The sequence below is a fragment of the Ahaetulla prasina genome, chromosome 4 (genome assembly GCF_028640845.1).
Source record: "Ahaetulla prasina isolate Xishuangbanna chromosome 4, ASM2864084v1, whole genome shotgun sequence".
NCBI lineage: Eukaryota > Metazoa > Chordata > Lepidosauria > Squamata > Colubridae > Ahaetulla > Ahaetulla prasina.
In genome coordinates, this window is record NC_080542.1 from 6,786,619 (window position 1) to 7,074,976 (window position 288,358).

A 288,358-nucleotide genomic window follows, 5' to 3' on the forward strand; every position below is an offset into this window, starting at 1 on the left:
CCGATGTGCGCACACACAGAGCTGTCAGGAGAAGGGAACAGGGGTCGACTTGGGAGTAAAGGCACAAAGGGACACTGAAGGGCCCCTCCTACAGGGAATAAATAGGAGCAAAAGGGGGAGTGGTGTTTTCAGGAGACAATTAGTTTGTTTATTAGGATGAAGATTTGTTTATCTGAGTCTGTGCCTCACAGAGACTCCTTGCCAAGTATGTACACCATTGTACAGCGTTGCACCTTGAAGCTATCGGCTCGGCCACTATTCAAGGACTGATGAGGTCTGTTGTTGCAATTCACCTTTGAAAAGCTTATTGCTGGGACTTTTCTGTATGTAAATGCTAGGAATTCACAGTAGCCAAATAAAAAGGAGGGTTTTTTTTGGGACAAGGCATCTGTTTTGTGATTTTGTGAAGTGTAAGTCAGAACAATTCTTTTATGTGGCATTCCAGGGTTTTCCAAGACCATTCAGCACCTCCAAAGATGAATGGGTTTCACTCTGTTGCATTTTCTTTGTTTTATATATTGCTTTATTGCTGGGTTGGTAAGCTGCCTAGGATTTAGCCAACCATGATAAGTCCCACTGGATATAGAAGTCATGAGATCAATTCCAAGGACGTTAGAAAGATTACTTATTACGTCCAAGAACCTCCCATTCAAATCTGATCAGGTTGGCACCTGGCTGAAAGATTTAGGACGGAGAGACAAAAAGTGATGAAAGGGAAAAAAAACTCGAAATCATACATAATTGTAATTATACGAACTGCAACCGGAAGATTGCAGCCCACAGAGAAAGGGAAGTGGTCTTTGCACAAGCAATTGGAAATAAGTGTGGAGGTTAGAGGATTTTGATGGGTTCAAATCTCCAGACAAGTATCAAGTTGTGCAGCAACTTTGAAAAGAAGTAGTAAGAAGTAGGGACGTGGTGGCTCGGCAGCTAAGATGCTGAGCTTGTCGATCAGAAAGGTCGGCAGTTCGGCGGTTTGATTCCCTAACGCCATGTAACGAGGGTGAGCTCCCGTTACTTGTCCTGGCTTCTGCCAACCTAGCAGTTCGAAAGCACATAAAAAAGGCAAGTAGAAAAATAGGGACCACCTCTGGTGGGAAGGGAACAGTGTTCCGTGCGTCTTTGGCATTTTGTCATGCCGGCCACATGACCACGGAGATGTCTTCGGACATCTCCTTTGAATTGGAGATGAGCACTGCCTCTTAGAGCCGGGAACGACTAGTACATATGTGTGAGGGGAACTTTTACCTTTACTTTTAGTACAAATACATGGACCCAAGACTTTGGCTCTCAAATTGATACTGATTAGAGAAGAGTGAAATCCCTTTTTCTCCAGCATCAACTTTGAGCCTTTGTTCTAAAGTCCGGAGAAATTAGCCCTTTCCTTCTTCATTCCAGAATTCATCCCTCAACTTTGTTCAGTCCCCAATTTCGTTGAAGGAAAAAAAGAAAAGAAAAAAGAAGAAAAAAAGGGCATAACCCATGAGACCGTTGAGTTGGTTTGCTTTTATTTAGCCAAACACGTAAGCATGTAAACTATTTACAAGGATTGGGATCCAACACCATGAGAGAGACGAATCTAGGAATTCAAGTCATGTTTTGAGCCGTCAATGTTTACCCGAAGTTTTCTCTATGGTCTGCTGGGTGAACTTCATTTCAAGGGCCTCGTGGACAACCAAACAGCTAAACAGGTCCCTCTCCTCCCAAGATTGCCTAGAGACGGTCAGTTTGCTAAATGCGAAGTGGGTATCGTCAGTCTTTTCCTTCACAGCTGGAGTATTGACGTATTCGGTTTCGGAAATGGCCTGGCCATTCTTTAGCCACTGAATATCGATCTGCTGTGGGACAAAGTCATGGACAAAGCAGTTGATGATAATCATATTGCCCTTGATGGGAGGGTAGATGTGGACGATGGGTGCCTTGCTCTTTTCTGTGTAAAAACATGGAAAGGAAAACAAAAAAAAAGAGATAAAGTCACGTATTATTATTTAGTTTAGGAGAAAGTAATGGAAGCCATGTCTGGGTTCCCATGTATGAAGTCATGACTTGCTGTAGATTGCCAGCCTCTGAGGAATGGTGTGATTGTCAGATTAGCTACTGTCATACAGACATACTGTCCTACATACAGACAGGAGGTTAAACAACTAGCCTCGTGGTGCGACCAGAATAATCTGGAACTGAACACACTCAAAACCATAGAAATGGTGGTAGATTTTAGGAGAAACCCTCCTATACTACCACCTCTTACAATACTAGACAACACAATATCAACAGTAGCGACTTTCAAGTTTCTAGGTGCTACTATATCTCAAGATTTAAAATGGACACCTTACATCAAAAACGTCATCAAAAAAGCATAATGTGCTTTGAAAGAATGTTCTTTCTGCGCCAACTCAGGAAGCTCAAACTGCTCAAGGAGCAGCTGATCCAGTTCTACAGAGGAATGATTAAGTCTGTCTGCACCTCTTTAACTCTCTGGTTTGGTTTTGCAACTGAACAAGACAGAAACAGACTTCAGAGGATAATTAGAACTGCAAAAAAGCAACAATTATTACCAACCTGCCTTCCATTGAGATCCTGTATACTGCACGAATCAAAAAGAGGGCTGTGAAAATATTTACAGACCCCTCACATCCTGGGCATAAACTGTTTCAACTCCTACCCTCAAAACAACCCTATAGAGCACTGCACACCAGAACAGCTAAACACAAGAACAGTTTTTTCCCGAACGCCACCATCCTGCTAAACTACTAATTCCTCAACACTGTCAAACTATTTACTAAATCTGCACTACTATTAATCTTCCCATCGTTCCTATCACCCATCTCCTCCCACTTATGACTGTATGGCTGTAACCTTGTTGCTGGTATCCTTACGATTTATATTGACTGTTTCCTAATATGATTTGATTGCTGATTTGTACCCTATGACTATCATTAAGGGTTGTATCGTATGATTCTTGATGAATGTATCTTGTCTTTTTATGCACGCTGAGAGCATATGCACCAAAGACAAATTCCTTGCATGTCTAATCACAGTTGGCTAATAAAGAATTCTATTCTATTCTATTCTATTCTATTCTATTCTATTCTATTCTATTCTATTCTATTCTATTCTATTCTATTCTATTCTATTCTATTCCATTCTATTCTATTCTATTCTATTCTATTCTATTCTATTCTATTCTATTCTATTCTATTCTATTCCATTCCATTCCATATTTTCTATTCTATTCTATTCTATTCTATTCTATTCTATTCTATTCTATTCTATTCTATTCTATTCTATTCTATTCTATTCTAGTCTAGTCTAGTCTAGTCTAGTCTAGTCTAGTCTAGTCTATTCCAATCCATTCCATTCCATTCCATATTTTCTATTCTATTCTATTCTATTCTATTCTATTCTATTCTATTCTATTCTATTCTATTCTATTCTATTCTATTCCATTCCATTATTCTATTCTATTCTATTCTATTCTATTCTATTCTATTCTATTCTATTCTATTCTATTCTATTCTATTCCATTCCATTCCATTCCATTCCATTCCATTATTCTATTCTATTCTATTCTATTCTATTCTATTCTATTCTATTCTATTCTATTCTATTCTATTCTATTCTATATGACTTTGGGTTCATATAGCATTGAAAAGCCAAAATATAACTTAACATGATAGAAGCAGCCCAGGCCCATATGAGGAATTAATATTACGAAGATAGGACATGCAAGTCCCCTGACGAGCTTAACTCCAAAAGCCCAACTGGCTACGTCATTTCAACTAGTCCATCTTGCTTTTGGTTAGCGATGTCTCTATTATATCAGCAGTGTGCACACTTGGAAGATTTATCCAATAAGGATTTCCCACAGGCCTTCTATATGATCCTCCAGGGCATCAAGAGGAAACCTAAGTCTACACCTGGGACATTTTATATTAGAGGATGGCATCAGAAGGAAACCATATTGTTCTCCCCCAAACCCCTACCTTTTATCACCAGGGCTAGAGTAGGGCTTCGCCAGCAGCGGTGGCGGCTCTTCCTTCCCAAGGATCAGCCCATAGATTTCCACTGCTCTCCTCTCCTCTGCCTCGTGCACATCTGAGTGTCAGGTACTGGACCCAGCTGTTCCTCCTCTTCCTCATCAGCCACCTCCGGACCTGGAGGCTGTTGACTCTCCATCTGAGGGCCCAGGCTCTGCCTCTGTCTCTGTCTCTGTCTCTGTCTCTGTTTCTCTATCTATCTATCTATCTCTATCTCTATCTCTATCTCTCTCTGACAGCTCCACTCCCTCTTCCCCTCTAGGAGCTCTCAGGTTGCCTTGATGCTGGCCCTGACACCCACACCTCCTCCTCCTCATCTGATTTGGCTGCTGGGGGTGGGAGTGGGAAGCGGCCGACAGGCCACAACACATATCTCATTTTGTTCTAACTCTCTGCTTGGGTTGGATCCAGGACACACTGTAAATAGACTAATCCTGAATTCTCTTAACAGCATCATATGCTCCTAGGAGTGCCAAGATTCTATGTCGTGACTGTGCAGAGTTGTCACCGAAGCAAGGGATGCCGTATCAGTGGCCCCTGGTGCCATGATATTAAGGGAGAGAACAAAAGAGAGCTCCATGACTGGAGACTATTGACGACAACTGAACATTCTGTTTTATACCTCTAACCTGGCGGTACACATTGCGTACGGCAAATGTTCTCATTCCTGTTCGGAGAGCCACTCTGCTTCCTCCTTACCTCTGCTCTTGGAAATTGTCTTCACGATGGGACCAGGCAAACCTGGATATTCTACCGAACAGGTGAAAGTTTCTCCGGATTCCCAATCTTGGGCAGAGACAGGGAGGCGGCTGACAGCGGTGAAGGTCCCATTGTTTTCTTCAGTCACCGCCACTAATTCCGGATGCGTGGTGGCTTGCTTCTCGCGGGACCAGCTTATTTTCAACCCATCTTCCTGTTGCAGATTGACAACCACGCAAACGATCTTGGCATTTCTGTTCATGTACAAGTCTTTTGGTTGTGGGGGCAGAAGGTAGCTGGTAATGGCGGTGGAGAAGTGGCTGGTGGCATCTATGGATACAGAATCCGCGTCAGTGCTTACAACCCCCTCCCTCTCCCTTAGACCCTTAATCTAATTTATTCGCCTCTTTCTAGATCAGCTCTTGAGCTCATGCAGGTAAAACGTTGCCTGTTTTAACTTGGTGAATTGTCAAGTGTATGTCTGGACCCAATTGACTAGTGTTTCTCCCATTCCAAAGACTAGTCGTTACACTAAACTGAAAGCAAAGATCCCTCAGAATCATCTTATAAAAGATGAAAGCATGTTATTAGTAAAAAATATATGTATACTTCAATGTCAATAACCACATAACTGGAACAAGCACAAGTACTAGGGCTAATAATTTGTGGCAGATATCTGTAGCTTGGGTGTAGGATGAGGATGAAGGTTTGTTCTTCAAGCTTGTGGGTTGGTTTCTGAATGTTCAACCCATGCAATTCCCCTTACCAGCAGTTCACCTCCCAACGACCCTGACCGGATGTAATCTCTGTATCACAAGACCCATCACAAGACCTAACACAAGATCCAGTGATAATTCACAGCTGACCCATCACACAACCCTTGTCAACTCGCAAAGCATCCCTGGCCTGCTTTCGAGTTGCCATAGGCCAGTGGGGATGGGAAACTGGTGAAATGGTACTGCAGCCAAAGACAGATGTGCATTCCATGCATATCTCGCTCAAGGCTGTATCCCAAGGTTACCCACAGCAGCCAGAGGGGAGTGACCTCTACAACCTGCAAAATTGCTCCGTTGGTGAATGTGATTGATAATACACCCTTCGGGGGGGGGGGAAACAGGGTCATAATTGGGGCATAAATTATGTAGGGTCACAGCTGGCTTCAGCTGGGAACGTAACGACATGAAGCTCCCAATAAAAAACTGGATTTCTTTTGAAGCTTGGCTCAAGGCTCATGATCTAATTAGGGCATCCGTCGGAACCCTGACAACCCTCCCTTGACACACCCACACCTGAAGCCTTATAAACAGAAGACCACTGACATCCCCTAAACTCCACTGAAGATGTTACCTAGCCTGGTAATGAAACGTTCAGAAACCAAACTTCAAACTCAGAGAATGAACCTCCATCCTCTAATAATAGGTCTCATAAGATGTTGTCCCAGGATCTGGTTGAGGCTGTTCTATTTTATTGCTAAATTGTCCATTCCTATCCCTGCCAACAATAGTGCATACACTCAAGGCTATGGTTTTCCCAGTTGCAATGTATGGCTGTGAAAGTTGGACCATAATAAAGGCTGAGCGCCAAAGAATTGAGGCCTTTGAACTCTGGTGCTGGAGAAGACTCCTGTGAGATCCCTTGGACAGCAAGGTGATCCAACCGGTCGGTCCTAGAGGAGATCAACCCTGACTGCTCTTTAGAAGGCCAGATCCTGAAGAGGAAACTCAAATACTTTGGCCACCTAATGAGAAGGAAGGACTCACTGAAGAAGAGCCTGATGCTGGGAACGATGGAGGGCAAAAGAAGAAGGGGACGACAGAGAAGGAGGTGGCTGGATGGAGTCACTGAAGTAGTCGGCGTGAGCTTAAATGGACTCCGGAGGATGGTAGAGGACAGGAAGGCCTGGAGGAACGTGGTCCGTGGGGTCATGATGGGGTTGGACATGATTTCGCAACCAACAACACCACTACCACCCCTGGATAGTATTCCATATGTTGGTCTATCATAATTATGAATTTTCCCTCTTTTGATCACATGAATCTTGCTTCAACTATGCCCGAAAAATTGCAGTAAGGATTTTCTTGAATATCTAAATATTAGCAAGCGATGAACTTCATTATGTTAATAGAGCTTATTTGGAAATGGTATGGATTTCACTGTAAGAGTGAACGTCTATCCTCCGCCTTGATTCGTTGTCTGTTCCCCATTATACAAAGCACAGTCTGCATTCCGTCATAATTACCTTCACATTTCCTGGCTCTGCTTTTCGTTTTTGTTTGTGATGCTGCGTGGGTTACCTGGCAGTAGTAAGTATTTCCTTCCAACCAATCTTGCTGGGTGATGTTGACGACGCTGTTGGTGCTGAAAGTGTACTTATTTGCATCACGCGTCGGAGGTTCAGTGTAGGGAGCCACCAATCCATGGTGGCTGCCCACCAGCCACTCAACCTTAATATCTTTGGGGTAGAAATTCTCAATGAAGCACACCAGTGTTATGGTTCCATCACTGCCTTTTGGGTTGCAAGAAGAATGGAGTATATGGACCTTAGGAGCCACCGGTTCATAGTCACACCCTGTGGGCATAAGAGTGACTTTTAGTGTTTAAGGATGACCTACCTGTTATTAGAGACACGGTGTAGCTCAGTGGCTAAGATGCTGAGCTTGTCGATCGACAGGTCAGCAGTTTGGCGGTTCAAATCCCTAGTGCCACGTAACGGGGGTGAGCTCCCATTACTTGTCCCAGCTTCTGCCAACCTAGCAGTTCGAAAGCACGTAAAAAATGCAAGTAGAAAAATAGGGACCACCTTTGGTGGGAAGGGAACAGCGTTCCATGCGCCTTTGGCATTGAGTCATGCTGGCCACATGACCATGGAGATGTTTTCAGACAGCACCGACTCTTCGGCTTTGAAATGGAAATGAGCACCACCCCCTAGAGTCAGGAATGACTAGCACATATGTGCGAGGGGAACCTTTACCTTTTAACCTGTTATTCCCCTGAAGTCTCTTCCAATTTAAATGACCTTCTTAGAAATATTGAGCAATAACAGGACCAAACAAAACAAAACAAAACCCAACCCCACCAATCAACGAACTGATTGCGTTGATTAGCAGACTCTAAAATAAAACAGTCCTGAATTAATATCCTTTGATTCACCTATTCTTGTTCTATTTGCCCTTTGGCTTAATGATCCCATGGTTTGAAGTGGTGGCACAGTGGTTAGAGTGCAGTACTGCAGGCGAATTCAGTTGCCTGCCAACTGCCTACAATTTGGCAGTTCGAATCCCACCAGGCTCAAGGTTGACTCAGTCTTCCTTCCTTCCGAGGTGGGTAAAATGAAGACCCAAAATTGTTGGGGGCAATATGCCGACTCTGTAAACTGGTTATAGAGGGCTGTAAAGCACTGTAAAGTGGATATAAGTCTAAATGCTATTCTATTGCAGGCTAACTCTGCCTACTGCCAGCAGTTCGATCCTGACTGGCTCAAGGTTGACTCAGCTTTCTATCCTTCTGAGGTCAGTAAAACCATGACCGGGATTGTTGGGGGCAATAGGCTGACTCTGTAAACCACTTAGAGAGAGCTGTAAAGCAGTATATAAGTCTAAGAGCTACTGCTATTTCAGGCTAACTCTGCCTATTGCCAGCAGTTCAATCCTGACTGGCTCAACGTTGACTCAACCTTCCATCCTTCTGAGGTTAGTAAAACAAAGATCCGGATTGTTGGGGGCAATAGGCTGACTTTGTAAACCACTTAGAGAGGGCTGTAAAGCACTGTAAAGCGGTATATAAATCCAAGCGCTATTGCGATTACTTCTCATGAAGAGTCATCCTCTCAGAATCCCTTTCAAGCTATGAGGTTTCCTGTCCAGAGATATTTCATGAGAAGAGTAGGCTACTCTTCTGCTCACAATAGAATCTGTTATGCCACCAGGCTCAAAATTTTGGGCTTGGACACCCTGGAACTACTCTGTCTATGGTCTGACTTAAGCATAATACACCAAATTGTGTGCTACAATGTCCTACCTGTCAACGACTACTACAGCTTCAACCTCAATAATATACGAGCAAATAATAGGTACAAACTTCAGGTAAACCGCTCCAAACTCAATTGCAGAAAATACGACTTCAGCAACCGAGGGGTCAACGCCTGGAATGCTCTACCTGACTCTGTTGTTACATCTTCAAACCCCCACAGCTTCAACCTTAAACTGTCTACCATGGACCTCACCCCATTCCGAAGAGGTCCGTAAAGGGAGCATGCATAAGCGCACCAGCATGCCTACCGTCCCTGTCCTACTGTCCCCATTTATTTGTACTCGTTTCCTGGGTTCATGTCCATGTTTATACTCATACCTGTTATCTTGTCTGTGTTTGACCAACTAAATAAAATAAATAAATAAAATACTTAGGGGTTGATTTTGCCTTTGTCTAATCAACAGCCCTTGGAAAGGAAAGGAGAAAATAAAAAGCTAAGAGCAATTTTGCTGGACTCACGCTCAATGTTTTTGTTGATTCTGGTGTGGGTGGCCTCATGGTCGACGTTGCACTGGAATGTCTCAGATTCCCACTGGCTGGCTGGGATGGTGAGCAAGCTGGTGTGAGTATAGTGGCCGGATGAATGAACAATCGGAGGGAACTGGTGGATTCCACTGGTGATGGCACCTGAATTCCATTTCACTGTGGCTGGTTCAGGAAAGTAGTTTTTGACGAGACAACCGATGCTAACGTTGGAGTCAGTGGCCCTCTGGGTTTGGTCACTAGGACTCAATGGGAACACAGTGGGGGCTTTGGGAGTAGCTGTAGGAAAAGATAAAGACAAGATGATGAAGATGGAGAAGATACACCCTCTAATGGACGTGGGAGCTTCTAGAAATTCCTCAACCCCGGTGTTTTTCACACTTGGCAACTTTAAGGCGGGTGGACGTCAACTCCCAGAATTCTCCATTGGCTGGAAAATTCTGGGAGTTTGTCCCAACATCTTAAAGTTGCCAAATTTGAAAATCACCGCTCCCTACTGTTCGTGCAAGTTTATAGAGAGGGAATTTGCTAGAAGCAGTGGCCCCGCCATTTTGATTTGGATTCTTCAAATAGATTTCACGAGAGAGAACAATGTGGAATAACTGTATCATGTCACTGGAAAGCTCCACCATCTGGAATAGCCTGAAATACAAAATTTAATTAGGAGAGAAAAACCTCAAGCATATTTTTTACGTTATGAGGTATAGAATTTTGTTTTCAGTAAAAAGATTGAGGTTATTCATTTGCTGTATTTGCAATATATTCCTACGTCCTTGTTTCTCCCTAAGGCCTTTTGTTTCAGAACTTGGAATGCTAATACAGATAGTATTCTTAATTTACCACAGCTCATTTAGTGACCATTCAAAGTTACAACGGCACTGACAAAGGTGACTGTTTTTCACACTTACGACACTGATCATGTGATCAACATTCGGACACCGGGCAACTGGCTCATATTTATGACGGTAGCAGTGTCCTGGGGTGAGGGCATCACATTTTGCGACCTTCTGACAAGCAAAGTCAATGTTGTGGTCCACTAGTAGCCTGAGGAGCTGGCAACAGAGTCGGACAGCGATGAGGCTGAGGAAGAAATGGGCCAGTCCTGGAGGCTGGGGAAGGCCTGGATGAGGTCTCTGCGTCAGAGGCAGAGGTGGGGCCAGGGCCATCTGGGAGTGATGTGTGGACTCCGAAGCCTCCAGAGGCTGACAGTAGTGAGGCAGAGGAACAGGAGGAGCCTGTTCCTAATGCACACCATGAGAAGAGCTGCCAGAAGGCAAGAGCAGTTAAAGCAGAGAATACAACTCAAGAGTAGTGCCAAGAGATAATTGGCCCTTCCCATAAGACTTAAAAGATCAACAATGGCGTTTGGGCTCTTTGTCGGAAAACAACGTTGATAACCTTGCCCCTTGTCTTGCTGCATTTATTTCTTGTCGCCGTCTTCTGCTTTTGAACTTTTGCCAAGAAAAGCCTTTGGCAGTTTGCCTAATTAGACCAAGGTTGGTGATAAGACTACAGAATTGTGTTATGAAGAATTCACTTTGATTTAATTTGGACCACGCTGAGAATGAGTTAATTCTCAGCTGTTCTAATAAAGTCTGTTTGTTTTTTGAACTGATTCAAAACTACTACTACCTACTTGGGCCTGGGTCACAACAGTCAGTAGTGGAAGCCAGATTCACAACAACCACATTACTAACTTCAAAAGAACTGTGATGGTTTATTTAATTACTATGATCAGAAAGCTCATAAACCAGGGATGCTATTCAGCAGGTTCTGACAGATTCTGGAGAACCGGTAGCGGAAATTTTGAGTAGTTCAGAGAACCGGCAAATACCACCTCGGGCTGGCCCCATAGTAGGGTGGGAATGGAGATTTTGCAAGATCCTTCCCCCAGGAGTGGGGAGGGAATGGAGATTTTGCAGTATCCTTCCTCTGCCATGCCCACCAAGCCACACCATGCCCACCAAGCCACGCCCACAGAACCGGTAGTAAAAAAAAAATGGAATTCCACCACTGTTGTAAACTGGGGCAAAATTCACTTAACATCTGTCTTGCTTAGCCACAAAAATGTTGGGCTCAGTTGTGCTTGTAATTTGAGGACGACCTGCATTCCGCAAATAACGAAAGTTTAGCTTTTTGAGTTCCACGTAGCTACATACAATCAGACAGAAGGTGTTATATTTTGTTCCCCAAGCGAAGTTAAGGCAATCGTACGATGAATGTGTGTCATATTTTGGGGTTAAAGGGCAAAGTTCAAGAGAAAAAAAAAAGATATTTTTTCTCTCAAGAGGCACAGAATCTAAAGCAACGAAGCTATGAAGCCGTTCCTCATGAAGAGACAAGGGGTTTTGAATTGGAACCTTCTTTATTTTATCCCAAAAGTGCTTTTTCAAGAGACAACTGGACTTTCTGATTTTTTTCTTGGAAGATGTTTTGCTTATCATCTGAAGGAGCTTCTTGGATGAGAAGCTGAAGAAACTTCTTGGATGAGAAGCGAAACATCGGCCAAGAAAAACCAGAAAGTCCAGTTGCCCCTTGAAAAAGCACCTTTGGGACAACCATGAACCGGATGGCTCAGAATCTCCATAGACACTTCTTTATTTTACTAAATCAATTTATTAAGTTATTTATTTAATTTAATTAATTTATTAATTTATTAATTTAATCAGTGGAACAAACTTGCCTGCAGAAGTTGTGAATGCTCCAACACTGAAAATGTTGAATAGCCATTTGTCTGAAATGGAGTAGGGTTTCCTGCCTTGGCAGGGGGTTGGACTAGAAGACCTCCAAGATCCCTTCCAACTCTGTTATTATATTATATTATATTATTAAACCAATTTACCATCCAACTTAGAGGTGACTCCCTTACCAACAAAACACTATCCCAAACCTTACTCTTTGAGTTAAGAAGGTCAACTCCATCTCATTCATTGTTTTTTTTTTTACTGATGGACAAAGCAGATCCCATTGGAGCAGGGTTGAAATGCTTCTGGTTCAGCCCGGTTCGGCCGAGCCGGTAGCGATGATGGCCGGTGGTTCGGAGAACCGGTAGCAATGGCGGCTCCAGGCTCCGCCTACCCTCCCAGTTGTCATTACTTCCTGGTTTTAACCAGGAAGTAACCTGTTTTTTTACCCTCTGCGAACCGGTAGTGAAGGTAGGTAGATTTCACCCCTGCATTGGAGGCAAATACAATGCACTGCCTGGAATGCACTACCTGACTCTGTGGTCTCCTCCCAAAATCCCCAAAGCTTTAACCAAAGACTATCTACTATTGACCTCACCCCATTCCTAAGAGATATGTAAAGGGCATGCATAAGACCACCAGCGTGCCTACCGTTCCTGTCCTAATGTTCCCTTTGATTGTATCCAATTCGTATGGGTATTTCATGCTTAGAATAGAATAGAATTTTTTATTGGCCAAGTGTGATTGGACACACAAGGAATTTGTCTTGGTGCAGATGCTCTCAGTGTACATAAAAGAAAAGATACGTTCATCAAGGTACAACATTTACAACACAATTGATGGTCAATATATCAATATAAATCATAAGGATTGCCAGCAACAAAGTTACAGTCATAAGTGGAAAGAGATTGGTAGATACTGTTATGTTTAACAAATAAAATAAATAAATAAATAAATAAAATCCCATAATATCCCAGTCTGAACACTTCATTTTCAGTAACATTTGTGCCTTTGGAATGCAATTTAGCAGTCGATTTCCAGAAAGAGGAAAAAAAAACTTTGGGGAAGTAACGCCCATTAAAGGGAAAGAAACGCATAATAACATGGAGATAAAAATCCATGGGATGTTAGGAGGGAAGGTTTGAGGCCCCCCCTCCTTCTGGGGAACAGTGGTGGCGTCCAGCTTCCGCCTTCACTATGAGAATTTTGATGACATCACTTCCCTTCGGCTTCCTGGTTGACTAACTGTACTCTGGACTCGTTGCTCCTGTGAGTGCCCCCTGGTGGATCCGGAGGAAATTACAAGGATACTGTGCCTGCCTGAGGATTTTGTATTTTTTTTTCCTTAATGGCAAAAGGTCAGAGACCAACTGCTGGAGAGATGGAGAGAATTTTGGAAAAGTTATCTAATATGGACAAGAAATTGGATGATTTGTAAAGAGGCCAAATGGAAATAAGAGTAGAAATTGTGACTATCCAAAAGGATTTAAAGGATACTCAACAAGTCTCAGCAGAAAACAAGCAGAAAGTGGAAGGTTTGGAGGGTGAGATGCGGGCAGTGCAGAAAAGAGAGGAGACGACAGGCAATGCTGTGCTTGGACTACAGATGGATAAAATGTCTTATTTCCTTAGGTTTCAAAATTTGGAAGAAGTGGACCAAGAAGACTTGAGAGATGTTGTGACTAAATTGTTGGGAGAATTTCTTGGGAGAGGTGTTGATTTCATGAATTGGGATGTGGATCGAGTTTATAGAGTTAATTCAATATGCACGCACGCATGCAGTTCCCAGAGAGGTTCATGTCAAATTTGTGAGAAGAGAGACGAGATGAAATTTTAGAAAACATAGGAGTGGGGCACTGATTTACAGGGGCAGGGAGATAGCCATTCTGAGGCAGATTCCCAGACAGGTACGTGAAAAGAGAAAGAAATATTATTTTTGTCAAGCAAATTGTACCAGAAGGAGTGGGCTTCAGATGGCTGATGCCAGAGGGATTGATGATTTTCCGGGAGGGCATTACGAAAAAATTAGTACAATTATGGAGGCTACGGCCTATGTGGAGGAACACAAAGCCTCCTGGAATCAGATGACCCAGGAATTGAAGAAGGAGGTTATAGATCATGGGGAGCGGCTGCCGCTGTTGCGGCCCTGGAGTTGGGTCAGGCTGAACCCAGAGTTCTGAGATCCAAAACTAGGAAGTGATAAAGATATTTGGGATTGTGTTGGTTTTCCTTATTCTCTTTTGTACGATATTCTGTTTACTCTTGACCCTTCTTTATTACGTACTTAAAATTTGTAAACTTAGCTACTTCGTGTCACCTGCTTGCCATATGGCTGTTGTATGTGTTAAAAAATTTGAGTAAAATTCTTATTTTAGATAAGAAAAATGAAAATTTACCATACCTGATATGTATTTGTATAAACCTTTTTTGACTAATAAAAACTTTTTTGAATAAGAAAAAATCCATGGGATGAAACGGAAGTTCACTTTGGCTTCGACGCCTCACAGATCAAGTCGTAGAGCACCAATACAGAAGGTGATTTCTTAGAAGAAGGGGAAGAAAAAGACGGAAGCACTTCTCTACCAGCAATCAGCCTCCAAATGAATATGAATTAACTCCAAGAATAACAACAATCAAATAAACAATACCCCAATCAAGGAACTGCCAAACAAGCTAACAATAAACAGCCCAGCCAAAAACAAAAACAAAAAAACAACCCTCATCAGGATAACTGTCACAAATTAGAACTGCAGAAAATTAAAAACTAAATTAAATTAAGTTAAATTAATTAAATTAAATTAAATTTAATTTAATTAAATTTAATTAAAATTAAAAATTAAAAACACAAATTAGAACTGCAGAAAAAATAATTGCTACCAACCTGCCTTCCACTGAGGACCTGTATACTGCACAAATCAAGAAGAGGGCCGTGAAAATACTTACAGACTCCTCGCATCCTGGATATAAACTGTTTCAACTCCTACCCTCAAAACGACGCTATAGAGCACTGCACACCAGAACAACTAGACACAAGAACAGTTTTTTCCCTAAGGCCATCACTCTGCTAAACAAATAATTCCATCAACACTGTCAAACTATTTAGTGAATCTGCACTACTATTAATCTTCTCATCGTTCCCATAAACCAACTCCTTCCACTTAATGACTGTATTACTGTAACTTGTTGCTGGCAATCCTTATGATTTATATTGATATACTGACCATCAATTGTGTTGTAAGTGTTGTACCTTGATGAACGTATCTTTTCTTTTATGTACACTGAGAGCATATGCACCAAGACAAATTCCTTGTGTGTCCAATCACACTTGGCCAATAAAATTCTATTCTATTCTATTCTATTCTATTCTATTCTATTCTATTCTATTCTATTCTATTCTATTCAAACACTGATAGGGCAAGACACTAGAATATAAACTGAGAGCAAACCCCACTTCATACTACATTGATGACGTACAACAACAGAGTTGGAAGGGACCTTGGAGGTCTTCTAGTCTAACCCCCTGCCCAGGCAGGAAATCCTATACCATTTCAGACAAATGGTTATCCAACATTTTCTTAAAAATTTCCAGTGTTGAAGTATTTAAAATTCTGGAAGCAAGTTGTTCCTCTGATTCATTGTTCTAACTGTCAGGAAATTTCTCCTTAGTTCTAGGTTGCTTCTCTCCTTGATTAGTTTCCACCCATTGCTTCTTGTTTTACCCTCAGGTGCTTTGGAGAATAGTTTGACTTCCTCTTCTTTGTGGCAACCCCTGACATATTGGAACACTGCTATCGTGTCTCCCCTAGTCCTTCTTTTCATTAAACTAGGCATACCCAGTTCCTGCAACAATTCTTCATACGTTTTAGCCTCCAGTCCCCTCATCATCTTGGTTGCTCTTATCCGCACTCTTTCTAGAGTCTCAACATCTTTTTTTACATCGTGGTGACTAAAACTGAACGCAGTCTTCCAAGTGTGGCCTTACCAAGGCCTTATAAAGTGGTATGAACACTTTTAACGTGATCTTAATTCTATCCCTCTGTCTATGCAGCCTAGAACTGTCATGGCTTTATGGGCAGCTGCTGCACACTGCCGGCTCCTATTTAAATGGTTTGTCCACTAGGACTCCAAGATCCCTCTCACAGTTACTACTATTGAGCAAGGTACCACATATACTGTATACATATACATATAATCATCTGGGAGATTAGAAATCTCTTAAATGAAGTCTTGCCCTTGCTTCAAGAAGGCCCTTGGTTCACCCAGTCTGGAGCTTACATTCAGCAGATGTTGCCCAAAACGTTCCCAGCCAATCGTCTGCATCCTGATAACGAGCCTCCTTGCAACCTAACCCAGCCCAACGATTTTCCATCTGAAATCTGACTGGGGCTCATGCTTTCTCCTTCTCCTTTCCACTTGCCAAGATGTGAGCTGCCTCTTTCTGTAGCCCACTATAGCTGCACTGGCATTAGTAACAACAGTAACAGTGAGTTGGAAGGGACCATGGAGGTCATCCAGTCCAACCCCCTCCACACGCAGGAGGCCTGTACTAGGGATTCGAGCCGCCAAACTGCCAACCTTTCTGATTGGCAAGCTCGGTGTCTTAGCCCTTGAGCTAGCCAGGCAGGCTGTAATCTGAGAGGGCAGAAACTCTTAGGAGCAGCGGGCATTGGACATTCATTTAAGTTGCCTCTTTGCTCTTCACTAGCTTATCTGAACCTAAAATACCCCTAGAAAAACCAAAAAAACTAAAACAAAACACCAGACTTACAGATGTGCCCAGGGCATCAAGCAAGTACCCAGTTAGCTCCCCTCTGCCTACTAACTCAGGGGTCTGCAACCTTGGCAACTTTAAGACTTGTGGACTTCAACTCCCAGAATTCCTCAGCCAGCAAAACTGGATGAGAAACTCTGGGAGCTGAAGTCCACAAGTCTTAAAGTTACCAAGGGTGGAGACCCCTGTACTAACTGATCTGAACTCTGGACTCAGCTAACACAGTTGATCCTACAATTTTGTAGGGGACACCTTTGCAGGCTACCTTACCTACTCAACTCGGCAGTGGAGAATTTTTGGGGTGGAGCATTAGGCTGGAACCTGACTCCAAAAAGCTCCAATCTTTCCAATTCCTGCACCTTCAAACCTATCCCTTCTTAACTGAAATGGCAGGCGTGGTGCCCGGATAATATTCTCACTCCTTTGCTACTTTCTCTCAACTCTAGCATTCATCAGAAAGCTCAGAGCTGGGCTCCCGGTTGGGTGTGGATACCCACGTAGCCTGTTTCCACCCACTAGCTTGATTAAATTCTGAATTCAGCTCAGATGAAGATGGCATAGTGAAGGATCCAATATGGAACGGGTTTTTTTTCTTCTGACACTCAAGTAAAAAGTAACCGATCTCCCAGATGAGCTACTCCAAGGAACCTATATCCTAGAATTCAAATTTGAGACCAAAAACTAACCAGTTGAGGATCAAACTTGGAGCCATTGCTGAGCTAGTTCATCCTAGCTCTCAGCTGAGGCTACCAATCCTCTCCTTTGATTTTTCACTAGCAGAACCTCCTAGATGAGCTATTCCAAGGCACCATATCCTAGAATTTAAATTTGAGACCAAAACTACCAGCTGAGGATCAAGCTTGGAGCAGTTGTTGAGCTAGTTCATCCTAGCTCTCAGCTGAGGCTACCAATCCTCTCCTTTGGTTTTTCACTAGCAGAACCTCTTAAATGAGCTACTCCAAGGCACCATATCCTAGAATTCAAATTTGAGGCCAAAAACTACCAGCTGAGGATCAAGCTTGGAGCAGTTGTTGAGCTAGTTCATCCTAGCTCTCAGCTGAGGCTACCAATCCTCTCGTTTGGTTTTTCACTAGCAGAACCTCTTAAATGAGCTACTCCAAGGCACCATATCCTAGAATTCAAATTTGAGACCAAAACTACCAGCTGAGGATCAAGCTTGGAGCAGTTGTTGAGCTAGTTCATCCTAGCTCTCAGCTGAGGCTACCAATCCTCTCCTTTGGTTTTTCATGAGCAGAACCTCTTAAATGAGCTACTCCAAGGCACCATATCCTAGAATTCAAATTTGAGGCCAAAAACTACCAGTTGAGGATCAAGCTTGGAGCAGTTCTGAGTTAGTTCATCCTAGCTCTCAGCTGAGGCTACCAATCCTCTCCTTTGATTTTTCACTAGCAGAACCTCCTAGATGAGCTATTCCAAGGCACCATATCCTAGAATTTAAATCTGAGACCTAAACTACCAGCTGAGGATCAAGCTTGGAGCAGTTGCTGAGTTAGTTCATCCTAGCTCTCAGCTGAGGCAACCAATCCTCTCCTTTGGTTTTTCACTAGCAGAACCTCTTAAATGAGCTACTCCAAGGCACCATATCCTAGAATTCAAATTTGAGACCAAAAACTACCAGCTGAGGATCAAGCTTGGAGCAGTTCTGAGTTAGTTCATCCTAGGTCTCAGCTGAGGCTACCAATCCTCTCCTTTGGTTTTTCACTAGCAGAACCTCCTAGATGAGCTATTCCAAGGCACCATATCCTAAAATTTAAATTTGAGATCAAAAACTACCAGCTGAGGATCAAGCTTGGAGCAGTTGCTGAGTTAGTTCATCCTAGCTCTCAGCTGAGGCTACCAATCCTCTCCTTTGGTTTTTCACTAGCAGAACCTCCTAAGTGAGCTACTCCAAGGCACCATATCCTAGAATTCAAATTTGAGACCAAAACTACCAGCTGAGATAGTGAAAACTTGGAGCGGTTGCTGAGTTAGTTCATCCCAGCTTTCAGCTTTTTGATTTTCACTAGCAGAATCTTGTTGAAGTTGTTTGGTAAGGCCAAACTTCCCAATTAAGTATCAGGACTGTGATACTTTAGGAGACCTACAGTAGCATCCTCAGCTTGTCTCCTCCTATACACTGAGCATTAAAACATATTTCAGCTGAGTTTGGTTGAGACTTTCTGAAAACTCTCCAGAATCTTTCGAATAGAATAGAAAAGAAAAGAATAGAATAGAACAGAACAGAACAGAACAGAACAGAACAGAACAGAACAGAACAGAACAGAACAGACAGGACAGAATAGAATAATCAGAGTTGGAAGGGACCTTGTAGGTCTTCTGTTCCAACCCCCTGCTCAGGCAGGAAACCCTATACCATTTCAGACAAATGGTTGTCCAATCTCTTCTTAAAAACTTCCAGTCTTGGAGCATTCACAACTTCTGGAGCCAAGTTGTTCCACCGATTAATTGTTCTAACTGTCAGAAAATTTCTCCTTAGTTCTAAGTTGCTTCTCTCCTTGATTAGTTTCCACCCATTGCTTCTTGTTCTACCCTCAGGTGCTTTGGAGAATAGTTTGACTCCCTCTTCTTTGTGGCAGGTGAAGGTATCTTTTCTTTTATGTACACTGAGAGCATATGCACCAAGACAAATTTCTTGTGTCACGCTTAATCAAGCTTGGCCATTAAAAAATTCTATTCTATTCTATTAGTTTGATTGAAGAAATCTTATAAACGAACCTCCTAGCATGAGATAGAGTATCTGCCAAACTCAACTGATGTTGCACTATAATCTGGACCAGGAGGACTTCTGGTAGTACTATGAATTGCCCAGTTCCCAATTGCAAAGCTCACGTTGAGGTTGAAAGGACTGTGATGGAATCCAACTACCTGATACATTGTTCTAAGCCTGATAACCCCCCACACCTCAAAATTCAGTCCATTGGTTCTTTCATCGGTGAGGTACATGGAAGACCAAACTTTACTCTTCAGCAACTATATGGAAACCTGGACCCCAGTTCTCTTAACTTTCTATATTTTCATCTTCCAAAGCCCCCGCCTCCCCATTTTGATGAATGTTGTACTTACCAAGCCAAGTGCCAGCCTCTGGTCAGGGCCAATCTGTAATCTGTCTCGGAACTTTCCCTTCGCTTTGTTCTTAAAACGTGTCCCAAAAAAAGATTTTATTTTCCAACGAGTCACGTTCTCTGAGCTAGCGTGAAGGTGTGAAAAAAACCAACCAACCCAGAGCCCGTGGTTTCCAAGAGATATATTTGGGATCCAAATGGTGCCATCTTGAAAACAACAAAAAAGCCTTAACCACAGAAAACTTCCCCATTTCCTTCATTTAGTTATCTATTTTCAAAGTCCAAAAGTTTTATCGCTAGACACAAGGCAAAAACTCTCGAAGTGAACTTGAATGAATCATTTCCAGATCATTGTTTTTGTTGTTATGGTTTATTGTATAAAATGTTTCACTCATCAATAAATACTCTTATGTTTTTGCCTAAATAAGAGGGAGAGGCATTCTGGGGATCTTATGGGGAGTAGTGATAGATAATTATTTAATTTCCCCAGTGATTTATTTATCTATTAAGGTAAAGGTAAAGGTTCTCCTCACACGTATGTGCTAGTCGTTCCCGACTCTAGGGGGTGTTGCTCATCTCTGTTTCAAAGCCGAAGAGCCAGTGCTGTCCGAAGACATCTCCGTGGTCATGTGGCTGGCATGACTAAATGTCAAAGGTGCACAGAACGCTGTTACCTTCCCACCAGAGATGGTCCCTATTTTCCTAATTGCATTTTTTATGTGTTTTCGAACTGCTAGGTTGGCAGAAGCTGAGACAAGTAACGGGAGCTCACCCTGTTATGCGGCACTCAGGATTCGAACCGCTGAACTGCCAACCTTTCGATCGACAAGCTCACCATCTGATCCACTGAGCCACCATGTCCCCTATTTATCTATTACATAGGTTATTAAAAAGCTCAAATCTCAGTAGCCAAGGGATAGACATTGCTTGGTGGTCACATATACAGATACAATCTTGTTATGTGCGGCCGCCTATAAAGAAAATATCTATAGATGGCATTTACCTCCGGCGAGATTGGCCAACATGTTTCCAAACAACCCACCAAATTGCTGGAAATGCAACCACCAACAAGGGACAGAATTCCACATGTGATGGACATGTCCCAAAGAAAGAGATTATTGGTTTATAAAAAATGATTAGAGGAAATGACAGGGGAAAAAATTGATATGAAACCTGAACTATTTCTTTTGGGGATTATAAAAGAAAAAATGAGTAAAGAAATTCAATAGCTCATACTACTACTATTACTACTACTACTACTATTAACAACAACAACAACAACAACAACAGAGTTGGAAGGCACCTTGGAGGCCTTCTAGTCGAACCCCCTTCCCAGACACCATTTCAGACAAATGGTTATCCAACATTTTCTTAAAAATTTCCAGTGTTAGAGCATTCACAACTTCTGCAGGCAGTTCTAACTGTCAGGAAATTTCTCCATAGTTCTAAATTGCTTCTCTCCTTGATTAGTTTCCAGCCATTGCTTCTTGTCCTGCCCTCAGGTGCTTTGGAGAATAGTTTGACTCCCTCTTCTTTGTTGCAACCCCTGAGATATTGGAACACTGCTATCATGTCTCCCCTAGTCCTTCTTTTCATTAAACTAGACATACCGAGTTCCTGCAACCGTTCTTCATATGTTTTAGCCTCAAGTCCCCTCATTATCTTGGTTGCTCTTCTCTGCACTCTTTCTAGAGTCTCAACCTCTTTTTTACATCATGGCGACCAAAACTGAATGCAATATTCCAAGTGTGGCCTTACCAAGGCATTACCTCACGTAATTATAGCTGCCAGAATTTCATTTGCCCAAAATTGGAAACAAAAATATGCTCCATCAAACAAAATGATCATAAAAAAGGTGCTAGAGTGTGCAGAATCAGATAAATTAGAATAGAATAGAATAGAATAGAATAGAATAGAATAGAATAGAATAGAAATAGAATTTTTTATTGGCCAAGTGTGATTGGACACACAAGGAACTTTTCTTGGTGCATATGCTCTCAGTGTACATAAAAGAAAAGATATCTTCATCAAGGTACAACATTTACAACACAATTGATGGTCAATATATCAATATAAATCATAAGGATTGCCAGCAACAAAGTTACAGTCATACAATCATAAGTGAAAAGAGATTGGTGATGGGAACGATGCAAAGATTAATAGTAGTGCAGATTTAGTAAATAGTTTGACAGTGTTGAGGGAATTATTTGTTTAGCAGAGTGATGGCCTTCGGGGGGAAACTGTTCTTGTGTTTGATGGAACTTAAAAGATAGAGAGGAAACGCTTTATTATGAAACATGTAATAGATGGTACAATTGATTGGAAAAGAAATCTAAAATTTATAAGTAATGTATAGTATAAGAGTGAATATTATAGTGAAAAATATTTAAAATATAGTAAATATGTATATAATGTAGTGATTATAAAAATGAATAAGTACCAAACAAAAATGTATATGTATGTAAATGGGTCGAAAGATAAAATGGGTATTACTAAAGGTGCCGGTATTGGAAAGCTGTAAAAATGTAGCAAAGTTTTTTTTTAAAGAAATAAATGTTGAATAATAATAATAATAAAAAAACCAACAATCTCATTATGTGAAAGATGCTAAAATGTATGCCTTCCATTGAGGACCTGTATACTGCATGAATCAAGAAGAGGGCCGTGAAAATATTTGCAGATCCCTCGCATCCTGGACATAAACTGTTTCAACTCCTACCCTCAAAACGACGCTATAGAGCCCTGCACACCAGAACAACTAGACACAAGAACAGTTTTTTCCCGAAGGCCATCACTCTGCTAAACAAATAATTCCCTCAACACTGTCAGACTATTTACTGAATCTGCACTACTATTAATCGTTTCATAGTTCCCATCACCAATCTCTTTCCACTTAGGACTGTATGACTATAACTTGTTGCTGGCAATCCTTATGATTTATATTGATATATTGATCATCAATTGTGTTGTAAATGTTGTACCTTGATGAAGGTATCTTTTCTTTTATGTACACTGAGAGCATCTGCACCAAGACAAATTCCTTGTGTGTCCAATCACACTTGGCCAATAAAATTCTATTCTATTCTATTTAATAAAGAGTTCACAGAATTAGACCAGATATTAACTGGAACAGATGATAAAACCGATAAAGAAATTATATTGTTACCTATTTAATATTAAATTTGAAAGTGAGCAGGTAAAGGAGACAATGATGGCCAGGGCTAAAATTTTTGGATCTGCAATATAATTAGATAAATGACAGAAACCATGGAATGGAAATATTAAAACCGATGACGTCAACTGCATATAAGGAAAATTTGTATAAAATGTTTTACAGATGGTTCATATTACCATATATGGTGGACATGCCCAGAAGCAAAAAAAAAAAAAATACTGGACAAAAATATATAAGTGGCTGGAAAAAATGACAAAGCAACGCATAGATCTGAAACCAGAGATATTCTTGTTGGGCATTCTACCAGAAAAATATGATAAAAAGACTACATATTTGATCTGGCATATACTAACGGCAACTAGAATTGTGTTTGCGCAACAATGGCAAAATGATGAGATCCCATCTGAGGGGACTGTAATTAAGAAAACATTAGAATGTGCAGAAATGGATAGACTAACGCTTGCTGTTAAGGATAAAGAAGAAACAGAATATTTGTTGATATGGGACATATTTTATCAATGGCTAGACAATAGAAACAGAAGTTAGAAAGGAGGAGTTATAAAAAAAAGGGTGTGTTTAAGTGGAGAGTTGTTAAATAAGATGATGTTACGTATTATTGTTATTATATTATTATGTTATTATATTGTTACTATTATGGTGATGAATACCACAACAAAGATGTGTATTATGACTATTTAAGCATAACTGTACCCAGGCCACACACTGATCGATGAAAATTGTATGTTATATAAATAAATGTATACTGCACAAATCAAGAAGAGGGCCATGAAAATATTTACAGATCCCTCGCATCCAGGACATAAACTGTTTCAACTCCTACCCTCAAAACAACGCTATAGAGCACTACACACCAGAACAACAAGATACAAGAACAGTTTTTTCCCAAAGGCCATCACTCTGCTAAACAAATAATTCCCTCAACACTGTCAAACTATTTATTAAATCTGCACTACTATTAATCTTCTCATCGTTCCCATCACCAATCTCTTTCCACTTATGACTGTATGACTGTAACTTTGTTGCTGGCAATCCTTACGATTTATATTGATATATTGACCACCATTTGTGTTCTAAATGTTGTACCTTGGTGAACGTATCTTTTCTTTTATGTACACTGAGAGCATATGCACCAAGACAGATTCCTTGTGTATCCAATCACACTTGGCCAATAAAAAATTTATTCTATTCTATTCTATTCTATTCTATTCTATTCTATTCTATTCTATTCTATTCTATTCTATTCTATTCTAAAACAAATAAAATAATAATAATGCTCCTTTGTACTTCACACAAACACTTGCATTTTATTTTAAATTTCTAACAAATACAATGAAGATGACAAAAGTATAGACTATGAAGAATAGCAACTGTGCTTCCAATCTGGAATCTAACCACATTGACTTTGGGGAAAGGGATTGATAGGAGCAATAAGCTACAGATACCGATTAGCAGAGGGGGAAGGGATCTTGTAGGTCATTTAGTCCAACCCCCTCACCCCCAAGCAGGAGACCCTATGCCATTTCTGACAAGATGGCAGTCCAGTCTCTTCTTAAAAGCCTCCAGGGATGAAGCTCCCACAACTTCTGAAGGCAACTTCTGTTCCGTTGGTTGATTGTTCTCCCTGTCAGAAATGTTCTCCTTATTTCCAGGTTGAATCTCTCCTTGTTCAGTTTCCATCCATCGTTCGTTGTCTGGCCTTCAGGTGCTTTGGGAAATAGCCTGACCCTTCCCCTCCTCTTTATGGCAGCCTGCACCGAGGTGGCGCAGTGGTTAGAATGCAGTACTGCAGGCTACTTCAGCTGACTGCTAGCTGCAGTTCGGCAGTTCGAATCTCAGCAGGCTCAAGGTTGACTCAGCCTTCCAGCCTTCCGAGGTGGGTAAAATGAGGACGCAGATCGTTGGGGGAAAGATACTGATTCTGTAAACCGCTTAGAGAGGGCTGTAAAAGCACAGTGAACAGGTATATAAGGTTATTGCTGTTGCTATCTCCAACTCAAAAAGAAGAGAACTGGTGGGCCAAGAATTGAAAGGGTGGGATTGAAAGACATGGAACGGACCATCCAGAAACTGGTACTATGTTCTTTGCTGGATTATATTCTTAATGCGGGGGCCGACCGGCTTCTTCTTCAGCTTCTTCAGAGCAGATGCAATCCATTCGACCTGTTTACGAGAGGTGGGAATAATAAAATAATCAGATTATCTTAACCAATATAAATAAAACGAAAGCATAGAAAAAGAGTTGATAAGTATCTCCATGAAGTTGGGGATTATCCAACAATTCCTTGTAATTAAGACCTCTGCTGGTCTATAAAGCAAAGGAAAGTTGAATTAAGATTGGATTAGGGCACAGTTGGGGTTTCCCTTTGTGACGACTTTGTGGGGGCTTAACGAGACCTATCTGAAGGTCTATCTGTAGCAAGTCTTATCATTGGCCCCAGAATATCTCGGAAGTCGATTGCCATCCCTCCTGCACTAACCTAGGTTCATGGTTGGTGAAGGGCCATAAATATATGAAGGTACATGTCAGATAGGGCAACTGCCCCATGCTCACCTAATTATGTTTTGATAATACCTAGCGGTGTTCAGTGATTCACAACCAAGTCAGTGCCAACCTGAGATCAAGTCCTCCACTCATCAGAACCTCCCTGATTGGCCATGCGTTGACTAAAGTTGGGATGCTTAAAAGTTGTCTTCCATCTTCCATGTATTCCCCCTCCATCAACTGGAGCCGTCCCAAACCATAAAGGCTACTCAGCCCATCCGCAATTTCTTCTTTTCTTAGTCTTCTGTTCCCCGAATCTTGATGTCAGCATCTTTCCCTCCCGTAGCTGTGATACAAAGCTATGTGTTTCGCAACATCTTTCTTTACTTACTTTGAGGAACGTTATAATGGCGCCGTAACACACGCTGATCAGGAAGAAAATGTAGAATGCCACGACGGTCATCCACAAATGCTTCAATTCATCTTCCTTCTTTGTACTGTAATTGTTCTCGATGGACACGGTTGTCTCTGCGAAATGAGAAAGAGACGTCAGTCCTGGGGTTGATCCAACATCCATTTCTCCACCTTTTGACTATTTCATCATAAGCCCGGAATCTTTATGGCCATAAATCTGGCTGTAACACAAAGATAACATTCAATATGGTTAGCCACCAAAAGACAGTTTTCTCAAAGGATACCATCTGCTCCAATTGGTGCTTGTTATTAGCTTAGACCTAATTTGATTGTTGTTGTTGTTAGTTAGTTTCAAAGTTGTGTCCGATCCATTGTGGCCCCATGGATGATGTTCCTCCAGGCCTTTCTATCCTCCACCATCCCCCAGAGACCATTTAAGCTCATGCCTACTGCTTCGGTGACTCCATCCAGCCACCTCGTTCTCTGCTGTCCCCTTCTTCTTTTGCCCTCAATCGTTCCCAGCATTAGACTCTTCTCCAGTGAGTCCTTCCTTCTCATTAGGTGGCCAAAGTATTTGAGTTTCATCTTCAGGATCTGGCCTTCTAAAGAACAGTCAGGGTTGATCTCCTCTAGGATGGACCGGTTTGATCGCCTTGCAGTCCAAGGGACTCTCAGGAGTCTTCTCTAGCACCAGAGTTCAAAGGCCTCAATTCTTTGGTGCTCAGCCTTCCTAATGGTCCAACTTTCACAGCCATACTTTGCAACTGGGAAAACCATCGCCTTGACTATACGCACTTTTGTTGGCAGGGTGACGTCTCTGCATTTTAGTATGCTGTCTAGCTTTGCCATGGCTTTCCTCCCCAGGAGCAAGCGTCTTTTAATTTCTTAGCTGTAGTACCCATCTGCGGTGATCTTGGAGCCCAGGAAAATAAAATCTGTCACTACCTCCATTTCTTCTCCATCTATTTGCAATGAATTGAGAGGACTGGGTGCCATGATCTTAGTTTTCTTAATGTTGAATGTCAAGCCAACTTTTGCATTCTCCTCCTTCACCCGTATCAAGAGGTTCTTTACTTCCTCTTCACTTTCTGCCATTAGAGTGGTATCATCTGAGGTTGTTGATATTTCTCCCGGCGATCTTAATTCCAATTTGTGATTCATCTAGCCCTGCCTTTCTCACGATGTGCTCTGCATATAAGTTAAATAGACAGGGTGACAGTATATAGCCTTGTCAGACTCCTTTCTCAATTTTGAACCAATCAGTGGTTCCGTGTCCAGTTCTCACTGTTGCTTCTTGACCCTCATATAGGTTTGTCACTTTTCTTGTTTTAGGATTGTAACTGAGGAATTGTAACTCAGGATTGTAACTGAGGAATTGTCCATCATAGAATATGTTAACCGATGAGCAAGCTAGAGGCCAGTCCTCTCTAGGTCTATCAGTATCAACAATCCCAGAAAATATATAGGTGGAACAATAAGGTTCTATTCACAATCTATTCTATCAAAACTGTGAGTAGAAAGACGACTCAGGGAGTTTCACCATTGAGTAGAGAGTTGAAAATGGATCTCCAGTTATAAAGTGAAGTGGAGCAGAGGTGGGTTTCAGCAGGTTCTGACCAGTTCTGGAGAACCGGTAGCAGAAATTTTGAGTAGTTTGGAGAACCGGAAGTAAAAATTCTGACTGGGCCCACCCCCATCTATTCTCTGCCTCCCAAGTCCCAGCTGATAGGGAGGAAATGGGGATTTTGCAGTATCCTTCCCCTGGAGTGGGGTGGAAATGGAGATTTTACAGTATCCTTCCCCTGCCATGCCTACCAAGCCACGCCCACCAAGCCATGCCACATTCACCAAGCCACACCCACAGAATCGGTAGTAAAAAAGTTTTTGAAACCCACCACTGAAGTGGAGACTAATCAGTTCAGTAATGTGGTTAACCTTCAAATCATCTGAATTTGTAGATTTGTGGATGACAAGGCCCAGAATTCTCCTTCTTGGCTGGAGAATTCTGGGAGTTGAAGTCCAGTCATTTTCAGGTTGCCCAGCTTGAGCAATACTGCTCCGTGTTATTGTTTTGTTGTTTTTTTCTGATATATATATATATATATATATATGTATGTATGTATGTATGTATGTATGTATGTATGTATATATGTAGGTCTTTGGTTATTCAGGTTTTCTCCCGCGTAAAATTGGAGGTGTCTTGGCGACGTTTCGACGAAGTCTCATTTGTCATCTTCAGGCTTCAGCTTTGTGCTTCTGGGAGCAATGTGTGATTGCAGCTGTTTCTTCCTTTTTAACTGCTAGTGGGGGTTTGAACTGATTGGGTGGGAGCTTGGCTGTGCTCTGATTAGTCTGAGTTGCAGGGGGATTTGAGCTGGTGAGCTGCATTGCTGTTGTTTGGCTTCGTGTTTGTGGTCGTGGTACATCTTCATAATGGGTGTCTGTCTGCTGTATGTATGGATTGGAGGGGTTTGAAATGGCTAATGTTGCAGCTGCAGTCTGGCTTCTGGTCCTTGGTCGTGCTTCCTGATCAGTGTGGGTTTGGGCCTGCTTTCTGGGTGGATATGTGGTGGTGACATCCTGTGTGGACCTCGTGAGTGTGGGTCTGGTGTCATTCCTCGTGTTAGGGACTCGTTTGTCTATAAGGGCGGGTTTCCAAATGGCTGGTAGGCGGGAGGTATCATCTCGTTTGTTCATGCTGTGTGGGCGTTTTTCCATCTCGATGGCTTCTCTGATTATTCTGTTGTTAAAGTGTTCAGTTTTGGCGATAGTTCTGGTCTTTTTAAAGTCAATATCGTGTCCTGTGGCTTTGAGGTGTTGGACCAGGGAAGAAGTTGGTTCCTCTTTTTTGACTGAGTTCTTGTGTTCTTCAATGCGTGCACTTATTCTTCTGTTGGTTTGTCCAATGTATGTGGTGGGGCAGGTGGTGCATGGGATTTCATATACTCCTTGATTTTCTAACTCAATTTTGTCTTTGGGGTTTCTTAGGATGGTGGATATTTTTGGTTTGTGCAGAATGCTGTCTTGATGTTATGTTTGTGGAGGATCTTGCTGATTCTGTCTGTGGTGCCTTTTATATATGGAAGAAGGGCTGTGCCGTTTTCTTGTTCTCTGTCTTGGATTTTAGTGGGGTTTGAACTGATTGGGTGGGAGCTTGGCTGTGCTCTGATTAGTCTGAGTTGCAGGGGGATTTGAGCTGGTGAGCTGCATTGCTGTTGTTTGGCTTCGTGTTTGTGGTCGTGGTACATCTTCATAATGGGTGTCTGTCTGCTGTATGTATGGATTGGAGGGGTTTGAAATGGCTAATGTTGCAGCTGCAGTCTGGCTTCTGGTCCTTGGTCGTGCTTCCTGATCAGTGTGGGTTTGGGCCTGCTTTCTGGGTGGATATGTGGTGGTGACATCCTGTGTGGACCTCGTGAGTGTGGGTCTGGTGTCATTCCTCGTGGTAGGGACTCGTTTGTCAATAAGGGCGGGTTTCAAATGGCTGGTAGGCGGAGGTATCATCTCGTTTGTTCATGCTGTGTGGGCGTTTTTCTATCTCGATGGCTTCTCTGATTATTCTGTTGTTAAAGTGTTCAGTTTTGGCAATAGTTCTGGTCTTTTTAAAGTCAATATCGTGTCCTGTGGCTTTAAGGTGTTGGACCAGGAAGAAGTTGGTTCCTCTTTTTTGACTGAGTTCTTGTGTTCTTCAATGCGTGCACTTATTCTTCTGTTGGTTTGTCCGATGTATGTGGTGGGGCAGGTGGTGCATGGGATTTCATATACTCCTTGATTTTCTAACTCAATTTTGTCTTTGGGGTTTCTTAGGATGGTGGATATTTTTTGGTTTGTGCAGAATGCTGTCTTGATGTTATGTTTGTGGAGGATCTTGCTGATTCTGTCTGTGGTGCCTTTTATATATGGGAGGAGGGCTGTGCCGTTTTCTTGTTCTCTGTCTTGGATTTTAGTAGGGGGTTCTTTTTGGATTAGTTTGGTAATCTTTTTTCTCTGGAATCCAATTGACTAATGACATATAAAAGCAGAGGTCTCTGTAATGGTAGTTTAATACTGATGATGTCAGCAGATGGCTGACGAAAACTTAGTACAATAAAATTTTAATTATTTTAGTTCCGGAGTTCGCAGAATGTCTGTTTCATTATTTTACTACCAGTTCTGTGGGCGGGGCTTGGTGGGCATGGCAGGGGAAGGATACTGTAAAACCTCCATTCCCACCCGACTCTGGGGCCAGCCAGAGGTGGCATTTGACAGTTCTCTAAGCTATTCAAAATTTCCGCTACCAGTTCTCCAGAACCTGCTGGATTTCACCCCTGATATAGATATGATTAAAAAACCAATTGCAAGGACGTTCCAAGGATTATTTACTACTTCCAAGAACATTCCCATTCAGCTCTGGTTGGCTGAAAGGTGTAGGATGTGAGGGGCAAAGAGAGATGAAAGAGAAATTTAACGGGAAAATTCATGAATTGTAATTGAATGAATTGGATTCCTATGTCAGAAGACCACAGCCAATGCATAAGGGAAAGGGGTCTTATCGCACATACAAATTGAAAGAATTGAGGTGTATGGAAGAGATTGATGGGTTCAAATATCCAGAGAAGTATCAACCTAGGCTGGTTGGTCTGGATCAGGGGTGTCAAACTCAAGGCCCGGGCTCCGGATCTGGCCTATGGAGTGTTGAGATCTGGGATGTGGGGCCGGCCTGGAAATAGCAAAGGACCGGCCCACGGTGCCTCTGCTAGCAAAAAAGGATGCGGGGGGACTGTATGCAGTCCAACCCATGCCCCATTTTGGCTGGCAGGGTGCTGCTGGAGGCCCTCCAGGCCGAGAACGTGTCCCATTTTGGCTGGCAAAGGGGCTATCGAAACCAACTAAAAACAAAACCAAAGGAGAAATGTTTTCCCCTTTTGCCTTTGAGCATGCAAGAAGGGACAGGAAAGGAGAAAGGGAAAGAGGAAGAAAATGAAGGGAAGATGGGAATAGAGCAAGGAAGGAAAAAGAAGGAAAGAGGGGAAGGGAGAAGAAATTAGAATGAAGACAGAAGGAAAAAGAAGAGAAGGAAGGAAGGAAGGAAGGAAGGAAGGAAGGAAGGAAGGAAGGAAGGAAGGAAGGGAGGGAGGGAGGGAGGGAGGAAGGAAGGAAAGATATAATGAGAGTGAGGAAGGGTCTAGGGCAGGGGTCTCCAACCTTGGCAACTTGAAGACTTGTGGACTTCAAGTCCCAGAGTTCCTCAGCCAGCCTTGTGTTGCCAAGGTTGGAGATCCCAGGTCTAGGGGAAGTCCTGCCTTAGTACTTGGTACCAAGTAGATGCTCTCCTGACATGAAACCTGTGTTGGACCCATGGCCACACCCACCACGACTATGACCCCTGGCTATGCCCCCCCCGCCCTCCAAGATCAAACACAACCCTGATGCGGCCCTCAATAAAATCGAATTTGACACCCCTGATCTGGATGGATTCTTTCCTGGAAGAGTTTTAAGAAGGAAGATGGCACTGAGAGTGTGATTATGTGTGGAGTGACTAGAGATCATAATTTAAGATTTATTTTGGATTATGATTGTTAGTTTTGATACCCTGCATTTTGTTCTGGGAAGTCAGGGTGGGCGGGGGGTAAGGGGGAGGGGAATTGGGGGGGGGATGAGGGTAGAGGATGGAGTGATGGTTAATGTACAGGAATTATTGAAGATGTATAAATATAATTAATGTAGGGTCGGGTCTGCCCAGCTACCATTTTAGAATGATGGGGAGGGAGAAAGGAGGAGAGAATAGGAGGTAGGGAAGAGGAGAAGAGGGGGAGAAGAGGGAGAAGAGGAAGGAAGAGGGGTAGCCGGTAGCCTTCCGGGTGCAATTCAAGGTGTTGGTTACCACCTTTAAAGCGCTCCATGGCTTAGGATTGGGTTATCTACGAGACCACCTTCTGCCACCGATAGCCTCCCAACCACCTGTGCGCTCCCACAGAGCGGGCCTCCTCAGGGTGCCGTCGACCAAACAATGTAGGTTGGTGACCCCCAGGGGGAGGGCCTTCTCTGTGGCAGCACCAGCCCTATGGAACGAGCTGCCTCCGGGGTTACGGCAACTCCCCGACCTCCGGGCCTTCAAACGTGAACTGAAGACTCTATTATTTCATTGTGCGGGACTAGCCTAAGAAATATTTTATTGTAATTTTAAAACGGGTTTTAAATCGGTTTTAGACCATTTTAATTGATCTGGCCATTAATATATTTGGTTTTAATTGGTTTTTAAATATTGTTATTTATATTTGTATTTTAATATGACTGTAAACAGCCCTGAGTCTTTCGGGAGAAGGGCGGTATAGAAATTAAATTATATAAAAAAAAATAGAAGAGGGAGAAGGAAGGTGTAGGGTGGAGGGAGGAGAGGATGTAGATAAGAGAAGGGAAGGAAGGTTTGGAAAGTAGAAGAAGGTAGAAGAGGGAAGAGAGTTAAAAGGAGGGGGTGGTGACTGGGCAAGCCCGACTAATTGTATATGACTGTACATTGGATGAGTTGTTGGATATGAACATAAAAATAAAACTTTTTTATAAAAAAAAAAAAAGAAGAAGAAGGAAGGTGGCACTTATATGGACCTAGGACTTTGGAGTTTAAATTTATAGTGATAAGGGAGGAGTGAAACCTCTTTTTCTTCCAGTAGCAACTTTGAGCCTTGGTTCTAATCTCCAGAGAAATTCCTCCTCATTCCAGAATTCGTCCCTCAACCGAAGAAGGGGGAGTCAAGCTACTCTCCAAAGTACCTGAGGGTAGGACAAGAAGCAATGGACGGAAGCTAATCTAGGAGAGAAGCTACTTAGAAGTAAGAGAAATTTCCTGACAGTAAGCTGTGGAACAACTTGCCTCCAGCAGAAGTTGTGAATGCTCCACTACTGGGAGTTTTTAAGAAGATGTTGGATAATCATTTGTCTGAAGTGTTGTAGGGTTTCCTGCCTAAGCAGGGGGTTGGACTAGAAGACCTCCAAGGTCCCTTCCAACACTGTTATTCAATTCTAACCTGGCCAAGTCCCCAGTCTGGTGAAAGAATTGAGCACAACCTAGGAGAGCTCTGATGTAGTTTGCTTTTATTCAGCCAGCAGCAAAACGTATTAGCATGTAAACCATTTACAAAGATTTGGAGGTAAGAACCCATGGGAGACAAATCTAGGAGGAGGATGCACATCGAGTGGAGTCTTCAACGTTGACCCGATGTTTTCTTTATGCTCTTCTGGGTGACCTTCCTTTCGAGGGCCTCATGGACAACCTTGCAGCTGAACGAGTGATTTGTATGCCAATCTGAATCGCGGATTGTTAATTTGCTATATAGGAAGGAGGAATCCCCACTCTTTTCCTTCACAGCTGGGGTGTTGACGTAGTCATTTTCTGAAATGGCGTTGCCATTCTTTTCCCAGATGACATCAATGTGGTCTGGGACAAAGCCACGAATGACGCAGGTGAGCATAACCGAATTGCCAGGGATGGGAGGGTAGACGTGGACGATGGGTGCCTTGCTCTTTTCTTTGTGAACGTGGAAAGAAAAAGAAAATCCCGTAAAATTGAGTTCAGGATAAAGTAATGGACGCAGTACATGGATTCCCATGTGTTAAGTCATGATTCATTCTAGATTGGCAGCTCTACAGAGGAACGATTGCATCTGTCATCTGCACCTCTATAACTGCCTGATTTGGTTCTGCAATCCAACAAGACAGACACAGACTTCAGAGGATCATTAGAACTGCAGAAAAAACAATGGCTACCAACCTGCCTTCCATTGAGGACCTGTATACTGCACGAGTCAAAAAGAGGGTTGTGAAAATATTTACAGACCCCTCACATCCTGGATATAAACTATTTCAACTCCTACCCTCAAAACGACGATATAGAGCACTGCACACCAGAATAACTAGACACAAGAACAGTTTTTTCCCAAACGCCACCACTCTGCAAAACAAATAATTTCCTCAACACTGTCAAACTATTGACTAAATCTGCACTACTATTATTCTTCTCACCTTTCCCATCACCCATCTCCTTCCACTTATGACTGTAACTTTGTTGCTTGCATCCTTACGATTTATACTGATATTGTTTCCTGATTGCTTAATTGTAGCCTATGACTATCATTAAGTGTTGTATCATTAAGTGTTACATTTGTACCCTATGACTATTGTTAAGTGTTGTAAGTGTTGTACCTTGATGAAGGTATCTTTTCTTTTATGTACACTGAGAGCATATGCACCAAGACAAATTCCTTGTGTGTCCAGTCATACTTGGCCAATAAAGTATTCTATTCTATTCTATTCTATTCTATTCTATTCTATTCTATTCTATTCTATTCTATTCTATTCTATTCTATTCTATTCTGTTGCCAACGACTGGGAAATCAACCAACCAGTTACAATTATAATGACAAAGAATTGACTGAGGGAATCACGTAGCCTTGTAAGCCAAATTAGAATTTAACATGATAGAAGAACCTCAGCCAATGTGAACAGTGAATCATTTCATAGTAAAAAGGTAAAGGTAAAAGTTCCCCTCGCACATATGTGTTGGTCATTGCCGACTTTAGGGGGCGGTGCTCATCTCCGTTTCATAGCCGAAGAGCCAGCGCTGTCCGAAGATGTCTCCGTGGTCATGTGGCCGGCATGACTCAATGCCAAAGGTGCATGGAACGCTGTTACCTTCCCACCAAAGGTGGTTCCTATTTTTTCTACTTGCATTTTTACATGCTTTCGAAACTGCTAGGTTGGCAGAAGCTGGGACAAGTAACGGGAACTCACCCCGTTACACAGCAGTACTAGGGATTTGAACCGCTGAAATGCCGACCTTTTGATTGACAAGCTCAATGTCCTAGCCCCTGAACCACCATGTAGGACCTGGAAATCCTCTGAAGGGCTTAACTCCAGAGGCCGCCTGCCAACATTACTCCGCATTGTGTATATGCCTGCAGGGCAGCGATGTGCCGGTTATATCAACACTTGGAAGATTATTCAGTCTATCTAAAGCTGTATAAGGATTTCCCATAGGCTTGTCATATGATCCTCCTGTGCAACAAGAGGAAACTAATGTCTACACTGGAGAGATTTCATAAACAAGGATGGGCTGATAGGGAATCCCATAGAGAAGGACCAGGGGAGACATAAGAGCAGTCTTCCAATATTTGAGGGGCTACCACAGAGAGGAGTGGGTCAAGCTATCTTCCAAAGCACCTGAAGGCCACACAAGGAATAACAGATGGAAGCTGGAGGTTCAACCTGGAAATAAGGGAAATTTTCTGACACCGAGAACGTTCAACCGATGGAGTAGAAGTTGCTTTCAGAAGTTGTGGGAGCTTCATCCCTGGAGGCTTTCAAGAAGAGACTGGACTGCCATCTATCAGAAATGGTGTAGGGTCTGCTGGGTGGGGGTGGGTTTGACTAGATGACCTATCGGGTTATGATCTGAGCTCATAAAATCATCTGCTACAATGTCCTTCCTGTCAATGACTACTTCAGCTTCAACCACAACAATACATGAGCACACAATAGATCCAAACTTAAAGTGAACCACTCCAAACTCGATTGCGGAAAATATGACTTCAGTAATAGTGTTGTTAATGCTTGGAATCCACTACCAGACTCTGTGGTCTCATCTCCAAACCCCAAAAACTTTAACCTAAGACTGTCTACTGTTGACCTCATCCCATTCCTAAGAGATCTGTAAGGGGCATGCATAAAAGCACCAGCGTGCCTACCGTTCCTGTCCTAATGTTCCCTTTAATTGTAATTCACTTTATGTATTCAATTCATGCTTAAAGGTAAAGGTAAAGGTTCCCCTCGCACATATGTGCTAGTCGTTCCCAACTCTAGGGGGTGGTGCTCATCTCTGTTTCAAAGCCGAAGAGCCAGCCAGCGCTGTCCAAAGACGTCTCCGTGGTTATGTGACCGGCATGACTAAATGCCAAAGGTGCATGGAATGCTGTTACCTTCCCACCAAAGGCGGTCCCTATTTTTCTACTTGCATTTTTACATGCTTTCGAAACTGCTAGGTTGGCAGAAGCTGGGACAAGTAATGGGAGCTCACCCTGTTACAAGGCAGGACTAGGGATTCGAACCACTGAACTGCCGACCTTCCGATCGACAAGCTCAGTGACTTAGCCACTGAGCCACCCTTCAATTCATGCTTATACTTATATATATATATTATCTAATATGTCCTTGACAAAATAAATAAATAAATAAAATAAAAATAAATAAATAAATAAATGAAGGTCCCTTCCAGCTCTGTTAATCTGTATCTAATCCGTATCTCACTTTGTTCTAGCTCCTTGCGTGGAGACCAGAAGAGGAAACAAAGGAAAGGTCCATGCCTTGGAGACAATTGGTGACAACTGAACGTTCTGTTTTGCATCTCCAGTCTGGTGGTACACCAGGTGGTATTGCAAATGTTTTCATTGGTGCCCTGCAAAATATCGAAACATTAAACTCATTGGTTTAATGAGTTTAAACCAATATCGAAAAATTAAAATTCTGCGCCAACTCAGTAAGCTCAAACTGCCCAAGGAGCTGCTGATCCAATTCTACAGAGGAATTATTGAGTCTGTCATTTGCACCTCTATAACTGTCTGGTTCGGTTCTGCAACCCAACAAGAAAAACACAGACTTCAGAGGATAATTAGAACTGCAGAAAAAATAATGGCTACCAACCCGCCTTCCATTGAGGACCTGTATACTGCACGAATCAAGAAGAGGGCCGTGAAAATATTTACAGACCCCTCACATCCAGGACATAAACTGTTTCAACTCCTACCCTCAAAACGACGCTATAGAGCACTGCACACCAGAACAACTAGACACAAGAACAGTTTTTTCCCGAAGGCCATCACTCTGCTAAACAAATAATTCCCTCAACACTGTCAGACTATTTACTGAATCTGCACTACTATTAATCGTTTCATAGTTCCCATCACCAATCTCTTTCCACTTATGACTGTATGACTATAACTTGTTGCTGGCAATCCTTATGATTTATATTGATATATTGACCATCAATTGTGTTGTAAATGTTGTACCTTGATGAAGGTATCTTTTCTTTTATGTACACTGAGAGCATATGCACCAAGACAAATTCCTTGTGTGTCCAATCACACTTGGCCAATAAAATTCTATTCTATTCTATTCTATTCTATTCTATTCTATTCTATTCTATTCTATTCTATTCTATTCTATTCTATTCTATTCTATTCTATTCTATTCTATTCAACTCGTCAGGTGGAGAGAGCCACTCTGTTTCCTCCTTACCTCTGCTCTTGGAAATTGTCTTCACGATGGGACCAAGCAAACCTGGATATTCTACCGAACAGGTGAAAGTTTCTCCGGATTCCCAATCTTGGGCAGAGACAGGGAGGCGGCTGACAGCGGTGAAGGTCCCATTGTTTTCTTCGGTCACCGCCACTAATTCCGGACGTGTGACGACTTGCTTCTCGCGCGTCCAGCTTACTTTCAACCCGTCCTTCCGTTCCAGATTGACAACCACGCAAACGATCTTGGCATTTCTGTGTATGTAGAGGTGTTTTGGCCGTGGGGGCAGAAGGTAGGCATTAATCCTAGTGGATAAATCCCTGCTGGTTTCTATGGATACAAAATTCATGTCAGTCCTTACATCCCTCCTCTCCTTTCCCTTAAACCCGAGATAGCGAATCTCTGGCAAGCGTGCCACAGGTGGCACGCGTCGCCATATCAGTGGGCACGTGAGCATTGCCCTAGCTCAGCTCCAGCGCGCATGCATGCGCTGCCCAGGTAATTTTCAGGCTTTCTGAGCCCACTGGTAGTCAGGAAATGGGCCCTTTCCAGCCTCCAGAGGGCCTCCGGGGATGTGGGGAAAGCCATTTTCACCCTCCCCAGGTTCCAAGGAAGTCTCTGGAGCCTAGGGAGGGTGAAAAATGAGCCTACGAGGCCCACTGTGCCATCGCGTGCCAAAAACAGGGGGACTGTGGGGGGGTTGTGCGCACATGCATGGGGGGGGTAAGGCGCATTGAATTATGGGCACGCACGCACATGACCCCCCGCACTTCCCCCGCTTTTGGCACGTGACGGCAAAAAGATTATCCATCACTACCTTAAACCCTTAATCTAATTTCTCATTTCCTTCTAGATTAGCTCTTGAGTTTATCTAGGTAAAATCTTGCTTGTTTTACTTGCGAATTGTCCAGTGTGTATGTCATATAATTTGCACCCAATTGACTACGGCTTAGTGCTCTCCATATCTCCCTTTCCCAAGAGGAGTCCTCAGAATAAAGTTGAAGACACTCTGGACACATAAGAAGAAATCATATTATCAGTAAAAAATTATACTTATAATTAACCAAGTAGCAAGGAACTGTTGCCCACTAAGACTAACTATCTGTCTCATAAGTTGTTGTCCCATGAACTGGTTGACATTTTCTACTTATTGTTAAGATCCCAATTCCTATCACTGGATCATATTTCACTCTACTGTATCCATAATTCTTGTTCTGTTTGCCTTTGGGCTTAATGATTCCTTGTTTTAATAGTGTTTAGTTCTCATGTTAGATCATGTTGTGGTCCGCCAGCAGCCTGCGGAGCTGGTAACGGAGTCAGACAGCTTTGAGGCTGAGGAAGAACATGGGCCAGTCCTGGAGGCTGGGGGAGGCCTGGATGAGGGCTCTGTGTCGGAGGTTGAGGTGGGGCCAGGGCCATCGGGGAGGGAGGTGCGGATTCCAGAGCCTCCAGAGGCTGACAGTAGTGAGGCAGAGGAACAGGAGGAGCCTGTTCCTAAGGTACGCATGAGAAGAGCTGCCAGAAGGCAAGAGCAGCTAAAACAAAGAGGATGACTCGGGAGTAGGGCCAAGAGATGATTGGCCTCTCCCATAAGGCTTAAAAGACCAGCAACAGCATTTGGGCTCTTTGCCGGAAAACAACATTGATAGCTTTGTCTTGTTGCATTTGTTTTGTATCGGTGTCTTCTGAACTTTTGCCAGGAAAGGCCTTTGGCAGTTTGCCTAATTGGACCACGGTTGGTGATAGGACTGAGGAATTGTGTTGGAAGGAATTTGCTTTAGTTTAGTTGAACTTCGCTGAGAATGAGTTAATTCTCAGCTGTTATAATAAAGTTTGTTTGTTTTTACACTGACTGGGTTTCCTACTACCTACTTGGGCCTGGGTCACAACAGATCATTCTCTTTGAATTTCTTTTCCAACCACAAGGTTTCCTGTCCCTAGAAAGAAACTGGAAGGATTATGTTCTCCAGCCTCTTCCATCTTGCCTCCAAGATGGCCTCGGACACCACCCTATCCTTCTTCATTTCAACCATTAAATGCAAGAGAAGGGACATGAAGACTTAAAAATGTCTACAGCTTCATTATTGGTTAAAGCTGCTTCAAGGATTTAAAAAAAAAAAAAAGCCATAAAACCTTTAGAAAAGCATCAAGACCAGGGGTGCTATTCAGCTGGTCCTGACAGGTTCTGGAGAACCGGGAGTGGAAATTTTGAGTAGTTCGGAGAACCGGCAAATACCACTTCTGGCTGGCTCCCAGAGTGGGGAGTGAATGGAGATTTTGCAGTATCCTTCCCCTGAAGTTGGGTGGGAATGGAGATTTTGCAGTATCCTTCCCCTGCCATGCCCACCAAGCCAACTGCCCATTTTTGGCCCATTTTTGGCCCATTTCGGCTGGTAAAGTGCTGCAGGAGGCTGTCGTGTCCCACTCCTCCGCTGACGGCCGGGTTGGGGAAGTCTGTATCAAGCGTGCCTCTGCAGCTCTGCCAAAGTCCTAGCAGAGTTCTCAAGGCAGGCAGGAGACCAGGAAGTGACTTCAGCAATCCAAGGTAGACTTTGCCTGACTCAGAGAATGCCAGAAAGCAGATCCTTTATATAGGCCATGGGGTGTAGCTCCATGACTCAGCACTTATCCAGGCCTGCCCCTCCCTTCCTTCTGCTGACGTCGCCTATCAATTCTCCGGAAGCGAGGATCTCTCCAGGCTCCAGATGTTGGTAATTGACCTTCCTCAGGCTCACATGCTGTGGGGAAGGGGGAGGGGTCTAGTTGCTCCGTTTGCCTGGGCATGGAGCCAGGGCTGGGAGCTGGAGGCACGTCAGGCCCTCCGTCTTGCTCTGCCTGTCTGGGCATGGTGCCGGGGCTGGGGCCTGGAGGCATGCCAGGACATTCTGCAGCGTTTGGCAGGAGATAAGAGGGACCCGGCTGCGGGGAAAGCGAGCGAGACACAACAGAGGCTGTTCAGGCTGAAAATGGGACAGAGGGGCCATGCTGCCCCCCTGCACCCTGTTTTGGCCAGCAAAGTGCTTCAGGAGACGTCCACCCCATCTCTCTCCTGCTCCCTGCCAGCCCCCCCCTCCTGCTGGCCCACGGAGGAGAACTATAATGCTGATGTAGCCCACGAAGAAATCTAGTTTGACAGCCCTGACTTAGACCTTGCAAGTCATATTGAAAAGGCTCCCTATTCTCTCTACTGTAAGACTTTTGGTCCTAAGAAGAAATCTCATCTTATTCTGATTGCTACTAAATCATTTCCCCACCCCTCCAAGGTTGTACTCAGCGGTTGATTTTTCTTCGGTCAAATCAACTGCCCTTTGAAAAGAAAAGAAAAAAAAGGAGGAATGCAATTTTGGTGGACTCACGGCCAACGTATTTGTTGATTGTGGAGTTGGTGGCTTCATGTACGACATTGCAATAGAATAATTCAGATTCCCACTGGCTAGGGGTGATGGTGAGCAGGCTGGTGTGAGTATACCGGCCGGATGCATGCCGAACTGGAGGGAAGTGGTGGATTCCACTGGTGATGGTGCCTGAATTCCATTGCACTGTGGCTGGTTCAGGAAAGTAGTCTTTGATGAGGCAACCGATAGGAACTACGGAGACAGCGGAAGTCGCTCTGGCCACCCGGGTTGGGCGACTAGGAGTCAATGGGAACACAGTGGGGGCTTTGGGAGGATCTGCAAAGGGAACAATAAAGACAGGAAGATGAAGATGGACAAGGGAATAGCTGGGGAACTCATCAAATTTGCAGATGACACGAAGCTGGCAGGAATAGCCAACACTCCAGAAGATAGGCTCAAGATACAGAAGGATCTTGACAGACTTGAACATTGGGCACTATCTAACAAAATGAAATTCAACAGTGAAAAAAGTAAGGTTCTACATTTAGGCAAAAAAACCCAAAATGTGCAGGTACCATAACTGTGAGAGGGATCTTGGAGTCCTAGTGGACAACCATTTAGATATGAGCCAGCCGTGTGCAGCAGCTGCCAAAAAAGCCAACACAGTTCTGGGCTGCATAAACAGAGGGATAGAATAAAAGATCACGTGAAGTGTTAATACCACTTTATAATGCCTTGGTAAGGCCACACTTGGAATATTGCATTCAATTTTGGTCACCACGATGTAAAAAAGATGTTGAGACTCTAGAAAGAGTGCACAGAAGAGCATCAAAGATGATTAGGGAACTGGAGGCTAAAACATATGAAAAACGGTTGCAGGAACTGGGTATGTCTAGTTTAATGAAAAGAAAAACTAGGAGTGACATAGTAGCAGTATTCCAATATCTCAGGGGTTGCCACAAAGAAGAGGGAGTCAAACTATTCTCCAGAGCACCTGAGGGTAGAAAAAGAAGCAATGGGTGGAAACTAATCAATGAGAGAAGCAACCTAGAACTAAGGAGAAATTTCCTGACAGTTAGAACAATTAATCAGTGGAACAACTTGCCTGCAGAAGTTGTGAATGCTCCAACACTGGAAATTTTTAAGAAAATGTTGGATAACCATTTGTCTGAAATGTTGTAGGGTTTCCTGCCTGGGCAGGGGGTTGGACTAGAAGATCTCCAAGGTCCCTTCCAACTCTGTTATTATGAAAAAATGCTTATTTATTTACGAATATGGAGATACATCGCTTATCTGAAATGTCTTAGATTGTCCGTTTATTATTTCATGAAAATCAGATATTGTTCCACTCCGAGAGGTGCAGAGTTTTAAACCAACTGCTATGAAACCTCACCTCCCAGTGAAGGGAAAATGGGTATGAATTGAAATCTTTATTTATTTGATTAAACAAATGCATATGGCTACCCAGCTTGCGGAAAATGTAACAGCCACGTCCATTAAAGGGAAAGAAGAAAATAATAACAAGCAGATAAAATGTATGGGATGAAACAGAAGTTCACTTTGGCTTAGATGGATCACAGACAAAGACTCAGAGCACCACTACAAAATATGCTTCCTTAGGAGAAGAAAACCCCCTCAGTCAATGCATTTCAAAATACGGCCCCATCTTTGAAACTCAGTTGTTACTTCCTCTTATTCAGCACCATTCTGGACTTTAAAGAAACAAGTAAGTTGCAACGGAAAAAACAACAACCTGACCATCCATCCCACTGAGTGTGAGAAATTTGCAGCCAAAGCAATTAAATCTGGAACTCAAAACCGTAGAAATGATGGTAGACTTTAGGAGAAACTCTTCCATACTTCCACCTCTCACAATACTAGACAACACAGTATCAACAGTAGAGACCTTCAAATTTCTACGTTCTACCATATCGCAAGATCTAAAATGGGCAGCTAACATCAAAACCGTCATCAAAAAAGCACAACAAAGAATGTTCTTTCTGCGCCAACTCAGAAAGCTCAAACTGCTCAAAGAGCTGCTGATCCAGTTCTACAGAGGAATGATTGAGTCTGTCATCTGCACCTCTATGACTGTCTGGTTTGGTTCTGCAACCCAACAAGACAGACACAAACTTCAAAGGATAATTAGAACTGCAGAAAAAAACAATGGCTACCAATCTGCCTTCCATGGAGGATCTGTATACTGCACGAGTCAAAAAGAGGGCTGTGAAAATATTTACAGACCCCTTACATCCTGGAGATAAACTGTTTCAACTCCTACCCTCAAAACGACGCTATAGAGCGCTGCACACCAGACCAACTAGACAAAAGAACAGTTTTTCCCCGAAGGCCATCATTCTGTTAAACAAATAATTCCCTCAACACTGTCAAACTAGTTACTAAATCTGCACTACTATTAATCTTCTCATAGTTCCCATCACCAATCTCTTTCCACTTATGACTGTATGACTGTAACTTGTTGCTGGCAATCCTTATGATTTATATTGATATACTGACCATCAATTGTGTTGTAAATGTTGTACCTTGATGAATGTATCTTTTCTTTTATGTATATTGAGAGCATATGCACCAAGACAAAATCCTTGTGTGTCCAATCACACTTGGCCAATAAAATTCTATTCTATTCTATTCTATTCTATTCTATTCTATTCTATTCTATTCTATTCTATTCTATTCTATTCTATTCTATTCTATTCTATTGTTTCCTGATTGCTTAATTGTACCCTATGACTATCATTAAGTCTTGTATCATTAAGTGTTAAATGTACCCTATGACTATCATTAAGTGTTGTAAATGTACCTTGATGAAGGTATCTTTTCTTTTATGTACACCGAGAGCATATGCACCAAGACAAATTCCTTGTGTGTCCAATCACACTTGGCCAATAAAATTCTATTCTATTCTATTCTATTCTATTCTATTCTATTCTATTCTATTCTATTCTATTCTATTCTCTTCTCTTCTATTCTATTCTATTCTAGTTTCCTGATTGCTTAATTGTACCCTGTGACTATCATTAAGTGTTGTATCATTAAGTGTTAAATGTACCCTATGACTATCATTAAGTGTTGTAAATGTACCTTGATGAAGGTATTTTTTTCTTTTATGTACACCGAGAGCCTATGCACCAAGACAAATTCCTTGTGTGTCCAATCACAATTGGCCAATAAAAATAAATAAATAAATAAAAATTCTATTCTATTCTAAAGGCCCTTAACCACGACAAGATGCAATGGATGGAAGGAGAGGGCCAACCCAAAACAAGAGAGCAATTTCTTGACAGTGAAACAATGAACCAGTGGAAAGGCTTGCCTTCAGAAATTATGGGTGCTCCATCAGTGGAGGTTTTTAAGAAGAGGCTGGACAACCCTTTGTCTGAAATGGGATAGAGCTTCTTAGATGGATTTCTCCCACCTTCTATTAGAGTTTAAGACAGACCAGAGGAAAAAACAACAACCCAGGACTATGTCTACTACATAGTCCTCTACCAAGGCCCTTCCTACAATATCGTTACATCTTTCGTAGAGGTATAATGATGTTGATTTGGGAATTGCAGAGTTTCTCAAGATGGTCCTATGGAATGGGTGGGGGGGAAAAGTGTTTGGAACTTCCCGCCACCTTCCCGAACCAAGTTCATCATCTGAAGGATTAGAGATCTTCTAAAGGGATTTTAGTCTTGGCAGAGAGGCTCAAGCAGGGCGATGGATTCTCTCACACCTGCTTTGAGGCTCACACTCATAATAACAGAGTTGGAAGGGACCTTGGAGGTCTTCTAGTCCAACCCTCTGCCAAGGCAGGAAACACTACAACATTTCAACAGAGCCACAGAGGCTACAACTGAGCCTCTGTGGCTCAGACTGCTAATGCAGTCTGTTATTAACAGCAGCTGCCTGCAATTACTGCAGGTTCTAGAGTCCCACCAGGCCCAAGGTTGACTCAGCCTTCCATCCTTTATAAGGTAGGTAAAATGAGGACCCAGATTGTTGGGGGCAATAAGTTGACTTTGTATATAAATATACAAATAGAATGAAGACTATTGCTAACATAGTGTAAGCTGCCCTGAGTCTTCGGAGAAGGGCGGGATATAAATGCAAATTTTAAAAAAAATGGTTATCATCATTTTCTAAAAATTTCCAGTGTTAGAGCATTCACAACTTCTGCAGGCAAATCGTTCCACTTATTAATGGTTCTAACTGTCAGGAAATTTCTCCTTAGTTCTAAGTTGCTTCTCTCCTTGATTAGTTTCCACCCATTGCTTCTTGTTCTACCCTCAGGTGCTTTGAATAGAATAGAATAGAATAGAATTTTTATTGGCCATGTGTGATTGGTCACATAAGGAATTTGTCTTGGTGCATATGCTCTCAGTGTACATAAAAGAAAAGATATGTTCATCAAGGTACAACACTTACAACACTTAATGATGGTCATAGGCTACAAATAAGCAATCAGGAAACAATCAATATCAATATAAATCATAAGGATTACTAGCAACAAAGTTACAATCATACAGTCATAAGTGGAAGGAGGTGGGTGATGGGAATGATGAGAAGATTAATAATGCAGATTTGGTCAATAGTTTGACAGTGTTGAGGGAATTATTTGTTTAGCAGAATGATGGCGTTCGGGGAAAAACTGTTCTTGTGTCTAGTTGTTCTGATGTGCAGTGCTCTATAGCGTCGTTTTAAGGAAATAGCTTTTGGAGTCATTTTGGAGAATAGCTTGACTCCCCCTTCTTTGTGGCAACCCCTGAGATATTGGAAGACTGCTATCATGTCTCCCCTAGTCCTTCTTTTTATTAAACTAGACATACCCAGTTCCTGCAACCGTTCTTCATATGTTTTAGCCTCCAGTCCCCTAATCATCTTTGATGCTCTTCTCTGCACTCTTTCTAGAGTCTCAACATCTTTTTTATATCGTGGTGACCAAAACTGAATGCAATATTCCAAGTGTGGCCTTACCAAGGCATTATAAAGTGGTATTAACACTTCACGTGATCTTTTATTCTATCCCTCTGTTTATGCAGCCCAGAACTGTCTTGGCTTTTTTGGCAGCTGCTGCACACTCAAGGTAGAGTGCACAAATTTTCCCATCCTGGAAACAAATCTCCTGGCAGCTCCTGGCAGCAATTTAGCAGCTTAGCAATTTTCTAGCTAAATTCTAATGGAAGTCACATTGTCTCTGTCCCCCTTCCACTTGCTAAGATGCAATTGGCCTGTTTTTGCTGCCCGGTAGCTTCACTGTAACTTAACATTGATCTGGGAGGACAGAAACTTTAAATTTCTAGGTTCTATCATATCGCAAGCTCTAAAATGGACAGCTAACATCAAAAACATCATCAAAAAAGGACAACAAAGAATGTTCTTTCTGCGCCAACTCAGTAAGCTCAAACTGCCCAAGGAGCTGCTGATCCAGTTCTACAGAGGAATTATTGCGTCTGTCATTTGCACCTCTATAACTGTCTGGTTCGGTTCTGCAACCAAACAAGAAAGACACAGACTTCAGAGGATAATTAGAACTGCAGAAAAAATAATTGCTACCAACTTGCCTTCCACTGAGGACCTGTATACTGCACGAATCAAGAAGAGGGCCGTGAAAATATTTGCAGATCCCTCGCATCCTGGACATAAACTGTTTTAACTCCTACCCTCAAAACGACACTATAGAGCACTGCACACCAGAAGAACTAGACACAAGAACAGTTTTTTCCCGAAGGCCATCACTCTGCTAAACAAATAATTCCCTCAACACTGTCAGACTATTTACTGAATCTGCACTTCTCATCGTTCCCATCACCAATCTCTTTCCACTTATGACTGTATGACTGTAACTTTGTTGCTGGCAATCCTTATGATTTATATTGATATATTGACCATCATTTGTGTTGTAAATGTTGTACCTTGATGAACGTAACTTTTCTTTTATGCACCAAGAAAAATTCCTTGTATGTCCAATCACACTTGGCCAATAAAAAATTCTATTCTATTCTATTCTATTCTATTCTATTCTATTCTATTCTATTCTATTCTATTCTATTCTATTCTATTCTATTCTATTCTATTCTAGTAGCAGTCCAGATCTTCCTCCAGCTCATCTGGGCAGAAGCGTCTTTGAGGAAGCAGCAAAGCCCAGCTGGGAATTAAAATCTTGCTGGTAGAAACTTTTCTCATCACGAACGAGTCCTAAAGTTAGCAAAGGATGGGGTATTTTTTTTTTTTTAACGTTTCATTTAGGATCTCCAAAACAAATGCTGGCATTGAGCCTTCATCTCCGTTGCTGCTTTGTTCTTCACTAACTATTTGAACCTAAAATTGCCATAGGTAAAGGTAAAGGTTCCCCTTGCACATATACGCTAGTCGTTCCTGACTCTTGCGGGCGGTGCTCATCTCCATTTCTAAGCCGAAGAGCCAGCCCTGTCTGAAGATATCCCCGCGGTCATGTGGCCGGCATGACTCAATGCCAAAGGTGCACGGAGCGCTGTTACCTTCCCACCAAAGGTGGTCTCTATTTTTCTACTTGCATTTTTTACGTGCTTTCGAACTGCTAGTTTGGCAGAAGCTGGGACAAGTAACGGGGAGCTCACCCCGTTACACGGCACTAGGGATTCGAACCACTGTACTGCAGACTTTTCGATTGATAAGCTCAGCATCTTAGCCACTGAGCCATTATTAAAATTGCCATAGATTGCCACCAAAAATGACAGATGAGCACAGGGCACCAAGCAGGTACCCAGTTAGCTTACGTCTGCCTTCTGGCTGATCTGAACAACTCAACTAGCAGCTTACATATCACACAGCTGAAAATACCCTACTCAATTCAGAAGTGGAGAAATTCTTGGGTGGGTTTTATGCTCACCCAAGAGCCCCCATTCTTTCCAATCCCTGAACCTTCCAGCAAATAGCAAGTGTGACACCCAGATAATATCTTACTCGCTGCCACTTTCTCTGAACCCCGGCATTCATCAGGAAGCTCATAGCTGGGCTCTGGTAGGGTGTAGAAACCCGTTTCTGTCCCTAGCTTAACTAGACTTGATTAAACCTGAAGGATAACAAATGGCACAGTTAAAGAGCCAGCCCGGGAAAAGGTTTCCTTTCTTCTAACACATTTCAACTCAAAAATAACTGATCTCCCAAATGAGCCATCCCAAGAAATATCCATATACTGGTATTTAAGTGTATGATCAAAAATGATCCATTGAGGATCAAACTTGGAGCAGATGCTAAGGCAGCTCTTACTACTTCTCAGCTCAAGCTTCAGAAATATCCCAGCTGAATATTATCTTTTTATCTGAATATTCAGCATTTTTCACTAGCAGAGCCTGAGTTCATTGGTAAGGCCTAAACTTTCCAGTTAGGTCTCCAGCTGGAGAGGGTAGCTAATTAATCCTATCTGATCATTCATCCTGCTGTCCCATTGTCTCCTGCTTTCAGTCCCAGTATCTTCCTCATTAGCTACATCCTTGAGTAACTTACCAACGAATCTCATGCCTTGAGCTAGATTCTCAATTTCTTAACTTGACGCACTTCAGATCCTTTCATATCATGCTGAAAAAGATCATGAGGGACTAAATGGCTGATAGATCAGATGTCAACTTCTAAGCTTCCTGGTTATTTGTGCAACTTGGAAGATGCTAAGGAAGAGAGATAAAGATATTTTCTTTATCCCCAGTGATAAAACTTCTACCTCAGCTTCACAGCTGTCCATGGCTAGAATGCATGCATGGATTGCTATCCTGCCAAACCCAACTGAAGTTGGACCGTAATCTGGAATATGAAGCTCAGGTAACTTCTGGTAGGACTACAACTTGCCCGGTTTCCAGGTGGGAGACTCAGCTGAGGTTTAAGGATAATGGAATGCAATTAACTTACAAGATGTTCCAAGCCTCCTACCAAGAATTTCATTAGTGAGATACATGGAAGATGTTGATGACCAACTCAACATCTGTAGCACCTCGCTTACCTCAACATTCTACCTTTGAGTCTTCCCAAGTCCCAAATTTAGATGAATTGTATACTCACCAGGTTGAGGGTCCATGTCGTTGCCAATCTATAGTCTGCCTCTAAATTTTTCTCTTACCTTGGTCTTAAATAATGTCCGCAAAAAGAATTTTTTTCCCAGCTGGTCACGTTCTTTGAGCTGGCGTGAAGGTGTGAAGAAAAAAAAAATAGGACCCCAGGGGCCTGAGAGATCTATTTGGGATCCAAAAGGTGCCCTCTGAAGGAGAACAAAAAAGCATCAACCACAAAGAACTTCCCCATTTCCCCCCTCCCTTAATTATTTTTTTTCCAAAGTTCAAAAGTTTCATCGCTTACAAGGCAAAGCTGCCAAACGGAAGCTGAAGTTTTATCTGACCAACTAAAATACCCAGATAATTGTCTTTATTGTGATAGTTTTTTGTAGAATATTTCACTAATCGATGATTACACATTGTTGTGTTTTTTTGTTTTTTGAATAAGAGGTAAAGGTATTCTGGGGAATAAAACTAACAGAATTTGTCTTCCTTTTTTTAAAAATATTTTTTTTATTTATAACACAACACAACATAATAGAATAGAATAGAATAGAATTTTTTTATTGGCCAAGTGTGATTGGACACACAAGGAATTTGTCTTGGTGCATATGCTCTCAGTGTACATAAAAGAAAAGATACATTCATCATATAACAAATGAAGCACAAAACACATTCCCTTTTTACAACTGTTTCGTAGTGGCGATCTCCTCCTATTTACATTTTCTCCCAATTCCTTTTATAATCTTTATATCCTTTCTGTCCCATTATCCCTTATTACTCTATAATTCCTATCACTTACAATATTAAATTTGTACATTTTATACACTATCTTACATACATCCTGCACTTATTGTTTCTCCCCTTTCATCTAGATAAAGTAGAAAAAAGTTTGTTTGTTTGTTTATTTATTTATTTTGTCATAACAGTACATATAAGCATTGACATGTAACAACTATATAATATATAAGCATATATATGAGCATAAGTATGTAATAACTATATTAATTAGATATAATGAAAGCGAATAATAGGACGGGAATGGTAGTCACGTTTGTGCTCTTATGCACGCCCCTTACAGAACTCTTAGGAATGAGGTGAGGTCTATGGTAGACAGCTTTTGGTTAAAGCTTTTGGGATTTTGAGAAGAGACCACAGAGTCAGGTAGTGTGTTCCAAGCACTAATAACTCTGTTACAGAAGTCATATTTTCTGCAATCAAGATTGAAGCGGTTTACATTAAGTTTAAATCTATTATTTGCTCTTGTATTGTTGCGATTGAAGCTGAAGTAGTCTTCAACAGGAAGGACATTGCAATAGATGATTCTATGAGTTAAACACAGGTCCTGTCGGAGGCGGCAGAGTTCTAAGTTTTCTAAACCCAGGATTTCAAGTCCGGTGGGATAAGGTATTTTGTTGTATTCCGAGGAGTGGAGAACTCTTCTTGTAAAATATTTTTGGACGTTCAATTGTATTGATGTCTGAAATATGGTATGGGTTCCAGACAGGCAAGCTGTATTCAAGAATTGGTCTAGCAAATGTTTTATATGCTCTGGTTAGTAGTGTAGTGTTTTTGGAAAAGAAGCTATGCAAGATTAGGTTTACAATTCTTAGAGCCTTCTTTGCTATGTAGTTGCAGTGGGCTTTGGCACTTAGATCATTTGATATGAAAACTCCAAGGTCTTTAACAGAGTGGAGGTCATCTGTAAGGTAATGTCCATCAAGCTTGTACTTAGTGTTTAGGTTCTTTTTTCCAATATGTAAGACTGAGCATTTGCTGGTTGAGATTTGGAGTTTCCATGTTTTAGACCATTCGGATACAAAGTCAAGGTCTTTTTGAAGGGTAGTTGTATTGTTGGTGGTGTTAAATAGTTTAACATCATCAGCAAAGAGAACACAATTACTTGAGATATGGTCACAAAGATCATTAATGTATAATATGAAGAGCGTTGGTCCAAGAACGCTGCCTTGGGGAACACCACTTTTAACAGGAACAGGATTTGATAGAGCATTGCCAATTTTGACAACTTATTTTCTGTTTGACAGGAAAGCAGTTTTCCAATTGTGGAGGGGTCCTGAAATGCCGTAGGATTTTAGTTTTAGGAGAAGTTTATCATGTACTACTGAGTCAAAAGCTTTACAGAAGTCTATGTAGATTGCATCTATTGATTTGCCTTGATCAAGATTTGTAGTCCATATGTTTTTGCAGTGGAGAGCTTGTAAGTTACATGATAATTTTTTTCTGAAACCAAATTGTTTATTAGAGAGTAGGTTGTTTGTTTCGAGGCGGAGGGTAAGGGATTGGTTGATGATAGATTCCATTACTTTGCAGGTGACACAATTATAAATTTATAAAAAATAGTTGTTTATAAGTTTATAATTATAATATAAGTTTATAATTTAAAAAGTTGTTTATAAATGTGGGGTAGACAGCACCACCACCAGATGGATTCGTAACTGGCTGACCAACCGCCCTCAACATGTAGTCCTCAAGGGAACTACACCCACATGGAGAGAAGTATGCAGTGGAGTACCCCAAGGCTCTGTTTTAGGCCCAGTACTCTTCAATATCTTCATCAATAACTTGGAGGAGGGGATAGATGAGAAACTCATCAAATTTGCAGATGACACCAAGCTGGCAGGAATAGCCAACACTCCAGAAGATAGTCTCAAGATACAGAAGGATCTTGACAGACTTGAACATTGGGCGCTAACTAACAAAATGAATTTCAACAGTGAAAAAAGTAAGGTTCTACTTTTAGGCAAAAAACCCAAAATACACAGGTACTGTATATGTGGTACCTTGCTCAATAGTAGTAACTGTGAGAGGGATCTTGGAGTCCTAGTGGACAACCATTTAGATATGAGCCAGCAGTGTGCAGCAGCTGCCAAAAAAGTCAACACAGTTCTGGGCTGCATAAACAGAGGGATAGAATCAAGATCACGTGAAGTGTTAATACCACTTTATAATGCCTTGGTAAGGCCACACTTGGAATATTGCATTCAGTTTTGGTCACCACGATATAAAAAAGATGTTGAGACTCTAGAAAGAGTGCAGAGAAGAGCAACAAAGATGATGAGGGGACTGGAGGCTAAAACATATGAAGAACAGTTGCAGGAACTGAGTATGCCTAGTTTAATGAAAAGAAGGACTAACTAGGGGAGACATGATAGCTGTGTTCCAATATCTCAGGGGCTGCCACAAAGAAGAGGGAGTCAAACTATTCTCCAAAGCACCTGAGGTTAGAACAAGAAGTAATGGGTGGAAACTAATCAAGGAGAGAAGCAACTTAGAACTAAGGAGAAATTTCCTGACAGTTAGGACAATCAATCAGTGGAACAACTTGCCTGCAGAAATTGTGAATGTTCCAACACTGGAAATTTTTAAGAAGATGTTGGATATCCATTTGTCTGAGATGGTGTAGGGTTTCCTGCCTGGGCAGGGGGTTGGACTAGAGAGCCTCCAAGGTCCCTTCCAACTCTGTTGTTGTTGTTGTTGTTGTTGTTGTTGTTATTATTATTCATTTTTTCTTGTCTTCTTAACTGAATATAAATCTTGATGTAATTATTTAATTTACCGGAGATTTATTTACTCATTAGGTCTTTCGTTTGGGGCCCTTGGTGTCCTCTGAGCTTGGTTGTTTTTCTTGTATGGGATTTGATTACCAATCATTTTACTTGTTTGGTAATAATAGAATAGAATTTATTGGCCAAGTGTGATTGGACACACAAGGAATTTGTCTTGGTGCATATGCTCTCAGTGTACATAAAAGAAAAGATACGTTCATCAAGGTACAACATTTACAACACAATTGATGGTCAATATATCAATATAAATCATAAGGATTGCCAGCAACAAGTTATAGTCATACGTGGAAAGAGATTGGTGATGGGAACTATGAAACGATTAATAGTAGTGCAGATTCAGTAAATAGTCTGACAGTGTTGAGGGAATTAACTCTGTTTAGCAGAGTGATGGCCTTCGGGAAAAAACTGTTCTTGTGTCTAGTTGTTCTGGTGTGCAGTGCTCTATAGCGTCGTTTTGAGGGTAGGGGTTGAAACAGTTTATGTCCAGGATGCGAGGGATCTGTAAATATTTTCACGGCCCTCTTCTTGATTCGTGCAGTATACAGGTCCTCAATGGAAGGCAGGTTGGTAGCAATTATTTTTTCTGCAGTTTTAATTATCCTCTGAAGTCTGTGTTTTTCTTGTTGGGTTGCAGAACCGAATAATGAAACAGCTGCAAGAATGCAAGCAAACCACCAAGCTCAGAGAGCACCAAGGGCCTCACAGTTTAACCCTGAGCTACAAATAATCTTTTCCATCGGTATGTAGTTTGTTTGTTTTTTTTGAAAAGCCCAAATGCAATTGTGCTATACAATTAAGTGCTGCTGTTCGCACAACTCACACACTTCTCATGTCTTCTTCTTAATCCATTGTATGCATCTTTTCCATTCTTCCGTATTTTTTAAATTTTAATCTAGATCTTCGGGTTCGTTTGAATGGCGGGAACAAGTGATTCTCTGAGACGGATTATAAATGTGCGGTCTAGTAACGCAACTTGCAAAGTTGGTACAGGGGTTTCCAAAACTGCCTTAAAGGTAAAGGTAAGGGTTCCCCTCACACATACGTGCTAGTCGTTGCTGACTCTAGGGGGCAGTGCTCATCTCCGTTTCAAAACCGAAGAGCCAGCGCTGTCCGAAGACGTCTCCGTGGTCATGTGGCCGGCATGACTCAACGCCAAAGGTGCACGGAACGCTGTTACCTTCCCACCAAAGGTGATCCCTATTTTTTCTACTTGAATTTTTACATGCTTTCGAAACTGGTAGGCTGGCAGAAGCTGGGACAAGTAACGGGAGCTCACCCCATTACACGGCAGCACTAGGAATTTGAACCGCCGAACTGCCGACCTTTCGATCAACAAGCTCAACGTCCTAGCCCCTGAGCCACCATGTCCCTATAAAAACCACCTTAGACTAGCTTTAAAAAAGAAAGGCCTTTCACTGCTAATAAAAGCAATTCTAAGCAGCAGGTGGCCTCTTGGTCTACAGCCAGATAATGCTTATTGATGAAATATTTATTTTATTTATTTGTCAAACACAACAATATATGTAAGCATAAGCATGAAATAACTTTACGAATTGGATACAATCAAAGGGAACATTAGGACAGGAATGGTAGGCACGCTGGTGCTCTTATGCACGCCCCTTACAGACATCTTAGGAATGGGGTGAGGTCAACAATGGTTAGTCTTTGTTTAAAGCTTTTGGGATTTTGGGAAGAGATCACGGAGTCAGGTAGCTCATTCCAGGCATTAACAACTCTGTTACTGAAGTCATATTTTCTACAATCAAGATTGGAGTGGTTCACTTTAAGCTTAAATCTATTGTGTGCTCGTGTATTGTTGCAATTGAAGCTGAAGTAGTCTTCAACAGGAAGGACATTGCAGCAGATGATTCTATCAGTTATAGTCAGGTCATGCCGAAGGCGGTGGAGTTCTAAATTTTCTAAACCCAGGATTTAAAGTCTGGTGGCATAAGGTATTTTGTAGTGATAAGAGGAGTGGAGAACTCTTCTTGTAAAATATTTCTGGACACGCTCAATTGTATTAACCCTTGTTATGGGGGCACGATAGCTCGTTGGCTTAAGATGCTGGGTTTGAGACCCGAGTGTCGTGTGATGGAGTGAGCTCCTGTTATTTGCACTGGCCTTTGTCCATAATGAATTGAGTTGAGAATTAAAAATTGAGCATACCTGGTGCCACGTAAAAGACAAGGCGATAGGAGAACTCCCCAAGATAACTCTTCTTGAACCCCTTCGAATTATAACTCCCAAGATAAGAACTGAGATTTTATTCCCATGATCCACATGACTCTTTTACAAGAAGAGTTCTCCATTCCTCTGAAAATAACAAAATATCTTATCCCACCAGACTTGAAATCCTAGGCTTAGAAAACTTGGAACTCGTCACCTTCGACAAGACCTAAGTTTAACTCATAGAATCATCTATTGTAATGTCCTTCCTGTTAAAGACTACTTCAGCTTTAATTCCAATAATACAAGAACAACCAATAGATTTAAACTTAATGTTAACCGCTTTAATCTAGATTGCAGAAAATATGACTTCTGCAACAGAATCATCAGTGCTTGGAACACTTTACCTGACTCTGTGGTCTCTTCCCATAATCCCAAAAGCTTTAACCAAAAACTTTCTAATATTGACCTCACCCCATTCCTAAGAGGACCATAAGGGGCATGCATAAGAGCACAAACGTGCCTACCGTTCCTGTCCTATTGTTTTTCTTTTTCTTCTTCATATATATATATAAATATATATGCTTATATATATGCTATATATATAAGCATATATATATATATATAAGCATATATATATAAATATATATATATATATATATATATATATATATATATATATATATATATATATATATATATATATATATATATATATAAGCATATATATATATATATAGCATATATGCTATATATATAAGCATATATATATATGCTTATACCTCCTAATATTTACTTATATATATGTTTATATGCTATATAATCTTTAGTCTGATACCTATATATATTGTTGTGACAAAATAAATAAATAAATAAATCTCAAAAAGTGGGACATTTGTAATAGGGCCTTCCTGAGTCATTTTAGGAATTCTAGGATCAAATGGTTCTCCTTAGTTTGCGCTCTGACCTCCCAAGATCATTTACCATATATTTCTAGGCCGCGGAGTGGGAAGCCTGAGCCAGAAACGTTACCACAAAAAGATCCGATTTGAAAAAGCCCTTGAAGGTGTTTCTACCTGTAGAAAATGAAGAACGGAGCAGGGGAGGGAAGTAAATTCATCTTGGATAATTAGTTGCAAATGGAAGCTTGCCTAAGAGAGATCGAATCAGGAAGCGAGGAGAAATTTCCTTTTCAGTAAGAGCAATGAGTGGAATAGCTTGCCTCCCACAACTGTGGCTGCTCCATCATGGAAGGGTTTCAAAAATGGTGTGAACAATCATTTGACTGGGATGGTATAAGGCCGTGATGGAGAACTTATGGCACGTGAACCACCCAAAATCGCTGCTACCAGTTCTCTTCAACTGGTACAAACCGGCTGAATACCAACTTTTTATTATTATTTTTATTATTTTGCATTTATTTATTTATTTATTTATTTATTTATTTATTTATTTATTTATTTATTTATTTATTTATTTATTTATTTATTTATTTATTAATCAAACTTATATACCGCACCATCTCCCGTAGGACTCAGGGCGGTTCACAGGCATATTAAAACAATATAATAAATAAACATTAAGATCCAGTTTATATTTATCAAACTTATATCCTGCCCTTCTCCGAAGACTCAGGGCGGCTTACACTATGTTAGCAATAGTCTTCATCCATTTGTATATCATATACAAAGTCAACTTATTGCCCCCAACAATCTGGGTCCTCATTTTACCTACCTTATAAAGGATGGAAGGCTGAGTCAACCTTGGGGCTGGTGGGACTTGAACCTGCAGTAATTGCAAGCAGCTGTGTTAATAACAGACTGTCTTAGCAGTCTGAGTCACCTTTGCTTGTAGGTCAGTGGTTCTCAACCTTTATAGTGCTGTGACCCCTTTAATACAATTCCCCATGATGTGGTGACCCCAACTGTAAAATTATTATTTTTTAGGCAGCAATCTCAGCGCGCCTCAGCAGCCGCAGAAGGGGGAGAAAAGTGGCAAAAAGTGTTTTTTTGGATTTATTGCGCCTGAAGCCGTATTGGCTAGTGATCTGAACTGCTTGCGATTGCCTTGAGAATGGAGGCATTAAAGCAGAGACTCCTCCCTATTAAGTTTATTGTGCCTGAAGCCAGATTAGGCTAGCGATTGGGAGTGATTGTAGCTGGCTTGAAAGGGAGACATCAGAGCAAAGATTTCTCTCTTTTTTAATTCATCGCGCCTGAAGCCAAATTCGGCTAGCGATTTGAAGAGCCTGCAGGTGGCTTGTGGAGTCAACCATTGGAGCGCGATTCTTCGACTCACAAGTATACTTCCCATATTTCCGATGGTCTTAGGCGACCCCTGGCAAATTGTCATTTGACCCCCAATGGGGTCGCGACCCACAGGTTGAGAATGGCTCTTGTAGGTCATTTAATCCAATGGTCACCAACTAGTGGTTCATGGACCATTGGTGGTCTGTGAGGAAATGTTGGTGGTCCACAGAAAAATTATTTGCATTTTTGGTATTGCACTAAATACTATTTATCTTTTTAAAAAAATCATATTAGTGGTCCATGGGATTTAAAATTATGAATTTAGTGGTCCCTCAGGTCCGAAAGCTTGGTGACCCCTAATCTAGTCCAACCCATCGCCCAAGCAGAGGACCCTACACCATTTCTAGCAAATGGCAGTCCAATCTTTTCTTGAAAGCCTCCAGTGATGAAGCTCCCACAATTTTTGAAGTCAACTTCTGTTCCATTGGTTGATTGCTCTCACTGTGAGAAAACGTCTCCTTATTTCCAGGTGGAATCTCTCCTTGATCAGTTTCCATCCATTATTCCTTGTCTGACCTTCAGGTGCCTTGGAAATTAGCTTGACTCCTTCCGCTCTGTGGAGCCCCTCAAATATTGGAAGACTGCTACTGTGTCTCCCCTGGTCCTTCTCTTCACTAGACTAGCCATGCCCAGTTCCTGCAACCATTCATCATTTGTTTTAGACTCCATTCCTCTAATTATCCTGGTTGCTCTTCTCTGCACTGTTTCTAGATTCTCAACATCATTTTTTATAGTGTGGTGACCAAAACTGGATGCAGTACTCTAGGTGTGGTCTTACTAAGGCTTTATAAGGCTAAGTTTATTAAGGCTTACTAAGGCTTTATAAGGCTTTCTCTATTCTATTCTATTCTATTCTATTCTATTCTATTCTATTCTATTCTATTCTATTCTATTCTATTCTATTCGTGCCTCCCTTGATCTTGATTGTATCCCTCTGTTAATGCAGTTTAGGATTGCATTGCCTTTTTTGGCTGCTGTTGCACTTTTAGCTCATATTTAGCTGGTTGTCCACTAAGGCTCCAAGATCCCTCTCACAGTTACTGCTATTAAGCCTGATTTAACATAACATAATAACAGAGTTGGAAGGGACCTTGGAGGTCTTCTAGTCCAAACCCCTGCCCAGGCAGGAAACCCTACACCATCTCAGACAGATGGTTATCCAACATTTTCTTAAAAATTTCCAGTGTTGGAGCATTCACAACTTCTGGAGGCAAGTCGTTCCACTGGTTAATTGTTCTCACTGTCAGGAAATTTCTCCTTAGTTCTAAGTTGCTTCTCTCCTTGATTAATTTCCACCCATTGCTTCTTGTTCTACCCTCAGGTGCTTTGGAGAATAGTTTAACTCCCTCTTCTTTGTGGCAACCCTTGAGATATTGGAACACTGGTTTCAACCAGTCTATGTTTGTACTTTTGGTTTGTCTTGCCCAAGTGTCTCAGGAGGCAGTTTAGAAAAGTAACCTACCCAGTGGTAGCATTCAGCCGGTTCTATCCAGTTTGGGTGAATAGGTAACGGTGGCTGTGGGTCGCTCCGCCCACCCACCGAGATGTAATCACGTCCCATTTATCCACGTTCTGCGCATGCGTGGAAGGCCCTGTGCATGTGCGCGCTCACATTTGTAAACTGGTGGTGAAGGTAAATGAATACCACCCCCTGAACCCACCGCTCCGAAGTTTGAACAGGAATACTGTTTGCCAATATCTGAAAGAGAAAGACGACCCCACTCATAAAGAGTATACATTTGTTTTTATTTGTGCATTTATTTTCTAGCAGTGTAACAAGAACAACAGCAAAGTAAGCCATCTATGTATATTACAGCAGCATAATGTTTCTCAGTATCATCCTTGTCTAAAAAAAAAGTGAGGATAAATGTGGGGGAGACGAGAGGGGTACCGCTCGCAAAACATATTGCATCGTTAAAGCTTTAGGCAAGGAGCCATGAGTTTTATATGTTTCCGCGTTTATATCTCTGAAATAGGTTCTGCAGAACTGAGCTATGGTCAATTGGGGTGTTGTGACCCAGGCCCAAGTAGGTAGTAATAAACTTAGTCCATGGAAAAACAAACTTTATTCGAATAGCTGGGAATTACTTCATTCACAGCGTCGTTCAACTCAAAGTAAAACAAATGCCCCCCAACACAAATTTGTTGTGCCTCGCTCGCCCCCCTCGCCGCAGCCGGGCCCCTCTCATCTCCTGCCAGACACTGATAGTACAGAAGAATGTCCTGGCATGCCTCCAGCCCCCACTCCTGGCACCATGCCCGGACAAACGGAGCAGCTGGGCCCCTCCCCCACAGCATGTGAGCCTTGGGAATGTGAAGCCAGTCACGAGCTGGAATTACCAACAGCTGGGCTGGAATTACCAACAGCTGGAGGCTGGAGAGATCCACGCTTCCAGAGAATGGAGAGGCGACATCAGCAAAAGGAAGGAAGGGGCAGGCCTAGATAAGTGCTGAGTCATGGAGCCACACCCTATGGCCTATATAAAGGATCTGCTTTCTGGCATCCTCTGAGTCAGGCAAAGTCTAATCTGGATTGCTGAAGTCACACTTTGGATTCCTGCCTGCCCTGAGGACTCTGATAGGACTTTGGCAGAGCTGCAGAGGCACGCTTGATACGGACTTCCCCGACCCGGCCGTCAGAGGAGGACTGGGACACGACAAAATTCCTCAGTTATCTCACAAACCTTAACAAATTAGGCAAACTGCCAAAGGCCCCTCCTGGCAAACGTCCAGAAGCCACAAAAACAAAAAATGTAGACGAAGCAGAAGATGGAGCAGAAGACGCAGCTTCAACATTGTTTTCCAGCAAAGCTGAAATGCCAGTGCTGGTCTGTTTTAAGATTTATGGAAGGGGCCAATAATCTCTTGGCCCTACTCCTGAGCTGTCTTCTCTGCCTTAGCTGCTCTTGCCTTCTGGCAGCTCTTCTCATGTGTGCATTAGGAACAGGCTCCTCCTATTCTTCTGCCTTGCTACTATCAGTCTCTGGAGACTCTGGAGTCTGCACTTCACTTCCCGATGGCCCTGGCCACACCTCAGCCTCATCACTGTCCGACTCAGTTGCCAGCTCTGTAAACTGCTGATGGACCACAACATGGGGGTGATTGTTCAGATATTTTAGAACAATAGTGATGATGTTCTGTATTATGTGTGTGAGTATGTACCTTCAAATAAATCTTGACTCCTGGCAACTACAGGGACAAATCCCTGGCAACATTTTCCGAAGTGCTGTGCTATTGCCTGTTTCCTAGGGCAGGAAGAAAGCGGCTGGCCTAAACACACCCACCTGGCTTCTTTCCTAAAGTAGGACTTGAACTAATGGTCTCCTGGTTTCTAATCTGATGCTTTAACCACTACACCAGAAGCACGGTGGCTCAAGTGGTCGGAACCCTGGACAGGAGGTTAGCAACCTCGTGTTTGAGACCTGAGAATGGCCATTGGATGGGATTGAACTCTCAACCTTCACTCCAGCTCCTGCCAGGGACATTAAAGGAGCTAGGAGCTAGGCAAGGAGGCATGAGGTTAGCAAGCCTGTTTGTTACGGCCCGCCAGCAGCCAGCAGAGCTGGTGGCAGACTCAGACAGTGAGGAAGTTGGGGAGGAAGTCAGTCCTGGAGTCTGGGGAATGCTGTGATGAGTCCTCTACATCAGAGGCAGAGATGGGGCCAGGGCCATCCAACAGTTATCAGCTGCCTGAACAGGAGTCGGGTATCAGTGGGGCTGAAGAACAGCTGGAGCCTGTTCCCATTGTGCACATGTGCAAAGCTGCCAAGGGAAGAGAACAGCTAAGGAACAAGGGCCGACTCGGGAGTAAAGGCACAGGTAGATGGTAAATGGCCCCTCCCATAGGGAATAAGGAGGAGCGAAAGGGGAGGGGAGTGTGCAGGAGACAATTAGTTCAATTCATGGAGGTGAAGATCTGTTCCTGACTTCTTGCCAAGTAATTGCTGCTAATGAATGGCATTTGGAAGATATCAGCATGGCAACTCTCTAAGCATGATAAACGTCTGTAGTTGTGAAATCTCATGAAAGACTGTTTGCCGGAACTTTGCTGGAGAGGAATTTCCCTTTAACCTAAATAAAAGAGCTTTTATTGGGATGAGGAGTCTGCTTCATGCTCTTGGGAAGCCTAGATCAGAACACTGTGTTTGAGACCTAACAATGGCTCTGGGGAAGGGTTGAGCTCCGGTCTTCACTCCAGCTCCTGTGGGGGGACATGAAAGTTACCACAACTGGGAATCCCCAGGGCAACCCAGAAGTGCCTCAGTATTTCTGACTTGAGTGTGCAAAAACAAACAACAAAAAAAAAAGTACAGCAAACTGGCTCACAGGAATAATGCTTGAAGAAGAACAAATGTGGATCAGAATATCTGAAACGGCAGGATTCGAAGACATTCGAATGAACTCTTCACACGCTAAACTAGGGTGGATTTCGGTAAGCGTCCATTTTATATCCCGCCTATCTGGATCTGAGACTTGTCTGCTCTTTAGGAAACAACTTAACACGTGTCCAGAAGTTTACTTCGGTGGAATTGATTTTACGACACATGGTCTGCAACAGTGGTGGGATTCAAATAATTTAACAACCGGTTCTCTGCCTTAATGACTGGCTGGGTGGGTGTGGCCATGGTGGGCATGGCCAGGGGGTGTGACAGGCAGCACTGGGCCTCCTGCAGCAAAAGCAGGCAGTAGGGGGCCCGCACCGCACCTCCCGCACCCCATTTTGGCATAGTAGGCCTCCCTGCAGCCTCCTGGAAGCAAAAACGGGCTGCGGGGGGACTTCTGGAAGGGGCAGGGCAGGGGCCAACCAGCAATTTAACAACCGGTTCGGCCGAAGCGGTGTGAACCGGTTGGATCCCACCACTGGTCTACAAGAATTTATTTTTCGTCCAGGTTCCAGCAACATTCTCCATCTGCGTGGATCCACAAATCGATCTCAGATCTTCAGAACAGAGAGTGGCTCCAGGTCTGTACTTTGAAGGTGGAATTGTAGACCCAAGCAAATCTTCGCATTGGTCTTCTACTGGATCATGTTCCTGTAATTAGGGGACGTTGGTTTCTTTTTCAGTTGTGGCGTTGTAGAAAAAAGCCATTTTACCTATTGGGAAGCGGTGAAAAGAAAAAAAAATACGGCTTCAAAGTTGGTAGAGAAGAATAGTAGGCATGAAGAATTGGTTCTGTTGGTTACTAATACTGCTTTCCTTCCCCCTTGGAGAAAAGATTAAATTATTTCATTTTTTTTCTTAACCTCTATTCTCCAAAGTTTTTCCACTTTTTTTCTACTTGACTTGACCAATGGTCTTTTAGTCATCTCATTGTTTTTATTTTATGTGAGGAAAGAGAAAGAATACAATTGGACCTTAAGCTGCGTGCATTGTCCCTATTTTGGGTGCTACTTTCAAAACACTTCTGAAGTTCTCTAATGCCTTCAAGATAAGCGAGAACATTGATGTATTAATGTATTAATGCATTAATGTATTAATGCATTTATGCAATAACAACAACAACAACAGAGTTGGAAGGGACCTTGGAGGTCTTCTAGTCCAACCCGGCAGGAAATGGTGTAGGTGGTTTCCACGCAGAAAACCCTACACCATTTCAGAAAAATGGTTATCCAATATTTTCTTAAAAATTTCCAGTGTTGGAGCATTCACAGCTTCTGCAGGAAAGTTGTTCCACTGACTAATTGTTCTAACTGTCAGGAAATTTCTCCTTAGTTCTAAGTTTGACAACAAGTACAATGAAACAAGTATCAGTATAGAGATAGACATGGGTGCATGAAAATTGACACAAATAAATGGATATAAATGAGCAAAACATAGCCATAATGTTCTGTCTCCTTCCCCACTTCAGACCCACAAGCTGGCCTTCAGCCAGCGGATTCACGGTTCTTATCAATCCTGGCAGAAATCACAGCTGCCTGCCAAAGTTCAAACAAATGACTCATGTAGCATGACTTTCAGCTCTTTTTGACACGGTTCAGCTAAACTTTGCTTCCCGTGGAGTGAGAGCAGTCCCAAAGCTCCTTATATATCCTGTGGGGTGGGGCTCCTGCCCCACCCTTCCTTTTGATGACACCGCCTCTCTAATCTTCTGAAGCACGGGTCAAGCCAAGCTTGATTATTATCAGCTGGGTCTGAAGGCGTAGCCTGGGGAAGGGACGAATCAGGGGATGTCGGCCTCATTACGTCCTCTGACTGGTCTGGTTCTGGCTCCTGGAGCCGAGCCAAAGGAATCGGTGCTTCCGAGGTAAGCCTTACCGGCCCTTCCTCCTCACTTTTGGAGTCACTTTCGGGCATGGGGCCAGGTTCGGGGGCTGGAGTCACAACACATAAACTCATAAAATGAGTACATATAAATGTGGACAGTAGGACAGGGATGGTGGGCACATTGGTGCGCTTATGTACGCTCCTTTAGGGACTTCTTAAAAAATGTGTAAGATCCACGGTAGACAGTTATGGGGGTTAGAGAAACCAACAACAGGATCAGGTAGAGTGTTCCAGACATTTACTACTCTATTGCTGAAGTCGTAGTTTCTACAATCATGATTAGAGCAGATTACATTTAGTTTGTATCTATTGATAGCCGTTGTGTTATTGCGATTGAAGTTAAAGTAATCATTAACAGGTAGGATGTTATGGTAGATAATCTTATGTACTAAGCTTAGGTTGGAACATAGAGGGCATAGTTCAAGGTTATCCAGGCCTAAAATTTCAAGCCTGGTTTTATAAGGAATTGTATTGCAAGCAGAGTACTCTTCTTGTAAAATATCTCTGTACCTCTCTAATGTATTAATGTCCGAAATACAGTGTGGGTTCCAGGCAGGTGAGCAGTATTCAAGGATAGGTCTGGCAAAGGTTTTGTATGCCCTAATTAGAAGTATAGCGTTAACAGAGAGAAAACTTCGCAAAATAAGGTTGACAACTCTTAGCGCCTTTTTAGCAATGTTGTTAAAGTGATCTCTGGGGCTTAGATCTTTTGAAATGAGTACTCCTAGGTCAGAGGTGGGTTTCAGCAGGTTCTGACCAGTTCTGAAGAACTAGTAGCAGAAATTTTGAGTAGTTCGGAGAACTGGTAAATACCACCTCTGATTGGCCCTGCCCCCATCTATTCTCCACCTCTCGAGTCCCAGCTGATCTGGAGGAAATGGGGATTTTGCAGTAATTTCCCCCTGGCATGCCCACCAAGGCACACCCACAGAACCGGTAGTAAAAATTTTTGAAACCCACCCCTGTCCTAGCTCCTTGACAGAGTGTGGGTCATCTTTTAGATCGTTTCCGCCCAACTTGTATTTGATGTTTCCGATTTCTATTGCCAATGTGCAGGACTGAGCATTTGTTAGCAGAGATTTGGAGTTGCCAATTGTTTGACCATTCAGATACATAATCTAGGTCATTTTGTAGGGTAGTAAAATTATCTGTGCTGTTAAATAGTTTTACATCGTCAGCAAAAAGGATGCAGCTGATCACAAAGGTCATTTATATACTAGTAGAGCAGAAAGAATGTTGGTCCTAGAACGCTGCCTTGGGGAACACATTCTTAAGTACATGAAGAATGATCTTATTAATTATATTGCAATGACATGAGGTCAAGCTTAGTCTTCAACCTAGCTGTGCCCCTTTTCTTTTTTTTAACCAAATTCTCACACGCTTACTGATATAATGGAATATTTGTAAATCAGAGTTAAACTTAGTGTTAAACTAAGTTAAACTTAGTGTTAGGGATTGAATGTATTCTTGCAGACATTTAATTACTAAACTAGGTAACGTCGTCAGGGCTAGAATGGCACCCTAGACCAAGCCAAGCCCAAAAACGCTAGAGAATTTTTAGAGGTCTGGTTCTCAGAAAAATCAGCCATCAACAGGCACGTAGAGGTATACAACATCTACATATTATTCAAAAGAGACAACTGAAAAGCCAAAAAGGAAAAAAAAACCAACAACCAAAATACCTCGTGACCATCAATCAATACCCAAATAAGCAGAGATTTATCCCAAGGTTAATACTTGTTGTGGTCCACTAGCAGCCTGTGTTAGCTGGCCATGGAGTCGGACAGCGATGAGGCTGAGGAAGAACATGGGACTGTCCTGGAGGCTGGGAAAGGCCTGGATGAGGGCTCTGCATCGGAGGCGGAGGTGTGGCCAGGGCCATCTGGGAGTGATGTGCAGACTCTTGTTCTGTCCCTCCAGCCCTCGAGCCTATCCTCATGGAGGAGGACAGGTTCGGGGGCTGGAGTCAGCACAACTCCAGAGGCTTTCCTCAAACCTCTGGGAGGGCGAATACAGCCTCCCAGGCTCCATGGGCCCTCTGGAGGCCTGTTTCCAGCCTTCCTGAATATTCAGTAGGCCCGTTTTTTGCCCTCCCAAGCCTCCGCGTACACCCTGCACTTACCTGCATCCACAATGGACCACGTGGGGACTCCTGGGAGGGGCAGGGTGAGGTGGGCGAGGCCAGCCAAGAATGGGATTTGGGGGTTTTCCAAACTGCACAGAATCTTAGCTAAAGATTCTCCCTGCAAACCCCCCAGCAGCCCACCCCTGGATAGATGCATGAAAACCAACCTCCACCCTCACTGTATTGTAATAAACAACATGAAAACTGTAAGGGTCATATAGATTAATGACACTAATGGCCTCTCTAGTCTAGTGTTGTGATTTGATGGTGCGGCTTCTTCAATGACATTGAGAAGCCCATAAAAAGAGCTTGAACTTCATAGCATGTGTTCATCTTAAATATTGGCTAGAAACAATATTGTTGTTGTGACCCAGGTTCCTGGATCCGGACTCCTGGACTCGGATGATTCAGAAAGTGAGGGAGAAGACCTGGCAAGGCCTGCTTCTCTTGGGCCCTCTCCCTCCCTGGCACCCACCCAAAGGGAGGAGGAGGGGCCGGCAAGGCCTGATTCTCCCGAGCCTTCTTCTGATTTGGCAACGCCCCAAGAACAGTTTTGGAGTGATGCAAGACTGCGCAGATGTGACTGGTGCGCGCAGCAGAGGAAGCGTTGGGACAAAGCCAAAGAATGATGGTCATGCAGTGACATCTGCAGAGACTATAAAAAGGAGGCGGGACTTCCTGGTTTTTTGTCTTGGACAAAGCAGTGAATTTGCGCTGGCAAACTGTATCAATGGAGGGAAGAATATATTTGTGAGTAATTCTGGCCTTATCTATAATTTCCTCGTTATCTCCAGAGACTTGGCAGGCCCGTGGGTAGACGTGGCCAGGACAATTGTCCTCTTGATCATGGAGGATGATCCTCCCATTTTGCCTCGGTCTACATTAACACCTTTCCTCCTGCTACTCATTGAGAAAGTCCTCTTCCCATCCCCCACTTACTTTGAACAGTGTTACTGTGGCACTATAACACACACTGAAGAGGAAGAGGATGAAGAAAATAAAAAGGATGGTCCACAAATGCTCCAGTTCTTCCTCTTTCTCCAAACTGTAATTGTTCTCGAAAGTCACAACTATCACTGTGAAAGGAAAAATAGAAAGGATGTCATTCTCCATATAGTTCATCAACATAAAATGTCTGCAAAGTGTTGGAAGTGCAATCAGATACCAGGTTCATACTGTCACATGTGGTGGCCATGCCCAAAGGCAAAAAAAATATTTGACAAAAATACACACACATGCTTGGAAAAAAATATTAAAGCAGCACATAGATCTACAGCCAGAAATATTTTTGTTGGGTACCAGAAAAATATAATAAAGGGAACACATATTTAATTTTACATGTGTTAACTGCAGCTAGAATTGGGTTTCCACAACAATGGGAAAATGAAGAGGAAAATGTTATTAAAAATATTAGAATGTGCAGAAATGGGTAGATTAACATTTAAAATTAAGAAGAAGGAAGAAACTGAATACTTTTTGACATGGGATTTGTTTTATCAATGGTTAACTAGCAGAAACAGAAGTTCGAAACCTAAAAATGTAAGGAAATGATTAATAACATTGAAGATTTACTCAAATGGATAAGCAAATATTATTATTATGTGATTATTATTAATGTTATGAATATTATTGTCATCTTTATTATCACCATTTCTTAAAAACAACTGTACTCAGGTAATACACTGTTTATATAAACATCACATTTTTATGTTTAATATTGTTGTTAGTCGTGAAGTCGTATCTGACCCATCGTGACCCCATAGACAATGTTCCTCCAGGCCTTCCTGTCCTCTACCATCCCCCGGAGTCTGTTTAAGCTTTTTGTAATGTTTAACATATATATATATATATATATATATATATATATATATATATATATATATATATATATATATATATATATATATATATATATATATATATATATATATATATATTTGTTTTCTGAGGTTTTCACGGGTGTTTGTATATAGGTCTTTGGTTGTTGGGTTTTCTCCCGTGTAAAATTGGAAGTGTCTTGGCGATGTTTGACGAAGTCTCATTAAATCATCTTCAGGCTTCAGCTTCGTGCTTCTGGGAGCAATGTGTGATCGCAGCTGTTTCTTCCTTTTAACTGCTAGTGGGGGTTTGAACTGATTGGGTGGGAGCTTGGCTGTGCTCTGATTGGATGGGGGGGGTTTGTGCTCTGATTGGCTGGGGGTGTGTCCTGTGTTGGTGGGGGCTTGTTTGTGCTCAGTTTAGTCTGTGTTGCAGGGGGATTTGAGCTGGTGAGCTGCATAGCTGTTGTTTGGCTTTGTGGTCGTGCTACATCTTCATAGTGGGTGTCAGTCTGCTGCATGTATGGATTGGAGGGGTTTGAAATGGCTAATGTTGCAGCTGCGGTCTGGCTTCTGGTCCTTGGTCGTGCTTCATGATCAGTGTGGGTTTGGGTCTGCTTTCTGGGTGGATGTGCGGTGGTGACATCCTGTGTGAACCTCGTGAGTGTGGGTCTGGTGTCATTCCTCGTGTTAGGGACTCGTTTGTCCCATATATATGTAGGTCTTTGGTTATTCGGATTTTCGGCTCTTAGAAGCACGAAGCTGTAAACACCAGCCTGAAGATGAGGAATGAGACTTCGTTGAAACGTCGCCAAGACACTTACAATTTTAAGCGGGAGAAAACCCGAATAACCAAAGACCTACATACAAACACCCGCAAAAACCTCAGAAAATACACACACACACACACACACACACACACACACACACATTCGTAGGTTTTCACGGGTATAGGTATGTAGGTCTTGGCATATTCGGGTCTTTTCCCGTATAAGGTTGAAAGTATCTAGGTGACATTTTGACGAGGTCTCACTCGTCATCTTCAGGCTGGAGTTTTTGGCTTCGTGCTTTGCTCGCATAGTCCAAAACTGAACACTATAACAAGAGAATAATTATGGAAGCCATCGAAATAGAGAAACACCCCCACAGCATGAACAAATGGGATGACACTTTCCACCTACCAGACACCTGGAAATGGCCTTAGTCAATAAACGAGTCCCAGCCATGAAAATTGACACCGGACCCAGGATAACACACAACGCCACCACTGATCATCCTCACCAGATTCAAACCCAAACCCATCTCATAGATGAAACACAACCACCATCCAGAAGCCAGACCATGGTGGCACCACTGGCTGCTGTGCCCCCCTTCGATCCCCACACAAAGCAAGCTGACACACGCCAGGAACACATGACAGGACCTTGGACTCGGAGCCAGGCCCGGGCCCGGGATGCTGCATCACAGCCATCTGCTCAAAACATCACATCACAGAACTCCAGAGGCCGCAACACCAAAGCTCAGGAACAAAAGACTAGGACCACACCCACACAGGATGCTGTGAGGCAGCTGACCAATCTGCAAATACCCACTCCATCTACCAATCAAGATGCAACCACACAGCCAACCAACCCGCTCACAGCAACACTCCCCACCAGTATTTATAGAGAGACAGCAGCTCTGACCACACTTTGCTCACAGAAGCACGAAGCCGAAAGCACCAGCCTGAAGATGATGAGTGAGACCTCATCGAAACATCGTCAAGATACTCTCAACCTTACATGGGAAAAGACCCAAATATGCCAAGACCTACATACCTATACCCGTGAAAACTTACAAAAACATATATATACATATTATATAATGTTAATTATTTTAGTTCTGGAGCTTGGAGAATGTCTGTTTTTTGTTTTACAAATATACCTGGAACTTGTAATTTTTAGAGTAGTTTGTTATATATATGTTATATATATACACACATATATATATATTCTCAATTGATCCATCCTCTCTCTCTCTCTCTCTCTCTCTCTCTGTCCCTCTCCCTCTCGCACCTCTCTCTCTCTCCCCCTCCCTCTCTACCTCGTACTTCTGATTATGAAGCCATTGTGCATAGCACTGGAAGCATCATCATACAAGTTCACCCAAACTTACAATTGTGGGGCATCTGGATAGAATTGCATTTTTAAATGTTTTATAACGCATTCAAGTTATTGACTTGTCTCTACCGGTCACTCAAACCAATGCTCACTTATGAGTGCTTTGCTATTCCTTTTTATTATTATTTTATTTGAATTTAGATTTAAAAAGATATGATGCAAGTGGACTTAACAATGTCACACTAAGTCTACATGGGTTATGATTTAGACTAGATTCTGTTGTTGTGTAATGTCAGAATCGATCACAAGACCTGTGGGTGTCTTTTATGTTCAGTTTCAGTCGTAACAATTTGCCTTAGTGATATTTAGAAGGAGTCCTCATTCTATGACCACAAACGAGACCAGAATTTCCATTGTAAATGGAGTCATGTCTGATTTTATGACGGGTTTTTGCCCTGGCCGTTCATTAAGCGAATCAATGCAGGTAAGGGAGTCACACGCTGGTTAAGAAAATCCCGCACCCATTGAGTGTGCTGGTCAGAGGACAGCTGGAAAGGTCGCAAAAGGGGAATCACATGACACTGGGATGCTGCAACTATCATAAATACATGCCTGTTGCCAAGCAACCAAACTTTGATCATATGACTGTGAGGACAGTCGAAGTGCGAGGACCGTTCATAAGCCACTTTTCCCAGCACTGTGTTAACTGTGAGCAGTTGCTAAATAAATTGTTGTAAGTTGGGGACTATCTGCATAACATCTTGAGAACTCTAGCTAACTCCAAAGGTATTGTAATTAATTATTGAAAAGACAACCTATAACCAAAGACCTCTCTTTTAATCCTGTTTTATTTGTGTCTTAATTAACTTCAGGCCCATCATTTTCCTGTCAGATTGAGCGTATTTTATCTATTCTGTTTTTATTTCAAAGGATGGTAATAATTATCTACAGATAAATTATTATTATACTTTATTCATTAAACATGAAACTCAGTCAACTGAACATTTAAAAATGTATCACAAATATTATTGACTGGCACTGATAGTTGATATGGGTATTATTATTATTATTATTATTATTATTATTATTATTATTATTATTATTATTATTATTATCATCATTATCATTATCATTATCATTATCATCATCATCATCATCAACTTTTATTCATTAAACATGAAACTCAGTCAACTGAACATTATTATTATTATTATTATTATTATTATTATTATTATTATTAATAATAATAATAATAATAATAATCTTTTTTATTCATTAAACATGAAACTCAGTCAACTGAACATTTAAAAATGTGTCACAAATACCATTGACTGGTGCTAATGGTTGATACGGTTTGCTGCCAGCATCCGAGGTATCAACCAAATATCCAAGTATCATCATCATCATAACAACAACGAGAAATCACATCTTCCATTCTTTAGATGGTATTGGCCTTTCCTTCGCCTCGAGTTTTCTTTTTATATTTTATTTATTATTCTAATTTATGTACTAATTTTTTACCGTGAATAAATTGTAATTATTTTATTTTGTATTATAATTTTATAATTGAGTGATATTATCATTGTATTTCAAAACTATTAACTTATCCAGTTCTCGTTTTCTTCTTTCCAGAGGAGGGGAAAAAAACGGTCTTTGCATGTGTGTTTTCAGCTGTTTATGTGGAATGGTATTGTTAGAGAAACCGGAAGCATCACAGCAAGACTGGCTGGAAAATAGTGGCGCCGATGAGCCTCGCAAAAATCCAACCAGACAAACTGCTCTCAGGAGGTCTTCAGACTAGAACCGTTTGTAGGGATGGTGAAGAAGGAGAGGCACCTCGGATGACCAAGAGGAACAGGCAAGTTTCTCGAAAGGTCAGAGGCAGCTCTTTGAACCAGCGGCGGGGACAGCAGCCATTAAAAATGACTGCTTTGAAGCTGGGGCAACCAGAACAAGATTTTGTGCAGGAGCGGTGTTTGAATGGAGTACTGGTACCGGGTGATTGATTGGCCAACTCACAGGTAAAAAAGGAAATTTCTTAAAAAACAAAAACTTTTAAAGGTGTCCCGGTGAGGAAACGAGCAGCTAATTGGTACTTGGGAATTTTAATGGAGGAAGAAGAACAAAGAGAAAGTTAAAGTACTAAAGCCCAGAAAAGTAAACTTTATTATTTGGATTTAAAATTGGATATGGTAAAATTAAAACTAAAACAAGAAAAAGAAACCAGAAGAAAAGTACTTTTTAATGAGGATTGGAAATAATTTTGGCACTTTTGAAATTTGAAGAAAGAACAGAGGTTTAAATATTAAAACCCAAGAAAGGAAATTTTACAACTGGATTTAAAACTGAATTTGGAGAAATTAAAAACAATAAAAGGAAAAGAAATTTGAGGGAAGGGTATTGTCAATTTCTCTTTTTTTTATTTCTATTGTTTTTGCCAAATAATCATTTGGGATTTTTTAAAAATAATTTTTATATAGCTGGACCTGCTTCATTGAAGTGAGACTTCTCCAATTCTTAGCTTAGCATCAGTTATCAACTTCCATGATCAAAATGTTATGCCTGCATTCTTCGCCAGATAAAGATTGGCAGATTTCTTGGCATGTGTGTCTATAAAGTTTATTTTTTGTGTGTGGGGGGCTGATATATAGTGTCATGGATTTTTAGTGTCCGTTCTTATACATTAGTTTTCTCAATGAACATGTTTATTTTTCATTGAACTCCTCGCCAGAAATTTTGATGAATCAGAGAGTGTGAAATTTCAAAAAAGAAAAAAAAATAATCTCAGAAAAATATTAGATGTGTCCTGATGTTAATCAATATGATGAAATGTGATTATTAACATTTCAATTTGCAAATAGATGTCCAAACTGAGAGATCTTACTATTTAATCCCTATAGTTGTGTTGTTCTTGGGTGCTGGTTAATCTCTCTTTCTCATCTCTGTGTTGATTAGGGGACTGGAGATTAAGCCATGAAGAATGGTTGCAGGAACTGGGTATGTCTAGTCTAATGAAAAGAAGGACTAGGGGTGACATGGTAAAATGTTCCAATATTTGAGGGGCTGCCACGGAGAAGAGGGGGACAATCTATTCTCCAAAGCACCAGAAAGCAAAACAAGAAGTAATGGGTTGAAACTAAACAAGGAGAGAAGAAGCCTGGAACTAAGGAGAAATTTCCTGACAGTGAGAACGGTTAATCAGTGGAATGGCTTGCCTGTAGAGATTGTGGGTGCTGGCTTTTGAAAAGAGATTGGATGATCATTTGTCTGAAATGGCAAAGGGTCTCCTGCTGTTGTGGTCCGCCAGCAGCCTGCAGACCTGGCAGCGAAGTCAGACAGTGAGGAGGCTGGGGAGGATGATGGGCCAGTTCTTGTATCAGGGGAAGGCCTGGACAAGGGCTCTGCATCAGAGATGGGGCCAGGGCCATCTGGGAGTGATGTGCGAATTCTGGAGCCTCCAGAGGTGGACAGCAGAGAGGCAGAGGAACAGGAGGATCCTGTTCCTAGTGCACTCATGCAAAGAGCTGCCAGAAGGCAAGAGCAGCTGAAGCAAAAAGGATGACTCGGGAGTAAGGCCAGAAGATGATTGACCCCTCCCATAAGGCTTAAAAGAGCAGCAACAAGCCATTGGGTTCTTTGTGGAAAAGCGATGTTGAATTCCATTGCTTCTTGTCAGCGTCTCTTGAACTTTGTGGGGGTTTCTGCTTGTGCAGGTTGCCAAAGACAACAAAGGTTTGTGAAAAGGCCGCAGGACTGTTTATTAAGAATTTGTTTTGGACTAAGCTGATAATGAATAATGAATTAATTCTCAGCTGTTTTAATAAAATAAGTTTGTTCAGGCCTGTCTTGTGTTTGGTAATCACTACTTGGACCTCGGTCACACCTGCTTGAGCAGGGGGTTGGGCTAGAAGACCTCCAAGGCCCCTTCCAACTCTGTTATTCTGTCTTGAAATGACATCTGAAATGTCAAAGGTTTTGAGGCAAGGTCTCCTTTCTGTGTTAATACAGATTGTATCCTATCCTATGGAATTTTCAATAACCCATCAGTGGATTTTGTTAGAAAGTTTTAAGGACCAAAGTGATTGCTTTTTGTTATATTAATTTGTCCTGGTCAGCAGTAGGTTTTGGAAGTATTTCTGGAGAACAACAGTTTCTCTATCACGTACTTTGCATTTTTGAATGTGGATATCTTGAGAGTTGAATGCCCATCCTGATCTTGCCCTTATTACTCAACACCCCCTGTGTTTAGTAATTTGAATTAAACATTTCTTCCCTCCCCCTCTCCCTTGATTTTATATTTGCTACTTGGTGTTGTATCAATTATTTGCAAACTCAGAGTATTCCCTGATATAATTGAGCCTTTAGAACTCTCCCTTATTGGACCACAAATGTGATCCTTCTATTTATTTTTCATCACATCCTTATATGTTAATAGCTTATTGAGATTCTGCCTTGAGCATTCTCCCGAATTTTTTTTTTTGTATTAGATATGAATCCTTGATATTGAAATTAAGTGTAGCAATTATAGACCTGTAGAGAACAGTGTCACTTTGCTCCAGTTGATTGGTACATGGAGAAACTGTGGCTAAGAGGAAGTTGGCCAAGGGATGTAGCTGGATCTGCGACGATGGGACGTTTTTCAGTACATAATTACAATTATATGTATTTTGGCCACTTGGACGCTTTGCTATTGGGCTAAATGGACAACCTACAGAGAAGGGCATTTAGGAATAGAGGAAGGTGAATACTGAGCAGACAGTAAAGGATCATTGTCCTTGAACATGATGGGTTCAAATCTCCACTGAATCCCGAAGTTCACCAGGTTGGAGTAGATGCATCTATTCCATTCTTTTCTCACAGCCTTGGGCTGCAGTGAGGCTAATTTGGGGCACCTCCCCCTAACCCAGCTAAATCCATTGGCCTTCTGTGGGATTCATACAGAAACACGATGGATGTCATTTTGTTGGATTATCAAAACAGTGACCCGCCCAAATTCATTTGCTGAGGTGGGCAGCTGTAGAAATCACATCAACCAACCAACCAACCAACCAACGAATACAATAAACCAGCCTTAAGCCTTGACTCTTCTTTTTCAGGCAGGTTGTCCCCTTTCCCCCTTCTAGATCTCACCCCTAAGGAGAAAAGAACAGAACCTGAGGTATTTCTGAGACGGTTTGCTTTTTATTCATCCAGATGTGAAATGGGTGAGCAGGGGAAAGCATTAACAGCTGGGTCTGACAGTGCGAGAGGCAAATCTAGGATGGATTGAAATGGAGCAGCTGGTTTATTTTTTACCCTGTGTTTTTGAGATGTTCCTCTGGGTGAACTTCATGGGGAGGGCTTCATGGACCACCATACAAGTGTACGAATTGCCATCCCAGTCAGTCCTGGAGACGCTAAGTTTGCTGTAGAGAAAGTAGGAATCGTCATGCTTATTCTTCAGAGCTGGAGTGGTCACATAGTGGTCTTCTGGCAGGGGATTGTGATTCTGCAGCCACTGGACATCAGCCTCCTCTGGGTAGAAACCAGTTATTATGCAGATTACAGATACTGTGGTGCCTTGGTTGAGCTCATCTCGGTGAGGCGGGAAGACATAGACCTTGGGTGCACGGCTCTTGCCTTGTAAAGTTTGAGGAAAGAAATACAACCATGTTATAAAATAGGTAAAATAGACCTCATATCTTAAAGTATTCTGAATCCTCTCTTTCTTTAAGCATCAAAGTTAATCTATTCATTTCTGCACAGTCTAAAATTTTCTTAATTACTTTCCCTTCCTGAGGTATTTTCTCTGCTTTCCAATCTTGCACAAAAACAATCCTCGCTGCTGTTATTACACGTATAATCCAATATATATCTTCTTTACTAATTTTCTCTGGAAGGATACCCAATAGGAACAGCCCTTGTTCCTAGTGGCTAGAAAAGAGATACAGATAAACAAATTAATATTTATGTAAGAGAATGGTATAATTAAAATATTGTATTTTTGGAGACGAAGTCACTGAAGAAACACCGAGATGACACATGGAAGGAAGGATGTTGTAATAGATTAAGTGAAAAAGAAGACAGAAGAACTAACAGGAAGACAAAGTCACTGAAGAAACACCGAGATGACACGCGGAAGGAATGACTGATGTATTAAGCGTTTGTTTGTATATAAAATAAAAATTTTCATTAAAAAATGTTATCAAATAGAACAAATTAGTGACAGCAATGAACAACTAGACACAAGAACAGTTTTTCCCCAGAACGCCATCACTCTGCTAAACAAATAATTCCCTCAACATTGTCAAACTACGTACTAAGCCTGCACTACTATTAATCTTCTCATCGTCCCCATCACCCATCTCCTCCAACTTATGACTGAATGACTGTAACTTTGTTGCTTGTATCCTTATAATTTATATTAATATTGATTGTTTCCTGATTGCTTATTTGTACCCTATGACTATCATTAAGTGTTGTACCTTATGATTCTTGATGAACGTATCTTTTCTTTTATGTACACTGAGAGCGTATGCACCAAGGACAAATTCCTTGTGTGTCCAATCACACTTGGCCAGCTATCTATCAATCTTGCAATATTATCTGAAGCGCATAGAAGGATTCCAGTAATTTTATGCAACAGCTGATTCAACAGCTAGTCAGTATCATGTCCCAAAACTGCAGACAACAGATCTAACCGCCTGGACCCTATTCATGAAAAGAACTAACTATACTACTATTGTATAAGATTTTCTAGTTTAGTCAATCTATCCACAAAACTATATGCCATCATAAAATTGGAGGTCCTTAAGATCCCCAAAGACTTTGTGAGGGTCTGGCTGAATCATGGTCTATACTGCGGGAAACCCTGATTACAAATAAATCAGGTTAGAAATTGGTGTGAAATCTCGCAATATTCTCTGCTTAATTCACAACTTGAGACTTCTATTTTGTGTGTGAAGGAAGGAAAAGGGAAAAAAAAGAATTACTCACAGAGGTATAAGAAATGACTTCTGTGAAGGATGCACATCAAAGGAATGTGGAAGAAGGATCACTTCTTTGGTAAGGTGTGACCTGTGCCTGGCACTTCATGTCAATCAATAGCCACCATATGATTACAACACTCACTTGGATGAGTTCAATCACACTTGGCTAATAAAAAATTCTATTCTATTCATTCTATTCTATTCTTGGTAAACTGTTGTGTTTCGTTCGCTTTCCCCGCAGCCGGGCCCTTCTTATCTCCTCCCGGACGCTGAGGAATGTCCTGGCATGCCTCCCGGCCCCAGCCCTGGCATCATGCCCAGACAGGCCAAGGAAGAAGAAGTGCCTCCAGCCCCCAGCCCTGGCTCCATGCCCAGGCAAATGGAGCAACTAGACCCCTCCCCCTCCCCCACAGCATGTGAGCCTGAGGAAGGTCAATTACCAACAGCTGGAGCCTGGAGTGACCCTTGCTTCAGGAGAATTGATAGGCAGCGTCAACAGAAGGAAGGGAGGGGCAGGCCTGGATAAGTGCTGAGTCATGGAGCCACACCCCATGGCCTATATAAAGGATCTGCTTTCTGGCATTCTCTGAGTCAGGCAAAGTCTACCTTATATTGCTGAAGTCACTTCCTGGTATCCTGCCTGCCTTGAGAACTTTGCTAGGACTTTGGCAGAGCTGCAGAGGCACGCCTGATTCGGATTTCCCTGACCCGGCCATCAGCGGAGGAGTGGGACACGACAGTAAACTATGATTCTTTTAGCCATTTGTTCACTTACAGAACAAAACCATGGTTTGCAGGGCCATTCTATGACTAGAGGCCCAGACTGATGCAAAGCCAAGTGTGAAGTTTGTTAACCTGGTGTACTAATCTGTTCAATATTCTGAATTGTTGCTGCCATGTTCTGACCTAGGCTTCCCCAGCAGCACAAAGCCGAGGACTTATCCTGATAAACACCTTTTATTTTATTTATAGTGAATTCGTCTCCAGCAAAGTCTTTCCTCTCCCACAGTCTTTCAAGATAGTTCACAATTACCTATCATTATCAGGCTTGGAGAGATATTGGCCACATTGATACCTTTCAGACGCCGCAACACTTGGGAAGAATGCAGGAATGAACTAATTGTCTCCTGCAAACTCCACTCCCCTTTCGCTCCTCTTTTATTCCCTCTGGGAGGTGCCATTCATTGTCCACCTATGGCCTTACTCCCAAGTTGACCCTTGTTCTTTAGCTGTTCCCTTCGTCTGGCAACTCTGCGCATGTGCACACTGGGAACAGGCTCCAGCTGTTCGTCTGCCTCACTGATGTCGGCTTCCGAAGGCAGCTGATAACTGGCATACAGCCCTGTCCCTCTCTCTGCCTCTGACACAGAGCCCTCATCAGAGCCTTCCCCAGACTCCAGGACTGGCCTATGTTCCTCCCAACCTCCTCACTGTCCAAATCTGCTGCCAGATCCGTTGGTGGGCCAAAACATGCCACCTTTTTTCATGACTCCAAGCTTGCATCACACACCATACGTTACAGAGATCATCCAACAATGTCTCGGCACAAATGAAAACAAGTCCATTAGTCCTCCTGACTAATAACCCTCCTGGGAGAACAATGTAATTTCCTCCTTACCTCTGGCCTTGGAAATTTTCTTTGTGACAGGGGTAGCAAAGGATGGATGTTCCACCGCACAGGTGAAAGTCTCTCCCGATTCCCAGTCTTGAGAGTAGACGTTGAGGTGGCTGAAAACAGTGTAGGTACCATTTGGTTCTTCTCTTGTTTCCATTGGATCAGGGTTCAGGTGTCCATTCTTCTCCCGAGACCAGGTAATTTTCAACCCCTGTTCATTTTGCAGATTGTTCACAACACAGCTGATCTTGCTATTTCTATCAATGTACAAGGATTTCGGTGTTGGGGGCAGCATATGTACATTAATATCTCCAGAGGAACAATCGCTTCCACCTAAGGATAGAAAAATTGATGTCAGTTCCCTAGTCAACTATCATTTCTTCCCCACCCAAAAGGCTCTTGATTGGATCTATATCGGAGCTGCTTTTGAGTTTAGTAAATCTCGTGAAGTGTTAATACCACTTTATCATGCCTTGGTAAGGCCATTTGGAATACTGCATTCAGTTGTGGTCGCCACGATGTAAAAAAAAGATGTGGAGACTCTAGAAAGAGTGCAGAGAATAGTAACAAGGATGATTAGGGGACCAGAGGCTAAAACATATAAAGAACGGTTGCAGGAATTGGGCATGTCTAGTTTAATGAAAAGAAGGACTAGGGGAGACATGATAGCAGTCTTCCAATGTCTTAGGGGCTGCCACAAAGAAGAGGGAGTCAAGATATTCTCCAAAGCACCTGAGGGCAGGATAAGAAACAATGGGTGGAAACTAATCAAGGAGAGAAGCAACTTAGAACTAAGGAGAAATTTCCTGACAGTTAGAACAATGAATCAGTGGAACAACTTGCCTTCAGAAGTTGTGAATGCTCCAACACTGGAAATGTTTAAGAAAATGTTGGATAACCATTTGTCTGAAATGGTGTAGGGTTTCCTGCCTGGGCAGGGGGTTGGATTAGAAGACCTCCAAGGTCCCTTCTAATTGTCTCGTTCTATTCTAAATATAAGTCAATAGCCATAGCACTTAAACTTAGGCACCATTTCATAGTGCTTTAACGGTCCTCTTGAAGCGATTTATAGAACCAGCATATTGCCCTCAACCATCTGGGTTCTCATTTTATTGGCCTCTGAGGGATGTAAGACTGAGTTAAACTGGAGCCAGTCAGGAGATCAAACTACTGGTAGTCAGCAGTGAGCAAGCCTGCAATATTGCATTTTAACTACTGTGCCACCACCGGCTCCAGCTGAGCCAGAAAGAAAAGTTTCCCTTCCCGGTTTATGGAGATTCTGAGTCATCCAGGTCATGGTTGTCCCAAAGGTGCTTTTTTCAAGAGGCGATTGGACTCTTTGGTTTTTCTTTGAAGATGTTTTACTTCTCATCCAAGAAGCGGAAGAGGAGCTGAAGATGTTGTGGCTTGCCAGAGGATCTGGCAGCAGATTCAGATAGTGAGGAGGTTGGGGAGGAACATGGGCCAGTCCTGGAGTCTGGGGAAGGTTCTGATGAGGGCTCTGCATCAGAGGCAGAGATGGGGCCACGGCCATCTGATAGTTGTCAGCTGCCTTCGGAGTCAGACATCAGTGGGGCAGAAGAACAGCTGCATCCTGTTCCCAGTGTGCGCATGCACAGAACTGCCAGGAGAAGGGAACAGCTAAGGAACAAGGGTCAACTCAGGAGTAAAGCCACAGGTGGACAATGAATGGCCCCTCCCATAGGGAATAAAGAGGAGCGAAGGGGAGGGGAGTTTGCAGGAGACAATTAATTCATTTGGGTGAAGATCTGTTCCTGCATTCTTGCCAAGTATTGTCTGTTACAGTGTAGTCTGAAAGATATCAGCCTGGCTACTCTCCAAACCTGATAAAGGTCGGCCATTGTGAACGATCTTGAAAGACTGTGGGAGAGGAAAGACTTTGCTGGAGAGGCATTCATTGTAAATTTAATAAAAGGGGTTTATCAGGAGAAGGACTCAGCTTTGTGCTGCTGGGGAAGCCTAGGTCAGAACAGAAGAAGCTTCTCAGATGAGAAGCAAAATGTCTTCAAAGAAAAAAACCCAGAAAGTCCAGTTGCCTCTTGAAAAAAAGCACCTTTGGGTTTCCTCTCCCCTAAATATGGTTGTCCGAGGAGGTGAAGAAGCCCTAAGTTGTTGTTGTTAATTGTGAGTCGTGTCTGACCCATCACAACCCCATGGACAATGTTCCTCCAGGCCTTCCTGTCCTCTACCATCCTCTGGAGTCCATTTAAGCTAACGCCTACTGCTTCAGTGACTCCATCCAGCCACCTTGTTCTCTGTCGTCCCCTTCTTATTTTGCCCTCAATCTTTCCCAGCACTAGGCTCTTCTCCAATGAGTCCTTCGATCTCATTAGGTGGCCAAAGTATTTCAGTTTCCTCTTCAGGATCTGACCTTCTAAAGAGCAGTCAGGGTTGATCTCCTCTAGGACTGACTTATTTGTTCATCTTGCAGTCCAAGGGACTCGCAGGAGTCTTCTCCAGCACCAGAGTTCAAAGGCCTCAATTCTTTGGCGCTCAGCCTTTCTTATGGTCCAACCTTCACAGTCATACATTGCAACTGGGAAAACCATAGCTTTGACTATATGCACTTTTGTTGGCAGGGTGATGTCTCTGCTTTTTAGTACGCTGTCTAGATTTGCCATAGCTTTCCTCCCCAGGAGCAAACGTCTTTTAATTTCTTGGCTGCAGTCCCCATCTGCGGTGATCTTGGAGCCCAGGAAAATAAAATCTGTCACTATCTCCATTTCTTCCCCATCTATCTGCCCAGAATTGAGAAGGCTTGATGCCATGATTTTAGTTTTCTTAATGTTGAGTTTCAAGCCAACTTGAACGTTGGCTTGAAGCCCTAAGTTAATGAAGATTTATTGAAAATATTATGGATTTCTACACGGGTCTTATGAAAAGGTGAGCTCGCCTCCTCTTTGGTTTTCTATTTTCATTCCGCGCTCACTTATACAAACCAGAATCTGCACAACATCATGATTACCTTCACATTTCTTGGCTTTGCTTTTCACCTTGGTCTGGGATGCTGCATGGGTTACTTCGCAGTAATAAACATTTCCTTCTAGCCAGTCATCTTGGGTGATGTTGACTACGCTGGCGGTACTGAAAGTATACTTGCCAGGATTCTGCCATGGAGGATAATTGTATGGACGCAGCAATCCAGAGCGGCTGCCCACCTTCCATTCAATTTCCAGTGGTTTGGGGAAGAAGTCTGAAATCTGGCACCACAGCTGTATGGACTCATCTCCAGAACCACATGAAGAATGGAACAGATGGATCTCGGGGCTCACAGGTTTGTGGGGTTCAATGCCTAAGCAGGAGGAATTAGATGACACTATTATTTAGTATAACAGGGTGGAGAAACAGAAAGGAGGGTCACTACATCCTGGGTAGTAGCCTAATACAACCCCTATCCTTCATCGAGTGGTCTTCTCAGCTCCCCCCACCCCCGAATGTTCTTAAGGGTTTTCTAATTGAAAGATTCCATGGCTTGGACAATTCTTGACCTCTTACCCAAACATCACTTCGTCTTCTAATCCCCTGTTTTCCTGGTCTATATCTGTAAACTTCTGCCTTAATTCTTTCCAACAGATGATGGCTACTCCTGTCTTTCCTCCTGACATTGGTTCATAAGTACCTTTTGAGGAGGCTACAGATAGTCCTCAACTTATAACAACAATTGAGACCACAATTTATGTCAACTTGCAAACATCCCTGGCCTGCTCTCGAGTTGCCATAGGCAAGGGGGATGGAAAAACGGTGAAGCAGCATGGCAGCCAAAAATAAAAGTACATTCCAGACTTATCTCTGTCAAGGCTGTCTTCCAGGGTTACCCACAGCGACTGGAGGGGAGTGATCTCTACAACCTGTGAAATTGCTCCGTTGGTAAATGTGACTGATGACACACCCTGGGGGGAGGGGGAGGGAATGGGGTCAAGTCTGGGCCATAAATTACATGAGGTCAAAGTTGGCTTCACTTGGAATGAGCTGATGTGAAGCTCCTAATAAATGACTGGATTTCTTTTGAAGCTTGGCTCAAGGCGCGTGATTTAATTAGGGCATCCCTCGGAGCCCTGACATTATATTGCCAAGCAAGACATTTGTTAGATGAGTTTTGCCCCGTTTTACAACCTTCCTTGCCACAGTTGTTAAATAAATTACTACAGTTATTAAATTATTAACATGGTGGTTAAGTGAATCTGGTTTCCCCATTGACTCTGCCTGTCGGAAGGTCACAAAATGTGACACGTGACCCTGGGCCACTGCCACCCTCATAAATATGACCCATGAAATATGAATTTTGATCACGTGACCACGAGGACGTGGCAACAACCGTAAGTGATTGAAAAATGGGTCATTCATAAGTCACTTTTCTCACCACTGGTGGCTCAGACTGGTAAGACAGTCTATTATTAACAGCAAGTGCTTGCAATTACTGCAGGTTCAAGTCCCACCAGGCCCAAGGTTGACTCAGCCTTCCATCCTTTATAAGGTAGGTAAAATGAGGACCCAGATTGTTGGGGGCAATAAGTTGACTTTGTATCTAATATACAAATGGATGAAGACTATTGCTTGACATAGTGTAAGCCGCCCTGAGTCTTCGGAGAAGGGTGGGATATAAATGCAAATAAAAAAACAAAACAAAAACCTGTTATAGCTTTGAATGGTCGCTAAATGGCAGTAAGCCGAGGATTGCTTGTACCTTCACAATGGTCATTGTTCCCCACCATTTTACCTTCACCTTTGGATTTTCTTGTCTTTGACAAATCAACTGCCCTTGAGAAGAGAAAAGGGTAATAACTTTACTGGACTTACGCTCAATCTTTTTGTTAATTGTGGTGCGGGTGGCTTCATGGTTGACGTTGCACTGGAATGACTCAGATTGCCACTTGCTGACGGGGATGGTGAGCAGGCTGCTGTGAGTATAGAGGTCGGATGAGAGCACAACTGGAGGGAAGTTGTGGATGCCAGTGGTGATGGCACCTGAGTTCCATCGCACTGTGGCTGGTTGAGGGAAGTAGCCTTTGACGAGACAACCGATGGAAACTTGGCTAACGGTGGTAACATCTTGGTTACAAGGAGACAGTGGGAACACTGTTGGGGCTGTAGGGGAAGCTGTAGGGGAAGATAAAGATAAACACAGTGAAGATAGTGAGTTAAAAGGTTAAGGTAAAGGTTCCCCTCACACATACGTGCTAGTCATTGCTGACTCTAGGGGGCGGTGCTCATCTCCGTTTCAAAGCTGAAGAGCCAACGCTGTCTGAAGACGCCTCATGTGGCCGGCATGACTCAACTCCAAAGGTGCATGGAACGCTGTTACCTTCCCACCAAAGGTGATCCCTATTTTTTCTACTTGCATTTTTACGTGCTTTCGAAACTGCTAGGTTGACAGAAGCTGGGACAAGTACCGGGAGCTCACATGGCAGCACTAGGGATTTGAACCGCTGAGCTGCCGATCTTTCGATCGACAAGCTCAACGTCCTAGCCCCTGAGCCACCGCATCCCCTTATAGTGAGTTTATAACCCATTAAAGATGGCAACCTTGGTGAAATGCTCTCTAGTAGTCCTGATGTTTTCGATTATTTTCAGTTGACTCTCTGTGAATTTCACACTCAAGAGATAATTTGAATACCAGGACAGAGGACTTTAAATAACAAGCAGCTTTCTGGGATTATTTATCCCTTCTTTTCAAAGAAGGAGGAAATTGTGTCTGAGGGAACAGCGGTTATCTCTTTCAACACGGTACTTAGAAAGAAGCAAAAGAGAAACAAGAGAAGGAGGGGAAATTGACACATTTTACAGACCCAAGAAGCACGGGGTAAGAATATCTCCCCTCCCTTCAATGTATTTAACCAATCTTCGCTCACTCATAAATAAGATAGATGAACTGCTCCTTTCAGATAGGAACAAACCAGGATTTTCCAACTCAGCAACCCTCTGCTTCATTAAAACATGGCTGAAAGATTTTATTAATGACAGCTGCCTACCAATCTCAGGCTTTCAGATTCAAAGGGCAGAAAGAATCACAAAAATATCGTGTAAAAAAAAAAAGGGAGGAGGAATATGCTTTTATATTAACGACGATGTAAACATGTCACTCAGAGGTGGTATTCAGACAGTTTGGACCAGTTCACCTGAAGTGGTAGCAGAAACAGCGGGTGGGCCCGTCCACCCGCCCCAGCTCTATGCCATCTCGTTTAGTCACGTTAGTGAGATCGGGCCCATGTGTAGAAGGCATGCACATCAACATAGCACATGCGCGGAAGGCTGGGCACATGGACGGGGCACATGCAAGCAAAGTGCGCGCACACACACACACACATTTGCGAACCAGTATGGAAGATAAGTGAATACCACCCCTGATGTCACTACATTAATCGTGTACACTACACTATACTAAATAAACTAAGTTTTGTGATGTGGGCTTAGAGACACCATTCATTATTTGCATATCCTATTATGTCCCTCAAGAGTGTTCTGTCCTCCCTCGCCTCCATCTGAGCGATGGCTTAATTAACTGGCACTATCAGCCCTGGCAGCAAAAGAGCGAGAGTCTGCCAAGTGGCTCCATTATCTCCCTTGACGCCAATAAGTCAAACAGTACTTCAGCTCTTGGTCAGCAGTTAATTTGCCTGCTACAAAGAGACACAGAAGCTCTGGGTGCCTTTATATCCTGTAGGGTGTGGGTCCATGACTCAGCACTTCCTAGGCCTGCCCCACCCCTGCTTCTGTTGTTCCCACCTCTCCTGCCTACGAAACCTAGGGTCCAGCCAGGCCTCATTGCCATCAGCTGGGTCTGGAGACGTGGCTTGGGGGGAGGAAGGAGTCAGGGGATGGAGGCCTCGTTATCTCCTCCACCTGGCCTGCCTCTGGCTCCTGGAGCTGAGCCAGGGAAGCCGGTGCTCCTGAGATAAGTCCTGACAGCCCTTCCCCCTCACTTTCTAAGTCACTTTCTGGCAGGAGGCCCGGCTCTGGAGGCGCAGACACAATACCACGCAATGTTTGCATTGAAAACGTTAGCCGACCAAATCCCATGGGCTGAACAGAGATATCCAGATTCTCTACTCATATGAGGATAGTATTAACACTAAGCCAAGAGCTGCCAAGATACATTCAGCATATCAACTGTCTCACAAGATGCAAGAATATTTTAGACCACTGCATTAAAAGATGCCTATTGCTCTCTACCAAGAGTGGCTGTGGGACACTCTGATCACTGTAGGATCCACCATGTACCTGTTCTGTAAGGGGCATGCATAAGTGCACCTGTGTGTCTACCGTCCCTGTCCTAATATTCCTTTTTACTTACTCTTTTCGTGTATCCAAATTATGTTTATACTGTCAGGGTTCCAAGGAACAGCCCCAACAAAATAAGGCTCTGAGGCTTGAGGTTCCTCAAAGTTCCAATTTATTAGAGATGTCATGTTGGCACAGCTGGGAAAACCTGAAACTGAAAGCTTCCAGGTTTTCTACACCAGTTGACAGTTCACAGCCCTGCCCCACACCCACAAGTTCATCACATTGTCCAATCAACTCTTCACACTCAACTGGATACAATCTTCAGGCAGTCTACATCAGATGCAGGCAAAAGTCCTTGAATACGGAATGTTGTTATGACTAACTTTCTACCACTCCAACAACAAGCCCCTCCCAACTTCCCTAGCTAAAATATGTGGCAGTTAGAAAATTAACTTCCAAAACTAACATATATTTTTATCTGTTATATATGATTGACAAATAAATATAAATAAATAAAATAAAAAACAGATAAAGACTTAAAATCATAAAACCAATAAAAAAGTGAAATTTTGGACTGAAGAGGAAAAGTTAATGCTACAGGCCTGGCTGGAAGGTTTTTGAAGGCCCCTCAGCATATTTGGATGAATTCACTGACACGATGACACTGTACATTAGCTTTTGTGAGGACTTATGTGTGCCCACCAAAACCTTATTCATCCACATGAGGAATTCAAGCTATTCTCCAAAGCATTTGAGGATAGGACAAGAAGTAATGGGTGGAAACGAATCAAGGAGAGAAGCAACTTAGAACTAAGGAGAGAAATTTACTGGCAGTGAGAAGAATTAATCAGTTGCCTCTAGAAGTTGTGAATGCTTCAACACTGGAAGTATTTAAGAAGAGATTGGATAACCATTTGTCTGAAGTGGTGTAGGGTTTCCTGCCTACGCTGGGGGTTGGACTAGAACAGGGGTCTCCAACCTTGGTCACTTTAAGACTTGTGGAATTCTGGGAGTTGAAGTCCACAAGTCTTAAAGTGGCCAAGGTTGGAGACCCCTGGACTAGAAGACTTCCAAGGTCCCTTCCAACTCTGTTATTCTATTCTACACATGTAATAATAAAAGCCTGATTCACAGCTAAGCTCAAACATCTACACTGGGCCAAAGAGGAAGCCTGCAGGAAAGGAGATAGAATGCTGTACAATCAGGCCAGGAATATATTAAGAAGGGAGATCAGGACAGCTAAGAGAAGCTCCTCTGAAAAGCTGAGGAATCAGCTGTCAACACAATGAACCAGCAAATGTATGGAAAAGCCTGAAAAATATCACCGGCTACCTCACTCCCTTGTGAAAGAGAACTGACAATGGGCAGATGACCTGAATGTGTTCTACTGTAGGTTTGAGAGGAGACCCCTGTCAACTATCGCTATCCTCTCCATCTCAGATACACCAACAACAGCCAAGTCTTCTACACCCGACTCTATCCCTCTCTTCTTCCCACCTCTACTGGTCACAAACAAAGATGTGTGAGATCTGTTTCACAGAAAAAAGGCTGGGAAAATACCAGGCCCAAACAGGGTAACTCCCTCTTGCTGTCTGTTCTGATCAACTGCCCTCCTATCTTTATCTTTAATAAATCACTGGAGATGAGTTATGTCTAGGGGTGGGATGCAAAAATTTTAGCAACTGGTTCTCTGCTCAGTTGTTGGGTGGGTGTGACCATGGTGGGTGTGGCCTATTTGGCCTCCTGCACCATGGCGGGGTGGAGGGGCAGCGTTTTTGCCCTCCCCAAGCTCTGGAGGCTTTCCTCGAAAACGGCTCCAGAGGCCCTCCAGAAGCCAGAAACAGGCCCATTTCTGGACTTCTGTAACTTCTGGGGGGACCATTTTTTCCCCCTGCCCAGGCTCTGTGCGAGTGCTGCGTTTACCTGGCATCTAAAACAGGCCACGTGTAGGCTTCTGGGAAGGGCAGAGTGGGAGGAGCCAACCAGTCCTTGCAACTATTGATTTGGCAAAGCAGATGTAAAATTAGTATCCGGTTCGCCCAAACCGGTCTGAACCGGCTGAATCCCACCCCTGGTTATGTCAGTAAAGGGGTCAGTAGAGGGGTTATTCAAACCCTCTACTATCATCCCAGTGCCCAGGAAATCCTCCATCAAGGAGTTGAACGACTACAGAAAGGTTGCTCTGACACCTGTAGTTGTGAAAACCTTCGAAAGGTTAGTGCTGGCCCATCTGAAAGCCATCACGGATCTACTGCTAGACCCCTTGAGGCTTACCTACCATGCAAATGGATGGACAGAGGATGCTGTCAATGTGGCACTGCGCTATATCTTACAACATCTGGAATCCCCCAAAAACCTATCTAAGGGTCCTTTCTGTAGACTTCAGCTTGGCACTCAATGCCCCTCTTCCAAAAATGCCCCTCTCTAAACGGACTCAGCTAGCTGTGTCTGACCACACCTGTAGATGGATTATAAGCTTTCTAGCAAATAAGAAGCAGCAGGTGAAACTAGAGAAAATCACATTGAACAGCCATTCAGTTAGCACAGGAGGGCCCCTCCCCCATTGGGCTGTGTGCTCTCTCCATTACTCTTCTCTTTATATAACCATGACTGCATCTTGAAAGATCCCTCTGTTAAAGCACTGAAGTTTGCAGATGACACAAAAATCACTGATCTCACTGGAGACAACGATGAGTCTGCATACAGAGTAGAATAACAGAGTTGGAAGGGACCTTGGAGGTCTTCTAGTCCAACCCCCTGCTCAGGCAGGAAACCCTACACCACTTCAGACAAATGGTTGTCCAATCTCTTCTTAAAAACTTCCAGTGTTGGAACATTCACAACTTCTGGAGGCAAGTTGTCCCACTGATTAACCGTTCTGTCAGAAAATTTCTCCTTAATTCTAGGTTGCTAGACGAGAGGTAGATCAGCTGGGCCTACTGGTACAGCCAGAACAATCTGTCGCTGAACCCTCTTAAACTGTAAAGATGATTGTAGATTTTAGGAGAAGTTCTCCTATTCTACCACCTCTTAACAATATTAGACAACAGAGTAACAACAATAGAGACCTTCATATTTCTGGATTCTATTATTTCCCGGAACTTGAAACGGATGCCCAACATTAGAACTGTCATTAAAAAGGCACAACAAAGAACGTTCTTTCGGCATCAACTCAGAAAACTCAAATTGCCCAAGGATCTGCTAATATAATTCTACAGAGGAATTATTGAGTGTCATCTGCACCTCTATAACTGTCTGGTTTGGTTCTGCAACCCAGCAAGACAGATACAGACTTCAGAGGATAATTAGAACTGCAGAAAAAATAATTGCTACCAACCTGCCTTCCATTGAGGACCCGTATATTGCACGACCAGAAAGAGGGCTGAGAAAATATCTGCAGATCCCTCTCCTGCTGGACATAAACTGTTTCAACTTCTCCACTCAGGACGCCATTATATGGCATCGCATACCAAAACAACTAGACACAAAATTAGTCATCCCCCCAGTATGCAATTATTCTGCTTCCCACAACACTGTCTTAAGTGAGTCATATTATAGAAGACATCTCTACATAGAGATCACCGATACTATCTCATAGAATAGAGTGCAGAAAAATAAAGAGTGCAGAGAAGAGCCGCAAGGATGAGTAGGGGACTGGAAGCTAAAACATATGAAGAACACATTGCAGGAACTGGATGCGTCTACTTTGATGAAAAGAAGGACTAGGGGTGACATGATGGCAGTGTTCCAATATCTCAGGGGCTGCCCCAAAGAAGAGGGAGTCAAGCTATTCTCCAAAGCACCTGAGGGCAGGACAAGAAGCAATGGGTGGAAACTAATCAAGGAGAGAAGCTACTTAGAACTAAGGAGAAATTTCCTGACACTTAGAACAATTAATCCGTGGAACAACTTGCCTTCAGAAGTTGTAAATGCTCCAACACTGGAAGTTTTTAAGAAGATGCTGGATAACCATTTGTCTGAAGTGGCGTAGGGTTTCCTGCCTAAGCAGGGGGTTGGACTAGAAGACCTCCAAGGTCCCTTCCAACTCTGTTATTCTATTCTGTTCTTCTAGTCCAATCTCCTGCTCAGCCAAGGAACTCTATACCATTTCAAGACAAATAGAAGTCCACCAGCCTTCTCAGTCCCCACTACCTTACCCTGACACCTAGCAGTTAGCTAGAAGACCATAAAGTTTAGTGGCTGAGATGGGACTTCTAGCTCTGGCCTAAGTTACCTGAAGCATAGCAATAGCACTTAGACTTATATACCGCTTCATAGTGCTTTTACAGCCCTCTCTAAGCGGTTTACAGAGTCAGCCTCTTGCCCCCCAACAATCTGAATCCTCATTTAACCCACCTCGGAAGGATGGAAGGCTGAGTCAACCTTGAGCCTGGTGAGATTTGAACTGCTGAACTGCAGCTAGAGCAGTCAGCTGAAGTAGCCTGCGGTACTGCACTCTAACCACTGCGCCATCTCGGCTCTTCATTTGAATGCCTGGAAACAACTCTAGCTTGGTGGAGACAGCCTTCTGGCTCCTTCCACCCCTCTATTTTAAATCCTAAGGACTAAGGTAAGGAATTCAAAAGCAACCTGTTGAATGTGAGCTCTGTAGGAAGTGCTCTTCTAATCAATTAACAATGAACACAAAGCATCCAGCTGCTGTGTCAGCTATACATCACACTCGGAACGCACCTCCCAATAACCCCTTGATCCATGCCAGCTTATCCTAAAGGTGCTTTTTCAGGAGGCAACTGGACATGATCATTAAGATCACGTGAAGTGTTAGTGCCACTTTATAATGCCTTGGTAAGGCCACACTTGGAATATTGCATCCAGTTTTGGTCGCCACGATGTAAAAAAGATATTGAGACTCTAGAAAGAGTGCAGAGAAGAGCAACAAAGATGATTAGGGGACTGGAGGCTAAAACATATGAAGAACGGTTGCAGGAACTTGGTATGTCTAGTTTAATAAAAAGAAGGACTAGGGGAGACATGATAGCAGTCTTCCGATATCTCAAGGGTTGCCACAAAGAAGAGGGAGTCAAACTATTCTCCAAAGCACCTGAGGGTAGAACAAGAAGCAATGGGTGGAAACTAATCAAGGAAAGAAGCTACTTAGAACTAAGGAGAAATTTCCTGATAGTTAGAACAATTAATAAGTGGAACGACTTGCCTGCAGAAGTTGTGAATGCTCCAACACTGGAAATTTTTAAGAAAATGTTGGATAACCATCTGACTGAGATGGTGTAGGATTTCCTGCCTAGGCAGGGGGTTGGATTAGAAGGCCTCCAAGGTCCCTTCCAACTCTGTTGTTATATTATATTATATTATTATATATATATTTTTCTTTCGAAGACGTTTTGCTTCTCCGCCAAGAAGCTTCTTCAGCTCTGACAGGATAGTGGGGGGAATGGAAGGATTGATGTTCCTCGCAGACAATGAAATCCTTCTGTTCCCCACTTACTCAGTCAGAGCCGAATAAGCTTCTTGCATGAGAAGCAAAACGTCTTCAAAAACAAAAACAACAACCGAGAAAGTCCAGTTGCCTCCTGCAAAAGCACCTTTGACCTGAATGACTGAGAATCTCTATAGACTGGGGTGAGCTTTGGACAAACAGAGGCTCGAGAAGCTAGCTCTGCTCTTCCAATCTCTTTTCTGATGCTGGAGCAATCCTAATTAATCCTAAAAGGCTACACAAAGCCTGAAGGGAAGCGTGTTGGAGGGGGGATACTTGAGAAGCAGTTTGGTGATAAGCAATCACCAGCGCGATGGGGAGAAACCCCGTTGAGCCCAGCAATCAAAAGGCTGGCATTTTTTAATGCCAGCTCCAAAGTCCTGATAGCCGACAAGTGGAAAGCAAGACCATTGACAGCTTGTGGTGAGGAGCAAGAAGAGGTCAGTGCTAAAGAATCTGTGTGATGGAAAATTAACAAGAAAAAGGTTCGCACTTCATTGTGAAGATTGATCGATCGTAACCCGAGAAGGCAGCTAAGAAGCTGGTGAGAAAGAGTGAGAATCTCTACAGGCTCATGCTATGTGAACCCAAGTTCCCAGTTGAGTGAGCCAGACATCCTCAGTTGTAAACCGGAGTTGGAGATGTCTAAGGAAGCCCCTTAACTAGGAGATAAGCTCCAAAGAACCTGGTGGCTGGACACCGTCAAACCTGACACCAGCCAGAGGGTAGAACAACTCAAAAAAAAAAAAAAGGCATTACAAGATCAGAAGATGTGGAGAGACCTGGCCCATACAATCACCAAGACTGAATGAATAATATCACCATCGTCCCTTGCCTCCACTAGCTTTACTCATTCCCAGTATTCAGCTACTGTGTTTCCCCGAAAATAAGACCGGGTCTTTTATTAAGTTTTGCTTCAAAACATGCATTAGGGCTTATTTTTCTGGTTAGCTGTTATTTTGGGAGGAAATAGAATACTAAATGCATCCATCTGGCTGACAATCTTAACTGGAGCTTATTTTGGGGGGGTAGGGCTTATATTACGAGCATCCTGAAAAATCATGCTAGGACTTATTTTCTGGTTGGGTTTTATTTCTGGGGAAACAGACTAGATGATTGAGGATATCTCAGTTGAGCCCGAGAGTTGGGGTGAGTAACCTCCTTGTTCTTCACCACTTTAGTCGAAATCTAGACTTCAACAAGGGGATCAAGGAGCTCCATAATACACATGAGACTTGTAGGAGCTTCCTGGCTGTTCACTAGCTTATCTGAACCACAGCATTCAGCTGCTGATAACCATATCCTAGCTGAGAATCAGACCTGGAACTATTAGTCCATTACTTTTTCCTTCTCTGCTAGCTTACAGGAACCTTCATGCTCTCTATAAGAAGGACCACAACCTTCTATTGAAATGTCAGATTTGAAGAAGGAATCGTGTTCTCTTGCTCCTCACCTTTTCAGGAATTCATCTCATCTCTTGGACAATGATCAAAGAGATCCCTAGGTATAAGGGATGGAGCAGACACCCCATTAGCTAGCTCTTTTCTTCCTGATTAGCTTGGCAGAGCTCTTTGCACTCAGCTAGGATGTGAACATCCTCCTAGCATGAAGTGTGGAATAAGCCCTCTTGCTTCAAACCAGCCTCCCTACATTCTAGAGCTAAAGGTAAAGGTTTCCCTCGCACATCTGTGCTAGTCGTTCCTGACTCTAGGGGGTGGTGCTCATCTCCGTTTCAAAGCCGAAGAGCCAGCGCTGTCCAAAGAAGTCTCCGTGGTCATGTGGCCAGCATGACTAAACACCAAAGGTGCACAGAACGCTGTTACCTTCCCACCAAAGGTGGTGCCTATTTTTCTACTTGCATTTTTTTACGTGCTTTCGAACTGCTAGGAACTGCAGAAGCTGGGACAAGTAATGGGAGCTCACCCCATTAACACGGCACTAGGGATTTGAACCGCTGAACTGGCGACCTTTCGATCGACAAGCTCAGCGTCTTAGCTAGCTGATGATTAAAAATGTGAAAGATCAGTATTAGGGTTGGAGCAGCTACTTGGACATCCCTGTTGCTCTCCACAAACTTCTTTATGAACCCAGCTGCTCAAATCCTAGTCATCACAAAGTTTCTTAGCTAAGCAGGAGATTTGGAAGCTTGGGGCAAGTTCCAATGCCCCCTCCTCACCCACCCACCCCAGTTTAGCAGAATCATAGTAAGCTAAGAGATAAAAAAAATAACCTACTTGGCCACAAAGCTTGGAATAAGTCTACATTTTTTCTGGATCAGCGGCCCTGAATGGTAGCATTCAGTCAGATGGTTGAGGATGTCTTGGCCAAACATTAGGCTTGGAGCAAGCAGCTTCCCTTTTCATTGCCAGCTTGAGTTCTACAGGCTCAGTTGGAGATCAAATCAAGCAACTCATTGTTAAGAATGCCAGTTGTAGCATTCTTACTGACAGGCTTAGTTCAACACTAAACCCAGCTAGCAGTCTTCCAGCTAAGCATGGTTTGAAATAACCACCTTGCCGCCTGCCCCTAGCTTTCATAAATCCTAGCATTTAGCTGGGCATTAAAAATATAAACGCTCAGCCACCATCTTGGCCCAAGAATCAATTCAGCCCATTAATTGACCTAAGCTCATAGAGTCCATGGATAGAAAGAAACTCCCTGTTTAACACGAGCTCCTTGCTCTTCAATATCTTATCTAAAGCACAGAAAACAATGGGTAAGAATGTCTCAGTTGAGCTGACTCAAAGCTTGGAGAAGGGCTATGTAGCTTTCCTTAATTATCACTAGATACATGAGCCCCAGATTGCACATCAAGCTAAGGCTTCCACATCAAGCTAAGGCGTGTGGATACTTCTTGAGCTCCTAACATGGGAGTTGAAGGCCAGACATCTCAAAGTTGCCAAGCTGGGGAAGCACTGAGCAAAACAAAAGACGTGATTGACCTAGTGAGTTAGGACAAGGGTCTGCAAACTTGGCTCTTTTAAGACTTGTGGACTTCAACTCCCAGAGTTCCTCAGCCAGCTTGCTGGCTAAGGAACTCTGGGAGTTGAAGTCCACAAGTCTTAAAAGAGCCAAGTTTGCAGACCCCTGAGCTAGGAGGTTAAAAACAAAATCTCCCAGCTAAGCATGGAGCTTAGTTTAGAAGGCTTGAAGCTTCCTACTTGCTTCTTTCAAATGTAACAATTCGATGGACTAGGAAGTCTCGGCTGAGGATCAGGCTTAGATAAGACAACTTGACCCCCCTAGCAGTCAATTCCTCTAGAAACGATAGACGGCTATCATTTTGCCCCGAGTCCTTCTTTTCTCTAGATTAGCCAAACCCAAATCCTGCATCTATTCACGTGTTTTAGTCTCAGGACCTTTAATCATCTTAGTCGCTCTTCTTTCCAAAATCTCAACATCTTTTTTTTGTAATATGGTTCATTGTGGAGCTCATGGAGCTACTACATACGAGAACTTGTAGGAGCTTCCTGGCTGTTCACTAGCTTATCTGAATCATAGCGTTTAGCTGGGAATTAAAAAAATCCTAGCAGTTATTTGGGAATTGGAAAAACACAAAAACCTCAGCATCCAATTTGTAATAATTCAGCCCCTTAGCTGACCTAAGCTCATAGAGTCCGTGGATCTAAAGAAACTCTGTCTAACATGGGACTAATTGCTAGTTCCCTTGCTCTTCAATAGCTTGTCTCAAGAACAGCAAATAGCTGGTAAGTAAGAATGTCTCTACTAAGCTTCCAGGTCGGGGAAGACTAGATATATCAGCTCAGGATTTCAGATCAAGCTAACACAGGGTTTCTAAACCTTGGCAGCTTTTAAGAAGCATGGGCTTCTTGAGCTCCTAACATGGGAGGTGAAGTTCAGACATCTCAAAATTGCCAAGCTAGAGAAACACCGAGCAGGGTGGACCTTCAGCCCTAGCTGAATTGTAACATTGAGGGAGGAAGTAAAACACTATCCTCGTCAAGCATGAAGTTTAGCCTAAGCCTTGTAGCTCTCTACTTGCTGCCTTGAAATATAATAGCTTAGCTGGACTAGGAAGTCTCAGCTGAGGATGCGGCTTCGATAAGACAACCTGACCGCCCCCCTAGCTTAGATGAACCCAAGCTCTGAGCTATGTGATAACAGTAGATGCCCCGTTAAGCTGTATCCTCCAAGTTTAGTTAGGAACTAAGCTACCAGGGGAAAAAACCTTTCAATATTGACCCTAAGACCTGTGGCAAGCTCCTATGCTTCCTTACTAGCTGCTATGAATCCTAAACCTTAGTTGGGTTTGAGGCTTGGGGTAAGCATTGCTGCTTCCTGCAACCCTAGTAGGCAGCTCTCAGGGACCCTGGTTCCCACTAGCTTATTTGAGCAGCATCACTGAGGAAGATGCTCAAGGAATTTCCAGCAGTTCTAAAGGCTAAGCATCTTATCTTAATGCTATCTAGTGAAGAGCTAATCCAGGTGTTCCCAAACCTAACTTGGTCTTCCTTGGCTTTGAGCAGATAGCCAGGTGACCCCATTTTTCATGTCAACAGGTAGCTTATCTTATGGCTTATCATTCAGGAATCAAGAAGAATAACTAAACTAAAGGCAAACATAAAGTTTTGGGTGAACTTTTAAGAAGCTGCTTTGATTATCACTAGCTACTGTAATTTAGTTGTAATCTTGATGACCAGAAGCTTTATCAATGAAGCATCAGCATAGACAGAGCCCTGGGTAACCCCACTGCTAGATGCTCAGTTTGTCTGTTCCTGATCTGATAATCTGTCAAATAATTTGTCAAATTTGGAATCAGTTACGGTCGCAGTAGCTCCACCACTGTTTCCTCTGTTAGAAACGAGAAGTCTTCCAGATGAATGCCCGGCTCCCTCAATCCCCATGTAGCTTAATCCCATGTATTTTTTCTTAGCATTTTAGACTAAACAAGGAGTTGAGGGACAAAAGGTGGTAAGGTAGGCCAGATGGAACATGCAGGTCCTTCTAGCTTTTTTGGGGTGAAGCTTTGAAGAAACGAGCAGAACATCTTCACCACTCCTTTTAGAACGTTTCTCTAACTGAGTGGTGGGCAGCTTCCCAGCTCAGCAAGATAGTCATGTTGTCCAACTCGTCCTCCCTACTAACTCCTGACTAAAAATGTGATCGCCTTCAAGGAGTCAAGGAGCCCATTCTTAGCTTTAGGCAGAATTGCTCCATCAATGATGTTCTCAGCCAGGATGCCCAACCTGGATTTCAGGGACTGTAGTAGAATCAACTACACAGTCCTCTAAAACTGGGGTCTCCAACCTTTGGTCCCTTTAAGACTTGTGGACTTCAACTCTCAGAATTCCTCAGCCAGCTTTGCTGGCTGAGGGACTCTGGGAGTTGAAGTCTACAAGTCTTAAAGGGACCAAGGTTGGAGACCCCTGCTCTAAAACAAATCCAGTCCCTTTGGTGGATCTTTGAGCATATGTTGAAGAGCACAAAAAGCCTTACTAGTCTTCAATGCTAGGAAAACTAAATACAATGACAAGAAATCTAATAAAATGACAGATTCAGATTCTTGTTCCAAGACATCTTACCTTGCCCTCTTGTCCCAACGGTGGCATCTGATTCCAGGAAAGTCCCCGTTCTCCCATTATATTCTCATTTATTTACATCTTCCCAATAGATGGAAGGTCAAATAAGCGTACCTCTTTTTTACTTACCAAATCAAATGCCAGGGACACTGTCAGATTTCTGTTGCTCAACTGGATCCTGTTCCTCCTTTGAGAAATGATGTCCTTGATGAACAGACCCTTCAAACTTTTGCTCATGTTTTCAGGATGTGTCATTTCAAAAAACAAAGCCAAAATTCGCAGTTAGTAACATCCTTAGGGTTGGCGTGAAGGTGTGAATTGAAGGTGTGAAAAACAACAACCCCATTGATGTGGTCTGAGTTCCCAAAATTGCCATGTGAAAAGCTCTCAACCATGGAGAACTTCCCTTCTTTCTCTTTTGTTGTCTTTTAGAGGTCCAAACATTATGTCAGTGAGAAAAAAACACCCAGATTTTAAATAAACTGGTCAACAACATCTGTCAATATTTGTTGCCCTAAAAAAAAAATCATTACCTAGTCAATTTTGCAATGTTGTCCAAGAGGAAGAAAATTAAGATAGGATAGGATAGGATAGGATAGGATAGGAGAGGAGAGGAGAGGAGAGGACAGGGGAGGGGAGGGGAGGGGAGGACAGGAGAGGACAGGAGAAGACAGGAGAGGACAGGAGATGAGAGGACAGGACGGGACGGGATGGGACGGGAGGGAAGGGAAGGGAAGGGAAGGGAAGGGAAGGGAAGGGAAGGGAAGGGAAGGGAAGAGAAGAGAAGAGAAGAGAAGAATAGGTCATGGTTGTCCCAAAGGTGCTTTTTCAAGAGGCAACTGGACTTTCTGGTTTTTCTTTGAAGATGTTTCTTGGAAGCTTCTTGGATGAGAAGCGAAACGTCTTCAAAGAAAAACCAAAAAGTCCAGTTGCCTCTTGGAAAAGCACCTTTGGGACAATAGACTGGAATGGAGCGGACTTTGAAGGGAACTTGGAGATCATGTAGTCCAACTCCTACTTAAACCATCTAGTCAAAATGCTCCCATCCAATTTTGACAGTCTGTAAGAAGTATGAGAATCAGCGAGCTGACAAATGTTGTATATCAGAATAAAGAATAATTGAATTTGAATGGGCCGCGGAGGTCTTCTAATCCAACCCCTTGCTCAAGCAGGAGAGCCTATACCATTTCAGACAAATGGCTGTCCAATCTCATCTTAAAAGTCTCCAGTGATGGGACAACCATAACTTATGAAGGCAAGACATCCCACTGGTTCAGGGTTCTCCAGCCTTGGTCCCTTTAAGACTTATGGACTTCAATTCCTAGAGTTCCTCAGCCAGCTTTGCTGGTCCACAAGTCTTAAAGGGACCAAGGTTGGAGAACCCTGCATTGGTTGATCGTTCTCAGTGTTAAGATTTTTTTTCCGTTAGTTCTAGATTGCTTCTCTCCTTGATCAGTTGTCACCCATTGTTTCTTGTCCTACCCTCTTGTATTTCAGAGTATTTTTTAAAAAATTAAAGCAGTCTTCCTGTTTGTGTATAAAACCTTGGAAATTGAGTGATAACTTCCATGCACTATCCAAACAGTTAACTGAGACCTGTAGTAGAGCTGGGGTTAATACTTGGTTCCTCCTTCTTTTGTGTCTTTAAAACATTAAACCTCTCACCATATCTTGGAAAACTAATCTCCAAATCATCCCCGCCACCCATCTCCTCCCATTTATGACTCTGACTTTGTTGCTTGTATCCTTACGATTTATACTGATATTGTTTCCTGATTGCTTATTCGTAGCCTATGGCCATCATTAAGTGTTGTAAGTGTTGTACCTTGATGAAGGTATCTTTTCTTTTATGTACACTGAGGACATATGCACCAAGACAAATTCCTTGTGTGTCCAATCACACTTGGCCAATAAAAAATTCTATTCTATTCTTAAAAAAAAAAAATTATTCTAGTTTTTTACTGACATTTTCCCAGACACAACTCACTCAACGTGTAGTCCTCTCATCGCACTCAACGTGTAGTCCTCAATGGAACTACTTCCACATGGAGAGAAGTATGCAGTGGAGTACCCCAAGGCTCTGTTTTAGGCCCAGTACTCTTCAACATCTTCATCAATGACTTGGACGAGGGGATAGATGGGGAACTCATCAAATTTGCAGATGACACCAAGCTGGCAGGAATAGCCAACACTCCAGAAGATAGGCTCAAGTTACAGAAAGATCTTGACAGACTTGAACATTGGGCACTATCTAACAAAATGAAATTCAACAGTGAAAAAAGTAAGGTTCTACATTTAGGCAAAAAAACCAAAATGCACAGGTACCGTATATGTGGCACCTTGCTCAATAGTAGTAACTGTGAGAGGGATCTTGGAGTCCTAGTGGATAACCATTTAGATATGAGCCAGCAGTGTGCAGCAGCTGCGAAAAAAGCCAACACAGTCCTGGGCTGCATCAACAGAGGGATAGAATCAAGATCACGTGAAGTGTTAGTACCACTTTATAATGCCTTAGTAAGGCCACACTTGGAATATTGCATTCAGTTTTGGTCAACAAAATGTAAAAAAGATGTGGAGACTCTAGAAAGAGTGCAGAGAAGAGCAACAAAGATGATTAGGGGACTGGAGGCTAAAACATATGAAGAACGGTTGCAGGAACTGGGTATGTCTAGTTTAATAAAAAGAAGGACTAGGGGAGACATGATAGCAGTGTTCCAATATCTAAGGGGTTGCCACAAAGAAGAGGGAATCGGGCTGTTCTCCAAAACACCTGAGGGTAGAACAAGAAGCAATGGGTGGAAACTAATCAAGGAAAGAAGCAACTTAGAACAGTTAGAACAATTAATAAGTGGAACGACTTGCCTGCAGAAGTTGTGAATGCTCCAATACTGGAAATTTTTAAGAAAATGTTGGATAACCATCTGACTGAGATGGTGTAGGGTTTCCTGCCTGGGCAGGGGGTTGGACTAGAAGGCCTCCAAGGTCCCTTCCAACTCTGTTGTTATGTTATGTTATGTTACAACAAATAGTTAACGATGTGTGGCAGCAGCCAAAAAAGCCAAAGCAATCCCAGGCTGAATTAAAAGAGGGATAGAGTCAAACTGTCGTGAAGTTCTAATATCACTTTACAAAGCCTTAGTAAGACCGCACTTGGAATACGGCATCCAGTTTTGGGTCACCACAATATAAAAAAGTTATTGAGACTCTAGAAAGAGAGCAGAGAAAAGCAACAAGAACGATTAGGGGCAGTTTGGGGGGGGGGGATGCAACTGGTTTAACAACCGGTTCTCTGAGCGCGCATGCCCCTAACGCTCTTGCGTGCGGCATTCAAAATAGAGCAATTTGAAGCTCAGCTGCTTACCTTCTAAGGTGGCCCCGGTAAATAGAATTGTGGAAGTGCAAAAATCAGCTGTGCTGCGTGAATCAGCCAGAAAGTAGGAAATATAGGACAGGATAGGACGGGTGTGAGTGAGCGGGGCCAGCTGATCGTCGGAACTACTGGTTTGCCCAAACCACTCCAAACCGGCTGAATCCCACTCCTGAATAGAGGGCTGGAGGCTAAAACATGCAAAGAAGGGTTACAAGAATTGGGCATGTCTAGTCTAATGAAAAGAAGGACTAGGGATGACGCGATAGCACTATTCCTGTGATGGAGAACCTGTGGCATGTGTGCCACAGGTGGCATGCTGAGCCATATTAATGGGCATGCGAGCGTTGCTCTAGCTCAGCTCTGGTGTGCATGCACGAGCCGGCCAGCTGATTTTCGGGCCTTCTGGGCCCACTGGAAGTCAGGAAATGGGCCATTTCCTGCCGCCGGAGGGCCTTTGGGGGGGGGGGAATGCTGTTTTCACCCTCCCCAGGTTCCAAGAAAGCCTCTGGAGTCTGGAGAGGGCTAAAAACAGGCCTACAGGCGTACCATACCATCACGTGCCATCACATCCCAAAAGCAGGGGGAACACAGGAGGGGTTGCATGCGCATGTGCAGGGTGGCAGGGTGCATTGAATTATGGGTGTGGGGACACATGTGCGTGACCCCCCCTGCACACAACTGTTGTGACTTCAGCCCTTGAACCTGGCCCCATGCCAGAAAGTGACTCCGAGAGTGAGGGGAAAGGGCCGGTAAGGCTTACCTCGGAAGCACCGATTCCTTTGGCTCGGCTCCAGGAGCCAGAACCAGACCAGTCAGAGGACGTAATGAGGCCGTCATTCCCTGACTCCTCCCTTCCCCAGGCTACGCCTTCAGACCCAGCTGATAATAATAATCAAGCTTGGCTTGACCCGCACTTCAGAAGATTAGAGAGGCGGCATCATCAAAAGGAAGGGTGGGGCAGGAGCCCCACCCCACAGGATATATAAGGAGCTTTGGGACTACTCTCTCTCCATGGGAAGCAAAGTTGAGCTGACCCGTTTCAAAAAGAGCTGAAAGTCTTGCTACGTGAGTCATTTGTTTGAACTTTGGCAGGTAGCTGTGATTTCTCTGCCAGGACTGATAAGAGCCATGAATCCACCGGCTGAAGGCCAACTCGTGGGTCTGAAATGAGGAAGGAGACAGAACACTCCCCCTGCTTTTGGCACATGACAGCAAAAAGGTTAGCCATCACTGCACGATTCCAATATTTGAGGGGCTCCTACCAAGACAAGGGAGTCAAACTATTTTCCAAAACACCAAAAGGCAAGACAAGAAACAATGGTTGGAAACTAACCCAGGAGAGAAGCAACCTAGAACTAAGGAGACATTTCCTAATGGTGAGAACAATCAACTAATGGAATAGCTTGCCTTCAGAAGGTGTGGATGCTTCATCACTGGAGGTTTTTAAGAAAAGACTGGACAACCATATTCTCTGCTAATATTGTACTGCAAACTAGGGCATACAAAACCTTTGCTAGACCAATTCTGGAATACAGCTCATCTGTCTGGAACCCGCACTGCATATCAGACATTAATGCAATTGAAAATCCAGAGATATTTCACAGGAAGAGTGAAATATCCACTCAAATTCCACTCTTGAAATTTTGGGCTTAGACAACCTAGAACTAGGCCGCCTTTGGTCTGACCTAAGCATAGTACATAAAATTATCTGATATAATGTCCTACCTGTCAATGACTACTTCAGCTTCAACTGCAACAATACATGAGCCCACAATAGATACAAACTTAAGATAAACCGCTCCAAATTCGATTGCAGAAAATACAACTTCAGCAACGGAGTAGTCAATGCCTGGAATGCACTACCTAAATCTGTGGTTTCATCCACAAACCCCCATAACTTTAACCTTAGACTGTCTACTGTTGACCTCATCCCATTCCTAAGAGGTCTGTAAGGGGCGCGCATCAGCGCACAAACGTGCCTACCATCCCTGTCCTACTGCCTCCATTTATTTGTATCCATTTCATGTGTTAATAGCCATGTTTATACCTATATCTGTTATCTAATACATGCTTGAAAAATAAATGAATAAAATAATAACCATTTGCCTAAAATGGTCTCCTGCTTGAGCAAGGATTAGAAGACCTGTGAGGTTCCTTCCAACTCTGTTATTCTATGCTCTCTAATGCTTTAGGAATTCAAATTTTTAACCCTAACCCTTCAAATTTCTAGGTTCTACCATATCTTAAAATGGACACCTAACATCAAAAGTTTCATCCAAAAAGCACAACAAAGAGTGTTCTTTCTGTGCCAACTCAAGAAGCTCAAACTGCCCAAGGAGCTGCTGATCCAGTTCTACAGAGGAATTATTCAGTCCATCATCTGCACCTCTATAACTGTCTGGTTTGGTTCTGCAACCCAACAAGAAAAACACAGACTTCAGAGGATAATTAGAACTGCAGAAAAAACAATTGCTACCAACCTGCCTTCCATTGAGGACCTGTATACTGCACGAATCAAGAAGAGGGCCGTGAAAATATTTACAGACCCTTCACATCCTGGACATAAATTGTTTCAACTCCTACCCTCAAAACAACACTATAGGGCACTGCACACCAGAACACCAGAACATTTTTTTCCCGAATGCCATCACTCTGCTAAACAAATAATTCCCTCAGCACTGTCAAACTATTCACTACGTCTGCATCACTATTAATCTTTTCATCATTCCTATCACCCATCTCCTCCCACTTATGACTGTATGACTGTAACTTTGTTGCTTGTATCCTTTCGATATTGATATTGATTGTTTCCTGATTGCTTATTTGTACCCTATGACTATCATCAAGCGTTGCACCTTATGATTCTTGATGAAGGTATCTTTTCTTTTATGTACACTGAGAGCATATGCACCAAAGACAAATTCCTTGTGTGTCGAATCGCACTTGGCCAATAAAAAATTCTATTCTATTCTATTCTATTCTATTCTATTCTATTCTATTCTATTCTATTCTATTCTATTCTATTCTAGGGGTCTCCAACCTTGGTCACTTTAAGACTAGTGGACTTCAACTCCCAGAGTTCAGACTTCAATTCTGGGAGTTGAAGTCCACAAGTTTTAAAGTGGCCAAGGTTGGAGACCCCTCTTCTATTCTATTCCATTCACAAGCGAATCTTAAGAGGAAAAAGGACACACTCTATATTTAAAGAATACTTTTACTTAGGGACAGCTAATGAGTTCTGAAAACCCTGCTCCTTAGTGGATCCCAGTACTGACTATAAGCTTGAGTCCTATCAGTTTGAACTCTCCCAAGTGAATTTTATTATTAGATTTATGAGATTTTTATCCTTATAAGTAACTCAAGGTGGTGAAGATACACACAGTATGTTCCACTTCTCTTCCCCCCACCCATAATAATAACCCTGTGAAGTAAATGAGGCTGAGAGAAAAAGAGTGACTGCTGAAGTCACCCAGCTGGCTTTCGTACCTAAGGCAGGACTAGAACTCACAGTCTCCTGGTTTCTAAGCCAGCGTCTTGACCACGCTAATTTCCAAAAACGATGTTCGCAATTCCATGTGAAGAAATCTATGGTTCCTTGTTAAGCTCAGAGCCTTAAAAAGAGGACAATGAGGTCAGGAAATAGTGATTTAAAACCTGTTATTCAGTTGAGGTGGGCTGGTATTGTTATGGAATCCAACCACCTAGAAATCTGCAAAAAGGAAAAATAAATGCTTTAATATATGTATTAAAATTGGTAGTATATGAAAACTGGAGGGATCCTCAATAATTGGATACTTCTCCAGAGGTTGTTTAGGGGTGGGCTGCTGGGGGTTTGCAGGAGTTCGAGAGAACCTCTAGCTCAGATTCTGTGCAGTTTAGGGAACCCCCAAATCCACTCCTGGCTGGCCCTGCTCACCCCACCCTATCCCTCCCAGGAATCCCCACATGGCCAGGGTGTGCGCGGAGGCTCATAGAGGGCAAAAAACAGGCCTACTGGAAGTTTGGGAAGGCTGTTCATGGGCTCCAGAGAGCCTCCGGAGCCTGGGGAGGCCATTTTTGCCTTCCCAGAGGCTCGAGGAAAGCCTCCTGAACCTGAGGAGGGCAAACATGCCCTCCCCCGCTGTGGTGCAGGAGGCTGACTAGGCCACACCCATCATTGCCACACCCACCCAGCAACTGGGTAGAGAAACCCTTGCTAAAATTTTTGAAGCCCACCCCTGGTTACAGATTACTGCTAAAATATTGTTGTGTCTGCGCCCCCCGAGCCAGGCCCCCTGCCAGAAAATGACTTGGAAAGTAAGGGGGAAGGGCCATCAGGACTTACTGTGGGAGCACCGCTTCCCTGGCTCAGCTCCAGGAGCCAGAGGCAGGCCAGGTGGAGGAGATAACGAGGCCTCTGTCCCCTGACTCTTCCCCCCCCAGGCCATGCCTCCAGATCCAGCTGATGGCAATCAGGCCTGGCTGGACCCTAGGTTTCGTAGGCAGGAGAGGCGGGAACAACAGAAGCAGGGGTGGGGCAGGCCTAGGAAGTGCTGAGTCATGGAGCCACACCCCACAGGATATAAAAGCAGCAAGGGCTGCTATACCTCTTCGTAACAAGCAAATCAACTGCTTAAACTAGAGCTGAAGTACTGTTTGTTCCTGGTTGACTCATCAAGAGAGATAACACTTGGCAGATGCTCGCTGGTTTGCTGGCAGAGCTGATAATGCCGGCTAATTAAATCATCGCTCGGACTGAGGCGAGGGGGACAGAACAAATATGGTACTGCTCATTGCTGTCCTTCTAGGTGAAGGAAAGAAAGGAGCTGATATTTAGCTGGTTCGGACCGGTTCTCCTGAACCGGTAGCAGAAATTGCAGGTGGGCCCACCCACCCATCCCACCTCCATGTCATCCTATTTAGGCACGATTTGAGGCTGGGCGCATGTGTAGAAGGTGCTTGCACCAGCAAAGCGCATGTGCAGAAAGCCGGACGCATGCATCAATGGGGCGAACTGGCAAGGAAAGTAAGTGAATTAGCGAACTGGCAGGGAAAGTAAGTGAATCCCTGCCGATATCCCATTCTAAAAAACAGATAAAGAAAATGATTCATATAACTATCCAGCCTGGGATAGAAAACTTCCGTCACTGGAAACTGCATTCAGTGTTTCGGTGGGTAGACATGGATTATCCCACCAGGCTTGAAATCCCAGGCTTAGAAAACTTGAAACTCCGTCGACTTCGACAAGACCTAAGTTTAACTCATAGAATCATCTATTGTAATGTCCTTCCTATTAAAGACTACTTCAGCTTTAATTGCAATAATACAAGAGCAACCAACAGATTTAAACTTAATGTTAACCGCTTTAATCTAGATTGCAGAAAATACGACTTCTGTAACAGAATCATCAGTGCTTGGAACACTTTACCTGACTCTGTGGTCTCTTCCCATAATCCTAAAAGCTTTAACCAAAAACTTTCTACTATTGACCTCACCCTATTCCTAAGAGGACCATAAGGGCGTGCATAAGAGCACAAAAGTGCCTACCGTTCCTGTCCTATTGTTTTTCTTTTCTTCTTCCTATATCTATCTATCTATCTATCTATCTATCTATCTATCTATCTATCTATCTATCTATCTATCTATCTATCTATCTATCTATTTTTTTTTCTGAGGTTTTCGCAGGTGTTTGTATGTAGGTCTTTGGTTATTTGGGTTTTCTCCCGCGTAAAATTGGAAGTGTCTTGGCAACGTTTTGACGAAGTCTCATTCGTCATCTTCAGGCTTCAGCTTCATGAAGCTTTGCTCCCAGAAGCACGAAGCTGAAGCCTGAAGATGACGAATGAGACTTCGTCGAAACGTTGCCAAGACACTTCCAATTTTATGCGGGAGAAAACCCGAATAACCAAAGACCTACATATATATATATGCTTATACCTCCTAATATTTACTCATATATATGTTTATATACTATATAATCTTTTGATATGATGTTGTGACAAAATAAAAATAAAATAAAATAAAGATTTTAATGACTGGGCTTGTGTGGCAAAAGTGTGTGACTGTGACATTCACACAAGTAGAGGTTTTTCCATCCTCCCCCCAATGTCTTTTGGGACAATGTGCATTATTGCATAATCTGAAAGGGAATAGCATTATACTACTCACAACACACACATAAACACATACACATGTTTTGTGTGACTAATTCCCCCCCCCCTTAACTGGATTAAGCTCATGATTGTTTATGTTTTGATAAAACTAATCAATGCTTATTTATACTCTCTGTTTTTGTGAAGATCTGTTTGTTTACTGTGAAGATATTTATATACACCTTGTTTATGCCTCTTCTAATATTAAAATTAGCTGATGAAAAGAAACATCAAGCTGGAAGGAAATTGCGTAAAGCAAGAGAAGAAGAGGAAGTAAAGGTGAAGTTTCTCAGCCATATCTCCTGTTTTGAATGCACATAGAGTAGACTCGTGAACTCTAGATGTGGTAGCAAGCTTCATCAAGCGTAGCTTTCAAAGGTTAACTTCTGCAGGCCTACAAAAATTTAGTTCAAAAACCGTCTGTCTGTGTCTGTCTGTCTGTCTGTCTGTCTGTCTGTCTGTCTGTCTGTCTGTCTGTCTGTCTGTCTGTCTGTCTGTCTGTCTGTCTGTCTATCTATCTATCTATCTATCTATCTATCTATCTATCTATCTATCTATCTATCTATCTATCTATCTATCATTTCTCTCTCTCTCCATCCATCCATCCAGCCATTTTCTATCATCTATCATCCTATCTATCTATCTATCTATCTATCTATCTATCTATCTATCTATCTATCTATCTATCTATCTATCTATCTATCTATCTATCATTTCTCTCTCCATCCATCCATGCATCTTCTATCATCTATCATCCTATCTATCATCCTATCTATCATCCTATTTATCTATCTATCTATCCTTCCCCCTCTCTCTTATCTATCTATCTATCTATCTATCTATCTATCTATCTATCTATCTATCTATCTATCTATCTATCTATCTATCTATCTATCTATCTATCTATCTATCTTTCTCTCCATCCATCCATCCATCCATCCATCCATCCATCATCTGTCATCCTATTTATCATCCTATCTACCTACCTATCTCTCTCTCTATTATCTATCTATCTATCTATCTCTCTATCTATCATCTATCTATCTATCTATCTATCTATCTATCTATCTATCTATCTATCTATCTCTATCTATCTATCTATCTATCTATCTATCTATCTATCTATCTATCTATCTATCTATCATTTCTCTCTCTCTCTCTCCATCCATCCAGCCATTTTCTATCATCTATCATCCTATCTATCTATCTATCTATCTATCTATCTATCTATCTATCTATCTATCTATCTATCTATCTATCTATCATTTCTCTCTCCATCCATCCATGCATCTTTTATCATCCTATCTATCATCCTATCTATCTATCTATCTATCTATCTATCTATCTATCTATCTATCTATCTATCTATCCTTCCCCCCCTCTCTTATCTATCTATCTATCTATCTATCTATCTATCTATCTATCTATATCTATCTATCTATATCTATCTATCTATCTATCTATCTATCTATCTATCTTTCTCTCCATCCATCCATCCATCCATCCATCTATCATCTATCATCCTATTTATCATCCTATCTACCTACCTATCTCTCTCTCTATTATCTATCTAACTATCTCTATCTATCTATCTATCTATCTATCTATCTATCTATCTATCTATCTATCTATCTATCTATCTATCTATCTATCTATCTATCTATCGCGTCCTCGGGATCTTCTCAAAGGTCTGAACAGACCCAGGGACTTCCTAGAGGTAGAGGCCAGTAATTAAACAGTGATGGAAATTATGAAAGAGTGGGATGGACGGACACCAATGAGCTTAGCATTCTTTTGTATAATGTCTTCATCCTTCTGTTCCAATTGCAATGACATGCTCGCGCTCTTTGTCTCTGTTCCATGCATTTATTCATTTATTTATTAAACTCTGCTGCCACGAGGTGACATGTTTCTGGTGAAAGAGTCATTTTGAGAGGATCACAAATGTCACACACTAGTTTCAACATCCAAGAGCAAGACGACACTAAACTTGGGATCTGATTGCAAAAAGGTTGTCTCCACAATTGTAGGAACACTTCTGCAACTTCCATCCAAAACTTTTTTTTTAAAATCAAACGTGTCTTCCTGGAAGTGTTGTCTTCTGAAACTGCCATTCTAATTCTGAAAGAAGATGTCCTATGTTTAAGTGTTTCATTTTTTCTGTGCTCTGAACTGCCATTTTGGAATTCCACTGAAAATGTTCTAAGACTGTTCTGCTCGATTTCTCATTTATTCCTTCCTGCTTCCTTAGCCACACTGACCGTGTAAGCATGTGTGCATTCGGTTTGGATGCTTCTCTCAGTTACAACTTAACAACTGCACAGGTACCGTATATATGGTAACGTGCTCAATAGTAGTAACTGTGAGAGGGATCTTGGAGTCCTAGTGGACAGCCATTTAAATATGAGCCAGCAGTGTGCAGCAGCTGCCAAAAAAGCCAGCACAGTTCTGGGCTGCATAAACAGAGGGATAGAATCAAGATCACGTGAAGTATTAATACCACTTTATAATGCCTTGGTAAGACCACACTTGGAATATTGCATTCAGTTTTGGTCGCCATGATGTAAAACAGATGTTGAGACTCTAGAAAGAGTGCAGAGAAGAGCAACAAAGATGATGAGGGGACTGGAGGCTAAAACATATGAAGAACGGGGTTTCCTGCCTGGGCAGGGGGTTGGACTAGAAGACCTCCAAGATCCCTTCCAACTCTGTTATTATTATTATAACTCCTGGTCCCAAAACATATTTAAGTGTCCCTTGCTAACCTCTCTTTTTGTCAATCTTGTCAAATCAGCTGTAGGAAGTTAGCACCCACCCCTCTCCTCGAAAAATGAAATATTCGAGGAAATATGAAAAAGGCGGAATATTACATTTCCCTCAATGAGAAATGGAGAAACATGTTTTTAGGCAGGAAACAGATTCAATAGCCCACACCATCAGAGATGAGTTTCAGCAGGTTCTGACCAGTTCTGGAGAACTGGTAGCGGAAATTTTGAGCACTTTGGAGAACCAGTGAATACCACGTCTGACTGGCCCTGCCCCCATCTATTCTCTGCCTCCTGTGTCCCAGATGATGGGAGGAAATGGGGATTTTGCATTATCCTTCCCCTGAAGTGGGGTGGGAATGGAGATTTTACAGTATCCTTCTCATGCCACCCCCACCAAGCCATGCCACACCCACCAAGCCACACCCACAGAACCAGTAGTAAAAAAATTTGAAGCCCACCACTGCCCACCAACCTCAATAGCCCACAGCAGATGTCAGCACTTAAGAGATAAAGAGATAGCTGGGTCTTGTTATTGTTAGTCGCAAAGTCGCAAAGTCGTGTCCGACTGATTGTGACCCCATGGACAATGTTCCTCCAGGCCTTCCTGTCCTCTACCATCATCTGGAGTCAATTTAAGCTCATGTCGAGTGCTTCAGTGCAAAAACCCCATTCCCTCCCCACTCCAGAGGAAAGATACTGCAAAACACCCATTCCCTCCCCACTCCAGGGTAAGGATACTGCAAAATCTCCATTCCCACCCCACTCCAGGGTAAGGATACTGCAAAATCTCCATTCCCACCCCACTCCAGGGGAAGGATACTGCAAAACCCCCATTCCCTCACCACTCCTGGGGGAAGGATATTGCTGCCTGGTTGCTAGACGGTACAGGATGCTGACTAGGCCACACCCACCATGCCCATGCCCATGCAACAACCAGGCAAACAACTCTTGCTAAAATTTTAGCAAACAACCCTTGCTAAAATTTTTGAAGCCCACTCCTGCCCCTGTCCCTCTCTTCTCTAGGGTTCTGGTCTTCCTTCTGCCTTCTAATATATTCCTACATACCATTACACCTCAGCAACTGGTTAATAAATAGATTAACAGAGTTGGGAAGGACCTTATCATGCTGCTATCATGTCTCCCCTGAATAGGACCATTGTTAGAACTGTTGGTGTTTTGCAGACTAGCAGCCTGGGCTCTGGGTGTTATGCTGAATTGATAGATTTATTGTTCTTAGGCAGTTTGCTTTACTTTATTGTCACTGCACCTCATACAACGAAATTAAATGCCATCTTCAGTGTACATTATACATACAAAAACACACATTCTTCACGTTCTATACAATTGAATTTTTAATGTCAATTAACGACAGGTTCTGTTTACCACCTTTAAAGCGCTCCATGGCTTAGGGCCTGGGTACTTACGGGACCGCCTACTGTTACCTCATGCCTCCCACCGACCCGTACGCTCACACAGAGAGGGACTTCTCAGGGTGCCGTCTGCCAAACAATGTTGGCTTGCGGCCCCCAGGGGAAGATTCTTCTCTGTGGAAGCTCCTACCCTCTGGAATGAACTTCTCCCTGGTTTGCGCCAAATATCTGACCTTCGGACCTTCCGCCGCGAACTGAAAACACATTTATTTATTCGCGCGGGGCTGGCTTAAATTTTGTTGGTTTTTAAATTTATATTATGAATTTTAATGGGTTTTTAGAATTTTAAACGTTTTTTAAAGTTTTAGGCCAATTGTTTAATAAGTTTTTTAACTCTTGTTTTAATTGTATATTGTATCGTTTGTTTTATTTTGGCTGTACACCGCCCTGAGTCCTTCGGGAGAAGGGCGGTATAGAAATCTAATAAATAATAATAATAATAATAATAATATGGTCTCCTTTTGCCCTGAACCACAATTCAATCACAAGGTTTCAATGTTTCTGTTGAATAATGATGGCAGCCAGGGGTAAAATTCAGCAGGTTCTGGCAGGTTCTGGAAAGCCAGTAGTGGAAATTTTGAGCAGTTTGGAGAACTGGCAAATATCAACTCTGGCTGGTCCCAGAATGGGGTGGGAATGGAGATTTTGCAATAGCCTTCCCCCAGGAGTGGGGTGGGAATGTGGATTTTGCAATATCCTTCCCCTGGAGTGGGGTGGGAATGGGGATTTTGTAGTATCCTTCCCCTGGAGTGGGGTGGGAATGAAGATTTTGCAGTATCCTTCCCCTGCCATGCCCACCAAGCCATGCCCACAGAACCAGTAGTAAAAAAAATTGAATTTCCCCAATGGAGCCAACCTATTCTCCCAAGCAGGAGAAGTAACAGATGGCAACTTATTTTTATTTTGAAAAAGTTGTTTTATTTTTATTTTTCATCAACATATTTAAATGTACAGTCTCTTATCCATCATTAATCATTATTCATTCATCTTATCTTTTAACTTCCATTAGCTAGTTAGTTGTTTGGGCCTGCTCTTTTACCGTTTCCTTCCTTTGTTTTAATACAACCTTTCCTTTTCCGCTTCTCTTCCCTTCTTCTATCTCGTTCTGCTTTCCTCATTCCTCCTCTGCTTCCCTTTTCTACTTCCTCTCCTCTTTCCTTCCTCCCTTTCTTACCCTCTCTCCTACTCTTCTTTCCCCTTCCGTCTTCCTCTCCCTTTCCCTTTCTTCTTTCCTCCTCTCTCCTTACCTCCCTATTCCCCTCCTTCCTGTTGTTTCCATTTTCAATTCAATCTAAAATGGTATTTGAGCAGCCCCGATTTCTATTTACATATATCTTCATTTCAAATTTCTTTTTTACCTTATAATTACATCTCCAACTTATCAAGGAGAGATCCAACTTTAGAACTAAGGAGACATTTCTTGACATTAAGAACAATTAACCAGTGGAAAGGCCTGCCTCCAGAAGGAGGAGGTGCTGCACCACTGGAAATTTTCAATGTCCACGACCATTTGTCTGGAACAGACTAGGACCTCCTGCTTGAGTAAGGGAGTTGGACTAGAAGGCCCGTCAAGGTCCTTTCCAATTTGGGTGTTCTGTATTCTATTCTGTGTAATCCAGATCAGAAGTTCCAACCCTGAGTACTAACACTACTATAAAGTTTCAGAGGCAGAATCTTGTAAGTCTGAAAGCAGCTCTCCCCTTCCTTATATTTAGTCTACCAAAACTAGTTAGTTAGGCAGTTTCATGATACCCAAAATGCACAGGTACCATATATGATGACACCAAGCTGGCAGGAATAGCCAACACTCCAGAAGATAGGCTCAAGTTACAGAAAGATCTTGACAGACTTGAACATTGGGCGCTATCTAACAAAATGAAATTCAACAGTGAAAAAAGTAAGGTTCTACATTTAGGCCAAAAAAACAAAATGCACCAGTACCGTATACGTGGTACCTTGCTCAATAGTAGTACCTGTGAGAGGGATCTTGGAGTCCTAGTGGATAACCATCTAGATATGAGCCAGCAGTGTGCAGCAGCTGTTAAAAAAGCCAACACAGTTCTGGGCTGCATAAACAGAGGGATAGAATCAAGATCACGTGAAGTGCTAGTACCACTTTATAATGCCTTGGTAAGGCCACACTTGGAATATTGCATCCAGTTTTGGTCGCCACGATGTAAAAAGATGTTGAGACTCTAGAAAGAGTGCAGAGAAGAGCAACAAAGATGATTAGGGACTGGAGGCTAAAACATATGAAGAACGGTTGCAGGAACTGGGTATGTCTAGTTTAACAAAAGAAGGACTAGGGGAGACATGATAGCTGTGTTCCAATATCTCAGGGCTGCCACAAAGAAGAGGAGTCGGGCTGTTCTCCAAAGCACCTGAGGGTAGAACAAGAAGCAATGGGTGGAAACTGATCAAAGAAAGAAGCAACTTAGAACTAAGGAGAAATTTCCTGACAGTTAGAACAATTAATAAGTGGAACGACTTGCCTTCAGAAGTTGTGAATGCTCCAACACTGGAAATATATGTGGTACCTTGCTCAATAGTAGTAACTCTGAGAGGAACTTGAGTCCTAGTGGATAACCATCTAGATATGAGCCAGCAGTGTGCAGCAGCTGTTAAAAAGCCAACACAGTTCTGGGCTGCATAAACAGAGGATAGAATCAAGATCACGTGAAGTGCTAGTACCACTTTATAATGCCTTGGTAAGGCCACACTTGGAATATTGCATCCAGTTTTGGTCGCCACGATGTAAAAAAGATGTTGAGACTCTAGAAAGAGTGCAGAGAAGAGCAACAAAGATGATTAGGGGACTGGAGGCTAAAACATATGAAGAACGGTTGCAGGAACTGGGCATGTCTAGTTTAACAAAAAGAAGGACTAGGGGAGACATGATAGCTGTGTTCCAATATCTCAGGGGCTGCCACAAAGAAGAGGGAGTCGGGCTGTTCTCCAAAGCACCTGAGGGTAGAACAAGAAGCAATGGGTGGAAACTGATCAAAGAAAGAAGCAACTTAGAACTAAGGAGAAATTTCCTGACAGTTAGAACAATTAATAAGTGGAACGACTTGCCTTCAGAAGTTGTGAATGCTCCAACACTGGAAATATATGTGGTACCTTGCTCAATAGTAGTAACTCTGAGAGGGAACTTGGAGTCCTAGTGGATGACCATTTAGATATGAGCCAGCAGTGTGCAGCAGCTGCCAAAAAACACAGTTCTGGGCTGCATAAACAGAGGGATAGAATCAAGATCACGTGAAGTGTTAATACCACTTTATAATGCCTTGGTAAGGCCACACTTGGAATATTGCATTCAGTTTTGGTCGCCACGATGTAAAAAAGATGCGGAGACTCTAGAAAGAGTGTAGAGAAGAGCAACAAAGATGATTAGGGGACTGGAGGCTAAAACATACAAAGAACAGTTGCAGGAACTGGGTATATTCAGTTTAATGAAAAGAAAGACTAGAGGAGACATGATAGCAATGTTTCAATATCTCAGGGGCTGCCACAAAGAAGAGGGAGTCAAGCTATTTTCCAAAGCACCTGAGGGCAGGACAAGAAGCAATGGGTGGAAACTAATCAAGGAAAGGAGCAACTTAGAACTAAGGAGAAATTTCCTGACAGTTAGAACAATGAATCAGTGGAACAACTTGCCTCCAGAAGTTGTGAATGTTCTAACACTGGAAGTTTTAAGAAGATGTTGGATAACCATTCGTCTGAAGTGGTGTAGGTTTCCTGCCTAAGCAGGGGGTTGGACTAGAAGACCTCCAAGGTCCTTTCCAACTCTGTTATTCTATTCTATTCTATTCTATTCTATTCTATTCTATTCTATTCTATTCTATTCTATTCTATTCTATTCTATTCTATTCTATTCTATTCTACAAAACAAAGATGTCCACATAGCTGTTCTAAAAGTCAGAAATAAACAAACATAGGATTAATTCCACCACTATCATCAAATGATAGTAGGATAAAAAAAATTTAAAAAAAGTGCATAAAGTGTTTTCTCTCTCATGGGCTAAAATATTTTTAAAAAGATCATCTGACTCATGGTGCTGTTAAATTTATGGTTGTATAGTCACCATCTTGCCACCCACCCAAAAAAACTGAGGCAGGAAAATGAGCCGTGTGGGACATTCCGTTGATGACTAATGATATATATAGATTTTGGAAAGCAGAAGAAACATATAATTGTTGAGAACCTCAACACTAACAACTTCTGGCACATTTCATGGATGACATGCTATTTTTCTTTTCAGGAGATGATTTATTGTGGCCGCAGTGAAAACTCTGCTCGCTCCATTTCTTCCTGACATTTGTAATTCTTGACAAAATGGCCGACATCACCAGTTGATGGTCTCCTAACTCATTGTCCCCCTGAGAACAGATGTATCCTGTTTACACCAAGAGCTGCAGCTGAAACTTCCAATTTGAGACCAAGGCTAACAGTGATAGATTCATAACTTGAGAAGAAGAACTGAAGATACGCTTCGAATAGTAACTTGACTTCCGTTTGTGATTTGACTCAGCGAGAGGTGAAAACACCAGGTTTGATGGGGGAAAACCAAACTAGAATGCATTAAAAAAACTGTCATGTTTCCCACACTTGGTAGCTTTAAGATGTGTGGACTTCAACTCCCAGAATTTCCCAGCTAGCTATGCTGGCTGGGGGATTCTGGGAGTTGAAGTCCAAACATCTTAAAGCCACTGACACTGAAAAATATTGATATTCCCTGCCTGACTCAAAAGGGTGGAAAGATTTATGTGCTTAGAAAGGGGATATTTTAAAAACATAACAGTGGCATAGCTAAAAATGAGAAAAGGGATAAACAATGGAAGATTATACCCTGTTTCCCTGAAAATAAGACCCAACTGGAAAATAAGCCCTAGCATGACTTTTCAAGATGCTTGTAATATAAGCCCTACCCCAAAAATAAGCCCCAGTTAAGATCCTCAGCCAGACAAACACAGTTAGTACCATATTTCCCCTCAAATAAGATCTAACCAGAAAATAAGCCCTAATGCATCTTTTGGAACAAAAAAATAATAATATAAGACCCAGACTTATTTTCGGGGAAACACGGTAATTTAATATAAATCTGTGTATTACTATTAGAACTACATAAGTTTGTTAAACACAATGAATATGATTATTGATATTTTATTTGTAGTGACATTTAGAACTTAGACCCAACTGGAAAATAAGCCCTAGCATGACTTTTCAAGATGCTTGTAATATATGCCCTACCCCAAAAATAAGCCCCAGTTAAGATCCTCAGCCAGACAAACACAATTAGTACCGTATTTCCCCCAAAATAAGATCTAACCAGAAAATAAGCCCTAATGCATCTTTTGGAGCAAAAAAATAATAATAATATAAGACCCAGACTTATTTTCGGGGAAACATGGTACTTTAATATAAATCTGTGTATTACTATTAGAACTATATAAGTTTGTTAAACACAATGAATATGATTATTGATATTTTATTTGTAGTGACATTTAGAATTTGTAGGTTGGTATCAAAACAGTAGACTGATCTCTAGATTAGCCAGACCCAAATCCTGTAACCCGTCTTCATATGTTTTAGTCTCCAGGCCTTTAATCTTTTTAGTTGTTCTTCTCTGCACTTTTCCCAAACATCTCAACATCAGGAACATTCCTAATAGATCTCATTTCCATGCACTAGCAAGATTAAAAATGTCTTTAGCCTTTTAGAAACCAACCAAGGTTTGCCACCTGGGAACAGATGCTAATATCCAATATAATGCATGGTTATCTGTGAGGAACTTCGAAATTCTGAAACACAAGAGTTTTACGCAGTGCTGAAATGTAAAATTTGTTACTACCGGTTCTATGGGCGTGGCTTGGTGGTGGTGGGGTAATGTGACTGGGTGGGTGTGCCAATATTTTTCTTTTACTTTTAAAAGCATTTTTTCTACAACCTCTTTGGCTGAGAAGTTCTGACAGTCAGGCAACTCAGCTGGGATCATCAGAACCCTTTAAAAGCATTTCTTAAACTTTTAAAAATAATTTTAAAAGTAAAAAAAAAAAACCTCTGATGATCACGCAGCTCAACTGGGCATGGGGGGTGGGGGCAGGGATTTTTGCTACCGGTTTTCCGAACCACCGGCAACCTTCGCTACCGGATCAGGCGATCCGGTCCGAACCAGGAGCATTTCACCCCTGGTTTTATATATTCAGTGAAGCTTAAGGTAAAGGTAAAGGTTCCCCTCGCACATACGTGCTAGTCGTTGCCGACTCTAGGGGGCAGTGCTCATCTCTGTTTCAAAGCCGAAGAGCCAGCGCTGTCCGAAGACGTCTCCATGGTCATGTGGCCGGCATGACTCAACACCAAAGGCACACGGAACGCTGTTACCTTCCCACCAAAGGTGGTCCCTATTTTTTCTACTTGCATTTTTATGTACTTTCGAAACTGCTAGGTTGGCAGAAGCTGGGACAAGTAACGGGAGCTCACCCCGTTACACGACAGCACTAGGGATTTGAACCGCCGAACTGCCGACCTTTCGATCGACAAGCTCAACGTCCTAGCCCCTTAGCCACCATGTCCCTAATTCAGTGAAGCTTACTCTTGGGTAAATATCCCAACAGGATGATCCTAAAGCTGAAAGAAACCCCAAAATAACCTTTTCTGTAACAAAACTAAGTAACAAAGCTAAGTAAAAAGGATATGCAATGAGAAGGTTACCATTATGGGACAGAATTATTTATTTATTTTTATTTATTTATTTATTTATTTATTTATTTATTTATTTATTTATTTATTTATTTTGTCACACAACTCACAAACTCCAAGGTCTTTAACAGGGAGGGGGTCATCTGTAAGGTAATGTCCATCAAGCTTGTACTTAGTGTTAAGGTTCTTTTTCCCAATATGTAGGACTGAGCATTTGCTGGTTGAGATTTGGAGTTGCCAAGTTTTAGACCAATCGGATACAAAGTCAAGGTCTTTTTGAAGGGTAGAAGTATTGTTGGTGGTGTTAAATAGTTTAACATCATCAGCAAAGAGAACACAATAACTTGCAATATGGTCACAGAGATCATTAATGTATAATATGAAGAGTGTTGGTCCAAGAACGCTGCCTTGGGGAACGTCACTTTTGACAGGAACAGGATTTGATAGAGCATTGCCAATTTTGACCACTTGTTGTCTGTTTTACAGGAAAGCTTTTATCCAATTGTGGAGGGGTCCTGAAATGCCGTAAGATTTTAGTTTTAGGAGAAGTTTATCATGTACTACTGAGTCAAAAGCTTTACAGAAGTCTATGTAGATCGTATCTATTGCTTTGCCCTGTTCAAGATTTGTAGTCCGTATGTTTTTGCAGTGAAGAACTTGTAAGTTACATGATAATTTTTTTCTGAAATTAGTGGTGAAATTAGCGGTGGCATTCAGCCGGTTCGTGCTGGTTCGTACCAGTTCAACCGAACTAATAATGGAAATCACAGGTGGGCCCGCCGCCTCCTGCCCTGGCATAAAGACATCCTCTTTAGCCATGTTTTTGAGGCCAGGTGCATGGGCGGAAGGTTGGGCACGTGCGCGGAAGGTCCTCGTGTGTGTGAAGTAAATGTACGAGCACAGGGCGAACCGGTGGTAAGAATATGTGAATCCAGTGGTGAAATCCAAATTTTTTTACTACTGGTTCTTTTGTGGGCATGGTGTGTCTTGGTGGGCGTGGCAGGGGAAGGATACTGCAAAATCCCCATTCCCTCCCCAGTCCAGGGGAAGGATGTTGCAAAATCTCCATTCCCACCCGACTCTGGGGCCAGCCAGAGGTGGGTATTTGCCGGTTTTTTTAAAAAATTTATTTACATTTATATCCCGCCCTTCTCCGAAGACTCAGGGCGGCTTACAATGTATAAGGCAATAGTCTCATTCTATTTGTATATTTACAAAGTCAACTTATTTCCCCCCCAACAATCTGGGTCCTCATTTTACCTACCTTATAAAGGATGGAAGGCTGAGTCAACCTCGGGCCGGGCTTGAACCTGCAGTAATTGCAGGCTGCTGTGTTTTAATAACAGGCTTCTTACAGCCTGAGCTACCACGGCCCCTTCTCTGAACTACTCAAAATTTCCGCTACCGGTTTTCCGGAACCTGTCAGAACCTTATGGATGTCACCCCATGACAGAATGAATATCTGCAGAGGTGTCTTAGCATATATATGAACATGATTTAATGTTTGGGTTGCATTTTATTGATTGCACTAGATTTATGGCTGCAGCAATTTTATTTCCTTTGTTTTCAGGATTTGCAATGTTGGGCATATTTGTTGAGAAATCTCACCATTTCTCAGGAAAGATGGGTTATGGGTTTCCTTTAATTCTCTGGGGTTGTTTTTGTTTCCTTATTTGTTTGTCACAATAAAACCTATTAAGGATATGTTGAACTAATGAGGCACAAAATTAAATAAATTATTCTGAGGTTGATAAAATGAGGAGCCAGATTGTTGGGGGCAATGTTCTGACTCTGTAAACTACTGTGAAGCAGTACATAAGTCTAAGTTAGGACAGCATAGTTCTGCCCTAAATAGCTATTGCTATTTTCGACAGAACTATGCTGAAATTTAAAACTTCTCTAATTTCCAAGCAGTCTAGAGTCAAACTTGAAAACATCTGTGCCTGGGAACATTTGTTATTGATTTCCATCCTATTTTTAAAGCGTATTTCTCCTTTTTTCTTGTAAACATTTCCACCGTCGGTACTTCGGCTACACATTTGTGACTTTTTATATATTAGGTTTCCCCCTTCTATTTAGAATAGAGTAGAATAACAGAGTTGGAAGGGACCTCGGAAGCCTTCTAGTCCAACCCCCCTGCCCAGGCAGGAAACCCTACAACATTTCAGACAAATGGTTATCCAACATTTTCTTAAAATTTTCCAGTGTTGGAGCATTCACAACTTCTGCAGGCAAGTTGTTCCACTGATAATTGTTCTAACTGTCAGGAAATTTCTCCTTAGTTTTAAGTTGCTTCTCTCCTTGATTAGTTTCCACCCGTTGCTTCTTGTTCTACCCTCAGGTGCTTTGGAGAATAGTTTGACTCTCTCTTCTTTGTGGCAGCCCCTGAGGTATTGGAACATTGCTATCATGTCTCCTCTAGTCCTTTTCATAAACTGAACATACCCAGTTCCTGCAACTATTCTTCGTATGTTTTAGCCTCCAGTCCCCTAATCCTCTTTTTTGCTCTTCTCTGCACTCTTTCTAGAGTCTCAACATCTTTTTTACATCGGGGCAACCAAAACTGAATGCAGTATTCCAAGTGTGGCCTTACCAAGGCATTATAAAATGGCACTAACACTTCACGTGATCTTGATTGTATCCCTCTGTTTATGCAGCCTAGAACTGTGTTGGATTTTTTGGCAGCTGCAGCACACGGCTGGCTCGTATTTAAATTATTGTCCATTAGGACTCCAAGATGTCTCTCACAATTGCTACTATTGAGCAAGGTACCACTTATACTGTACCTGTGCATTTGGTTTTTCTTGCCTAAATGTAGAACCTGTTGTGACTTGTCCTCCCTCCTCTCCTCAGCCGGCCCCTTCCCATCTCACACCGGGCCTGTTATCAGACTCCGAGTCTGATAATGAAGATGAACAGCCTGTCATGCCTCGAGCCCCCAGCCATGGCCCCATGCCTGGAGAGGATTCCAAGAATGAACAAACAAACCCGATAAACCTCACTCCTACAGCTTGTGAGCAGGAAGCCAGCCATATGCTGGAATTACAGACAGCAGATCCAGCTGAAGAGAATTCAAAGTGGGAGAATCCTCGCTTCCGGAAATCTGAGAGGAGACGCCAGCAGAAGGAAGGGAGGGGCAGGCCTGGATAAATGCTGAGTCATGGAGCCACACCCCACAGCCTATATAAAGGACCTGTTTTTGGCATTCCAACCTTGAGTCAAGCAAAGTCTTATCTAGTTTGCTGATATTGGACCCTATCGCTGAAGTCACAACTTGGACTCCTGCCTGCTCTGATAAACCTCAAAGGGACTTAGCAAGCTGCAGAGGCTTCGTTGCCAAGTTTGTCATGGACTTCCTTGACTCGTTCGTTGAAGTGGGGGTGGGACACGACAGAACCTTATATTTTAATCATGTCTGATTCTTGAAGACAAATCCCTGCAGTTTTATTGACCATATTTTTCAGTAGTGGTTTGCCATTGCCTCCTTCCTAGGGATGAGGGAAAGTGACTGGCTTTCAGTTTTGTGCCCAAAGTGGGATTAGAATGCCCAGCTTTCCGGTTTCTTGTCTGATGCCTTAATCGCTACACCCATTGCTCTTATTAACAAATGCCATCAATTTGATTGCGATGACTTGAGTCATCTCCCACTGGATATAAAATCAATGCTTACTGCAATCGCTCCAACTCCCACCCCCCTTTTTAAAAAAAGACAGAGACAAAGAATAATATATAGGTAGAAAAAGAAACTTTATGTAGCAGCAAAAGTTTTATAGAATGCTTCCACTTAATGAGAAAATTATATGATGGGGAACAAGAAAAATAATATAGTCAGATTCAGTGCAACTATGGAAGTAAATATATATATATATATATATATATCCAGAAAAAATAAGCAACGATCTTACAAATAGTGCAGAACACAGCATAAAACGTAGCGCAATATAATGAAATGCAGTAAAAACCTGTTTTAATGCAATTTATATAGCAGTGGAGGGCAAAATTTAGTGCTAAGAGGATAAATAAATGCAGTTGGTAAGACAGTGTTATTCAGTGTCATAAACTGAAAAAAGATTCATGCTCATTTATGCCAAATCATGATATATCCATACATAACCTTAATCAAGGAACATACAACACACATTGGTAGATGCTTCTACTTTCAGCAAAACAGCCCTTGATTTTGGACACTCTAGAAAATAGTATGTTATTTTTATGTTGCACTAAGAAACTTTCTGGGCCTAAATGCCTAACTGGAAGTAAACGAAGTAGTTAATTAAATTGACTTTAAAGAAAATAGGGAATAGCTGTTTAGAGCAGGGGTGTCAAACTCGATTTCATTGAGGGCCTCATGAGGGTTGTGTTTGACATTGCGGGGGAGGGCAGGGTGTGTGTGGCCACTTGGCATCATTCACGTCGGGGACTTCTGTGGGGGCATGAGTGCTCTGCCAGCGAAAACGGCAGAGCACCTCCCGAGCTCCGTTTTTGGCTGCAATGTGTCCTGCAACCTTCAGCCAGTGAAAACAGCCCTCCCGAGCTCCGTTTTCAGCTGCAACGGCCTCCGGCAACCCTCTGCCAGTGAAAACGGAGCTCGTGAGGGCCACCTGCGGGCTAGTCCTTTGCTGTTTCCAGGGTGGGCCCGCAGGCCAGATCTGGACCATGGGCGGCCCTTACAAGCTCCAATTTTGCTGGCCAAGGGTTGCCAGAGGCCGTCGCAGCCGAAAACAGAGCTTGGGAGCCCGATTAGAGGGCTGATCAAGAACAAAATTGATGTTGGAAAATAAGTTGGTAAGTTCAGTATTGGAGGTGGGGGAACCGGTTTTCATTTGCCCTCTTTTCTTGAAAAATAAAAACAGGGTCACTTCTGAAAAGCGATTTTAGCACACCAGAGCGTCCCGTCAAGTATTGCAATGTGCCATGCCAGTAAATTAATCATGATCCAACGGTGGCTTGGTTTGGAAAAGGCATCGTATTTCTCTTTTAGACATAAGGATAACAATTAGGTATTGGTGCACCCTTCATGAATTTCTTAGCATTTGTGAACATTTGGGTAAAGATATTAAACTTCCCTTCTCTTCTAGAGCCTTTTTCTTCTCGGTAGAAAACCAACTGGTTTCTTCCTAGGGCTGACGCAGAAACGGGTTCGGCTGGAAGTGGATTGTTTTTATGACATTTAATGCTTTGCTGTGACTTTCCATGAAACATGTAGCTCAGAACGGTGGTCAGGAAGGATGAACGAGAGACATGGATGATGGAGGGGGAAAGGTGTGGTCTCGTTCAATGCGTGCTTCAAATGAAAGGGGGTGATGGTTATTTCACCTGTGAAAAGAGCAAGGAAAAGAGAAAGAAGGAAGAGAGAGAGGAAAAAAGATTAAATCAATGATTCAATATTAAATTATTGACCTGGTGTGTGTCTCTAGGACAGGGGACTCTAGGACTCTAGGACTCAAGGACAGTGGCCCCAGTGGTGGGATTCAGGCGGTTCGGGATGATTCAGGTGAACTGGTAGTTAAATTCGTGGCTGACCCTCCCACTCCTCTCCCCTTCCAGGAGTCTGATGCAGCCCGCCCGGCTCATTTTTGCTCCCAGGAGGCTGCATTGAGGCCTACTAGGCCCCAAATGGGGTGGTGTGGTGCAGTATGTGTGTGTTCAGCCAAAGTATAAAAAATGCTTTTAAAAGCCCCTGATGATCAGGCAACTCAGCTGGGATCGTCAGAGCCTTTTAAAAGCAGTTTTTTTTCCACAACCTCTTCGGCCGAATGCTTTTAAAAGCCTCTGATGATCAGGCAACTCAGCTGGGATCGCCAGAGGAGCCTTTTAAAAGCATTTTTTCTACAACCTCTTCAGCCAAAGAGGTTGTAAAAAATGCTTTTAAAAGCCTTTGACAATCCCAGCTGAGCCGTGCGATCATCAGAGGCTTTTTTTTTTTACTTTTAAAAGATTTTTTTTCAGCCAAAGAAAAAATGCTTTTAAAAGTAAAAAAACCAAACAAACACTTTTGATGATCGCGCAGCTCAGCTGGCATGGGGGGGGGGGGGTGGCAGGGATTTTTGCTACCGGTTCTCCGAACCAGCCACCACCATCGCTACTGGATCGGGCAATCCAGTCCGAACCGGGAGCATTTTACCCCTGGTAGGTACTCATTTACTGTACGGGCAACCGAGAAAGAGATGGTGACAATCTATTTCTATGTTTGGAATCGATTTCCATTTTACCTTGATGAAAGTAACTAGGCCGCCATAAAATATGGCCAGAATAAAGAGGACAATGAAGGTGAAAACTTTATTCCAGACGCCATTGGCTTCTTCCAGCTCGCTATATTCATCGTCACTTTCATTGCGGATGTCACAGAAAGCGGCTCCCATGAGGGTACAATCCCAGGAATCTGGAGAACAGCGCGGAAAAAAAAAATCAAATTAGAAAGATGGCTCTGAGAAGCAAAGGAAGAAAGGCTAATAATAAACATTTGGTGGGCAGAGAAATCAAGAGAGACTCTATCGACTTCTATCTGGTCATTTATTTATAACATCTGCACGGGTAGTACTCGACTTACGTCCCTTAGGGAACCTGGCAATTACTGTCGTAAGCCACGATGGTTGCAAAATGGGTTATTATTTGTCCAACTTAATTTTACAGGGTTTTTTTGTGTGTGGCCGTTGTTTAAGTGAATATCGTCATCCTTAAGCAAATGCAGTTGTTAAGCGAATCTATTGTTCACTGTGGGGTTGGTTTTTTTGCCAAAAAACACAGAAGTACCGTATTTTTCAGAGTATAAGATGCACCTTAGTTTTTGGAGAGGAAAATAAGAAACAAGCTGATTGGAGGGTGGATTGGCCTCCCAGAATACCCCCAATCAGCTGTTCCCAGAGGTGAATTTTAGCAACAGGTTCCTTAGTTGTGAGCTCTGTGCTTTGCTTTTTTTTTTGCTTTTTTTTTCTGCCTCTGAAAGCCTCCAAAGCCTCTGAAGCTCTGGTTGGGAGCTTCTTTTCTGAGGCTCTATTTCGGAGCTTCTTTTCTGAAGCTTCTTTCAGCCCTCTGAAACCTCATTTGAGAAGCTGGGTGGGACTACATTCGGAGTATAAAATGCCTCTTTTTTGGGGGGGAAAGGTGCATTTTATACTCCAAAAAATATGGTAAGTGGTGATTTCTGGCAAAAATTCTGTAAATTATGACCATAAGACGCTGCAAACATCTGGAAATGTGGGCCGGTTATGGAGCACCCCAAATGCATTCACATGACCATATTTGTGGGGCGGGGCAGCCATCAGAATTTCAGAATTGGGTCGTAAGTTGATTTTGTGGGGTCCATCGTAACTTCCAACAGTTGCTAAGTGACCAGTCGTAAGTGGAAGACTACCTGTGATTATGATATTTCACACCCCCAAGAACCAAAAGTTCAGGGCGCAGGACAGAAACGACACCCCAAAAGTATAAACTAATCAAAGCAGATTTAAAGCCAGATCAAAGCACATCGTGCCTAGAGAAAGAACTATAAAATCCTCAGTGTCCCAGAACGTAAAATTCAGTATCAAACCCGTCTTGAAACCAGCAAGAAGAAATGACTAGGGTCAAAAGTCGCGTTCAAATGTAAGTAAAAAAAAAAAAAGACAAACTTTGGGGTTTTTTGGGGAGGAAAGCATCAAACGCATATCAAGTGGATATCTGTGGGAATATATCGGCCACATGAAAAACTTCACTGCCCGTATAGCATCTTTGAAGTGTTGCGTTGGCCCAAATTGTGTCTCTCTTTGGTGTAAAGAAAGTGCTAATCGAAAGAAAGAAAGAAACATCTGAGGCGTGCATATTGTTTTAATGTAACGTGGGAAGATACATAAAGGGTGCATTATAACAAGAGCGCCACGCTGGCTTTTACCAGTTAAGAAATTAGTTGTTCTAGCGATTATGTTTTCAGAGGAGACGTGGGCTACAAGGCATCGGTAGGTGGCTCCCGTCATCCATTTGCTTGTGGGGACTTCGAGCATGCTTAGCAAGGAGCACGTTTGTTTCTCGTGGTCGCACTTCATGCCGTGGGCGTCGTAACCCTTGAAGGACATCTCTTGGTTCTCTTCTTCCCACTTCAGAAAGATTTCATCAGGATAGAAATCTTTCGCTATGCACAGGAGGGTTACATTGAAGTCTTCGCTGGACGACTGATGCTGGAGATCCACTTTGGGGGGTCTCATAGTTCCTGGGATAACAAAAGGCAAGACAACATGTTTGGGAAACAAAATATGCTGGACTGTATCGTCATTGTACACTTAGCTGTATTGAGAAGGGTTTTTTCTATTCAAACTACTATTTTATTTTATTTTTTTTCATGTAAGGATAAAGCTCCTTTTTGTATGACCGTATAATCCCTTAATTTAGGGTAGAGTTGGGGCAACTGGATGGAGTTGAGCGTTTACTGTCCGGATGCCCTTCCTGATGCCACACAGAGTTCACAGCAGATATTTTATTTCTTCGCGCCCTAGGAGGGAAATACCTTCCGCTACCTAGAATTGAACTCTCAACCTCCCAAGTGGGAGGCAAATGTCTTCACCACTAGGTCACCACCCCGCTCATTTTTCATGGAAGGACGATGGGTAAGAAATTTTCAACATTCCTGCCATCCTCGTTAAGCTATGACTTTTGGAATTCTGGCAGAATTCCTAAGTTAAAGATCATCAGTATTATTTCTTAGATTTTTTAAAAAATCCTGCCTTTATTACTTTATCAGTAACTTAACTTGGGAAACATACATATGTTCCTTCTTGCTCCTCTTTTTCTGACAACAACCCTGTGAGGTGTTTTGGGCTGAGAGAGAAGCACTAGCCCTACATCAACCAGCCAACGTTCATACCTAACATGGGACTAAAACTCACAGATTCCAGCTGATTGGCTCAAAGTCACCAGGCTGGTTTTCATGCCTAAGGTGGGCCTAGAACTCACCGTCTCCTGGTGATTGGCCCAAAGTCACCCAGCCTGCTTTCATGTCAAAGGCAGGACTACAACTCACAGTCTCCTGGTTTCTAAGCCAGCACCTCAATCACTAGGCCAAACTGGCTGTGTTGCGAACATACCGTTAAGGGTGTCAAGTTGCTGGCTGTCACCTTTAAAGCCCTTCATGGCTTGGAACCAGGTTATTTGAGGGACCGTCTCTTGCCGGTCACATCTACCCAATCCACCAGAGCGGGGCGGCAAGGAATGTTGCGGGTCCCAGCTCCTAGGGAGATACACCTGGCGGGACCCAGAAGAAGGGCCTTTTCCATGGTGGCTCCCTCTCTCTGGAACATCATTCCCCCAGAGATTAGACTGGCCCCTACTCTAACACTCTTCTGGAAGGCGCTGAAGGCCTGGTTCTGCCAGCAGGCCTGGGGAATGCAGAGCGGAAATGGAGCCCATTAAGCGGCTCATGTGAGGTGCCATTGCTGGGAGAGGGGTGGTGGCATGATTTTGATTTATTGATTTATTATATGACTCCTTTTATTAGTTTTATATGGGGTTTTATATTCTGTAAACTGCCTTGAGTCGCCATGTATGAATCCAAATTTCCTAAAATAAACAAACAAACAAAATGTCAACTCGCAAAGCATCCCCTGGCCTGCTCTTGAGTTGCCATAAGCAAGGAAACCAATGAAACGGCATTGGCAGCCAAAGACAGATGCACATTCCAGACTTATCTCTCTCAAGGCTGTATCTCAGGGTTACTCACAGCGGCCAGAGGGGAGTGGTCTCTACAACCCGCGAAATTGCTCCACTGGTGAATGTGAATGATGACACACCCTGGGGGCGGAGGGGGGGAAACAGGGTCATGATTGGGGCATAAATTCCATAGGGTCAGTTGGGAACGTCCCGACATGAAGCTCCTAATAAATAACTGGATGTCTTTTGAAGCTTGGCTCAAGGCTCATGATTTAATTAGAGCATCCGTCGGAACCCCGACACAAACATTGCCATGATTCTGCTGTTGAGAAATAAGACACTGCTCTGATTATAGCTACTATCGTCTCATTTGCTTGCGGGCTATTTATACGAATCCTTACCATTCCTTCGGTCAAAATGCTTTATCTCTGTTTCTCCTAGGCCACTCTGGATGCTACAAGTGAATTGGGTGGTGTTGATCCATTCACTCAGATTCACCTGCAGTCGGCCATACATCATAGAAGTGTAGTTGGTTTCTTGGAAGACTTCATTTGTCACCAAATTATTGTTGGCCGGTTTGCCATCCATGGTCCAGTTGAAGGTTGCATTGGCACTGGCATTCATGAGGGACATCGTGCAGGTTAGAGCTGCGCTTCCGTTTGTGAAGAGCTCTTCGAAGGACGGCAACTGCATCTTGATCGCTTCCATATTGCTCGGAGATGTCGCCATTCCTTCAAAAGCAATGTTGCATGAATTAATTTGATGAGGACTTTCCTGTTCCTACCTCACCATTCCGTATATTGGAATGACGATTTCAAAACCAGCTGCTCCTTCTTGTGATTAGCCTGGGAAATTTAAATAAAATTACCGTATGTTTTGGAGTATAAGATGCACTTCCCCCCCAAAAAAAGAGGGTGAGAATTTGGGTGTGTCTTATACATCAAATGAAGCCCCATCCAGCCTCTCAAACAGAACTTTTTGGAGAAAACAGCCTCTCAAACAGAACTTTCGGAGGCTGAAAGAGCAGTCTCTCAAACGGAGCTTTCAGAGGCTGAAAAAGCAGCCTCTCAAGCGGAGCTTTCAGAGGCTGAAAACAGCTGCTCAAACAGAGCTTTCAGAGCCTGAAAACAGCCTCTCAAAAAGAACTTTGGGAGGCTGAAAAAGCAAGGCGCAGAGGCCAAAATGGCAACCCAGAACAGTTGCTGCCTTGTTGGACCAGTTCTGTGCTCGCCTGCTGTACTCACTGGAGCACCCTGCAACAACCAGCTGTATTTTTGAACCTACCTATCTGCCTCAATGAGGCGCATGTGAGTGTAGCATGTGCGCGCTCACAACCAAGGAACCTGTTTATTTATTTATTTATTTATTTATTTATTTATTTATTATTTATTTTATTTATTTAATCAAATTTTTTATACCGCCCTTCTCCCGAAGGACTCAGGGCGGTTTACAGCCAGATAAAAAGACAACAATATAAATGCAGAATAAAATAATATTTAAAAAACTTATTCAATTTGGCCCGAATTAAAATATCTTTAAAATGATAAAACCCACTAAAATTAAAACCAAATAAAATCTAAAACCCTATGCCAGTCCTGTGCGGATGAATAAATATGTCTTCCAAGGAACCTGTTGTCTTCCAAGAATATGTCTTCCACATTCTTATGGAATATGAATATGAATTCCATAAGAATATGGAATATGAATTCCATAAGAATATGGAATATGTCTTCCAGGGAACAACCAAGGAACCTGTTGCTAAAGTTCACCTCTGGGAACAGCTGATTGGGGGTATTCTGGGAGGCTGATCCACCCTTCAATCAGCTGCTCTTGCTGAATCAGGCTGTTGTGCCTCGCCCGCCCTCCTCTCCTCAGCTGGGCCCCTCCCATCTCCTGTTATCTGAGCAAGAGACTGATAGTGAAGAAGAATGACCTGGCATGCCTCCAGCCCCCAGCCCTGGCACCATGCCCAGACAGACTGAGCAAACCAACCTTCCTACAGCGTGTGAGCACGAAACCAGCCACGAGCTAGAATTGCCGGCAGCTGAGCAGGAGGACGAAAAGTGGACAGATCCCCGCTTCCGGAGAATGGAGAGGCGACGTCAGCAAAAGAAAGAGAGGGGCAGGCCTGGATAAGTGCTGAGTCATGGAGCCACACCCCATGGCCTATATAAAGGATCTGCTTTTTGGCATTCCTTGAGTCAGGCAAAGTCTCATCTGGTTGCTGAAGTCACACCTTGGATTCCTGCCTGCCCTGAGAACTCTACAGGAAGTTGGCAAAGCTGCAGAGGCTTCGTGGCCACGCTTGATACAGACTTCCCAGGCCCGGCTGTCAGAGGAGGAGTGGGACACGACACAGGCTAATATACCTTTTCCAGGCTATTTTCTAAGGACGCTAGTCAGATGGATGCTGGTAGGCAGAATTTTTTTTTCTTATTTTCCTCCCCAAAAACTAAGGTGCATCTTATACTCCATCTTATACGGTAATCTAATATCTGGATGCTAGAGCTGATGAAGAAGAAGGGACAAACAACTTCGTTCTGTTTCAAAAAAAAATGCAGGTCTTTCTACATGGAAACAGGCAAGATGAAGGATGTATGGAAGCAACCTTGGAAAACGGTTTCACACATCCAGTCAAAGCTAATAGATTAACTTTCCATCTAATAGAAGCAATTATTTACTGCGAGCTCAAACACAGATCAGACCTGATATTCTAAAAACTATTCATCTCTCTCAACCAATCACCTGCTTTCCCCCTCTCTGATGTCCGTCATTATCAACTCAATAGCCAGAGCCATCAGCATCATGGTACCCTTATGTGGAATGGCCATGGCCAACTTACCACAGTCCACACACCACGGCCAACTCTGTGCAGGACAATTCAACAAATGCAAAATTTAAATTAATTTCAGTGGAACCCTGGTCAATAATCATAAAATAAAGGAGGTCAATTTAGAAACACAGGCGTATCAATAATTTTGATGAAAACGTGGTCACCAATAATAAAAGCAACCGTACGAAATGATTAATACAGCGCTGAATTGTCCTATGGTGAGTTGTCTTGAGGTGAGTTGACTGTGGTGAATTGTCCCGTGATGATTTGGCCATGGCGAGTTGGCCATGGTAAGTTGACCATGGCAAGTTGGCCATGACGCATTTGTTTATTCAAGCGGGACTGGCTTAAATTTTTAATTCTAAACTTTTAATTCTAAACAATTTTAATCGGGGTTATTATTTATAAATTTTAAGGGTTTTTAAATTTGATTGTTTTAATTTCGGCCATTTATGGATTATGTTTGTTTTAAGTTTTTGTTTTAATTGCACATTGTGTTGTTTTTATACTTTGGCTGTACACTGCCCTGAGTCCTTCGGGAGAAGGGCGGTATAAAAATCTAAATAAATAAAATAAAATAAAATAAATGACGAGTTGTCCTAGAGCTGTACCCTTAATATATTTTGGCTATGTAAATCACTAAAAGCATAACATTTCTGTTAGGTAAAGGTAAAGGTTCCCCTCACACATGTGTGCTAGTCATTCCCGACTCTAGGGGGGGCGGTGCTCATCTCCGTTTCAAAGCCGAAGAGCCAGCGCTGTCCGAAGACTTCTCCATGGTCATGTGACTGGCATGACTAAATGCCACAGGTGCACAGAACACTGTTACTTTCCCACCAAAGGTGGTCCCTATTTTTTCTACTTGCATTTTTTTATGTGCTTTCGAACTGCTAGGTTGGCAGAAGCTGGGACAAGTCACGGGAGCTCACCCCGTTACACGGCGGTACTAGGGATTCGAACCGCTGAACTGTCGACCTTTCTATCGACAAGCTCAGTGCCTTAGCCACTGAGCCACCATGTCCCTGTTACATTTCTGCTACGAAACATATTAATAATGAAGCCATCATTGGCATGCGGGCCTTGTCAGACTAACAGTCAAGGCCACCAACTGGGAATGAGCATAGTGAGGCTCAAGAAACGTTGCTATTCACCTATCAGTAAAAGCACTTTGCAAATATATCAGATCCACTATTTCTTTTGTTTGCACTTTAAGTGTGCAAAAGTATAACTTACCTGAAGAATGCACATCTTTCTTAATCACAAAGTTGGTTGCACGGTGATTTACGGTGCATGTGTATATTTGTGGATGGTGCCAGTCTTCTCCGTGGATGGTCAAACTACAGTCCTTCTGGAATGTCCCATCAGGGAGGGGCACTGGCGGTGAACAATTTGGAATAGAATTGAGTTTGTCTCCTTTGGTGCTCCATTGAATGTCTATGGTTTTGGGGTAGAAGCTGGTAGCCAAGCAGACAAGTTTTGGGTAGCCCTTGTCCTCAAAGGTGTGGAAGGCCATCACTCGTGGAGGAGTGGGTTTCAGGAAACCTGAAAAGAAATGGTTGATTTGGGGGTTGCGCAATGCATTCATCTAATCAAGGCCGTGCGAGTTGAATATACAATATATGGCTAAATAGCAATAATCGAGATGGATCAACAATGTAGGACACCCAGGTTTTTGTTTTTTGTTTTTGGATAGAAATGGTCTTGCAATTTAATGATTTCAAATAACTGATGGAAGTTTCTTTCCAAGTGGATGTGTTGGTCATCAAGAGAAGAGTGCAATATGTAAAACAGCCATCTCTGCCCACTGATGGAGCCATCTGCCCAATACCACTGATGGAGCCATCTTACCAACAGGGTTATTTAGTGGTGGGATCCTTCCGGTTTAACAACCGGTTCGGTGATTGCATGCTTCGCTGCGCGCGCGTGCGCAGTTCAATGAAAAAAATCACCTTCCCCATTAGTGCTAGGAAATTAAAACAGCTGAGATGCAACAATCCGCTCTGCCACACTAATCAGCTGTGAAGATAAAGACAAGTAAAGAGCAGGGTGGGTGGGCGGGCCCGGCTGATCATCAGAGCAAACCGGTTCACTTCCAGCTGATTGTTGCAGTTACCGATTCACCCGAACTGGTCCAAACTGGTAGAATCCCATCCCTGGGGTTACCTTGAAATGTTCAGTAGAGGTCATTTGGCAGCTTCTTAAGAGTTGTAAACATTGAGTTTTCATGCATTTTATTTGGGGTTAAGAAGTGCAGATGTTTCTCCATTACCATCTATGATTTACATAGTCCAGTGGTCGGCAATCTTAAACACTCAAAGAGCCACAAAGGTCCTAACCGGAAGACCCTGTTCAATTCTGGAACCGACCGGAAGTCCGGTTCCCCCATCATAGTGTCTTCCTAGCACAGCGTCCTTTTTCCTCTGCTGACTGGAAGTCGGTTCCCCCACCACAGAGTCTCCTCTTAGTGTGGTGTCCTTTTTCCTCTACCTGTCCTAATCAAAAGCCCTATCAATTGTGGAGCTGACCAGCAACAGGAAGCCACAGCAGAGGAATGAAAGAGCCACATGCTGTTTTGATCCAGACTCGAGCAGGTAGCAACAAACGCAGTCCTTAATTTTTTTTTGTTTTTGTTTACATTTATACCCCGCCCTTCTCTGAAGACTCAGGGCGGCTTACAGTGTATAAGGCAATAGTCTCATTCTATTTGTATATTTTTACAAAGTCAACTTATTGCCCCCCCAACAATCTGGGTCCTCATTTTACCTACCTTATAAAGGATGGAAGGCTGAGTCAACCTTGGGCCGGGCTTGAACCTGCAGTAATTGCAGGCTTTGTGTTCTTAATAACAGGCTTTACCAGCCAGAGCTGTCCGGCCCCTCCCTTAATGAAAATAAACTTTAATCAAGCAGCTGGGAATTGACCCATTCCCAGCGTCGTGAAACTCAAAAGAAAGTAAAGGCTTCTCACACAAAACAGTCTGTCATTATTTCCAACCTGGTCCAATTTAGATAATTGCCAAAGTCCTTTGCAGATAAGCATCTCGAGCAGAGAATGGAGAGCTGCCAAGGTCTTCTCAGAGAAACATCCAGATGAGCACAGTTCCAATGTTGTTTCCCGGCAAACTGAGACACCGATGCCGGTCTTTTAAACCTTATGGGAGGGGCCAATTATCTCTTGGCCCTACCCCCGAGATGACCTCTCTGCTTGAGCTGCTCCTGCCTCTTGGCAGCTCTTCTCATTCGGGCATTAGGAACAGGCTCTCCCAGTTCCTCCTCCTCCTCGCTACTCTGTGTCTCTGGAAGCTCTGGAGTTCACACCTCACTCTCACTACTCTCAGGCCCTGGAGGATTTGGAGTCCACACCCCATTTCTTGAGGGCCCTGGCCTCGCCTCAGCCTCATCACTCTCCAATTCCGCCACCAGCACCGTAGGCTGCTGACGGACAACAATACATGCAGCTCCAGGGTTGCTGACCCCTGGCATAGTCTTTTGCACTGAGCAGAATTAAACCTTGGTTTCATTCTTGGCTGATCAATAATTTTTCCAGCACCAAGACTTACCATACAAATATTTACTGATGCCCTTCATGATAGTTAGGGATTCATGTCCCACAAGGCAGGTATACATGGCTCTATTTTCCCATTCAGATGCTGGGATTTTCAGGACGCTTTGAGTAGAGAAAGTGGACTTCCCAGTTTCAAGCGTTGATGGGCCTACGATATACTCAGAAGCATCTAGACTTCTGTTGTTCTTCTTCCATTTGACGAGTATCTCAGACGGGGAGAATCCACTGATCACACAAGCCAACCAAGCAACAGCTTGGGAGGTAGGTTGCGTCAGTTGCGATAGCGCTGGAAGGACCAAGGAGATAGAAGGCACTTGGCTGGAATCTATACGGAATAAAGATAGGGATAGAAATATGGATAAGGGCGATTTAAAACAAAACGAAAGAAAAGAGAAGGTTGTAAAGAAGTCGTAGTAAATCTCGTGGATAACACGGCAAGGATGCTGCATTCGTGATATTTAATTTTCATGATTTTAATGTTTTTATTTGGCCCACCCATTTTCTGATGCGTATGAAGCCAAAGGTATGGAGATCATTTCTCTGATAATTGGTCCCGAGGATTATCCTCCCTCTCTGCACGATTTTCAGGGGCAAGCCAAATCCCAAAGATGCTTTTTCCAAAGGCAACTGGACATTTTTTTTTTTTGTTTTTCTTTGAAGACGTTTCGCTTTTGTTGTGTCTCGTCCGATCTCACCACAGCCGGGGCCTTCTTATCTGCTTCCGAACACGGAGGAATGTCCTAGTATGCCTCTCGGCCCCAGCCCTGGCTCCATGCCCAGGCAAATGGAGCAACTAGACCCCTCCCCCTCCTCCACAGCATGTGAGCCTGAGGAAGGTTTATTACCAACAGCTGCCGACTGGAGTGACCCTCGTGTCAGAAGACTTGATAGGCGGAGGCAACAGAAGGAAGGGAGGGGCAGGCCTGGATAAGTGCTGAGTCATGGAGCCACACCCCATGGCCTATATAAAGGATCTGCTTTCTGGCAGTCTCTGAGTCAGGCAAAGTCTAAACATATCTTGCTGAAGTCACTTTCTGGTCTCCTGCCTGCCTTGAGGACTTTGCTAGGACTTTAGCAGAGCTGCAGAGGCACACCTGATTCGGATTTCCCTGACCCAGCCGTCAGCGGAGGAGTGGGACACGACCGCTTTTCACCCAAGAAGCTTCTTCAGTTCTGCCTGAACAGTGGAGAACGGAAGGGTTTGGTATTCCTTGCAGTCATCTGGACGTTACTACTCTCTCTGAGAGTCATTGAGGCCACTTGGAGGTCCAGTTGTGTCCTGAATGGTGCAAATGGGAATAAGAATATATTCCCATTTGCAAGGAATGTAAATCCTTCCATTCCCCACTGTTCGGTTAGAACTGAAAAAGCTTATTGGATGAGAAGTGAAACGTCTTCAAGGAAAAACAAAGAAAGTCCAGTTGCCTTTTGAAAGGAAAGGAAAAAAGTACATTTGGGATAACCTGGATGTCTGAGAATCTCCATAGAGCAGGGGTGTCAAACTCAATTTCATTGGTGGCGCAGTGGTTAGAATGCAGAACTGCAGGCTACTTCTGCTGACTGACTGCAATTTCGCAGTTCGAACCTCACCAGGCTCAAGGTTCACTCAGCCTTCCATCCTTCCAAGGTGGGTAAAATGAGGACCCAGATTGTCAGGGGCAATATGCTGACTCTGTAAACCGTTTAGAGAGGGTTGTAAAGCACTAGGAAGCAATATATAAGTGTAAGTGCTGTTGCTATTACTATCAGGGCTGTGGTTGACCTCAGGGGCGGGGGCAGATGGGCATGGCCAACTGGGTGGGTGTGGCCAACTGGGTGGGCGTGGATAGTTTGACGTCACTCCCCAAACTGCTGGCATGTTTCCTCTTCACATTGGGTAGACCGGGCCAAAGCCAGACTGGCCCGATTCTTCCTCTTTGCATTGGGTAGACTAGGCTGAAGCCATGGTGGCCCATTCCTTCCTTTTTGCATTTGGGTAGACCAGGCCGAAGCCAGGTTGGCCTAATACTTCCTCTTCGCATTGGATAGAGCAGGATGGCCCTGCGGGCTGGATCCGACCACATCGTGCACCAGATCTGGCCCAGAGGCCTTGAGTTTGACACCCTGTCACCACATTCAGGCAAGCCAAATATTTTCCCTGAGTTTTTATTTTTTGGGGGGGCGGCTTGTTGAACCTTCTCTTACCTGTTCTTTTTTGGATGCTCTGCTTCACCTCGGGGAAAAGCGAGCAAAGGTGAGAAACTATGCATTCAATTTTCTTTCCAGCCTCCCAGTTCTGACGGGTCAGGTTAAGTTGGCTTTGGAAACTTCGGGTCCGATTTGGGTGTCTCTTGATTTTTTCCATGGTGGCATTCGTGGTGAGGTTCCGTCCATCCATCGTCCAGGTGAGGAGGACATTCTCCAGTTCATAGCCCACCACGAGGCAAGACAAGATAGCTCTGTTTTGAGTGAAGAAGCTCTCAAGGGGTGGTTTGAGTAGATGAACTGTGGGAGGTGGTACACTGTTCTTACAGGCTGCAAGAGTGCAAACGACAAACATTTTACGATGGGCAGAATAAAACAGCCCCCCCAAAAAAAACACAAGGAGAAACAAAACACTATAGAGGTAATCTGTTATGTCTGCGCCCCCCCGAGCCGGGCCTGCTGCCAGAAAGTGACTTGGACAGTGAGGGGGAAGGGCCGTCAGGACTTACCTCAGGAGCACCGGCTTGCCTGGCTCAGCTCCAGGAGCCAGAAACAGGTCAGGTGGAAGAGATAATGAGGCCTCCATCCCCTGACTCTTCCCCCCCCAGGCCATGCCTTCAGACCCAGCTGATGGCAATCAGGCTTGGTTTCGTAGGCAGGAGAGGAGGGAACAACAGAAGCAAGGGTGGGGCAGGCCTAGGAAGTGCTGAGTCATAGAGCCATACCCCACAGGATATAAAAGGCAGCCAGAGCTGCTGTGTCTCTTTGTAACAGGCAAATCCACTGATTAAGAGCTTAAGTTTGTTTCTAGCTGACTCACCAGTGTCGTGGAAGATAATGGAGGCTCTTGGCAGACGCTGGCTATTCTGCTGCCAGAGCTGATACCGATGGCTAATTAAGCCATCATTCGGACGGAGGTGAGAGAGGACAGAACATAATCCTTGACTTACAACAATTCATTTAGTGACTGTTCGAAGTTACAACAGCAGTGAAAAAAGTGACTTATGACCTGTGGTAGCCTGTCGGCTGCCGGTCCCTCCAGCAGCTGAATCAGAGGAGAAACAGGAGGTGTGGGAGTGAGAGTCAGCAACAAGGCAACCTGAGAGCTCCGAGGGGGGAAGAGGGAGTGGAGCTGGCAGAGAGAAAGAGAGAGAGAGAGGCAAAACCTGGGCTGTTTGTCACCCCTCAGATAGAGAGTCAACAGCTCGCAGATCTGGATGTGGCTGATGAAGAAGAGGAGGAACAGATGGGTCCAGTGCGGATGCACAGGAGAGGAGAGCAGTGGAAATCGATGGGCTGATCCATGGGACGGAAGAGCCACTGCTGCTAGCAAAGCCCCACCCTAGCTCTGGGGATAAAAGGCAGGGGACGGAAATGAATAGATGAGGCAGACAACTATTAATCTCCCTGCCGGACAGACTTATTAGCCTGCATTTTTGCTGGCACTCCTAATAAAGGAATCCTTGATTTAAATACAAATGGTCTGCCGTGTTTGGGGAGCTGGGTCAGAACATGACCATTTTTCACACTTATAACCATTGCAGCATTCCCATCATCATGTGATCAAAATTTAGATGATTCATAACGGTTGCAGTGTCCTGGGGTCATGTGTTCAGAGATGGTATTCAGCCAGTTCGGGTGAACCGGTACCGATGACCCACCCCGGCGTAATGCCATCCTCATTAGCCACATTTTCGAGGCTGGGTGCATGTGCGGAAGGCATGCGCGTGCAAAGCAAGTGTGCATGCACGGGGTGGTAAGATTATTGGAAATCTCACTGCTGCGTGTATTCCCTGTTTACATCCTTCCGAGAACCAAAGTCAATGGGGAATCCAGGTTCACTTAAAAATAGGGGTGAAATGCTTCCGGTTCAGATCGGATTGTGCAATCTGGTAGCGATGGGGGCGGGTAGTTCGGAGAACCAGTAGCAAAAATCCCTGACACACACACCACCGCCCAGGCCTCGCTGTTCCTCTTCTCTGTCCCTGAAGCTCTCTGTGGTGATATAGCTGCAAATGGCCTTAAATGACTGCCACAGTGCTTCAAAGGGCCGCATACAGCTGATCAGCACTGTAGGCGGCTAGTAGATTGGTGCCTCTATTTTTAAAGAAGGTGGACCGGTGTACTCCCCCCAAAAAAGGCAATTAGTAGGCCGGTGCCTCTATTTTTCAAGAAGGTGGACCGGTGTACTCCCCCCAAAAAAGGCAATTAGTAGGCCGGTGCCTCTATTTTTAAAGAAGGTAGACCCAAAGTTTTGTATATTTTATTATTTTTATTATTTTTAATTATTATTGGCCATGCCCATTCAGTCACCTGACCACCAAGCCACACCCACCAATTAAGCCACGCCTACAGAACCAGTAGGGGAAATTATTAGATTTCACCCCTGCTTAAAAACCCTATTTAATTAAATTTATAACTGCAGCGGTGCCCTTAACAAATGTGGCAAGGAAAGTCATAGAATATGGGGAAAACTCAGTTAACACAGTTAGCAACAAAAAAGTTAGGGCTGAATTGTGGTTGTAACTCGAGGACTACCTGTAGGAGGTATTGAACCAGAGTCCACTGTGTAAGGATTGATACCGTGTTTCCCCAAAAATAAGACCCTGTCTTATATTTTTTTGAACCCCGAAATAAGCGCTTGGCCTTATTTTTGGGGAGGTCTTATTATTTTGGGGCACGTGGAGCAAGATGGGGCTTGTTCTGTCTCCCCCACCTCAGTCCAGGAGGCATGAGAAATGACTCAATCAGCCAGCAATTGAGTCCACGGCAGCTATCAGCTCTGGCAGCAACCCAACGTGCGTCTGCCAAGGTTTTTCTGTTATCTTTCTTGATGCCGGCATGTCAACCAGGAAGTCAGGAATAAATAGCACTTCAGCTCAAGTTCTCTCTAGGCAGTTTGATTTGTTCATCACAAAGCAGTATAGCAGCCCCTCCTGCTTTTATACCCTGTGGGGTGTGGCTCCGTGACTGAGCACTTTCTAGGCCTGCCCCACCCCTGCTTCTGTTGTTCCCGCCTCTCTTGTCTACGAAACCTGGGATCTAACCAGGACTGATTGTCCTCAGCTGGGTCTGGAAGCGTTTCCTGGGCAGGGGGAGATACAGGAGACAGAGGCCTCGTCACCTCTTCCACCTGGCCTGTTTCTGGCTCCTGGAGCTGAGCCAGGGAAGCCAGCCCTGCAGAAGGGAGCCCTGACAGCCCTTCCCCCTCACTCTCTGAGTCACTCTCTGGCAGGGAGCCAGACCTGGGGGAGGGGCTGAAGCAACAACAGGATTCCTCTTGCTGTCTTACCTGATTTCCAGCTCTGTGTTTAAATATTTTTCGGGAGAGCTTATTTTTTTGGGGACACATGTGCTCAAAAGCCCTATTGGGGTTTTATAATGCGATGTCTTATTTTTGGGAAAACAGGGTATTAGTTAGGCCATGTGTAACTGACAGATCGGATGCCGAATTGTGATTTTAATATAGATTTTATCTGTTATTTATTACTTTATTCTAGAATTTTTAACCAGATATTCTGTGAGTGTTTTTATTTGTTCTGCTCTCTGGTCTTTGATGGTAATAAACTCGATTTGATTTGAACTAGAGTGGAGGAAAGCAAGAAGAATCGGCCCAATCGGCAACAAATTAGAACATTTCACTCGATGCAGGAAGTCCTTGACTGCCGATTTAATTGAGCCCATAATTATGGTCTTAAATCTTTGCAGTCGAAAGTCAAAGCATCATGTAACCAACCTGATTTTCTGGCTGCTTTTTCAGAGGTTGTTCTATGAGTGTTATAGTCATTCAACAAATACATTTTCCCCAATGGGATTTTTTTGGTAGAAAACTGGAAGTCAATAGCAATAGCACTTATATATTGCTTTGCAGTGCTTTTACAACCCTCTCTAAGTGGTTTACAGAGTCAGCCTATTGCCCCCAACAATCTGGGTCCTCATTTAACCGACCTTGGAAGGATGGAAGGCTGAGTCAACCTTGAGCCTGGTGAGATTTAAACTGCCAAATTGCAGGCAGCCGGCAGGCAGCAGAAGGAGCCTGCAGTGCTGCACTCTAACCACTGCACCACCATGGCCCAGAAACTGGCCAGAAAAATCCCCCAAACTGCAGTCACGTAACCACAGGAATCCGCAAATGGCAGTAAAGATGAACCATTTGGGGGAGGACTGTTGTAGTTCTGAACAGTTGCTAAGCATTTGGCTGTAAGTCGAGGACTAGTTATAGTTATTTATTATATTGTTTTAATATGCCTGTGAACCTCCCTGAGTCCTACGGGAGATGGTGCGGTATATAAGTTTGATAGATAAATAAATAAATAAATAAATAAATAAATAAATAAATAAATAGTCAAACACTTTTCTTTCCAACTGAGTTGTTATCATTATTACATTCTACGATCAATCCAATGTAATTTCCTGGCACCGGGATTATTATTTTTTTTAGGTGCAACCAGAATCAAAGGAAGAAGGAAAAACAAAAAAAAAGAAAACATGAAGTTATGTTCTGGACAGAAATATGTAAGAGACAGAGAATGAATGAACAGAGAAAATAAGTAAAAAAGGAGAGAGAGATGGGAGGGAGAGAGGGAGAGAGAGAACTAGAAAGAGAGAGAAAGAAACAGAGAGAGAGAGAATAAGAAAAAAAGAGAGAAAGTGAGAAAGAGAGAGAGAGAGAAAGAAAGAAACAGGAAGAGAGAGAGAGAGAGAGAGAGAAAGAAACGGAGAGAAAATGAGAAAGAAAAAGAATAAGTAAAAAGGGAGAGACAGAAAGAGAGAAAGAGAGAGAGAAAGAGAATAAGAAAAAGGAGAGAGAAAGTGAGAAAGAAAGAAAGAAAGAAAGAAAGAAAAAAGAAAGAAAAAAGAAAAGAGACAGGAAGAGAGAGAGAGAGAAAGAAAAAGACTAAAAAAGTGAAAGAGAAAAAGAAAGAGAGTGAGAAAGAGAGAGAAAAAATAAGTAAAATGGGAAAGAGAAAGAAAGAGAAAGTGAGGGAGAATAAGTAAAAAGGGAGAGAAAGAAAGAGAGAAAGAAAGAAAGAGAGAGAGAAAGAAAAAGAATAAGTAAAGAAGGAGAGAGAGAAAAACAGAGAGAAAGAGAAAAAGAAAAAGGAAGACAGAAAGTGAGAAAGAAAGAAAGAAACAGGAAGAGAGAGAGAGAGAGAAAAAAAGTGAAAGAGAAAAGAGAGAAAGAGAATAAGAAAAAGAGAGAGAAAGAGAGTGAGAAAGAAAATGGGAAAGAGAAAGAAACAGAGAAAGTGAGGGAGAATAAGTAAAAGGAGAGAAGGAAAGAGAGAAGAGAGAGAGAGAAAAAAGTAAAAAGGAGAGAGGAGAGAGAAAGAAAAGAATAAGTAAAGAAGGAGAGAGAGAGAAACAGAGAGAGAAAGAGAATAAGAAAAGGAAGACAGAAAGTGAGAAAGAAAGAAAGAAACAGGAAGAGAGAGAGAGAGAAAAAGACTAAAAAGTGAAAGAGAGAAAGAGAGAAAGAATAAGTAAAAGGAGAGAGAAAGAGAGTGAGAAAGAAAATGGGAAAGAGAAAGAAACAGAGAAAGTGAGGAGAATAAGTAAAAGGAGAGAAGGAAAGAGAGAAAGAGAGCGAGAGAGAGAGAAAGTAAAAGGAGAGAGGAGAGAGAGATGGGAGGGAGAGAGAGAAGAGAGAAAGAGAGAGAGAGAGAAAAAAGTAAAAAGGAGAGAGAGAGAAAGAAAAGAATAAGTAAAGAAGGAGAGAGAGAGAAACAGAGAGAAAGAGAATAAGAAAAGGAAGACAGAAAGTGAGAAAGAAAGAAAGAAACAGGAAGAGAGAGAGAGAGAAAAAAGTGAAAGAGAAAAGAGAAAGAGAATAAGTAAAAAGGAGAGAGAAAGAGAGTGAGAAAGAAAATGGGAAAGAGAAAGAAACAGAGAAAGTGAGGGAGAATAAGTAAAAAGGGAGAGAAGGAAAGAGAGAAAGAGAGAGAGAGAGAAAAAAAAGTAAAAAAAGGAGAGAGGGAGAGAGAAAGAAAGAATAAGTAAAGAAGGAGAGAGAGAGAAACAGAGAGAGAAAGAGAATAAGAAAAAGGAAGACAGAAAGTGAGAAAGAAAGAAAGAAACAGGAAGAGAGAGAGAGAGAAAAAAGACTAAAAAGTGAAAGAGAAAGAAAGAGAGTGAGAAAGAGAGAGAGAATAAGAAAAAGAGAAAGAGAGAGAAAGTGAGGAGAATAAGTAAAAGGGAGAGAAAGAAAGAAAGAAAGAAAGAGAGAGAAAGAATAAGAATAAGTAAAGAAGAGAGAGAAACAGAGAAAGAGAATAAGAAAAGGAAGACAGAAAGTGAGAAAGAAAGAAAGAAACAGGAAGAGAGAGAGAGAGAAAAAAGTGAAAGAGAAAAGAGAGAAAGAGAATAAGTAAAAAGGAGAGAGAGAAAGAGAGTGAGAAAGAAAATGGGAAGAGAAAGAAACAGAGAAAGTGAGGAGAATAAGTAAAAGGGAGAGAAGGAAGAGAGAAAGAGAGAGAGAAAAAAGTAAAAAGGAGAGAGAGAGAGAAAGAAAGAATAAGTAAAGAAGAGAGAGAGAGAAACAGAGAGAGAAGAGAATAAGAAAAGGAAGACAGAAAGTGAGAAAGAAAGAAAGAAACAGGAAGAGAGAGAGAGAGAGAAAAAAAGACTAAAAAAGTGAAAGAGAGAAAGAGAGAAAGAGAATAAGTAAAAAGGGGGAGAGAGAAAGAGAGTGAGAAAGAAAATGGGAAAGAGAAAGAAACAGAGAAAGTGAGGGAGAATAAGTAAAAAGGGAGAGAAGGAAAGAGAGAAAGAGAGCGAGAGAGAGAGAAAGTAAAAAAAGGACAGAGGGAGAGGGAGAGGGAGAGGGAGGGAGGGAAACAGAGAGAATGAATGAATGAATTCATTCAAGCGTACCTCTGCACTTGCTGATAGTTCTTGTCTCTGTGTGGTTTCTTCCAGCTTGAGTTACTCTGCAGGTATATTCTTTTAGCTTGTTCCACTCCTGCAGGGATACCGTGAAGTTGCTGCTAGCGTAGAACTGGATACTGTTTGACCGGTCCTTTGGTGACGTTTGAAATTTCCCATCTGGTACCCAGGTGACTTGGATGTTCTCTAGGGAGTAGCTGTAGATGGAACAGACTAAAGTCACACTACTGATGGTCCCTAAAGTTGGACAGGGTGGATGGACGTTGAGAGTCACCATGAGAGCCGTGGGCATAACCCAGTCTAAAGAAACAGAAAGAGAAGCGTCAATTTTATCCCGGTTTACTTCATAGGAAAAATGAAGAGTATGGGGATCTACAAAAATAAAGTCAAGGAGAGAATGAATTCTCTTAGAATGAACAAAGTAATGAAGTTGTGTTACTCTCTCGTGGCCTTCCCTTGTGTCTCAGTGTTTTGCTATTATTTTTATCCACTGTTTATCCATTATCTCCAATGTCCCAAAGGTGCATTTTTTTCAGGTGGTGTTGTGTCTTCAGCTCCCAAGCCTGGCCTCCTGGCAGAGAGTGACTCAGAGAGTGAGGGCGAAGAGCCGACAGGTCTTCCCTCTGCAGGACCTTCCTCTCTGGCTCCGCTCCAGGTCCCAGAGGCAGGCCAGGTGGAGGAGATGACGAGGCCTCTTTCTCCTGCACCTTCCCCCCCCCTCCGGCAATGCCTCAAGACTCAGCTGCTGACAATCAGTCCTGGTTAAATCCCAGGCATCGCAGAAAAGAGAGGTGGGAACAACAAAAGAAGGGGTAGGGAAGGCCTAGAGAGTGCTGAGTCGTGGAGCCACACCCTACAGGGTATAAAAGCAGGAGGAGCTGCTCTATAGCTTCTTGTGATGGACAAAACTCTTGGAAACTTTGGCTGCAATATTTTGAGATTAATACTTTGGCTTCTGTTTATTTCTGAACTGCAGTTATGCTGGTCTGAGGAGATAGGAGAACTTGGCAGGCAATCGCAGGTTTGTTGCCAGAACTGATATTTGTCGTCGGAGTAAATTGCTGGCAGATATAGTCAGTTTGCGTGTCTGCTTGGTTGTGGTTGGTGGGGACAGAACAGGTGGCAAGTAGACTTTCTTTGTCTTTTCTTTTGAAGACGTTTCACTTCTCATCCAAAAAGCTTCTTCAGCTCGGGCTGGATGGTGGGGAACAGCAATAACACTTAGATGTCAACTCGCAAAACATCCCTGGCCTGCTCTCCAGTTGCCATAGGCAAGGGGGATGGGAAACTGACAAAGCAGTATGGCAGCCAAAAACAGAAGCACATTCCAGACACATCTCTCTCAAGGCTGTCTCCCAGGGTTACCCACAGCTGCCAGAGGGGAGTGATTTCTACAACCCGTGAAATTGCTCCGTTGATGAATGTGATTGAAGACACACCCTGGGGTGGAGGAGGGAAACAGGGTCATGACTGAGGCGTTAATTAAGTGGGGTCAGAGTCTGCTTCACTTGTAACGTGCCTACATGAAGCTCCTAATGAATAACTGGATTTCTTTTGAACCTTGGTTCAAGGCTGATGATTTAATTAAGGTGTCTTTTGGAACCCTGACATTAGACTTATATACTGCTTCACTATGCTTTACAGCCCTCTCTAAGCAGTTTACAGAGTCAGCATATCGCCCCCAACAATCTGGATCCTCATTTTAACCCCCCCTCGGAAGGATGGAAGTCTGAGTCAACCTTGACCCTGGCGAGATTTGAACTGCCAAATTGCAGTCAGCTGGCAGTCAGCAGAAGTAGCCTGCAGTACTGCATTCTAACCACTGTGCCACCATGGCTCGTGAATGGAAGTCCAGTCAGAGCTGAAGAAGCTTCTTGGATGAGAAGTGAAACGTCTTCAAAAGAAAAAAAAACAAGGAAGTCCAGTTGCCTCCTGAAAAAACCACCTTTGGGTAACCATGACCTGGATCAGAAGTGGTATTCAGCTGGTTCAGACCGGTTTGCCCGAACCAGTAGCGGAAATTGCGGGTGAACGAACCGGTAGTAACATAATGTGAAACCCACAGCTGACCTGGATGACTAAGAATCTCCATAGACATTATCTCCTATGTTTTAAGTCTAACTCTTTGCTTCTTAACTATATAGGAAGATGAATTCTCCTTATCTTTGACCTTTCATCTCATTTCATGAGACAAAAGAAAGTTTGCTTGAGAAAAAGAAGAATTATGGAGGGTCTCCTGTCTGGGGTATGGTGCAGTGGTGGGTTTCAATTTTTTTTGAACTACTGGTTCTGTGGGTGTGGCTTGGTGGGTGTGGCATGGCTTGGTGGGTGTGGCAAGGGCGTGGCAAGGGCAATACTATAAAATCTCCCTTCCCTCCCTACTCCAGGGAAAGAATACTGTAAAATCCCCAATTCCCCCTGATCAGCTGGGACTTGGAAGGCAGAGAATAGATGGGGGTGGGGCCGGTCAGAATTTTTACTACCGGTTCTCCAAACTACTCAAAATTTCTGCTACCGGTTCTCCAGAACTGGTCAGAACCTGCTGAAACCCACCTCTGGTATGGTGGTCTCAAACCATATTACATTACAGAAATGGCTGAGAAGCGTGTCTGGATGCTGCAACTTTCCTTGAACAAATAATCTCCTTCCTTGGATTTTCATGCTTGCATGGAATATTTTTCCAATAGGTTTAGCTATCATTAATAAGAGGAGGAGGAGGAGAAGGAGGAGAGTGGTAATCCAGGCACATAGTACTAGTAAGTGGGAAGGAAAAGATTGGAGCATGAAAAGTCTGATTAAAAGATGGACATCAGACATTCTAGCTTTGCTGCTCTAGTTCACCTTTTCTGGAAATCCTCTGGACTTTTTTTGTACTCGTCGGTTGGTGTACCACCTCACAAGTCTTGCTGTCCATTTCTTGCCATTGGGAGAGGGTGAGGGTGAGTTGGCTGCTGGCCCAGTAGGTCCCATCCGCCATCCTCTGGTCCACAATGACTTGCTTCTTATTTTGCGGGCCGCCCACCCATGTGATGGTGACACTCGGGGGCCTGTAATTCATCGCGATGCATTTCAACACCACGGCGTCCTTCTCCCGATCGATGGACTGTAGGAGTTCCACCATAGGTGCTCGAGGCTCCAGGAAATCTGGAATGAGACTGGGAGTATCAGGAGCCATGATCGTAAGGAGAAAAAGGGTCATGTCGTTAAGGTAAGATCAGAAAAATAAGTTACCTGTAATAATCAAAAAGGTCTCCCTGAAGTGTAAATAAAAAAAAATTTGGAGTCATTCTTCAAGAAGCAAACTAGGACTGTATGAATCTTCCTGATGTAGACTCTGTTCTGACCTAGGCTTCCCCGAAAAGCACGAAGCAGATTCCTGGTCCCGACAAAACCCCTTTTATTAAACAAACAGTGAATTCTTCTCATTCACCTTCAGCAAAGTCTTTCAAGGGACAATTTACAGTCACAGACCTTCTCTGGCTTGGAGAGCTGCCAGGCCGATATCTTCAAAACTTGGCAAGGAGTCACGGAGTTACAAACCAATTAAGCGAACTAATTGTCTCCTGCAAACTCCACTCCCCTTTCTTTTATTCCCTCTGGGAGGGGCCATTCATCATCCACCTGTGGCCTTACTCCCAAGTTGACCCTTGTTCTTCAGCTGTTCCCTTCGTCTGGCAAATCTGCACAGGCGCAAACTCTGCCTTACTGATGTCTGACTCCGAAGGCAGCTGATAACTGGCATATGGCCCTGGCCCCCTCTCTGCCTACGACGCAGAACCCTCATCAGAGCCTTCCCCAGACTCCAGGACTGGCCCATGTTCCTCCCCAACCTCCTCACTGTCCAAATCTGCTGCCAGTTCCTCTGGCCGCTGGTGGGCCACAACAGACTCTTTGGTGTATGATGGGAATGTGAAGCTGATTGAGGTTGTGTCTGAGCATGTTTAGAATAATTGGGCACCAAGTACTAGGAGAAGTAACCAGCAGCACCTCAGCTAGAATTAGTTTTGTTTTTAATTTACCAATGAAATTAGACTTGTGTGCATGAAAGGTAAAAATGTCTGGATGCATTGGAAAAATTAGATACCCTTTTTTTCTAGAGAGAACAATGGTGCAAAGTTGAAATGCATTCAATGTTTTCCTCCCGAACCATATTTAAAATATACAACTATTTTAGTAGTGGGTTCCATTTACCTTTGCTACTGGTCCGGAACTGTGAGTGTGGGCCTGGCACTTCTGCACATGAGCAGAATCTTCTGCCCAGAGTATCCGTGATGATGTCCAGGCGGGTGGGCGGAGCCTCCTGCCGCCGCCATTACTGGTTCACCTGAACCAGGGCGAACCGGTAGAAACCCACCACTGAACTCTTTATCTGCTTTCTCTCTTTTACTTCCTAGATCAGTGGTTCTCAACCTTTTCTTCACCATTAATACCCTTGAAATACCCTTTGTGGCCAAGACTTAACTCAAGATTTAAATCATAACGTTTTTTCAAGTCTTCATGAACCTCCTGTGATGATATCACAATCCCCCAGGAATCTGCTGGTCACTGGCTGAGAATCACGGTTCTGCATGATGTTTTTACCTCAGGCACTGCTTGTTTGCCTTCTCAAAAGTGAGACCCACTTAGTGCTGTTTTCATGAACATATCAGATTGCAAAATGTAAACACCCACAGTGTATATTCCTTAGAGTCGTAGCAGGACATTTGTTTGCATAACCAGATGAGAGAAAAGCCCAGTTGCCTCAGTGGGTAAAAAGAAAGAAAGACAAATGTATGGTACAAATATCTCAGTCTAGGACAGAATTCACCAGTCAAGGATCCAAACAGATATTAACCAACTGTGAAAGAAGTTTGTTCTTGTCCTTAAATACATATTAGGGTTAAGCGCTGTATGTATAGATCTGAACATCTTCTGATGCACTAGATGGTTCATATAATAAAACAAGGGAGTGAATAAAACATCTTCCAAAGCATTTGAGACATTAACAAAATAAAATAAATATCACCTAGTGTTTTGTTGAGGCTGGAAGCTAAGAAGGATCAGTCCTGGCTAATATTTGGAAAGGGACACATTTGGAGATTTCCAGATAGAGGAGGATATTTGTAGCTCAGGGTTGAACTGTGGGGGTCCTGGGTGCTCTCTGAGCTGGGTTGTTTCCTTACAGATGTTTCATGATCCAACTAGGTAATATCATCAGTCGTAGAAGAAGGGTTTGCAGAATGGAGGAAAGTGAAGTGGTTGGTGGAGGAAGAGGACTGTGGGGCTCCTTGATGCTCTCACAGCTGGGTTGTTTCCTTGACAGACGTTTCGTGACCTAACTAGGGAACATCAGTGGTAGAAAGGAGGGCAGGGGTGAGATTCAGCTGGTTTGGACTGGTTTGGGCGAACCGCATGTTAATTTTGATCAGGTTCACCAAATCGGTAGTTGCAAGGACTGGCTGACCCTGCTCACCCCAACCTGCCCCTCCCAGGAGTCTCCACATGGCCCATTTTGGATGCCAGGTGCAGGGCCCATGTGGAGACTCTGGGAGGGCAAAAAATGGACCTACCGGAAGTAACAGAAGTCTGGAAACGGGCCCATTTCTGGCCTCTGGGGGGCCGCCAGAGCCCGGGGGAGGCTGTTTTTGACTTCCCAGAGGCTCAAGAAAATCCTCCGGAGTCTGGGGAGGGCAAAAAAAAGGCTTACTGGAAGTACAGGAAGTCTGGAAATGGGCTTGTTTCCAGCCTCTGGAGGGGCTCCGGAGCCGGGGGAGGCCATTTTCTCCTTCCTGGAGGCTCGAGAAACCCTCCAGAGCCTGGGGAGGGAGAAGACGCCCCCTCCGCCATGGGTGAAGGAAGCTAACTAGGCCACATCCTCATGGCTACGCCCACCCAGCAATTGGGCAGAAAGCCGATTGCTAAAATTTTTCAATCCAACTCCTGAAGGAGGGGTATTTGTGGAGTGGAGGAGAAGGGGGGAGGAGGAGGACAACTGTGGCACCCTGATCTGGGTTGTTTCCTTGAAGACATTTCACGGAACACAGGAATACAGGAGGAGGAGGACTGTGAGATGCTTGGTACTCTTTGAGCTGAGTTGTTTCCTTGAAGACATTTCATGACCAACTGGCTTCCGGTGGTCTTCCGGGTGCAATTCAAGGTGTTAGTTATCACCTTTAAAGTGCTCCATGGCATAGGACCGGGTTACCTACGAGACCGCCTGCTACTACCAATAGACTCCCATGGACCTGTGAGCTCCCATAGAGGGGGTCTCCTCAGGGTGCCATCAAACAATGTAGACTGGCGACCCCCAGGGGGAGAGCCTTCTCTGTGGGGGCTCCTGCCCTCTGGAATGAACTGCCTCTGAGGATACGTCAACTTCCTGATCTCCGGACCTTTCGCCACAAGCTAAAGACCTTTCTGTTCCATTGTGCAGGGCTGGCTTAATGAAGTTTTTTATTGGGGTTTTAATATAGTTTTATTATAATTCTTTCAGCCTTTAATTTAATTAGTTTTTAAATGCTTTTTTAACTTTTTGATTTGTACTTTTTACCATGGCTGTAAACCACCCTGAGTCCTTCGGGAGAAGGGCGGTATATAAATTAATTAATTAATTAATTAATTAAATAAATAAATAAATAAATAAATAATAATAATAATAATAATAATAATAATAATAATAATAATAATAATAATAATAATAGTAATAACAACAACAACAACAACATCATCAGTGGTAGAAGAGGTGGTGTGTGGAATGCAGGAGGAGGAGGAGGGGGAGGAGGAGGAGGGAATGCTGGTGGTCCTTGGTGTTTTCTTTCAGACATTTAATTACCAACCTAGGTAGCATCATCAGAGCTAGTGATGCTGATGATGGTAATGAAACATCTGCAAGAAAAGAACGAAGTTCAGAGGGCACCAAGGACCTACCAGTTGGAGAATTCCAGAACTGAGAGCCAGGCTGGGTAGTCGAAAACTTCCCAAGAAGGCACAGTGCCCAACCCCTCCTGCATGGCTGCCGAGAAGACACGATGGACTTTTTTCTTGAAATCAGCAGAAGCCAAGTGTTGACTTGAAGAAAACGTTCTTTTACTTTCATTATCTCAGGTGAGTTCCCTAAAATGTCAACGGTTTCCAATAGACAAAAAATGAAACAAAAAACAAAAACCCTCCAGCCTTTGGGTTCCGCCCCCCCCCATTCCTCCAATACCCATCCCTGGAACCCAAATCATTCTTAAGGCAAAAAATATGAACGGTTTCTTTGGAAAGGAGAGAAATGAGGCAAAGTTGTGTGACTGTTCCATCAGTGGTGTTGGATTTGGATGGCTGTTTCACATGGAAAACCCATTATCAGAATCATATGCATAATGCAGATACATGAATGGACTAGTCCATATCTTTTCTGGTCTATAATAGCATTTGCGCTGCCTCACAGAATTTCAAGGGTTAACATTTAGATACGATGAGATTTATTTTAGCAAGCATTTCACCGAACCAACCCTAATTTCCATGTTTTACCTTTGTGGAGTTGCCCTGGGTCTGCTTAAAAATATTAGAATTGGTTGAGTATATTTATACATATTTGCTTAAGTCCAGATTATTATTGCTCTTAACCAGGGGTGAAATCCAGCAGGTTCTGACAGGTTCTAGAGAACTGGTAGCGGAAATTTTGAACAGTTCGAAGAATCGGAAAATACCACCTCAGGCTGGCCCCAGAGTGGGGTGGGAATGGAGATAATGGCCTAAATTTTTGGAAATTTAAGCCATGGAATGGCCTAAATTTTTTAAACTTTTTGAATTTTAAACAATTTTAATTGGGGTATTTTTATGAATTTTACGGGTTAAATTTGATGGTTTTAAACTTTTGGCCATTTATAGAATATGTTATTTTAACTTTCTGTTTTAATCTGTATATTGTATTGTTTTTTATAATCTGGCTGTACACCGCCCTGAGTCCTTCGGGAGAAGGGCGGTATAAAAATCTAAATAATAAATAAATAAATTTTGCACTTTCTTTCCCCTGGAATGGGGTGGGAATAGAGATTTTGCAGTATCCTTCCCCTGCCACACCCACCAAATCACACCATACCCAACGGGTAGTAAAAAAATTTGGATTTCACCATTGCGCTTAACCACGGTGGCAATAGTTGCAAGAATTGGGTACGATTGTTTAATGAAAAGAAGGACTAAGGGCAACATAATAGCAGTCTTCCAATATCTAGGCTGCCATAAAGAAGAGGCAGCCAACCTATTCTCCAAGCATCTCAAGGTAGGACAAGAAGCGATGGATGGAAAATATTCAAGGAGAGAAGCAACTGTCGTGTCCCACTCCTCCGCTGACGGCCGGGTCAGGGAAATCCGAATCAGGTGTGCCTCTGCAGCTCTGCCAAAGTCCTAGCAAAGTCCTCAAGGCAGGCAGGAGACCAGAAAGTGACTTCAGCAAGATATGTTCGACTTTGCCTGACTCAGAGAATGCCAGAAAGCAGATTCTTTATATAGGCCATGGGGTGTGGCTCCATGACTCAGCACTTATCCAGGCCTGCCCCTCCCTTCCTTCTGATGCTGCCGCCTATCAATTCTTCTGAAGCAAGGGTCACTCCAGTCGGCAGCTATTGGTAATTGACCTCCCTCAGGCTCACATGCTGTGGAGGAGGGGGAGGGGTCTAGTTGCTCCGTTTGCCTGGGCATGGAGCCAGGGCCGGGGCCGGGAGGTGCTTCCTCCTCCTCAGCCTGTCTGGGCATGGAGCCAGGGCTGGGGCCGGGAGGCATACTAGGACATTCCTCAGCGTTCGGAAGCAGATAAGAAGGCCCCGGCTGCGGTGAGAGCGGGCAAGACACAACAGCAACCTAGAACTAAGGAGAAATTTCCTGAAAGTGAGAACAATCAACCAGTGGAATGACTTGCTTCCAGAAGTTGTGGGTGCCCTGGAGGTTTTCAAGAAGAGATTGGACAACCATTTGTCTGAAATGGTATAGGGTCTCCAGCTTGAGAAGGGGGTTGGACTAGAAGACCCTCAAGGTCCTTTCCAACAATATCATTCTGTCACATAACTGCACTCAGGGAGGCAGGTTATATTCAAAAGTTGGTGTTCCACTAATCACAGTAAAGACAATTACGCAGCAGCTGTCCCTAGATCCTGAATACCGTTACACAATTGGATGAGATCTTGCAAGATCTCATAAGAGGGTCTTGCAATTTCTGTATGGAATTTTGATGATGGTTTGGATAGTTTTGAGGGAAAGGACTCTACAAGGCTCAATAAACATTCTCTGCTGCTCATAATATACCATATTTTTCAGAGTAGAAGACACACTCCACTACTCCCAAAAAAAGGTGGGTGGAAATGTCTGTGTGTCTTATACAGCAAATGTGCTGAAGCCCCGCCCACCCGCCGGCCTCCACCTTTCGGCCTCTGCCTTCCAGCAATTTGCCTCCTTGCAGCAAACAGCATGGTCAATTTCAGCACAGCCTGATTTAGCAGGAGCAGCTGATTGGCAGTTGGATCTGCCTCCTGGAATACCACCAATCAGCTATTCCAGGCTGCGGGAATCACTGCTGCTCATCGGTGCCGTCACCGCCCACCGCTGTTGCCACCTATCGTTGCCTCCGTGCACCCCATTTTTGTCCTCTGCACATCCCATTTTCAGCTTTTGCGCACCCCATTTTCAGCCCATTCCAGGAGGCAGCGGTCCCAGCCACCGGGAATGGCCCAAAAATGGGATGCTCAGAAGCCAAGAATGTGGCACATGGAAGCCGAAAATGGGATAAGCGGGGACCAAAAATGGGATGTGCAGAGGCGGTGATAGATGGCAGCGGCAATGGGTGGCGATGGCACCAATGGGCGGTGGTGATCCCTGCAGTCTGGAACAGCTGATCATTGGTATTCTGGGAGGCAGATCCAACCGCCAATCAGCTGCTCATGCTAAATCAGGCTATGCTGAAATTGACCAGGCTGTTTTCTGTTTGCTGCAAGGAGGCAAATTGCAGACTGTTTTTTTCTTGTTTTCCTCCACAAAAGCTTGGTGTGTCTTATACTTTGGAGTCTTTTATAGTCCAAGAAATACGGTACATTTTCACTTGGGCTCCTGAGAATAATAACCATGTAGCACCATAAGGTAAAGGTAAAGGTTCCCCTCGCACATATGTGCTAGTCGTTCCTGACTCTAGGGGGTGGTGCTCATCTTAGTTTCAAAGCCGAAGAGCCAGTGCTGCCCAAAGATGTGTCCGTGGTCATGTGGCCGGCATGACTCAACACCAAAGACGCACGGAACGCTGTTCCCTTCCCACCAAAGGTGGCCACAATTTTTTCTACTTGCATTTTTTATGTGCTTTTGAACTGCTAGGTTGGCAGAAGCTGGGACAAGTAATGGGAGCTCACCCCGTTACACGGCAGCACTAGGGATTCGAACCGCTGAGCTGCCAACCTTTCGATCAACAAGCTCAACGTCCTAGCCCCTAATCCACCGTGTCCCTTATGTAGCACCATAAATAATGATATTTTTCAATGGGTGGCTCCTCCTTTTCATTAATGGACCTGCCTCTCAGCCATGGTGAAATGCTCAACCAAAGGATGTTTGTGATCTATTAGGTTTTTAACCTTTTACAGTTGAGAATGTGTTGTAGAAGTTCTACCATGCCATGCAGGGGTAGTATTTACTTACCTTTGCTACAGGTTTGCAAATGTGTGTGCGCTCGCATGCGCAGAGTGTCAAAAATAGGACATGATGACGTTCGGGTGGGTAGCCGCTACCAGTTTGCCCGAACCAGATAGAACTGGCTGAATACCACCACTGACACCACGTGACTCATCGTGATACCTTCAGCGACCATCTTAGAAGGTCCACTTACCAATGGGTACCTTTTCATATGCCACATATGGGATTTGAGAAGCGGGATGGTGGACGATACAGCAGTAGCTGCCTCCTTTTCCTCCTGGCTCATCTCTGCTGATTTTCAAGATGCTGTACACCGAATACCCATTTGCCATTTCTGTGGCGATCCCGTTGTCGTACAGCTTTTTGTCCAGGGACACGTTATTTCTTTCCCACGAGATGCTAATCTCTGCCGGGGAAAATCCACTCACATCACAGATGAGAATGAGGGCCGTGGTGCTCTTGAGGGAAATCTCTAGCGGGGCTCGAGTAATTATGATGGAGGGTGCTTGCATTTCTAAATGAAAAAAAACAAAAACAAAACACGCAGGTGTTTAAAAACAGGAAACAGCGTGGTACTTTCTCCTCTTGAGAAAACATCACTTCAATGGAATGAGTCGAAGGCCTTGATATCCATTTTGAAATGCCCAATATGTTACGATGGAAAGAAGGCCAGGAATGAAAATAGGACTCTTTCAGAAGATTTAGAATAGAATGAGAGAGCTGGAAAGGGGTCTTGGAGGTCTTCTAATCCAACCCCCTGCTTAGGCAGGAAACCCTACACCACTTCAGACAAATTGGTTATCCAACCTCTTCTTAAAAATTTCCAGTGTTGGAGCATTCACAACTTCTGGAGGCAAGTTGTCCCACTGATTAATTGTTCTAACTGTCAGGAAATTTCTCCTTAGTTCTGAGTTGCTTCTCTCCGGGATTAGTTTCCACCCATTGCTTCTTGTCCTGCCCTCAAGTGCTTTGGAAAATAGTTTGACTCCCTCTTCTTTGTAGGCAGCCCCTGAGATATTGTAAGACTGCTATCATGTCTCCCCTAGTCCTTCTTTTCATTAAACTAGACATACCCAGTTCCTGCAGCAGTTCATCGTATGTTTTAGCTTCCAGTCCCCTCATCATCCTGGTTGATCTTCTCTGCATTTTTTCTAGAGTCTCATCATCTTTTTTATAATGTGGTGACCAAAACCTGGATGCAGGATTCTAGGTGTGGTCTTACTAAGGCTTTACAGAGTGGTATTAGTACCTCACTTGATCTTGATTGTATCCCTCTGTAAGGTGAAATCTGGCCTTCCCCCATGTTCTTGGACTTCCGAAAAGGTCTGAAGGCCAGGATCTGCATGGGGCCCCAATGCGAACATAGCATAACATAATAACAGAATTGGAAGGGACCTTGGAGGTCCTTTAGTCCAGCCCCCTGCCGAGGCAGGAAACCCTACACCATCTCAGACAGATGGTTATCCAACATTTTGTTAAAAATTTCCAGTGTTGGTGCATTCACAACTTCTGCAGGCAAGTTGTTCCACTTACTGATTGTTCTAACTGTCAGGAAATTTCCCCATAGTTCTAGGTTGCTTCTCTCCTTGATTAGTTTCCACCCATTGCTTCTTGTTCTACCCTCAGGTGCTTTGGAGAATAGCTTGACTCCCTCTTCTTTGTGGCAACCCCTGAGATATTGGAACATTGCTATCATGTCTCCCCAGTTCTTCTTTTCATTAAACTAGACATACCGAGTTCCTGCAACCGTTCTTCACATGTTTTAGCCTCCAGTCCCCTAATCACCTTTGTTGCTCTTCTCTGCACTCTTTCTAGAGTCTCAACATCTTTTTTACATTGTGGCGACCAAAATTGAATGCAATATTCCAAATCTGGCCTTATCAAGGCATTATAAAGTGGTATTAACACTTCACGTGATCTTGATTCTATCGCTCTGTTATAACAGACTGGGAGTGGTTAATGGACTGAGATAAGATCCAGTCTCCTCGCTGTGTACGTTTTGCTCCCTTCCTTGCCAACTTTGTTAATTTTTAAACCCAATTTTAGAGCTAATATTGATTTTAATGTTTCACTATATTATGATGTTTATTGATTGTAAGATGAGTTGTCATCTCTTGGTGAGATGGGTAGCATATAACAATAGCAAGGGCACTTAGATGGCTTCATAGTGCTTTACAGCTCTTTCTAAGAGTCATCATCTTGCCCCCAATAATCTGGGTCCTCATTTTACTGACCTCAGAAGGATGGAAGGATGAGTCAACCTTGAGCTAGTGAGAATCAAACTGCTGGCAGTCGGCTTAGTTCACCTGCAATATTGCATTTTAACCATTAAAAAGGTAAAGGTAAAGGTTCCCTTTGCACATACATGCTAGTTGTTCCCGACTTTAGGGGGCATTGCTCATCTCCGTTTCAAAGCCAAAGAGCCAGCGCTGTTCGAAAACATCTCCATGATCATGTGGCTGGCATGACTCAACGCCAAAGGCGTACGGAATGCTGTTACCTTCCCATCAAAGGTGGGTCCCTATTTTTTCTACTTGTATTTTTTACGTGCTTTCGAACTGCTAGGTTGGAAGAAGCTGGGACAAGTAACGGGAGCTCACCCCATTAGGCAGCACTAGGGATTCGAACCGCTGAACTGCCGACCTGTCGATCGACAAACTCAGCATCTTAGCCCTTAAGTCACTATGTCCCTGTTTTTTATTTTATTTTTTATTTTATTATTTTATTAAATTTTTATACCGCCTTTCTCCCGAAGGACTCAGAGCGGTGTACAGCCAGAAATAAAATACAAGATATATACAGTTAAAACGAATTAAATTGTAGCAGAATTACAAAAACGCTGATAGTTAAAATTAAATTTAAAAAATTTAAAATATTAATAAAACCCCAATTTAAAATCAAACTATTTATGCCAGTCCCGCTTGAATAAATAAATATGTTTTTAGCTCACGACGGAAGGTCCGAAGATCAGGCACTTGACGTAGGCCAGGGGGGAGTTCATTCCAGAGCGTCGATGCTCCCACAGAGAAGGCCCTACTCCTGGGGGCCGCTAGCCGACATTGTTTGGCGGACGACACCCTGAAGAGACCCTCTCTGTGAGAGCGTACGGGTCGGTGGGAGGCATAGAGTAACAGCAGGTGGTCTCGTAAGTACCCGGGTCCTAAGCCATGGAGCGCTTTAAAGGTGGTAACCAAAATCTTGAAGCACACCCGAAAGACCACAGGAAGCCAGTGCAGACTACAGAGCAGTGGTGTTACGTGGGAGCCACGAGCGGCTCCCATTACTACTCGTGCAGCCGCATTCTGGACTAACCACAGCCTCCGGGTGCACCTCAAGGGCAGCCCCATGTAGAGAGCATTGCAGTAATCCAACCGAGACATAACCAGAGTGTGAGTGACTGTGCATAAGGCATCCTGGTCAAGGAAGGGACGCAACTGGCGGACCAAGCGAACTTGGTAAAAGGCCCTCCTGGAGACGGCCGCCAGATGTTCATCGAAGGACAGCCGTCCATCCAGGAGGACGCCCAAGTTGCGAACCACCTCCTTTGGGGCCACTAACTCACCCCCAACAGTCAGCTGCAGATGCAGCTGACTGTACCGGGGTGCCGGCATCCACAGCCACTCCGTCTTGGAGGGATTGAGCCTGAGTCTGTTTCTCCCCATCCAGACCCGTACGGCTTCCAGGCACCGGGACAGCACTTCGACCGCTTCGTTGGGGTGGTCCGGGGTGGAAAATTACAGCTGAGTATCGTCAGCATACAGATGATAACTCACCCCGAAACCACTGATGACCTCGCCCAGCGGCTTCATATAGATGTTGAACAGGGTAGGCGAGAGAATCGACCCCTGAGGTACCCCACAAGTGAGGCGCCTCGAGGACAACCTCTGCCCCCCTCTCAACACTGTCTGCGACCGGTCGGAGAGATAGGAGGAGAACCACCGATAAACGGTGCCTCCCATTCCCAATCCCTCCAACCGGCACAGTAGGATACCATGGTCGATGGTATCAAAAGCCGCTGAGAGATCTAATAGGACCAAGGCAGAGGAACAACCTCTGTCCCTGGCCCTCTAGAGGTCATCCACCAACGCGACCAAAGCCGTCTCCATGCTGTAACCGGGTCGGAAGCCGGACTGGAACGGGTATAGATAGACAGCTTCCTCCAGGTGCCGGGGTAGCTGCCACACAACCACACTCTCTACAACCTTCGCCACAAAGCGAAGGTTGGAGACTGGACGGTAGTTTCCCAAAATAGCTGGGTCCAGGGAAGGCTTCTTCAGGAGAGGTCTCACCACCGCCTCTTTCAAGGCGGCGGGGAAAACCCCTTCAACCAAAGAAGCATTTATAATCCCCTGGAGCCAGCCTCGTGTCACTTCCTGAGCAGCCAGCACTAGCCAGGAAGGACATGGGTCCAGTAAACATGTAGTTGCGTACAACCTCCCCAGCAACCTGTCCACGTCCGCGAGAGCCACAGAATCAAACTCATCCCAAATAACCTCAACAAGACGTGTCTCCGCCATCTTGGTTGGATCATCGCAATCTTGGTCCAAGCTATCACGAAGCTGAATGATTTTATCGTATAGATAACCGTTAAACTCCTCAGCTCATCCCCGTAGGGGGTCATCCCGTCCCTCCTGTTGAAGGAGGGAACGGGTCACCCAAAACAGGGCGGCCGGGCGGCTATCTGCCGATGCAATGAGGGTGGAAACGTAGGAACGTTTTGCCTCCCTCATTGCCACTAGGTAGGTCTTAGTAAAAAACCTCAGTAGTGTCCGATCAGCCTCGGAACGGCTGGACCTCCAGATACTCTCTAGGCATCTTCTCCAGCGTTTTATCTCTCTCAGCTCCTCGGAGAACCAGGGAGCCAATTGAGATCTACACCGGGTCAGAGGCCGCAAAGGCACGACACGGTCCAAAGCCCCAGCCACGGCCCGTTCCCAAGCCGCAACCAGTTCTTCAGTCGTGCCGTGGGTAAGATCCTCAGGAAACGGCCCAAACTCTGTCAGGAACCTCTCTGGGTCCATCAGGCACCTGGGACGGAACCAACGCATTGGCTCCGTCTCCCTGCGGTGGTAAGCGGCGGTCCGAAAGTCTAGGCGAAGAAGGAAATGATCTGACCATGACACCGGTTCTTTCACTATATCTCCTAAATCCAGATCATTTACCCACTGACCAGAGATAAAAATCAAATCTAGCACGCCTCCCCCAATGTGTGTAGGGCCATCAGTTACTTGAATCAGGTCCAAGGCCGTCATGGAGGCCTGGAACTCCTGAACCACCGTTGATGACAAGCCGGCCGATGGCAAGTTGAAATCCCCCAAGACCAAAAGTCTGGGAATCTCAACCGCCATGCCAGCAAGCACCTCTAGTAGTTCAGGTAGGGCTGTAGTCACGCAGCAAGGAGCCAGGTACGTGATCAACAGCCCCATCTGATTCCGATGGCCCCACTTCACAAGGAGGGATTCACAGCCAGCTATCTGAGGAACAGTGGACTCCCTCGGCTCCAGACTTTCTCTAATCACAACCGCCACTCCCCACCCCTACCTTTGGCCCTCGGCTGATGGAATGCATGGAAACCCGGAGGGCAATTTCAACTAGGGGTACACCCCCTTCTGTGCCCAACCAGGTCTCCGTAATGCCCATAAAGTCCGCAGACTCCCTCTGAATATGGTCACAAATCAGGGGAGCCTTGCTGACCACGGACCGGGCATTGCAGAGCATCAGCTGAAGATCCAAGCTCTGAGGATCTTGACCATCCGGGGAATGAGTGAGGGCTGGGGGGCCGGAGCACGTGATCGCCTTTAAACATCGAACACGTGCTCCCAAAGAACGATATGGCCCCCTGCCTCCGCCATATCTGCCCCTCCCATTTACCGTACAGATGGAATAACACTCTCTGCTCTGTACAAACCCCTCCCCCCTGTCTTCGGACCAACTGAAATAGTGTCGTGAGCACGCGCTGGGACTGGACATACCCTCCCCAACGGGTTTCCCCCAATACCCGCCCTTACCCTCCCCCCCTTTAAAAATTCCCTATTTAAAAATCCCCAAAGGCTCTTCCTAGACGCATGCCACCTCTGTGGGTCCCAAGACCTATCATTGAGGCCAGCCCTTGGTAATGCAGTGGGCCATTCCTGTGAGGCGGGGGCACCTCGCAGACAGAGGAGTTCATGTGCGGAGTATCGCATGTTGAAAAGTAGAGACAGCGAGAGAAAGTCATATCCTCAGAATGGACAAGGCAGGTGTTGATGGTCCAACCAATGGGAGGCCAATTTGTCCGGTGTTAAGTGAAAAGGAGGCCAACAAACCCAAATGGAAAGTAGGTGAGTAGCGCCGTCGTCCCCACCATCACTGGCACTGTTAATTCCCAGAAAAGGGAATCCCCCGATAGGTCTTACAGAACCGGGGGATATCCCCTCCCCCACCTCTTCCAAACAGGGCAGGGGGTCCAAAAACCTGTCGAAAACAACAATGACCCAGCCATGGAGAATAGTACATGTGACGTCTCGTCTGGACTACTGCAATGCTCTCTACATGGGGCTCCCCTTGAAGGGCATCCGGAGGCTGCAGTTGGTCCAGAATGCAGCTCTTGTGGTGATAGAGGAGCCCTCGTGGCTCCCGAGTGACACCTATCCTCGCAGGCTGCACTGGCTACCTGTGGCCTTCCGGGTGCGCTTCAAGGTGTTGGTGAACGTCTTTAAAGCGCTCCATGGCATAGGGCCGGGTTACTTACGGGACCGCCTGCTGCTACCGAATACCTCTCACCGACCCGTGCGCTCTCACAGAGAGGGACTCCTCAGGGTGCCGTCGGCGCGACAGTGTCATCTGGCGACACCCAGGGGAAGGGCCTTCTCTGTGGGGGCTCCCGCCCTCTGGAACGAACTCCCCCCAGGACTTCGTCAACTTCCGGACCTCCGAACCTTTCGCCGCGAGCTCAAAACTTACTTATTTATCTGCGCTGGACTGGGTTAGTTTTCTTAAGTTATGGGTTTTTAATGGGTTTTACCTTTAAATTTTAATTGTGGTCAATTCAAATAAGTTTTTTATTAGTATTTTAATTGTATCTATAATGTATTCATTTTTTACTTGGCTGTGAACCGCCCTGAGTCCTTCGGGAGAAGGGCGGTATACAAATTTAAATAATAAATAAATAAATAAAATAAATACATGGGACCAGAAAAAGATGCCGTTCTCAGAGCTCACCCCCCGCGGCCTTGTTTCCACGCCATTATGCCACTACAATTGCTCTAAACAAACAAACAAACAAACAAACAAACAACAAAAACAACAACGTTGGAGGTCTTCTAGTCCAACCTCCTGCCGAGGCAGGAAACCCTACACCCTTCATAAACATAAAATAAACAATACTTTGAGGTTGGCTGGCTCAGAGACACTATATACCAATAGCAATAGCACTTAGACTTAGTTTTTCTCCAAAAAGACAACCCACCTTGAAAAGAAGCCCTATCATGTTTTTGAGGGCATGTGATCAAATTAAGCCCCACCTACAAAATTAGCCCGAATTTAAGACTCCGCCCACCATTGGATACAGAGATGGGACGAGGCACACAGGTAAAAACTGAGTTTGGGTGGGAATGGGTGTGTTGTGTCTGCGCCCCCCGAGCTGGGCCTCCTGCCAGAAAGTGACTTGGAAAGTGAGGGGGAAGGGCCATCAGGACTTACCTCAGGAGCACCGGCTTCCCTGGCTCAGCTCCAGGAGCCAGAGGCAGGCCAGGTGGAAGAGATAATGAGGCCTCCATCCCCTGACTCTTCCCACCCCCCAGGACACGTCTCCAGACCCAGCTGATGGCAATCAGGCCTGACTGGACCCTAGATTTCGTAGGCAGGAGAGGTGGAAATAACAGAAGCAGGGGTGGGGCAGGCCTAAGAAGTGCTGTGAGGCAGCGCTTACTGCCTCTCAGCAGCGAAGCAGCGAGAGCTGCTGTGTCTCTTCATAGCAGGCAAATTAACTGCTAAACTAAGAGCTGAAGTACTGTTTGACTCATCGGCATTGAGGGAGATAACAGAGTCACCAGGCAGACACTCACTCTTTTGCTGCCAGATAGTGCCGGCTAATTAAGCCATCACTCAGACGGAGGCAAGGGAGGACAGAACAGGGTGGTGATAGAGTTGCCCTATTTACCATGCCTCGCACACTGTGACACTTGCCTCCCCTTCTTCTGCGGCCGCTTGACGCCACTTGCATGCATCGCCATGACCTCTGTTTTGCCTTCAGATGCCTGCCCACATCTGTTATCTGCAGATCGGTCTGGATCTCTATTATTGGCTGCAGAGGGCTTTCTGGAAGGCATTTCCAGCTGATAACAGCTCTGGATTGATCCAGATTGATCAATCCAGAGGCAAAACGGAGGCCAGGGAGATGCGTGCAAGTGGCGGCAAGCGGCCGCAGAAGAAGTGGGCCAGCAGTTGGGCTCTTGCTTGGTGGGGCTGTCGCTGCGAGGTGAGTCAGTAATTAGAACCCTCCAAAAGAAGGCCTTGCTGTTTTTTGGGGGGATCTAAAGGAAGTAAAATCTGGCCTTCTTTTTGGAGAAACATGGTATATACCACTTTACAGTGTTTTACAGCTTATATTGCCCCCAACTATTTGGGTCCTCATTTTACCCACTTCAGAATGATGAAAGGCTGAATCAACTTTGAGCCTGGTGAGATTCGAACTGCCAAATTGCAGTCAGCTGTCAGTCAGCAGAAGTAGCGTGCAGTACGTCACTCTAACCACTGAGCCACCGAGGCTTTTATGAGGCTTTAAGACTGGGGGGGCTGGGGACTTTTCCCAATCGTTGTCTAAACCCTTCACACTGCCTCTTAAGATGTGTTTAGGCATATCCAGTGGTGGGTTGCTACTGGTTCTGCCCAGTTTGGGAGAGCCGGTAGTGGAAACCTTGATGTGTGAGTGAACCAGTTCTCTCCAACCGTCAACTGGTCCCTCCCGCCTGCCCCCCACTATATCTACCTTTATTCCTTTGTTTTTTTGCCCAGCTGTAAGGTGCAGCAGAGTGGATTGCCATTCCTCAGCTGTGTTTTTATTCAATGCGCTTGTGCGAAATACAAGTTCGGCACATGTGTGAAACGAGCTTGCATGCGGCGATCACATGCAAAGCACGTGCCTGAAGCGAACCGTTGGTAAAACCGGTTAGTACCCACCACTGGGCATATCCTGTGTGTGAATTTTTTTCTATTTGCTAGAAGATCGGTCAATTGTTCTCTCAAGATAGTTGGATCAGAAAACTTCTGTTTGTGTAGGAGTAAGGGTGACATGACAGCAGTGTTCCAATCTCTGAGGGGCTTCCACAAGGAAGAGGGAGCCAAGCTATTCTCAAAGTACCTGAAAGCAGGCAAGAAGCAATGGATGGAAACTAATCAAGGAGAGAAACAACCTGGAACTAAGGAGAAATTTCTTGAGAAGGAGAACAATTGATCAATGGAACAGCTTGCCTCCAGATGTTGTGGTGCTCCAACACTGGATATTTTTAAAGAAGACATTGGACAACCATTGGTTTGAAATGTTATAGGGTTTCCTGCCAGAAGTGGGCTTCACATTCTGTCAGCACCAGTTCACCCAGCACCGGAAATGTATGCACGCACGTGATGTCTGCTCATGTGTGCGACATCAAACAACAGAGGAATTCACTCCTGTGTGCGTGCAATATCAAACAGCATGGGAATTTGGTCACACGTGACATCCATGCATGCGTGTGGTGTCAAAACCACAGCGATATAGGACAGGATTATGCTCAGGTGGGTAAGCGGCCACCCGCAGGAACTCGCAGCTACTGGTTCGCCCGAACTGGTCTGAACTGGCTGAATACTACCTCTGTTTCCTGCTTGAGCAGGCAATTCAACTAGAAGACTTCAAGGCTCCCTTCCAACTCTGTTATTCTGTTATTCTCTTAGATGCCATTAAAAAAAATCCTGCTATAAATAGATATTAAAATATAGTGAACAGGCGGTACACATCACCCTCCCAGCCTGTTGTGACTCCGGCCCCTGAGCCTGTCCTCATGGAGGAGAATGAATCTGAGAGTGATGGGGAAGAGCCAACAAGGCCTTCCTCTCCAGGACCCTCCTCTTTGGTACTGCCCCAGGTCCCAGCTGCAGGCTAGGAGGAGAAACTGACAAGGCCTCCCTCCCTCAGATCCTCCTCCTCCCTGGCAACGCCTCAGGTACCAGCTATGGAAGATCAATCTTGGATTGACCCAAGGCAGTGATGAAAAAATAAGTGTGCGCAGCAAAGAAAGGTGTAGGAGGCCCAGAGATTGCTGAGTCACTGAGCCACACCCCACAGGGGATAAAAGCAGGTGGAGTTGCCATATGGCCCTTGACAAAAAGCTACCAAGTGCGAACTGCAGATCGGTCGTTTGGGAGTTAAGGCCTGGACTGTGCAAAGGCTTCCTTTCTGTGAGCTTTTGGCAATGGATCTTGGACACGTGAGCTTCTGTCTCCGTAAAAGATAAAGAACTCAGAACTTGGCAGGCCTTTGCACTGTAGCTGCCAAGTCTCTCCTTCACTACCGAAAATCAGGTCTGTTGCAAATATAAAGAACTGTGGGACACGCATCTCTGTGTCTTCTCTGTGAAGTGGGGAGGGGGACAGAACACAGCCATTATTTTCAGGCTTTCAAAAACATTGGAAGGAGACAAAATAACAAGGAAGGAAAGGGTGAATTTATGAAAGATTGTGAAGAGGTTGAAAAAGAACTTGGGGAAATTCCAAAACTCAACAAATATGAGAGGAACTCCTTGGTAGCTTTATCACATCAACATCATCCCAAGATGCAAAACACCTAGGACAGGGGTCAGCAATCTACAGCTCTGGAGTCGCATGTGGCTCTTTCATCCCTCTGCTGCGGCTCCCTGTCGTCGATCAGCTCCACAATTGATAGGACTTTCGGTTAGGACATATAGAGGAAAAAGGAGGAGACTCTATAGTAGGGGAACCGGACTTCTGGTCAGCTCCAGAATTGAACAGGGGGCTTCTGATTAGGACCTTTGTGGCTCTTTGAGTGTTTAAGGTTGCCGACCCCTGACCTAGGAAAAGCTAATTCAAAATGTTCAGAGAAATTCTACTTTAATGAAGTCACTCATAACCAAGGGTGGATGATTTCCTATCACATGATTCATATACATGATATACATGATTCCTGTTTTGTATATTAAAACTTTTTTTAAAATTTATTTTGAAGACATGCGATTCTTGCTTCCTTGACGGAGCAGCGTTTTAAGGGGCTTGGCGATCTACTCACGAGTAGCCTTCTTGATGATGATGTCTTTTCGGTGTTCTTCAAAGCAGCTCCCAGTTACTTTGCAGGTGAAGACGGTGCCCTTCGTCCACTGTTCCAAAGACACCGAATGGTTGCTTCTCAACTTCTGACTTCCGTTAGCGTCCGTCGTCACCATCTCATTCACAACAGCACTGCTGGCTTTGCCATCCACAAGCCAGGTGATCTGAGCGCTGAGAAGTTTAGAAGATATCACAGTGCAGACTAGAGTGGCTGACCTATCAAGCAGGCTTTTGTAAGATGGCTTGGTGAAGAATATGCTGGGTTGATGCATGCAACCATAGCACACTGTAGATGAAGGCCAGGAGAGAGATGACACAAGGATTATAATACTATTTGAGAATAGTGCTTTTTAAAAATCTTTAATAATTCATTAACAGTGGCGTGCTTGCTAAGAAGCTGCAAGTTTTGGTAGCTTCTGTAAAGATAAGGAAATTCAAGAAAAACCGAGCAAGATGCTCTTTGAAAAGCTGCATGTAAAAATAGCAATAGCACTCAGACTTATATACTGCTTCGCAGTGCTTTCCAGGCCTCTCTCAGGGGTTTGCAGAGTCAGCCTCTTGCCCCCAACAATCTGGGTCCTCATTTTACCAACCTCAGGAGGCTGGAAGGCTGAGTCAACCTTGAGCCTGGTGAGATTTGAACTGCCAAATTATAGGCAGCTGGCAGTCAGCAGAATTAGCCTGCAGTACTGCATTCTAACCACTGCACCACGGTGGCATTTAATTTAATTTAATTTTTTAATTTAATAATTTAATTTTACTTTTTAATTTAACAATTTAATTTAATGTAATTTTTAAATTTAATTTAATTTCATTTTTAAATTTAGTTTAATAATTTAATTTTACTTTATAGTTTGATTTTATTTTATAATTTAATTTAACAATTTAATTTAACAATTTAATTTCATTTTACTTTTTAATTTAACAATTTAATTTAATTTCATTTTTAAATTTAATTTAATAATTTAATTTTACTTTATAGTTTGATTTTATTTTATAATTTAATTTAACAATTTAATTTAACAATTTAATTTCATTTTACTTTTTAATTTAACAATTTCATTTCATTTCATTTTTAAATTTCATTTCATTTCATTTTTAAATTTAATTTCATTTCATTTTTAAATTTAATTTCATTTCATTTAATTTTCCCAGAAGGTTAAGGTGGATCCATACAGGTTCCAACAGTAGTACTTTTATCGCAGTGAACCAAGGTACTTTCATAACTGTTTCCGCCACTGCACATTGGACCAGATGAAGTTTCTGGATAATTTTCCAATGCAGCCCTAGGTAGAACATCCTGCAAGAATTCAGCTGCAACATGATGAGGAAACAGCAAAGTCTTCTATTAATGGCCACAATTCTGCCTAAAGGTAAAGGTAAAGGTTCCTCTCACACATATATGCTAGTCGTTCCTGACTCTAGGGGGCAGTGCTCAACTCTGTTTCAAAGCCGAAGAGCCAGCGCTGTCCAAAGACAACTCTGTGGTCATGTGGCCAGCAAGACTCAACACCAAAGTCACACGGAATGCTGTTACCTTCCCACCAAAGGTGGTTTCTATTTTTCTACTTGCATTTTTTATATGCTTTCGAACTGCTAGGTTGGAAGAAGCTGGGACAAGTCATGGGAGCTTACCCCATTACATGACACTAGGGATTCGAACTACTGAACTGCCAACCTTTCGATCGACAAGCTCAGCGTCTTACCCACTAAACCACCATTCTACACCCTACAATTCTGCCTAGTGTGCCCTTACTTTATAAGTATAAAGGACGATAATCCCAGGCTGCAGTACTAGACTACAATCAACACAGTGTCATCCAGATGGGTTTTTCACACTACACTCCTAGCTCATCTTCAGAAGCATACACTAGGTCAGGCGTCCCCAATCCCTAGGCTGGGCCCCGATACTGGGCTGCAGCCCATTCAGAAGTGGTCCACAGAAGCGGCGGATGAGTGTGCGCACATCAGTGGTGGGTTCTCCCCGGTTTGGACCGGTTCTTGTGAACCGGTAGTAAAACTGGGGATGAGGTTCCACCCACCGACTCCAATGTCATCATTGATGACATCAATGCGCATGCACAGAAGCAAGCGTGCACACGATCCCACCGCAAACCAGTAGTAAAGGTAAGTAGAACCCACCCCTGGCTCACATGTGATGCTACACTTGTGCAGGTGCTGAGTGTGCTTGGTCACAAATGAAGCCCCATTCGCATGTGCAGACTCATGTGCTCGCTGCTTGTGTGGAGCCATTCTCTCTCGCCCCCGTGCCATCTCTGCTGGTACACAAAGCCAGAAAGTTAAAGACTCCTGCACTAGAAGTGCTGTTTCGAAATGGATGTATTACTTGGAACCCTGGTAGATGAACTGTCTGGATCGCTTCCTACCCATCCCTCATTTTATAGCCCATAAACTCTTGATACTTTAGGGTGGTAACACTCACCTTGACATTTGCTGGCATTCTGCATTGTGACGTTTTGACTGCCTGGCGGGCGCGTCACTTTACAGGTGTAGAGGTCCCCTTTGTCCCAACTCTCTTTGCTGATGTTCAGGTGGATGAAACTGGAGTAACCACTACCCTTTCCTACAACAGCTCTCAGTGACACCTCTTCTTTCTCTTGTAGCTGTACTCCATTCTTCAGCCATTCCACCTCAGCTTTTCCACCACTAAGGCTTCTCAGGAAGCATACCAGTTCCACGTTGACCACTGAGCTCTGTTTGCCACAACTGGGAGTTAAGATCTGAACATCGACCGGTTTCAAAGGTTGCAAAATGCAATCTGAGAATGCAAAGTAATAAAACATTGTTGTTTTGTTGGAAGAGCCATACATGAGAAATGTTTGTGCTTAGAGAAGACTATTTATTATGCTGTCTTCCTGGCATTCTGCCCAGAGGTGGGCAGCACATGAATTAACAACCGGTTCACCCCAGAACCAAAAATGTGAGCATGCGTGCGTGCGTGCAGGAGCTTTGCTCGTGCGCACATTTGCACACATGCGCTCATGGCTTAAAACACACAACTAAATAGGACAGCATAGTGCTGGGGCAGATGGGAGGGCCCACCTGCAGGTCACAACTACAGGTTCAGCCGAACCAGTCTGAACCAACAGCAGCCCACCACTGATTCTGTCCAAATAGCAAACATAGAGAGCATCCGCTGTTTCTCCATAACTTAAAAATGTATAGGAAACAAGCCAAGCTTAGTTTCCAATGGGCCTTTTGCAGTGAGATCTACTTTAGAAAGGGTAGGATAAGCTTATATGTTAAGTTAAGCTATGTTAAGCTTCCTGTGATATTTGTGGGTGCTCCATCACTGGAGGTTTTTAAATAAGAGGCTGGACAACCACTTGTCTGAAATGGCAAAGGGCTTCCTACTTGAGCAGGGAATTGAATGAGAAGATCTCCAAGTAGTGGTGGGCTGCTGCCAGTTCAGACCAGTTTGGGTGAACCGGTAGTTCCGATGATCAGCTGGCCCCATCCACCAGCACCCACCCTATCCTGTCCTATATTTCCTTCTTTCTGGCTCAGCTGATTCGCGCGACACAGCTGATTTCCGCACCTCCACCGTTCTACTTACTGGGGCTGCCTTAGAAGGTAAGCAACTGAGCTTCAAATTGCTGTATTTTGAATGCTGCGCGCAAGCGCATTAGGTGCATGTGCGCGCGAAGTGCGTGAAGCGCGCGATCACCGAACCGGTTGCTAAACCGGTTGCAGCCCATTAGTGCCTCCAAGGTGTCTTCCAATTCTGTTATTCTGTTCTAGAATTAATTTCTGTTTCTGAAGGTCGAAGATGCTAAGCTCAACTGACTTTTGAAGCAACTCGATAACCAGTTCACGATTCTGAACAGGATGTTATCTTCAAAAACCTGGATCTTTGATCATCTCCAGATCGCCCTGATGATCAACCTTGTCTTAAATGCTGTCCTGACATCAGGAGAACTTGAAGGTGATTATAGCATGTTGTTGTGCCTCGCCCGCTCCCCTCTCCGCAGCCGGGCCCCTCCCATCTCCTGCTATCTAAGCCAGAGACTGATAATGAGACGAATGGCCTGGCATGCCTCCAGCCCCCAGCCCCCAGTCCTGCCCAGACAGACTGAGCAAGACGAATGGCCTGGCATGCCTCCAGCCCCCAGTCCTGGCATCATGCCTGGACAGACTGAGCAAATAAACCTCCCCCCCTCACAGCGTGTGCACATGAAGCCAGTCACGAGCTAGAATTGCCGGCAACTGGAGGGTGGACAGATCTCCGCTTCCGGAGAATGGAGAGGTGATGTCAGCAAAAGGAAGGGAGGGGCAGGCCTGGATAAGTGCCGAGTCATGGAGCCACACCCCATGGCCTATATACAGGATCTGCTTTCTGGCATTCCTTGAGTCAGGCAAAACCTAATCTGATTGCTGAAGTCACACCTTGGATTCCTGCCTGCCCTGAGAACTCTGACAGGACTTTGGCAAAGCTGCAGAGGCTTCGTGGCCATGCTTGAGACAGACTTTCCAGACCCGGCCGTCAGAGGAGGAGTGGGACCCGACACATGTCCTCAACGAGTGTGATGCCCATCTAATCTCATTTGGACTCAGAAGGTTAAGCAACATCAGGTCTGGGTAGTATTTGAATTGGAGAGTTTAGGAAGATAGGCTGGACTCACAAATTACAAACAAAACCAAACCCAAAAGAAGGAACCAGGAAAGCTACCTCTACGCTGTTGCCAAGAAAACCATACAGATGTGTGACCAGTGGCGGGATTCAAATAATTTAACAACCAATTCTCTGCCCTAATGATTGGCTGGGTGGCCGTGGCCATGGTGGGTGCGGCCAGGAGGTGTGACAGGGAGCACTCGGCCTCCTGCACCCCCCTGGGAGCAAAAATGCCCCCCTGCTCCATTTTGGATCTAAGAGGCCTCTCAGACGCCTCCTGGGAGCAAACATGCACCAAGGGGGGCACGCTGCACCCCCTGTGCCTCATTTTGGGCCTAGGAGGCCTCCCTGAAGCCTCCTGAGAGTGAAACTGGGCCATGGGGGGATGGTGTGGTGGGCCGCACTCCCTGAACCCTGTTTTGAGCCTGGGAGGCCTCCCTGCACTTACCTGGAAGCCAAAACGGGGCACATGTGGACTCCTGGAAGGGGCGGGGAGGAGTGAAGCCAGCCAATAATTTAACTACCAAACCTAAAGTGACCAGATTTCAGCGATGGCAAAGCGGGACACCATTGACGGGGGGGGGAGGGGGGGCTGTGCATGCGCGCTGAGTCTTGCCATCTGCCTGAAGGAGGAAGAGCGGCTGCTGCTTCTCCGCTCTTCCAGGCAGGCTCGGCTCTCCTCTCGGCTCTTCCAGGCAGGTTCGGCTCTCCTCAACTCTCCTCTCGGCTCTTCTCTTCCTCTCGGGTGAAGTCAAGCGGCATCTCTCCTCCCTCTCACACCCCCTTCTCCGCCACTCCCCCTTCTCCACCTCCTCCTCTTGTGTTTCCGCCTCCCATTTTCAGAATGGGAGTGAAACAAAAAAAAATCGGGACTTTTTGGAATTGCCGCGGGACACGGGACAAATTATTAAAAAGTGGGACTGTCCCGCCAAAAGCGGGACGTCTGGTCACTATAACCAAACCGGCTGAATCCCACCACTGGATGCATTCTTCTATAGTCACCTTCTCTGCTTTTATGCACACCACTGTCCCTCCAAGTTGAACCTACCCACCTGGCAGAGTCCCAGCTCCGTATTTATTTACCAGGCTTAATTATTTACCCTCTTGAAGAAACTTACATTTGTTTGTGAAGGTAGCTGCGGGAACTTCTTTCTTTTCTTTTACAAAGCATTTGTAACGAACTTCGGACGAGCTGGAGGAAGAGACGGTGAGTTGGCTTGTTGTGAACAGGTTCGGTCCGGTCACTTGCTGCGTTGAGAACTTTTTCGGTTCTGGAGTGTTAGGTTCCCAAGTGATCTCCAAAGACTTTGTACCGTGTTCAATGAGCAGGCAAGCAAAAGTTACCATGTTAGTATCTTCCTTGCTGGAGCTACAACAGGGCCAAAGTGGAAGGATGGAAGGATTTCCTGTTGCATCTTTAGGAAAGGGGGGGAAAAAACCAAGAATGTTCTGACCTAGGCTTCCTTAGAAAGTATACAGTACAAACTTAGTCCCGGCAAACCTCTTTAATTCAAACGGCTTTGAATTATTGTCATTCCCGAAAGGCTTCTCAAACAGTCTATCAGGGGACTGTTTATAAACACCCAACTTATCTCCCTTGGAATGCTGCCAGAGAACTTATTGCCAAATGCAGGGCTGGGGTAAACGTAGCACATTTGCTAGACCAATTCTCAAATACAGCTCGCCTGCCTGGAACCCACACCTCATTTCAGACATTAATACAATTGAGCGTGTCCAGAAATATTTTACAAGAAGAGTTCTCCACTCCTCTGATCACAACAAAATACCTTATGCCACCAGACTTGAAATCCTGGGTTTAGAAAATTTAGAACTCTGCCGCCTTCGGCATGACCTGAATATAACTCATAAAATCATCTGCTACAATGTCCTTCCTGTCAAAGACTACTTCAGCTTCAATTGCAACAATACACAAGCACACAATAGATTTAAACTTAATGTGAACCGCTCCAATCGTGATTGTAGAAAATATGACTTCAGTAAAAGAGTTGTTAATGCCTGGAATGCACTACCTGACTCTGTGGACTCTTCCCAAAATCTCCAAAGCTTTAACCAAAGACTATTTACTATTGACATCACCCCATTCCTAAGAGGTCCGTAAGGGGCGTGCATAAGAGCAGCAGCATGCCTACCGTTCCTGTCCTAATGTTCCCTTTGATTGTATCCAATTTGTATGGTTATTTCATGCTTATACTTATATATACTGTTTTGTTTGACAAATAAATAAATAAATAAAAACAGAGTCAAACAGAGCTTTTCCAGAACTTTTACCGACCAGATGAACAAAGACAAAGAAGAGGAAAGTGATGGGAAGGGACAGGAAACATTACAGGTTGGAAACCAATCTTAAAATGAATTCAGTTACGTTAAGTTAAATTTAATTTAATTAATAGCAGGATCCAATCTGGATTGGTCACTGGGACCAGAGATTTAATCTTCCAAGCTTTCAGACTCATGCTGGAGCCCATCCTCAGGGAATGTTGTTTCTTGTCCTCCCTCCTCTCCTCAGCTGGGCCCCTCCTGTCTACACCCAGGCCTGTTATCAGACTCGGAGTCGGATAATGAAGATGAATGGCCTGTCATGCCTCCAGCCCCCGGCCCTGGCCCCATGCCCGGACAGGATGTCAGGAATGAACAAACAAACCTCACTCCTACAGCGTGTGAGCAGGGAGCCAGCCACGTGCTGGAATTATCGACAGCAGATTCAGCTGAAGAGAATTCACAGTGGGAGGATCCTCGCTTCTGGATATCTGAGAGGCGACGTCAGCAGAAGGAAGGGAGGGGCAGGCCTGGATAAATGCTGAGTCATGGAGCCACACCCCACAACCTATATAAAGGACCTGCTTTTGGCATTCCTTGAGTCAAGCAAAGTCTCATCTAGTTTGCTGAAGTCACAACTTGGATTCCTGCCTGCCCTGAGAAATCTGAAAGGAATTTGGCAAAGCTGCAGAGGCTTTGTGGCCATGCTTGATACGGACTTCCTAGATCTGGTCATCGGAAGGGGAGGGGGACATGACAGTGCTGTTGACTGATGTCAACAGGAGTGCTGATTTATTTCAGGCAACAACAGCCAATGACTTAATAGACAGCCATCAACGCCACCCCCCCATCAACAACTAAAAAGCCACACACCACAGGCACCATATAAATACCACACAAGAATAGCACAAAGCACAGACTCTGCTAGAAAGAGGTTCCCTGAAGATGGGTTCCAGCATGAGTCCGAAAGCTTGAAAGACAAAACCTCTGATTCCAGTGTTTGACCCTGATTGGATCCTGCAACATTATCCCGGCTCCCATATATTCCCCTTCAATTGTGAAATGAATAGCTTCCACCAAGTTTAATTAATTTAATGAAATTTAATGTTTAATTCCAATTTTATTCCAAATTTGGTTTTATTGTTTATTTTACACAGATAGTGTGAAGTTTTTAAGTTTTAAAATATTACGCCTTCGTTATTGAAGAAAGAGAAAAGCCAACCAACCAAGCAATTAACCATCAATCAATCAACCAACCAACCAACCAATCAATCAACCAATCAATCAATCAAATATGTTGCAGCTTAAAGCAAGGTTGTTTAACATTTTGGTTTGCCTGGGCCACATTAAGTGAAGAGGAATTGCTTTGGATGGTATATAAAATATATAATATAGTTAATGTATACAAATAGCAATAGGACTTAGACTTATATACCACTTCACAGTGCTTTACAGCCCTCTCTAAGCGATTTACAGAGTCAGCATATTGCCCCCAATAATCTGGGTCCTCATTTTACCGACCTTGGAAGGATGGAAGACTGAGTCAACTTTGAGCTGGTGAGAATCGAACTGCCAAACTGAGGCAGTCAGCAGGCATCAGAAGTAGCCTGCAGTACTGCATTCTAACCATTGTGCCACCACGACTCATTCTGATAATGAGTGATGTGCTGGCCTAGTGGTGAAGATGCTCGCCTCCCACTCAGAATGTTGAGAGTTCAATCCCAGGTAGTGGCAGATATTTCTCTCCTTAGGGCGTAAAGAAAAAAATCTGCTGTGAACTCCATGTAGGCATCAGGAAGGGCATCCAGCCAGTAAACGCTCAGCTCCCTCCAGTCACTTCAAGTCTACCTCAGATGAAGCATTATAGGGTCTTTATTTTTTATATTTTTTATTATAGGGTCACATTACTAACTGTCTGGGGCCACATATCACCTATGAGTTTAACATGCTTGGCTTAAAGTCTTTAAGTGGTTTTATAAAATTGTTTTTTCCCTGAAATGAAGTGAGGAAAACTAAGGCTCACAATGAACAAAGGCTAGCGACAAAAGTAAAAAATAACAAAAAAAGCTTCTTCCAACATGTTAAAAACAAGAAAAAAGTCAAGGAAACAATTGACCCATTGATGGGAGAAAGTGGCAAGAAAATGACAAGCAACAGGGAGAAAGCAGATCTACTTAACTCATATTTTGCATCTGTCTTTACACAAAAGGAAAAAACAATCCAACCTATCAAAACAGCACTACAAAAAAAAAGATTAGAAACACAAGTTAAAATAGGGAAGAAAATGGTAAGTGAACACCTGTCTACCCTAGACGAGTTCAAATCACCAGGACCGGATGGATTACACCCCAAGGTTCTGAAGGAACTGGCAGACGTGATCTCAGAACCACTGAACTATATCTTTCAAAGATCCTGGAGCACAGGGGAGCTGCCAGAGGACTGGAAAAGAGCTGATGTAGTTCCCATCTTCAAAAAAGGAAAAAAAACAGATCCAGGAAACTACAGACCTATCAGCCTGACCTCAATACCGGGGAAGATTCTGGAAAAGATAATCAAGCAATGAATTACTGAACACCTAGAAGCAAACAAAGTAATAACCCAAAGCCAACATGGGTTTGTCAAAAACAGATCATGCCAGACTAATCTTATTGCATTCTTTGACAAAATGACAAAATTAGTAGACCAGAGGAATGCTGTCGATATAATTTACTTGGACTTCAGTAAAGCATTTGATAAAGTAGACCATAACCTACTACTAGATAAAGTAGGAAAATGTGAGTTAGACAGCACCACCACCAGATGGATTCGTAACTGGTTGACCAACTGCACTCAGCGTGTAGCCCTCAACGGAACGGAGGGAAGTATGCAGTGGAGTACCCCAAGGCTCTGTTTTAGGCCCAGTACTCTTCAACATCTTCATCAATGACTTGGACGAGGGGATAGATGGGGAACTCATCAAATTTGCAGATGACACCAAGCTGGCAGGAATAGCCAACACTCCAGAAGATAGACTCAAGTTACAGAAAGATCTTAACAGACTTGAACATTGGGCGCTATCTAACAAAACGAAAGTCCAACCCCCTGCCCAGGCAGGAAACCCTACACCATCTCAGTCAGATGGTTATCCAACATTTTCTTTAAAAGTTTCAGTTTTGGAGCATTCATAACTTCTGCAGGCAAGTCGTTCCACTTATTAATTGTTCTAACTATCAGGAAATTTCTCCTTAGTTCTAAGTTGCTTCTTTCTTTGATCAGTTTCCACCCATTGCTTCTTGTTCTACCCTCAGGTGCTTTGGAGAACAGCCTGACTCCCTCTTCTTTCTGGCAACCCCTGAGATATTGGAACACTGCTATCATGTCTCCCCTAGTCCTTCTTTTTATTAAACTAGACATACCCAGTTCCTGCAACCGTTCTTCATATGTTTTAGCCTCCAGTCCCCTAATCATCTTTGTTGCTCTTCTCTGCACTCTTTCTAGAGTCTCAACATCTTTTTTACATCGTGGCGACCAAAACCGGATGCAATAGTCCAAGTGTGGCCTTACCAAGATATTATAAAGTGGCACTAACACTTCACGTGATCTTGATTCTATCCCTCTGTTTATGCAGCCCAGAACTGTGTTGGCCTTTTTAGCAGCTGCTGCACACTGCTGGCTCATATCTAAATGGTTATCCACTAGGACTCCAAGATCCCTCTCACAGGTACTACTATTGAGCAAGGTTCCACATTTTTATATATTTTATATATAAATATATATAATGAACCTCTGTAGAGATTCTCAGTCATCCAGGTCATGGTTGTCCCAAAGGTGTATGTTTTTTTTTTTTCAGGAGGCAAATGGACTTTCTTGGTTTCTTTTCTTTTCAAGTTTCACTCAGGGGTGGGATTCAGCCAGTTCAGGTGAACCGGATGCTAATTTTACATCCGGTTCACCAAACTGGTAGTTGCAAGGACTGGCTGGCGCTGCCCACCATTCCCTTCCCCTCCCGGGAGTCTCCCCATGTGTCATGTCCCACTCCTCCGCTGATGGCCGGGTCAGGGAAATCCGAATCAGGTGTGCCTCTGCAGCTCTGCCAAAGTCCTAGCAAAGTCCTCAAGGCAGGCAGGAGACCAGAAAGTGACTTCAGCAAGATATGTTCGACTTTGCCTGATTCAGAGACTGCCAGAAAGCAGATCCTTTATATAGGCCATGAAGTGTGGCTCCATGACTCAGCACTTATCCAGGCCTGCCCCTCCCTTCCTTCTGACGCCGCCGCCTATCAATTCTTCTGAAGCGAGGGTCACTCCAGTTGGCAGCTGTTGATAATTGACTTCCCTCAGGCTCACATGCTGTGGGGGAGGGGGAGGGGAGGGGTCTAGTTGCTCCGTTTGCTTGGGCATGGAGCCAGGGATGGGGCCGGGAGGTGCTTCCTCCTCCTCAGCCTGTCTGGGCATGGAGCCAGGGCTGGGGCCGGGAGGCATACTAGGACATTCCTCGACATTCGGAAGCAGATAAGAAGGCCCCGACTGCGGTGAGAGCGGGCAATACACAACAACATGGCCCCGTTTCGGATGTGAGGTAAATGGAGGGGAGGGGTTGTGCAGAGGCTCTGCGTAGGTGAAAAATGGGCCTCCCAGAAGTTCTCTGGGAAGTCCAGAAATGGGCCCATTTTTTGGCCTCCGGAGGGCCTCCGGAGGCAGAGGGAGGCCATTTTCACTCTTCTGGAGGCTGGGAAGGGCGAAAAATGGAGGAAAGCCTCCAGAACTTGGGGAAGGTGAAAATGCCCCCACCACCAATGGTTCAGGAGGCTGAGTAGGCACCCTCATGGCCACGCCCACCCAGCAACTGGGCGGAGAACCTTTTTTTCCCCCCGCTAAATGTTTTCGAAGAAAAAAAACCAAGGAAGTCCAGTTGCCTTTTGAAAAGCACGTGTGGGACAACTTAAACATGGTTTCGCTTAACTGTATCTTCCTCTACATTGGTCTGTGGCCAAAAGTTACCTGTTCACCGTTACCTCTTCTACAGATCAATTGACTATGACTGAAACAAGTGGGAGTGCAGAGAGTCTGTAGAGATTCTCAGTCATCCAGGTCATGGTTGTCCCAAAGGTTCTTTTTCAGGAGGCAACTGGACTTTCTTGCTGTTTTTTTTTTTTTTTTGAAGACATTTCGTTTCACATCCAAGAAGCTTCTTCAGCTCCGACAGGATAGTGGAAAATGCAAATGACCAGCTGTCTGCAAGGAATATAAATCCTTCCATTCCCCACTATCCTGTCGGAGCTGAAGAAGCTTCTTGGATGTGAAGCGAAACGTCTTCAAAAGAAAAAAACAAGAAAGTCCAGTTGCTGTTGTGGTCTGCCAGTAGCGTGCGGACTGGCAGTGGAGTCGGACAGTGAGGAGGCTGGGAAGGACAATGGGCCAGACATGGAATCAGGGGATGGCCCAGACAAGGGCTCTGCATCGGAGGCAGAGATGGGGCCAGGGCCATCTGGGAGCGATGCGCATACTCTGGAGCCTCCAGAGGTGGACAGCAGAGAAGCAGAGGAACAGGAGGAGCCTGTTCCTAGTGCACACATGTGAAGAGCTTCCAGAAGGCAAGAGCAGCTGAAGCAAAAAGGACAACTCAGGAGTAAGGCCAGAAGATGATTGGCCACTCCCATAAGACTTAAAAGAGCAGCAACAAGCCGTTGGGTTCTTTGTGGAAAAGCAACGTTGATTCCATTGCTTCTTGTCACCATCTCTTGAACTTTGTGGGGTTTTTGCGTAGAAAAGCCTTTGGAAGGTTGCCAAAGACAACAAAGGCTGGTGATAAGACAGAATATGAAGAATTTGTTTTGGACTAAGCTGAGAATGAATTATTTCTCAGCTGTTCTAATAAAATAAGATCGTTCAGGATTTAATTGTCTTTGATAATCACTACTTGGGCCTCGGTCACAACAAGGAAAAACAAGTAAGTCCAGTTGCCTCCTGAAAAAACACCATTGGGACAACCGTGACCTGGATGACTGAGAATCTCTACAGACTTTTAGCTATACAATTTGGGATGAACACCCTTGGAATGGCGTGGGAGCAGGAATGGATTTCCAGAGAAAACAAATTTGCAGACTACAGGAGCCATTTGCACTACTCAGGTGACCCTGAGGATCCAGATAAACCTCCAAGGGCTTCAACCACCCTCTAAAAGGATGCAGATGACCAGCTGTCTGCAAGGAGGATAAATCAGGGGTGAAATCCTGCAGGTTCTGACAGGTTCGGGAGAACCGGTAGCGGAAATTTTGAGTAGTTCAGAGAACTGGCAAATACCACCTCTGGCTGGTCCCAGAGTGGGGGGGGGGAATGGAGAGTTTGCAGTATCCTTCCCCTGGAGTGGGAAGGGAATGGAGATTTTGCAGTATCCTTCCCCTGGAGTGAGCTGGGAATGGGGATTTTTACCAGGTCTGCCTGGTCCGCCAGTTGCGCCCCTTTCTAGACCGGGATACCTTATGCACGGTCACTCACGCCCTCGTCACTTCTCGCCTGGACTACTGCAATGCTCTCTACATGGGGCTCCCCTTGAGGTGCACCGGAGACTTCAGTTGGTTCAGAATGTAGCTGCGCGGGTGATAGAGGGAGCCACTTAGGGGCCGGGATAGCTCAGGCAATAGAGAAGTCTGTTATTAGAACACAAAGCTTGCAATTACTGCAGGTTCGAGCCCGGCCCAAGGTTGACTCAGCCTTCCACCCTTTATAAGGTAGGTAATATGAGGACCCGGATTGTTGGGGGGGCAATAAGTTGACTTTGTAAAAAATATACAAATAGAATGAGACTATTGCCTTATACATTGTAAGCCGCCCTGAGTCTTCGGAGAAGGGCGGGGTATAAATGTAAAAAAACAAACAAACAAACAAACAAACAACAAACACTCATGGCTCCCATATAACACTGATCCTGTGCAGGCTGCACTGGCTACCTGTGGTTTTCCGAGTGCACTTCAAGGTGCTGGTTACCACCTTTAAAGCGCTCCATGGCATAGGACCGGGATATCTTTGGGACCGCCTTCTGCTACCACATGCCTCCCACCGGCCGGTTCGCTCCCATAGAGAGGGTCTTCTCAGGGTGCCATCAGCCAAACAGTGTAGGCTGGCGACCCCCAGGGGGAGAGCCTTCTCTGTGGGGGCACCTACCCTCTGGAATGAGCTTCCCTCAGGACTTTGACAACTTCCTGACCTCCGTACCTTTCGCCGCGAGCTGAAGATGTATCTATTCTTCCGAGCAGGACTGGCTTAAATAGGGTTTTTTAAATATGGATTTTTATTGGGGTTTATTTTATATTTTGTATTGTATTTTAAATTTTAGGCTATATTGAATAAGTTTTTTAAAGAGTGTTTTTATTATAATATATGGTGTTATTTTATCTGCCTGTTCACCACCCTGAGTCCTTCGGGAGAAGGGCGGTATAAAAATTAAATAATAATAATACACACACACACACACACACACACACACATAATAATAATAATAATAATAATAATAATAATAATAATAATAATAATAATAATAATAATATTATTATTATTATTATTATTATGTGTGTGTGTGTGTGTGTGTGTGTGTGTGTGTGTGTGTTATTATTATTTTACAGTATCCTTCCCCTGGAGTGGGAAGGGAATGGGGATTTTGCAGTATCCTTCCCCTGGAGTGTGGTAGGAATGGAGATTTTGCAGTATCCTTCCCCTGCCATGCCCATCAAGCCACGCCCACAGAACCGGTAGTAAAAAAAATTGGATTTCGCCACTGTGATAAATCCTTCCATTCCCCACTACCGTGTCAGAGCTGAAGAAGCTTCTTGGATGAGAAGCAAAACGTCTTCAAAAGGAAAGCAAGAAAGACCCGTTGCCTCCTGTAAAAGCACCTTTGGGATGAGTGCAGAGTGTGTGTATCTCCGTGGCCTGTGCAAAAAAAGTGTGTGTATCTCTTTGTCCTGTACGGAAAAATGTGTACACCAAGAAACAATGGATGGAAACTAACGAAGGAGAGAAGCAACCAGAACTAAGGACAAAAATTCCTCACAGCGAGAGCGACCAACCAACGGAATAGCTCGCCTTCAGAAGTTGTGGGTGCTCCATCAATGGAGGCTTTCAAAAAGAGACTGGACAACCATTTGTCTGAAATGGTTATAGAGCCTCCTGCTTGAGTAGGAGGTTGGACTAGAAGGCCTCTGAGGTCCCTTACACATCTATTATTCTATATTCCATCTCCTTGGCTTATTCAATACAGCTTTGATACCTGACAGACTTTCGAGAGTGAAAGAGAATCTGAGTTTGCTTAATATTTATGGCCTTTCCACTCCAAACAGGTTTTTCTGGTGTCTGGGGAATTTTGCTCCCGTGGATGTCCTGAATATGTAGCGCAAATAACCTTGCGACACCAAATTGGAGGAAACTGCTTCGACCATCATAGCATCTCATCGTCTCCATAATTCGTTCCACTCCAGCATGGAAATTTGTATCTGGAAATCTGTCTGTCTGTTGCTAAGTAGGCTATTACTCTGCAAATGGGATCATCTTTGGTGCGTGCGTGTGTGTGTGTGTGTGTAAGAAGAAAACAGAGTTGACTGTTTTAGTAGCCCGCCGAAAGGGAGCAGCCAACTGGGTAAAGAAAATGAAGTCAAGTGGAATGTCCGGTTTGAGCAAATTGTTGGCTTTTTTTGTTCGTTTGTTTGTTTTGTTTATCTGGCTGCTTTAAAATGGCCCTGGATCCATATATACCATTTTTACAACCCCTGTGGGTGAAAAAATATTGACCGACGCAGAAGAATATTACCTACTATTTCATTTTTATCCCCTTCCCTTTCTCTTCCCAGTTCGGTTATCCATCATCGATTCAGGCATCCTATCCCATGTTTCCCAATGCACATACGGTAGTGGCCAAAATTGTGGGAAAACCTTTTGGGAAAAGTGTATTTTCTAAAACTAGCTAATAATTCCATTTTTGGGGAGGGGAATAATACCATAAAATTATATATCAATGGAAAGATAGTTTAATCAAGAATGTAATGCAATAACTTTTATGAAGGGGCCGGGATAGCTCAGGCAATGGAGAAGCCTGTTATTAGAACACAAAGCCTGCAATTACTGCAGGTTCAAGCCCGGCCCAAGGTTGACTCAGCCTTCCACCCTTTATAAGGTAGGTAAAATGAGGACCCAGATTGTTGGGGGGGCAATAAGTTGACTTTGTAAAAAATATACAAATAGAATGAGACTATTGCCTTATACATTGTAAGCCGCCCTGAGTCTTCGGAGAAGGGCGGGGTATAAATGTAAACAAAAAAAAAAAAAGGATTTGTTATTAGAACAGCAGTTATGGCACAAAGAAGACACGTGAAACACACAGAAAACATGAGAGATACAAAAATGATCACCATGTCAGTTAATACTTAGTTGGGTAACCAACAAGAAAGACACAGACTTCAGAGGATCATTAGAACTGCAGAAAAAATAATTGCTACCAACCTGCCTTCCATTGAGGACCTGTATACTGCACGAATCAAGAAGAGGGCCATGAAAATATTTATAGACCCCTCACATCCAGGACATAAACTGTTTCAACTCCTACCCTCAAAACGACGCTATAGAGCACTGCACACCAGAACAACTAGACACAAGAACAGTTTTTCCCCGAAGGCCATCACTCTGCTAAACAAATAATTCCCTCAACACTGTCAAACTATTTACTAAATCTGCTCTGCTATTAATCTTCTCATCGTTCCCATCACCAATCTCTTTCCACTTATGACTGTATGACTGTAACTTTGTTGCTGGTAGTCCTTATGATTTATATCGACATATTGACCATCATTTGTGTTGTAAATGTTGTACCTTGATAAAGGTATCTTTTCTTTTATGTACACTGAGAGCCTATGCACCAAAGACAAATTCCTTGTGTGTCCAATCACACTTGGCCAATAAAAAATTCTATTCTATTCTATTCTATTCTATTCTATTCTATTCTATTCTATTCTATTCTATTCTATTCTATTCTATTCTATTCAGATTAAAATTAAATGATGACTTCTGTTAACAGGTTTTATTGCTGGGTCGCTTCTGACTAATAAGTTTCTTTAGTCATAGACTTTAGGCATAGACTTTCAATTGGGTTAAGGTCTGGGCTATTCCCAGACCATTCCAGCAGTGGAATATGATTATCTTGAAACTCTCCCCCCCCCAAAAAAAGTGGTCTTATTAACCATCCAACCTCAAAAATACACTTTTCCCAGAAGGTTTCCACAATTTTGGCCACTACCGTACACCCTCAAAGGCAGTGGTGGGTTTCTACCGGTTTGCCCTGGTTTGGGCAAACTGGTAGGGGCGGTGGCAGGAGGCTCCGCCCACCTGCCCAGACATCATTGCGGACACTCTGCGTATGTACAGAACTGCCGTGTGTGAGTGAAGCGAGCATGCATGCGCTCTCACAGTTCCGAACCGGTAGCGAAGGTACGTGAAACCCACTACTTCTCAAAGGCATGGCCCATATTTGTAAAGGCGTTGGAGAGAATCCGAGAAGTGACTTGTCCTCCAGTGTTCCCTGCCTTGCAATTGTTGTGGTCCGCCAGCAGCCTGCGGAGCTGGCAACCGAGTTGGACAGAGATGAAGTTGAGGAAGAACAGGAGCCAGTCCTGGAGGCTTAGAAGGCCCGGATGAGGGCTCTGCGTTGGAAGCAGAGGTGGGGCCAGGACCATTGGGGAGTGAAGTGCGGACTCTAGAGCCTCCAGAGACTGACAGTAGTGAGGCAGAGGAACAGAAGGAGCCTGTTCCTAATGCATGCATGAGAAGAGCTGCCAGAAGGCAAGAGCAGCTCAAGCAAAGAGGACAACTCGGGAGTAAGGCCAGGAGATGATTGGCCTCTCCCATAAGGCTTAAAAGACCAGCAACAGCATTTGGGCTCTTTGTCGGAAAACAATGTTGATAGCTTTGTCTTGTTGCATTTGTTTTGTATCAGTGTCTTTTAAACTTTTGCCAAGAAAGGCCTTTGGCAGTTTGCCTAATTGGACCAAGGTTGGTGATAGGACTGAGGAATTGTGTTGGGAGGAATTTGCTTTAATTTAGTTGGACTGTGCTGAGAATTAATTAATTCTAAATCTCAGTTGCTCTAATAAAGTTTGTTTGTGTTTATACTGACTGAGTTTCCTACTACCTACTTGGGCCTGGGTCACAACAGCAATGTGAATTACTTTAAGATTCAGAAACCCAGTTCTCAGGCTTAACCAAATTGGTTTGAGAAACAAATGGGGGTAATCAAATTGGTCTGAGAAACAAATGCAATAACCCGCCCTGAACACCTTCGATGCCAGTAACAATTCACAAGGGAGATGGTTAATTTCATCAAGAATAGATATTTATTGCAGCATTGTATGACAATCTCAATATTAAAAAAAATACATTTTAATTAATACAAATTGTGCAGCGAATCCCCTGTCTGTTTTACATGAAGATTAAAAGTGCTGAAAGTTCCCCTTTAGGGTATCAGATAAGGTAGACCATTCTGACAAAAAAATAATCATCATCATAACAATGATTAAACAATGATCATAATTGAGACACCGAGAAGTATCGACAAAGATATATACATCACACAGAAAATGATGCAACATTTCACCATGGAGCTAAACTGTAAACAACCAGGCTGTTCCAGCTCACATGGACTCTTAAGGCTATGATACAAAGCAAGGTAAAAAAAATTCCACCTCCTCTCAAATAAATCCTTTCTTCTTTTAAAGAAGTAGATGTAGAAGAACGGCCTCTGTCTCTTTATTTCACCTGGAATCGGAAATAAGATTTAAAAAATATATATGTTACTGTTGAAACAGAAGAAATGAGATATACGGTCAGTCAAATTTCTTAATTTGCCCCAAGGAGCTGTTGATATAGTTTTCATTCATTCATTCATTGACATCCTTCAGTCTCAAAAGATTATGGTATCGTGCTCTGGAAAGAGATCCTAAAACAGCATCTACTGTGACTAAATGATACAGTTTTACAGAGGGATTATTGAGAGAGTTCAATCTCATTGTACATAGGTTGTGCACTGACAATGAAGATTTGAATTTGAATGGAATCTCTATAACTGTCTGGTTTGGCCCAGCAACCAAACAGGTACAGACTTTAAAGGATAGTTAGCACTAGCACTTAGACTTATATACCTCTTCGCGGTGCTCTCCAGCCACTCTCTAAATGGTTTATAGAGTCAGCTTGTTGGCCCCAACAATCTGGGTCCTCATTTTACCGACCTCAAAAGGATGGAAGGCTGAGTCAACCTTGGGCCTGGTGAGATTCAAACTGCCAAATGGCAGGCAGCCGGCAAATTGCAGTACTGCACTCTAACCACTGCGCCACCACAGCTCTAATTAGAACAGCAGAAAAAACAAACAAACAGTTGCAACCAGCCTGTCTTCCATTGAGGACCTGTATAATACACAGATCAGAAAGAGGGCTGAGAAATTATCTATAGACTCCTCACATCGTGGAAACAAACTATTTCAGCTGCTTCGCTTGGGATGGCGCTATAGGGCATTGCATGGCAAAACAACCACCTCTAGAAACAAAGATAGTTTCCCCCCCGTGCTATTACACTTATTTCCTACAGCATTGTCTTATGTGAAAGTATTGCTGTATTGCTATTCTTCATCTCCTCTGCATTATTCCTATCTCCTAGTGGTATCTTATGCTTATATCACTTTGTTGTTTGCATGTACACTGAAAGTTTGTACCCCGGAGACAAATCCCTTGTGTGTCCAATCACACTTGGCCAATAAAGTATTGTATTTTATTCTAATATGAAGGGGAAATAATTAGATAAATAGATCATCTTCCTGGGTGACCTAAATTTACCTCTTATCAACTGGATAACAAAGGAAAGTACAACTGATCCAATCCATATACAACGCTGTTACAAACCTAGGTCTTGAACAACTTGTAACTAACAGTACAAGACTAAACAACTGCCTTGACCTCATCTTCTGCAACAACAACAATACCATTTATGGACTACAAATAAGAGAACCCTTTTCCAACAGTGATCATTGCATGATTGACTTCCATCTTAATATACGTCGTCACTTAAATCATCATATCAATAGCATTCCCATCTACAACTTCAAAAAAGCCAATTATGACCTTATAAACAATGATCTTTCATCTCTGGACTGGCAAAATCTGTTCTCAACCTGTATAACTGCTGAAGACCACTATAGAGTTTTCCTACTCGAAATCAACAGAGTCATCAAACTATACGTACCACAAACTACCACCAAGATCAGAAAAAGCAAACTACCCATATCAATAAAAAAGCTTCAATCTAAAAAAAAATCCCTCTGGAAAAGAAACAAAAAGGGCTATGTAGCTAATTTTAAAAATCGCTACAGAACTAGATAGATAGATAGATAGATAGATAGATAGATAGATAGATAGATAGATAGATAGATAGATAGATAGATAGGTAGGTAGGTAGGTAGAGAGATACAGATACATGATAAATGATAGATAGATAGATGATAGATCAATAGATGATAGATGGATGGATGAATGGATAGATAGATAGAGAGATGATAGATAGATAGATAGATGATAGATGATAGATGATTGATTGATCAATCAATCGATCGATTGATAGATGATAGATGGATGGATAGATAGGTAGATAGAGCTAGATAGAGATGATAGATGATAGATACTAGATGATAGATAGATAGATAGATAGATAGATAGATAGATAGATAGATAGATAGATATGGAGATGGAGATAGATATGGAGATGGAGATGGATATAGCTATAGATAGCTATAGATAGTTATAGATGATATTGATTAATATCGATAAATATGGATATAGATTAGATATAGATAGAAATAATAGACATAGAAATAGAAATATAGAGATAGATATAGAGATAGAGATAGATAGATGGTCTTTACATGCACGGGAGTGCTGGAAACAGGAAGGATGAGATGACTGAGGCGCGTCTTGTTGATACCATTTGGGATGAGTTCGATTCTGTGACTCCCGAGGACGTGGACAGGCTGCTGGGGAGGCTGCATGCCACTATATGTTTACTGGACCCGTGCCCCTCCTGGCTGGTGCTGGCCACTCAGGAGGTGACACGAGACTGGCTCCAGGGGATTATAAATGCTTCTTTGATGGAGGGGATCTTCCCCGCCGCCTTGAAAGAGGTGGTGGTGAGACCCCTCCTCAAGAAGCCTTCCCTGGACCCAGCTATTTTGGGTAATTACCGTCCAGTCTCCAACCTTCGCTTTATCGCGAAGGTTGTAGAGAGTGTGGTGGCGTGGCAGTTTCCTCAGTACCTGGAGGAAGCTGTCTATCTAGACCCATTCCAGTCCGGCTTCCAGCCCGGGCATAGCACGGAGACAGCTTTGGTCGCGTTGGTGGATGACCTCTGGAGGGCCAGGGACAGAGGTTGCTCCTCTGCCTTGGTCCTGTTAGATCTCTCATCGGCTTTTGATACCATCGACCATGGTATCTTGCTGCGCCGGTTGGAGGGGTTGGGAGTGGGAGGCACCGTTTATTGGTGGTTCTCCTCCTACCTCTCTGACCGGTCGCAGACGGTGTTGACAGGAGGGCAGAGATCGACCGCGAGGCACCTCACTTGTGATGTGCCTCAGGGGTCAATTCTCTCGCCTCTCCTGTTCAACATCTATATGAAGCCGTTGGGCGAGGTCATCAGTGGCTTTGGGGTGAGTTATCATCTGTACGCTGATGATACTCAGCTGTACTTTTCCACCCCAGGCCACCCCAGCGAAGCTGTCGAAGTGCTGTCCCGTTGTCTGGAGGCCGTACGAGTCTGGATGGGGAGAAACAGACTCAGACTCAATCCATCCAAGACGGAGTGGCTATGGATGCCGGCATCTCGGTACAGTCAGCTGCAACCGCAGCTGACTGTTGGGGGCAAGTCATTGGCCCCGACGGAAGGGGTGCGCAACTTGGGCGTTCTCCTGGATGGATGGCTGTCATTTGAAGACCATGTGGCGGCCGTCTCCAGGAGAGCTTTTTACCAGGTTCGCCTGGTTCGCCAGTTGCGCCCCTTTCTGGACCGGGATGCCTTATGCACGGTCACTCATGCTCTCGTCACTTCTCGCCTGGATTATTGCAATGCTCTCTACATGGGGCTACCCCTGAAGTGCACTCGGAGACTTCAGCTAGTCCAGAATGCAGCTGCGCGGGTGATTGAGGGAGCACCACGTTGCTCCCGGGTAACACCACTCCTGCGCAGTCTGCACTGGCTACCTGTGGTCTTCGGTGCGCTTCAAGGTTTTGGTTACCACCTTTAAAGCGCCCATGGCTTAGGGCCCGGTACTTACGGGACCGCCTGCTGTTACCCTATGCCTCCCATCGACCCGTATGCTCCCACAGAGAGGTCTCCTCAGGTGCCGTCCGCCAAGCAATGCCGGCTGGCGGCCCCAGGAAGGGCCTTCTGTTGGAGCACCTACTCTGGAATGACCTTCCCCGGTTTGCGCCTAAATATCTGACCTTCGGACCTTTCGGAATTAAAACTCACTTATTCATTCAAGCGGGACTGGACTGATTTTTTAGACTTTTTAAATTTCTAAATTTTAATTTTTAATTTTTAATCTTTTGTAATTTTATATGGGGTATTTTAGGTTCATCAATTTGACGGTTTTAATTCGGCCACCATTGAATAAGTATTTTAAATTGTTTTTTAACTTTGTATATTTATTGTTTTATCTTGGCTGTACACCGCCCTGAGTCCTTCGGGAGAAGGGCGGTATAAAAGTTTAATAAATAAATAAATAAATAAATAAATAAATAAGGGCATGTCCGCGCCATGAAGATGATCTTCCGGTTTCTGGAGCGTGCATGCGCTCCGGCCACCAGGTCTTTGTGTATGCATGCATGCCAGAAACTAGAAGACCAAGTGGCTGGTGCGCATGCACATGCCAAAAACTGGAAGATCATCTTTCCAGCGCATGCATGCGCACCGGGTGGCATACACGTGTGACCCCTTTTTGTTAAAAAGGTTCGGCAACACTGATATAGATGATAGATAGATATAGATACAGTTATGAATACAGATATGGATAGATATAGAATAGAGTTGGAAGGGACCTCAGAGGTCTTCTAGTCCAAACCCCTGAGGGGTTCTCCAAAGGACCTGAGGGCAGGACAAGAAGCAACAGGTGGAAACTAATCAAGGAGAGAAGCAACTTAGAACTAAGGAGAAATTTCCTGACAGTTAGAACAATTAATCAGTGGAACAACTTGCCTCCAGAAGCTGTGAATGCTCCAACACTGGAAATTTTTAAGAAGGATAACCATTTGTCTGAAGTTGTGTAGGGTTTCCTGCCTGGGCAGGGGGTTGGATTAGAAGACCTCGAAGGTCCCTTCCAACTCTGTTATTATTTTCTATACCGCTCCCTATTATTAATAAGTGATGGATATATCCATTCCAAAAAGGGACCATTGATGACTACATAACTGGAGGTTACAGTCTACCCGTTCTTTATGTAGAAAACGCGATGAAGGGCATCTCACCAGCATATGCTCTACTGTTTCTCTTCTACGTGTCTTACCTTAATGACTGTCACTGTGGCGCTGTAGAAGAGGCTCACTAGGAAGAGGATGATGAAAGTGGAAAGGATCGACGAGATGTTTTGGTATTCTTCTTCGTCCTCCGTGTCCACAATTCCATCTACGTAACCTTTGGACAATACATGAAGGTCAGCTTCTAGAGTTCAGAAAGAAGTGAGGCTGCATTGAAGCTAAACAGCAAATTTTGATAAAGGGTAGCATGCAAGAGCCGCGAAAATGTTATAGAGCTGGGAAAACGCGATATGCGAAAAGACAGCTAATGCCAGATGACGCGAAATAATAGTGGAGAAAAACAGAGGGGGAGCCAACAGAGAAAGAAGAGGTCAGCTATTTTAGTAAAGTCTTGGTGTGGCAGGAGGTGGCCTTTCTTAAGACTATCCCAAAGAAGCAGTGGTGAAATCTGAACCGGTTTGCCACCGGTTTGCTGGCCACACATGTGCGCTTCACACCAAGCGGGCGCTGCATGTGTGCACATGCGCAGTACGCAACAAAAGGAGGCTTGGCAAGGGGGGATCAGCTGTGCCGCACAATTTAGAGTCACTAGAAAGCGGGATTTCCTGCACAGCTGATCATTGGAAATACCGGTTCAGGCGAACCGGTAGCTTTTTTTTTTTTACTATCAGTTCGCCCGAACCGGTGTGAACCGGTAGCATTTCACCACTGGAAAGAAGGAATAAAAAGGAAAGGGGGCTCTACCCTTTTACAGATATCTATGGAGATTTTCAGTCATCCAGGTCATGGTTGTCCCAAAGGTGTTTTTTCAAAAGGCAACTGGACTTTCTTTGTTTTCTCCTTGAAGGCATTTTGCTTCTCCTGCGGTCAGAACCGAAGGAGACCCTTGGATGAGAAGTGCAACGTCTTCAAGGAGAACAGAAAGAAAGTTGTGTTTTTGAAAAAGCACCTTTGGGACTGGTCGCTACAGATTTCCAAAGACTGCTTTCCAAGGAGAGATGACTATTGCTCGGCTGAAAGACAACTCAACCCACCGCATCTGCACAAGTCAAAAGATCCTGCAGATCTGTGGGAAGAAAGTTGACGTGGAAAGTTTGGGCAGGTTGGGCCAAGGATGTTCAAACTGATCTCAAAAACCTTCATCTTGGGTTGGCCAGGTGGTACAATATTGACTTATCCTCTTGCGCAATTAACTTGAAGAACTGAACTCTTACGGATGATTTCATGAATTCTTGATGGATACCGAAAGCTAGATTTCTGGATCCATTTGATGGGGTCCTCTCTTTGATACCGTCCAGACCATGACCTACCATTTCTCCTTCTGGAATATACAGTGTGTTCCTTCCAATCATAGATTGTGAATTATGGTTGGCTACAATTTCCAGAAGGATTGAGAATATATCAATTGTGAAAAAACATGCTAACTTGGGGCAAAGAGATGTCTCATTCTTTGGATGTCCTTGGAAGGGAGGTTTTTTTAAAAAATATGTACCACTAATTTTAAATGGTCAGTCCTAGAGAAGATCAACCTGGACTGTTCTTTAGAAGGCCAGATCCTAAAGATTGTCCACCTAATGAGAAGGAAGGACTCACTGGAGAAGAGCCTAATGCTGGGAACAATTGAGGGTAAAAGAAGAAGGGAATGACAGAGAACGAGGTGGCTGGATAGAGTCCCTGAAGCAGTTGGCAGGAGCTTAAATGGACTCCAGAGGATGGTGGAGGACAGGAAGGATTGGAGGAACGTAGTCTATGGGGTTGCAATGGGTCGGACACGACTTTGCAGCTAACAACAACATTTTAAATGAATCTGAGTCTTTCAAAGACGTTGCAATCAGTATAGAAAGTGAAAGCAGTTTGATCAAAGTATGTAGTAAGGTTTGTGGCTTGTTAGAATTGAATTTGTGGTTGACAGTATCAGCCTTCTACCCTTTCTATCAGATTTCCATGCTTTAATTCATCCAACCGGATGGGTGAATGCCAATGTATGAGCAAATTATACCTCTGGGCCTCTGGTGGCTCAACAGACTAATGCAGTCTGTTATTAAGAGCAGCTGCTTGCAATTACTGCAGGTTCAAGTCCCACCAGGCCCAAGGTTGACTCAGCCTTCCATCCTTTATAAGGTAGGTAAAATGAGGATCCAGATTGTTGGGGGCAATAAGTTGACTTTGTATATAAATATACAAATGGATGAAGACTATTGCTTAACATAGTGTAAACCGCCCTGAGTCTTTGGAGAAGGACGGGATATAAATGCAAATAATAATAATAAAAAATTGGTAGATTCTGAATTCCTGTTCCACAATATTAACTGAAGTAGTAGTAGTAGAAGTTTCCTTGAGTACAAAGGGAGATTATTTGCATGCTCTCTAAAAACCATCTTGGCAGTTAGAACAATTAATCTGGACTAGAATTTTAATTTCAATTTTAATTTTAATGGGGTTTGTATCATTTTAATTGTAATTTTAAATTTTGGCCTATTTAAATAAGTTTTTTAATTTAGTGTTTTACCTTGTATTATATTTGTATTTTTATCGGGCTGTAAACCGCCCTGAGTCCTTCGGGAGATAGGGCGGTATAAAAATTTGATTAAATAAATAAATAAATAAATAATCAATGGCACGTCTTGGCTCCAGAAATTGTGGGTCCTCCAATACTGGAGGTTTTTAAGAAGAGATGGGACAACATTTGCCTGAAATGGTATCAAGTTTCCTGGGGGTTGGACTAGAAGATCTCCTAGGTCCCTTACAACTCTTGTTATTCTGTAAAATGAGCTACAACAGGTTAGTTAAGTAGCTAAGTTAAATCATTAAGGGGACTATCATCTGCACAAAGCTATTGGGAGTTCAAATTGATGGGTCTTCCTAAAGGAATTTGGAGTTCAAGAGGCCCAATATTTGGCCGTAAGATGAGGGTGAGGATGAGTTTTGTCTTTTCAAGTGCTGTGGTTGAGGAATGCACAGCTTAACATGACTGAGAAGCCATGTTGAATCGGATAGATGGGAAAGGCGATTGCAGCATCGAATACTTATGGCCCTTCCCTCGAGTACATCCTCGCGAAATACAAATGAAACAGTTTTCCTCAGTTATATTATGGTCAATAGTCTTTCTCATATGTTGGGAGAGAAGAAAAGAATATTCAGGGCATGGATCACCGTGTCTTCATGTCAATGCGCACTTTGGCCCTGGGCCTTCAACTCCTTCTCTTTCTTCTTTGAGGAGAAACAACAGTGCTTTGCCCTTTTCTGGCATGGTGGCCATTTTAGGACTCTTAACACTCACAGCGAAGAATTTGTCTGGAGTATTTTTAAGCAAAGGACAAGAGTACATCAGAAGAGTACCAATTGGAATTTTAAGCTGGAGGGCTAAAATTGGAGCCCTCAAACATTTCAAAGCATTTACCTGCTCAGAAGAGTAAAGATCATGGATGCCCACCATGAAAATCTCGGGCTCCAACAAAGTTCATTTGCTCAAAAAAAACCAAAAAACCAAAAATTCTAATTTTTTTTATTAAGAATGTCAGTGTTACGTTTTTTTTTAAAAAAAAAATAAAAATTCAATGGGTAATTTTCGGGGTGTGTGGAAAATTTAAGCAGCTTATTGTAGGTCTGTTTAATGTATAAACTATTTAATGCTTTTTCTTTTTTTAAAAAAAAATCATTTTGGATACATTTTATCTCCTCTGTTGTCCAAAGAAAGTAATCCGTTTTCTTAAGAATTGCAGGACATTCAACTCCAATGAAGGAGTTTTCATAGATGTTTGTGATTTGTTAATTATTTGTGTGCTGACGGATACTTTAATTAAATTACATGGATTTTCAACCCTCAGTTTTTGATCTTTTTCATGGGATAATCTTTTATGGTCCTGAAGTTCTAAGCATTTGATCTTCTAAATTATTCTCATGATTATAAACACTCATGATGAATCAAATAATGGTGGCTTTCTTTTAAAACAGTGTTATTTCTCTCTTTTTTATATAGAAGAATATCTGTGTGCTGAGAATTGTTGAAATGGACTAGATTATTTTGCAGCAAACCTCAAATGTTATCCCGCTGACTTTCAAAACATCATCATCATTATTTTGTGCATTTGCTATTTGACAATTGCATGTATGACAAGTCTCCATAGAATGTAAAAAAGATGTTGAGACTCTAGAAAGAGTGCAGAGAAGAGCAGCAAAGATGATGAGGGGGCTGGAGGCGAAAACATATGAAGAACAGTTGCAGGAACTCGGTATGCCTAGTTTAATGAAAAGAAGGACTAGAGGGGACATGATAGCAGTGTTCCAATATCTCAGGGGTTGCCACAAAGAAGAGGGAGTCAAACTATTCTCCAAAGCACCTGAGGGTAGAACAAGAAGCAATGGGTGGAAACTAAACAAGGAGAGAAGCAACTTAGAACTAAGGAGAAATTTCCTGACAGTTAGAACAATAAATCAGTGGAACAACTTGCCACTGGAAGTTGTGAATGCTCCAACACTGGAAATTTTAAAGAAGATGTTGGATAACCATTTGTCTGAAATAGTGCAGGGTTTCCTGCCTGGGCAGGGGGTTGGACTAAAAGACCTCTAAGGTCCCTTCCAACTCTGTTGTTGTTGTTGTTGTTGTTGTTATTATTATTATTATTATTATTATTAACACATCTTTTATGTTGTTTAGCCAAACTGTTTTGGTTTGTGTACCGTGTTTCTCTGAAAATAAGACTGGGTCATATTAATTTTTGCTCCAAAAGACGCATTAGGGCTTATTTTTTGATTAGGTCTTATTTTGGGGGCAAATACGTTACTAAATGCATCCATCTGGTTGACAATCTTAACAGGGACTTATTTTGGGGGGGGGAGGGCTTATATTATGAGCATTCTAAAAATCATGCTAGGACTTATTTTCTGGCTGGGTTCTATTTTCGGGGAAACAGAGTATCCTTTTTGTTTTATCGGTGTTTTCAGTTTTTACTTCACTTAGAATGGAAAAATAATGTACTGATTGTTTGGAACTTAGAGTTGTGTTAGCTGAGTAAATCCGGAAATGCATGATATAGTATTCAATGACTAATGAGTTAGTTAGGGCATCTGTCGGAACCTTTACACAATATTTATTTAGTTGTGTTCAGTGGTGGGTTGCCCCTGGTTTGGTCTGGTTCTTGTGAACCGGTAGTAAAACTGGCAAGAGGCTCCGCCCACCCATCCAGACATCATCATGGACAATCTGTGCATGCGCAGAAGCTTCTGCACATGGGCAGAAGTGTGCGCACACGCATGCAATCTCATTGTGAACTGGTAATAAAGGTAAGTGGAGTCCACCCCTGGTTGTGTTCCTATTGAGGTGACCAAGTTCCTATGCTCTGTTTAAAGACCTGCCAGGGTGTTACTTTAGTTGTGTTGTAGACTTTCGCAAAACACTTTCTTAAGAACTTCTTTGTCTTGTACGAAGGATGTAATTCTTGCCCCCAGAAAATTTCTGATGAACACCCAAAGGATGAGACCTTTCCTTGCTTGTAAAAGAAATTAAAGGGAAGCGTATTGTCTGAGGATGTGCCTGTATAGAAGTGGCATGATCTGAAAAGATGAATAACCCCAAACTGGACATTTATGTGGCGAGTAGATAATCCATGATGATACAGAAAAGGGAAGCTGCCCGCCAGCTTTCTAAAATAGCTCTTCTCCAGTTTGATATAGGGGATAGCAGAACAAGGACCGTTACGCCATAAAAAGAGATGAAAGACAGGAGTTATTGCTCGAAGAAATAAATGTGAAAAGATTAAGGTGCCTGAGGAAGTCAGCATTTCCAGCATTAGATTGCGCATCATCCCTATTTCTCACAAAAAGCCAGATTTTTTTTTCTTATCTTTGTTTTGAGAAAAAAACAAAACTTTATTGCAAAATATTATAATTCCTTCAGAAAGAGGTGGCCAGCTGTTGGTGTAACACGGACACATCCTTCCTTAGAGATCTGCCTTCATCGCTGAGAACTTTCCATCGAAGTATCAGCAACGAAGCAGAAGAAACAGAGGCGAGTGGAGGATAGAGCGAGTGAAGGTTTCTCAAAAGAAAATTAGGTTGACAATTAGTAGCAAGGGCTGGAAGTGTCGGAGAGGACTAAGGAAACGTTGACGATGGATGGTTTACCCGTGTTCTTATTGATAGTCTTCTGAATGGAGCCGAAGGGAAAGGCTTCATGTCCCACCACGCAAGTGAAGGAGTCTCCTGCGCTCCATTCCTGTTCGTTGACAGTCAACATGCTGTAGGCAAAATACTCATTGGATTGTATTTTGGACTCTGCTATGGCTTTGCTGGTGAAGTAAGCCGATTCACTGATTGCCTGTTCATTCTGGAGCCATCGCATAAAGAAGTTGCCGGGATTGAAGTTCTTAATGAAGCACGTGATGGTTATTTTTTCCCGCAAATTCACCTCTTCTGGGGAAGGCGGAAGGACGTAGACTAAGGGAGCTTTTGGTTCGCCAACTGGACAATGGAAAAAGGGGGGAAAAAGGGCGAGGATACATTAGCATGCATGTATTTAGTACACATTCTCGTGTTTTAACTGTATCGCATTGTCCCGCATTGGCGACAGGTAGGGCATCCGGCCAGATAAACACACTGCTAGCTCCATTCAGTTGCCCAAACTCCACGCTGCAAGGGATTATGGGGTTGCTACGAGATGATGGTGATCAAGTTTAACTATAGATGCTTCTAGGGGAGACCTTTGACTCTTAGATGTCGTAGACATTTCTCTTCGTCATAGAACAAAGATTAGTTCATTAGCTTAAAGGTAGAAGAAGCCAGGTCTACTTAAGGTAGACAAGAGAAAGGGGAAAAAAATGATCATATGGAATAACTGGACCAGAATTAAATGCCAGGACATCCCTTTGCTCATTCTGCCTATCTGTAGAAAGGTAACCAATCAAGATCAGTGCAGCCTTGAGAAGAATTACATTTGTGCTGTCTGTAAATCCGAGTGGTCTCAGGTTGTCTCGGGTTCTATGCACATTTTTCCTAGGGGAAAATGGGGAAGGTGCTTCTCAAGAAGAGTGGAATTGGAGAAAAAAAACGTTTGTAGACCACCGTGGATGGGGAAACTGGACTCTCATGACATGTACTCGATGGGAGTTAAGGAGGAGTCACCAATATCAGATCAAGAATAGGATTCATGGGGATGTCAATCAAGGCAACTGGAGAAGGATAACTTGAGGGTATCCTGAAGGAGGGACTAAGGATTCTGGTTTTACTAAAACCATGAGGTTAATCTCATTTATCTGGAAACCTCCTGGAAGGAGTGACACCCTCCCCTCCTCCTCCGAAAAAAGAATGGCTTTTCATGGATCAACACAACTAGAAACTTACCAGTCTTCTTCTCCAGAGTTTTTTCTACTGGCTTGACAAGTACGTCCTCAAAGGTCACTTTGCAGGTAAAGATTTCATTCTCCTTCCATTCCGTTGCACACACTGTGGCTATAGCGTCGGCGTAGTAAAATTCATTTCCCTGGCCTAAGAAACTGGTCATCACAGTGTGGAGTTGCTTGTGGTCCGAGGCCCGCGTCCAGGTGACGTTCAACTTGGAATAGTCTGCTTCGATAGGGATATTGGAGATTCTGCAAGTCAGGTTGGCAGAGTTGGTCAGGAACATGTCGGCAAAAGTTGGGGGGATGGTTTCCACAGTAACAGGTAAACAGCCACCACCTGGGGAACATCAACGCAAAATCAGAACAGTGTTCCACGATACAATAAATCAGTGAATTGTACAAATTTTTCTACCTTTTCTACCCATATTCCATGACAAATATATTATGGAGCTGCTTATGTGAGACCGCTGTCTTCCGATTACTAAAATGTGTTGAAGAATAGCTAAGAACTCGATCAATGTTAATGCAGTATGTGGTCCATTAATCACCTACATTTAGGTGGGGGAAAAAATTATATCAGGGATTTGTTCCTATGTAACTTTGAGAAACACGCAGATGATGTTCTCTTTGGGTTTATCTCTGAGAGCTTTGATAGGGTTTTCAGAATCCGTCATGGTAGATTTGCATGGAACCATGAACATGGTTCCATGTAAATCTAAATCTCGATGGTGAACTTTGAAATAGGAACGTTAACGTTCGGTAGTGACATATCGTATTTTGTTCCTTTTTCCCCCCTGGCTATTTATGAATGAGGAGACTGTTGTCGTCTTTGTTCAAATTCTAAGCGTGGCACTCCAGAGAAAAAGGAATTCTCTGCACCGACATCAAAACACAGGTGAATGTTGAGGGTTTCTTGGGGACCACTGAACTTGTTTGTTTCCAGAAGAAGCTCGTCGGCATTCCAGAAAACCCCCTTGCCAAGTAAAAACTCCGAAGCACGCATCATACTAGGATAGGTAAACATCATCAGTACAAACCCCACTCCCTTCTAGCACTGATGAGGTTATCTAGTTTGGGTAGTGAAACATCTGCAAGAAAACAAGCAAGCTCAGAGAACACCAAGGATCCTCCTTATTTCAACCCTGAGCTATAAACATTCTCCTTTACAGGTCAACCTATCAGTTACTGAACTAATTGATGCTCTCAGAGACATTGGTCCTGGTGAAAAAAATGTATATATAGAATGTGGGGGGTGGGAGAATGTGTATATACAAAGCTTCTGTTGGCAGCAGAAACTCTCCCCCCCAAATTAAATAACTCAGTGTTCAATCTAGAGGAGCATTCAAGGAAAGTGTTATCCCATAACTGGGCCACGTTCTTGAAGAGATTCTTGAAGAAAATCCCACTTACTTTTGCAGAAAGATAGCAAGCTGAATGGCTCTTCATGATTGAAGTCCTTGCTTGTCACTTTACAGGCAAACTTCTTTTCAGAAAACCAGTCTTCCTTGGTGATAACAAGTCTGCTCCAAACAGTGTATCCCCCACGGCCATTTGGGATGGGTTTGGAGGTAGTGACACCGGTGGTGACTTCTCGTTGCTCCCTAAGCCAAGAGACAACGACGTTTCCAGAGCAGAGGTCGCTAATTTCACAGGAAACGGTGGAATTTAGGTAGATACTTGAAAAGGCATCCAGCACTGGTGCCCGGATGAGCATCGAAGGCTCTCTTACCGACGGTCCCCCATCTGGAACGTTGCAAGAAAAAAACCAACGATGATTGGGTCAAAGAATTTCAATACCTTCCAAGCATGAATGTAAATGAAGATTCAGAAATTGCAGTGATGTTGAGGCACTTGTGTGTTCGGTTCTCTCTAGAAAACTAACTAGTTAAACTAAGTGGTCTGGTGGCCTTTGATTACAGCCCATAAGTGAGAAACATCTAAATGTCCTGGAAATAGGGATCCGCAGGAAATGAGGACGAGTGGGGTTCAGCCCCAGATCCCAGGCTCTTCTCCAGAGCTCAAAACAGGGCACTAAGGAGCATATTCAGAGAACTTATTTCCCATGGCCAACAAGAAGCCATGTCCAACCCTCATCTATAGTCAGAAGGCTGGTAATGAACGTATCTCAGTCTGCCTGTCATTCAGGAGAAATAATCGCCCAGGTAGAAAATGTCAGGTTTGAATTAAGGTAAAGATAAAGGTTCCCCTAGCACATATGTGTTAGTTGTGCCCAACTCTAGGGGGTGGTACTCATCTCCGTTTCAAAGCCGAAGAGCCTAGCGCTGCCGAAGACGTCTCTGTGGTCATGTGGCCGGCATAACTCAACGCCAAAGGCTCACGGAACGCTGTTACCTTCCCACCAAAGGTGGTCCCTATTTTTTTCTACTTGCATTCTTTACCTGCTTTCAAACTGCTAAGGTTGGAAGAAGCTGGGACAAGTCACAGGAGCTCACCCCCGTTACACAGCGCTAGGGATTTGAACCGCTGAACTGGCAACCTTTCGATCGACAAGCTCAGCATCTTAGCCACTGAGCCAATTCAGGTTTGAATTAGACTTGGTTAATTATCCATTGGGTTAAGCAAAAGAAGCTAAGTGTAGTGATTTAGGAGGTGGGCTAACTTTTCTACAAGTAAGTGTTGCACCTAGCTTCTAATGTCCTCTGATTGACGGCCTTATGAAATTACCCTACATGTTTGATGGGTGATGGAAAAAAGGAATTTCACTTACATTGTCGAGTAACGGAGATCACTTTGTCGCCCTGTGGGTGCTTGGCTTTGCAATAGAATGGTTTGTAAAGATCCCACGTATTCCGGGGGACTTTAGCCTGAGAAGCGGCTGTGTACATCCCACCCGACAAGATAGATGGGAATTTCACGTAGTTCTGGTTGCCAATGCTCTCGTTGCTTGGGTTATTCCAAGAGAAATCGATTGAATCTGGCAGGAAATTCTTGGCGAGACATCCGATGGTGACATCTGTGGTTCTTGAGTTGTCCCCAGATGGGATGAGTGGGAAAAGAGAAGGGGCCTTTGGGGATTCTGAGGGAGAAGAAAAAAAAAGAGAGAAGGGTGGCGGATTTTGAAGCGGTTGGATGCTCAGCTGGGATTGAGCGCACGGAAGGAAGTGAGTCTTGCTTTGCTGAGAAAGGAAGAGAAGGCGAACAAATACTCGTGTAGGTTTCCTCCTGATTTAACCAGGTTCTGCGGAGTGCATGCCACGGTTCAACGATACCTTGAAGTCGGTGGTGAAATCCAAATTTTACTACCGGTTCTGTGGGCATGGCTTGGTGGGCATGGCAGGGGAAGGATACTGCAAAATCTCCATTCCCATCCCACTCTGGGGCCAGCCAGAGGTGGCATACGCCTGTTCTCCGAACTGCTCAAAATTTCTGCAACGCGCTCCATGGCATGGGACCGGGATATCTACAGGACCGCCTGCTGCCGCCAGTTACCTCCCATCGACCAGGGAGGGCCTCTTTAGGATACCGTCGGCCATCCAATGTCGGCTGGCAGCCCCCAGAGGAAGAGCGTTCTCTGTGGGGGCTCCGGCCCTATGAAATGATCTACCTGTGGGACTACGTCTCCTCCCTGATCTTCGGACCTTTAAGCGCGAGCTCAAAACCTTTTTCTTTCATCAAGCGGGGCTGGCCTAATGATTAATTTTAATATTGAGGGTTTTTAGTGGGTTTTTAAGGGGTTTCAATTTATTTATTAACTTTTATTCAGCAATTTTAACATGCAGCTTATTGAATTAGATTTTTAATTGAATATTGTATTTTAAATTTTTTTCGATATCTATGTTTTTATTTATGCTGTACACCACCCTGAGTCCTCGGAGAAGGGCGGTATAAAAATATGAAAAATAAAATAAAATAAAATAAACCAGTTCTCCAGAACCTGTCAGAACCTGCTGGATTTCAACCCTGCTTGAAGTTATAGGAAAGCATCCGGGCTGAGGGATTGTCTTCCTTGATTCCTAACCAGTTCTAATAATTCATATGGATCCCTCCCGCGTAGAATCATGCTGTGTGCGTGAGCTGAGATAGGAGGGTTAGGATGTTTGAATTGAGATGCACATTTTTACAAACGTTAGCTGCCCATGGCCTGAGATTCATGGTTTGCAAGGCTTTGTCATAGGAGATGTCAATCAATGGGAATCACTGAACGCAACCATGTGAAAATGTATATATTTATATCTCATATTTCGAAACTGCCCATCGCCTTCATGGAGGAAATATTTTGAATGCTTGTGGCCGCAAATCAGAATTTGGCATCTTTTTCCAAAGACAGCCATCTTTTCAGATTCACGAAAGCAACAATGGTCAAAATCCTCCCCTGAGTATCCCCTGAGTATCGTGCCATAGAAAGAAGGAATCCTTAAGAGCGTTTTGTAAAATAGCATTGACTCAGAGGTCGCAGAGGAACTGACAAAATATTTTCCAAGTCTGGGGAAGAAAACTAGAAGCACAATATCTCCCCTCAGGCCAGACTCCTCACGCGCTGAGATTTCAAAGTAATCGAGCATATCATCTCAAAGAAAGATGAAGTGGATCTCAAACTTTTCTCCGAGACCTTGTTGGCAAAGTTTTGGTCAGCCTATCTTGGTCAGCCAGATAAACAAACAAACAAACAAACAAACAAACAAACAAACAAACAAAGCCAACAATTTGCTCAAACTGGACATTTTACTTGACTCCATTTTTTTTATCAGTTAGCTGCTCCCTTTTGGTGGGCTACTAAAACAGTCAATTCTGTTTTCTTCCTTCACAAACACACATTCACACACACACACACACACACACACACACACACACACACACACACCCCTCCCTGTTTGAGGTAGCCCAGATGAAAACCCAGTATCGTGAGTACAATAAAATACATCTATTATAGTGTTACCGTAACAGAATCTTGCTACTCTGTCCCTCCTGCCTTTAGTTTCTAGGGAATGAGGTGGGTGGTGGTGGTTTTTTCTGAGATACTTTCCACCCATCTTTCTGTGGGCTGAGATGTCTCTTATCTGACCATTGTCTCCCTCGTGACTCCTCCCTCTCCCCTTTGTCCTTCTCTCTCTCCCTCCCTCTCTCCTCTCTCCCTTTCCCTCTCTCTCTCTCTGATATTCCCACAGAAATGTCAACTCTCCTGATTTCTTGCTTAGAAACACACACTCACACACACATACACACCCACTCACCAAAGTAGTGAACATGCTTCATTCTTCCACCTCCTATTTTCCCCGTGACAACAACCCTGTGAGGGACTAATGCAAAGTCCACCCAGCCAGTTTCCATGCCCAAGAATGGCCTAAAACTCACAATGTCCCAGTTTCTAAATCAATACCTTCACCGTGACACCAAACCGATTCAGATATTGACCAAATGTAGAATACTCCAGGGTCCCTTCCAACTCTGTTATTCTATTCTAAAGTAACCAGCCCGGCAGCCGGTTCCCTGATTTATTTGGTAGCTTGGTTTATCGGGGTTGGACTGGAAGACCTCCAAGGTCCCTTCCAACTGGTAATCACCAGACCTGCTGATAAAAATCCACCGCAGACTCTTTGGAATTAGGCTGAGGATCTGAAAGTACTTCTGGAGAAACGCTTTAGATTCTTACGTGCAAAGAGCAGAGTCCCCTTCTCACCCTTGCTAAATTGATATAAGCGCTTTCTTCTTCTCAGGGAAGTGCGAGAACTGAGTAGAAAGACCGTCAGCCTTTTGAGCAAAGCTCTTTTTGAGATACGAGTACAATGCGACTGTCTGCCACCTACTAAAAGTTTCTTTGCCTTTTACAGAATTGAAGCACAGACAGTGAGACCCAGTTTCTGCTTCTCCTTTAAATATGGAGAGCAAGCAGGGCTAAAACCTTTTCACTGACCAGGATCAAAACTGGTTCTTCTCCCTCTCAAAAGGTGACCTACTCATCCACCCTCCCAATTCAGACTGGGTTTAATTCTGTTTGGTTTTTTTAAAGAACACGTTGTGTGCCAAAATCAGGAGGGGAAAATTTGTTGCAGTCTGAATCTGACTGTACCTTAAAAGTGACAGTTATTAAAGATGTAAAAAAGATGGGGAGACTCTAGAAAGAGTGCAGAGAAGAGCAACCAAGAAGATGAGGGGATTGGAAGCTAAAACATATGAAGAACGGTTGCAGGAGCTGGGTATGTCTAGTTTAATGAAAAGGACTAGGGGAGACATAATAGCAGTCTTCCAATATCTCAGGGGCTGCCACAAAGAAGACGGAGTCAAGCTATTCTCCAAAGCACCTGAGGGCAGGACAAGAAGCAATGGGTGGAAACTAATCAAGGAGAGAAGCAACTTAGAACTAAGGAGAAATTTCCTGGCAGTTAGAACAATGAATCAGTGGAACAACTTGCCACCGGAAGTTGTGAATGCTCCAACACTGGAAATTTTTAAGAAGATGTTGGATAACCATTTGTCTGAAGTGGTGTAGGGTTTCCTGCCTAAGCAGGGGGTTGGACTAGAAGACCTCCAAGGTCCTTTCCAACTCTGTTATTTTATTCTAAAGTAACCAGTCCGGCAGCCAGTTCTCTGATTTCTTTGGTAGCTCAGCTAATCGGGGTTGGACTGGAAGACCTCCAAGGTCCCTTCCAACTCGGTTATTTTGCCCTTTCTGCAGCTGACCTACTGCTAGAACTTTTCATGCCTCCTAACTCTGCTGCATCTCAGCCCAACTGCTCTCTGCCTATGTCTCTGGAGACGTAGCTCAAAAGAAAACGATACAATTTACAACTGAATGCTAGGCACTGCCAAAACCATAGCACCCTGTCCACCTGGAATCCTCCAAAGCTTGAGTTGATGAGTTGTGACTTTCTAGAACAGAGTTTGTCAAGCCCATCCACTTTAAGATATGTGGACTTGCAAATTCTAGAATTCCTTAGGAGAGGAAAGTGGATGAGGTTGAGTAACACTGTTCCAGGAGACCAGGTGGAGGGAGAATCTAGATGCTTTCTCCTGATTTCTTCTAAAGCCCAGGCATAATCGACCAAGTCAAATAATTTATCTAGCTGAGGGAAGGCAGCTATCCCCCCCCAAAGTCCCCCCATAACTCAAACAAGCTCTATTTTGCTGCTGAATCCAAGAGACAGCTGGTAACTTTCTCATTCTCTTATCTATCATTCTCTGATTTTTAGAAAGCTGGGAAGCTTGCTGTATCTTACCCAGCCCTCACAAGCCGCTTCTCCAACCAGCACCCTTGGAGCAGCATGAAAAGATCTCAGGTGCACATCAAGGTTAACACAAAGGATTGAATATATCCAAGTGGGATACTACACCTCAATAAAGGAAGGAGAGGTAGAAAAATTGCTCACTGCTCCCCCCCCAACACTGGGGTGTTTAAGCTAAGGGGCTCACATGCCCCTTTCAAATTCTATGGAAGACTTGGGAGTCATTAGCTCTTCTACCCCCACCCCAAAGCTATAGAGTTATCTCCTAGAACAGCCACAAGTTTTAGAGTAGGGAGCTTCAGAGCTTTTTCTGAAAGCTATCCAACTTCTGAAAGCGAGGACTTTCCTGCTAAGCCTGGCCAAGTGGTCCATCTCTCTGAAGCTTCACCATGCCACAAATTGGCATGGTGTCCCTCAGCTGACCCTCTGGCCGCTATCACAAAACAAGCAGGGTTGTGGAATTAACCCGATTCGTGATTTGGCACAACACACTGAATCGCAAAATAACCAGACCGAATCTGTACAACAGGCTGAGCTTGCAAAAACCTAACCTAACAAAACCCTAACCCAGGGGTCTGCAAACTTGGCTTTTTTAAGACTTGTGGACTTCAACTCCCAGAGTTCCTCAGCCAGCAAAGTTGGAGTCCACAAGTCTTAAAAGAGCCAAGTTTGCAGACCCCTTCCCTAACCTATTAATATTGACTTGTTTATTAACAATAAACAAGTCAAACTTATCTTGGGCTTCTACGGTTTTACTTGACCATTAAACTTTGTGAATTCACCCTCTGCTTCCTCCCTCCCCTCTTATTAGAAATTTGAGAAAACCATCCACCTTTTAGCTAAGGGACTCGCTTGGAGTAATTCCTATAATTTGCAGAGCCCTAAATCACTCGGGGACCATCTGAGCTCCAAGATTATCATCTGAGCTCTGGCTTCGGTGACCATAAGGAATATTTTGGTTGGGCTCCTAGGTTCAAACTTTAACTTTTTATAACTCCAGACAATGCCAGATGTTGAAAGGCTTCAACGTCTTAGCAAAAGCTCCTGCCAGAAACCTGACCACCCCAAATTCCAACATCACAGCTACCCTACAGTGGATCCAAACATTCCCAGATCACATCAGCTCAACAGCACTGAGCTTCTAATGAGCTGCTGAGATGCTAGAAGCTTCCCCGCACCTCCTGCTAGGCTTATCAAGAAACATTTTGGGGGAAAGTTGTAAACTGACTGGCAATCCCAGTTTGATTTCTCCCAAAACGGCAGCTTTAGAATGCTTGCAGTTGACCGGCGAGCTTTAGAAATTCTACAGTGGCTACAGCTTTCCCCATCATGATTAAACCCACCAATAAATGGGGAACCCTTCCAGGTTTTTGGGGGGGACTAACTATTACTACTGCCCTGGCTACCTCTGCAGTTGAAAGATTGATTGACAGAACTCCCCGCTGAGTGGCGGGTTTCACAGAAAGTTAGTTTCCCCCCCCCCACACAAATCCTCTCGGCTCTAAAGGATTCTCCCAGCTATGGAATAGCCTTTGGAGATACCTAGCTTGCTTTTTCCTCCTAGCTAGCACTAGGATCAGTATGAAAGATTGATGGCTTTCCTAGCACCCCGCTATCCCAGCTAACCCTAGCAGTAAATTTCAGGTAAAGAGAAAGGTAAAAGTTCCTAGTCGTTCCCAACTCTAGGGGGCGATGCTCAACTCCGTTTCAAAGCCGAAGAGCCAGCGCTGTCCAAAGATGACTTGGTGGTCTTATGGCTGGTATGACTCAATGCCAAAGGTGCACAAAACGCTGTTACCTTCCCACCAAATGTGGTCCCTATTTTTTCTACTTGCATTCTTTACATGCTTTCAAACTGCTAGGTTGGCAGAAGCTGGGACAAGTACCAGGAGCTCATCCCATTACGCGGCACTAGGGATTCGAACCGCCGAACTGCCGACCTTTCGATCGACAAGCTCAGTGTCTCAGCCACTGAGCCACCACATCCCTACGCAAGCTTTCAGAAAAAAAACTACAGAGAAATTGCCTGCGGTTGCTCAAGCCAATTCTCAGCACAGGATCAAAGCAACTCTGACCTGGCCAGGCCCTTAAGCTTTAAGGAGATGCCATCGCTGTAGTTTTTTTGAAAATTTAGCAACCGTATGCTCCTAGCTCAGGGGTTGCTCTCTGAGAATTTCTAAGTCCAGAGCGAAGGATCCTTCGCTAAGCGCTAGGCTTGGCTGTACATTCCTCCCTGTCTTTTGCACTTAAAACACGAACGAGCTCCTAGCCGTACTGTGGGATTCAGGGAAGCTGGAGGATGTGCTGATACTTTCACCTGGCTTTTATCTAGCTGTTTCTCAGCGGACAGTAACGGGGGCTGTAGAAAGGGCACCTGATGACAGCTCGTGATCCCTGCCCTAGCTATTGCTGTAAAAAATTATTGTAGCTAGGAAAGCTAGCATCCTAGCTCACTATTTTATAAAGCTGGGCCAATGCTAGGAGCTTTGAAGAGCTTGAGCTACCATCACCGGGCATTTGATGATAGTCAGCACTAATTTCTCCAAAACCTACACAGCTGGTTTTGGAGAAAGCGCTCCTGGTTTTAGCTGAACCTTCCATTTTATCTAGGCGAGCACCTGGCTTTGGAGATCCCTTCAATCTCACCTCTAGCTGGCCTACAGGGAAGCTAAGGAGAAAGCTGGGTTTGGAGAATGTGCTCCTAGCTTTCCTTTTTATCTAGGCGAGCACCTGGCTTTGGAGATCCCTTCGATCTCAGCTGTAGCTGGTCTACAGGGAAGCTAAGGAGAAAGCTGGGTTTGGAGAACGCACTCCTAGCTTTAGCCAAACCTTCCATTTTATCTAGGCGAGCATCTGGCTTTGGAGATCCCTTTGATCTCAGCTGTAGCTGGTCTACAGGGAAGCTAAGGAGAAAGCTGGGTTTGGAGAACGTGCTCCTAGCTGAACCTCTCCTTTTAATCTAGTCAAGCACCTGGCTTTGGAGATCCCGTCGATCTCACCTCTAGCTGGCCTACAGGGAAGCTAACGAGAAAGCTGGGTTTGGAGAATGCGCTCCTAGCTTTCCTTTTTATCTAGGCGAGCACCTGGCTTTGGAGATCCCTTCGATCTCAGCTGTAGTGGTCTACAGGGAAGCTAAGGAGAAAGCTGGGTTTGGAGAACGCACTCCTAGCTTTAGCCAAACCTTCCATTTTATCTAGGCGAGCATCTGGCTTTGGAGATCCCTTTGATCTCAGCTGTAGCTGGTCTACAGGGAAGCTAAGGAGAAAGCTGGGTTTGGAGAACGTGCTCCTAGCTGAACCTCTCCTTTTAATCTAGTCAAGCACCTGGCTTTGGAGATCCCTTCAATCTCACCTCTAGCTGGCCTACAGGGAAGCTAAGGAGAAAGCTGGGTTTGGAGAATGAGCTCCTAGCTTTCCTTTTTATCTAGGCGAGCCCCTGGCTTTGGAGATTCCTTTGATCTCAGCTGTAGCTGGTCTACAGGGAAGCTAAGGAGAAAGCTGGGTTTGGAGAATTAGCTCCTAGCTTTCCTTTTTATCTAGGCGAGCCCCTGGCTTTGGAGATCCCTTTGATCTCAGCTCTAGCTGGTCTACAGGGAAGCTAAGGAGAAAGCTGGGTTTGGAGAATGCGCTCCTAGCTGAACCTTTCCTTTTTATCTAGGCGAGCCCCTGGCTTTGGAGATCCATTCGATCTCACCTCTAGCTGGTCTACAGGGAAGCTGAGGAGAAAGCTGGGTTCGGAGAACGTGCTCCTAGCTTTAGCTGAGCCTTCTGTTTTATCTAGGCGAGCATCTGGCTTTGGAGATCCCTTCGATCTCAGCTGTAGCTGGTCTACAGGGAAGCTAAGGAGAAAGCTGGGTTTGGAGAATGAGCTCCTAGCTTTCCTTTTTATCTAGGCGAGCCCCTGGCTTTGGAGATTCCTTCGATCTCAGCTGTAGCTGGTCTACAGGAAGCTAAGGAGAAAGCTGGGTTTGGAGAATTAGCTCCTAGCTTTCCTTTTATCTAGGCGAGCCCCTGGCTTTGGAGATCCCTTTGATCTCAGCTCTAGCTGGTCTACAGGGAAGCTAAGGAGAAAGCTGGGTTTGGAGAATGTGCTCCTAGCTTTCCTTTTTATCTAGGCGAGCACCTGGCTTTGGAGATCCATTTGATCTCACCTCTAGCTGGCCTACAGGGAAGCTAAGGAGAAAGCTGGGTTCGGAGAACGTGCTCCTAGCTTTAGCTGAGCCTTCTGTTTTATCTAGACGAGCACCTGGCTTTAGGGATCCCTTCGATCTCAGCTGTAGCTGGTCTACAGGGAAGCTAAGGAGAAAGCTGGGTTTGGAGAACGCACTCCTAGCTTTAGCCAAACCTTCCATTTTATCTAGGCGAGCATCTGGCTTTGGAGATCCCTTTGATCTCAGCTGTAGCTGGTCTACAGGGAAGCTAAGGAGAAAGCTGGGTTTGGAGAACGTGCTCCTAGCTGAACCTCTCCTTTTAATCTAGTCAAGCACCTGGCTTTGGAGATCCCGTCGATCTCACCTCTAGCTGGCCTACAGGGAAGCTAACGAGAAAGCTGGGTTTGGAGAATGCGCTCCTAGCTATCCTTTTTATCTAGGCGAGCACCTGGCTTTGGAGATCCCTTCGATCTCAGCTGTAGTGGTCTACAGGGAAGCTAAGGAGAAAGCTGGGTTTGGAGAACGTGCTTCTAGCTGAACCTTTCCTTTTTATCTAAGCGAGCACCTGGCTTTGGAGATCCATTCGATCTCACCTCTAGCTGGTCTACAGGGAAGCTGAGGAGAAAGCTGGGTTCGGAGAACGTGCTCCTAGCTTTAGCTGAGCCTTCTGTTTTATCTAGGCAAGCATCTGGCTTTGGAGATCCCTTCGATCTCAGCTGTAGCTGGTCTACAGGGAAGCTAAGGAGAAAGCTGGGTTTGGAGAATGAGCTCCTAGCTTTCCTTTTTATCTAGGCGAGCCCCTGGCTTTGGAGATTCCTTTGATCTCAGCTGTAGCTGGTCTACAGGGAAGCTAAGGAGAAAGCTGGGTTTGGAGAATTAGCTCCTAGCTTTCCTTTTTATCTAGGCCAGCCCCTGGCTTTGGAGATCCCTTTGATCTCAGCTCTAGCTGGTCTACAGGGAAGCTAAGGAGAAAGCTGGGTTTGGAGAATGCGCTCCTAGCTGAACCTTTCCTTTTATCTAGGCGAGCCCCTGGCTTTGGAGATCCATTCGATCTCACCTCTAGCTGGTCTACAGGGAAGCTGAGGAGAAAGCTGGGTTCGGAGAACGTGCTCCTAGCTTTAGCTGAGCCTTCTGTTTTATCTAGGCGAGCATCTGGCTTTGGAGATCCCTTCGATCTCAGCTGTAGCTGGTCTACAGGGAAGCTAAGGAGAAAGCTGGGTTTGGAGAATGAGCTCCTAGCTTTCCTTTTTATCTAGGCGAGCCCCTGGCTTTGGAGATTCCTTCGATCTCAGCTGTAGCTGGTCTACAGGGAAGCTAAGGAGAAAGCTGGGTTTGGAGAATTAGCTCCTAGCTTTCCTTTTTATCTAGGCGAGCCCCTGGCTTTGGAGATCCCTTTGATCTCAGCTCTAGCTGGTCTACAGGGAAGCTAAGGAGAAAGCTGGGTTTGGAGAATGTGCTCCTAGCTTTCCTTTTTATCTAGGCGAGCACCTGGCTTTGGAGATCCATTTGATCTCACCTCTAGCTGGCCTACAGGGAAGCTAAGGAGAAAGCTGGGTTCGGAGAACGTGCTCCTAGCTTTAGCTGAGCCTTCTGTTTTATCTAGACGAGCACCTGGCTTTAGGGATCCCTTCGATCTCAGCTGTAGCTGGTCTACAGGGAAGCTAAGGAGAAAGCTGGGTTTGGAGAACGCACTCCTAGCTTTAGCCAAACCTTCCATTTTATCTAGGCGAGCATCTGGCTTTGGAGATCCCTTTGATCTCAGCTGTAGCTGGTCTACAGGGAAGCTAAGGAGAAAGCTGGGTTTGGAGAACGTGCTCCTAGCTGAACCTCTCCTTTTAATCTAGTCAAGCACCTGGCTTTGGAGATCCCGTCGATCTCACCTCTAGCTGGCCTACAGGGAAGCTAACGAGAAAGCTGGGTTTGGAGAATGCGCTCCTAGCTATCCTTTTTATCTAGGCGAGCACCTGGCTTTGGAGATCCCTTCGATCTCAGCTGTAGTGGTCTACAGGGAAGCTAAGGAGAAAGCTGGGTTTGGAGAACGTGCTTCTAGCTGAACCTTTCCTTTTTATCTAAGCGAGCACCTGGCTTTGGAGATCCATTCGATCTCACCTCTAGCTGGTCTACAGGGAAGCTGAGGAGAAAGCTGGGTTCGGAGAACGTGCTCCTAGCTTTAGCTGAGCCTTCTGTTTTATCTAGGCAAGCATCTGGCTTTGGAGATCCCTTCGATCTCAGCTGTAGCTGGTCTACAGGGAAGCTAAGGAGAAAGCTGGGTTTGGAGAATGAGCTCCTAGCTTTCCTTTTTATCTAGGCGAGCCCCTGGCTTTGGAGATTCCTTTGATCTCAGCTGTAGCTGGTCTACAGGGAAGCTAAGGAGAAAGCTGGGTTTGGAGAATTAGCTCCTAGCTTTCCTTTTTATCTAGGCCAGCCCCTGGCTTTGGAGATCCCTTTGATCTCAGCTCTAGCTGGTCTACAGGGAAGCTAAGGAGAAAGCTGGGTTTGGAGAATGCGCTCCTAGCTGAACCTTTCCTTTTTATCTAGGCGAGCCCCTGGCTTTGGAGATCCATTCGATCTCACCTCTAGCTGGTCTACAGGGAAGCTGAGGAGAAAGCTGGGTTCGGAGAACGTGCTCCTAGCTTTAGCTGAGCCTTCTGTTTTATCTAGGCGAGCATCTGGCTTTGGAGATCCCTTCGATCTCAGCTGTAGCTGGTCTACAGGGAAGCTAAGGAGAAAGCTGGGTTTGGAGAATGAGCTCCTAGCTTTCCTTTTTATCTAGGCGAGCCCCTGGCTTTGGAGATTCCTTCGATCTCAGCTGTAGCTGGTCTACAGGGAAGCTAAGGAGAAAGCTGGGTTTGGAGAATTAGCTCCTAGCTTTCCTTTTTATCTAGGCGAGCCCCTGGCTTTGGAGATCCCTTTGATCTCAGCTCTAGCTGGTCTACAGGGAAGCTAAGGAGAAAGCTGGGTTTGGAGAATGTGCTCCTAGCTTTCCTTTTTATCTAGGCGAGCACCTGGCTTTGGAGATCCATTTGATCTCACCTCTAGCTGGCCTACAGGGAAGCTAAGGAGAAAGCTGGGTTCGGAGAACGTGCTCCTAGCTTTAGCTGAGCCTTCTGTTTTATCTAGACGAGCACCTGGCTTTAGGGATCCCTTCGATCTCAGCTGTAGCTGGTCTACAGGGAAGCTAAGGAGAAAGCTGGGTTTGGAGAACGCACTCCTAGCTTTAGCCAAACCTTCCATTTTATCTAGGCGAGCATCTGGCTTTGGAGATCCCTTTGATCTCAGCTGTAGCTGGTCTACAGGGAAGCTAAGGAGAAAGCTGGGTTTGGAGAACGTGCTCCTAGCTGAACCTCTCCTTTTAATCTAGTCAAGCACCTGGCTTTGGAGATCCCGTCGATCTCACCTCTAGCTGGCCTACAGGGAAGCTAACGAGAAAGCTGGGTTTGGAGAATGCGCTCCTAGCTTTCCTTTTTATCTAGGCGAGCACCTGGCTTTGGAGATCCCTTCGATCTCAGCTGTAGTGGTCTACAGGGAAGCTAAGGAGAAAGCTGGGTTTGGAGAACGTGCTTCTAGCTGAACCTTTCCTTTTTATCTAAGCGAGCACCTGGCTTTGGAGATCCATTCGATCTCACCTCTAGCTGGTCTACAGGGAAGCTGAGGAGAAAGCTGGGTTCGGAGAACGTGCTCCTAGCTTTAGCTGAACCTTCCATTTTATCTAGGCGAGCACCTGGCTTTGGAGATCCCTTCAATCTCACCTCTAGCTGGCCTACAGGGAAGCTAAGGAGAAAGCTGGGTTTGGAGAATGAGCTCCTAGCTTTCCTTTTTATCTAGGCGAGCCCCTGGCTTTGGAGATTCCTTCGATCTCAGCTGTAGCTGGTCTACAGGGAAGCTAAGGAGAAAGCTGGGTTTGGAGAATTAGCTCCTAGCTTTCCTTTTTATCTAGGCGAGCCCCTGGCTTTGGAGATCCCTTTGATCTCAGCTCTAGCTGGTCTACAGGGAAGCTAAGGAGAAAGCTGGGTTTGGAGAATGTGCTCCTAGCTTTCCTTTTTATCTAGGCGAGCACCTGGCTTTGGAGATCCATTTGATCTCACCTCTAGCTGGCCTACAGGGAAGCTAAGGAGAAAGCTGGGTTCGGAGAACGTGCTCCTAGCTTTAGCTGAGCCTTCTGTTTTATCTAGGCGAGCACCTGGCTTTAGGGATCCCTTCGATCGCAGCTCTAGCTGACCATCAGGGAAGCTAAGGAGATGGGTTCCAAGAAGATAAGCCAAAAAAAGAGTGAGCTTCTTCTAACTTTCTGAAGCTACAGCTTAAATTTCTCCAGCTGTTTTCTAACTGAGGGTTGCTAGAACTATCCTGGAGCAGAAAAAATATGAAGCTCTCTTGAATGCTAGCTTGCTGAAATCCAGGTCTTTTACACTGAGTAAGAAGCCAAATGTCTTTTCAAAGGTGGAAAACATGTTTCAGGGACGCTTAGAGAGATTCTCCCTGCCCGAGCTATTATTGCCTCAGATATAGCTAAAGCTACAGGGGTTGAGAAGACTAAGATACGGAGCAGAGCATCTGTAGCAGTTCTTTCTGGCTAAGCTTTAGAGATACTAGAAGGGTCCAGCTTGCTATCCTAAAACTCCAAATATTTAATGTGAAGAGGAAAGATATTGGATGGAAAAACCCTGGGATACTCAGGGTATCTCAGATGTTTGAGAGTTAAGATGCTGAACTAAGCTAGTAATTGTTCAGTGAAAAGACTCTTTGTCTATCTATCAATCAATCAATCAATCCAACGATCAATCAACCAATCTTCTAACTAAATACCATCACTGTTAGAAACCTTTTAATAAACCACAATTTCTGCTTCATCAACAATAAATGTTAACTAAACAGGGATGTTAATTTGCCATGTATTAAGCTCCCAGCAGTCTATGTCATATGAACTAAGACAAGTAAAATAATATCTTTTCTCGAAAAAAATTCCAAAACGACCAGTCCTTTCTTAAAAATCAATCACTCAGAACAAAAATAAAAAATAAAAATGGAAATTTCAAATAACAGTAATGATTATACTCTACCAAATAAATAAAATAAATCAAATCTGCCATAGAGGATAAGAACAGAACAATCCCAATTAAAAAAATAAATAAAATAAAATGTGTTTTTTTTCCAATTAAGAAAATTCAAAAACAGCTTCCCTAATTACTTTGGGAGAAACACCCGTCCCCTAAAAAAAAAAAAGAACAATCCCGAGTCATGCCACAAAATCATTCTTTTCTAAAAGTCATCCCAGTAAAACCAGTCCTTTCCCACATGAGTAATTAATTTTTTAAAAAAATAATAAAACTATCAACCGTTCAATAACAAGCTTAGTGCAAAATTATTAAGAAATAATAGATCACTGGTACAAAACAGAAACACAGTTAAAATATGTTGCGATAGTAATCAAGTAATCAAATAACATTAAGGCATATTAATTAAGTACAAGAGGCTGTCACAGTAAACAAGGAGAAAAAAATGCGATTATTAAAGTTGAATCAATAGAAATAATTTTGCTTTTCCTTACCATTTTACTGTGTGGTTTCTAGAAGAAAAATGTGCAGAAAATTGTAGGGTGCTAGTGAAAAACAAATGCCTAAGGAAAGACCTTAACTGTTTTTTTCCTCCTTGATAAAATTAAAACATGATAAATCACATTTATTTTTGGAAAAGGGATGAGGGAGAGGACTAAAAAAAAACAGATGTTGTTTTCGAAACACTTTTGGGCTATTTTCAGCTGTCCAGAATTATTTTAGAAGCCCCCAAACCCTTTCAGATGAAACTTGAGTCTTAAAATATACTAAAACTGAGAAACGAATCTATCACCACCTGTATTCTGAACATCTGTTTTCTGTCCGGCTATTTTAGTTTCAACCCTCCTCCCCACCCTCCCTCAACCTCCCAACTTCAAATAAACACATTAATTCTACTTTAAAAAATTTTTTCTATTTTATCTAACCAGCATTTTATTCCATCTTTCTAACTTCAGTCTGTTTAAATGCAATTAATTCACTTTTTTTTAACTTCTTAATTCTAATGGTAATATCTGCTGGATTCCCCCTAAACTTAACTCAGAGCCAGAAATCAATCTCATAACGAACAAGGAACACTCAACAAATTCCATAAAGATCAGGAAATAAAATAATAGAAGTGTATAATAAAAAAATAACCAGAGAGAGAGAGAGAGAGAGAGAGAGAGAGAGAGAGAGAGAGAATATTCATCGATACATTAAAAATTATCCAATTTACAGCACAAAACTTTAACCATCTGATATGCTGCATGAAACAAAAGGCCACTTCATTAAGTCTTTAAAGGACCATAACACTCTTTTTTTCCTTTTCCACAGCAAACTAATAATAATAATAAAATTAAAGAATTGAAGAATTAAAAGAATGGAGGACAAGAGGAATAGAAATGGGTGTCAATAGAAAAACAGGCATCAATTCAATAGAGATTTATGCTTTGTAAATAATATATCTAAGGTACGATTTTATTTCTAAATTGAAATAATTTCAACAGACAGTAAAAGAAAAGAGGAAGGAACTAACGATTTCATTTCTAGCACTGGAACTGTGACATTTTTTAATCCTTTGGTTAAAATATTTCAGAAATTAAAAACATTGAGAGAATGGAAGAAAATGGGTTTCTTCAACAGAGACAAAATCCTTCCAAATTAATAAAAGTCCTCTTACATATAAGACGCATATATGATTCAGAAAAAAAAAATTAGATTTACCTGTGGTAACAGTGACTAAGGTTCCATGTCCCCAGTATTGACTTGTACATTAACATAACTCTGTGAAATATATATTTCACTCTTCACAGTCACTGAGAACTGGACTGGATATTAATATTAAGTAAATCCACTTTTCCTGTCAAATAAAATTGTGCGGTTCCCTCTCATCTTTTAGAACAAACCTAATCAAATTTCAATAGGAGAGCATCCATCTCTATTTCCACATTGTGCAAACTATTATTATTATTATTATTACTTTGGTAAAGAATACTAAGAACTTAATTTTGTTTCCCCCCCAATCTTCTTAAATTCTTTCAAATAAACAAACTAAAATAGAAATGATAAAAATGGCATTTTAGAAGAAAAGGGAGAGACAGAGAGAGAGAACGGAGCAGACAAACAAAAGGAGAAACAAGGATCGTTGTCAGAGTTCCAAGTATTTGATTTTTGCTATACAGATTCACTTCTCTCTGGAATGGATTCTAGCGAATCCAAGAAAATGGCATTAAAACAACGAAGAAAAACTCACAAAAAGAATGTCTTAGAAAAAAAGAATTATTTTTACCTGTGGAGACGATGACCGAGGTGCCTTTCCCCCAATAGTCAAACCAGTTGTCACAATGAACAATAGTTATGAGTTCATAATACAAGAAGTTTGACTATTGGGGAACCTTAATTTGTGAATTATACCAACCAAATTTTAAGGACTTCTTATATATATATGTACATATATATATATATATGTACATATATATATTGAAATACATATATATGAAATATACAAAAAATATAAAAATAATATAAAATATATTAAAATTTTGTCAGGCTAAGTCATTTTATATATATATAAAATTCCAATTTTACGCGGGAGAAAACTCGAATAACCAAAGACCTACATACAAATACCCGCGAAAATCTCAGAAAACAAATATATATATATATATATATATATATATATATATATATATATATATATATATATATATATATATATATATATATATATATGAATAAATTTTGTGCATATTTACTTGGCAGTAAATAGGCTCTGATGGCAATTACTTCGAAGTCATCAAGTGTCAAACAATTCTCGAAAAACATTTATTCGACAGTTTCTTTTCAAACCCGTTTAAAAATCAACTGAGAAACATAAAAATACTGAATTTTTTTTTCTAGGGAGGGTAAGAAACGCATATTGCATGTTTACAACCTCATAACCAATTTTCGGTCCATTTGGCTGAACTACAGAATTTCTGTCAAGTGGGCCATTGGGTTATTTTAATTTAAACTCAATTTTTCTGAAATGAAGCGATCATGCTGTCTTCGGAGTGAGATTCTGGGATTGCTTATGTCCCAGTGCCACGGACAAAATTTTAACATCACTTAGAAAATTAAAGCACAAAAAGGGAAAAAAAATATCCAAATAACAACAAATATATAGAAAGAATTATAAAAACATACCTGGGGTGACTACGACCGATGTTCCTTTACCCCAGATGTCAAAGTAGTCACATCAGGTCAACCAAATGCAAACCATGTACGAAAACCTAATGAGGGATTATTTTGTCCTTTCTAGACGATGAAAAGGTGACTTAACCTTAATTTAGAGAAGTCCCAAACAAAAATATTGTTTGAATGGTTTAAAATGATAGAAACTACGTATAAATTGTTCGGGATTAATTAGATTACCGAAGGAAAAAAAATCCCTAAAGACAAAAATCTATATTGCCGAGGAAAATTCTAGACTTTGTAAGATCTGGAGATACACACAATCTTTGGCTATTAGGTGACACTGTTGCTTATTATACTTTTGATTTTTTTTTGATCGATTTTTTGATCCCTTAATGTCTGCATTCAGAAGAACAATGTGCTCTTAAAATCCTATTAGAAGCATGCTCTGAATGGATTTACAAAGAAGAAATTTAACTGAGCCTAGAGAATCAATGATATATATATATATATTTAAAGGAATAACAAACATACGAATAGCCACGCAAAATGTTTCCAGAATGCTCTTTCCCACAGAATTGCTTATATCTAAGAACATCGACAGGGCCATCAACAAAATGGCATTTTGAAAATTGAAGTAAAAAAGGGGAAAAAAACTCCAAATTAGTAACACAAAATGTAGACAGAATAATAAAAACATACCTGAGGTGACTACGACCGATGTTCCTTTACCCCAGTACTCGAAGTAGTCACATCAACTCAACCGAGTTCAAACCATATACAAAAACTTAATGAGGAATTATTTCGTCCTTTACGGACTGTGAAAAAGTGGCAAAGTCTTATTTTATAGACCCCCACCACACGAAATATCCTTCAAACGGTTTAAAAAGATAGACATGATATATAAATTGCTCAGGACTAATCAAATTATTAAAGGGGAAAAAAAATCCCTGAGGTTCTTAGTACCTTAAGACAAAAATATATAATATGACAAAAATGATTCTGGGCTTCATTACTTAGATCTGGAGATGGATAAAACCTTTGGATTTTAGGTGTCATTGTTGCTTATTGTAATTTTGGCAGACTTGATTGCTTAATGCCATTGTTTAAATTTAGAAGAACATTAAAAAAAGATCCTCTCCATAGTCTGAAATCCTATTTGAACTTATTTCTGGATGGATTTATAAATCAGAAATGTAATTTAGGCTAGAGAATCGATTTTTTTGAGGAATAGCAAAAAAAAAAAAAAAGTCATGCAAAGACATTAATTAAGAGGTCACCCTTCTCCATTTTCAAAACATTCTTTCCAATAAGAAGGCTCATGTGTCAGAATTCTAACAGTGCCACAGACCACATTTTGAGAATTAAAGCCAAAAGTGGGGGAAAAAATCCAAATTAATAACAGATGAAACGGGTAAAAAGAATGAAGAAATCATACCTGAGCTGACTGTGACCATGGTTCCTTTGCCCCAGTAATCCAAGCCATCACATCAAGTCAACCAAGTATAAGCCATGTACAAAAACTTAATAAGGAGTCACATTATTCTTTGCGGACCATGAAAAAAAAAATGGGCTCAATGTAGAAACCTCCGAAGAAAAATATTGTGTTGTGCGTGGGTTTATAAATAAGATATTTAACCCAGTCTATAGAGTCAATTACCTTTTTTCTTTAGGAATAACAAAAATGCGAATGGTCACGCAAAGACAATAATTGAGAAGTCACCCTCTCTGCTGCCAGAATGGGCTCCCCAATAAGATTATTTATGTTCAAGAGCTCTAAGTGTGACACAGATAACATTTTAATATCATCTAGAGAATTAAAGCCCAAAGGGGGGAAAAAATCCAAATTAATAACAGATGGAAGAGGTAGAAAGAATGAAAAAAAATCATACCTGAGCTGATGGTGACCATTGTTCCTTTGCCCCAGTAATAAAAGTAGTCACACCGAGACAATTAAATACAAACCACGTACAAAAACCTAATGAAGAATTATTTTGCCCATTCCAGACCATGAAAAGTGGCTTAGATCAAATTTACAGTAGCCTCACACAAAAATACCCTTTGAATATCTTAAGAAGGCAGAAAATTCCTCAGGACGAATAAATTATTAAAGGGGGAAAAAAAACTCCCTGAGTTACTAGCAAAATGATTTCAGATTTTGTTATTTAGATTTGGAGATGTATAAAATTTCTGGATTTTCAATGACTCTACTGTATTGCTTATTATACTTCTGCTTGCAAAGAACAAGCCGAAACATTTGATGCCTTAATGTCTGGATTTAGAAATACATTTTTTTAAAAAAAAAATAAACAATCTGAAACCCTCTTAAAAGCACATTCTGGAGGGATTTGTAAATAAGACATTTAATTTAGCGTAGAGAATGGATGATTTTTCAACAGCACCAATGCTTTTAATGGTCATTCAAAGACAATTTTGACGTAGATAGCAGGTTTACGGCACTTATCATTTTAAAAACAACACAAAAGAGAGAAAAATCCCACAAAATCCTTAAAGAAAATTGGTATAAAGAACAACAAAAAAGCTAGTTTAACTTACCATTAGTTACTGTCACGAGAGCTCCTCGCCCCCCACAAGTCAAAAGCATCATCAGAATGATTTTAATTCCATGACAGCTTGGCAAAAAAATATTTCGGTCCGAACTCTTTGGATTAATTTTTAAGAGTGCTGGTGATGAAAACTAGCCAGCATCCGTATTTATCAGGAAGGAACTTAAATTTAATTTAGCTAAAATGGATCTTAATTCTCACAGAAGTGCCAATCAGCAACTTCGATGCGCATACCTTTCAAGAAGTCCATTCCCCCTATCTCATCGCTAAAAATCCATACATTTTCCTATAAAAGACTCCAGGGTTTCATAACAAATCTAATTTATATTTCTGTGAAGTCAAACTGCAATTGGAATATCAATCCTTACCTGAAGTGACGGTGACTTGAGTACCTGGTCCCCAGACATCAAAACCGTAGTCACAGTGATTTTAATTCCATGACAGCTCGACAAAATCATATCTCAGTCCCAACTCTCTGGGCCTCTGAACTTACATCTGTCCGGTTGTTGTTTTTTCCATTTCCCGTTTTAATTATGCCTCTTTTCTGCCTTATATTCATATTCACAATTCTACTCTCTTTCTCTTTAATTAAACACACACACACACACACACACACACATATATAAAATTTCTCTTGTTTTGCCAACAGCAGCAAACCTTACTTTAAATTATGACATCCATGTGAAAAATATAATAGAAAACCTTCACCTGAACTTGCAATTAATGGAATTCATTAGCCTCAATAATCTAGCTGACTGTAATAATCCCATAAATTCATCTGTCTATTGCATATGAGTAAAAACTTAGTGCCTCACGTTGAGAAAATTACCATGTATAGAGAATGGCTTGTTTCTTCTATTGGAGTGAGTAGACAGACAGACGATAGATAGATAGATAGATAGATAGATAGATAGATAGATAGATAGATAGATAGATAGATAGATAGATAGATAGATAGATAGATAGATAGATAGATAGATAGATAGATAGATAGATAGATAGATAGATAGATAGATAGATACTGTAGGTAGGTAGGTAGGTAGGTAGGTAGGTAGATAGATAGATAGATAGACAGACAGACAGACAGACAGACAGATTCAAACTTAGATCTAATTGGATAACAGACAGCAATTTTACACCAAATAAGAGCTCCATGGAATTCCTATAAAATTCACCTCATGCTACATTTCTCCTACCCCTATTTCTCCATTTTAGTGAAATTTGCAATTGAACCATTATTGCTGTATAGTTAACCCCCCAATAATTAATATCTATGATACCGGGAGCCAGTCCAATGTTTAAAAAATAAAAAATAATATCAAGTAAACCTGTTAATATTAGAAAAAAAATAATAAAGTAGGAATATTTTTTTTTTTACCTGGAGTGACGATCACCGTGGTTCCTTTACCCCAATAATCAAAGTAAGCATAGCTACACCTTGTTCAATGTTCCTTTACATAAACCACTTAGACATATGTATCACCTTTTGATTTTAGGAGAATTTTACTGAAATGATTGCTCATCGGCCCAACAAGAAGTCTCCTCAAACATCAGGAAGTGTTTTTTTCTTTTTTGTTGCTTAAAAACAGAAATAGCAGATTGTTTTCAAGAGTATATAAAAATATACACCTAGAAAACCTCAGCTAATCAATGGGATATGCCAAATTTTCAAGGCTACAAAGTCCAAGAAAGGTTCTGCAGAGAAGAATAAAATTAAAAATCGATAGCAAGATTTTACTTGAAGTGACAGGACTAAGGTCCCCTTTCCCAAGTAGTTCAATGATCGATTTTTTTTTGGGGGGGGGCAGATGAACGAGGAAATGAAGGCCCATATTGTGAAGAAGTCTTCATGGCTTTTGAAGAACCTCTTCTAAAGTAATATGGCTCAGACTGAGGGGAGCGCTGACTGAACTCCTTCTTCATTTTCTCAGGTGGCTGTCAAATATAAATATATTAACTGATTTCATTCAACCCCACTCAAATAACGAAGAGGAAATGTCCAGATTCAGTTCAACTTTGACAGCAATCCTTACGCCAATTATTTTGAAACAACCCTATTGGCATGAATCAACATTTGGAACCGAAGCATCCATTCAGATGCTTTTCTAAAAAGGTTTAACTTATTATTTTTTTATGAAATAAAAAATGTGTGAATGAAATAAATAAAGTGTGAATGAAACATATTCTTTAGCTCCTAATTCCAAAATACCTCAGGTTGTAAAACAGAAGCTCAACGGCTCAATATTTAGCAATGCAGGACTTCAAAACAGATGAGTAGGCATTGGAATGTAAACACTTTGAGGAGTGACACAAATATAACGATAAAATATAATACCTGTTGTAACGATCAGCGTTGTTCCTTTTCCCCAGTATTCAAAGGACCAGTAGCACAGTAATATTTCCAAACGAAAACATGGGGCATAATTCTCAGAAGAGAAGGATGAGCCCCTTCAAAGAACTAGGCCCGATGTATTTTCCATGTGTCTTCCAAGCCAATTTTGAACACAGAATCATCAAACAATTGGAAAGAAATGTGGTGGAGGGCATTGATCCCCACCCACTGTCCAATGCAACCAGGATCTTATTGAGATCCCATAGGGAAGGACACGGGTGACATCTTTGGAAAGCCATCTTCCCGCAAACAAACCCAAAGTTGCCACTCCTCTGGCACAAATTTCCTGAGGATTTTTTTTTTAAAAAGCAGAAAATTAAATTAACGGGTTTTATCTGATATTAGGAATACCACATAGTTGGGTTTTTTTTAAAGGAGTAATTTTAAACACACCCACAACAGGATGGACAAAAAGAAAGTCTCCAATTCAATACATTCTCCAATTTATCCTTTTGAAGAAAACTTTTGCAAATGCCTAAATATAGGATTTTTTTTTTTGCTATTCTAGCCAACCACGAGCTCTTTCAATGAATTAAATCCTCAACTAACTTGCATCATCCCTTCATAAAGTTAAGGGGAATCTCCAGATAGAAAACTTGCATCCTATATGATGGATAACAAAAAGCGAATGGTTCCTTTAAATTTAAAATCTGTGTTCAGTTAAGAAAAAAAAAAAACTCAAAGAGATTTGATTCCAACTCTGTTATTCTTGATCAAAGCTATATTTCTTTATGGAAACTTTCTGTAATGCTGACATAAAAATTGACATGCAACCGATTGCTTCTAATGTAGATTTTAAGAGGGCTAGTGATGAAAACTACCTAGCGTTCGCATTTATCAGGAAGGAACTTAATTTAATTTAATTTAATTTAATTAAGATCTTAATTTTCACAAAAGTTCCAATCAGCAACTTCTATGCACAAGTCCTTCAAGAAATCCATTCCGCCTATCCCGTTATTGAAACTCCATACATTGTCTGTAAAGATCTCTACAGTTCAACAACAATCTAATTTAGATTGCAGTGAAGTTAAATTGCAACTGGAATATCAATGCTTACCTGAAGTGACGGTGACTAGAGTACCTCGTCCCCAGACATCGAAAGCATCCCAGCTCACAGTAATCTATTTCCTAAACTACTTCATTCAAATACCCGTGACATGGAGAGCATGTTAGAAGATAGAATAATAGAGTTGGAAGGGATCTTGAAGGTCTTCTAGTCCAACCCCCTGCTCAAGCAGAAGACAGTATACCATTTCAGATCAATGGTGGCCCATTCTCTTTTTGAAAACCTCCAGTGATGGGACTTCCACAACTTCTGGAGACAAGCTGTTCCATGGGTTGATTGCTCTCACTGCCAGGAAATTTATTCTTAGTTCTAGGTTGCTTCTCTCCTTCGTTAGTCTCCATCCGTTGTTTCTCATGAAAAAATGATGAGCATATCATAAATTGCTCAACATGCTGTGTGTCAGGGTTCCAAGGAACACCCCCAACGAAATAAAGCTCTGAGGCTTGAGGTTCCTGAAAGTTCCAATTTATTAGAGGTGTCATGTTGGCACAGCTGGGAAAACCCAAAACTGAAAGCTTCCAGGTTTTCCACACCCAGTTGACAGTTCACAGCCCTGCCCCACACCCACAAGTTCATCACATTGTCCAATCAACTCTTCACACTCAATTGGATACAATCTTCAGGCAGTCTACATCAGATGCAGGCAAAAGTCCTTGAATACGGAATGTTGTCATGACTAACTTTCTACCGCTCCAACAACAACCCCCTCCCAACTTCCCCAGCTAAAATACGTGGCAGTTAAGAAGCAAGAAGAAAATTGCCTTTCAAAACTGACACTGTGATTCAGATTCAGGACCGAAAAGAAGGAAATGATTAAAAATAGAATATTTATCTGATGTGATGATAACCTGGGCTTCTTTTCCTCGGTGATCGAAAATTGTCCAGCTGTTTAGAATATTTCTTTCGTTAGAGGTCAACAAAATGCTTATTTGGGTATCATAGTATTTCTTGTTCAGTCTCTTGACTAGTCCCAGGAGTGTCCTTAAGAAATAGGTTAGAATTCCCCTCCCACTCTTGGTGACAGATAAAATATGGGTTTGATGCTGGTTGGCTTCAAAGCCATATGACATCAGCCTATGGATTAATTGTAGCAGCTGCAATTTTAAGAATTAATTTTTGGAGAATAAACCAACACCTTCTTCCCCTTGACAGCCCTTTAAGCATTGGAAGGGTGCTATCATGTCACCCCTAAAGCCTTCTCTTCATTAGGCTAAACATACCTACCATATTTTTTGGATTAATACTTCAATAGTTTGAAAGCACGTAAAAAATGCAAGTAGAAAAATAGGGACCACCTTTGGTGGGAAGGTAACAGCATTCCGTGCACCTTTGACATTGAGTCATGCCGGCCACATGACCATGGAGATGTCTTCGGACAGCGCTGGCTCTTTGGCTTTGAAACGGAGATGAGCACCACTCTCTAGAGTCAGGAACAACTAACACATATGTGCGAGGGGAACCTTTACCTTTATATGTTACCTTAAGGTGAATTTACCTTGGAGAAGACTTGATTGATTGCGTGCGTGACTAAGTGATTGATTGACTAGCACATATGTGCAAGGGGAACCTTTACCTTTACAAATCTTGCGAGTTTACCGGAAGGATGGCATAGGGAGCAGAGCTATTACACAATCTGGAAGTCCTGCTAGAAATAGTTCGAAACCCCCTCCCAGAGGGGAGCAACAGAAACAGGCCATGAAGTGGGTGTGTGGGGTCTCTAACAATGCTTTGAGCTCTAAGCACATAGCGCTTATAAGCAGTATCCTGAAAGATAGGAAGCGAGTGTCCTATAACCTTCTCGGCTGAGGTATTCCACTTCTTGCTTTCCTCCATGTGGATGTAATTCCATTGAAGACCACGTGCTGAGTGTGATTGGTCAGCCAACCGCAAATATATCTGGTGCTCGTACAGTCTATCCCACATTGTTCTATCGTACCAAGAAGTAGGCCATGATCTGCTTTATAAAATGCCTTACTGAAATCTAAGTAAGTTATATTCACAGTGGTCCAGGTAATAAGTTTCTTTTCAAATCTTGACTGCCACAATTCAGAAATGTTCAGCCATCTCCCAAAGCTTTTTTTTAAATTTTATTTATGTGGCATTATTTCTGATCACAGCATTGTGGATAGTTTTGGAATTTATTTTATTTGGCCGATGAAAACAAAAAGAGGAAATTGGGACAGGAAATGGTAGGCTTCCAATTTTCTTCCCCTAGTGATCAGTGGACTGTAACAATAGCTGTTGAAACTTAAATCTATTTTTTCTCTCCTTGTTGTTTGCTGCATAAGGACCAAGAGAGGAATGACTGGATCGTTTGAATAATGAAAGAAGACTCTAAATATTGTGAAACTATTTAGTAGCGCTGAACTTACTGGGTTTCTGGAAACGTCGCCATTGGCATCCTTCAATCTTAAAAGACTATGGTACCGTGCTCTGGAAAGAGGTCCTAAAACAGCATCTGGTGTGACTAAAAAGGCCAATTCGAGAGTGGCAATCCCTTCCACACTGAGGGCAGATATATTCTGTCCCCTGCCCAACCCCCAGATTTCACTGGTTTCGGGACTGCCGCTTTGCCTCAGCCTGCCGGACAAATGTCTCTTCGAATTGGAGAAGGCCATGCTGTGTCTTTAGCCTCCAAGCTGAACGATCAGAGGTCAAGATTTCCCAGTTGTTAATGTCCATTCCCACAGCCTTTAGGTCCTCTTGCAGCTATCCTTGATCGCAGCTGTGGCCTCCCTCTGAGGCACTTTCTCTGCACCAATTTTCCATATGGGAGATCTTTCGGAATCCGACCATCAGCCATTCTCATGACATGCCCAAGTCAGTGTAGACGTCCCTGTTTCAGTAGTGTATACATGTTAGAAATTGCAGCACGTTCCAAGACTGCGCTTTGTCCTGCCAGGTGATGTTAAAAATACGTCGGAGACAGCACATATGAAAGATGTTCAACTTTCTCTCCTGCCGTGCGTAAAAGGTCCAAGACTCACTGCAGTACAAGAGTGTGCTCAGGATGCAGTTCTATACACTTGGATCTTTGTATGTTCTGTCAGCTTCTTATTAAGCCATACTCTCTTTGTAAGTTTGGAAAATGTGGTGGCTGCTTTACCAATACGTTTATTCAGCTCAGTATCTAAAGAGAGAGAGAGATAATTGAGCCGAGGTACACAAAATCATGGACTTTGGAAACGTACAGTTTTGGGATATGAAGTCCCTCTTCTTTTAGAAGTAGAATCTCATGTATCTATCTATCATATTGTTACGTTGATTATAGAGCCTTGGTGGCATAGTGCAGTACTGCAGGCTACTTCTGCTGACTGCTGTCTGCCTGCAATTTTATCTGAGGGATGTGTCTCTTGCCGGTCACATCTACCCAACCCATCAGAGTGGGGAGGCAGGGAATGTTGTGGGTCCCATCCCTGATGGAGATACACCTGGTGGGACCCAGAAGGAAGGCCTTGTCCGTGGTGGTTCCCTCTCTCTCTGGAACATCATTACCTCAGATATTAGAATGGACCCAGGGGTGAAATGCTACCGGTTTGGACTGGTTCGGCCAATTCAGATTGGTTTGGCTGATCTGGTAGAGATGGTGGCGGGTGGTTCGGAGAACTAGTAGCGATGGCAGCCTGAGGGTCTGTCCTGGTTGTCATTACTTCCTGGTTTTAACTAGGAAGCAACCTGTTTTTTACCATCTGCACACGTGCAGTAGGGTTTGCGCATGTGCAGAGGGTTCGTGTGCACATGTGATGTGCATGTGAGCGAAGCAAGTGCACGGACGGGCACATGCTCTTCCAAACCGGTAGGAAAGGTAAGTAGATTTCACCCCTGAATGGACTCCACTCTAATACTCTTCCAGAAGGCCTGGTTCTGCCAGCAGGCCTGGAGAATCCAAAGCGGGATGTAGGCCATTAAATGGCTCGCGTGACCTGCTGTGGCTGGGGTGGGGAGTGATTTTGTTATATTGTACTATATTAATTTATTTGATTCTTTTTGTTATTATTTTTTTATTGTTGTAAATGTGGTTTTTATATTCTGTAAGCCGTCTTGAGTCACCATGGGCGAATGTGGCAATATAAATTCAGTAAATAAGTAAATAAGTAAATTCGGCAGTTCAAATCCCACCAGGCTCAAGATTGAGTCAGCCTTCCATCCTTTCAAGGTCGGTAAAATGAGAACCCAGATTGTTGGGGGCAGCAATGGGCTGACTCTGTAAACCGCTTAGAGAGGGCTGTAAAGCACTGGAAAGCGGTATATAAGCCTAAGTGCTATTGCTATTGCTAAATGCTTCTCAATTAGATATTAAACTCAAATCCACAAGATAGCTTGTTGGTCAACTCTGGAAGTATAATATGGGAAGAGATGGCACTTACTTTAATCCATCTAATAATGGAGAATAGATTTGTCGTCCATTGCCCAAAAGAGTTTCTCTGAGAACTAAAAGTTAGAAATAAAGGCAATAGGGGGTCAGGCCTGGATGCCATCTTTTGCATTGAATCTTCAGGCCTGCCATATTTACTGCTGTGGGAAACTGGGAGGGGGGGATTGTGTGGAGTAAGGGTGATATACAGTCATAATAACATTCCTTTCTCAGAGAGTCAAGGACAACTTGCCCTGCACCTGGTGGGTCGGAACTGGGAGGCATCTCCAAGTGGGACGGTACTTTTATTGGACCATGTGATGGACATGTGGATGCTGGGCAGGGACTTGGACTTTCTTTTGGGTGGGGAAAACCTGGAAGCTTTCAGATTTGGGTTTTCCCAGATGTGCCAATATGACATCTCTAATAAAGTGGAAGTTTGAGGAACCTCAAGTCTTGGAGTTTTATTTCATTGGGGGTGTGTTACTTGGAACCCTGACATTAACCCAAATCTGACATGGGGAAAAGAAGGCTCTGTCTTCTTAACCTACTTGTAAATTGGCTATGTAGCCAGTCCATAAGTTGAAGTTGGAGGCAGAAAGATGAGATGAATGGAATGGATGATGATGGGTCTCAGCATTCTTGGCTGGTTGAATCGGACGGCTTCCTAGTCTACAAAGGAGTTTTTGAACTGGGTTGTGTCACCTTTTCTCCCCAGGTTCCACAGTAAGGAAAGCCTGATCAAAAACTATTTCCTTCCAGTTTCGGAGAATTTCTTCATGTAAATGATATAAAGAGGATGTTTCCGATAATACACACCAGGTCTGGGTACTTTTAAAACAGCACAGACATAGTTCGCTCCTCTCCTTAGCAGTTTTCTTTGTAAAGTCAGTTTTTGAAACAATTCTCCACCATTGGAATATTTCCTGAAAACCGCAAATAATCTTTATGTTGCACTTTCAACACTGGGCACGACATAGTTATCGGTGGAATTGGCGGAACAAAACTAAAAATTAATTTTTAATTATTAATGATCTCTGCGACCATATTAAAAGTAATTGTGTTCTCTTTGCTGACGATGTCAAACTATTTAACACTACCAACGGTACAGCTACCCTTCAAAAAGACCTTGACTTTGTGTCAGAATGATCTAAAACCTGGCAACTCCAAATCTCAACCAGCAAATGCTCAGTCTTACACATTGGAAAAAAGAATCTAAACACTAAATACAAACTCGACGGACATTATCTTACAGATGACCCCCACCCTGTCAAAGACCTTGGAGTCTTCATATCCAATGACCTAAGTGCCAAAGCCCACTGCAACTACATCGCAAAAAAGGCATTGAAAAGGCAAATTGCTCCTAGAAGCACAAAGCTGTAAACACCAGCCTGAAGATGACGAATAAGACTTCGTCGAAATGTCGCCAAGACACTTCCAATTTTACGCGGGAGAAAACCCGAATAACCAAAGACCTACACACACACACACACACACACACACACACATACACACACACACACACATATGCCTGTTTATAGATGTCTGCTTTTTTAATTGGTCTTGAATTACTGTAGGAGATGACGAGGCTGAGTCCGAAGAAGGGGTCAAACGGGTCATTAGTCACAAGTTCCTTTGTGCCCAGAAGAGATCCTGCCCACCTTGAATTCCATTGACTCTTATCTACCTCCAATTTGCTTTGACCGTCAGTAGTTCAGATTCTTGTAGACAATTTAAGCTTGCAATAATCCTTTATATACATTTGAATTGCCTGGGTTTCCTGATTTCCTTGGGCATGACAATTACTAGTTGTTGTTGTTTTTTTGAACTCTCTATGTGAATCTTCCTCTAAAGATGCAGATTAATGACCATGGTGTAGGGGACATTAATCTAAGAAGGGGGCTTTGCTCATATAATTTATTCATATATTTTATTTATTTAGAAAATTTATATTGCCACCTACTTGCACATGGCAACTCAAGGCAGCTTACAGGACATAAACACATAATACAAAAGAAATAAAAATAAAATAGTAAAAAAAATAAAAATGCAATAAAAAAAATAAAATAATAACACATACACCCCAGCGACAACACACATTCATACCAGCCATTTAATGGGCTCCATCCCACTCTGGGTTACCCAGGCCTGCTGGCAGAACCATGTCTTCAGGGCCTTCTGAAAGAATGCTAGAGTAGGGGCCAGTCTAATTTCTGGAAGGAGGTTATCCCAGAGGGAGAGAGTCACCACGAAGAAGCCCCCTCTTCTGGGTCCCACCAGATGTATCTCCTTAGGGACAGGGCACACTTTGCCAATAAAAAATATTCTGTTCTGTTCCGTTCCATTCCGTTTCGTTCCATTCTTTTTCCATTCCATTCCATATTTTCTGTTCTGTTCTGTTCTGTTCTGTTCCATTTCGGTCCCCTCCGCTTCACTCAACTCCACTCCATTCCATATTTTCTATTCTATTCTATTCTATTCTATTCTATTCTATTCTATTCTATTCTATTCTATTCTATTCTATTCTATTCTATTCTATTCTATTCTATTCTATTCTCTTCCTTTCTGTTATGCTCCATTCCACTCCACTCAATTCCATATTTTATACTCTATTATGTTCTGTTCTGTTCTGTTCTGTTCTGTTCCGTTCCGTTCCGTTCCATTCCGCTCCGCTCCGCTCCGCTCCACTCCACTCCACTCCACTCCATAATTTATACACTATTCTGTTCCATTCTGTCCCATCCCGTCCCATCCCATCCCATCCCATCCCATCCCATCCCATCCCATCCCATCCCATCTCATTCCATTCCCATATTTTCTGTTCTGTTCTGTTCTGTTCTGTTCTGGTCCATTCAATTCTATTCTTAATTAGGAGCCAAATTCTTTCTTTGTGAATTGCTTCAGAATCCGTGATCTGTATTGTTATTTTCTAGGGAAGATTCTGCAATGCTCTATAATGAATGGCAGTCAAGAATGACGGCTTGATTAAAGGTAGTTCTTGATCAGGTGTGGGATTCAAATTTTTTTACTACTGGTTCTGTGGGTGTGGCTTGGCGGGCGTGGCATTGTTTGTTGGGCGTGGCTTGGTGGGCATGGCAGGGGAAGGATACTGTAAAATCTCCAATCCCTCCCGACTCCAGGAGAAAGATACTGTAAAATCCCCATTTCCTCCTAATAAGCTAGGACTCGGGAGGCAGAGAATAGATGGGGGAGGGGCCAGTCAGAGGTGATATTTACTGGTTCTCCAAACTACTCACAATTTCTGCTACTGGTTCTTCAGAACTGGCCAGAACCTGCTGAAACCCACCTCTGTTCTTGATATACGACTATTCAAAGTTACCCCAGAGCTGGCGGGTACTTACACCTTGGATTTGAAGTTCTGATGGTCAGATTCTCCTCATGATCATCTGACCACACTTTGGCCACTCAACAACTGGACTGCATTCATAACTGTTTGCAGGGCTACTTGGTCACAAAAAACCTGGCAATTACCTCTGTTTTTTTTTTCCAGCAAAACCATCCTCATACAAACCATTGGTTTGCTTAATGACTGTGGATCCATTTAACGACTGCCGCAAAAAAAGGTCGTACAACTCTCTTGAACCAGCACCATCATGGGCAGCCTCCATGATGATCGTAACTCTAGGTCTATCTGTATAATTAAAATCTTGGTTTTTCAGAAGCTACCTGAAAGAGGTTGGACTGGTTTGAGTTATCTTTCCAAGAGCAGATTTTGTATCTAAGTATAATACTGTGGCTGCTAGAAGTTCCACCATATTTTGCACTAGTACAAAAACTAGTCCTTACTGTAGAATTGCAATTTTTGGCAAACTTCCAAGCACTATGGAACGAATGCTTCTTACTTCCTTGATGAATAGTAAAATAATGATGGATGCATAACTGCTAAAAGGTAAAGGTAAAGGTTCCCCTCGCACATACATGCTAGTCGTTGCCGACTCTAGGGGGCGGTGCTCATCTCCGTTTCAAAGCCGAAGAGCCAGCGCTGTCCAAAGATGTCTCCGTGGTCATGTGGCCGGCATGACTCAACACCAAAGGCACACGGAACGCTGTTACCTTCCCACCAAAGGTGGTCCCTATTTTTTCTACTTGCATTTTTACATGCTTTCGAAACTGCTAGGTTGGCAGAAGCTGGGATAAGTAACGGAAGCTCACCCCGTTACATGGCAGCACTAGGGATTCGAACCGCTGAGCTGCCGACCTTTTGATCGACAAGCTCAACGTCCTAGCCCCTGAGCCACCGTGTCCCTTTTAGCATAACTGCTACAACAATCCAACTCCATTTGGTGCAATTTTTTTTTTCCTCTTCTGGAAAAAAAAGAGACCAGAATAATAAACTGGAAAGAAAACCAGCTTAATTGAAAGGGAGAGAGAGAGGGAAAAAGAGAAGAACAATTGACTGCGATGATCAGACAATCTATTGGCATTCGATTCTTCAGTGGATTCACGTTTAAGAAAAAATTACTTGGTGGGCACATTTTCACTTTTAACAAGGTTGGATGAATTGTCCCTTCTTCTCCAGTTGTTCTTAATGCCAATAACTATGAGAGGCATCGTGGAGTCCTAGTGGACAATCATTTAAATATGAGCTAACTGTGTGTGACGGCAGACAAAAAAGCCAAAGCAATCCTAGGCTGCATTATTAGAGGGATAGAATCAAGATCGCGTGAAGTTCTAGTACCGCTTTAAAAAGCCTTAATAAGACCACACTTGGAATACTGATATCCACTTCTTCTTCTTCTTCTTCTTCTTCTTCTTCTTCTTCTTCTTCTTCTTCTTCTTCTTCTTCTTCTTCTTCTTCTTCTTCTTCTTCTTCTTCTTCTTCTTCCTTCGTCTTCTTCGTCTTCTTCGTCTTCTTCTCCTCCTCCTCCTCCTCCTCCCCCTCCTCCTCCTCCTCCTCCTCCTCCTCCTCCTCCTCCTCCTCCTCCTCCTCCTCCTCCTCCTCCTCCTCCTCCTCCTCCTCCTGTATTTATTACAGCTGCTCTTATCACAGAGAAATTGCTTCTTGGAAAATCCCTTTCAAAATTCAACATCTTTAGTATGTCTACATAGACGATGTAGGGGATTATGATTGCTCTGCGTCTACAGTTAAGCAAATACTTTGAGAAGCCCACAAGATGATGTCCAGTTCTGGTCACCACAATATAAGAAAAAGATGTTGAGACTCTGGAAAGAGTGCAGAGAAGAGCAACAAGAATGATTAGGTGGCTGGAGGCTAAAACATTAAAATAAGAACTACAGAAATTGCGTTATGTCTAATCTAATGAAAAGAAGGACTAGGGGAGATATGATAGCAATTCTTCCAATATTTGAGGGGCTCCTACAAAGATGAGGAGGTCAAACTATTTTCCAAAAAGCACCAAAAAGGCAGGATGAGGATCAATGGATAGAAACTAACCAAGGAGAGAAGCAACCTAGAACTAAGGAGAAATTTCCTCATGGTGAGAGCAATTAACCCATAGAACAGCTTGCCTTCAGAAGCTGTGGGTGTTTCATCACTGGAGGCTTTCAAAAAGAGGCTGGGCAACCATAAATCTGAAATGCTTGAGTAGGGGGTTGGACTAGAAGACCTCCAAGGTCCCTTCCAACTCTATTGTTCTATGTTCTATGTGTTTTGTTATCTATTTGTAACTGGCTGACCAACCGCACTCAACGTGTAGTCTTCAATGGAACTACATCCACAGGGAGGGAAGTATGCAGTGGAGTACCCCAAGGCTCTGTTTTAGGCCCAGTACTCTTCAACATCTTCATCAATGACTTGGACAAGGGGATAGATGAGAAACCCATCAAATTTGCAGATGACACCAAGCTGCAGGAATAGCCAACACTCCAGAAGATAGGCTCAAGTTACAGAAGGATCTTGACATACTTGAACATTGGGCGCTATCTAACAAAATGAAATTCAACAGTGAAAAAAATAAGGTTCTACATTTAGGCAAAAAACAAAAACAAAATACAAAATGCACAGGTACCGTATATGTGGTACCTTGCTCAATAGTAGTACCTGTGAGAGGGATCTTGGAGTCCTAGTGGACAACCATTTAGATATGAGCCAGCAGTGTGCAGCTGCTGCTAAAAAAGCCAACACAGTTCTGGGCTGCATAAACAGAGGGATAGAATCAAGATCACGTGAAGTGTTAGTGCCACTTTATAATGCCTTGGTAAGGCCACACTTGGAATACTGCATTCAGTTTTGGTTGCCACGATGTAAAAAGGATGTTGAGACTCTAGAAAGAGTGCAGAGAAGAGCAGCAAAGATGATTAGGGGACTGGAGGCTAAAACATATGAAGAACAGTTGCAGGAACTCGGTATGCCTAGTTTAATGAAAAGAAGGACTAGGGGAGACATGATAGCAGTGTTCCAATATCTCTCAGGGGTTGCCAGAAAGAAGAGGGAGTCAAACTATTCTCCAAAGCACCTGAGGGTAGAACAAGAAGCAATGGGTGGAAACTGATCAAGGAAAGAAGCAACTTAGAACTAAGGAGAAATTTCCTGACAGTTAGAACAATCAATAAGTGGAACAACTTGCCTGCAGAAGTTGTAAATGCTCCAACACTGGAAATTTTTAAGAAACTGTTGGATTACCATCTGACTGAGATGATGTAGGGTTTCCTGCCTGGGCAGGGGGTTGGACTAGAAGGCCTCCAAGGTCCCTTCCAACTCTGTTGTTGTTGTTGTTGTTGTTGTTGTTGTTGTTGTTGTTGTTGTTATTATTATTATTATTATTATTATTATTATTATTATTATTATTATTATTACTATTATGTTATTATTATTTAGCTGATTCTCAAGAAACCAAAGAAAGGTCATTTTTCTCTCCTGCTGCCCCTCCTCCATCATTCACTTCTTTGGTGATTTCTTTCATTTCAACTCTTTAACAAACTTCACGATTAGCTTCCTGCTTCAACGTTCAGAGGAAACAGAAATAGAATCCGACTTCCTATTTAGGATTAATTTTGGCTATTGAAAAGAATGGGGTTGGGAGGGGGGAGAGAGAAGACATGGCAGTTGCATTCCCTTGAGGTTTTTTTTTTTCCCTGAAAGACTCGAGATGGGTTACAAATTTATACAGATATGCATTAAAAAAAATCAAGATAAAAGTAACTGTCAGGCCTGGAAACCATACTAGACTTTCCCTGACAAACCTAAAAAACCTCTTGGACAGGGGAGGGGGGGTAGAAGGGAAGTGTGGACCACTGACACTCTTCTTTATCAACTCTTTGTTTTCTATCCTAGGATATAGCTTCTTTTCCAAGAGGGGACGCCTGTCAGGCCTGGAAACCATACTAGACTTTAGGGTTCCAGACGCTGCCACATTTTTCCCCTGAGGGGAAGAAGGGGGGCTGAGGGGTATGGTAACATTCTTCAAGCGGTCAAGGTCGGATGGTGTTCACATCTGCAGGAAGAGTGGCAAGAAGATATTCGAATGAACTGGGAGAACGTGGGACCATGTGACCATCAAAGGGGTCAGGGGGGTGGGACTCTTGGGGTTTGTATAACTGGGAAAAGAATCCGGAAATTCAGTTTTGGAATTTCACTAATCGTGTGCCAGTTTCCTCATGCTAGTAAAGAACTCTGGAAAACAATGGCTTCTGAGTTTTTTTTATTGCAGAAGAGGTTTTTCTGGAACCTTGACATTAACGTTGTTTGAAATGAACAATTCTTAGCTGTAGGGTGAGAAGGAACAGGATTCCTGCCGAGTGACCAAGCCCCTATATCAGGGGTGAAATGCTCCTGGTTCGCACCGGATCCCCTGATCCAGTAGCGATGGCAGCAGGTGGTTCAGAGAACCGGTAGCAAAAATCCCTGCCCTCCACATGCCCAGCTGAGCCATGGGATTATCAGAGGTTTTTTTTTTTACTTTTAAAAGCATTTTTTCTTCAGCCAAAAAAAAATGCTTTTAAAAGTAAAAAGAAAAGCCTCTGATGATCGCATGGCTCAACTGGGATCGTCAGAGGAGCCTTTTAAAAGCATTTTTTCAGAAATTTTTTATTCTCCTACCATCTGGAAGGAGATATAGAAGCATAGGCAGACGCACAAACAGGCTGAAGAACAGTTTTTTATCCATGAGCTGTCAGGTTTCTGAACGGAAAATAACTTTACAACAATATAGCACGATTGACTTGCATGGCCAGCACGATTTATTTATTTATTTATTTATTTATTATTTCGACTTTTATACCACCCTTCTCCCGAAGGACTCAGGGCGGTTTACAGCCAGGTAAAAAACAATAATACAAAAGTTAAGACAAATTTTAAAAAAGACTAATTTTAAATTGGCCGAAATATAAAAATTTGCTAAATCCTATTAAAAAAACTAATTAAAACTATTAAAAAAAACTATTAGGCTAGTCCTGCTCGGTGACATAAAAGAGTCTTCAGCTCACGCTGGAAGGCTCGGAGGTCAGAGAGTTGGTGCAACGTTGGAGGTAGTTCGTTCCAGAGGGCTGGGGCCCCCACAGATGTGCAATAAGTTCTCCGGATGCAATAGGTTTGTGCAGTAGGGATTTTTCACTGTCTTTCACTGTGAGAGTTGTATTGGGTTGGGGGAGGTGCACGAAGAAAGGCTCATTGTACACACGTTGTACCCTGACAATAAAGGTTTGAATTTGAATTTGATTTGAATTGGAGCCTCCTTTTCATTTTCCAAGAGATCGTTGGAATGCATCCACACAATTTGGCTGAGCGGAAATCAGAGAGTTAGCACTGTGAAATATAGTATTACAAAAACGGCCCCTTTGCTGAGATCATGATGTTCCCTAGCATGCTGAAGGGATAAGGAGTAAAACATGGAAGGGCGATAGCAAATTCTGTGGAAATCTGTGAAACTGACCGGAGGATTGAGGTTTGGAATTTGGTAAATGATGTGATTTGGTAAATGATTTGGTGCTTTCCCAAATATCAAAAAGCAAGACGAGAAACTATGGTTGGAAATTAATCAAGGACAGAAGCAATCCAGAACTTTTTTATTTATTTTATTTTATTTGCATTTATATCCCGCCCTTCTCCGAAGACTCAGGGCGGCTTACAATGTGTTAAGCAATAGTCTTCATCCATTTGTATATTATATACAAAGTCAATTTATTGCCCCCAACAAACTGAGTCCTCATTTTACCTACCTTATAAAGGATGGAAGGCTGAGTCAACCTTGGGCCTGGTGGGACTTGAACCTGCAGTAATTGCAAGCAGCTGTCTTAATAACAGACAGACTTAGTCTGCTGAGCCACCAGAGGCCCTAAGGAGAAATTGTCTAATACTGCGAGCAATTAACCAATGGAATCAGTGGTGGGGTTCAGAAATGCTTACCACCGGTTTGCCACGAACATACCTTCCACACATGTGCTTGCACATGCACCCAGAGTTTTGCACATGTGCTTTGCTCACAAGCGCACCTCCCTCGCATGCGCCTGGCCTTGAAAACATGGCTAAATAGGACAGCATTACAATCAGGCAGGTGGGCAGGGGTGGACCCACCTACAGTCACCGCTACCGGTTCGCCCAAACCGGTGTGAACCGGCAGTATACCATCTCTGAACGGAATCACTTCCTTTCAGAAGTCTGTAGAGATTCTCAGTCATCCAGGTCATGGTTGTTCCAAAGGTGCCTTTTTTTCTTCAAGAGGCAACTGGATTTTCTTGTTTTTCTTTGAAGACGCTTCACTTGCCATCCAAGAAGCTTCTTCAGCTCAGGCGAACCAGTTCGGGCGAACCAGTAGCGGCGTCGGCGCATGATTCGGCGAACCGATAGTGGTGGCCGTGTGAACCTTTGCTCCCACCCCCGGGATGTTGTTTACTTCCTGGTTTTAATCAGGAAGTAACCTGTTTTTGACCCTCTGCGCATGCGCAGAAGGATTTGCACATGCGCAGAGGTTCCAAAATTGTACCTGATGCATGCAGAGCACACGCATGTGGAGTGCGTACTTCCGAACCAGTAGGGAAGGTAAGTAGATTTCACCCCTGTCTGACAGGATAGTGGGGAATGGACGGATTTATATTCCTTGCAGACAGCTGGTCATTTGCATCCTGTTAGAGAGCTGTTGAGGCCACTTGGAGGTTTATCTGTATCCTCAGGGTCACCTGAGTGGTGCTCCTGGTTCCTGTAGTCTGTATTTTTTCCCCTCCATTCCTACTCCCACACCATTCAAAAGGTGTTCATCCCAAATTGTGTAGCTAAAAGTCTGTAGAGATTCTCAGTCATCCAGGTCATGGTTGTCCCAAAGGTGCTTTTTCAGAAGGCAACTGTTGTGTCTGCGCCCCCCGAGCCGGACCCCCTGCCAGAAAGTGACTTGGAAAGTGAGGGGGAAGGGCCATCAGAACTTACCTCGGGAGTACCGGCTTCCCTGGCTCAGCTCCAGGAGCCAGAGGCAGGCCAGGTGGAGGAGATAACAAGGCCTCCATCCTTTGACTCTTCCCCTCCAGGCCATGCCTCCAGACCCAGCTGATGACAATCAGGCCTGGCTGGACCCTAGGTTTCGTAGGCAGAAGAGGCAGAAACAACAGAAGCAGGGGTGGGGCAGGCCTAGGAAGTGCTGAGTTATGGAGCCACACCCCATAGGATATAAAACCAGTGACGGCTGCTATGTCTCTTCGTAGCAGGCAAAATCAACTCCTTAATTAGAGCTGAAGTACTGTTTGTTTCCGGGTGACACATCGGCATCAAGGGAGATAACAGAGTCACTTGGCAGATGCTCGCTAGTTTGCTGCCAGAGCTGATAGTGCCGGCTAATTAAGCCATCGCTCGGACGGAGGCGAGGGGGGACAGAACAGCAACTGGACTTACTTGTTTTTGCTTTCAGAAGTACTCCATCCCTGGAGACTTTCAAAAACGGACTGGACTACCTTTATTTGAAATGGTATAGGATGTCCTATTTAAGCTGGGGGTTGGACTAGAAGTCCTCCAAAGTCCTTTCCAACTCTATTATTTTATGTTCTATGGTTTGTGTAGTTGTAGCGAGCGAGGATCATTGTAAAGATATTGTCATGTCCCCCTCCCCCTCCAATGACCAGGTCAAGGAAGTCCGTATCAAACATGGCAACAAAGCCTCTGCAGCTTCGGGCAGGGCAGGCAGGAATCCAAGTTGTGACTTCAGTGATAAGAGTCCGATATCAGCAAACTAGATGAGACTTTGCTTGACTCAAGGTTGGAATGCCAAAAGCAGGTCCTTTATATAGGCTGTGGGGTGTGGCTCCATGACTCAGCATTTATCCAGGCCTGCCCCTCCCTTCCTTCTGCTGGCGTCGCCTCTCAGATCTCCGGAAGTGAGGATCCTCCCACTTTGAATTGTCTTCTGCTGTTTGGGAAAGGGAGGGGTCAGAAGGAGTAGGCCCGAGCAATTCCAATCCCTGGCTGGCTTCCTCTGATGGCTGAGCCACACGCCGTATGAATGAGGTTTATCGGGCTTGTTTGTTCACTCCTGGAATCTTCTCTGGGCATGGGGCCAGGGCTGGGGGCTGGAGGCATGACAGGCCGTTCATCTTCATTATCAGACTCGGAGTCTGATAACAGGCCCGGTTGGAGACGGGAGGGGCGCGGCTGAGGAGAGGAGGGAGGACGAGTCACAACAGATATAACTGTAAAATAACAATAAGTAATGTTGTAATGAAGAATCACTAGTGGATTCTATTTGAGGAAATGTATTTCTTTTCGTGTAGGTTTCTGGAGATTCAGAAAAAGTTGATCAAATTTCTCCCAAAAAACTTTCCGGCATTTTTTTTTTTTGTACCTTCAAGTCATGTTTAACAGATTAACAGAGTTGGAAGGGACCTTATAGGTCATCTAGTCCAACCCCCAGCTCAAGCAGGAGACCCTGCACCATTTCTGACAAATGGCAGTCCAATCTTTTCTTGAAAGTCTCCAGTGATGAAGCTCCCATGACTTCCGAAGGCAACTTCTGTTCCATTGGTTGATTGCTCTCACTGTCAGAAAGTTCCTCCTTATTTCCAGGTTGAATCTCTCCTTGGTCAGTTTCCATCCATTATTCCTTGTCTGGCCTTCAGGTGCTTTGGAGAATAGCTTGACCAACCTCCTCTCTGTGGCAGCCCCTCAAATATTGGAAGACTGCTATCCTGTCTCCCCGGTTCTTCTCTTCACTAGATTAGCCAGACCCATTTCCTGCAACCATTCTTCATATGTTTTAGTCTCCAGTCCCCTCACCATCCTGGTTGCTCTCCTCTGCACTTTTTCTAGAGTCTCAACAGCTTTTTTATAGTCTGGTGACCAAAACTGGATGCAGTACTCTAGGTATGTCATTGCTGATTCCTTTGAGAATGCTTGGATAAGTCCCTGCAGTTTTTCAGCAATATATTTGGGAGGGATTTGCCATTGCGTTCTTCCTAGGGCTAAGTAGGTTTTGACTGGCCCAAGGTCACCCACATGGCTTTGTGACTGTGGAAGGACTAGAACTCATAGTCTCCCAGTTTCTAGTCTGGGGCTTAGACTATTACACAAAACTATCCCATCCATATGTTATTGGTTCATTTTTTTCCCATTTTTATCCCATCCATATGTTATTGGTTCATTTTTCATTTTTTTTTACACAAGGGCCTCTTGTGGCTCAGACTGTTCAGACAGTCTGTTATTAACACAGCTGCTTGCAATTACTGCAGGTTCTAGTCCCACCAGGCCCAAGGTTGACTCAGCCTTCCATCCTTTATAAGGTAGGTAAAATGAGGACCCAGATTGTTGGGGGCAATAAGTTGACTTTGTATATAAATATACAAATAGGATGAAGACTATTGCTAACATAGTGTAAGCCGCCCTGAGTCTTCGGAGAAGGGCGGGATATAAATGTAAATTAAAAAAACAAAACAAAAAAACAATGACAACTTATTTAGTTTTAAGTCATGATTCGGTGTTGCACATTTGGTTTATATCGTAATTTGGAATTAGAGTACTTTAAACCAGATTCCCAGAGTAGGTCCTTTTCAGGGTTTAATTGATCAGATGGAATAAATCTGTGGGTTTATGTAGGGGTCGGCTTCAAATTTTTTTAGCAAGGGGTTCTCTGCTGGGTGGGCGTGGCTATGGTGGGCATGGCCTAGTTCGCCTCCTGCACCATGGCAGGATGGCATTTTTGCCTTCCCTGGGCTCCGGAGGCTTTCCTCGAGCCTCTGGGAGGGTGAAAACAGCCTCCCCAGGCTGTGTAGGCCCTCTTCCCAAACTTCTAGTAGGCCCATTTTTCCCCCTACCAGAGCCTCCATGTGCATTCTGCACTTACCTGCATCCAAAACGGGCTGCATGGGGACTCAAGATTAATAATAATAATAACAACAGAGTTGGAAGGGACCTTGGAGGCCTTCTAGTCCAACCCCCTGCCCAGGCAGGGAAACCCTACACCATCTCAGACAGATGGTTATCCAACATTTTCTTAAAAATTTCCAGTGTTGGAGCATTCACAACTTCTGCAGGCAACTCCTTGGAGGGATGGGGCAGGGTGGGTGGAACCAATAGGAGTGGGATTTGGGGGGTTCTCCAAACTGTACAGAATCTTAACTAGAGGTTCTCCCGAACCCCTGCAAACCCCCAGCAGCCCACCCCTGGGCTTACGTATGTCTCCATTGAAGGATAGACAAAAGGGCAGGACAAGAAACAATGGCTGGCAACTAATCAAGGAGAGAAGCCACCTGGAATTCAGGAGAAACTTCCTAATGGTCAGAACAATTAACCAATGGAACAGCTTGCCTTCGGAAGTTGTGGGTGGTACAAATGGTGATAGACTTTAGGAGAAATGCTAAAAATGGTGGTAGACTTTAGGAGAAACCCTTCCATACTTCCACCTCTCACAATACTTGACGACACAGTATCAACAATAGAAACCTTCAAATTTCTAGGTTCTATCATATCACGAGATCTAAAATGGACAGTTAACATCAAAAACATCATCAAAAAAGGACAACAAAGACTGTTCTTTCTGTGCCAACTCAGAAAGCTCAAACTGCCCAAGGAGCTACTGATCTAGTTCTACAGAGGAATTATTGAATCTGTCATTTGCACCTCTATAACTGTCTGGTTTGGTTCTGCAACCGAACAAGAAAGACACAGACTTCAGAGGATCATTAGAACTGCAGAAAAAATAATTGCTACCAACCTGCCTTCTATTGAAGACCTGTATACTGCACGAATCAAGAAGAGAGTTGTGAAAATATTTACAGATCCCTCACATCCAGGACATAAACTGTTTCAACTCCTACCATCAAAACAACGCTATAGAGCATTGCACACCAGAACAACTAGACACAAGAACAGTTTTTCCCCGAAAGCCATCACTCTGCTAAACAAATAATTCCCTCAACACTGTCAAACTATTTCCTAAATCTACACTACTATTAATCTTCTTATCGTTTTCATCACCAATTTCTTTCCATTTATGACTGTAACTTTTTGTTGCTATCATTAAGGGTTAAATTGCAACCTATGACCATCATTTGTGTTGTAAATGTTGTACCTTTGATGAAGGTATTTTTTTTTCTTTTATCTACACTGAGAGCATATGCACCAAAACAAATTCCTTGTGTGTCCAATCACATTTGGCCAATAAAGAATTCTATTCTATTCTATTCTATTCTATTCTATTCTATTCTATTCTATTCTATTCTATTCTATTCTATTCTATTCTATTCCATTCTATTCACTAGAGACTGTTAAGGATAGCCACTTGTCTGAAATGGTATAGGGTCTCCTGCTTGAGCAGAAGTTGGGGTTGGGCTAGAAGTTCTCCAAGTTAACTTCCAACTCTATTCTGATTGATTGATTAATTCCATGGGGTGGAGATAGCAAAATTGAGATCAAAATTAAGATATGCTTATGACTTAACCCATTTCTGTGGCCCACAAGAATTAAAAGGTATGATATATTTATGATGGGCTATTTTTATGATTTATGGCAATGGTTCTCAACCTTGGTCGACAGACCCCTGGGGGTTGTGATGTCATTACAGGGAGTCCATAAAAGCTTGTTTTGGGTGTCTGGGAAAGAAACTACAGAGTCAGGAAGTGCATTCCAGGCATTGACCACTCTGTTACTGAAGTCATATTTTCTGCAATCAAGATTGGAGTGGTTTACCTTGAGTTTGTATGTATTATTTGCTCATGTATTGTTGTGGTTGAAGCTGAAGTAGTCATTGACAGGTGGGACATTGTGGTAGATAATTTTATGTACTATGCTTACGTCAGACTGATGTTGTGACTCCAGCCCCTGAACCTGGCCCCATGCCCGAAAGTGACTCCGAGAGTGAGGGGGAAGGGCCGGTAAGGCTTACCTCGGAAGCACCAATTCCTTTGGCCCGGCTCCAGGAGCCAGAACCAGGCCAGTCAGAGGACGTAATGAGGCCGTCATCCCCTGATTCCTCCCTTCCCCAGGCTACGCCTTCAGACCCAACTAATAATAATAATAATAATAATAATAATAATAATAATAATAATAATAATAATAATAATAATAATAATAATAATAATAATCAAGTTTGGATTGACCCGCGCTTCAGAAGATTAGAGAGGTGGCATCATCAAAGGGAAGGGTGGGGCAGGAACCCCACCCCGCAGGATATATAAGGAGCTTTGGGACTGCTCGCACTCGATGGGAAGCAAAAGTTTAGCTGAACCGTTTCAAAAAGAGCTGAAAGTCTTGCTACGTGAGTCATTTGTTTGAACTTTGGCAGGAAGTTGAGATTTCTCTGCCAGGACTGATAAGAGCCGTGAATCCACTGGCTGAAGGCCAGCTTGTTAACCTGAAGTGGGGAAGGAGACAGAACAACTGAAGCCTGCATAGTTCTAAGTTGTCTAAGTTGTCTGATGGCATAAGGTATTTTATTGCAAGCAGAGGAGTGGAGGACTCTTCTTGTGAAATATCTCTGGACTCTCGGTTGTATTTATGTCCGATATGCAGTGCGGGTTCCAGACAGATAAGCTGTATTCAAGGATTGGTCTTGCAAATGTTTTGTATGCTCTAGTTAGCAGTGCAATATTACCAGAGAAGAAGCTACACAATATTAGGTTAAGCCATGCATGTGAGCAAAGCGCATGCGCACATTTTTGGTGCTGGGTGAACCGGTAGGTAAATTATCTGAATCCCACCTCTGTATTGCACCCTAACTTCCTTGTTGTCCAAACCAAAATCGCAAGGTCTATGATGAAAATAACGGTCCCACCTTGAACTCTGGAAGACTTCTTTCTCAACCACATCGAGTATCATTTAGAAAATGGGTCTGTCAATTTTTCAGAAGTCCTCCTTTGCTTGTGGCTAGTCCAGCCAGCGGTTACTGTATTGAAATGTAACACTGTGGGAGCTATAGTAGTAGCACAATGTTTTTCACTCGTTCGAAAACCTTTGTCCAATCTTGGACCTGTGCATTCCAAACCCAATCCTTCTCTCTGTGCATAAAATTCTGGAATTCTCTACTGGAGAATCTAAACATTGGCCAAAGAATTTAGACTCAGAGAATTAAAGAGATGAAAAGTTTTAAGAAGCTGAATTAAGTTTGACATGAGTGAGGTCACCTTCAAGGAAGCACTTGCAGCAAGTCTTTGACTCAAGGAATTTGGTTTGACTTGACTTCAGTGTCTTAAAGTTATTAAAGATGGATAAATATTGATTGGAGAAATAGATAAGCCTGAATATAAGAATAGAATAGAATAGAATAGAATAGAATAGAATAGAATAGAATAGAATTTTTTATTGGCCAAGTGTGATTGGACACACAAGGAATTTGTCTTGCTGCATATGCTCTCAGTGTACATAAAAGAAAATGAAAGTGAAAATCAGGAAAAAGAGGGAGGAAAAAAGAAAGAAAGAGAGAGGGAGGGAGGGAGGGAGGGAGGGATATCAAAAAGAAGAGGTCAACTATTCTCCAAAGCACCCGAAGGTAGAACATGAAGCAATGGATGGAAACTAATCAAGAAGAGAACTAAGCAGAAATTTCCTGACAGTTAGAACAACCAATCAGTGGAACAACTTGCTTCCAGAAGTTGTCACTGCGCCAACACTGTGCCAACACTTTTTAAGAAGCGATTGGACAACTATTTGTCTGAAATGGTATCAGGTTTCCTAATTTAGCAGAGGGTTGGACTAGAAGACCTCCAAGGTCTCTTCTAATTCTGCTATTCTATTATTTTCTTAGAGGGCAATCCAGTTTTTTCACCAGCCCAAAATCTGCCTCCTCTGGATTAATCTTGAAGAGAAGAGAAGAGAAGAGAAGAGAAGAGAAGAGAAGAGAAGAGAAGAGAAGAGAAGAGAAGAGAAGAGAAGAGAAGAGAAGAGGAGATGAGATGAGATGAGATGAGAAGATGAGATGAGATGAGATGAGATGATAAAATAAGATAAGATTAGATTTGGCTGAGTGTAATTAGTCACACAAGTATTTGTCTCTGGTGCAGAAGCTCTCAGTGTACATCCAAAGCAACAGAGTAATAATAATAATAATAATAATAATAATAATAATAATAATAATAATAATAATAATAATAATAATAATAATAATAATAATAATAATAATAATAATAATAATAATAATAATAATAATACAGCTGTACAATATGGGTGAATATATTTAGGCTAGTTCAGATCAGTGATGGGTTTCTACCGGTTCGCCCCGCTTCGGGCGAACCAGTAGTGGTGGTGGCAGGAGGGTCCACCCACCTGCCCTGATGTCATCACAGACATTCTGCGCATGTGCAGAAGGTTCTGCCCATGCGCAGCAGCACCACACAAGCGAAGCAAGCCTGCGCACAGTTCCGAACCGGTAGCGAACCACTTGTCGTGTCCCACTCCTCCGCTGGCGGCCGGGTCAGGAAAATCCGAATCAGGTGTGCCTCTGCAGCTCTGCCAAAGTCCTAGCAAAGTCCTCAGGGCAGGCAGGAGACCAGAAAGTGACTTCAGCAAGATATGTTTAGACTTTGCCTGACTCAAGGAATGCCAGAAAGCAGATCCTTTATATAGGCCATGGGGTGTGGCTCCATGACTCAGCACTTATCCAGGCCTGCCCCTCCCTTCCTTCTGTTGCCTCCGCCTATCAAGTCTTCTGACGTGAGGGTCACTCCAATCGGCAGCTGTTGGTAATTGACCTTCCTCAGGCTCACATGCTGTGGAGGAGGGGGAGGGGTCTAGTTGCTCCGTTTGCCTGGGCATGGAGCCAGAGCTGGGGGCTGGAGATACTTGCTCTTCTTCAGCCTGTCTGGGCATGGAGCCAGGGCTGGGGCCGGGAGATGCCCCCTCCTCAGCCTGTCTGGGCATGGAGCTAGGGCTGGGGCCGGGAGGACATTCTTCAGCGTTCGGAAGCAGATAAGCAGTGAGAGGCTGCAGTGAGAGCGGGCAAGACACAACACCGGCTACTGGTTCGGATGCTCACATGCATTGATTCTCCATTATCTTTCTGCAAAACTTGATCTCATTTTGAGACCTCAGGAAAAACAACCGTTTCTTCTTCTTCTTCTTCTTCTTCTTCTTCTTCTTCTTCTTCTTCTTCTTCTTCTTCTTCTTCTTCTTCTTCTTCTTCTTCTTCTTCTTCTTCTTCTTCTTCTCCTCCTCCTCCTCCTCCTCCTCCTCCTCCTCCTCCTCCTCCTCCTCCTCCTTCTAATCTAAGCTATGATTCCATTCTTCCTTTCTTTCGCTGCCTGTCCTCAGCTGACCTCTTTGCTGGCTTCCTGCTTCAACTGCAGCAGGAAACAGAAATCAGAGACGTTTCTGGTTCAAGATTAATTTTGCAGGGAGAGAACAAAGTGGGGGAGAAGGAGAGGGGTGGGGGAAGACAGAAAAATGGCAATTTTGTGTACTCTGGTTTCATTCAGAGGAATTCTCCCTTAAGAGCTGCACATGTTCATTCCCATAGATTGGCATTTGGGGGGGAGGGGGCTAGAATATCCTAAGGAACAAATACATGAGGAACAAACAGTTTTGATGCTGGCTTATATCAGGGGATGTATAGGAATCTGGATCAGCAGATTGAAGACGGTTAAAAAAAGACAGGCTGAAATTGCAGGTGAGATTTCTTCCTCTTCTCTTCATCAGACCTGTTTATTTATTTCTATTTATTTCAAAAGCGATAATGCTCAAAACATTTTCTTCGTAAAAACTGCAGTGGTGATATAGATACGTTGAGATATTTGGGGAAGTGTTATTCTTTGGGTGTGTTTTCATTTTTCTCTTTATTTCATTTTGATTTTTCTTTGTTAGGAAAAAAAATCACATCTGCTTTATATTTATTGCCATGCACTCAAAAGCCCGATTGGGCTTATTAATAGTAATAGTAACAGAATTTTATTGGCCAAGTGTGATTGGACACACAAGGAATTTGTCTTGGTGGATATGCTCTCAGTGTACATAAAAGAAAAGATGCCTTCATCAAGGTACAACACAACACTTAATGATAGTCATAGGGTACAAATTTAACAATTAGTGATACAACACTTAATGATAGTCATAGGGTACAAATAAGCAATCAGGAAACAATCAATTTCATTATAAATCATAAGGATACCAGCAACAAAGTTACAATCATACAGTCATTAAGTGGAAGGAGGTGGGTTATGGGAACGATGAGAAGATTAATAGTGCAGATCTAGTAAATAGTTTGACAGTGTTGAGGGAATTATTTGTTTAGCAGAATGATGGCCTTCAGGGAAAAACTGTTCTTGTGTCTAGTTATTCTGGTGTGCAATGCTCTATAGTGTCGTTTTGAGGGTAGGAGTTGAAACAGTTTATGTCCAGGCTGTGAGGGATCTATAAATATTTTTATGGCCCTCTTCTTGATTCGTGCAGTATACAGGTCCTCCATGGAAGGCAGGTTGGTAGTAATTGTTTTTTCTGCAGTTCTAATTATCCTCTGAAGTCTGTGTCTTTCTTGTTGGGTTGCAGAACCAAACCAGACAGTTATAGAGGTGCAAATGACAGACTCAATAATTCCTCTGTAGAACTGGATCAGCAGCTCCTTGGGCACTTTGAGCTTTCTGAGTTATTATCAAGGGATGTCTTATTTTGGGGAAAACAGGGTAGTTTCCAAAACGACGCTACAGAATGGACAGGGATTAACGTAAGCATTTAACTATTTAAAATAGCCATGTGTTTTAGAATAAACCGCGATCATTTTGAAATCAAATCAAATCAGAAAATGTGGTACAGTTGTAAAAATAAATGGACTATATATTGAAGATCTCTGGGGAGAAGGATTGAAACACCTTGTTGGACCATTTTAATCCTAGACAAAAACTCTTTTTGTGGCGCTTCGAAGTGGAAAATTGAGCTTTGCTAAGAAGGATACATCAAGGTAGAATCAAGATCATGTGAAGTGTTAATACCCCTTTATAATGCCTTGGTAAGGCCACACTTGGAATACTGCATCCAGTTTTGGTCGCCACGTTAGAAAAAAAGATGTTGAGACTCTATAAAGAGTACAGAGAAGAGCAACAAAGATGATTAGGGGACTGGAGGCTAAAACATATGAAGAATGGTTGCAGGAACTCGGTATGTCTAGTTTAATGAAAAGAAGGATTGGGGTGACATGATAGTAGTGTTCCGATATTTGAGGGAGTGCCACAAAGAAGAGGGGGTCTATCTATTCTCCAAAACACCTGAAAGCAGGACAAGAAGCAAAGGACAGAAACTAACCATGGAGAGAAACAACCTAGAACTAAGGAGAAATTTCCTGACACTTAAAACAATTAATCAGTAGAACAACTTGCCTCCAGGAAGTTGTAAATGCTCCATCGCTGGAGGTTTTTAAGAAGAGTTTGGACAACTGTTTGTCTGAAATGGTACAGGATCTCCTGCTTGAGCAGGGGATTGGACTAGAAGACCTCTAAGGTCCCTTCCAACGCTCTTATACTGTTGTTCTGTTATTCAAGCATTTCTTCATTGTTCTTTTGCTTCACTTTTGGTGTGGGTGGAAGATTTTGTATGAAGCTACACAACAGTGCCGCTCCCAGATTCCACAGCAATTCAATCGTGTACAAAAACCTTCGCTACGATTCCCACCCACCCGCTCCAGAGCATTTATTTTTCCCAGGAAACATCTGGAGATCTTTGACTTATTTTTTTTAAAAAGCAAAATATTTATAACACTTATGCAAATGCTGATTAAAAAAAACATAGTGGGTAGCATACGGTCTCTGCGGAGGAACATTGTGTTGAAACAAGTGAAAAGTGGTACAATCGTGGCCAAAATTGTGGAAAACCTTTTGTGAAAAGTGTATTTTTGAGGTTTGATGGCTAATAATACCACTTTTGTTTTGGAGTTTCAAGATAATCCTATTCCACTGCTGGAATGGCCTGGGAATAGCCCAGACCTTAGCCCAATTGAAGATCTATGGAGCCCACTAAAGAAACTTGTTAGTCAGAAGCAACCCAGCAATAAAACCCAGTTAATCGAAGCCATCATTCAGTCTTGGTTTCACATTATAACAGCTGCAGAACTAAAAGACTTGATTCACTCCATGGGAAGACGTTGTAAGGCTGTAATCCATAACATAACATAATAACAGAGTTGGAAGGGACCTTGGAGGTCTTCTAGTCCAACCCCCTGCCCAGGCAGGAAGCCCTACACCCATTTCAGACAAATGGCTATCCAACATTTTCTTAAAAATTTCCAGTGTTGGAGCATTCGTGCGAAAGGTTACCTGACTGTTAACTGACAATTTTTGTACCTCTTGTTTTTTCTATGGGGACCATTTTTGTATATCTCGTTTTTTCTACGTGTTTCACTTTTCTTCTTTATACTGTAACTGCTATTCTAATAGCAAATCCTTCATAAAAGTTATTGCATTACATTCTTGATTAAACAATCTTTCCATTGATATATAATTTTATGCACTATTCCAAAAAAAAAAAAAAAAAAAAGTGGCGTTATTAGCTAGTTTTAGAAAATACACTTTTCCCAAAAGGTTTCCACAATTTTGGCTATTACTGTATATATGAGTAAGCTTTTTTTTTTTAATATGGAGCAGAGAGTTGATTATATCAGCGAATGCGTGGAAATAGGGTACTTTGGAAATGTGTGTTATAAATCAAGAACAGGCAGACTAAGAAGGCATGAGTGCTAATTAAATGTGGATGGAATACAACAGAAGCAATCAGAATAAAAGGAGTTTTTGTCAAAGTGGTTTGGTATTATAGACAACCAGGTCTGTAAGCAAATCCCTCATACATCATAAGCAATGACAGGGATTCCATCCATTGAACTGGCACCATAATTTTACCTTTCCAACGTTGCGAGCCAATTTTGAATATATCGTTTTTATTTTTATTTTTATTTATTTATTTTGTCACACAGTATATATAAGCATAAGCATGAAATAACTATACAATATATAAGCATATATATATAAGCATGAGTATGTAATAACTATATTAATTGGATATAATGAAAGGAAACATTATATAATGTTATATATAAATATAATATAAATATAAATATATAAATATAATATAAATATAAATAAATATATAGGTCTTTGGTTATTCGGGTTTTCTCCCGCGTAAAATTGGAAGTGTCTTGGCGACGTTTCGACGAAGTTTCATTCGTCATCTTCAGGCTTCAGGTTCGTGCTTCTGGGAACAAGCATGAAGCTGAAGCCTGAAGATGACGAATGAGACTTCATCGAAACGTCGCCAAGACACTTCCAATTTTACGCGGGAGAAAACCCGAATAACCAAAGACCTACATACAAACACCCGCGAAAACCTCAGAAAACACATAAATAAATATAATATATATAAATTATATAAATACAATGAAAGGAAATATTGTTTGGTGCGAGAGGGGTAAACTCAGAATGGACAACATGGTATAACGGTTAAGGGTCTGGGCTGGAATCAGGTAGACTCAGGTTCAGTTAAACTCTATCCTGAGCCATGGAAATTTTCCAAATGACTTGGCAAGTCACTGGATTATAATGGGAAAACTGGAAGAAACGGCTTTGTACGCCCTCTGGAGTTCTGCAAGAAAGATGAGCTAAAAATATAAGGATAATAATGAGTAGTAGTAGTAACAGGTAACAGGTAACAGTAACAGAGTTGGAAGGGACCTTGGAGGTCAACTAGTCCAACCCCCTGCTCACACAGGAGACCCCAAAGGGATTTGAACTGCCTACCTTTCTGATGGACAAGCTCGGTGTCTTAACCACTGAGCCACCTAGTCAGGGAATAGTAATAGTTGTAGTACTAGTAATGCAATAGTGTAATGTTACTATAAAAATGATACATTGTGATGCCTGCTGGAATAAGATTCTGACATTAAAAGGTTCATTATCATACATACATCGATAATAATATCCTGATTTCTAGAACTACCCACAATAGAAGAATGGATATTGAAAGTTTCTAATTTGGCGGAGATGGCCAAAATCTCAGCCTTTTTGAAAGACAATACTCAAGAAAAATATTTAAACGAATGGAAGAAATGGATTGACTATATTCAAAATAGATATCAGACTAAGAGATATCAGACTGCCTTTGAATGAAGGACGTAATTTTTGACTTTAAAGGAGGAAGTCAGGATATGTGAAAGTAAAGGATTATAATTTTGTTAGACTTTAAAAATTTAACGTATGAATGTTAGTTTTTTGAACTATACCTTGTGTTTGCTACGGGAAGTCTGGGGGGGAGGGGTTTTTTTGAGGGAGGGGGGGGTTTTGAGGGAGGAAGGATGGGGGGGAAAAACTTATTTCTTTTTGTAAAACTTTTCAAATAAAAAAAAAAGATAATAATAACCTGATTTCTATTTAAATATTTTCCAGGGTTCTAGGGATGTAGGGTTCTAGGACTGGTCTCTTATTGGATGGAATCCAGGACAGAAATCAAACCTATATATAACACAATGTTTCTCCAACTTGGGAATTCTAAAACATGTGGACTTCCAATTCCTAGAATTCCCTATTTAATATGCTGGCTGGGGAATTCTGGGAGTCGGAAATCCTAAAGTGCTGTAACGCATTTCTATCCAAAGCTGAATTGATATTTTTCTGAAGTGGACTTTTCTGGGATATCCCAAACACGGACTAAATAAACTGGCTTTCCATCATGCCTCATCAGTGGATTTATGGCCTTATAAGCTGTGAGACTTTATGTACCTAATTTAGCATTTAATAATTGAATAATTTAGCATTTATTCATTTATCAAGGATGAGAGATATATTCCTTCAAAGGCTGCCTCCGAGCCACTTACAATTCTCTTACATGACAGCAGGACTAAAACAAGAATAATGGGACACCAATAAAATCACAAAACCTTAACAAAAAGTAGCAACTGCAACAAGTGCTATCAATGATCATCGGTAACACTTCTAGAACTGAGGACTATAATTCAACAGGTTTAGACCAGTGGTGGGATTCAGCCAGTTTGCACCACTTCGGGAGAATTGGTTGTTAACTTTCTGAGCAGTTTGGCAAACTGGTTGTTGGAAGAAATCATTAGGGCAGAGAACCGGTTGTTAAATTATTTGAATCCCACCACTGGTTTAGACCTATTGAAATAAAAAAAATGTATTACTTGTCTTAATTGCAGAGGGCCCAGACATCATAATAAGCCATTATTTAACCAGGTTTTTGGCACAGTGAATATCACTGTGGATGCTACTCCAGTATGCACGGTGATATATGGCTTGACATAAATAATTCAAGCTCCTATCATATCATACAAGTAAGGAACGTCTTGATACAACAATGACAAGTTTTATTGTCATTGTTTTATCGTCAACAGTTTCGCCTATCTCTGAGTAGAAGTGTAGAAGAGAGGTTTTGTAAGGAATAGCAACATAGCAGAATAACAGAGTTGGAAGGGACCTTGGAGGTCTTCTAGTCCAACCCCCTGCTTAGGCAGGAAACCCTATACCACTTCAGACAAATGGTTATCCAACATCTTCTTCAAAACCTCCAATGTTGGAGCATTCACAACTTCTGGAGGCAAGTTGTTCCATTGGTTGATTGTTCTCACTGTTATGAAATTCCTCCTTAGTTCTAGGTTGCTTCTCTCCTTGATTAGTTTCCATCCATTGCTTCTTGTCTTGCCTTGTGGTGCTTTGGAAAATAGGTTTTGCTATGTTTTCTTCCATCATTCAAGGCAAAACGTAACTGGTAAAGATGTTACATGTTGCCAACAAGGGTAGGGTTAGAAAACTCTTTCGCCGCGAACTTAAGACACATCTATTTATTTGCGCAGGACTGGCCTAGAATTTTAGTTTTTAAATTTTAGCTTTTTAAATGGTTTTTTTTTTACTATTTTAATTATAATTTTAAATTTGGCCTAATTCAATAAGTTTTTTAAATGTTGTTTTTACCTTGTATTTATTCTAGTGCTGTTTTATCAGGGTGTAAACCTCCCTGAGTCCTTCGGGAGATAGGGCGGTATAAAAATTTGATTAAATAAATAAATAAATAACTCTATTGTCTGCATTTGAATGTGATGATGATGCACTACATTGATGGAAGAAGCATCTTTAGCATCAACAACATTATTTCGTCCCATTGTCTAGTGACCGACAGAACTTTTTGATAGAGCATCTATCACTGTGAGCCCCAGCTGCTACCGTGCACCATAATATACCATTGGACAAAATCTGGATGTAGTCCTGCTCGAAACTTTGACTTTTGCCTGTCGCATTGGAGTCACAATGTATTTGCTAGTTTTGCTGTTGGTAATGTGGCAATGTGAGCAAACTCTTCATGCAGGAAAGGTGTCTTCTGCCTTTCAATGTGGTGATGATGTACTTATATTGGTGGAAGAAGTATATTTATAGCAAAAGTAGCATTATTTAGTCCCATTGTCCAGGGACAGACTGAAAAAGTCTTGGCTAGAGCATTCGCCATTGTGAGTTCCAGCTGCTAGGTACATCGTGATTTGTCACTGGCCAAGAACAGGATGCAGTTCTGCTCAAAATGTTGGACTTTTGCCCGTTGCAGTGAGAGTCAGAAGGTATTCGTCATTTGATGCAAGGACCACGTATTATATTGACTACTGCAACGCTCTCTACATGGGGCTCCCCTTGAAGAGCACCCGGAGGCTCCAACTAGTTCAGAATGCGGCCGCGTGGGAAATAGTGGGAGCAACCCGAGGCTCCCATGTAACACCTGTTCTGTGCGAGCTGCACTGGCTTCCGGTGGTCTTCCGGGTGCAATTCAAGTTGTTGGTTATCACCTTTAAAGCGCTCCATGGCATAGGACCGGGTTATCTACAAGACCGCCTGCTGCTACCAATAGCCTCCCATCAACCCGTGCGCTCCCATAGAGAGGGTCTCCTCAGGGTGCCGTCGGTCAAACAATGTAGACTGGCGACCCCCAGGGGGAGAGCCTTCTCTGTGGGGGCTCCTGCCCTCTGGAATGAGCTGCCTCTGAGGATACGTCAACTTCCTGATCTCCGGACCTTTCACCGCGAGCTAAAGACCTTTCTATTTCATCGTTCAGGGCTGGCTTAATGAAGTTTTGTATTGGGGTTTTATTATAGTTTTAAATTCCTTCAGTCTCTAATTTAATTCGTTTTTAAATGTTTTTTAACTTTTCTGATTTGTGCTTTTTACCCTGGCTGTAAACCGCCCTGAGTCCTTCGGGAGAAGAGCGGTATATAAAATAAATAAATAAATAAATAAATAAATAAATAAATAAATAAATAAATAAATAAATAAATAAATAAATAAATAAATAAATAAATAAATAAATATTGGTGGAAGAAGTATATTTAGTGAAAACTCTATTTTCTTCATTTCCGGCAAAAGTCTCTTCTGTATTTGAACGTGATGATGGTGTACTACAGTGGTTCTCAGACTTTTTCTTCACCACAGAACCCCTTCAAATACCTTTTCTGGCCACGGACCTTGACCTTGGACCCCCCCTCCTCAAGATATTTAATCATAACATTTTTAAAGCTTTTGTGGACCCCCTATGATGACATCATAGCATTGTAGGGGTCCACAAACCGCAGCTTGAGAACCACTGGTGTACTATGTTGATGGAAGAAGTATCTTCAGCAATAACAGTGTCCCATTATCCAGTGAGAGACTGAGAGAGTTTTTGATAGAGCATGTATTGTATTACCTAACCAGGTGTTATGTCCTCCTCACCTCCGTCCGAACGGTGGCTTAATTAGGCGGCTCTTATCAGCTCTGGCAGCAAAAGAGCCAGCGTCTGCCAAGAGCCCTCGTTAGCTCCAAAGACGCTGGTGAGTCACAACCTTCAGCTCTAGTCAATCCGTGGATTTGCCTGATACAAAGAGACACACCAGCTCTTGCTGCCTTTTATATCCTGTGGGGTGTGGCTCCATGACTCAGCACTTCCTAGGCCTGCCCCTCCCCTGTTTCTGTTGTTCTCTTCTCTCCTGCCTACGAAACCTGGGATTGAGCCAAGGCTGATTGCTGTCAGCTGGGTCTGCAGGCGTGGCCTGGGGGGGGAAGAATCAGGAGAAGGAGGCCTCGTTATCCCTTTCACTTGGCCTGCTTCTGGCTCCTGGAGCTGATCCAGGGAGGCCCGTGCTTCCGAGGTAAGTCCTGATGGCCCTCCCCCCTCACTGTCCAAATCACTTTCTGGCAGCAGACCCGGCTCCGAGTCACTTTCTGACAGCAGGCCTGGCTCCAAGGCACTTTCGGGCATGGGGCCAGGTTCGGGGGCGGGAGCCACAACACCAGGCTTTTGACCAGTGATGAAATGTAAAATTTGTTACTACCGGTTCTGTGGGTTTGTGGGAGGGGTTTTAATGTGACTGCGTGGGTGTGGCCAACTTTTTTTTCTTTTAAAAGCATTTTTTCTACAACCTCTTTGGCCAAAGAGGTTGTAAAAAAATGCTTTTAAAAGCTTCTGATGATCAGGCAACTCAGCTGGGATCGTCAGAGGAGCCTTTTAAAAGTATTTTTTAACAACCTCTTTGGCCGAAGAGGTTATAGAAAAAGTGCTTTTAAAAGGCTCCCCTGATGATCCCAGTTGAACCGTGCAATCGTCAGAGGCTTTTTTTTTTACTTTTAAAAGCATTTTTTTCAGCTGAAGAAAAGTTTTAACTTTTTAACGCTGTTAAAAGTTAAAAAAAAAAAAACCCTCTGATGATCACACAGCTCAACTGGGCGTGGGATTTTTGCTACCGGTTCTCCGAACAACCCGCCACCATCGCTACCGAATCAGGCGATTCGGTCCAAACTGGGAGCATTTCACAATCTTGGCCAAAGAGGTTGTAAAAAAATGCTTTTAAAAGCTTCTGATGATCAGGCAACTCAGCTGGGATCGTCAGAGGAGCCTTTTAAAAGTATTTTTTAACAACCTCTTTGGCCGAAGAGGTTATAGAAAAAGTGCTTTTAAAAGGCTCCCCTGATGATCCCAGTTGAACCGTGCAATCGTCAGAGGCTTTTTTTTTACTTTTAAAAGCATTTTTCTACAACCTCTTTGGCAAGAGGTTATAGAAAAGTGCTTTTAAAAGCATTTTTCTACAACCTCTTTGGCAAGAGGTTATAGAAAAGTGCTTTTAAAAGCATTTTTCTACAACCTCTTTGGCAAGAGGTTATAGAAAAGTGCTTTTAAAAGGCTCCCTAATGATCCCAGTTGAACCGTCTGTCGTCAGAGGCTTTTTTACTTTTAAAAGCATTTTTTTCTACAACCTCTTCGGCCAAAGAGGTTGTAAAAATGCTTTTAAAAGCTTCTGACGATCAGGCAACTCAGCTGGGATCGTCAGAGGCTTTTTTACTTTTAAAAGCTTCTGATGATCAGGCAACTCAGCTGGGATCGTCAGAGGCTTTTTTACTTTTAAAAGCTTCTGATGATCACACAGCTCAACTGGGCGTGGGATTTTGCTACCGGTTCTGTGGGTTTGTGGGAGGGTTTTAATGTGACTGCGTGGGTGTGGCCAACTTTTTTCTTTTAAAAGCTTCTGATGATCACACAGCTCAACTGGGCGTGGGATTTTGCTACCGGTTCTGTGGGTTTGTGGGAGGGTTTTAATGTGACTGCGTGGGTGTGGCCAACTTTTTTCTTTTAAAAGCATTTTTCTACAACCTCTTTGGCCAAAGAGGTTGTAAAAATGCTTTTAAAAGCTTCTGATGATCACACAGCTCAACTGGGCGTGGGATTTTGCTACCGGTTCTGTGGGTTTGTGGGAGGGTTTTAATGTGACTGCGTGGGTGTGGCCAACTTTTTTCTTTTAAAAGCTTCTGATGATCACACAGCTCAACTGGGCGTGGGATTTTGCTACCGGTTCTGTGGGTTTGTGGGAGGGTTTTAATGTGACTGCGTGGGTGTGGCCAACTTTTTTCTTTTAAAAGCTTCTGATGATCAGGCAACTCAGCTGGGATCGTCAGAGGCTTTTTTACTTTTAAAAGCATTTTTTTCAGCTGAAGAAAAGTTTTAACTTTTTAACGCTGTTAAAAGTTAAAAAAAACCCTCTGATGATCAGGCAACTCAGCTGGGATCGTCAGAGGAGCCTTTAAAAGTATTTTTAACAACAGAATAATCAGAGAAGCTTTGTCAGATAGAAGCCACAGCATGAACAAACGAGATGATACCTCCCGCCTACCAGCCATTTGGAAACCTGCCCTTATTGACAAACGTGTCCCTAACACAAGGAATGACACCAGACCCACACTCACGAGGTCCACACAGGATGTCACCACCACATATCCACCCAGAAAGCACACCCAAACCCACACTGATCAGGAAGCACGACCAAGGACCAGAAGCCAGACCGCAGCTGCAACATTAGCCACTTCAAACCCCTCCAATCCATACATGCAGCAGACTGACACCCACTACGAAGATGTAGCACACCACGAACACGAAGCCAAACAGCAGCAGTGCAGCTCACCAGCTCAAATCCCCTGCAGCACAGATTAGACTGAGCACAACCAAGCCCCCACCAACACAGGACACACCCCAGCCAATCAGAGCAAAATCAATCAGAAGAGTTACCCACCCAGTTCAATTCACCAGCAGGTGAAGAAACAGCTGATGCCCAAGATGAATGAGCTGAAGATGATTTCATTGTCGTCAGATACTCCATTTATATCGAAACCCAACAACCAAAGACCTACATATATATATATATATATATATATATATATATATATATATACACACATATACATATATGTAGATCTTTGGTTAGTCGGGTTTTCTCCGTGTAAAATTGGAAGTGTCTTGGCGACGTTCGACGAAGTCTCATTCGTCATCTTCAGGCTTCAGCTTCGTGCTTCTGGGAGCAATGTGTGATCGCAGCTGTTTCTTCCTTTTAACTGCTAGTGGGGTTTGAACTGATTGGGTGGGAGCTTGGCTGTGCTCTGATTGGATGGGGTTTTCTGTGCTCTGATTGGCTGGGGTGTGTCCTGTGTTGGTGGGGGCTTGGTTGTGCTCAGTCTAATCTGTGCTGCAGTGGGGTTTGAGCTGGTGAGCTGCACTGCTGCTGTTTGGCTTCGTGTTCGTGGTCGTGCTACATCTTCGTAGTGGGTGTCAGTCTGCTGCATGTATGGATTGGAGGGGTTTGAAATGGCTAATTTTGCAGCTGCGGTCTGGCTTCTGGTCCTTGGTCGTGCTTCCTGATCAGTGTGGGTTTGGGTCTGCTTTCTGGGTGGAAGTGTGGTGGTGACATCCTGTGTGGACCTCGTGAGTGTGGGTCTGGTGTCATTCCTTGTGTTGAGGACTCGTTTGTCAATAAGGGCAGGTTTCCAAATGGCTGGTAGGCGGGAGTTATCATCTTGTTTGTTCATGCTGTGTGGGCGTTTTTCTATCTCGATGGCTTCTCTGATTATTCTGTTGTTAAAGTGTTCGGTTTGGCAAGCTGGACACTTTAACAACAGAATAATCAGAGAAGCTTTGTCAGATAGAAGCCACAGCATGAACAAACGAGATGATACCTCCGCCTACCAGCCATTTGGAAACCTGCCCTTATTGACAAACGTGTCCCTAACACAAGGAATGACACCAGACCCACACTCACGAGGTCCACACAGGATGTCACCACCACATATCCACCCAGAAAGCACACCCAAACCCACACTGATCAGGAAGCACGACCAAGGACCAGAAGCCAGACCGCAGCTGCAACATTAGCCACTTCAAACCCCTCCAATCCATACATGCAGCAGACTGACACCCACTACGAAGATGTAGCACGACCACGAACACGAAGCCAAACAGCAGCAGTGCAGCTCACCAGCTCAAATCCCCCTGCAGCACAGATTAGACTGAGCACAACCAAGCCCCCACCAACACAGGACACACCCCAGCCAATCAGAGCAAAATCAATCAGAAGAGTTACCCACCCAGTTCAATTCACCAGCAGGTGAAGAAACAGCTGATGCCCAAGATGAATGAGCTGAAGATGATTTCATTGTCGTCAGATACTCCATTTATATCGAAACCCAACAACCAAAGACCTATATATATATATATATATATATATATATATATATATATATATATATATATATACACATATACATATATGTAGATCTTTGGTTAGTCGGGTTTTCTCCGTGTAAAATTGGAAGTGTCTTGGCGACGTTCGACGAAGTCTCATTCGTCATCTTCAGGCTTCAGCTTCGTGCTTCTGGGAGCAATGTGTGATCGCAGCTGTTTCTTCCTTTTAACTGCTAGTGGGGATTTGAACTGATTGGGTGGGAGCTTGGCTGTGCTCTGATTGGATGGGGGTTTTTCTGTGCTCTGATTGGCTGGGGGTGTGTCCTGTGTTGGTGGGGGCTTGGTTGTGCTCAGTCTAATCTGTGCTGCAGGGGGATTTGAGCTGGTGAGCTGCACTGCTGCTGTTTGGCTTCGTGTTCGTGGTCGTGCTACATCTTCGTAGTGGGTGTCAGTCTGCTGCATGTATGGATTGGAGGGTTTGAAGTGGCTAATGTTGCAGCTGCGGTCTGGCTTCTGGTCCTTGGTCGTGCTTCCTGATCAGTGTGGGTTTGGGTGTGCTTTCTGGGTGGATATGTGGTGGTGACATCCTGTGTGGACCTCGTGAGTGTGGGTCTGGTGTCATTCCTTGTGTTAGGGACACGTTTGTCAATAAGGGCAGGTTTCCAAATGGCTGGTAGGTGGGAGGTATCATCTCGTTTGTTCATGCTGTGTGGGCGTTTTCTATCTCGATGGCTTCTCTGATTATTCTGTTGTTAAAGTGTTCAGTTGGGCAGACACTCAACCTGGCTCATCAGTCGAGCTGAGAGACCGCCTGTTATTGACAAACGTGTCCCTAACACAAGGAATGACACCAGACCCACACTCACGAGGTCCACACAGGATGTCACCACCACATATCCACCCAGAAAGCACACCCAAACCCACACTGATCAGGAAGCACGACCAAGGACCAGAAGCCAGACCGCAGCTGCAACATTAGCCATTTCAAACCCCTCCAATCCATACATGCAGCAGACTGACACCCACTACGAAGATGTAGCACACGAACACGAAGCCAAACAGCAGCAGTGCAGCTCACCAGCTCAAATCCCCCTGCAGCACAGATTAGACTGAGCACAACCAAGCCCCCACCAACACAGGACACACCCCCAGCCAATCAGACACCCGTCAATCACCAGCCAACTCAATCAGTTCAATCCTCACTGATTAGGAAGAACAGCTGCGCGATCACACGCCGCGGCTGAACCTGAGATGAAGTGCCGATGCTCTCATCGAAACTCCAGCGCGAAACAACAACCAAAGACATATATATATATATATATATATATATATATATATATATATATATATATATACACACATATACATATATGTAGATCTTTGGTTAGTCGGGTTTTCTCCCGCATAAAATTGGAAGTGTCTTGGCGACATTTCGACGAAGTCTCATTCGTCATCTTCAGGCTTCAGCTTCGTGCTTCTGGGAGCAATGTGGGATTGCAGCTGTTTCTTCCTTTTTAACTGCTAGTGGGGGTTTGAACTGATTGGGTGGGAGCTTGGCTGTGCTCTGATTAGTCTGAGTTGCAGGGGGATTTGAGCTGGTGAGCTGCATTGCTGTTGTTTGGCTTCGTGTTTGTGGTTGTGCTACATCTTCATAGTGGGTGTCTGTCTGCTGTATGTATGGATTGGAGGGGTTTGAAATGGCTAATGTTGCAGCTGCGGTCTGGCTTCTGGTCCTTGGTCATGCTTCCTGATCAGTGTGGGTTTGGGTCTGCTTTCTGGGTGGATGTGTGGTGGTGACATCCTGTGTGGACCTCGTGAGTGTGGGTCTGGTGTCATTCCTCGTGTTAGGGATTCGTTTGTCAATAAGGGCGGGTTTCCAAATGGCTGGTAGGTGGGAGGTATCATCTCGTTTGTTCATGCTGTGTGGGCGTTTTTCTATCTCAATGGCTTCTCTGAGTATTCTGTTGTTAAAGTGTTCGGTTTTGGCGATAGTTCTGGTCTTTTTAAAGTCAATTGATGGTCAATATATCAATATAAATCATAAGGATTGCCAGCAACAAGTTATAGTCATACAGTCATAAGTGGAACGAGATTGGTGATGGGAACTATGAGACGATTAATAGTAGTGCAGATTCAGTAAATAGTCTGACAGTGTTGAGGGAATTATTTGTTTAGCAGAGTGATGGCCTTCGGGGGGAAAACTGTCTTTGTGTCTAGTTGTTCTGGTGTGCAGTGCTCTATAGCGTCGTTTTGAGGGTAGGAGTTGAAACAGTTTATGTCCAGGATGCGAGGGGTCTGTAGATATTTTCACGGCCCTCTTCTTGATTCGTGCAGTAGTGATGCCTCATTGGACAATATCTGGATTTAGTTCTGTTCAAACCTTTGATCTTTGCAAATTGGGTTGGAGTCACAAAATGTTTGCCGGGGTTTGCCTTCGATGTGGTAATAAAGCGAGTAAACTCTTCATGCAGCAAAGTTGCCTTCTGTCTTTGACCCATGGTGACTGAATGCTATGTTGCTGGGAGAAGTATATTTAGCAAAAACAGCATTATTTAGTCCCATTGTCCAGTGACCGATTGAGAAAGTTTTTGATAGAGCATCTATCATTGTGAGCCCCAGTTGCTATTTTACACCGTGATATATCATTGGACAAGAACAGGATGCAGTCCTGTTCAAAATATTATCTTTTGCCTGTTGCATTGGAATCTGAAGATATTCTTCATTTTCTGCAAAGACTGTGTATGATACTGGTGGGAGAAGTATATTTGACTAAAACATTGAGAGACTGTGGAGGTTTTTAATACCACATCCATCACTGTGAGTCGTAGCTATAGAACACTGTTTTTTTTTGTTTTTTATTTTGTTTTATTTGCATTTATCTCCGAAGACTCAGGGCGGCTTACACTGTGTTAAGCAATAGTCTTCATCCATTTGTATATTATATACAAAGTCAACTTATTGCCCCAAACAATCTGGGTCCTCATTTTACCTACCTTATAAAGGATGGAAGGCTGAGTCAACCTTGGGCCTGATGGGATTTGAACCTGCAGTAATTGCAAGCAGCTGTGTTAATAACAGACTGTCTTCATCCATTTGTATATTATATACAAAGTCAACTTATTGCCCCCAACAATCTGGGTCCTCATTTTACCTACCTTATAAAGGATGGAAGGCTGAGTCAACCTTGGGCCTGATGGGACTTGAACCTGCAGTAATTGCAAGCAGCTGTGTTAATAACAGACTGTCTTAGCAGTCTGAGCCACCAGAGGCCCTTGTGATATGTCTGTGGACAAAATCTGAATGTAGTTCTCTTTAAAACTTCGACTTTTGCCCATTGCTTTAGGGTGATGAGATATTTGCTGGTTTTGTATCTGTGATCATAATCATGTGAGCAAAAGTAGAACTCTTCATTTAACAAACTTACCCGAACCTATCCAAAGAACGGTTGCAGGAACTGGGTTTGTCTAGTCTGATGAAAAGAAGGACTAAGGGAGACATGATAGCAGTGTTCCAATATCTCAGGGGCTGCCACAAAGAAGAGGGAGCTATTCTCCAATGCTTCTGAGGGTAGGACAAGAAGCAATGGGCCTCTGGTGGCTCAGACTGCTAAGACATCTGTTATTAACAGTAGCTGCTTGCAATTACTGCAGGTTCAAGTCCCACCAGGCCCAAGGTTGACTCAGCCTTCCATCCTTTATAAAGTAGGTAAAATGAGGACCCAGATTGTTGGGGGCAATAAGTTGACTTTGTATATAATATACAAATGGATGGAAGACTATTGCTTGACATAGTGTAAGCCTCCCTGAGTCTTCGGAGAAGGGCGGGATATAAATGCAAATAAAAATAAAAATAAAAAAAAAACTAATCAAGGAGAGAAGCAACTTAGAACTAAGGAGAAACTTCCTGACAGTTAGAACAATTAATCAGTGGAACAACTGAGACTCTAGAAAGAGTGCAGAGAAGAGCAACAAAGATGATTAGGGGACTGGAGGCTAAAACATATGAAGAACGGTTGCAGAAACTGGGTATGTCTAGTTTAATAAAAAGAAGGACTAGGGGAGACATGATAGCAGTGTTCCAATATCTCAGGGGCTGCCACATAGAAGAGGGAGTCAAACTATTCTCCAAAGCACCTGAAGGCAGGACAAGAAGCAATGGGTGGAAACTAATCAAGGAAAGAAGCAACTTAGAACTAAGGAGAAATTTCCTGACAGTTAGAACAATTAATAAATGGAACAACTTGCCTGTAGAAATTATAAATGCTCCAACACTGGAAATTTTTAAGAAAATGTTGGATAATCATCTGTCTGAGATGGTGTAGGGTTTCCTGCCTGGGCGGGGGGTTAGACTAGAAGGCCTCCAAGGTCCCTTCCAACTCTGTTGTTATTATTATAACTTGCCTCCAAAAGTTGTAAATGCTCCAACACTGGAAGTTTTTAAAGAAGAGACTGGACAAACCATTTGTCTGAAGAGGTGTAGGGTTTCCTGCCTAAGCAGAGGGTTGGACTAGAAGACCCCCAAGGTCCCTTCCAACTCTGTTATTCTATTCTATTTCTGTTTTCCTCGAGGCCAATGTATAGCCTGAATTTGCAGATGGCTTCATCAGATACTGCTGAAATGTATCTTGATCAAGACAAATAGGCATTGACCCATGGTTGCCCTGGATATGACTTTCACATATCCAAAATCTTTTATTTCATCATGGTATTGTTTCATTTTTACTGGCTGGTAAAAGCCTATAATAATTTTTTTTCGCCAACATGGGAATTCTGAAAGATGTGCTGGAATTCTGGGTGTTGAAGTCCACGAGTCTTAAAGTGCCATAATATATCTCTTTCAAAAGCTCAGTGATATTTTTGAAGTCGACATTTCTGGGTATTCCAAACATGGACTGAAAGCGTTATCCCTAATCATGCCTCATTTGTCAACTCACGATCAAATATTCTGTTTTTACTATGAAACAACTAAGGCACCTAACTTAGAATGTGATGCACATGTCATATATGTTCCTATCATTGGCCAGCTCCGAGTCGCTTACAGCTCTCTTGCATCACAGCTATATTAAAGAAATCACAAAACCCGAACAAAAAATAGTAACCTCAATAAAACCAGGGAACAACTGCCATCAATGATAATTGGTAATATTCCAACCACTGGTGACCCTAAATCAACTGGTTTAGACCTGTTGAAGAAACAGTTTTATTTCTTTCTTAATTGCAGTAGTTGTAGATAATGATTTTCCATTGTTATCTATCTATCTATCTATCTATCTATCTATCTATCTATCTATCATCTATCTATCTATCTATCTATCTATCTATCTATCTATCTATCTATCTATCTATCTATCTATCTATCTATTTATCTATCTGCATATGTGTATATATCGATCTATTTATCTGTGTCAGTATGTTCACAGAAAAAAGTGACAATAAAGTTTATATTATCTTTATCTTGTCTTACCCTACCCTACCCTACCCAACCCTACCCAACCCAACCCAACCCAACCCAACCCAACCCAACCCAACCCAACCCAACCCAACCCAACCTAACCTAACTTAACTTAACTTAACTTAACTTAACTTAATTTAACTTAACTTAACTTAACTTAACTTAACTTAACTTTTAACTTACGGTATTATCTAACCAGGTTTTTGACAGAGTAAATGCCACTGTGGTAGTTCCATATACACTGTGTTATAGGGTTTGACAAAATATGGAAGGTTCATGGAGATACATTTTGACCAAGACATGCTGCTAATAGGCAAAAGTCTTGTTTGCTTCATTTTTGCAAAGGTCACTTCTACCTTTGAATGTGACGACTGTGTCTTACCTTGGTGGAAGAAGTATCTTTAGCAAAAAAAAAAATAGCGTAATTTAGTCCCATTGTTCACTGATAGACTGAGAACGTTTTTGACAGAGCATCGATCACTGTGAGCTCCAACTATTACTACCATACACTGTGATATATCAGGGGACAAAATCTGGTTGCAGTTTTGCTCAAATCTCTACCTGATGCATTGGAGTCACAATGTTTGCTGTTGTTTTTGCCTTTGATAGGACAATAAAGTGAGTAAACTCTTCATACAGCAAACTTGCCTTCTGCCTTTGAAGGTGGTGACTGTGTACTGTCTTGGTGGGAGAAGTATCTTTAGCCAAAACACCATTATTCAGTCCCATTGTCCAGTGACCAACTGAGAAAGTTTTTGATAGAGCATCTATCATTGTGAGCCCCAGTTGCTATCTTACACCGTGATATATCATTGGACAAGAACAGGATGTAGTCCTGATCAAGACTTTGACTTTTGCCTGTTGCGTTGGAGTCCCGAGATGTTTGCTAGTTTTGCCTTTGATGTGGTAATGATGCCAGCAACCTTGTTGTAGGTAGTAAGAAACTTAGTCCGTGGAAAAACTTTATTCGAACAGCTGAGAATTACTTCATTCCCAGTGTCATTCAACTCAAAGTAAAACAAATGCCTCCCAACATAAATTCCTCAGTTATCTCATAAATCTTAGTCCAATTAGGCAAACTGCCAAAGGCCCTTCCTGGCAAATGTCCAGAAGCCACAAAAACAAAGACATACATGAAGCAGAGGACGCAGTTACAACGTTGTTTTCCAACAAGCTGAAACACCGATGCTGGTCTGTTTTAAGCCTTATGGAAGGGGCCAATCATCTCCTGGCCTTACTCCTCAGTCGTCCTCTCTGCTTGAGCTGCTCTTGCCTTCTGGCAGCTCTTCTCATACGTGTATTAGAAACAGGCTCCTCCTGTTCCTCTGCCTCACTACTATCAGTCTCTGGAGGCTCTGGAGTCCGCATCTCATTTCCTGATGGCCCTGGCTTCACCTCAGCCTCATCGCTGTCTGACTCTGTTTCCAGCTCCGTAGGCTGCTGACGGACCACAACAAACCTCTTCTTACAGCAAAGGTGTCTTCTGCCTTTGAATGTGGTAATGGTGTCCTATGTTGTGGGAGAACTATGTTGAATAAAAGTAGCCTTATTTAGTCCCATTATCCAGTGACTGACTCAGAAGGTTTCTGATAGATTTTTTATTCATCCATTACTGTGAGTCCCTACCCCCCGCCCCCATAGTACACTGTGATATATCATGGGACAAAACCTCTACTCAATATTTTGCCTCTTGCATTGGAGTCACAAAATATTTGCTGCTTTTGCATTTGATCTAGCAATCATCATACAGCAAAAATATATTCTGCCTTTGAATTTGGTGATGGTGTACTATATTGGTGGAAGAAATGTATTTAGCAAAAGTAGCATTATTTAATCCCATTATCCAGGGACAGACGAAGAAAGTTTTTTGATAGAGCATCCATCAATGTGTACCCCCAGCTGCTATAATACACTGTGATATATCATTTGACAAGAACAGGATGCAGTCCTGCTCAATATGTTGACTTTTGCTCATTGCGTTGGAGTCAAAAGACTAGACTAGACTAGACTAGACTAGACTAGACTAGACTAGACTAGACTAGAATAGAATAGAATAGAATAGAATAGAATAGAATAGAATAGAATATCAGAGTTGTAAGGGACCTTGGAGGTCTTCTAGTCTAACCCCCTTCTTAGGCAGGAAACCCTATATCTCTTCAGACAAATGGTTATCCAACATTTTCTTAAAAATTTCCAGTGTTTGAGCATTCACAACTTCTGGAGGCAAGTTGTTCCACTGATTAATTGTTCTAATTGTCGGGAAATTTCTCCTTAGTTCTAAGTCGCTTCTCTCCTTGATTAGTTTCCACCCATTGCTTCTTGATCTACCCTCAGGTGCTTTGGAGAATAGCTTGACTCCCTCTTCTTTGTGGCACAAATACTGCTATCATGTCTCCCCTAGTCCTTCTTTTCATTAAACGAGACATACCCAGTTCCTGCAATTCAGGAACTTCATAAATTCTTCATAAATTCATAAAATAAATTCATAAAAGGAATACTTCAATTTCCGCACAGACTGTATTATATATTATTACTGTATATTTATTATTTTGATAGAAGAAGTGTATTTAGCTAAAACAGCACCCTTTTGTTCAGTGGTCCATTGAGAGGCTGTGGAAGTTTTTGATACAGCCTCCATCACTGTGAGCTGTAACCATCATAGTACACTGTGATATATCATGGGACAAAATCTGTATGATAGTTCTACTCAAAACTTTGCCCATTGCTTTGGACTCACAAAATATGTGCTGGTTTGGCATTTGATATAGCAATAGTTCTTCATACAGCAAAGCTATCTTCTGCCTTTGAATGTGGTGATGGTGTACAATGTTGTTCAAAGGAATATATTTAGCAAAAGTACCATTCTTTATTCCTATTGTCCAGGGACAGACTAAGAAAGTTTTTGATAGCGCATCCATCACTATGAGTACCAACTGCTATCACACCGTGATAGATCATTACACAAGAACGGGATGCAGTTCTGTTCAAAACTTTGACTTTATGACATAATACCAATAAGGAAAACTCTGTTTTCTTTGTTTTCTTCAAAGGTTTCTTCTGCATTTGATTGTGATGGTGGAAGACGTATCTTTAGCAAAAACAGTGTTATTTAGTCCCATTGTCCGGTGTTAGACTGAGAAAGTCTTTGATAGAACACCCATCACTGTGAGCTCCAACCATTACCAACGTACAAGGTGAGATATATCATTGCACAAAATGTGAATGTAGTCCTTGCTCAAAACTTTGACTTTTGGCCATTGCATTGGAGTCATAAAATATTTGCCGGTGTTGCATTTGCTATAACAGTAATGCAACTATACTCCTTATACAGCCTTTGAATGTGGTGATGGTATACAATATCATTGGAAGAAGTAGTAGATTTAGCAAAAGTAGCAGCATTCTTTACTCCCATTGTCCAGAGACAGACTAAGAAAATTTTTGATAGGGCATTCATCATTGTGAGTCCCCACCGCTACAGTACACCGTGATATATCATTACACAAGAACGGGATGCAGTTCTGTTCAAAACTTTGACTTTTGAGCATTGTGTTAGAGTCACAAGGCATTCTACAATTTTTGCAAAGACTTTATGTATTACATTGGTGGAGGAAGTATATTTAGCTAAAACTGCATCCTTTTGTACAATTGTCCATTGAGGGTCTGTGGAAGTTTTTGATGCAGCATCCATCAGGGTGAGCCATAATTAGCTGTATGACACTGTGATATGTCATCGGACAAAATCTGAACGTAGTTCTCTTTAAAACTTTGACTTTTGCACATTGGTTTAGAGTCACGAGCTATTTCCTGGTTTTGCGTTTGATACCATAATAATCGGAGTAAAAGCAGAACTCTTCATACAGCAACCTTGCCTGGGGGGCCACTGTACAGCCTGAATTTGCAGCTGGCTTCACCAGATACTGCTGAAATAGAAGGGTTGACCAAGTCAAGTAGACTTTGACATATAGTTGCACTGGATAGGATTCTCATATGTATGTCTACATTATATGCCACTGTGATACATCCTTGGACAAAATCTGTATGTAATAATTCTGCTCAAATCTTTGACTTTTGCCCGTTGCTTGGGAGTTACAAAATATTTGCTGGTTTTGCATTTGATACAGCAATAATAAGAGTATATTCTTCATGCAGCAAAGCTATCTTCTGCCTTTGAATCTGGTGATGGTGTACTCTATTGGTGGAAGAAGTATATTTATCTGTGTCAGTGTGTTCACAGAAAAAAGTGACAATGAGGTTTATATTATCTTTATTTTTTATTTATTTATTTATTTATTTATTTAGTCACAACAATATACATAAGCATCACACAAAAAGATTATATAGTATATAAACATATATACGGAGACATATAAGGAGGTATAAGCATATATATATATATATATATATATATATATATATATATATATATATATATATATATATATATATATATATATATATATATATATATATATATCCCAACCCAACCTGACTTGACTTGACTTGACTTACAATATTATCTAACCAGGTTTTTGGCAGAGTAAACATCATTGTGGTAGTAAACGCCATACACACTGTGCTATATGGTTTGACAAAATATGGAGGGTTCATGGAGATATATTTTGATGTATATTTAGCCAAAAATAGCATTATTTAGTCCCATTATCCAGGGAAAGACTGAGAAAGTTTTTGATAGGGCATCTACCACTGTGAGCTCCAACTGTTAGAATACACCGTGATATATCATTAGACAAGAACGGGATGCAGTTCTGTTCAAAATATTGGCTTTTGCTCGTTGCGTTGGAGTCACAAGAGATTCTTCAATTTTTGCAAAGACTTTATGTATTACATCAGTGGAAGAAGTATATTTAACTAAGACAGAATTCTTTTGTTCGGTTGTCAACTGAGAAGCTGGGGAAGTTTTTGATACAGCGCCGATCACTGTGAGTGGTAGCCACCATAGTTCACTATGATATATTGTTGGACAAAAACTGAATGTATTCGTACTCAAAACTTTGACTTTTGCCCATTGTATTGGAGTCCGAAGATATTCTTCATTTTCCGCAAAGATTGTGTATTATACTGGTGAGAGAAATGTATATTTGACTGAAACGTTGAGAGACTGTGGAAGTTTTTGATACTGCATCCATCACCGTGAGCCGTAGTTATAGTTACACGGTGATATATCATCGGACAATATCTGAACGTACTTCTCTTTAAAACTTTGACTTTTTTGATACATTTGCTTTAGAGTTGCGAGATATTTGCTGGTTATGCATTTGGTGTCAAAATCCTGTGAATCGACTCTGCATAAGGCAAACTTTCCCAGGAAGTAGAATGGGCAGCATCAATTTTTAGATGGTTTAACCAGATGTTTCTGAAATATAGGTGTTGTCCAAGACAAGTAGACTTTGACACATAGTTACCCTGGATATGATTCTCAAAATGAACCTAAAGCTTCTTATTCTATCATGCTCTTCTTTCATCTTTACTAACTTTGAGCTATAACACAATGTTTCTCCAACGTGGGAACTCTAAAACACATTCTCGAATTTTGGGTGTGGAAGTCCACAAGTCTTAAAGTGCTATAATATATCTCTAGCAAAAGCTCAGGGACATTTTTGAAGAGGACATTTCTAGGATATGAAAAAGTGGTCTCCAATCATGCCTCATTTGTGAATTCATGGGCAAATAGGCTGTTTTTACTATTAAAAAACTAAGGCCCCTGATTTAGAATGTGATGCATATGTACATATTTATTTATTAAAGTTCATATATGTTCCTTTCACTGGTCAACTCTCGGCCGCTTAGAGTTCTTTTGCATCACTATAGCAAAGAAATCACAAAACCCGTAGATAATGATTTTCCATTGTTATCTATCTATCTATCTATCTATCTATCTATCTATCATCTATCTATCTATCTATCTATCTATCTATCCGAACAAAAAATAGTAACCTCAATAAAACCAGGGAACATCTGCCATCAATGATGATCAGAAACAGTCCTACCACTGGTGACCCTAAATCAACTGGGTTACACCGGTTGGAGTAACAGTTTTATTGCTTTCTTAATTGCAGTAAGGTTGGACGCAACGGTTTACCGTTATCTAACCAGGTTTTTGGCATAGTGAATATCACTGTGGATGGTACCCTGTAGGCACTGTGATATATAGCTTGACAAAATGTGAAGGGCTCACCGAAATATGTTTTCACCAAGACATGCTGCCAACAGGGAAAACTATGTTTTCATCGTTTTCGGCAAAGGTCTCTTCTGCCTTTGAATGAGATGACAGTACAATATCCTCTATTGGTAGAATATGTTATCTTTAGCAAAAATAGTGTTATTTAGTCCCCTTGTCCGGTGTTTAGACTGAGAAAGTTTTTGATAGAGCATCTATCACCGTGGGTACCATCCGCTAGTGTACACCGTGATGTATCATTGGACAAAATCTGGAAGTAGCCCTGCTCAAAACGTTGACATTTTTGCCTGTTGTGTTGGAGTCACAACGTATTTGCTGATTTTGCTTTTGATGTGGTCATAATGTGAGTGAGCCCGTCATACAGGAAAGTGCCCTTCTGCCTTTGAATGCGGTGGTTGTGTACTATATTGTGCGAGAAGTATGTTTAGCAAAGACAGCATTATGTCCAGTGACAGACTAAGAAAATTTTTGATAGACCATTCATCACTCTGAGCTCCCACTGCTGTAATGCACAATGATATATCATTGGACAAGAACAGGAGGCAATTCTGCTCAAGATCTAGACTTTTGTTCATTGTGTTGGAGTCAGAATGCATTTTTCAGTTTTTTGCAATGACTGTGTATTATATTTTTATTTATTATAATTTTGCGTAGCTTCTTTTCCAAAAACACCACACTACTAACCAGAGCATATAAAACATTTGCTAGACCTATTCTAGAATACAGCTCGCCAGTTGGAACCCTCACCACATCTCTGACATCAATACAATTGAATGTGTCCAGAAATATTTTACAAGAAGAGTTCTCCATTCCTCTGAAAACAATAAAATACCCTATCCCACCAGACTTGAAATCCTAGGCTTAGAAAACTTGGAACTCCGTCGCCTTCGACAATACCTAAGTTTAACTCACAGAATCATCTATTGTAATGTCTTTCCTGTTAAAGACTACTTCAGCTTTAATTGCAATAATACTAGAGCAACTAATAGATTTAAACTTAATGTCAACCGCTTTAATCTAGATTGCAGAAAATATGACTTCTGTAACAGAATCATCAGTGCTTGGAATACTTTACCTGACTCTGTGGTCTCTTCCCATAATCCTAAAAGTTTTATCCAAAAACTTTCTACTATTGACCTCACCCTATTCCTAAGAGGACCATAAGGGGCGTGCATAAGCGCACAAACGTGCCTACCGTTCCTGTCCTATTGTTTTTTTCTTTTCTCTTTCCTATATATATGCTTATACCTCCTTATATTTACCCATATATGTGTTTATTTACTATATAATCTTTTTGTATGATACCTACATATATTGTTGTGACAAAATAAATAAATAAATAAATAAATAAATAAATAAATAAATAAATAAATAAATAAATAAATAAATAAATATTGACGGGAGAAGTATATTTAACGAAAACACCATCCTCTAGTTCAGTTGTCCATTGAGAGACTGTTGAAGTTTTTGATACAGCATCCATCGCTATGCGCTGTAACCACTCTAGTACCGGGATCTCCAACCTTGGCAACTTTAAGACTTGTGGACTTCAACTCCCAGAGTTCTTCAGCCAGCAAAGCTGGCTGAGGAACTCTGGAAGTTGAAGTCCACAAGTCTTAAAGTTGCCAAGGTTGGAGACCCCTGCTCTAGTACACTGTGACGTATCGTTGGACACAATCTGAATGTAGTTCTCTTTAAAACGTTGACTGTTGCCCTTTGTATTACATTGATGGAAGAAGCTAAAACTGCATCTTTGTGTACAATGGTCCGTTGAGAGGCTGGTGATGTTTTGGACACAGCATCCATCACTGTGAGCCATAGTTAGGGTACACTGTGATGTATCTTCGGACAAAATCGGAACATGGTTCTCTTTAAAACGTTGACTTTTGCGCATTGTTTTAGAGTCCCGAGATATTTATTTATTTATTTATTTATTTTGTCACAACAATATATGTAGGTATCATACAAAAAGGATTATATAGTATATAAACACATATATGAGTAAATATAAGGAGGTATAAGCATATATATATATATAGGAAGAAGAAAAGAAAAACAATAGGACAGGAACGGTAGGCACGTTTGTGCGCTTATGCACGCCCCTTATGGTCCTCTTAGGAATGGGGTGAGGTCAATAGTAGAAAGTTTTTGGTTAAAGCTTTTAGGATTATGAGAAGAGACCACAGAGTCAGGTAAAGTATTCCAAGCACTGATGATTCTGTTACAGAAGTCATATTTTCTGCAATCTAGATTAAAGCGGTTGACATTAAGTTTAAATCTATTAGTTGCTCTAGTATTATTGCAATTAAAGCTGAAGTAGTCTTTAACAGGAAGGACATTACAATAGATGATTCTGTGAGTTAAACTTAGGTCTTGTCGAAGGCGACGGAGTTCCAAGTTTTCTAAGCCTAGGATTTCAAGTCTGGTGGGATAAGGTATTTTGTTGTTTTCAGAGGAATGGAGAACTCTTCTTGTAAAATATTTCTGGACACGTTCAATTGTATTGATGTCAGAGATGTGGTGAGGGTTCCAAACAGGCGAGCTGTATTCTAGAATTGGTCTAGCAAATGTTTTATATGCTCTGGTTAGTAGTGTGGTGTTTCTGGAAAAGAAGCTACACAAGATTAGGTTTACAACTTCTTAGAGCTTTTTTTGCTATGTAGTTGCAGTGGGCTTTGGCACTTAGATCATTTGACATGAAAACTCCAAGGTTTTTAACGGGATGGGGGTCGTCTGTAAGGTAATGTCCATCTAGTATGTACTTAGTGTTTGGGTTCTTTTTTCCTATATGTAAGACTGAGCATTTGCTGGTTGAAATTTGGAGCTGCCAATTTTTAGACCAAGCGGTTAGATGATCAAGGTTGTTTTGAATGATAGAAGTATTGTCTGTGGTGTTAAATAGTTTGACATGATCAGCAAAAAGAACACAATTACTTGAGATATGGTCACAAAGATCATTAATGTATAGTATAAAGAGTGTTGGTCCAAGGACGCTGCCTTGAGGAACGCCACTCTTGATAGGAACAAGATTTGATAAATCATTGCCAATTTTGACCACTTGTTGTTTTTTTTTGCTGGCTTTGCATTTGGTGTCAAAATCCTGTGAATCAACTCTGCATAAGGCAAACTTTCCCAGGGAGTAGAATGGGCAGCATCAATTTTTAGGTGGTTTAACCAGATGTTTCTGAAATATAAGTGTTATCCAAGACAAGTAGACTTTAACACATCGTTGCCCTGGATATGATTCTCAAAATGAACCTAAAGCTTCTTATTCCATTGTGGTCTTCTTTCGCTTTTACTGACAGTGAGCTAATAGCAGCCTATAATACATTTTTTCCCCTCCAACATGGGAACTCTAAAACACGTCCTGGAATTTTGGATGTTGAAGTCCACAAGTCTTAAAATGCTATAATATATCTCTATCAAAAGCTCAGTGATATTTTTGAAGGGGACATTTCTGGGTGTTCCGAACATGGATAGTTTTTGATAGACCATCCATCACTGTGAGCTCCCACTACCGTAGTACACGGTGATATATCATGGGACAAAATCTACTCAACACTTTGCCCGTTGCTTTGGACTCACAAAATATTTGTTGCTTTTGCATTTGATGTAGCAATAATGTGATTATACCCTTATTACAGCAAAGCTATCTTCTGCCTTTGAATCTGGCGACGGTGTACAATATTGTTGGAAGAGGTATATTTAGCAAACGTAGCATTCTTTAACCCCGTTGTCCAGGGACAGACGAAGACAGTTTTTGATAGGGCATTCATCATTGTGTATACCCGCTGCTATAGTACACCGTGATATATCACTAGACAAGAACAGGATGCAGTTCTGTTCAAAATGTTGACTTTTTGCCCATTGTGTTGGAGTCTTAAGGCATTCTTCCAACTTTTGCAAAGACTTTATGTATTACATCGATTGGTGGAAGAAGCTAAACCGGCATCTTTATGTACAATTGTCCGTTGGGAGGCTGGTGATGTTTTTGACACAGTATCCATCACTGTGAGCCGTAGTGAGCCCTAGTGAGATGTAGTGGGCTCTCACGAACCGTAATGAGCTGAGTACACTGTGATTTATCGTTGGATAAAATCAGAACATTGTTCTCTTAAAACATTGACTTTTGTGCATTGCTTTAGAGACACAAGATACTTGCTGGTTTTCCATTTGATATCATTCATAACGGGGGTAAAAGCAGAACTCTTCGTATAGCCAACTTCCTTGGGGTCACGAATGATAGGATGTGCCGCCCGCTTTTGCAGACGGCTTAACCAGATACCGCTGAAATATAAGTGTTGTCCAAGGCAACACATGGTTGGCCTGGATACGATTCTCAAAATGAACAGAAAGCCTCTTAATCCATTGTGGTCTTCTTTCATTTTTACTGATATGCAGCTCATAGAAGCCTCGAGCACAATTTTTCTCCAACCGGGGAACTCTAAATCAAGGGTCTTTAACCTTGGTCCCTTTAAGACTTGTGGACTTCAACTCCAAGAGTCCCTCAGCCAGCAAAGCTGGCTGAGGAACTCTGGGAGTTGAAGTCCACAAGTCTTAAAGGGACCAAGGTTGGAGACCCCTGCTCTAAATCATGTACTGGGAAGTTGGGTGTTGAAGTCCACAAGTCTTAAAGTGATATGATATACCTCTTTCGAAAGCTCAGTGATATTTTTGAATATTTCTGGGATATTTTGATATTTCTGGGATATTTCAAACATGGGCTGAAAAAGTGGTCCTCAATCATGTCTCCTTTGTGAATTCATGACCAAATATGCTTTTTTTTACCAGAAAAGAATTAAGGCACCTAATTTAGAATGTGATGCACACTTAACATATTTATCTATCAAAGTTCATATGTGTTCCGGTCACAGACTAAGGTCTCTTTTGCATTTGATTGTGATGACTGTGTGCTACATTGATGGAAGAAGTACCTTTAGTAAAAACAGTGTAATTTAATCCCATTGTCCACTGATCTATTGAAAACGTTTTTGATAGAGCATCCATCACTGTGAGCTCCAACCACTACTACCGTACACTGTGATATATCATTGGGCAAAATCTGGTTGTAGCTTTGCTCAAACCTTTGACTTTTGCCTGTGTGTTGGAGTCACAACAAATTTGTTGTTGTTTTTGCCTTTGATGTGGTAATAAAGTGAGTAAACTCTTTGTACAACAAACTTGCCTTCTGCCTTTGAATGTGGTGATTGTGTACTCTCTTCAGAGGTGGTATTCAGCAGGTTCTGACCAGTTCTGGAGAACCGTTAGCGGAAATTTTGAGTAGTTCGGAGAACCGGTAAATACCACCTCTGACTGGCCCCTCCCCCATCTATTCTCTGCCTCCCGAGTCCCAGCTGATCGGGAAGAAATGGGGATTTTGCAGTAGCCTTCCCCTGGAGTGGGGAGGGAATGGAGATTTTACAGTATCCTTCCCCTGGAGTGGGGAGGGAATGGAGATTTTACAGTATCCTTCTTCTGCCATGCCCACCAAGCCACTCCAACCAAGCCATGTCACGCCCACCAAGCCACAACCACAGAACCGGTAGTAAAAAAAAAATTGAATGCCACCACTGACTGTCTTGGTATTTAGCAAAAATAGCATTATTTAGTCCCATTGTCCAGAATAGAATAGAATAGAATTTTTTATTGGCCAAGTGTGATTGGACACACAAGGAATTTGTCTTGGTGCATATGCTCTCAGTGTACATAAAAGAAAAGATACGTTCATCAAGGTACAACATTTGCAACACAATTGATGGTCAGTATATCAATATAAATCATAAGGATTGCCAGCAACAAGTTACAGTCATACAGTCATAAGTGGAAAGACTTATAAGGGGCGTGCATAAGAGCACAAAAGTGCCTACCATTCCTGTCCTATTGTTCCCTTCATTATATCAAATTAATATAGCTGATACATATTCTTTACTTATATATATATATATATTTTCTTCATGATATTTTTTTTATGACAATGTTTGTGTATACTGTTGTGACAAAATGAAATAAAAAAAAAGATTGGTGATGGGAACTATGAGAAGATTAATAGTAGTGCAGATTCAGTAAATAGTTTGACAGTGTTGATGGAATTATTTGTTTAGCAGAGTGATGGCCTTTGGGGAAAAACTGTTTTTGTGTCTAGTTGTTCTGGTGTGCAGTGCTCTATAGCGTCGTTTTGAGGGTAGGAGTTGAAACAGTTTATGTCCAGGATGTGAGGGGTCTGTAAATATTTTCACGGCCCTCTTCTTGATTCGTGCAGTATACAGGTCCTCAATGGAAGGCAGGTTGGTAGCAATTATTTTTTCTGCAGTTCTAGTTATCCTCTGAAGTCTGTGTTTTTCTTGTTGGGTTGCAGAACCGAACCAAACAGTTATAGAGGTGCAAATGACAGACTCAATAATTCCTCTGTAGAACTGAATCAGCAGCTCCTTGGGCAGTTTGAGCTTACTGAGTTGGCGCAGAAAGAACATTCTTTGTTGTCCTTTTTTGATGATGTTTTTGATGTTAGCTGTCCATTTTAGATCTTGCGATATGATAGAACCTAGAAATTTAAAGGTTTCTACTGTTGATACTGTGTTGTCTAGTATTGTGAGAGGTGGAAGTATGGAAGGGTTTCTCCTAAAGTCTACCACCATTTCTACGGTTTTGAGTGTGTTCAGTTCCAGATTGTTTTGGTTGCACCACAAGGCTAGTCGTGACTGTCTGAGAAAGTTTTTGATACAGGCGCCATCATTGTGAGTCCCAGCTACTATAGTACACCGTGATATATGATTGGACAAGAACGGGATGCAATCCTGCTCCAGATGTTGGACATTTGCCCATTGCATTGCCGTCAGAAGATATTCGTCATTTTCTGCAAAGATTGTGTATTATATCGGAGGGAGAAGTATATTTAGCTAAAACAGCATTCTCCCATTAGGTTGCCCATTGAGTGGCTGTTGAAGTTTTTGATACAGCATCCATCACTGTGAGCGGGGGTTGTTATAGTACACCATGATTTATCATTGGACAAAATCTTTATATGGTTCCACTCAACACTTCGCCTGTTGCGTTGGAGTCACAAAGTATTGGCTGGTTTTTTCATTTGACGGAGCAAGAATGTGAGCGAAGTCTTCATACCGCAAAGATGCCTTCTGCCTTTGAACGTGGCAGTTGGTGGAAGAAGTACATTTAGCAAAAGCAGCATTATCTAGTCCCATTGTCCAGGGACAAAGTTTTTGATAGGGCATTCATCATTGTGAGTCCCCACTGCTGTAGTACACCGTGATATATCATTGGACAAGAATAGGATGGGGTTCTGTTCAAGTCGTTGACTTTTTCCTTTTGCATTGAAGTCACAAGGCATTCTTCAATTTCTGCAACGACTAGGGTGAAACCTGGCAGGTTCTGACAGGTTCTGGAGAACTGATAGCGGAAATTTTGAGTTGTTTGGAGAACCGGTAATGGAAATTTTGAGTAGTTTGGAGAACCGGCAAACACCACCTCTGGCTGGCCCCAGAGTAGGGTGGGAATGGAGATTTTGCAATATCCTTCCCCAAGGAGTGGGGAGGGAATGGGGTTTTTGCAGTATCCTTCTCCCTGGAGTGGGGGGGGGAATGGAGATTTTGCAGTATCCTTCTCCATGGAGTGGGGGGGGGGAATGGGGATTTTGCAGTTTCTTTCTCCGTGGAGTGGGGTGGAGGAATGGGGATTTTGCAGTATCCTTCCCCTGCCACACCCACCAAGCCACAACACACCCACCAAGCCACACGGCCACAGAACCGGTAGTCAAAAAAAATATTGAATTTCACCGCTGCTGTGTATATTACTTTGGTGGAAGAAGTGTATTTAGCTAAAGAAGTATGTACAGTTGTCCACTGAGAATCTGTGGAAGGTTCTGACGGAACCTACGGAATAGTAGAAGTACATTTAGCAAAAGCAGCATTATTTACTTCCATTGTTCAGGGACAGGCTGAGACAGTTTTTGATCGGGCGTTCATCATCGTGAGTACCAGTTGTTAGCTTACACCGTGATATATCATTAGCCAAGAACAGGATGTAGTCCTGCACAAAACTCTGACTTTTGCCTGTTGCGTTGAGTCCCGAGATGCTTGCTAGTTTCGCCTTTGATGTGGTAGTGATGTCAGCAACCTCTTCTTACAGCAAAGGTGACTTCTGCCTTTGAATGTGGTGATTGTGTACTATATTGTGGGAGACGTATGTTTAACAAAAGTAGCATTAGCTAGTCCGATTGTGCAGTGACCGACGGAGAAAAGTTTTTGATAGACCATCCATCACTGTGAGATCCCCCCGCTAGAGTACACTGTGATACATCATTGGACAAAAATCTGCATGTAGATTGCTTTGCGTTCGCAAAATATTTGCTGTTTTTGCAACTGATAAAGCAATAATGTGAGTATAACCTTATTACAGCAAAGCTATCTTCTGCCTTTGAACCTGGTGATGGTGTACAATATTGTTGGAAGAGGTATATTTAGCAAAAGTAGCATTATTTAATCCCGTTGTCCGGGGACAGATGAAGAAAGTTTTTGATAAAGCATCTATCATTGTGTACCCCCCAGCTGCTGTAGTACACGGTGATATATCATTTGACAAGAACAAGATGCCGTCCCGTTCAAAGTTTTGACTTATTTCATTAGACAAGAACAGGATGCAGTTCTGTTCAAAATTTTGACTTTTTACCTATTGTGTTGGAGTCATAAGGCATTCTTTCAGCTTTTGCAAAGACCTTATGTATTACATTAGTGGAAGAAGTATATTCAGCTAAAACTGTACAATTGTCCGTTGAGTGGCTGGGGACGTTTTTGACACAGCATCCATCACTGTGAGCCGTAGTTATAGTACACTGTGATATATCATTGGACAAAATCGGTACCTTGCTCAATAGTAGTACCTGTGAGAGGGATCTTGGAGACCTAGTGGACAACCATTTAGATATGAGCCAGCAGTGTGCAGCAGCTGCCAAAAAAGCCAACACAGTTCTGGGCTGCATAAACAGAGGGATAGAATCAAGATCACGTGAAGTGTAAATACCACTTTATAATGCCTTGGTAAGGCCACACTTGGAATATTGCATCCAGTTTTGGTTGCCACGATGTAAAAAAGATGTTGAGACTCTAGAAAGAGTGCAGAGAAGAGCAGCAAAGATGATTAGGGGACTGGAGGCTAAAACATATGAAGAATGGTTGCAGGAACTGGGTATGTCTAGTTTAATAAAAAGAAGGACTAGGGGAGACATGATAGCAGTGTTCCAATATCTCAGGGGTTGCCACAAAGTAGAGGGAGTCGGGCTGTTCTCCAAAGCACCTGAGGGTAGAACAAGAAGCAATGGGTGGAAACTGATCAAAGAAAGAAGCAACTTAGAAGTAAGGAGAAATTTCCTGACAGTTAGAACAATTAATAAGTGGAACGACTTGCCTGCAGAAGTTGTGAATGCTCCAACACTGGAAATTTTTAAAAAAATGTTGGATAACCATCTGACTGAGATGGTGTAGGGTTTCCTGCCTGGGCAGGGGGTTGGACTAGAAGGCCTTCAAGGTCCCTTCCAACTCTGTTGTTATATTATATTATATTAAAATCGGAACGTAGTTCTCTTTAAAACGTTGACTGTTGCACTTTGCTTTAGCGTCACAAGATATTTTCTGGATTTGCATTTGCTGTCAAAATCATGTGAATAAACTCTGCATATAGCAAACGTTGTCGAGGCGGCTAATGGTAGAATGAGCACCTTGAGTTTGTGGATGGCCTAACAAAACCGGAGAGATCAGACTCTGCTCAAATATAAATGTTGCTCAAGAAGGTTACACTGGACAAGGTTCTCAAAAGGAACATAAATAATCTTATTCCAGCATGGTGTTCTTTCATTCAAGGCGATTTTTTTTTTTTTTACTGACAGGGGTCCGATAGAAGGATTACAGCTGCTCTACTTTTTCAACCGAAAATTCGTTGGTAACTCATCCATCAATAATGTCAACCTCATTTATAGGAAGGATCTTCACCACAACAGGTGAAGGATGTTGAGACTCTCGAAAGAGTGCAGAGAAGAGCAACAAAGATGATGAGGGGACCGGAGGCTAAAACATATGAAGAACGGTTGTAGGAACTCGGTATGCCTAGTTTAATGAAAAGAAGGACTAGGGGAGACATGATAGCAGTGTTCGAATATCTCAGGGGCTGCCACAAAGAAGAGGGCGTCAAACTATTCTCCAAAGCACCTGAGGGTAGAACAAGAAGCAATGGGTGGAAACTAATCAAGGAAAGAAGCAACTTAGAACTAAGGAGAAATTTCCTGGCAGTTAGAACAATTAATAAGTGGAACAACTTGCCTGCAGAAGTGGTGAATGCTCCAACACTGGAAGTTTTTAAGAAAATGTTGGATAGCCATTTGTCTGAAATGGTGTAGGGTTTCCTGCCTGGGCAGGGGGTTGGACTAGAAGACCTCCAAGGTCCCTTCCAACTCTGATATTATTATTATAACAATTATACTTTGAGATGGTAGAAAATTAACCACTTGGTCTGCTGGGCTTTGCTTAGTATGGAGACGTTACTAAATAATAATCTTTGTTGCATTTCTCTGCACTCTTTCTAGAGTCTCAACATCTCTTTTTCTGTATCTGCATCTGACCAGACCTGGATGCTGTATTCCAAGTGTGTTCTTACCAAGGCAATATTTCACTGTACTAATACTTCAAAAAGCGACATGGTGGCTCAGTGGCTAAAACACTGAGCTCATTGATCAAAAGATTGACAGTTCAGTGGTTCAACTCCCCAATGCCGCATAATGGGGTGAGCTCCCATTACTTGTCCCAGCTTCTGCCAACCTAGCAGTTCGAAAGCACGTAAAAAATGCAAGTAGAAAAATAGGGACCACCTTTGGCGGGAAGGTAACAGCGTTCCGTGCGCCTTTGATGGTTAGTCATGCTGGCCACATGACCACGAAGACGTCTTCAGACAGTGCTGGCTCTTCGGCTTTCAAACAGAGATGAGCACCACCCCCTAGAGTCAGGAACGACTAGTATATATGTGTGAGGGAAACCTTTACCTTTAATACTTCATGTGATCTTGATACTATTTCTCCATTGATGCAGCCTGGGACTGTGTTGGCTTTTTCAGTAGCTACAGCACATTGCTGACTCCCCCTTAATGGTTGCTAGGAATTTACGATTATCTTGGATACGACCTTGCTGGGAAATAGCTTGAATCAAGGCCTCCAGCATCTTCTTACCGACACAGAAAGAACTTCAAAATGGTAGATTGTGCCCAAATGTGTACACTATTACACTAGGTCCCCCTGTTGGCTGTTATCAACGTGAAACATAATCCCTAGTGTTTCCAAAGATGGCTTTGAATGCATACAAAAATGGAATGTTTTCCTCCCATTTGAGTTTTGAGTCCCACCAATTTCATAGATCCATCGGTACAAATTTTGTTGGAGACAATATGCAAGGGCTTTGGAATGACCTTCTTCCAGAATGTTCCCCACCCCGCAACGCAACTCCTGATTTAGCCAACAGTTCTGGGTTTTCCTGATAATAATTGGCTCTGATCTTCTTAAATTTATGAACCCAAATTTAGCCAGGTGCTGCTGCCACTTGGTGAATATGTATAGCGTTGTACCCATCCTTGAAATGAAACTCCCCAAGTTTGGATGAGGCGTGTCATCTTCCCAACCTGTTGACTGCAGCAATGGGAAGGCTCTACCTTTTGAATTTCTGTCTGTTATATCGTTGAGAGAGAGAAACCATTTTTTTTCAAAAAAATACAATCATATTCATTACTTAATCTATTCTTAGCTTAATATTGATACATTAATTATCTAATACTTTACATCCTCTTCTTAATTTGCTTAACTCTATTAACTATTTTCTACTTTTATTTCCAGTTTTTATATTTTTCCTCTAACCATCGATAAAATGTTTCCCATATCGCATAATAACCAGTTTGTTCTTTCTTTTTAATTGCCAGTGTTAATCTATTCATTTCTGCACTTTCTCATATTTTCCTCCTCTGTAGGAATTTTTTTTTTAATTGCATTTATATCCCACCCTTCTCCGAAGACTCAGGGCGGCTTACACTATGTCAAGCAATAGTCTTCATCCATTTGTATATTATATACAAAGTCAACTTTTATTTCCCCCAACAATCTGGGTCCTCATTTTACCTACCTTATAAAGGATGGAAGGCTGAGTCAACCTTGGGCCTGGTGGGACTTGAACTTGCAGTAATTGCAAGCAGCTGTGTTTTAAAACAGACTGTCTTAACAGTCCGAGCCACCAGAGGCCCAAAACTTTTCCAGTTTTGTGCAAATACAATTCTAGCTGCGGTTGTTACATGAATAATCAAATATACATATTCTTTACAATAAGTTTCTGGTAAGATTCCCAAGAGAAATATTTCAGATTTCAAGTCAGTATGTATCATCTTTTCCAACCACATGCATATTTTTATTCAATATTTTTTAGCTCCTACACATATCCACCACATGTGAGAGACCATCTTTAATTAGGGTGGGAAAAAGGAAAGCCACTTTGTCTGGAGTGAGGCAACTCAAATTACTCAGTTTTGCTATTTTTAAAGTAGCCCAGATGTTGAGGCTATGTTCTGGTTTCAAAGGCATTAAACAAAGCGGCAGTGTCTCTTTTTAAGTCACTATTGGTGGTGGTTGTTTTTTTTTTAAAAAAACACACACATCTGGATTGAAGCAGGGACGCCAGCAGACGTGTAGCCTTCTGAAATAGGTTTTCGACACAACATCTGTCTCTGTGGGATGCCCAGATATCTCACACCACAATGTACTTCATGACCAAATTGAATTTCTTCTCCAGAAACACTAAACTACTAACCAGAGCATACAAAACATTTGCTAGACCAATTCTTGAATACAGCTCGCCTGTCTGGAACCCACACCTCATTTCGGACATTAATACAATTGAGCGTGTCCAGAAATATTTTACAAGTAGAGTTCTCCACCCCTCTGAATACAACAAAATATCTTATGCCACCAGACTTGAAATCCTAGGTTTAGAAAATTTAGAACTCCGTCGCCTTCGACATGATCTGAGTTTAACTCATAGAATCATCTGTTACAATGTCCTTCCTGTTGAAGACTACTTCAGCTTCAATTGCAAAATACACGAGAACACAATAGATTTAAACTTAATGTCAACCGCTCCAGTCTTGATTGTAGAAAATATGACTTCAGTAACAGAGTTGTTAATGCCTGGAATGCACTACCTGACTCTGTGGTCTCTTCCCCAAATCCCCAAATTTTTAAGGGGCATGCATAAGAGCACCAGCATGCCTACCGTTCCTGTCCTAATGTTCCCTTTGATTGTATCCAATTCGTATGGTTATTTCATGCTTATACTTATATATACTGTTGTGTTTGACAAATAAATAAATAAATAAATAAATAAAAATAAAGAGACAGAAGGGATGTGTCGTGTCTCACCCCCACTCCGACGAACGAGTCAAGGAAGTCCGTAACCAATTGGCAAAGAAGCCTCTGCAGCTTGCCAGGTTCCTTCAAGGTTTATCAAGGCAGGTAGGAGTCCAAGTTGTGACTTCAGCGATAGGGTCCGGTATCAGCAAACTTGATAAGACTTTGCTTGACTCAAGGTTGGAATGCCAAAAGCAGGTCCTTTATATAGGCTGTGGGATGTGGCTCCATGACTCAGCATTTATCCAGGCCTGCCCCACCCTTCCTTCTGCTGACATCGCCTCTCAGATCTCCGGAAGCGAGGATCCTCCCACTGTGAATTGTCTTCAGCTGGATCTGCTGTCAGCATCTTGGAAAGGGAGGGGTCAGAGGGAGTAGGCCCGAGTAATTCCAGGACCTGGCTGGCTTCCTCCTCTGAAGGCTGAGCCAAAGGAACACACGCTGCATGAGTGAGGTTTATTGGGCTACTCCTTTCACTCCTGGAATCCTCTCTGGGCCTGGGGCCAGGGCTGGGGGCTGGAGGCATGACAGGCCATTCATCTTCATTATCAGACTCGGAGTCTGATAAAAGGCCCGGTTGGAGACGGGAGGGGCCCGGCTGAGGAGAGGAGGGAGGACGAGTCACAACAGGATGTCTCTTCCTATAGACATTTCTCCATTTGTGATCTATCGTCCATGGATGGGAGAAAGTTAATGTTCTTGGGTGGAATTCTTAGAGTTGTTTGTTTGAGACCAGATGTTTGAGGAGCCCGGCATAGTAGTCTGTTCATTCTGACCTCCTAATCGAAAGAGAGAAGCAACCTAGAACTAAGAAGAAATTTCCTGACAGTTAGAACAGTTCATCAGTGGAGTGACTTGCCTCCAGAAGTTGTGAACACTCCAACACTGGAAGTTTTTAAGAAGAGGTTGGACAACCATTTGTCTGAAACGGTATAGGGCCGTGTTTGCGAACCTATGGAACACGTGCCGGAAGTGGCACGCAGAACCATCCTCGCTGCCTCCTCGTCCACGTCTCTGTGCACACATGCCTGCCAGTCAGCTCGCTTTCACACATGGGATCGTCGAAACCCAGAAAAGCAGCGTTCCGTCATGCATGCGTGAGCCGGCAACCGAAGTTTGGTTTACATCGTGCGCATGCGTGACGCCCAGCTGCTCATTGGGCGAGTGTCCATGCCGGAAAGCGGAAGTTCCAGTGCCAGCTCATGCATGTGCAATGGAACGCTGCTGTCGAGGCACAACAGCTGCTCTTCTGGGTTTTGGTGCTCTTGCAGAAGGCCAGCGAGGCCACACAGTCCAGGCGGGATGGTTTTGCGTGCCATTTCTGGCACGCAGGCTGGGACGCGGTGACATAAAAGGTTAGCCATCACTGCTTTAGGGTTTCCTGCCTAAGCAGGGGGGTTGGACTAGAAGACCTCCAAGGTCCCTTCCAACTATTCTATTCCCATTCCCAATTCCATTCCATTCCATTCCATATCATATTTTCTCTTCTGTTCTGTTCTATTCTATTCTATTCTTTATTTTTATTGTTTATTTATTGATTTTTGTCTCAACAATATATGTAAGTATCATACAAAAAGATTACATATTGTATAAACATATATATGAGTAAATATTAGGAGGTATAAGCATATATATATATATATAGGAAGAAGAAAGGAAAACAATAGGACAGGAACGGTACGCACGTTTGTGCTCTTATGCACGCCCCTTATGGTTCTCTTAGGAATGGGGTGAGGTCAATAGTAGAAAGTTTTTGGTTAAAGCTTTTAGGATTATGGGAAGAGACCACAGAGTCAGGTAAAGTATTCCAAGCACTGATGATTCTGTTACAGAAGTCTTATTTTCTGCAATCTAGATTAAAGCGGTTTACATTAAGTTTAAATCTATTGGTTGTTCTTGTATTATTGCAATTAAAGCTGAAGTAGTCTTTAACAGGAAGGACATTACAATAGATGATTCTATGAGTTAAAATTAGGTCTTGTCGAAGGCGGCGGAATTCCAAGTTTTCTAAGCCTAGGATTCCAAGTCTGGTGGGATAAGGTATTTTGTTGTTTTCAGAGGAATGGAGAACTTTTCTTGTAAAATATTTCTGGACACGTACAATTGTATTGATGTCAGAAATGTGGTGAGAGTTCCAAACAGGTGAACTGTATTCTAGTATTGGTCTAGCAAATGTTTTATATGCTTTGTTTAGTAGTGTAGTGTTTTTGGAAAAGAAGCTACATGAAGATTAGGTTTACAACTCTTAGAGCCTTTTTTGCTATGTAGTTGCAGTGGGCTTTGGCACCTAGATCATTTGACATGAAAATTCCAAGGTTTTTAACGAGATGGGGGTCATCTGTAAGGTAATGTCCATCAAGTATGTACTATTCTATTCTATTCTATTCTATTCTATTCTATTCTATTCTATTCTATTCTATTCTATTCTATTCTATTCTATTCTATTCTAATATTATATTCCATTCCATTCCATTTATTCTCTATTCTATTGTATTCTATTGTATTCTATTGTATTCTATTGTATTGTATTGTATTGTATTGTATTCTATTGTATTCTATTCTATTCTATTCTATTCTATTCTATTCTATTCTCTATTCTATTCTATATTCCATTTCATTCCATTCCATTTATTCTCTATTCTATTCTTTATTTTTATTGTTTATTTATTGATTTTTGTCTCAACAATATATGTAAGTATCATACAAAAAGATTACATATTGTATAAACATATATATGAGTAAATATTAGGAGGTATAAGCATATATATATATATATAGGAAGAAGAAAGGAAAACAATAGGACAGGAACGGTACGCACGTTTGTGCTCTTATGCACGCCCCTTATGGTTCTCTTAGGAATGGGGTGAGGTCAATAGTAGAAAGTTTTTGGTTAAAGCTTTTAGGATTATGGGAAGAGACCACAGAGTCAGGTAAAGTATTCCAAGCACTGATGATTCTGTTACAGAAGTCTTATTTTCTGCAATCTAGATTAAAGCGGTTTACATTAAGTTTAAATCTATTGGTTGTTCTTGTATTATTGCAATTAAAGCTGAAGTAGTCTTTAACAGGAAGGACATTACAATAGATGATTCTATGAGTTAAAATTAGGTCTTGTCGAAGGCGGCGGAATTCCAAGTTTTCTAAGCCTAGGATTCCAAGTCTGGTGGGATAAGGTATTTTGTTGTTTTCAGAGGAATGGAGAACTTTTCTTGTAAAATATTTCTGGACACGTACAATTGTATTGATGTCAGAAATGTGGTGAGAGTTCCAAACAGGTGAACTGTATTCTAGTATTGGTCTAGCAAATGTTTTATATGCTTTGTTTAGTAGTGTAGTGTTTTTGGAAAAGAAGCTACGCAAGATTAGGTTTACAACTCTTAGAGCCTTTTTTGCTATGTAGTTGCAGTGGGCTTTGGCACCTAGATCATTTGACATGAAAATTCCAAGGTTTTTAACGAGATGGGGGTCATCTGTAAGGTAATGTCCATCAAGTATGTACTATTCTATTCTATTCTATTCTATTCTATTCTATTCTATTCTATTCTATTCTATTCTATTCTATTCTATTCTATTCTAATATTATATTCCATTCCATTCCATTTATTCTCTATTCTATTGTATTCTATTGTATTCTATTGTATTGTATTGTATTGTATTCTATTCTATTCTATTCTATTCTATTCTATTCTATTCTATTCTATTCTATTCTCTATTCTATTCTATATTCCATTTCATATTCCATAATCTATTCTATTCTTATTTTCCATTCCATTCCATATATTCCATATGCTATATTTTGTAATTCTATTCTATTCTATTCTATTCAAATATCATATTCCATTCCTTTCCATTTATTCCCTATTCTATTCTATTCTGTTCTGTTCTGTTCTGTTCTGTTCTGTTCTGTTCTGTTCTGTTCTATTCTATTCTATTCTATTCTATTCTATTCTTCCTATTCCTATTCTTACTTGTGAATCACCCAAATGCCAAAAATGATGCACTTTTGTCATTTGTGCAATGATGTCATCACATGTGCAACCTTACTTCTTTCCTTCCCTCTCTCTTCCTTAAGGACATGGAAGCACAACCATGAAAAGACCTTCTTTGGTTTGATGGTAGTGAAGCTAATGTCTTACCAAGAAAGGAGAATATTTGTAGCCCAAAGTTGAAATTAGGGGTCCTTGGTGCTCTCTGAGCTTGGTTGTTTTCTTGCCGATGTTTCACTACTCAAACTAGATAACATCATCAACAACATCACTGATAATATTATTTAGTTTGGGTAATGAAACATCGGCAAGAAAACAACCCAAGCTCAGAGAACACCAAGGACCCCTCAGCTAATGTCTTGTTATCTTACCTCAGAGGCCATTTGGGGACTGATCTGGAAAAGCTAAGCAGGACCAGACTGGATGAATACTTGGATGAGAGACTACCAGAGGATCCAAACAGTGTAGAACAGATAGAAGATGACAAAATATGTTCAGATGCTTCAGTGTCCAGAATAACGTGTCTTGTTTCTCTTTCATGATGAACGGAGGCAGGTTAAATAAACCAATAGTTATGTTTCTTTCTCCTTCAATAGACTGGGGCGAAATTCTGAAGCCCTCAAAATAATAACTTAGGAGTCACTGTCCAATTCTTGCCTACCACTGTGATACATTCCTTCACAAAAACCCTTGTGTAAGGCAGTAGTTCTTGAAAGATTAATTTTGTTCTCCAAGGGGAACAAAAAGGCCCCTACAGTTTGAAAATATCTGCATATATTTTTGTTCCCTGAAAATGTGTGACTAGAAGAACCTGCTAATAAAATTTTGTAAAGATAAACTGTATTTCTCAGAGAAGTATCAGTTTTCTTCAAATCAATGTTCAATACTCCAATGTTTTCACCTAAACCTTTTACGGGGTTTCCAAAGTCAAAGACAATGACATTTTAAACCCAAAATGCTGGACATCGGAATAGTTGAAAATAAATAAATTAAAAAAAGAGAACAAGTGTTTCTTACAGATGAGGCAATACCAAACAACAATAGAATAACTCAAATTGAACTGGAAAAATTTATTTATTTATTTATTTATTTATTTATTTATTTATTTATTTATTTATTTATTTATTTATTTATTTATCACACAGTATATATAAGCATAAGCATGGAATAATTATACAATATATAAGCATATATATGAGTATGAGTATGTAATAACTATACAACTGGATATAACGAAGGAAAACAATAGGACAGGAACGGTAGGCACGTTTGTACTCTTATGCACGCCCCTTGCAGATCTCTTAGGAATGAGGTGAGATCAATGGTAGATAGTTTTTGGTTGAAGCTTTTGGGATTTTGGGAAGAGACCACAGAGTCAGGAAATACTGGAACTCCATCAAAATGCAGAGATTATGGAATAATCTCGTCAAAAGTCTCTCCCATATTTACTGGCATATTAAAAGCTGTTATAATGGAACTGCCAAAACAGCTGCCAAAATTACAATAATTTGATCTCATACGATTTAGTTAGGAACTGTAGGCTAAAACATATGAAGAACGGTTGCAGGAACTGGGTATGTCTAGTTTAATGAAAAGAAGGACTAGGAGAGACATGATAGCAGTGTTCCAATATCTCAGGGGCTGCCCCATAGAAGAGGGATTCAAGCTATTCTCCAAAGCACCTGAGGGCAGGACAAGAAGCAATGGGTGGAAACTAATCAAGGAGAGAAGTAACTTTGAACTAAGGAGAGAAATTTCCTGGCAGTTAGAACAATGAACAAAGTTGTTCAGTGGAACAACTTGCCACTGGAAGTTGTGAATGCTCCAAAACTGGAAGCTTTTAAGAAGATATTGGATAACCATTTGTCTGGTGTAGGGTTTCCTGTCTAATCAGGGGGTTGGACTAGAAGACCTCCAAGGTCCCTACCCACTCTGTTATTCTAATACATTGTCTAATTCTAGTTACAAAATCAGCCTCACTTGGAAGCACATTTATATTTCGACACTTCTTAGGTTTTGGAAAAAGAAAACCTTGAATTGAACATAACTTACCAGTGTCTGCTAGGTATTTTTCAGAAGAGAAATAATAATAATAGCAACAACAACAACAATGATAATAATATACCATATTCAAAAGTGTAGCTATCTCCTGCAGCTAGCTTCCAGGGAATATTCGAGATGTAGGGACTCCTGCTTGAGCAGGGGGTTGGACTAGAAGACCTCCAAGGTCCTTTCCAGTTCTGTTCTTCTGCTAATCTGAATATAAGTGCAAAATGTAGCCGTATTCTGAGTGTTCTTCCAACTCGCTGTGGCTTTATGACTTAGTGTATATTTAGAAGGGACAAATGAAGCCAGTCAGTGCCTATTTTAATTCCTCTTTCAGTTTCCCCTTTGTCATCCAGACCTATCAGCCTCAAAAGCGACATTCGGTTGCTCCAAGGATGGATCATGTTGCAGTTCTGTGTGACTGAAAAACGAATCACAAGCTGCTGCATTGCAAGCACACAAGACTGAAAGAGATAGCCGGCTAGTCTGGGACATAGTCAAAGGAATCACTCTACCCATACAAGCTACTATACTACAAATCTTGATCATCGGACTAGCTTTTTTCATTCAGCAGCCTCCGCTGTGGAAATTCCAGCTGGTCCACCATAATGCACACCTCATCAAAACCCGACAGATAGCAGTAGCACCCCAATATCTCAGGGGTTGCCCCAAAGAAGAAGGAGTCAACCTATTCTCCAAAGCACCTGAAGGCAGGACAAGAAGCAACGGGTGGAAAGTAATCAAGGAGAGAAGCAACCCGGAACTAAGGAGAAATTAGAAGAATTCATCAGCGGAACGACGACTTGCTGTGGATGCTCCAACACTGGAAGTTTTAAAGAAGAGGTTGGACAACCATTTGTCTGAAATGGTGTAGGGCTTCTTGCCTGAGGTGAGGGTTGGACTAGAAGACCTCCAAGGTCCCTTCCAACTCTGTTATTCAGATGCAGAAGATTGGATATCAATCCGTTTTGGAGCTATTGTTTCTTTTTTCCTTGATCTACGTTAAGCCATTTTTTTTGTGGTTTCAGGAGCTCTCTTACAAAGCGTGGCTTTTCGGGTAAGGATTTGCAGTCCTGACTATGATTCAGGGACCCTTGGAGTTTTTGACAAAGGATCTACCACTGTGGTTGGTATATGCCCTGTGATACAGTCTATGACAAAATCTACAGCGGTCAAAATTACCTTCCCATAGGGAAAAAAAATTGGGTTAGAAATGTTAAATTCACGCAGGCACAGAATTTAAGGGAAAATTTTTATAAAATGTTTTACAGACAGCATTTTAGATCCTTAAGAAACTATCGTGCATGTATCCAGATATGCAAGCAAAATGTTAGAGATGTAATTGTGACGACGCTACATATTTTCATATCTGGTGGACTTGCAAAAATATTAAGGCTTTTTGGAGAAGAATTTGGTGGATTCTACAAAATGTTTTGAAAAAGAAGATAAAGTTCCTGCCGCCCCTTTTTTTTGCTGGGAATTATTACAGACTGTACAGTAATTGAGACTAAGTTGATTTTAAATTTAATAACAGTGGCAAGATTACTAATAGGACCGTATTGGAAGAAAAAAGAAGTACCTACAATAGGAGAATGGATATTGAAAGTTGCCAGTTTGGCTGAGATGGCAAAAATCTCAGCCTTTTTGAAAGACAATACGCAAGAAAAATATTTAAGTGAATGGAAAAAATGGATTGACTATATTCAAAACAGATATCAGACTAAGAGTTATCAGACTGCCTTTGAATGATTAGGATGTATTATTTTTTATTGTTTTGGGGGAGGTTAGGAATTGATGAGAATTGTAGGATTATAATTTAGTTAGGAAGGAAAATTTTTTAGTATATGTTTGTTTTATTTTTACTATACCTTGTGTTTGTTCCTGGAAGTCGGGGGGGGAGGAGGTTTGTGAAGGGAGGGGGGAGGGGAGGAAAAGGGGGGAGGGGAGAAAGGGGGGGAAATTTTGTAAAACTTTTTCAATTAAAAAAAAAATTACCTTCCCATACACATTGTGGAAAGCCAGCTCCTTGGGACACTGAGATGCAGGAGCAAAGATAGAAATGTTTTCTCATTTTTTTTCCCCAGATGGGATTGTCCAAAAGAAAAGGAAATGGAGATTTC

The 288,358-nt window shown here is 42.7% G+C and overlaps 1 protein-coding gene, 1 long non-coding RNA gene and 3 gene segments (V, D, J or C); 1 reads left to right on the forward strand and 4 right to left on the reverse strand.

The window, feature by feature from the left end:
* Positions 1-1,497: 1,497 nt before the first annotated feature.
* LOC131196952 (immunoglobulin heavy constant gamma 2-like) lies at positions 1,498-48,531 on the reverse strand. The segment is given in 7 exon segments: positions 1,498-1,930; positions 4,737-5,066; positions 6,976-7,305; positions 9,225-9,527; positions 37,144-37,473; positions 40,500-40,814; positions 48,516-48,531. Coding segments are annotated over 7 exon segments (1,947 nt in total).
* A 13,043-nt stretch (positions 48,532-61,574) lies between these two features.
* Positions 61,575-214,987, reverse strand: LOC131198966 (immunoglobulin heavy constant gamma 3-like). The segment is given in 7 exon segments: positions 61,575-61,662; positions 65,898-66,034; positions 74,170-74,493; positions 77,461-77,790; positions 80,444-80,770; positions 82,276-82,575; positions 214,857-214,987. Coding segments are annotated over 7 exon segments (1,515 nt in total).
* On the reverse strand, positions 119,914-215,572 carry LOC131198964 (uncharacterized). The gene is made up of 14 exons (XM_058184347.1): positions 215,311-215,572; positions 168,856-169,152; positions 165,548-165,883; positions 163,067-163,390; positions 152,003-152,323; positions 144,019-144,321; positions 141,166-141,477; positions 134,293-134,622; positions 132,104-132,433; positions 129,778-130,086; positions 126,113-126,442; positions 123,964-124,278; positions 122,306-122,475; positions 119,914-121,409 (listed from the first exon to the last, which is right to left on the reverse strand). Exons 1-14 carry the CDS (start codon positions 215,327-215,329, stop codon positions 121,401-121,403), a joined length of 3,705 nt encoding a protein of 1,234 aa, XP_058040330.1. The 5' UTR covers positions 215,330-215,572; the 3' UTR covers positions 119,914-121,400.
* On the reverse strand, positions 181,393-216,055 carry LOC131198965 (immunoglobulin heavy constant mu-like). The segment is given in 7 exon segments: positions 181,393-181,788; positions 186,573-186,727; positions 192,667-193,002; positions 193,882-194,217; positions 195,291-195,623; positions 196,609-196,917; positions 215,975-216,055. Coding segments are annotated over 7 exon segments (1,530 nt in total).
* Positions 216,056-242,556: 26,501 nt separating this feature from the next.
* Positions 242,557-288,358, forward strand: part of LOC131198970 (uncharacterized) — a 74,847-nt gene continuing 29,045 nt past the window's right edge. For 5 of the 8 annotated variants that reach the window (XR_009155222.1, XR_009155223.1, XR_009155228.1 and 2 more), the window contains exons 1-2: positions 242,557-242,786; positions 263,620-263,763. This is a non-coding gene — a long non-coding RNA (uncharacterized LOC131198970). The remainder of the gene's footprint in view (positions 242,787-263,619; positions 263,764-288,358) is intronic. The other 3 variants (XR_009155226.1, XR_009155227.1, XR_009155229.1) reach the window with 1 other exon arrangement.

Excerpts from the sequence above, each read along its gene's own strand:
- LOC131198964 (XM_058184347.1), bottom strand. Across the intron at positions 152,324-163,066 it reads CATCATCAAGAAGGCTACTC|AAATGCAAGCACCCTCCATC; the intron begins GTGAGTAGATCG and ends TTTTTCATTTAG. Across the intron at positions 144,322-152,002 it reads ATATGAAAAGGTACCCATTG|ATTTCCTGGAGCCTCGAGCA; the intron begins GTAAGTGGACCT and ends GTCTCATTCCAG.